This window comes from Heloderma suspectum, chromosome 2 (assembly GCF_057233095.1).
Source record: "Heloderma suspectum isolate Gila_16-S chromosome 2, 16-S_ref, whole genome shotgun sequence".
In the NCBI taxonomy this organism is placed as follows: domain Eukaryota; kingdom Metazoa; phylum Chordata; class Lepidosauria; order Squamata; family Helodermatidae; genus Heloderma; species Heloderma suspectum.
The window spans coordinates 164,934,883-165,215,311 of NC_139459.1; the positions used below are offsets into that span (position 1 = coordinate 164,934,883).

General features: G+C 45.6%; 9 protein-coding genes and 3 long non-coding RNA genes across 26 annotated transcripts in view; 6 read left to right on the plus strand and 6 right to left on the minus strand.

Moving 5' to 3' along the window:
* Positions 1–102, plus strand: part of LOC146353102 (uncharacterized) — an 8,359-nt gene extending 8,257 nt beyond the window's left edge. Inside the window, exon 3 of the long non-coding RNA XR_014787385.1 lies at positions 1–102. This exon is cut by the window's left edge and continues 997 nt beyond it. This is a non-coding gene — a long non-coding RNA (uncharacterized LOC146353102).
* A 63,396-nt stretch (positions 103–63,498) lies between these two features.
* GADD45GIP1 (GADD45G interacting protein 1) lies at positions 63,499–68,810 on the plus strand. Its single transcript, XM_084835704.1, has 2 exons — positions 63,499–63,889; positions 68,084–68,810. The coding sequence occupies exons 1-2, from the start codon at positions 63,522–63,524 to the stop codon at positions 68,430–68,432; spliced, it is 717 nt and encodes a 238-aa protein (XP_084691830.1). The 5' UTR covers positions 63,499–63,521; the 3' UTR covers positions 68,433–68,810.
* Positions 68,811–71,085: 2,275 nt separating this feature from the next.
* On the minus strand, positions 71,086–115,908 carry LOC146353104 (tetratricopeptide repeat protein 39A-like). Of its 3 annotated transcripts, none has more exons than XM_084835688.1 (18): positions 115,629–115,908; positions 101,973–102,068; positions 99,238–99,369; positions 98,658–98,725; positions 97,927–97,994; positions 96,574–96,638; positions 94,528–94,627; positions 88,100–88,165; positions 85,617–85,725; positions 84,501–84,568; positions 83,106–83,165; positions 81,282–81,443; positions 80,122–80,213; positions 79,251–79,371; positions 77,883–77,994; positions 76,674–76,788; positions 76,170–76,286; positions 71,086–74,298 (listed from the first exon to the last, which is right to left on the minus strand). In XM_084835688.1, the coding sequence occupies exons 1-18, from the start codon at positions 115,808–115,810 to the stop codon at positions 74,181–74,183; spliced, it is 1,851 nt and encodes a 616-aa protein (XP_084691814.1). In that variant the 5' UTR covers positions 115,811–115,908; the 3' UTR covers positions 71,086–74,180. The 3 variants fall into 3 exon arrangements, with proteins under 3 accessions (XP_084691814.1, XP_084691815.1, XP_084691816.1); XM_084835689.1 differs by lacking the exon at positions 115,629–115,908 and adding an exon at positions 111,074–111,298; XM_084835690.1 differs by lacking the exon at positions 115,629–115,908 and adding an exon at positions 110,523–110,804.
* A 3,495-nt stretch (positions 115,909–119,403) lies between these two features.
* Positions 119,404–134,655, minus strand: RAD23A (RAD23 nucleotide excision repair protein A). 4 transcript variants are annotated; one of them, XM_084835699.1, is made up of 11 exons: positions 134,487–134,655; positions 131,802–131,879; positions 131,508–131,669; positions 130,976–131,166; positions 130,127–130,182; positions 126,951–127,078; positions 125,045–125,120; positions 124,695–124,825; positions 123,770–123,934; positions 123,077–123,151; positions 120,979–122,368 (listed from the first exon to the last, which is right to left on the minus strand). In XM_084835699.1, the coding sequence occupies exons 1-10, from the start codon at positions 134,556–134,558 to the stop codon at positions 123,110–123,112; spliced, it is 1,101 nt and encodes a 366-aa protein (XP_084691825.1). In that variant the 5' UTR covers positions 134,559–134,655; the 3' UTR covers positions 120,979–122,368; positions 123,077–123,109. The 4 variants fall into 4 exon arrangements, with proteins under 4 accessions (XP_084691823.1, XP_084691824.1, XP_084691827.1 ...); XM_084835697.1 differs by lacking the exon at positions 123,077–123,151 and having other exon boundaries at positions 119,404–122,368; XM_084835701.1 differs by lacking the exon at positions 131,802–131,879 and having other exon boundaries at positions 120,487–122,368.
* A 1,166-nt stretch (positions 134,656–135,821) lies between these two features.
* CALR (calreticulin) lies at positions 135,822–148,899 on the minus strand. The gene is made up of 9 exons (XM_084835696.1): positions 148,726–148,899; positions 145,132–145,233; positions 144,097–144,300; positions 143,090–143,184; positions 141,985–142,194; positions 141,579–141,692; positions 139,330–139,473; positions 138,047–138,139; positions 135,822–137,131 (listed from the first exon to the last, which is right to left on the minus strand). Exons 1-9 carry the CDS (start codon positions 148,811–148,813, stop codon positions 136,928–136,930), a joined length of 1,254 nt encoding a protein of 417 aa, XP_084691822.1. The 5' UTR covers positions 148,814–148,899; the 3' UTR covers positions 135,822–136,927.
* Positions 148,900–149,303: 404 nt separating this feature from the next.
* LOC146353107 (uncharacterized) lies at positions 149,304–163,611 on the plus strand. The gene is made up of 3 exons (XR_014787979.1): positions 149,304–149,504; positions 158,549–158,639; positions 162,311–163,611. It is a non-coding gene; the product is annotated as an uncharacterized LOC146353107 (long non-coding RNA).
* LOC146353108 (uncharacterized) lies at positions 163,062–171,747 on the minus strand. Of its 2 annotated transcripts, none has more exons than XR_014787977.1 (5): positions 171,303–171,747; positions 170,203–170,418; positions 169,280–169,382; positions 166,183–166,345; positions 163,062–163,833 (listed from the first exon to the last, which is right to left on the minus strand). It is a non-coding gene; the product is annotated as an uncharacterized LOC146353108 (long non-coding RNA). The 2 variants fall into 2 exon arrangements; XR_014787978.1 differs by having other exon boundaries at positions 166,242–166,345; positions 171,303–171,736.
* On the plus strand, positions 171,484–188,569 carry FARSA (phenylalanyl-tRNA synthetase subunit alpha). 2 transcript variants are annotated; one of them, XM_084835692.1, is made up of 13 exons: positions 171,484–171,687; positions 178,920–179,057; positions 179,284–179,382; positions 179,580–179,698; positions 181,835–181,927; positions 182,330–182,458; positions 182,942–183,057; positions 184,340–184,424; positions 184,998–185,097; positions 185,440–185,608; positions 185,750–185,827; positions 187,255–187,369; positions 188,215–188,569. In XM_084835692.1, exons 1-13 carry the CDS (start codon positions 171,508–171,510, stop codon positions 188,318–188,320), a joined length of 1,527 nt encoding a protein of 508 aa, XP_084691818.1. In that variant the 5' UTR covers positions 171,484–171,507; the 3' UTR covers positions 188,321–188,569. The 2 variants fall into 2 exon arrangements, with proteins under 2 accessions (XP_084691818.1, XP_084691819.1); XM_084835693.1 differs by lacking the exon at positions 181,835–181,927.
* Positions 188,570–189,432: 863 nt separating this feature from the next.
* LOC146353110 (uncharacterized) lies at positions 189,433–211,952 on the minus strand. 2 transcript variants are annotated; one of them, XM_084835705.1, is made up of 3 exons: positions 199,838–200,025; positions 192,616–192,928; positions 189,433–190,168 (listed from the first exon to the last, which is right to left on the minus strand). In XM_084835705.1, exons 1-3 carry the CDS (start codon positions 199,883–199,885, stop codon positions 190,002–190,004), a joined length of 528 nt encoding a protein of 175 aa, XP_084691831.1. In that variant the 5' UTR covers positions 199,886–200,025; the 3' UTR covers positions 189,433–190,001. The 2 variants fall into 2 exon arrangements, with proteins under 2 accessions (XP_084691831.1, XP_084691832.1); XM_084835706.1 differs by lacking the exon at positions 199,838–200,025 and adding an exon at positions 211,544–211,952 and having other exon boundaries at positions 189,434–190,168.
* Positions 211,953–213,602: 1,650 nt separating this feature from the next.
* SYCE2 (synaptonemal complex central element protein 2) lies at positions 213,603–220,455 on the plus strand. 5 transcript variants are annotated; one of them, XM_084835710.1, is made up of 4 exons: positions 213,603–213,655; positions 216,081–216,196; positions 218,940–219,135; positions 220,011–220,446. In XM_084835710.1, the coding sequence occupies exons 2-4, from the start codon at positions 216,087–216,089 to the stop codon at positions 220,203–220,205; spliced, it is 501 nt and encodes a 166-aa protein (XP_084691836.1). In that variant the 5' UTR covers positions 213,603–213,655; positions 216,081–216,086; the 3' UTR covers positions 220,206–220,446. The 5 variants fall into 5 exon arrangements, with proteins under 5 accessions (XP_084691836.1, XP_084691838.1, XP_084691837.1 ...); XM_084835712.1 differs by lacking the exon at positions 213,603–213,655 and adding an exon at positions 213,981–214,115; XM_084835711.1 differs by lacking the exon at positions 213,603–213,655 and adding an exon at positions 214,171–214,193 and having other exon boundaries at positions 220,011–220,455.
* Positions 220,446–239,378, minus strand: GCDH (glutaryl-CoA dehydrogenase). 2 transcript variants are annotated; one of them, XM_084835695.1, is made up of 13 exons: positions 239,155–239,378; positions 238,794–238,924; positions 238,365–238,479; positions 237,606–237,641; positions 236,766–236,909; positions 235,769–235,831; positions 234,432–234,602; positions 232,222–232,351; positions 231,651–231,867; positions 230,110–230,213; positions 228,400–228,525; positions 227,923–228,083; positions 220,446–223,892 (listed from the first exon to the last, which is right to left on the minus strand). In XM_084835695.1, exons 3-13 carry the CDS (start codon positions 238,465–238,467, stop codon positions 223,819–223,821), a joined length of 1,329 nt encoding a protein of 442 aa, XP_084691821.1. In that variant the 5' UTR covers positions 238,468–238,479; positions 238,794–238,924; positions 239,155–239,378; the 3' UTR covers positions 220,446–223,818. The 2 variants fall into 2 exon arrangements, with proteins under 2 accessions (XP_084691821.1, XP_084691820.1); XM_084835694.1 differs by lacking the exon at positions 238,794–238,924.
* Positions 239,379–252,860: 13,482 nt separating this feature from the next.
* KLF1 (KLF transcription factor 1) lies at positions 252,861–258,241 on the plus strand. Of its 2 annotated transcripts, none has more exons than XM_084835703.1 (4): positions 252,861–252,976; positions 253,086–253,193; positions 255,931–256,795; positions 257,381–258,241. In XM_084835703.1, exons 2-4 carry the CDS (start codon positions 253,107–253,109, stop codon positions 257,554–257,556), a joined length of 1,128 nt encoding a protein of 375 aa, XP_084691829.1. In that variant the 5' UTR covers positions 252,861–252,976; positions 253,086–253,106; the 3' UTR covers positions 257,557–258,241. The 2 variants fall into 2 exon arrangements, with proteins under 2 accessions (XP_084691829.1, XP_084691828.1); XM_084835702.1 differs by having other exon boundaries at positions 252,861–252,898.
* Positions 258,242–280,429: the final 22,188 nt, after the last annotated feature.

The following is a 280,429-nucleotide window of genomic DNA, read 5'->3' on the forward strand; positions in this document are numbered from 1 at the left end:
GAATGATATTCAAGAGCATTCTTCTTGGCTCTTCTCCTCAAACCCCAGGGAGCCTTCAGTTACAGCATATTTTAAAAATTAAATTAAACATGCATAGCAACTAAAGTAAGCTATTAAATGCATTTATAGTTATGATAAGCAGGCATGTTCCTGAGCTACAGTGACCAGATGCAAAGGGGGGCCCAGCAGGGCTCCTGTAACTTTAATAGTTGTACATAGGAGGAAATGTTGGCATGTCCTGCATGTCATGGAAGGATCACAAAAGCTGTAGTTGCTGAAATCCTTCCTGCAATACAACAGAGGTACAAGACCCCTATCCTCCTTTGGGCCCGGTCATCCTCTCCAAATCGCTTGGTGACTGGTGTCACTGTGTGTGCTCGCATGCCCGCACAACTATGATAATTCTGTGCATGTGTGTGTGCCAGTATGCATGCGTGCACGTGTGCGCCCATGCATGTTTGCTTTCTTTTTTCTGAACTCTGCACCCCTGTTCCTATTTGGAGAGTCCTACAGTCACAGCACATGGTCAGTAGAGTATGTTTTATGCAGTCACCACACTTTGAAAAGGATATTGTAGTAGAGCTGGGAAAAATACATAAAAGGCAAAAGTGAACACGGGACTGAAGCAACTCCCCAACAAGGAAAGATTACAATGTTGGGGCTTTCCAGGCCCAAAGTAGGCATTACTTTCACTGTGTGGCTAACAAGTATGCCTGTTTCTAAAAACATTTAATATTAGAAATGAGAGGGGATTTTCACCACCCACCCAACTCTTGCAATAATTAGCATTAAGAAAAAAAGCTCCCATCACTGCCAATGGGAGCTTTTTTATATAAAGCTAATTGCCACACAGCGGAGGATTTTCATTAGGATTGTAGCAGGGGAGGGAACACTTTAACCTCCCCTCCCTGCGCACTGCAATCCTCAGGAAAAGTACTGGGGTTACACCTAGTATGAATTTTTTAAAAACCAGGCATGGTTGCTAACTGCACAATTAACGTAACATCTAGTTTGACCCTTAGTTTAGAAGAAAGATGAGGAAGAGGGGACATGAAAGAGGCATATAAAATTATGCACGGTGTAGCAAAAGTGGGGGGATAAACCCAAGGTTATCCTATGAAGCTGAATCGTGGGAGATTCAGGACAAATAAAAGGAAGTACTTCTTCACATAACAGCATAATTTAACATATGTAGTGATGGCCACAACCTTGGATGTCTTTAAAGGGGGATCAGACAAATTCATGGAGGATCAGACAAATTCATGGAGGATTAAGTTATCAGTGGCCACTAGTCATGATGGCTATATGCTACATTCAGGATCAGAGGCAACATGTCTTCGTATGCGAGTTGCTGGGAGACAAAAGTGTGGGGGTGCTATTGTCCTGCTTGTGGGCTTCTTAGAGGCATCTGGTTCACCACTCTGGGAAACACGATGCTGGACTAGATGGACTCTTGGTCTGCTCCAGCATGACTCCTCTTACGTTCCACTGGTTTTGGTCCCTGCTTTAGCACAGTCATTCCTGCAGCTCCAAGTGACTTAACTAGAATAAGTCAAGAGGATGGATGTTCTCTGGAGAGAGGTTCAGAGCAGAAGGTACTTGTTCTAAAGGAAAATAATAGATGCAAAGGAGGGCTCTTGGGTTTTTAATCACTATACAACAGAAAGGATTTCAGTAAGTACAGCTTTTCTGATCCCTGCATGGATGATCCCTAACCCATGCAGAGCTAGGGAGCAGGCAGCCTTCACCTCTTATTCTTTATCAGATGTTAACATCATGCAATTAAAAATGTAATTTAATTTACCTAGGCTGGGAAAAACAGAGTTGCCAGCTTTTACCATCCCCTGCTCCTGTGTCTTTATCAGCAGTTTGATTGGCAGACATTAGCAGATGTTGAAGCCAGGCAAAGCTCTGCCCACTGATTTCTGTAGGATCAAGCTGCTGTTAAAGATGCGGGAACAGGGCAGTGCAGCCACCATTTTTCTGGTCAGTTGGCAATCCTAGAGAGAATGCACAGCCTAGTAGTAGAAAACACACATTGCCCAAAGGTTTCTGGTTCCGTCCCTGGCAATGGCATCTCCAGTCAAAACACTCTCAAGATGAAAGCCTGGGAATGGCCTCTGCCTGAGATGGACCAATAACCTAATAGGTAATGGACTGAACAGCACCCCCAGCCAAGCACAGCTAAGGCAAAAGGTGGCTAAACACTGGAGCCTCTGTTCTTTAGGCCCCCTTTACACAAACACCAAGCAGCAGGAAGTCACCGGAGCCTACATTTGCTAACAGTGCACAAATTATTTATTTATTACATTTATATCCTGCCCTTTCTCCAAGGACCGCAAGTTGGCATAATGATCATCCCTCCCGCCTCTGCTGTCCATTTTATCCTCCCAACAACCCAGCAAGGTAGGGTAGGCCCAGAAAGAATGACAGGCCACAGATCACCCAGTGAACTTCATAGGAAGGTGGGGATTTGGACTTGGGTCTCCCCAGTCCTAGGCCAGCACACTAACCACTACACCACACTGGCTTGCCATGTCAATTAACCACCACCACCTGGGGACAAGCATAGAGAAAAATCACGTGGCTGCAGCAGCAGATCCACACTCAAGGGTCCTGTTGTGCAGAGAGAGCAGCTGCTGCACAGACTGAATTTCAACCAACCTTCCCTAGGCTTGTTGTTCAGGTGAAACCAGCCGCCGTACGTTACAAATTAAACTTTAATAAGTTCCATATTCTTTCTCTAGCAACAACAAAAAAGTATCCGAAGGCTGCACCGTAACTCGTTGGCCTTGCAGCTGCCACTTCTGGTGATTTGTGTTTTGAGGTTTCACTGTGGTCTTTTGTTCAGTTTACATTACCGAAAACAAAAACCATCGTGTGTACACCCGTGGCCAAAGGTATGCAACATAGCACAACCCCCTTTGTGCCACAACCTTGCCAGCAACCAATGACATATGATGCGGCTGAGATTTGGTACACTCTTTCTGCAGAATGTTCCCAAAGTATTCAAATGCCTGCTCCTGCTTAGTGTGCTATACAGACCCCGGAATTTTCTTCTTTTAGAAAAGCATTCAAATAGAAACAGTTCTGGTGTGCTGCCTCTGAGGACCAGGGCATGTCCATCTTTCTGGGCCATCAAGCAGGCTTCTAGAACTCAGGGCACTGATGTTAGCAGAAGCCTGAAGACAAGTGATCATTCATTCAGAGCATCCTTCCCCAACCTCATGCCCTGCAGATGTTTTGGACTACAACTCTCAGAATTCCTGACCACTGGCTATGCTGGCTGGAGCTGATGGGAGCTGACATCCAAAACGTCTGCAGGACACCAGGTTGGGGAAGCTTGATTCAGAGTATTAAAGAGGGTTAAGATAGAGGCATTATTGCCCGTGGTGTGCATACTCATCCCACTCTTGTTTCTGGACAGCCCTTTTTTATGATTAAGTTTTTTATGATGATTCAAAAATGTACAAAACAGAGACAAAAGAAACAAGCATGAAAACCACAGGATGTTATGCCTTTAGTAGCCTGAGTGAGCCCCATCACACACCCCAGACCAACATGAACAGGCTTCCACTTGTCTTCCTCAGGACATTGGGATTCTGATTCCATCTGCTCTGAAGCACAATCAAGCTCATGACAGGCCTTTACAACCGTGGCCTTTTCTCCCTAGGGACCGTAGCGGTGACCACTGGAAACCCAGGGATCTTCAGAGTGCATGGGGAGAATTAAAATAGGAATGCTGCTTCACCTCAGTTCCTCAGCTCTTAACTATGCAAGCCCAGTTACAATAAATAAAAAGAGAGTTGTTTTAAAGAATAAAAAGTAGTAAAACTTAAAATCATGGGGAAATGCAACTGGAATCCTGTGCTGGAGGTCATCGGAAGTATCTTCTTGGTGTACTAACCTTCAAGGGATGTTGCACAGTGTTCTGCAGCTTAGAACACCTGTCTCATACTCAGCTCCAAAGCATAAAGAACATCAGCCAGTTCCCTGCAAGCATTTAATGTTATATTCACTCAGACCTCATGAGTTGGATCCAGAATCTGCCTACCACAAGAGGAAAGGCCCTTCCACAAGAGGAAGCATTCTACTCATAGAAGGTCCCTTTGCCTGATTTTTGGGGATCCCCCCATTCAGCAGCATCTCCTGGCTCTCTGTGCAGCATTTTGGGGGGAGGCGGAAGCTGCCATGGGAAGAGGGGACCCATTTTTGCTAGCACCATTGATCCAGCTTAAATCTGGATCTAATCCCTTGGGATTCCTCCTTCCCCTTCTGGGTTGTTCTTTGAAGAGTACAGGCAGGTAGCACAGAATTGCAGGGATGGCGTCAGGAAGGCTAAAGCGGAGAACGAGGTGAGGTTAGCGAGGGATGCTAAAAACAACAAAAAGGCTTTCTTCAGCTACGTGCATAGTAAAAGGCAGAGGAAAGAAATGGTTGTTCAGCTATTAAATAAGGATGGCAAAATGATAACAGAGGACAAAGAAAAGGCAGAGGTGCTCAATTCCTACTTTGGCTCAGTCTTCTCCCAAAAGAGGGTCTATGACCCCCCTGGCAAAGGCGAAGTACAGGCTGAAGGGGCAGGATTGCAGCTTGAGATCGACAGGCATATGGTCAAGGAACACCTCATTACTTTGAATGAGTTCAAATCTCCAGGGCCAGATGAACTGCATCCTAGAGTCATAAAGGAACTGGCAGAAGAGCTCTCAGAACTGCTGTCTATTCTCTTTGAGAAATCATGGAGGACCGGGGAAGTGCCAGATGACTGGAGGAGGGCTAACGTTGTCCCTATCTTCAAAAAGGGTAAAAAGGAGGAACCTGGGAACTACAGACCAGTCAGTCTGACATCAATCCCTGGGAAAATTCTGGAGCAGATCATAAAGCAATCCATCTGGAAGCACCTTGACAACAATGCAGTGATTACTCGAAGCCAACATGGATTTGTCAAAAACAAGTCCTGCCAGACAAATCTGATCTCATTTTTTGATCAAGTCACCTCCCTTGTAGACCGTGGGAATGCTGTAGACATCATATACCTCGACTTCAGCAAAGCTTTCGACAAAGTGCCCCATGATATCCTGATGAGCAAACTAGCTCGAAGTGGGCTAGATGAAACAACGATCATGTGGATCCACAGTTGGCTACAGAATCGGACCCAAAGAGTGCTTATCAATGGGACCTTCTCAAGCTGGGGAGAGGTAACGAGTGGGGTACCGCAGGGCTCAGTCCTGGGCCCAGTGCTCTTCAATATTTTTATTAATGACTTGGAGGAGGAGGTGCAGGGAATGCTGATCAAATTTGCAGATGACACAAAATTGGGAGGGATAGCTAATACTTTGGAAGACAGAAACAAAATTCAAAGTGATCTGGATAGACTGGAGTGCTGGGCAGAAAACAACAGAATGGCATTTAATAGGGACAAATGCCAAGTTCTGCACCTAGGAAAAAGAAACCAAATGCACAGTTACAAGATGGGGGATACGTGGCTCAACCACACTACGAGCGAGAAGGATCTTGGAATTGTCGTCGATCACAAGCTGAATATGAGCCAACAATGTGATGTGGCTGCAAAAAAGGCAAATGCTATTTTGGGCTGCATTCATAGAAGCATCGCTTCCAAATCCCGGGAAGTACTAGTTCCCCTCTACTCAGCACTGGTTAGGCCTCATCTGGAGTACTGTGTCCAGTTCTGGGCACCACACTTTAAGAAGGATGCAGACAAGCTGGAGAGGGTTCAAAGGAGGGCAACAAAGATGATCAGGGGACTGGAAACAAAGCCCTATGAAGAGAGACTGAAAGAACTGGGCATGTTTAGCCTTGAGAAGAGAAGACTGAGGGGAGATATGATAGCGCTCTTCAAGTACTTGAAAGGTTGTCACAGAGAAGAAGGCCAGGATCTCTTCTCGATCATCCCAGAGTGCAGGACACGGAATAATGGGCTCAAGTTACAGGAAGCCAGATTCCGACTGAACATCAGGAAAAACTTCCTGAGTGTCAGAGCAATACGGCAATGGAACCAATTACCTGGGGAGGTGGTGGGCTCTCCCACACTGGAGGCCTTCAAGACGAGGCTGGACAGCCATTTGTCAGGGATGCTCTGACTTGGATTCCTGCATTGAGCAGGGGGTTGGACTCGATGGCCTTGTAGGCCCCTTCCAACCCTACTATTCTATGATTCTATGATTCTATGAAGTTTATATCCCTTCTTTGTCCTAACATTCACTTACCTCTTTTTTCCACTGTCCCCCTACCCCAACTTCTTGGTGATGGTAAGGGTCCAATTGACTCATTCACCAAATATGTGAAGGCAATGGTTAGAAATGTCATTCCTTGTTTTTATGTGCTGGTTTTCTTGCACTACTTATCTAGCTAGGGACATGTATCAGACATGAGGGAAGCAGGGTGCGTCCTTAGTAGGTTGTCAGTTTGGGGGAGGCTGAGGACCACAGAGAGCCCTAAAGAACCATCCCCAGCAAGACGTTTCACCCACTGATTCAGCAAGGATTTTCATCTACTGGAGCTGAGAGTAAGAACTGGCCTGGAATGATTGGACATATATGTGTGGAACAAAGGAAGAAGGGTGAAACAAAAATAAACAAACAGGAAAAGCTGAGATGTCAGGAAAGAACAGAAGAGGCGTGAATAGATGGCAACCAAGTAAGGAATGGAGAGTAGGCTAGGGTGAAAGAAAGATCTACAACTGAAATAGTGTGGATGAGAACCACAGTTGTAAATACCTAGGAGAATTCTCTGCTAACCATGAATTTTGGGTCCAAGCCAGAATAACTTGGATTGGAAACAAAAGATGGAAATACTCAAAGAGTCAGTTTTGATTCAGTTCTGAATTCAGTTCTGAATTTGAACTACGGGGTCCATGTTCAAAGGTGCAAAGGGCACCACAGCATGTATCTCCACCCCCACCCGGGGTTGGCTAGAACTGGCTGGTCTCCAGAGCGAAGGGTTAAAAATGCTCCTGACATTTGGTAAAGAAAAAGCAAATAGATTCTAGAAACCTATGAAAGCCTCAGCAGAGAACACAGCCAAAACCAACTTTCTGTTTTGGCTGATGGACGTGTTCAAATAGATATTATTGGGAGGATATAAAACCATGTTGAACTTTGAATCAAACCCCAAGCCCCGTGATAGATTTTCTACAACTGCAGACTTTTGGAAGCAATTTGCAGAAATGTGCTGTTAAAAATATTGGCAAAAGTTAAGAACAAAGAAAACGAGAAGAAAGACTGAAACAAAATAGCAAAGGGAAGGGGGGGGAGCAATTGGACCATAAAGGGGGGAGGGGAATTGCAAAAGCCAAATGGATTTATAGACTGCGATGTGAGTAGGGAGGGGACAGACTTTTTGAGATGGTGCAGGGTGAAGCTGGGAGAAGGGATGGAAAACTGCAATTAGCTAGTTCAGAGCTCTGACTGTTAAAAGCCATCACGTCTTCCTTGCAAGGAAAAGGGATCGGGCGGGCTCCCTTTGACATATCTTTTGAGGTTCCTGACAGCCCTGTCCTTTGGGCCCCCGGCATCCCCTATTGCTTGCGAAGTGTGGCTGATCCAAGGTCTTATTACAGTTCCAAATTGAAGCCGGCTCCTCAGGGTGGGCGCCGCCAAAACTGCGGAGCTGGAAAAGGAGGGAGGGAGAGGGGAGGTTGGAAGGTGTTTTTGGCTGAAGTCCAGGTGCGGAGGTTGGGTGTGCAGGAATGGACTGGGGCTGCTGGAAGGGGACGTGTGTTTCCACTTTGGGAAAGTGTGTGTGTGTTCGTACGTGCGCTAATGTTAAGTTTCTATTAGTTAACAGAACAAGAGTTCACGGAGCTGTGGTCATGAGCAAGCTTTGGGCTCTGCAGTGCTCTAACGTAGTCTTCCCCAACCTGGCGCCCTCCAGATGTGTTGGATTGCCACCTTGGCTGGGAATGATGGGGGTTGCAATCCAACACATCTGGAGGGCGCCAGGTTGGGGAAGACTGCTCTAAAGACAGGTTTACCTTACCACCAGGCAACTCCAGGGGAAGGGCTGTCTCTAGGAGGCAGAAGCTGCAGCAGAGGAAACAACAAATGAAAAAAGATGCTTCTGCTGCTGGGGAACCATATGAGGGGAAGCGAGGCTGAAGAGCCTTGTGCTTATGTTTACCACGGTGCAGCCTGGTTATTTCCCCTTTACCTTTAAATCTGCTGCTGGACCAGAAGACCATTTTTTCTTCCTTAGGCCTTTTGTCTGCCCCTTCCCCTGCCTGCCCCAAGGCACACCTCGGCCTAGTTTTTCTTCTCACAAACCTGTGTCTGGGCTGTATCTCTTCATTTTACAGGGAGGGGCCTACCACGATGGGACAGAGTTGGAGACAACATAAAAATAAAAACTTTCCTGAACATAAAAAACTAGCATGTCAGGGAGAAAGATGCCAGCCCAGCCTTTTCTCTGACGTGCTAACTTTTCATGCCTCCCCCCCCCACCATCCCCACCCTGGGTCATGCTTGTTATAGCACATGGGGGGAAACCACAGCAGTAGGTTTAGGTGAGGATTTTTGTTGTGCAGAATTGTGTGTCAGATATCAGATGTTGTGCTTGTACAGCCAGCTCAGGCTAGACATAATTCCACATATCCTCCCCTACATATCTGCACCTTCTTTTCCATTAAGTGCTTTAACAATTCTTACCACATCTTATCCTCACAAGAACCCTGAGAGGTAGGTTAGGCTTAGAAACGGCACTGTGCCCAAGGCTTCAGGCTGAACAGAGATTTGAGCCTTGGTATCTCCATATGCAAATATCCACTATCCAGGCCATTACAGGTGGCACCCCTAAACTTATGGGTTATCCCAACAGCCCCTGCTTGTAAACCAACCCAGTCTCCTGAATGGTTCCAAACACAGAATCCCTTATGCAAATTAGGATAAAGCCACATATAAGTCTCTTAACAGTAATCACAGAAAGTGCATCGCCCACAGAGTGAACCAGACTTTTTTTGCTTGCTTTACACACCAAACTATATGTAAATGCAATGCTCATTCCTGCTCTCCCCTAATGCTTCAAGCAGGCTGTCTGCCTTTTATCCTTGCAGATGGAGGTATGTTGATGCTATCACACACACTAGCCTACTACACCTGAAACTAGTTTGGAACTCTCTCTCATTCTGAGTTTGTGTGTGTTTTCAAGGCAATAAAGGCACTTTTGAATCACCTTTGCCACATGTGTCTTCTCCCTTAAAAAAAAATAGTGCAGACTTCTTAATCTTGATTACTATAATGTGTTATGTGGGGCTGCTCTTGAAAATGGTCCAGAAACCTCAGCTGGCATAGAACACCACTGCCTGTCCATTGATCTGCTTGAGTAAGCAAGAATTAAGAGTCATGTGAATGCACCAACCCCAGGTCCCTGCAACTTCACCCAGAACTCCTCATGTTAAGTAAAACTTTAAGAGAAACTGCTGACAGCCATGAGGACTAGAAACATGCTCCTTTTCCAAAAGTCAAACACAAATAAAATGGAATCTCAGTTGTTTTATTGAGTTAATGTCACTTTATGCACACACTAGTGAATTTGTAGAACACAGGTGTGAAACACTTGTAGAGTGCTAGGTTCTTTCCTGAGAAGGGGTTTACTTCTGTCCTTACCAGCTGGCATGAGCCCCGATGCTCCCTCCCTGTTGCTCTCTTGTATGCCGTGGGGAGGATTTGTGGTGGGGAACAGTGAACCCTCAGTCATGGGGATGGTGGAGGAGAACCAAGTGGGGGGGGGGAGTATTTACCTCAGATCTCCTTGCCTGCAGACTGGAAAGCCTTGGAACTGGTGCTAGCTCTGGCCCCATGCAGTGACAAGGCACTCGTTGCTGGGTGCTTCTAGATGGAGGCCTCCTAGCACTACCAGTCAAAAGACTTTGTGCAGCTACTCCGTCTTTCTTTCTTTAACAGATTTTCTGTAGTAACAACAGAGACAGAAGTAGTGATGGGAAAACACGGGGAGTGTTACAAATGGAAGATAATGTTATTTGGACCTCTTGTAAAGTTTGATGAATGAGGCAGGGTGATTCCCCACTAAAAGACTTGTCTGGAAACACTCTCTGTTTCTGTGACATCAGGATGTACCAACTAGTGGCAGGTGGGTTCCATCTTAGAAGAGGCATTCCACTTTCTTCATCAGCCAGGAGGGAATACTTCTTCTAAGATGGTGCCTGCCACTTGCTGGCTCTGGGTGATGATAGGCTTCTCCACACCAGGCTTTTTATCCCACAGTTTACCTGGGATTGTGCTTCCAGATTCGTCACAGGATTAAGCTTGGCTCTTTACATGGGCTGACATGGGCTTTTTTTCCGGGACTTCCTTTGTCTGAAAGTTCTAAGGTTTCATTATACAGCCACTAGAACATGCTGTGTTATAGCAGAACTGTGCAATTTCACATGGCCATTAAAGTGGATTAACATTTATTACTGCATTATCCCTGATCTTTAAAAAAAGTGGGATAAAGGTCAGAAAGCGCAGGAGACACCCTGGAGGTTGATGGCGTCATCTAAGGGATCCGCAAACTTCCATGAGTGACCAATCACGAGCATGTGATAAAAGCCTCATGTGGAAATGCTCCACTTCACACACCTTGCTTTATCTTAGAAGCCACATTCCTTCATGAAAGAGAAGACAATGCCTCTCCTAAGATGCTGTCCACTTCCCATCGGTTTTTGTAAGCCAGCCTTCCCTAACTAGGTACCCTCCAGATGTGTTGGACTGCAATTCCCACAATTCGCAAGCAGTGTGGTCATTGGCTGTGCTGGCTGGGAATGATGAGAGTTGCTGTCCAACACATCTGGAGGGCACCAGGCTGCAGAAGGTGTAAGCACCCGAGTGCTGTCACTGTTTAAGTTTAATAAATTTAAAAAATTGCTGCCCCAGCTATTTAGGCACTAAAAATAAATCAAAATATTTTAATTGGTTTATATAATCAAGCAACTGACTATATGCTGTGCTATATCCCTAAAGCACAGACTCCTGTGGGAACTACCTGACTCCATATTTTTGGCTGATTGTATGAATATGTACAGATTATATACACACATACAAACACATACACATCTGGCTTCTCCTCTCTGAAAACAGCCACACTAGCTGTTTAATATCCCTCCCCCCAACCCGCTGCCAATCCTGCTAACTAAGGGAAATGTGGCGTGCGTGAGTGGTATCTAAGTGGCACTGCATAGGTATCCTATTTGTTTCAATGGTGCTTGTACAAGAGTTCCCACTGGATTGTGTCCATGATATTTAACATTTCAAGCTTGCTACATTTTAGACAGGGAGGAGGGGACAATTCTTTTAATATCCACTGATCCGCCAGCAAGCCTGTTACAGCCGCTAACCCTTTCCGTCCTATTTTCTCTCTCCCTCCCTGACTCTCTTTTCCTCCTCTCCCGTTCTTTAATTAAAACCGGATTTTGCTCCTGGCCTGCCCAGGAATGAGGCATGGAAACCATTACGCCTACTTATTATTGTTTCAAAACCTTCCCAAACTGCAGGTTATTAGGAGGAATAATCTCTCGTTCAGCCACAGCATGCAGACCTGGGGACGGCACAGCCATTTCTTCCCAGCCACTGACGGGGTGGGCAACAGCCCTTTGTAGGGGTGTCATGGTTGCCAAGTCAGGTGGTCTTCAACTGCAGTCAGTGCAGGCGCTATGGAGTGTCGAGACGGTTGCAAAGGAAGCTGGGCCTCCTGCAAAGGCCTTAAAGAGCCCAAGCTTCTGTGGCGGGGCCTCTTAGAAAGCCAAAGCCAAGAATCCCCAAGCACCCTCTTCTTGCTGTCACAGGAGCTGTGGGCATTTATATTATGTAAATATAAGGTGCTGAAAGCCTGGCAACTGAGCTGTGGTGGAGATAGGGAAGATTGCTGTGACATCAGCAGCTACTGTCTCAGCTGGGGGTGGGGTGGGGGGCAGGGGATCCTTCTGCCATGACAGGTGACATTGCAAAGAGCGGTGAATTCCAATTCTGCCCCCCTCCATTTTCTAATTAACTACTGCCTGAGCTATTCAAAAGCAGGGTCCACATATTTTGGCTGTTCTTGGTAGTCAGCCAAGATTTGTGGTGGCCACCAACTCTGCCTCTCCCCTGATGTCTCGCTGGACTTAGGAGAAGCCCTCTGAAATTAAGCACAACTACAGGCACAAGCCCTCAACTTTCCCACCTTCCCCAGACTCAGAAGAAGAACATGGCCTCTTGTCTGCAATTGCACTGGGTGCCTTGGAGGTGCTCTGAAGCAGAGCGAAGTCTGACCAACTGTGGTTGGAATTGTGAAGGGGGGGGGCAATTAAAGGTAAGGCCAGCCCAAGATGTTTGCTCATGCACTATGCAATCCAAATGGTGCCACCAGGATCCCTCACAATGCTGCAGAGGATGCTGGGGGGGGGGGGGAGCACAACTCTTGGATCACACACAGCAGTGTGTAATTGAGACTGCCTTGCCCAAATGTTTGACTATTTGCATATGAAAGCATGCATAGACAAATGCAGCCACAAATATAGTCCCTTCACTCCTAATGAAGAGCTTCACCACACGATAAAATCCCATATCCTTACCAGGCTTCTGTTTCTGGATTCTTCATGGGATTAAGCTCGGCTCCTTTACATGGGCAGGCACATGCTTTGAATCAGGGAATTACTTTCTCAGCAAGTTCTATTTATTTCATTTTACAGCCACTAGATGGTGCTGTGGTTATTGTGAAACTGCACAATTACACACTGCCGATATATCGGATTAATGTTCCTTATTGGGTTATTTCCAATCTTTTAAAAAGTAGGATAAAGGTCAGAAAGTGCGGGAGACAGCCTGGAGGTTGATGACATTGTGTAAAGGACCTGCAAACTTCTGTGAGTGACCAATCACAAGTGTGCAATAAAAGCCTTGTGTGGAAATGTTCATACTAACTCATACTCACATCCTGCCACTAGAATACAGAGAATTCTGCTCTTCATGTTGGCCAGGCTAGCAAGGCAGCATGGCTAGAGACATACACTCAGGGCTGTGTGCAAAAATGTAATGTTATGTGCATAAGACAATCCAAATCATGCATCACAAAAAGCTGAATACCCCATCATGTCTAAATTTGCATAAGTTGAATACTTTATTGCTGTTTTGCATTATTTATCTTGATTTTGGTAGTCAGAGCAAAGGAGCTATACCGGACACTCAAATCTGCACTGAAAATCTTACCCAGTCTGCCCTGTGAGATCTCAGGATGTGTTGGCCACACATTTTCAAGAATAACTTTGTGTCCCTAAGGACTAGCGTCTTGCTTTTTCTAAAATGAAAGTTAAGATTCTCAGGAACCTGATTCCTGTGCCCAATACCACAGCCTGTGGATTCTCTATGCTCCTGTGGAGTTGCAGCCCTGCCTATGCTGCAGAGTACTTCGTATTCTCAGTAATTCAGGCATGAACTGGAGTTTGGCACCACAACCACTTCTTTCACGGAAAATGAAATGCAACTATGGCTGGCTGCACACAACTAAACTATGCGAATCAGCTGTGGCCCTCTGGCTCCAATGTAATCCAGGTCACTACTAAACCAGCTGCCCCTGCCCTCTTCTAGCATTTGCCAGGCACACAGTCACGACCGCTGACTACTCTTTTTTGAAAACCTCAGAGAGAGAACCCCAAGTAAACTGCTGTAGCTGGTCTACTGAAAAAGTAAGCAGGACTCTTAACATACTTTCCATGCTGGTTGATTATAATGTACGATTCTGCCTCCTCCTCCTCCTCCTTTCTCTGCCTCCACCCCAAGCCTCTCTTCCTTATCCCCCTCTTTCTTTCTATGAGCAGAACTACACACTACACAGACTTCTGTGCAACCTTCCCCTGGCTCTTTTTTCTAATGAAAAGCAGTTACTGAAGGCTGCATTCAGGACGGACAAGGGTGCTTCCAGACAAAGCTTTTAATGTGCAATCCACTTGTAACCCTCTCATATTTTCCCACTACTGCTTCTTCCACCGTTTTTTTTACCTTGGTGAATCCATTAAGGAAAAAAAAGATGGGGTAATTTGTAATACGCTCAGAGTACATTAGTTATTGGGCAGATTAGAAATGTAATTAAAAAATGAAATACCTGCAAGGCCTTTAGACTGGTAGTTCTAGGGCTTTTCTACATGAGGCTTTGAACCTGACACTTTACTGAGGCTTCTGCTTCCGGATTCTTTGTGAAATTAAGATAGGCTCATCCTGTGCAAAGCACAGGAGGATAATGACGTTCTGTAAAGCACCCACAAACTACCATAAGTGAGGAATCATGAGCACACAATACATGCCTCATGTAGAAAGGCTTCCATCTGGAAGCACCCTCAGTGAGGGTGCTTAACCCTTTCCCTTTCTGCCATCTGTGTGCTTAAAATCACACACAAACTGACAGGCTGCTCCCCCTGCCCCTTTGCAGGTCTCTGTATTTTTCCTCTATGAAGAGAAAAGCAGCTGGGGGAGCAAATTCTGACAGGAAAAAGCAGCCAACAGGCAACATGTTAAGCACCTTATCTCCTCCCTTCCTGTGCTCATGATTGCTGCCTCCAGTGGTTGATTTTCTTTTTTCTTTTAAAAGTCAAATCAAAGTTACAAAGAACTCCATTAAGGTGAATTTACCTGTTTCAGGATTGTGTAGTCTTCCAATTCCTGGGCTTCGCTCTTTTTAATGCAACAGCCCTTGGAAAGAAAACATTATTAGGAGAAGAACATAACAAATGTATATGGGCTACGGACTTGTGGGTGATTGCCTTGGATATTATAGTTGCTGGATGCTATTTGTCTTTGTCTCTTTTTAAGAGCCTATGGGCTTCTCCACATAGAGGCTTTGTATCCTGCCATTTTACCAGGGCTTCTGCTTCCGGATTCTTTGCAGGATTAATATTGGCCCTTTACATGCACTTCCCTTCCCCCCGCCTTTTTTCCCTTTTATCTGCAAATTCTATGTTTCATTATACAGCCACTAGATGGTGCTGTGGTATAGCTCCTAGTATTGCACAACTTCTTTTCTCAGAGAAATTCAATGTGCTGTATTTTAATAGCTCATTATCTCCAATCTGGTTTGTTTTAAAAATGGGATAAAGGTCAGAAGACATGGGAGAGGCCCTGGAGGTTGATGATGTCATGTAAAGGGCCCATAAACTTCCGTGAGTAACCAATCTCAATCGCAGGATAACAGCCGCATGTAGAAAGCTCCTATATTTGCCTTGTGTCTTATTGTTTGTGTTGTTCTGTATTCATATTTGTTTGTCATATTTATCCAGCCCAGATGTCAGTAACATCCACTAAAACCTAGGCGGGCATAAATCTACCACCATGAATGTCCGGGGGGGGGGAGGATGACACCCCCACCAGATGAGTTATAATCCCCAGATTCCCAGTTTGTTTTTTTTAAAGGAAGCCTCTAGCTCTTTTAGAACCTGAGATATAAGGCAAAATGTGCAGCTACTTTGCTTACAAAACAAATGGGTGAAATAGTGGCTGCAAACGTACACATAGCCTGATCCCACCCTTCAGTGTTTTTAGCCAATGAATGAAGTCATAGCAATGATTGACACACTCACTGTCTGGAGAAGAACCTTTCTGGTTCATTTTTAAGCCTTTCTTGGGGTGTCTTTCCTGGTGGGAAGTGATTCCTGCCTCATAAAATAAACAATCCAGAAATCCAGGACTTTAGTGTAGCTGAAATGGAGCAGTAGTGTAACACCTCCCCCCACCCTGAAAAAAAAAGATAGCAGCAAAGGCAAAGTTCATTATCTTTCTAACTCAGAATTTATTAATTTTAACAAAATCTGAGTTTGTAAACATTTTAGAAACTACCCTGATGAGGTATGCAGATAAAATTCACTATTATTATATCTTTATTACAGGAGGCAGGGCTGTGGCTGAGAGATTGTGGATTACATCAGCCCTTCAAAGTAGCTCACTCTTGTTCTGATTTTACTGGGCTGGGGAGTTGCTAGACAACCGTGTTGGAGTATTATCCAGATTTTCATGGAATCGGCTTTGGTTCATCAGGGATACATGAAGCAAGAAAAGCCAAGTGTACTGTACCTTAAAAATCTGCTTTTCATGGGTCACACAGCGCTTGAAATGAACTTACTTCCAGGTTGGGTGGGGGAGTAGAACTGAACATCATTAATCTGGCAGGTGCTGCTCAACCAATGAGAGAAACTTGTTTCCCATCCCTCTCCAGGCTCCCCCAGGCTACCATGTTATTATCCCCAACAGCCTCTGAAGGCTCCCCATGAGAGCACCCCACCAGTGCAATTTCGCCCCATTCCAGCCAACAGTCAGGGAGCTCCCACTGCCTTTCTCCTTTTCCATGGAGTAAATACAGGGATCTAGCAGCTTCACCCATTCTCAGTCTGCAGCCTCTGTGGCCTACTTTCCCCCCGTTGAGAATCTGTAGCATCTTTTTCCCATTGAGAAAATCGGAGCCACGCTGCCTCAAGTACTAGCTATCTAGAGAGAGGAGGAGGCCAGGAATGGGAGCCTGCAGCCCCGGTATTTTGCTGTATCGCTATCACAATACAGTAAAACCTAAAGAATGAAGGAGAGGGAGGAGAGGGGGCAGCTGGCAGAGGTAGCAGCCACAGCAGCAGCACCACTAGCTGAGGGAGGCAATTCCAGCCAGCCCTTTCCCTCCATGCAGAGAAGCAGCAGAGTAACACAAGCATCAGAGAAGCACATAATCACAGCTCTCAATGCGGACAGGCTGGGAAACAGAGGCTAGTTACTCCCACAGGCGAAAAGGAAGCGCAGCACAATCCTGAAGGCTCGAAATAGCGCTCTGACACTTTGATGAGTTGAAAAGGCAGGATAGTTACTCTAGTTACCTAGCTTACCGAGGTCACAGCCAGGTGAAAGACATACCCCTAGGAACCCCCCCCCCCGATCATACTGAATTTAAATGGAGGGCTGGGCACACAGCAGCTGAATCGCAGGGGAGGTGAATTAAAAAAACCAACAGAGTAAAAGTACCCTGCAAAAATGTGGCTTCCCCACAGGTAAATTCCAGGGTGTCTGTGGATTGGCCAGAACATCATGTGCTGCAAAGGACCTTGAAATGGTCCCAGTCCACAGCAAGTCACCCATGACGACAGGCCCCTAGTATGTTGGGGGGGGGGGTTGGAAATTCAGGGTGGGCTGTGAAGGTAATTATAGCAATAGTACAATGTTTTAAGGGCTAGAGGGGATTGTTGTAATGTATCTATGTCTGTACATGGGAGGGGTGGGCAACTCTGGAAGGTCCTGGGGCCATTTTTGCACACACATCCCAGACCTGCCCCCCCCCCCCCCGCAGGCCACAGTCAAGTAGACAACCCAAAATAAAAGTTAACAAAACAAAGATTAACAAAAAACAAATATTTGGGGCGCTACAGCTTGCCAAAAAGGTCAAACCTAGCTGGTTTCCAAGCTAAATTTGATCTTTTTGCAAACTAAATTTGACCCTATAAGACTAAAATCTGGCTTGCAACCACATGCTCCAGACACCTTTTTTTGGGAGGAGGAGGAGGAGGAGGAATAATTTTGGGGGGCAGGGGGCGATGGAGGAATAGGGGCTGCACTGGGGGACAGTGGGGGGGGGACATATGGCCTGCAGGACACATGTTGCCCAGCCGTGGAATCCAGCCTCCAGAGTACCTCAAGTTTTAGCAATTCTAGGAGGCCTGGGTGGGGCCTCTCTCTCTCTCTCTCTCTCTCTCCCCCCTTTAGCAAAAGCCTTGGAGATGAGAAAGTGTGTCATGAAGCCCCTTAGTGTTCTCTCATGTACTGCAGTAATAAATAATCCTGTTGTGAAGGTACCTGAGTCTATTGTGTGTTGCCTGGCGAGTAGAGTCTAGATGTAGACTGCAAGCAGAGCAGGTCAGCCCAGCTATTAGCCATGCTTTTCACCCCTGCAATGGTCCTTGGCCTAAAGGCCATTGCAGGGGTGAAGGAAGCCAGGGAAAAAATGAGGGTTTCAGCTACTGGTGGAATGGCATTGTCCAGATGCCAGGCCTACCCACTGAGAAACAACAAAGAGTTAGGCCTGGTAAACACATTTCTCAGAGGCCTGGTCTACCTATCATGGGAGGCCTGCTGCGGCAGTGCTGCCCAGGCCTCGTTGCTGCTCAGTCACCAGATCTACCAGAAATGGTAGACCTGTTCTCTGATGCTATCAGGGCTTTAAAAAAAATAAAAACTGCAGCCACAAAATATGCAATTCCAGGGAAAAAAATGCCGTTCTTAAAAGAATATTCCTGCAGTTCATCTATGTAAAAGTTGTATTATATTATCTGATGTAAAAAGTGGGTGATAACAATGTGGAAAGTAAAGTGGGTAGTCCAGGGTCTTCTAGAACCCTAAACCCTGATCAAGCACACCTATTTCTCCCCCCTGCAAAAGACCCTCCCCACAGGTTCCACTTCTACTTTCTACAGAGTGTTCAGTGTTTCCAAGATGAAGGAAAGCATTCCAGGACAAATCATGTGAACTTGTCAGTGTCAAGGGAAGGGATGGCATAAAATATCCAATATATTCTTAAGACTGCTGTACTATGTTTGTGCATCTGAGTTTTTTCTCTTGTTCCTCACTGCAAATAAAGTTTTATTAGAGTTCACAATGCTTCTTGAATCTGTCAAATTCCTACAGTTTTCTGCTACTCTGTGTAGGCTTCTAAATGCCATGGAATGTGATGCTAAGCAACAAAGCACACACACAAGGAAAATACATAGGTGTGTTGTAGTGTGCACCATGCATGCAAATTACAATCATGTACCATTGTGCAGCTACCCCTGCCCCCAAAAGATTTCTGCAGACACCCATGTCTACCTAGTGATGGTATTCCTGCCAACAGTAGGCACTGGTAGGCCCTGAAAAGGAGCCTTCCAGGCATGGTTTTTGATCTGCTGCCATTTCCCTCTTGTTGAAACCAATGCAAAAGAAAACCACCATTTTAAACCAATGGATGGGGGAAAGGTAAGTCTACCCTACCCCTGCCTAGTGCAACCCAGCAGAGCTTGTTAAATGGTGGAGGGTCTGCCAATTCATTCACCGCAGCCAATTTAGGATTGCTGTCAGCGTGACTGCAACCCTACACATACTTACCTGGAAGCAAGTTCCATTGAGATGACCAGTGCAATCCTATGCATGTTTACATGGAAGTAGGTTGCACTATGTTAAATGGGGCTTATGCCCTAGTAAGTTTATTTATGGTTTGCAACAATGTCTCCAGTCATCAGAATTTCAGATTTCAGTGGCATGTATATACCTCCTCATCCTTCCCTATGACAAGCAGAAGCAGAAGAAATTATGAAAGAGCTCAGAGAAATAATAACTACACAATTTTTATGTAGCATTTTTGAGTGTCCAAGATGCTTCACATCCAATATCTTTCAGTCCCTCCAACAACCTTGTAAGGCAGGCCAGCATTATGATCGCCAATAGAGGGGCTGAGGCTGAGAAACACCTAGTAAGTTCACGGCACCTAGTAAGTTCACGGAAGAGGCAAGATTTGAACCAGGGTCTTCTGATTCATTGCTGTCTCCTTTCTCCACTAGTACACTACACCAGCTTTCATGCACACTTGCATAATGTATACAAATCACAGAATTCAGCTTTTCTTGATGCAGAAATGTGATTTCTATTTTAGTGCAGAACACACAAGAGCCCTGAGCTTGGACACTCAGCATGGTGGTGGTGGTGAAATCTGGGAGTCAGTGTGTCACCCGGAAAGCAAAGATAAAGCAGAGAGCAGGTGTTTGATCCAGATTTAAGCTAGATCCTCTGTGCTGGCAGAAGTGAGCTTCCCCACTCCCTCCTTCCTGCCCCTCCAGCCCCCTGAAAATGCTATAGAGTCAGGAGACCCTACTGAATGGGATGAGCTGTGGTGTGCAGGGGGGAGGGGATGCCAAAAACCAGGCAAAGGGACCTTGCACAAGCAGAGCCCTTTCTCTCACGGAAGGCAGATCCTGGATCCAACCCAAGACCTCCAGCAGTTGAACGTGTTAGAGAGGGAGGGGACACCCAGGCTGCACTTGCTGATCGTGGCCATCTGGCCAAGGAGCTACTTGCAGATATGACAGCACTAATCTGCATCACTGTGTACTTGCCCTGCACCATGGCCCATGTTGTAGGTGGTGGAGGGAGAGTCAGCTAACCTGTCTGAGATGAAGCACTGACTCTGCAGGATGGATGCACACGATGATGGAGTGCACAACTGTTCCCTTTCAGGGCCTCCTTCTGGACGTACCTTTAGCTAGAAGGAAGTGCCACTACGTGCTGGGACATTTCCATTTCTCCTGCCAATTCCTTGCTCCTGCCCGCTGAGAGACAAGGGAATTCCTGTTCCTGAGAACAGACCCACCCACCCCGCATCCCAGCTCTGAGATCTCCCTCCCTACCAATCCATCTCTCCCAATAAAGCCTTGGCGTGCAACCTCTCTGTTGCTGCAGCCTTAGTCCTGCTTGTGCGATCTGCTATCCTTGGTCAGACCACCACCACTTCCTACCCTGCAGTTCCACCTCCACCCAGATATCACACATCTCCACAGGGTGGTGAGATGTCAGATGAAGCACCCTTGTGCTAGAAATCCAAGAATCCACTTCTTGGGGTGTTGGGTGGGTAGCTTTTGCTTGACCCTGCAAGCAGGGCTGACCCCTCGGCAGAATGCTACCTGGTGGGCTCCCTCCTACGTTGCTCCTCTGGGGCATTTTAGGAAATGGAAATAGTGGCTCCTGGATCCAGCCACTGTTTAAAAGGGGGGCCAAAGGCCAGAGGTGGGCTCTGTTGGAGCACCAGCAGCTGGCCAAGGATGCTGCAGGCTTGACACTGGGCCTGCCCTCAGGCTTTGACCGTTTTACCCTAGGGATTGGGAAGGGAATCCAGTTGGCGGCCAAGTCACTAAGGCTTTTGTTGCTCCCCTGTATTGTATGACTTGACTCATTTGTTTGAGCCATCTGGGTTGTGTCAGGCACCTGAGGAACAAAGCACTTTGCTTGCTCGAGTTCTATGTCAAGGGTGAAGTCAAGGGTGGGTGAAGTGCCAGATGACTGGAGGAGGGCTAATGTTGTCCCTACCTTCAAAAAGGGCAAAAAAGAGCAATTTGGGAAGTACAGACCAGTCAGTCTGACATCAATCCCTGGGAAAATTCTGGAGCAGATGATACAGCAATCCATCTGGAAGCACCTTGAAAATAATGCAGTGATTACTCGAAGCCAGCATGGATTTGTCAAGAACAAGTCCTGCCAGACTAATCTGATCTCATTTTTTGCTCAGGTAACCTCCCTTGTGGACTGTGGGAATGCTGTACACATAATATACCTCGACTTCAGCAAAGCTTTTGACAAAGTGCCCCATGATCTCCTGATGAGCAAACTAGCTCAAAGTGGGCTAGATGAAACAACGATCCGGTGGATCCACAGTTGGCTACAGAATCGGACTCAAAGAGTGCTTATCAATGGGACCTTCTCAAACTGGGGAGAGGTAATGAGCGGGGTACTGCAGGGCTCAGTCCTGGGCCCAGTGCTCTTCAACATTTTTATTAATGACTTGGAGGAGGAGGCGCAGGGAATGCTGATCAGATTTGCAGATGACACAAAATTGGGTGCGATAGCTAATACCCTGAAAGACAGAAACAAAATTTAAAGTGATCTTGATAGGCTGGACCACTGGGCAGAAAACAACAGAATGAAATTTAATAGGGATAAATGCCAAGTTCTGCACCTAGGAAAAAGAAACCAAATGCACAGTTACAAGATGGGGGATACATGGCTCAACAACACTACAAGCGACAAGATCCTGAATATGAGCCAACAATGTGATGTGGCTGCAAAAAAGGCAAATGCTCTTTTGGGCTGCATTAATAGAAGCATAGCTTCCAAATCCCAGGAACTACTTGAGCACGCTCCGGGAGAGAGTGGAGGACAGGAAGGCCTGGCATGCTATGGTCCATGGGGTCATGAAGAGTCAGACACGACTTAACGACTCAACAACAACAACAACAACAACAACAACTAGTTCCCCTCTACTCAGCACTGGTTAGGCCTCATCTGGAGTACTGTGTCTAGTTCTGGGCACCACATTTTAAGAAGGATGCAGACAAGCTGGAGAGGGTTCAGAGGAGGGCAACAAAGATGATCAGGGGACTGGAAACAAAGCCCTATGAAGAGAGACTGAAAGAACTGGGCATGTTTAGCCTTGAGAAGAGAAGACTGAGAGGAGATATGATAGCGCTCCTTAAGTACTTGAAAGGTTGTCACAGAGAGGAAGGCCAGGATCTCTTCTCGATCATCCCAGAATGCAGGACACGGAATAATGGGCTCAAGTGACAGGAAGCCAGATTCCGTCTGAACACCAGGAAAAACTTCCTGACTGTTAGAGCAATACGACAATGGAACCCATTACCTAGGGAGGGAGTGGGCTCTCCCATACTGGAGGCATTCAAGATGAAGCTGGACAGCCACTTGTCAGGGACACTTTGACTTGGATTCCTGCATTGAGCAGGGGGTTGGACTCGATGGTCTTACAGGCCCCTTCCAACCCTACTATTCTATGATTCTATGATTCTATGATTCTGTGTTTGTGACATACTATCTGGGTCAGCCAGACTCTACGGCTGGGCATTATGGGTGTTGTAGTCCAACATATCTGGAGGGCACCAGGTTGGGGAAAACTGGCCTGGATGATGGAGATAATCCCCCAGGAACTGAAGGGTAATGTGCACATAATCCCACCACCCTCCATCCCTCCTGGCTGTGGAAATGATTCTGTTCCTCCCATGGAGGTTGGTGTTTCAGACCCTAGAGTCTGCAGCCCAAATTCCTGTGCAATGGCGCCCCCTAGTGTGCATACCTTGAGAAGCAGCAGGAGGAGAAGGCAACGTGTATAAGGTAAAGTGCATCCTGTTCTCTCCCCACGGCACCCAATTTATAACAGGAATGGGCCATGCCCCCACACCACTATCCTAATCCCTACTTCCTTGACAAGGGAGGAAAGAAAAGACCGCCAAGTAATGAAATTGGAATATCATGGATGGAAGGAAGGAGGGGGAAAGGAAAGGAATTCTGGATCTAAAAATGGATGGAGAATCATTCCTTACTTTCTCTCCTTTATTCATCATTCATGGTCAGTGCTCAATTACTAAGTGTTAGAAGCTTTATAAATAACAAATGACCTACTAGTGTGCAGGAGTAATTTCTATCATCATCATCATCCTTCAGTGGTTTACTATTTTCTCTGTCTTATGTGCATAGCTAAAGTAAAATATTTTCTGGGCTCACAGAAAGTGTAGAAGAGAAAAACACATAAGGAAGGATATGTGTTTGGGGAAGGGGCTCACTACCCCCCCCCCCGACCTGTGTTCTGAACATGGGCTCAATGAGATCTCTAATCTGGGCTTCCCAGAATCTCCACCATAAGCAGGGAGTGGAAAGGAGACCCCCTTAAGCTGCATCTAGACAGCAGCATCTTCCACAGTTGCTGGAAATGTACCTCAGGGGAAAGGCATCACTTTCCATGGAAGTTCTTCCAGCTCAGTTATTCTTCTCAGCTGTGCCGCCTCCATCTGAAAATACCTCCTCAGGCACACGATCTGAGTTTGGTGCTCCAAGAATCCTCTGCAACACTGCAAGGATCATGGGGTGTACCTCAGATCACACAGCACAGCTTTTTGGGGCAGCAAAATGCCTTAGGCCAGGCCTTCCCACAGCTGTCCTGGCCACCTCACTTAGCCCCCGCCCTGCAGGACCTTTCCTTCCCCTCAGAAGAAAGGGGGAGTGACACATACTGGAGAGCACACCCTTAGCAGCATTTAACCATGCTTTTAGATTCACAATAAGACTGCCTGGAAAGGAAAAGGAAATCCAACATTTCCATGCATGCTCATGGGTGGATTCTAATCCACATCTGTGACAAGGAGTGCTTCCAGATGGAAAGCTCCTTGTGCTACCAATTAGAAGGCGTTGTGCAACCATTTTGTCATTTTCTCCTTAACAGATTTTCTGCAGTAAGCAAAAAGATGGAACAAGCAGCCAGGAAACACAAGAGGGTGACAAGTGGAAGATGACAACGTCTGGAACTGCCCCCCCCCCAGTAAAATTCCATGTAAGAGGCAGGGCAATGGCACCATAAAAGCCTAATCTGGAAGTACCCTAGGAGAATGGAGTCAGGAATGCTGATCAGCCCGCATTAATCTGGATTAAAAGCTTGTGGATGTAGTGTAGGTCAAGGCTAGGTGTGCATTTGTCAACTGCAGTTTAAGACCTGGAAATCAGGCCATTTCATCAAGACTGGACTGGCTTACTAGCTGTATGATTTAACAAACCACCATCTGCAGGCCCTATCATTATCAGGATGCTTTAAGGCAGGGGCTGGCAGATGCTGCTGGACTGCAACTCCCATGATCCCTTACCATTGGCAATGCTAGCTAGGGCTGATGGGAGTTGTGGTCCACAACACCTGGAGGGCCACAAGGTGCCCATTCCTGCTTTAAACCCTCCTCTGCACCCTCTCAATAGGCCTTTAGAAGTGAGTGTAGAATTTCATGCTGGAAAAAATCACTGGCTATATACTGCATAGCGCACTAGAGCAGATGATTAGTTCTTCAGAGACAAACCCATACATTGCTTCAAGTGTTTATGTATTCAACGGGTTAATCAGAGGCTGAACAAAGGGCTCCAAAATATCAAGGAGCTCTTGACACACCTCTTTTGCATCCTTTATTTAGAACATTTTTAATTGCCCCTCCACTCAAAGTGCTCGAGGCAATGTACAATAAAAATACAAAGATCAAAATACAAAAACCTAAAACATACTATCAAATCATACAAACTGAGCAGCATTAACTATTAAAAGCTTGGCAGAACAATATTTTCTTCACCAGCCATCTAAAGAACACTAAGGAGGAGGCTAGCCTAACCTCCAGGGGGTGGGGGTGATCCACAATTGGGGTGCTGCTACACAAAAGGCCCTGTTATGAATGCCAATCAACCTCACCACTCTAGGAGGTAGAACATTCAACAAGACCTCAGATGATGAGCACAAACTTGCAGTAGGATCATATGGGAGGAAAGCACTTTTTCAGATACCCTGGCCCCAAGCCATTTGTGGAATGTGTGCAATAGCAAACCTAAAACTGATATCTCACTGCAACAAACCGTGATTCAGAACTGACCTGGAAGCAACCCAGGTCACCTGCAAGTAATGGGCTGGAAGGGTGGCCTATTTATATGCCTGTCAGACACAATGCACCTCCAGACGATACTGAGCCCCAGCTCACTGGCCCCTGATGGTTGTCTGTGCTTCTTACAAAGTCAAAAAGCAACCAGAAGATAAGAAGCCTAAATAAAGGGTGCTGCCTCTCCTTGGAGGGCGGGGAGGGAAACTGTGTGAGCAAGTCATTCATCATGTGCATTTGCTGATTTACTTTAATAGTGACTAACACTGAGAGAAGAAAAAAGGCATCTCAGAAACAATGCACACCATAGACAGAGCCCACTCCACTCCTTGTAGCATTAATTAGCCAGGACCTAACCTGGAGAGAGTGCAATGTGCAAAGAGGCCGCTCTGTTATTTTAGGGTGAGAAGCTGTCCAGTTTTGATGCCTGGAAAACTTCACCCAGAGTCCTGGGCAAAGATAAAGCAAGAGCCTGATTGGACTCAGAGCTGTTCCCCAGCAAGAGATCAAAGACGGTGCAGCCCTTGTGATCCATCTCAGGCCTAGCCAGCCTTCATAATCAGCTGTTCATGGAAAGCACCTGAGGCGGGGGGGGGGGACTGCAGTGGTGCCTCTCTAGTGAGAAAAACACACACTATAGGGGGAATGGGGACAAAAGAAAAGGGGACGAGATATGTGGAGAAGAATGTCTTGATGGGATCTCTCCTCTGTCATGGCTGTCTTATGGATGGAAGAAGAGAAGGACTCTGGACAGAACCAAAAGTCCTGCTCTCTTTCCATCAGACCCTGTCAGACAACAGCAAGTGGACTGACCAACGTGCAATTAAAAATCTCCCTTCGATTGCTAGGGGGGAGGAATTTTCTGCATCCCCCTTGACCAGCAGCTCACCCAGGTGCAAGCACTACATTAACGCACCTGCTGCTCCCCCCCCACTCCACACATGCACACAGAAAAACATCCGTGTGTGCGTATGTTGGGGCGGGGGGGGAGGCAGTAACAAAAATCTCACAAAGCACAAGAGAAACACCATCTGTGCTGGGAGAGATGAGCAAAGCGCCCTGTGCTCCTCCAAAAATCTGGAGCCGTGATTCGGTCACGCGGGGAGAGGGGGAGACAGGCTGAACGTATGAAAAGAGGTAAGAGAGGAACCTTTGGCAGTCGTGAATCAGTGAATTATTAAGATCAAATTAGTTCCATTTATCAACTCGCCCAGCTGAGATACTGCTCGCAAGCGGTGCTTGTCCCTGGCCGGGCGTCCTCGCTGCATCTGCGGCTGGTTGTGGTTTAATACAGATGCCAAACTCGTAATTCTAACGAAGGGTGACAGGGTCACCTTGAATCCCAGATGCTCACATTCTGACAGATGGCGCTGGCAAACCTGATTAGCTGCCACCGTGCCAGCTCCAACGCCACCTGCAGCCCTCCCTAGATTCACCACCCCACCCCCATCCTACTACTCACACCCCACCCTGTTCTCGCTTCCCCCAAAGTAGTCATTATCCAACCACTTCATAGGTAGGATGTTTGGTGGCAAAAAAAGAGGCTCTGTAATGGAAGGTTTCCAAGGCCACGGGCTAGAACTGGTGGGATGAATGGAGGAGAAAGCCAGAACAAAAGGACCAAATGCAGGGAATATAGTTGGAGTAGGATGTGGGGAGACTGACATTCCCCTTTGTCTTATTTCAGTATTGATTGGATGGATGGATGGATGGATGCATGGATGGACGGATCCCAACCCTCAAATGAAAAATGGATCACACAGATACATAGAGTTGGAAAGGATTTTAAAAATCACTTAGCTGAGCTCTACATCCAAAACCAAACACTCCATAACGAGCGGCACATGTTTTTAAAGCAAACAGACCAAAAAAGCAGCATCCCATAGATTAAGCAACTGCAGCTTTATACATACTTCCTATCACAAACTGAAATCTTCCCTATGTACGGTGCACTGAGGGACATCAGGAAGGCAGAGCCATTACTTTTGAACAGTGTGCACATGAAATACGGGAGCATCAGCCCCTCTAATGACTCATGTTCCAACACAAAGGTTTTAATCTTTGAAATGTTAAGGGCAAAATCCTATGCATGTTTAGACAGAAAAAAGTCCTATAACTTCCAGCATCCCTGGTTGGGGCATGCTGTGAGCTGTAGGGCTTTTTTCTGTTGCACCCTAAGGGGGGCGGTCAATCAATTGACCTTTGTATTTTATTTTAAAGACCTATGACCTCTTTGTACTAAGGAAGACCACCAGGTCAAAAAAAAAACATTTGGCAGATGTGTTTATTGAGGATTTTAAAAATGAATTTATACCTGTCTGTAAATAACTACCTGTACATGAATCTTTATTGCTGAATGGGTCTTCAGTGCTTTGCAGTCATGGAGACCTTTGAATAGCAGCATAGCTCTTTCTTCTGAACAGCTGGTTGAACTTACATATGAAGCTGCCTTATAGATGAAGGTCCAGCTAACCCAGTGCTACTGCCTACTTGGGCAGGGAGAGAGAGGTCTCCCTGCCTGCCCCCATCCTTGCTGCCTGAATTCCTAGAGATGCTGGGGAGTGGACCTGGGCCTTCTGTGTGCAAAGGAGGGGCTCTGCCACTTGAGCAAGGACCCCTCCCTTGCACTCTTGTGTGGCTCCCCTCCACAGGGGACTCCGTGTGGCATACAAAATTGAAGTGAACTGTTTTTATATGTTGGTTTTTAATATGTATATACCACTCATTATTTATTTATTTATTTATTTATTTATTTATTTATTATCGAATGGCACATTTACATCACATTACAATAAAAACATAGAGCATAATAAATATGAAGTGTAAAATATAAAATATAGACACAAATATTACAAACGTATGTCTAGGTTACAGATACAGTTTTTTACTTCTGTTGTCACAGCCAGGAAATCAGCAAAGTCTCCATTGTAGGCTCGGTTTTGACACTCTGTCACTATATGCATGGTGGTATGTTGCTCCCAGCAAGTCATAGCCAGGGATCCTGTCTCTCTGCCTGATTTGGTCCTCATTTTCAGCATGAGTTTCCTGGACTGCAACTACGTCGATGTCATTATCTGCTAAAATCCATTGTAGGACTTGGCACTTAGACCTATTTATTCCTTCTATATTGATCTGGCAAATCTTGGTAACCGGACCAAGATTCTTTGTCATGGGGTCCTGAGAAGGACCGTTTATGTTCATGCCTTGAGGCACAATTTGATGCGATGTAATATAGCCAGGAGATCACTAGGATTGACTGGCTGCCATAACTTCGAAGCTTCAGATGTTTGCTTCGAAGTGACTGTTCTTTAGCACCACCCAGGAGACACGTGTGACTTAAGGAATGTCACGGACGTGAACAGTCATTGTCCCCCTATATACCGCTGAAACACACCAACGCATAAAATCTTACAAAATGTGGGAAGTGTACAAAATAGAACAATTTCCTGGCCAAATAAATATGTCTTTACCCTCTTCCTAAAGATCTGCACTGGGCAGGCCCTTCTGGGGAGGGAGCTGTATCTAGTGGTGTGCCAAATTTTTCGGTCGATTTATTTTCGACCATTTGTTGGGAGGGAAGAGGTGAAAAGAAATCACATTTGCAAATTGAGGAAGGGGTGAGAATTTCAGAGAAATTTCTTAGTGTGCAGTGCTTAAGGGCTTGCCTTACTGTAACAAGGGGGCTAAGGTGTGCGTACACGCGCTCTTTCTTTTCAACTTAAGTCCTCTTCTCCTGTGCTTTGCAGCCTCCCCTGCTGCTTGTGCTTCCTGGAAAGCCCTCCCAAAGAGGACTGAGCCAGGACTTCCTGACTCGGGACTTTCCAGTGGTGCTGCCTGCTCAGGGCCTGAAAGCTGAGGGAGGAGGAGGAGGTGGTAGAGGTGGTGGTGGTGGTGGTGGTGGTGGTGGTGGTGCTTGTGCCCTTTTAACAGCAAAAACAAAAACAAAACCTCAGTCAGTTTTCAGGCCCTCAATAAGTAGCAGTACTGGAAAGCCCCAAGCCAGGAAGTCCTGGCTAAGTCCTCTACCATGACCCTCCATCACCTTTTTATCATACGCAAAGAAGACCAGCCCAAGGGAAGAACACTTATTTCCCACATAAATAAATTGTCAACAGTCCTCTGAATTCACTGCACACTGAATTCACTTTTGGGCTTCTGTGTCCAAAGCAGCCATTCAACATTGCTATTAGGACCATAAAATTAGAAAGGTTACTTTCAGGTCACAGAGCCAGTGTAATATTTAGAATCTGAGGGCCAAACAACAAGTTACATTCTAGCCATAGGTAATTGTAGCCCCAAAGCCACTTCTCTACTCCAGAGTCTCTACAGGAGGGGGACATTCGTAGTGGAGGAGCAATAGGAGGAGAGGATGTTTAATCCCTCTCCAGAGGCAGCCCAAGACATTTTGCTGCCTGAGGCGAAGGACAAAATGATGCCCCCACATTCCAACTGCCCTGGCAGTTGAATTGGAGTTCAACACTGGGAATGGGACAGTGTTCTTTGCCACATCTGAGGGCAGCATGTTAGCTCAGGGGGTCCCAGGCAGGCCATATGGTGCACATAGCTCTTTCTTCTAACAGAGGGGAAAGACCGAGGGGTGGGGAAGCTCAAGAGAAATGACCAGGGGGCTGCCCCTGCTTCCCTCAATATCCCCAGCATCTGCTGTCCAAGGCGTGGTGCAGGTTCTTCTGTGGACACTAGAACTCCCTTCCCTTAGAGTCTTGGAAACATCCAGAAGCATTATAAGACATTTTTTGTGGCACCAGCTGTTTAGCCAGTATGACGTTGTTTGGCATGAGAGCTAGTAGATAGCATAGTGGTTAAGAGCCTGAGCTATGTGCTGGATCCTGCCCATCTGTTCATTTCATCTTAGCCTTAAGGCGAGCATTAATCTCTCAGCTCCCCTGCACCAACATGAGGCCAATGGCCTACTTTATAGGTTTGCTATAAGGATTACTTATAAGGAGACAACCCATGTCAAGAACTTTGAACACTCAAAGGCAGTATATAAACGCTCAGTAGTATCATCTGTTACAGCTTTGTATCAGGACCTAGCCAGAGCTCTCTGGACAGGAGCCTATCAATCCTGGTAAGTAAGTAAGGGCACAGTCTTATACTCAAGATCTGCGAACTGGGTTGCTATAGGTTTCGGCAGAAACCCTGCTCTGCTGGCGGAACACAGCTTTGCTGCCACCATGACAGATCTGCTGGCAGAACAGCTAAAATGGGGTGGAGTCCTGGGTAGGACACGGATGGAGGACTGGAGGAGCACACCTGAGCCTGTTCCACTTTGATCTTCAAGCCTTGGACCTGGCACAAAGAAGTGCCTTCATGCTGACCTCAGTGGTGGCAGGGGTGTTGAAAAGCGGTGTCCATACCAACAAGTGTCCAACTCACATAAGATACATTGTAATTCAGCACCCGAACACAGCACATCACTACCAATACATAAATCTCACAGAAAGAAACTATAGGGCATGTGGCATGAGGTAATATCTCCCTGGCCTCAGGTCATGTATACTTAGAACTTACAATGGAAGACTTTGGCCAGGGGAACTATGGGGAAAGGGCACTTTGCACAACAGGGAACGCTATGCCCACAACAGCCTGGCCCCACAACACACATGGGAACTTGAGCACATTTCTGTGCCTAGAACCCTGTGGACTCCACACACAAACACCCAACACCAGACTTCATTCCAACAGCTGGGGGTGCCAGGACAGAGCACCCCAGCCACACAGGTAAAGAAAGGAAGAGGGCAACCATGCTGCAACTGTCTCCCATGTCTCCATCCCACACCCCTTTGTTAATATATATGATTACCTTGTCTTGTCTGAACTGTATTGTTCTAACAATCTTCTCCTCTCCCCCAAATTGGGACAACAGTGTCTCCCACACACAGGGGAGTCTCTCTCTCTCTCTCTCTCTCTCTCTCTCACACACACACACACACACACACGCTCACTGGTGGCAAAGACCAAGCCAGGCACTCCACTCCAAACTTTCCCCCTCCTGGTCAGATACTCTTGAGCATTTTTGCCTTGCAAGAGCACAACCCAGATGCATGGAGCAGGACCAGCTGCCTCTGCATACACAGAGTTCCACTGCCACTCCCAAGGAGAAAGGGGTGAATATCATCACAATCACTGGAGTGTCTCCTTCTCCCCGAATGAGGGCAAGGCTGAGGCCTCTTCTCTCACACTTCCGTTCCATTCTGGCCATAAGTGAGAGCCACCTCGTGGCCCAGGCAGGATCTTTGGTCTACACAATGCTCCCCCTTATCGGTTCAGTTGTGCAGGGGGGGGGCACCCTCCCCATCTTTGCTAGTGTGGGGTTGTATCTTTGATTCAGATTTGGGAGCCCCTGAATGTAAAATATGAACTGTTTCACCTGGGTAGGGCTCTTCCGATAGCCCCTGTGCTCTCTGTGTCTATGACAGGCATCTATGACAACCGTGCCTGTTGCTGTGGCTGAGTGGTTAAGGAACTGCAGTGAGCCGCTGGAGGTTGCCATTGTCAGTAAGTGTGTGCGGCTGCTCTTGATGTGGGTCCTGACCCCTCCCCCTTGTCAAAAGAGTCTTTCTCTCCCTGGGTGGGCCTGGTCTTGAACCCTTATCTTAGAAGAGCAGTGTATGTTCTCTGTAGTCTTCCTGCCCTGGGAGCTATGTGAGTGCTGTTTTGTGTGGGCTATCCCTCCTCCCCTTGGTGTGTGTTGCACTACAAAACAGTGGTTGTGAGGAGCATGCAGGGATTCAAGCTCCTGCCTGGGGATTGGCTGCAACGGGGTTGTTGTTGGCTGAACAACTGGGGCTGATGGATTGGGGGTGCTGTGCTTTGTTGTGCATGCTGTGATTCAGGGGTATGTGCCCCCATTGTTGTGAGTTTATTGGCTCCCTCCATGTGTGGGTGGCATGTAGGTGTCAGTGCTGGCACAGTCCCTGATTGGTGGACTTTGGTGGTGTTCCCAGAGATGGCATGTGCATGTCTGCCATTTTGTATTTTCAAGTTGTATGTGTGTGTTTTCTCCCCTCCTGGATGAGCATCCAAGGGATATAGTGGCCATTCTTCTAGTGTAACGGTGGCATCTCTCTCCACCCCACCTCACCAGTGTAATTGGAGAGCCCATAAGTAAGTAAGTAAATAAATAAATACATTCTTTCCTTCAAACTGGCTTCATACCAAAGGTAACTCCATGCAATAGCAATACATTCATTGGCTGAACTGGCCATATCAGTTTACCTGGCAACTACCCAGCGGGCTATGAGGCCGAGAGTTTCCATCTGCAGAATTTGACGGGAATAGGTACTTCTTCCAAACACACACAGACACAAAGATACACACAGAGTAGTTGCCTCCCTACATTATGATCATGTGCTCCAGTTTTTGATTGATCTCTGCACTAAGACCCCACTCAGAGAAGAACCTCTGTGTGCACCACAATCAGGCTGGGGGAAGGTGGGGTGCTGAGCTACCAGCATGGCATGATGAAAGAAAGATTCAGTGCTTCATTCCTAGGCTGCCAATGGCATCCTAAGCCACCTCTGAATACATCTTATTATGAGCAACACAAAGATAAAGGATGTGATGGGATCAGGAGCAGCATTTGGGCTCCCTGGCATTGCTCAGCGGATGCCCTACATACAACATTATTTTTAGTGGAGTTCAAAGCTAGCATTCAGGGAGATTAATGGATCAAACAGTCACATCAGCTGCTGTTCCAAACAGTTGGCCCCATTGGGTGGGGTTTGTGGGATGACGCAAGGCGGAGAATACTTCCAGAGCACAGCTCATGGCCTGAATGGAGCCAGCCACCCACCTCACCCGTGGTGACTTAACAACTGCCAGGCATCTTGGGCAATACAGGAGACCTGGCTGTTTTGTCCAGCGTCCAGGACAAACTTCATCCTTGGTGTAGTCATATCCACAAATAAAGCAGTTTCCAGCGTTTCCATGCATGGGGTCACAGACTTCCTTTTGGTTCTGTCCTCTCTTATCAAGGCTACTGATTTTTTATCTGTATAAGTAAGTGGGGGGTGGGGAAGAGAGGGAGTAGAAAATTTCTCATTTCCACCAAATCATCAACTCTTCCAAACATTTAATCCAAAGCAAAGCATGTGGCTTTCCTAATTTGGATTTTTCAGACAAGGTGCAAAAAGTACTGGAGGAGGAAACCAAAGGGCTGTTTGTTTTTGTTAATTCCTAAAGTCAGCTTACAAATGAAACCACCACCACTAAGCCATTTTGCCAGCATGACCTTACCTATTCACTTTCAGTGAGAAGAACGGTGGGAGTAATCCAATTTAGGAAACATATCTGAGTTGGGATAAATGTGTCAGACAATGCAGCCATTGGGCCACATCTCCAAATGTGATCTTGGGCTGTCAGCTCCCAAGGAAAGGGAAGATAACATCTAGGGGTTTATTTAGCATTTGTTTGTGTTTAATGCTTCAGTGCCAGGAGATGCACAGCTTGATCAGGAGATGCACAGCTTGGAAGGCCCCTTCCAACCCTACTATTCTATGATTCTATGATCCTATGCATGTTTACCTGGAAATAAGTAAGGCTGCTAAAGAGATGATTGTACAATGAAAGACAGGACACGAGTGTTCACTCCTCAGCCACCTCCTAAATAAGGTAAGCCCAAGAAACCCAAACCCAAGCCATGGGAATTTCTCCAAAATTTCTTCACCATTGAATTTCTTTTTGAAAGCAATTTCTCTTCTCTCAAATTGAATGAGAATGGTAAAAAAAAAATGTGGGAGAAATTTTTGGCACAGCAGTAGTTTAAACTAGGGCTGAGCTGAAACAACTCCCCCTTTCTTCATGTTAACTGCATATAAGAGAGCGGCTATGCGGATCAACGGGCCTCAGACCCAGGGGGCGACGGCCTAACCACTGCAGGGCAGGAGGAGTGATGAGGAGCGCATCTCCTCCACACTCCTGCAGACCTGCTTGTGCAGCTAGACAGCTGATTTTGGCTGTCTAAACATGGGACATCAGAGAGCAGGGAGGGGCAGCTGGACAACACATAGGAAATGTTGTACCGGCACTTTCAACCTCCCTGCCCTGGCCTGCCTCCAGGAACACCCCATTTCCCCCACTCCATGCTGCTCTTCTGAGCGCGGAGTGCAGGGCTGATCCACGCTGCCTACAAGGTGGTGTGGGAGGGAGTGGAGGTCTGTTCTCTGGAAACCAACCTTGGAGCACAGGCTCCAAGGTTGGTTCCCGGGAACCAACCAATCCTATGGCCATCTAGCCGCTGACTAGCAGCCATAGGATTGTGCCCCAACTGATGTAACTACACTATGTGGTGCCCAAGAATGGGGTGGCTGTAGGGTGGAACTTATGAACTGCCAAAAATGAGGAAACACATCATCAAAAAGAGGGCATGGATTTGCATAAAATTTTCATATTCTGGTTTATGTAGAGATATGCAAATTTAGAAATACGTATTATAATTTAAATAGAAATACAGTACATCTTACCATAGTGTGGCTGGGACCAGGTAACCTGTGTGCCTGCCTGTTCAGTCTGCTGTCCAGGTGTTCACTGGTGATGGGCAACAATTCTTAAGGTTCTTTATCCTTAAACCAGACTTGGACTGGGCAGCCCTTTAAATAGAGGACTGTCCTCTCTAAAAGACGATACATGGCCACACTAGCAGGTGCACTTTACTGGAGCCCAGAGTTCCAAGAGGGCCCAGCTCAAGCTGCATAGCAGGTTAATAGATAATGTTTGAAAATGTTTATCAAACATGGGTTTTTGTATCTATATATTTATTTGGGGTGTCTAGGTCTTGTGACTTTTGCTGACGCGAATCAGAGGCAGTATTAGTACGGAAAAAGCAATTTCCTGAACCATAAATTGCTGGCTCAGGCCCTCTGCTTAGAAGTGAGCAGGCAAGCAAGTCTGTACAGGAAACTCAATGATTTGCAGTGTTAAGGGTATGCTACCCTATGTGTCATATGCTCTCAAGAACTACAAGTCCTAGAGTTATCTAGTTCCTGCATTTTCCTGCACAAAGGTTGGAGGAGAGAACTGGGTTGTGGGAGGGACAAGCACCATAATAATCAGGGCCATTTTGATCCTATGGACAGTGGGAGCCAGTGCTTCTGAGATCACTAGCCCCAGAACATATGTGAGCAACTGAGTTAGGCTTGCTGTTCTCCAGACTGCATAGGAGAACTGACACTAGGTCCTAGGTACAGGAGAGGGCATTTGTCACTTGTGTATAATTAACATACATATCTGTTGTACTGCCACATCTGGCTATAAATACAAATCTGGCAGCCAGAAATGTCAGGATCTTAAATAAAGGGAACTAAAAGTAGCAAAGCAACCCAATCAACTTTTCCATTTTTCAAACAGACGTGGCCTTTGTTATTTATTTTTTTAAAGGAGGTTGAAGAAGGACCTCGTTACAAGTTTGTACCAGACCCAGAGAAATTATGCTTGGGTACTGCTGACCAGACCAGCATCAAGGGTAGGCATGGTTGAGCACCTGCTGAGGGCCCACACCCCAGAAGATCCCACTGACAAGAGTGCCTTGAAGTTGATCCTCTTCTTCACCATGGCAACCTGCTTGTTCACCTGCCTCTTGCTCTGGCCCAGACAGCTGTGGTAATAGTGAGAAGGGGGACAGTAGATGCCACCGCCTACTTGCTCACTGGCTCTTGCTTGTCAAGCAACCACGTGGTCGCAATTATGAGAAGGAGCATGAGCAGCAATAGCAGCAGGTGACCATGGTGGTGAGAAGGTAGGCTCATTGAGGGAGGGGACCCATTGAGGGTGTCTTGCCCAAGGGCCTTCCAAACCTAGAGCCAGAATTGGGTACTGACACCACACCTCAGCATATTACATCACAAGACTTGCAGCAGGAAACTTTACTGGCTAGAGAATATCACATGACATGAAGGACTTGGATCACTATGGGGATTGTAATGCAACAGACCATACAAGCCAACAGCAGCCATTTTTAATGCAAAAACTGAATTTTTGAAGGGAAGCACTAAATGTTGATTGAAAAATTTGGCCTCTCTGAAAGAGGGATTTTCATAGTGAAAGCTAATTCCATTACGAAAATTCAATACCCCATTCTCCCTGCTCTAAAATGGGCTTTTCTGCCCAAGGCATGTATTGTGCACTTGTGATTCCTTACTCACAGCTGTTTACGGGTACTTTAGAAGATGTCCCCCAGTTTCTCTTATGTTTTTTAAGAGCATTTCCCAAGTTTTTGAGAGCAGGAAAAAATGGGGCATTATTTCTGAAAGCGAAAGAAAAGGTATTTTCTTACTTGTATGATTGTGATATTCTGCTATAGCACAGGAAAGGAAAAGTTGTTTGTGTAGAACTCAGAACTCAATACTGTGACAAAACCGAAAACAGATATAGCAATTAACAACCTCCTGTAGAAAGAGCTTTTCTACACAAGGCTATTTATTGGCTGTTAATCCTCTATCTATTTTTGGGGTTGTCATAGAATTGAGATCCAAGCACTACACAAGGAGCATTTCCTTTCCTGCTTTTCCACTACATAACCTCTGGGTGGCATTGTGGTATAGCGGAATAGCGTAAATACACAAGAGGAAATTGTGCTTTCTTTCACTTTCACAATTAAATGCCACATTTTCCCTGGTCTAAAAAAACTTGCTGAAAGTGATGGTTAGACACAGAAGCTAAACTGGAGGGTCATGACATTGTCTAAAAAAGCCCATAACGAATGATGAGCTCATGATAAATGCCTCATGTAGAAAAGCTGAGGCTGAGATGGAGGTTTGGTTCTATCAAGAATGAATCATAGAATCATAGAATAGTAGGGTTGGAAGGGGCCTATAAGACCATCGAGTCCAACCCCCTGCTCAATGCAGGAATCCAAGTTAAAGCATCTCTGACAGATGGCTGTCCAGCCTCCTCTTGAATGCCTCCAGTATGGGAGAGCCCACTACCTCCCTAGGGAATTGCTTCCATTGTCATATTGTTCTAACAGTCAGGACGTTTTTCCTGATGTTCAGCCAGAATCTGACTTCCTGTAACTTGAGTCCATTATTCCATGGCCTGCACTCTGAGATGATAGAGAAGAGATCCTGGCCTTCCTTTCTGTGACAACCTTTCAAGTACTTGAAGAGCACTAGCATATCTCACCTCAGTCTTCTCTTCTCAAGGCTAAACATGCCCAGTTCTTTCAGTCTCTCCTCATACAGCTTTGTTTCCAGTCCCTTGATTATCTTCACTGCCCTCCTCTGAACCCTCTCCAGCTTGTCTGGATCCTTCTTAAAGTGTGGTGCCCAGCACTGGACACAGTACTCTAGATGAGGCCTAACCAGTGCTGAGTAGAGGGGAACTAGTACTTCCTGGGATTTGGAAGCTATGCTTCTGTTAATGCAGCCCAAAATAGCATTTGCCCTTTTTGCAGCCACATCGCATTGTTGGCTCATATTCAGCTTGTGATCTACAACAATTCCAAGATCCTTGTCGCTTTTAGTAGTGTTGAGCTATATAGATTGATTGGTCTGGCAGTGGAAATTCCACTTTGCAAGATCCAGGTGGAAGATATTGGGGCTTAAAGAAAAACAAGCCCAAGACAGAAATACAAGGCCCTTCATGGCTGGTTGGGTCCATGCTGGGCAGACTACTTTATCTAGAAAGGGAACCCCCTGCAACTAAGACTGGAACACCAAAATGTAACTACAGCACCAGTAATCCAGAAATGGAGAAGGCTAGTACCACGAGTCTGTGACTGTTTCAGTTTCCCTTTACTGTACCCAATGGCCTTCTGTATCCATAACAAATTCATGTTTGGTTTAATACAGCTGGTCACAAAGTTGTGTGTGGTGAATGGACAGCAAACAATAATCAACCAATTAACAATGTGGAGTCTGTCTGTCTCTCTGTCTGTCTGTTCAAAGCCAGAAATCCTTTTCTCAATCCTTTTCATGCACTATGAAGAGCTCTAAGGTCAGGAAAGCTACTGCTGCAATTTCCAGGGAGGTTGGAGCCAACGTGCTTATGCCCAGATGATAACAACTGGAAGCTTGCAACTAGCACAAGCTGGTATGGGGAACAGCAGGGCTGACCTAGGAGCACAGGTACATGTGTGTGTGTGTGTGTGTGTGTGAATAACAGAACATTCTGCAATATTGCCACAGGCCACTGGAAGAGAAGCTTATGCTAAACTTTCTGGGAGCAGTTGAGAGCAGTTAGCTGGGAACAGAGATCTGAAGAGGTTGGCTAGTTATTATAAGTCAGATGGGTTTGGGGTATTTAGGCACCTGAGTCTCATGTCTGTAGGAAGGAGAAAGCCAAGCAAGTTATAAAGGAAAGTCTACAACTTCACCAGATGGATGCAAACAGATTGCCTGTAAATATGGATCTATCTTCCAGCCAGATCTTTAGAGAGCGACGGCCAAGTCAGGCTGGGGAATAAGGAGAAGGATTAGTGGAGGGGCTCTTTAGTATCATGTTCTGTTTTTGTTTTTTTAATCTTCAAATCTGGGAGTGAAAATAAGGCATTAGACCTATAGATGTAGGGACACAACTCCTAGATTCTATTGCACACTTTGGATGGCCAGTAAAATTCACTAAAATGATCCAGCTCCCACTTTTTAAAACCAGGGAATGTCATTTGCTGGGATCCCCTCTGTAGAAATGACACACACACACATACACACAGTGTGGGAGATGCTGCCCCAGACTTTTAGAATGAGCAATATTGGTTATGAGCAATATCCCATCAGCCCAATGATCCAACCTGAAGATCCCATATTCATGGGCCTCTCCTGATGCATCCACCGTGAATAACCGTTTCATAGTGTGCAATACACTTCCCAGGGAAATTTGGCAGTTATTCTAGCAGCATCCTTTGCACAGCACTTTTCAGAACTGCAATGGCTACCATAGGGGAACACTCAAGGTAGGGACTGCATCCTGGCCCTGCTTTTCCCATCTCTACATGTACTGCCAACACATGGCTCCCAGATGACATCCAGTGGCCAACTCCATTAATCACAAGACAGCCTCTATGGAATGCTTGCTCCCAGGGGGACAGCACCATACAAATGCAGGCCACTCTTGCTTGCTCTTCTGCTGTATTTTGCCTATTTTCTGCAACCGTTTCTGTTGCGATATCAAGGAGCGAGCAGGAGAGGGAAACAGAGTAGCTTTTTCAGGTGAGTAAAAAACTAGTGGTTGGGTCTGAAGATTTGCACAAAATATGAACCCTGGTGAAGAAGAGATATGCAACAGAAGAGGTGGCATTTTTTAGTAAGCCAACTTTTTTTGGCACGATATTATGCTTTACAGTTACAAAGGCCTTTGCAAGGCAGAATGGAAAGGTAATTCATATTCATCCTTAGCTAAACTCAGTTGCAAAAAACAACAACACCCTCTCGCTGTTTAACACAAAGATGAGACACTCCTCTGCACCAGAAGAGACAATAGCACTATGTCAGTTCACACCTGAAAGCATTGTGCTACTATTGGAATGGAAGCACTAAAAATCACTACAATCCAGCATCTTAAAAAAAAAAAAAAACATCCCAAAACAAGAGGACAACAGGGAGGAATGCAACAGTTTGGAAAAACATTATCTGGATTTTCAGGACTAAATAACTGGTTGTTTGGCAACAATATGGGGGCGGGTGGTGGGAAGGCTACTGTGGAAGTAGTCTAAAATAAGAATATTTTATATTTATGGGGCACATTTTCCTAAGTGCTCAAAAGACTTTGTATACATTATCTCAGCCATTCTTACAACAGCCTTGTTGTTAGCCTCATATGATGGATGGGAGGCTGAAAGACAGAGGGTGCTTCCAGATGAGGCTTTTATTGTGTCTTTGTGCTGCCTCATTCACAGAATTTTATGGGGGTCCAGACAACATCTTCAATTTGTAACCCTCCCATGTTTCTCCACCACTTCTTCTACCTTTCTACAAAAAATATGTTAAGGAGGAGGGAGAGATGGAATAGGTGCACAGTGCCTTTTGCCTGATAATGCTAGAGGCCCTCCATCTGTCTGGAAGCACCCAATGCCTTTGGAAGACCACAGCTCAACAACACCATAGGTGAGCTGAATCTGAGGGAGGCTTCCAGTTCATAGCTCAAGCTCTTTTAATCATAGAATAGCAGGGTTGGAAAGGGCCTATAAGACCATTGAGTCCAACCCCCTACTCAGTGCAGGAATCCAAGTCAGAGCATCCCTGACAGATGGCTGTCCAGCCTCATCTTGAACACCTCCAGTATGGGAGAGCCCACCACCTCCCTAATCAGTAAGCTTACCTAGTTCTTCTAAAACGAAGAGTGTTGTAGCACCTTAAAGACAAACAAATTTATTCTGGCATAAGCTTTCATATCCATGAAAGCTTATGCCAGAATAGATGTGTTAGTCTTTAAGGTGCCACAAGACTCTTTATTGTTTTTGCTGCAACAGGCTAACATGGTTATCCCTCTGGAACTAGTTCGTCTAGACCAGGAGTGGGCAACTTTGTGGCCCTCCAGATGTTTTGGCCTACAACTCCCATCATCCCTCACCATTGGTTAGACTGGCTAGGGCTGATGGGAGTTGCAGGCCAAAACATCTGGAGGGCCACAAATTGCCCACCCCTGCTCTAGGCACTCCACAGCACTCCAGATACAAAAGGTATGTGCTTTCATATCACACAGACTCAATGGCAGCTACAGATAGAAGTCAGGCTTAGCCCACGATTTCCCAGAGTGCAGTGTGCACTGGAGACAGAGAGAGTTTATAGGAAACTGTAGCCATCTGGCCTTCTTAAAGCACCACAGCTCTGGCTCAAAATTCTAGTTACCCCATCTCTTTATGAAGGATTTCATACAGCTGCAAAAAGGTGTAAGAAAACTGCAACCGTAGCATAGTGGATGGTCTGAGAGTGCTTGTTGCTGCAGCTAAGCCAGTGTGAACCTGGTCAGTCTCTTGGATAGAAGATCATTGCAAGCTACATTTCACAGCAGAATACAAGTTCAATGTGTATGTATATACCAAGTGGCCCCAAAGTAGGTATACAGTTGTTTAGAATGTTGATGGGAGGGGGACAGAATGTGTGAGTAGAAGATGTGTGGGTAGAGTCAGAATGACAGTTGGGAAGAGTGAGTGACAGGGAGTGACAGTTAAATCAATTAAGTGTAGTGAGTGAGGGGAGTGAGGCCCTTAAGTAGGTATACAGTTGTTTAGTTGTTTAGTTATTTTTTTATTCATATTGTGAATGATGGCAGCGAACTTGAGTCAAGAACAAAGAAAGTGGATTCTAAAGCAGTACTAGAAGACTGAAAATGCTGAGCGGGTACACACAGCATGGCAAGAAGCATCTGACACTCCTCCACCAACACGTCTGACAATTTATCGTCTTAGAGATAAATTTGAAGCAACAGGTGCAGTGGCTAATGCACTGAAATCTGGACATCCTAGGACGTCTATGACAGAGGAAAATGAGATGAGAGTCACTCTGACATTTGTGAACAGTCCGAAAAAGTCCACACGACGCGCGTCTAAGCAGCTATCCATACCTAGACCATCCTTGCAACGCTTAATGCGTAAACTGAAATTGAAGCCGTACCATCCAAGACTGTTACATGGTCTTCTGGAGGACGACCCAGACCATCGGTTGCAATTCTGTGAGATGATGCGTAACCAAATCTCTAACGAACCAGACCTTCTTGGTAAGATCATCTGGTCAGATGAGGCTTCTTTCAAGTTGTCAGGCTATGTGAACAGGCATAACTGTGTGTATTGGACAAATGAAAATCCTCATTTGACTATCACATCTCAACTGAACCAGCCAGGCATCACAGTGTGGTTTTGTGTGTCGTACTGTGTGTCACAGTGTTCTGGACAGGTTCGAGGAATGTTGCAACGTTGACGGAATACATTTCGAGCACTTATGAGATTAAACAGTGTTAAACAAATGTAAATGTAATAAACAATGTAATAAAATGCAAATAAACTATACTGTATACCTACTTTTGGACCACTCTGTATATTTGTAAGAAGAACCTGAATAACACAACCAAAATGATCAAGGGGTTGGCTAGAGCTCTTTCCCTAAAGCATTTGGGGGTTTTTAGTTTTAAAACAAGAAAACTGTAGGGAACTGGGGGGTGGGCTTAACAGAGATTTTCAAAATTATGCATGGTGTGAAGAAAGTGGACAGAGATAATTTTTCTCCCTCGCTCATCATGTTATAATTCAGGATCACCCACAGAAAGTGATTGGCAGTAGTTGCAGGATAGACAAAATAAAATACTTCTTCATACAATGCACAATTCATTTACATCATTCACTGCCACAAGATGCTGTGATGGCCACTAGCTGAGATGGCTTTCGAAGGAGATTAGACAGATTCATGGAGGACAGGTCTATTAGTCAGTATTCACCATGATAGCTAAAGGGAACCTCCAGGTTCAGAGGCAGGATACCTCTAGATACTTGTTGCTAGGAGGGCACACACCACGGGAAGATTTTGCCTTTAGGCCCTGCTGGTAGGCTTCCTGGCAACATCTGGGAAAGAGCTGCTTAGATCAGATTGACCTTTGGTCAAATCCATCAGGGCTCTTCTTTTGTTCTTGAGCTGTATTCAAAGGACAGGAAGCAGCACACCTGATGGGAAGTTGACTTTAACCAAGTAGTGAGCACCATGGGGTTGAGTGAAAAGCTTCTGCCTCCTGGGTAGTGAATCTGTGGACATAAGAAATGGCACTTTTAAAGGGTGGCAGTAGTTTGAAGGGCAGATGGATACACCCTGGTGTTTCTGCTGAGAAGATGGGGGTCTTGTGACACATGGATTTGGCTTCACAGTGAAATCTGAGGGAGCTGTAAAGTCAAGTTGCGCCCCTGAGAAACAACATGCAGAGGCAAAATAAATAACACAAAAGAGAGCTGGCAAGTGACCTCGAGAAGACCTACAGAGGTATTTCCAAAACCAGGCTAGCCTTCTCCCCTTCGCCTCCCAGACTTCAGCAGCTCACATCCCCCTCCCCTTTGACAGCAGAGGCCCGCCAGCACCCTTGGTTGAACACTAAGGCAGCTTGGATGGGCCATGAAAGCCCACTGCAGCCAAGCCTGACTTGAGGACAATCCACACTGCAGGACGAGATGGAAGTGCCCAGGTGACTGAGTGCCAGCTTATGCCATCTGCCATGGTGGCAGACGCTGAGAGGATTCCGCCCATCTGTTCCCTTGCTTGGATTACAGAGAAGAAGGCCTTGGACCTGATTAGGAGAGGGGCTGTGGGTGAAACCAGCCCACCCCCTCTCTCCACAGCAGAGGAGGAGGCTTGGCACAGGATCGCCATGCCCTACTGGAATGGACTCCAAAGGAAAAAATGCATTTTACAGCACAGGCTGAGACAGCAAGAAAATTAGCTGCTAGAGTCATACACCTCCTTGCAGCTATGGATTTTGGGGGCGGTGGCAGTGGGGGTGGGGGTTAGACCTACTTCCAGCGCTTCCATCTGGCATCTCTTGCTACTCCACTCCAAACTGTGGAGCAGCACGTGCTGAGAACAGGGAGCAGAAGGGCACAGGGAAATTAACACACACACCAGCTCAGAGGAGCCTGGGAATATGCCACATTTCCAGGATACTAGAAATCCTCTCCCATCTTGGCAGTTCCAAGACTTCAGCATCTGCCACTCCTAAGTGCAAAGGGCAGTTGTGTGTGTTCCAGCGATGGCACTGGGGCTTTTAAGCAGAGCTCTCTCCCTCCCAGCTCCCATCCTTCGAGCCTTTTTAAAAGCCTCTAAAAGCCTCTCTATTCCCCTTGGCCTTTGCCACTGCTGTTCTTGTCTTCTCCCGTAGCTCCTGTGCCAACAGGACAGCTCCTACTCCCCAAATGCATCTCAAAACGAAAGGCCCCCTCCATTCAGAATTTGGCTTCAATCCTTCCAGGCCACATGCATTTATGGAAAGAGGTCTCTGAACGGCTGGCACACGCCTGTCGCTTATTATTGCTCTGCCCTCCATGCTGAAATGGTGCAGAAGAACCCAGCCCTTCCCCCAAAGTACATGAGCACACGGCTCCCTTTGAAACTTCTGAGGAAGCAGAAGATTCAAATCCAGCCTATGTGGAGGGAAGCAGAACAGACTCTCAGGACTAGACAATTTGGTGGATTTGGTCTGAGGAGAGATATACAAGCTTGTGGTTGGGATTGCTGCCATGCTGGTTTTTAAACCAGATTTCTTTTTCTTTCTTCTTTTGCTTTTTACTTCCAGCTCAGCCTCGTCACTAAAGTCAAAGAGCAACTTTAAATCTTCATACAAAAATGTCCCTCTGATTTCCCCAGGGACTCTGCTCCCTCTGTCCCAATGTTGAAGCACTGCTACACTTTTGCCCTTGAACATCCAAGTCCTTTGGCAGGGTCTCAGGGCTTCTTCACACCTTATGTTTTTATAGTGTAAGCTGTTTCAACTGTAAACCTAAAATGTAATATGTGAATGTGACAAATATATGTACTCAGGAGTTCAGGTAAAAATTGTACAGAGCAGGTTTATTTGTTGTAGTTTACCTCCTAGAGATAAGTTCTCACTATATACTGAGGGCCCACATAGACATGACAGGGGCGTCCACATTTGTTTATTCATGAGTCTGCCCCATTCGTGTCTAAAGGAGGAGGTGTCTAATTTTTATACAAAAAGGGACGTGCAGGGTGGAAAGCTGAACCCCATGCTGCCTTATCTCACGCTCTGAAGTCTCAGGCAGCATTCTCCCTAGTTTCTGGTATCAGAGTCAGTGTGGGTGCAAAAAGGATTTCAGGCAACTAGCCACAGGGAGGTATGGTAATGCCCCTTTTTAGAAGGGGGAATTAGACAACCCCCACCCCCAACCAATCCCCTGCTTTATACATACAGGTTTAGACACAAACAACAGAAATGGTTGCCACTGTCACATCCAGTTTGGTCCTGCAGTGTCTTCAAATTCTCTGTTTCTATAGTACTATAAAATCAGTCATTAAGCTATATATTCCCAAAGGGAATCAGTCAGCTATTTTCTATTCTTATAAGTCAAGAGACAGGTGTTCTTTTAGACCAATTTGCTCAAGAGAAAGCAAGAATCATTTCCTTTCACAGGTCTTCAACTTTCTTAATGAATGCTTAATGCCTAACATATTTTCCGTATTTTCACTTTTTCTACCTTTAAAGGTGTGTGTGTGAGAGAGAGAGAGACACTTGCTTACAAGAAACCTTCATTATAACCATGTCACATACATTTTTCCAGGGCAAAGGAAATAATCACAAAATAATTGTGTGGTCTCATTCCCAGAGCCTCAAAACTTACAACCTTCTATTAATGTTCCTATTCCAGGTTTCTAAGCACAAAAGTTAGCATAACAAGTAAGTTGAAAAATGGATTTGATTAAAAAAAAATGGTGAAATTGTCAGTAATTCTGGTAGGAAGTTTTATGAAATGGCTCCCCCCCGCCCCTCTGGCAAACTTTATTTTGCTGATTCGTTCGGCTAATTCTTCAGTACATTTACTTGGCGAACTCTGTGGGGCTTATTTTGATTAGATATATATAGGATCACACTGTTAATCTCAGATTCCTCTCTTTCCACACAAAAATATGACATGGGGCACCTTTTAAACCTTTAGGTCTATTTTCAAATAAAGCATCTTCAGGGTTTTGCAAGATATTCTTAATTATTTCACCATTTCACCAAAAAATTGAATTGAAACAATCTATTTTGTTGTTAATGAAATGGCTTAGAAATTATCCTTGTCATTTTGAGGCAGTCCTACAAAAAAGTGGATGAAACCCTTGCACTGGTCCAACCCAATATCCCTTCAGAGAATTTGAACAAACATTTTACAACACCCTTAATCCAGGTTATTGTCCTGCCCTCTTCTCCCCCATCTTAACAAAAGCTTTTGTAGCTTTTGTTTCCTTTCATTTTTCAATTTGATCATTTCATGTCCATCATTATTCCTCAACCCTCACTCCTTACTAAAAAATATATCTTGTTTTTTCTTCAGTTCCAACCTTGCATGCAGAAAGGGCCCCACCCTCACAATTTCACTCATCTTTGGTTGATGTTTTAATAGATACCAGAAAGTCCATAAGAACTGGCTGACAGCTCTTTTGTCTGACTCAAACCTTCCCAGAACAATCTATTATATTTAATTGTGAGAGGAGAAAGCAGTTAGTATAGGATGCATGCAAAGCACTGCATGGAGGGCAAGAGGAAGGAAATACAAACAAAATTTCAGTGAGAGGAGTAGGAGTACAGGCATAGCCTATCTTGACCTGGACATGACTTGGCAGCACATCCTACAACTATGGGGCAACCATAAACTGCATTGCTCCCTCACTTTCCTCTCTGGTCCTCTCCAGTGTTGGCAAAATGGGCACTAGGACCAACATGTGCATGCAACCCAACTTCAATATGAAGGGGGCAGAAAGGTGTGGGACCAGTGACATAGCAGCAGTGCCTGGCCTAGCCCAAAAGCAGCTGCAGCAGTGGCTATAGGGCCCTAGGCATGGATGCCGGACCCTGACCTAGATATATAGGCCATCACAGTTCTCCCTTTCTAGCTAGTAGGACAACTCTGCCTTGCTCCAGTAAGAAGGGAAGAAAGAACAGGAGAGAACACATCTGAAAAACAATAGATAGAATATAGTGTAGATGATATGTCCAAGGCCTGGTGGTATCTCGTACCTTGGGCTGGTTTTGTATATGCCTTAGTCGTTTTAATGTCTTAGCAGGGAGGGAGCCATCTCTATCTTTGCTTGTGACCAAGTCTGCTAGCCAATTCCCACACTGCTCGGAATCCCCTCACTGACCTTCAGTCATCTCTGTTCAGCGGCCTCTTGACATCTGATTGGCAAGAACAGGAACACGGAACTGGAGGATATTCATAGTTAGTCACACATGCGTAATGACTGATCTGCATTGATGCACTCAGTGTAAACACAGCGGAGTATGGGAATGGAGGCCTGCAGGTGACCAAACTGGGCTTATATCCCACACAAGAGCTGGGTCTGGGAGAGTGACATCAATTCTATATGCAGAAAGATTTATCTACCTCTAACGCGGTCTAGCGGATACATCAAACAGCAGGTACAAAGATAGCCCATTGTTAATGGCGCAGGGAGGTTGTTATAATGCCCTGGATGCATTCTCTCCCCACCCACCCCTCACAACACACACACGACTGAAGACCATGTTGTACATTGGAAGGCCATGATAGCCCAGAAAGAGCAGCAGCTGCATAAAGGATCCAACTCTAGTTTCATGTGACTTCAGGAAGTTGAGGGCTCAGCATGAACTGAATCTCTAATACAATTGCAGTCTTCATGATCTGGGATTCATATTTGCAGATCTGAAACCTTGCAACTTTTCTATTGCTGTCCTGAATTCGTTGGTCAGTTTCTTTCAAAACTGTCATTTGCTATTTCATTCATTTCATTTCTTATATTTCTATACTGCCAATAGCCAAAGCTCTCTGTGCAATTTACAAAGAGTAAAAACCTTCAAAATACATTATACATAGTATAAAAACCATGTAAACAGATAGCTCTCTCTCTCTCTCTGACACACACACACACAAACACACACACACGTACACACACCTAAGCATTTTTAAACAACAATAATTAAGTATTCAAAAGTTGTTGCTTGCGAGATCGATCATTCCATATGCTTTTGCAATCCATTTATTACTGACTGACAGTTCAATGCATGTGTGACCAAGTCTTAATGACCTCAGTGCTCAACTCACTTTGATGGGATTAAAAATCTATCAACTGAACATTTCTCCTGGCTGTTCAGACATGCTACATGTTGGAGAAGTCCACCTCCCACTTTTCACGCTTGCTGGTGCACCAGTCTCAGCAAATGAAGAGTTGGCTTTCTGTCTGTGACTGAGCTGCAGGCCTTGAGAATAATCCCTCTCCTCCCCTGGATCTCTGAGCCACGTCCCAAGCTCTTCTTTCTGGAGGACCTCCAGATGTTCTGCTAACTACACCCGACCTCCAAACTGTATTTGTCACTTTCTGCAAACAAGCCATGAAAACAGAATGGCTACTCACCTTATTTTGTGACAGTTCAAGCTGAAGGAAGAAAATATGCTCTTCTTTTTCCAGGTACAATTTGTCATGCTAGAACACAGAATTAGATCTTGACTACACCAAGCCCTTTATATTATCAGTTTGACGGTGCTGGCCTGGCTAGGCCAGGCCAATGCTTCCGATATCAACAGTCTCAGTACCTACTCACATATGTGGCCATACCATGAGGCAAAGCAAAGGCAGCTAGATTTGGGGTCCTATTAAGGATGGTAGAGTATGAGGCAGGCACCCCTAGCCCAATCTTGGGGCACAATCCACCAGGACATTCTCCTGCACAAGCCCTTTGAAATGAGTGTCTCTTCTCAAGAGCCTGTTCATTTCAATGGGGCTTACTCAGGAAATTTTCCTGGTGGATTGTGCCCCATGTTAATAACTGGCAATGGGGGCTGCCATTTGGATTATCTACCTCAAGCACCAAAATGCCTTGATCTGGCCATTACCCACTATAAAACGGTACTCCAAGGAAGCTCTAATTCTCAGCTATAGAGAGATCAGTGTTACAGGCGTCTGATGGATTTTAAAAATAGCATTAAGAAACAACTTTGATTTCTATATTGCTAAATATGTACTTCCTTTCAGTGCTGCCAAAGAGATACAAAACAGGTAAGGCAATCTGTTTTCACAGGACCAACTTCTGTTGGCAGAGGAGTCCATTATGTGTCCATGTTACAGCAAACACTTTGATAGACTGAATATAAAGGAACCTGGAGTCTGTTGCCAGCCCCAGAGAAGAGGGGCAGGGAGAGGAGCCTCAGCTGCATCACACCTCTCTGCTCTGGATGTAACTAGCCTCAGCCAGCTCCAGGCTGGAAGGTGGCTAGAGTCCCACCAGGCTACCTCAGAAGTGGGCATTTTGACCTAAGAGTGGCAGACACTTTGTCTGGGGCGGGGCTGTCTCCCCAGAGGTGATGCAATTTTTCCCTCTGTCTCTCAGGATGACCCCAATGTGTCTAGCTAGTGGCAGCTGGATGGGACTAGAAAGCGGCTTGCTCTTCTGCATGGTTGGAGGACACGAGGACAACAACATGCGTGCACGCAGCAGAGCCCGCAAACAGCGATGTTACCAAATGGCCTGGCTAACATGCCAGACGTAACCATCTGCCATGCCTGGGCCTGTTCTCCACATGGCAGAGTTAGCAGCTCCCACTCAGTCTCATCCTTGCCAAAGCCAATGGATATATATATATATATGTATGTATGTACGTGTGTGTATCTATAAGGGGGGAGAGGGAGAACCCTTTAAGACTGTAAAGGACTTCTGCACACAACTGCTAAAAGCATACTAACAATACAAAAAGGCAAAACCATTCCATGTTATATAATTTTGAGATGCACGTTAAAGGGTGCTGTTCCATACTGTCTCTTATTCCCTCATACCATAGACACTTGGGCTCATATTTCTTTTGTCCAGCAAGCCCAGAGAATGAGCTTGAGAGCTGGGGCAGCATGATTTGGGAAGGGCCTGGTTCATTTCAGCCCAAACTCCTGAGGTGGCTTATGTCTTCCATCCCCTCCCTGCCCAAGACTGCAACATAGGGACAGCAGTAATATTGGCCTACCTTGCAGGACTGCTGTAAGTATTATTGAGATAATACATAAAGCAAAGGTAGTTGTGTTGGCCATAAGAACAATTCCAAAATCCATATTAACGTAATATCTTAACAGGGGATCCCAAATCCCATGCCCCCTTTCATGTTCCCAGCAACCCTAGGGGCAGCTCCAGGTCCAACCTGTAACCAACATATGACTTGCTGGAGCCTAATTTGAATATCTGCAGACACCCCCCTCCCCCACTTCATCTTGGGTCTCTGAACATGCAGACACTGTGACTTCTCCATCATCAGTTGCAAGCACAGCACATGGATGGCCCTGCACATGAGCAGCTGTCCTCTTTGCAGCTACCCCAGGTAGCTTTTATCCAGTTCTTCACACCACTTTGCCAAATGGAGGTGCTGAAGGGCTGAAGGAGGGCCAGAGCCAGGGGTTCGCAGGGTGGGGCGGAGGCCCATCACAAGCAGGAAGAGCTGAACTTGGATGCAAAGGAGTCCATCTGAGCCTCTTACTTGTCTGCTGCTGGTGCCTGAAACCATTAGGATGTAGGAGAAAGAGAAGAGGGGAGTCTCCAGTGAGAGGTACTGACAAGAAACAAATAGGCTTAAAGAGGAAGAAAGCAAGGGAGTGGGAAAATGCAGGGCGAGAGGGAGAACAGCCCCAGCGGGTCATGTTCTTGCCACTGACAAATGTGCTCATCCAAACTGAAGCGTTTAATTAGCTTGAAAAAAGGAAAGCTGAATTTCCTAGACTGTCTGGGACTGACTCTGGGGGTGTTGGGATGGGAAGAGTGGTAAGGATGGTACAAGCTGGGAATGGCAAAGAAGTAGAAAAAAGAAATTTGTCCTCCTTTTTTTCTTCACCACATTCTATTCACCAGGGGACATGATGTTATTAGCGGGGCTCTTAAGCTTCCCTGACTCACTCCCTCTCCAGGGAACAAGGGAAAGGGACGCCAGCTAAACAATTAAGTAAAAGGCAGTTTAAAGTTGGCAAATGCTACTCAGGGAGATGCTGCTTTTTAGACTCCAGGTCCTAGCTGATGAGAAGCTGCTGCCAGAGGCTGTCAGCTGAAGGAAAGAAAGATACAGGCGTGATGAGGAACAAAGCAAGGAAGAAGGGCTGCACGCAGAAATTGTACCATGCTAGATTCATCCTACTTGGAGCACAGATTTGGTAGTGGAATAAGTCTAAGGTAGCCAAGTATTAGCACTGGAGAGGCAGCCAAGGTGTGAATCCCAGCAGTATAAGGGTCAAGGTCAGGATGGAGCACTAGAAGGGCTGGCCTAGGCAGAATCTTGAAGCTTAAGGCAACACAGAAAGTCAGCACAGAGGAAGCATTTGATTGCAGGCAAAAGTCTAGGCTGAGGAGTCAGACCAAAGAGGGTTGAAACAAGGGTATTGGGAAGCAGCAGCAGACAAACAGATGAGATTGGCAACCTAGGAGGGCAGCAGTTAGGAAAGGCATTTAGGGGGTAGACCAGCGGGGATATCTAGCCTCAGGGTGCTTCCAGACAAGGCTTTTATTGTACAATGGCCCAACCTCAGTCACAGAATTTTACAGGGGGTCCAGATGACTTGTAACCCTTCTGTTTTCCCGCTGCTTCTTCCACCTTTTTTCTTATCACAGAAAATCCATTAAGGAAGAAAAGATGGAATAGGTGCACGTTGCCTTCTGATTGCTAGCGCTAGGACCCTCTGTCTGGAAGCACCCTGAGACAGCAACTACGGAGTCACACAGAAAAAGCCAGAGTTTGGCTGTTATACATGCAAAGACCCAGCCTTGATCCAGAAGCAATTGTAGCCAGTGGGGTTGCCATCTTTTCAACTAGCCCCCGTAGCTGTGTCTTTAACTGCAACTTGATTTACAGACATTAGCAGACTACAATGTTCATCTCCATACAACTACAAGCTTCACCTGCTGAGTCCTACCTAGCAGATTGTTGTTAAAGTCATATGTGCAGGTCTGGCCAAGTGGGGGAGGGGGTGGTTCTTAGTGAGTTTGGAACTGTAATTACCAGGCCAGATCAGGAGAAATCAATGAGCTGTCTGGGGAGAAGCAGGAAGAAGAAAATAAAGATATACTAAGGGTGCTTCCTGATGGAGGGCTCCTAGCACTGCCACTCAGAAAGTATTGTGCAGCGATTCCATATTTTCTTCCTTAACCGATTTTCTGCAGTAAGAAAAAAGATGAAAGCAGTGAGAGAACACGGGAGGGTTACAACTGGAAGTTGTCTGGACGGACGGACACACACTTCCATGCATGAGCCAGGGAGATTGTACATTACCTTGTTTGGTAACACTCGAAGACTTGGGAGAACAATACTGCACCTTCTCTCCTTTGCATCTTTGAGTAGTTCATCATAATGAGCACCAGGAAACTCTCAACTTAAATCCTGCCTGACCCTGACAGCTGTCTTTATTTTACTCCCTGCTATGAACCTGTAACCCCTTAATACTACCCATGGCATACCACCAATGGCACTTAAACCATACTGATAGTGTATACGGTGTACCTTTGATCATGGAAACAACTACTTCTCCCATGTGGTAATGATTACTTGACTCTTTTGTTGTGTAAATAGGAGATCAAAATACCAGTGGTATCCAGCAGTTGAGGAACAGCCTGTGTGGCTTTCTAGAGGGCCTTAGATGCCTGGTACTAACACATACATTGTCATTACGGTGTTTTCAGGCAGAAAGTAAGAATGCTTTTCCTCTCCTTGCACAATCACAATAAAAATGAATAAGGGTGCAACCTATGCAAGTTTAGAAAGAAATAAGTCCTACAACTCCCAGAATTGTAGGAGTTGTAGGACTTTTTTCTGTCTAAGCAGGCATAGGATTGCACCCTAAATGAATGAACAATTCCTCTTGCTATATAGAGGAAATAAATAATCAAAGGGCTTGCTGGCAGGGAACAAAAGCTGCCTAATTAAAGGGACAATTCAAAAATGCCATGGTCACAAATAAAAGGAAACAACTAATCAAAGGGCCAGTAGTGTTGTGTGAGCGGAACACGCTCCTTGTTCGTTGTCTAGCCGGACAATGGATCACACTAGACACGGGTAAGGCTCTTGGATCTGAAAGCGCTTTATTGCATGGCCAGCAAGGCACTCTGTCAGCAAAGGGGCAGAGAGCCCTGAGTGTTCAGTGGGGTGGGCTTTTATACAGCGAAATACGTCACATATAGGGAAGAACTCTAGCCATGCTCTAGTAGCCGCATTACTTGGAGGCATTCATACAGTCTGTTATCTGGAAAGGGACCGAATGTTCCTTCCCTGGACTGGGGTGGCCGCTTGCCAGCTACTGACACTCAGTTACTGCACAAAGTACAACGTTATCAGCCTGCAGCCTGGGGAGGAACTCATCTTCCCTAACAATTCTCAGGGAAACTGCTGACAAGCTGTAATCTGTTTCTCGCAAGACTATGGAGCCAAGACAGGATGACCTAGTGTACAAATGGAGTAACTCCGGTTCATACTAAACACAAGCATCTGTTGAACACCTTAAGCAGATGCCAACGGCACTCTTATACTTGCGTTGCCATTCTGGGGTACACATAACACATTTGGGGTGAGGGTTAAAGGATTCTTTCCACAATCTGCCCTTTGATCGAAATAGTACTTTGTACAATCTTGGATCATGAATAGAATTCTTTAAGTTTAAGGCGATGGACTGGATAACTGCACATTTCGGGGGGGGGGCTCATTTACAGGCATGGTTGCATACTGGCCTTTAGGAAGTTGACAGCTCTTATATAAAGGAGGAACAAGGATTATACAACATTGCGCAAAGCGAGAGATGGCAATTACTAACACAAGAATAATAACAATTGCAATAACTAGTTTTCTTACCCAAGCAGTAGAAGGACGCTAAGAACTCGGCCAATCTCTAAAGGCATCCTTGCTTATGTGTGAAATATCTTTAGAGATTTTATTTATATTATTTAGGTGGTGCAGGATGTCAGGTTGGTTATCTGTTACAACACTTATTCCCAATTGAAGCACACACCTCCTTGCGAAGCTAAGAGGTAGTCTAGAGCTAGCCTATTTTGCAAGGTTACTAGTCGTACTTCAGCTAGTTCACTGGAGAGTAGGGATGGCGGAGAATTTCTCCCCGAAACTTCGGGGGGCCGAGCGCCAACGTGTTCGGCCCCCTGAACAAGTTTCGGGGAGAAATTCTCCACCCCCCGCCCCCCCCGGGACGGGACTTACCTTTGGCGAATGTCCCTCCCGGCGGCGGGTCCGGCCGGCGGTTCGTCGGGTCTTCGTCTGGGGCGGGAGCGGGAGCGGCAGCAGGTCTTTCAACCGGCTGCCGCCGCCGCCATTCCAATAAAAGAAAAAAAAAACGCCCCCGTGATAGGCTACGTGACGATTAACGTAGCCTATCACGGCTAGATTTGCAAAGTCAGCTGTGATAGGCTACGTAAATCGTCACGTAGCCTATCACGGGTGACTTAAAAAAAAAAAAAAAGCGCGTACGGATAATGGCGGCCCCCATAGGGAGCCGCCATTCCCGTTCCTTATTTGGTCGCTGTAGTCTACGTAAAGATTACGTAGACTACGGCGAAAATAAGGGCAACGCAAATAGCTTTACGTAGACTACAGCGACGAAATAAGGAACGGGAATGGCGGCTCCCTATGGGGGCCGCCATTTGTGTACGCGCTTTTTTTTTTTAAGTCACCTGTGATAGGCTACGTGACGATTTACGTAGCTTATCACGGCTGAATTTGCAGATCTAGCCGTGATAGGCTACGTTAATCGTCACGTAGCCTATCACAGGGGCGTTGTGGTTTTTTTTTTTTACTTTTAATTTCGCGGCCGGGCGAGGCAAGGCGCCTCCTCCCCGGCCTGAATTTCGGCCGGGCGAGGCGGGAAGCCTCCCCCCCCCCCGGCCTGAACTTCACGGGGGGAGCAGCGAAGCGCCTCCCCCCCACCGTGAAAAGCTGCGAGACCAGGTAAGTGACTTTCGTGCACCCCTACTGGAGAGGGATTTGGTAACTGCAACACTTTCATTAATGAACTGAGTGAGGGATTCAGATAGAGCACAGATGTCAGCATAATTTTTTTGCAACTCCATATGTATGTATGAGGCCACAAGCAAACTTAGCCCAACTGCATTTATTGTGTTGGCGGCCCTGGGGCAGGTCTGTGGCAATTCGCATACCTGGCACAACAGGCCCTGGGGCACACTGCCATGGAGTACTTAAAGATGGAAGTGCAAGTTTTGCTGTGTGTCCACATAGCCACCAAACACCCGCTGGCAGCCCCAAAGTGGAAATAGTGGCATTTTGTGCAAAGGGATAAAAGAGGTTATGGGAAACAGTTGCCTAACCGCTAACCACATCTGCCACAACCTCTGTAGAAGATTCAGTTTCTACAGTCCAGTTTGTCCCATCAAACTGAAGTGATACGTTGCAACTATGGTGATGTATGTTAGACTGGTTAGCGGGGAGGTAAGTAACACAAAAGGGGGCAACTACCTCACCACTTAAGGACAGTCTGGTCTGGCCATTCATGTCAGGAGATGTCAAGTTTAACTGTTGTGCTTGTGCCAACTGTGAAATGGTCATTGGGATACCCACTGGAGGGATTCCACCATGGCTATGAGTGGGGGTGTGAGCACAGACATAACAAGGGTGGTTGATCTTGGCAGCTATAACTCTTAATAAATGTAAATATGTGTTTGAACCCCAACTCCCAGGAAGTGGCTCAGGTGTGGTGGTGACTGCCAGCTTTTCGAGTTCACCTGGTATGCCCATATTTATAGGAGGGGAAGTAGTTTGGGGAGCCCATTTCATTATTCTAAAATTCTTTTATGACATCTTGCACCTAGGGGCTCATTGGATTGGTGCAAATAACCGAACTTTCTTTTTTTGTAATTAATAACACAGCTTTCTCCCCCCTGCAGAATGTATACTTAGAACTTTGCAGTATGCGCAGAGGAACAGGGTTGACTACAAGAATAGGGCATTGTACTTTGCAGTTAGTAACTGCACGCAGTTGATCTCTGATTAAAATGGTTGGGGTACAGTAAAGAAACATGCTTAGGACAAGCGCTATAATTTCAACTTGAGTCCACCTAGATGTGTTGCCTGCCATAACGCAGCACACTTTTCGTCTGCTTCTGGCACACCCTTGTCGTGGTAAGGTGGCTTAGTGAGGTTCCCTCGAAGTCCGCTATCAGCTGCTTCAAGTCCCCCTGTTTCCTGGTCAGGGGAAGTGCGGTTTGATCCTGTGATGTCAGCTTCTTCTGGCCCTGACTTCTTAGGGCTGTCTGTCACAGCTCCTCTGGCCTGGGGAAAGTGGAGGTTTTGGCTACCTTGCTGTCAACTGCTTCTCGTCCTGGTCCGAAGAAGGTGGAGGTTTTGGCTACCTCGTTGTCATCTGGTGGAATGGCACACTTGCATCGGGTATGATGGATCCAGGCTTCCTTTTCTTGGTGTCCTTTCACACAGACCCCATCTCTAACTTCCAGGCTGTGATGCTGCTCATGATTGATGTGCTTCTTCAGACTGTGAATGAAAGTTCTTAACACATTTCGTTAATTTCTTACAATAGTCTGTGGTCAATGAATGAGTGTAGGGAGAGTCTTCATATTCGGGAGGTGAGGACAAAAATTTCATTGGCCTGCCGGTGATAATTTCATATGGAGACAAGCGGTGTTTTCTGTTTGGGGTGGCCCTCGTAGACATCAGGGCTATTCAGTACATCACTTTGCACACCTGTTTCTAGTTGGAGTTACAAAGTTCAAAACTTTCTTAGTGACTGTGGGAGCATCTGCCCTCCTGCAAGGGGATGCCTTTACCCTCATCCAGAAAACAAGCACACAATTTCACTTTTCTTTACCTGGTTGTATTTATGATCCATCTTACACTTATCTTGGACCCATTGCTTACTGAAGTCTCCCTGACCCTCCACCGGAAACAAGATCCCTCAGGTGAACTTGCCTAGTGGCGCCTGGGCATTGATTCTGGGTGGAGGAGAAGAGGGACACAATCCAGACGGTCCTGCTGCGGTTGCCAAATTGTTGTGTGAATGGAACACACTCCTTGTTCATTGTCTAGTAGGGATAGCGGAGAATTCCGCCATGGACTCCAGTGAGGCTGGATTCTTTAGAATCTGGCCCCCCGGAGTCTGTGGCGGAACGGACTGCTCCCCCCCCCCGAAGTCCCCGCGGACTGGATCCTACCTGCCTCTGGCAGGTCCAGATCTGGCCACTGCAGTCTCCTGCTCTGGTGTGCGGCCGCAAACGGTGTCCTGCCAGGGAGGATTCCGGGGGGGAGGAACGGATAGCCTCCACCCCCAGTGGACCCCCCATGGACGCAGGTGAGTGGGGTTTCATACACCCCTATTGTCTAGCCGGACAATAGATCACACTAGACATGGGTAAAACTCTTGGCTCTAAAAGCGCTTTATTGCATGGCCAGCAAGGCACTCTGTCAGCAAAGGGGCAGAGAGCCCTGAGTGTTCAGTGGGGTGGGCTTTTATACAGCGAAATACGTCACATATAGGGAAGAACTCTAGTCATGCTCTAGTAGCCGCATTACTTGGAGGCATTCACACAGTCTGTTATCTGGAAAGGGACTGAATGTTCCTTCCCTGGACTGGGGTGGCCACTTGCCAGCTACTGACACTCAGTTACTGCACAAAGTACAACGTTATCAGCCTGCAGCCTGGGGAGGAACTCATCTTCCCTAACAATTCTCAGGGAAACTGCTGACAGGCTGTAATCTGTTTCTCGCAAGACTGTGGAGCCAAGACAGGATGACCTAGCGTACAAACATGGAGTAACTCTGGTTCATACTAAACACAAGCACAAGCATCTGTTGGACACCTTATGCAGATGCCAATGGCACTCCTTTAACTGCATTTCCATTCTGGGGTACACATAACATATTAGGGGTGAGGGTTAAAGGATTCTTTCCACAGTAGCTAAGAGACTGAAACTGCTTTTAAGAAAAGGTCTAAGTAGGAAATGACATTCTACACTAGAGCCCCTTTTGTGTGCGAGGCACAATCATGCCAGAATTTTTTCAAAAGGCAATCACTGCTGTGGGGGCATGTGCTAATGAATATGGTGCAGTAACCAGTGTGTTTATAACACAATCAAGTGCCACGCACAAATGCAACTGCAGGAGAAATAAAAGTCTGAAAGGTGATGTGTGTTCTGTTGTTTGCATTTGTAGCACAAGTTCATGACAAAAGCCTCAGTATACTTATTTATTTATTGCATTTGTATCCCACCTTTTTTCCTCTTGCAAGGAACCCAAGGTGGCTTACATTATCCTCCTCCTCTCCATTTTATCCTCACAACAACAACCCTGTGAGGTAGGTTGGGCTGAGAGTCTGTGACTGGCCCAAAGTCACCCAGTGAGCTTCCATGGCCAAGTGGGGACTAGAACCCGGATCTCCCGGCTCCCAGTCTGTCACTCTCACCACTACACTACACTGGCTCTTACTGCTGCAGTTGTGGGGGAAATGGCTGTTTCAGTTCCCCCCCCTCCACTGACTGCATGCGCACCTTAAATGGGGTGCAGCAATGGAGGTTTAAAAATAAATTGCATGGTAATTCATCTCTGCTCCTTCATATGTACACAGTCAAAAGTAACCGCCAACCACCTTCCTTTAAAAAAAATCACAGAAGAGGGGGAGAAGGATGTGGGGTGGGTGGAATGGGGAGGTCATGGTACTGTTGGCATCGCTATCTTCTCCCTGTCTGGGCAGTCACTGGCATGGTGGACAAGCACCACTCCCTCACTCTCTTCCTCCTCCTCCGGCTGCCTTTGAGCTACTTCAGCCTTCTTCTCCTTCTCTGCTCATGCTTTCAGCATGCCTCTGGAAGGAACCCCCACCTACCCCAATGCCCTTGTCCTTTCTCACTCGTTCTCGCATAGCAACGTCCAGTAAAATGGCCCCTTGCCCTGCTCTTTCCAGAGGGCACTCCAGTCTCTGCTACCATCACCATCCTCACCCTGCAGTTGTTTTTGTGTGCTTGGGTTTTTTCCTGCCTGCAGCACCGAAGAGCTCTAGTTTTGAAGCAACCTGTGTCTTTACCACCACCACCACCCCGAAAAGACTGGAAGGCAACAGTTTGGCAGTGACAATGTCTGGTTTCTCTATAATAACTGAATGAACAAATGATAATAATTTCAGAGAAATTATTTTGTGGAAGCAGCCCTTGTCTTCTCTATCATTTAATTACTGCTTTGTGTGTTGAAAAATAATGTAGAGGTAAAACAAGTTAAGAAATTGTTTGTGAAAACAAATCCAAATAGTTAGTAAGTCCAATGAGATACATTTGGAGCCAATATAAATCCCTGTAGCTGGCTAGAGTTTGTGATGGGTGTAGAGCAGGAGTGGGGAGACCTCAGGCTTGCAGGATCTACTTTTTTACTAGAACCCCAAGATCCATCAACTATAGTCAGGTGCAAAATACATACACTTAGAATTAAAGAATTCTGAGCCCAGTTCATACCAGAACTGAATAGAGGTCACAGTCCTCCCACACAAAAATCAATTCCTGGTTACCCACTGACAAACTTTCTTCATTTCCGCAGTATAATTTAGGGTGGGGGAGAGCCATTTTGTTGTTACTGTTAAACAATTGGGAGTCAGAATTTCTTGCCAATCTGCTGCACATCTCCCAGAGATTTACCAGTAGATCACTATGTACCTTCTGCCCACCCCTGGTGTAGAGGAACTCACCTATTGCCACTCTGACCTCTGCACACCTGGGGGATTCCATCAACCTAGAGTACATAATTCAAGGAGTAATTGCAGGGGTCACTGACTTCCATGGTACATGCACCAATATTTGGAGATTTCACACAGAGAGGAAAAAAATCAATTCAAGTATTTGTCAAAGAAACTACACATTTTATATTTGCCAGTGGGGAAAACCTTTAGACTTTGAACTTTGAAGCATGTTTTATCCAATTGCCATATGCATATAGATGATGTGGTACATACATATTACTGAAATGAATAAAGTTTGGGGGATGTGAGAAGAGGGGGCAGAGCAACACTCAACCTTACTATATAACATAGGCTAGAAAAGTCCTTTGTGTAAGTAAGTAACTGGAAGAAGGAGAAGGAAATTCAGGGATGCAGAATATAATTAATGAAATTGGAGCCCAGCCAGAAAGCAGGTTAACACCCTGACTCTTGGGAAAAGTGAAATAAGGGATATTTCATCACCGCAAGTACCTCCAAATCATTCCTGTAGTTAAAACTAGTCCAAGCAGAGACACAGAGAGAAACCTTGAGCTAATGGTGCCTTGAAGGAGGCTATGTAGAAATCACACCATCATTTCAGGCCTGTGGGGGAGCTGAATTTTTTTCTGGATCAGCTTTGCACAGGGATCATTACCCTCCCATAGAAATGAGCAATTTTTCCAGTACAGCAATCCTGGTATCTCATTAAAAACCATCAGGCTCAAAGCAAACAAACCATCACATGTCATTTTCATTTTAACAGGGAGAAATAATTATTCTCACAGCCCAAAACGTACATAAAACTATCTCATAAAAAAAGAGTCTGGTTTCCACCAAGTGTTCAAAACAAGGTGTGTGTGTGTGTGGGGGGGGGCACTGATCAATTGCTCCATTGTTAGGCTTCCACGGTGAGCTGGAATGTGAAAGCAATAGAATACCGTACTCCAATGACCAAGTAAAGCAACAACAACAATGCCGAGAAGTCAGGTTGAGAGTTTGGGGAGGATGGAATGTAGATAAGAGCATGCATGCCACAGGCTGGAGAACACATCCCCATTCCAAATGTGTTATGAGGGGAACTATATTCATTTCCATAGCTCTCCATCTCCCTGTGACACCCATTCCAACTCCAACCTTGACCCACGCTCCACCTCTCAAGTGGATGATCTCCAAGGCAGCTTGAAACCTCAGACTCTGAAGAATAGGGCTACCAACATTCTCTGGCTTGAGGGCGGGGGGGGGGGGGAGTTTCCTCCTTCCCTTTAACTGTGAGATGCCTGTTTTATGTCTGTATGAGCCTCCACTGGCTATCACCGAAAAACAAACTATGGAAAACTTTCTTACTGGTAAAAAATTTTAATGTCCTTTACAAAAAGAAGACAGAGCGAGGAGAAACACACATGCCTTGACCAATGTGTACCTCTGCTCTCACATATATAAATCACTGTCACAAGTTAGACATTCTTCTTCATGGAGTATTACAACCTATGCAGGATTAACAGTGCAATCCTATACTTGTCTACTCAGAAGTAAGTCCCACTGAGTTTAGTGGGACTTACTTCTAAGAAAGTGTATACAGGATTACAGGCTAAGGAGGTACCACTCAGTTGTGTTGCTGACTAGTCATATAATTTTTTGAAAACTCCTTTGTCCTCATTGTCTGTGAGCCATATTTCCACAAAGACAGGCGTCCTACTGTGTTTTGTGTCACAGGCTTAGGTGCTGCCAATATAAACATATATTTTCAGTATGACAAATCATGAGTTAGGGTTGTCTGAACTGGGATATCTGCTCTCTGCCTACATTGTGAAGGATGTGTGAAAGATGGGGGAACGTTTAAAGAACACTGCTTTAGCCTTTCCTTCTGTAGCACCACCAAACCTGTCTGAAAGAATATAGAATGGAAAGAACAGGCAACACCAAATGCCAACATAAGAGATGGAAGGCAGGATATTTTCAAAAATGGTAGCACAGTCACAGCATCACTACAGGAGTGGAGCAGCGGCCTTCCATTGCTCATACACAAGGAAGCCTTGGTAGAGTTAACAAAAAACCCCAAAATGTTTAGATTCCCTACTGAGCTGATACTTCATTGTTTCAATCTCACATATGAAATACAGAAGACACACACTCTATGACCTAACATATGGATTTCCCCATCTGTCTTCTCAAGTATTCAGTAAAATCCACTTTCAAGGCCTGCCTGCGTTTACAAAGCCTAATGAAAGAGAAGCCTGTCCAAATCAAACCGGAAAGTATACTGTGAAAGATTCACCCGGCTATCACAAATACATCTATATTCCTGCCCACCATACACACACACACAGGTAGGATAAAAATATGGCATTAACTCCTAATCATGAGCACTGAACAAAAAATACAAGACACTCCACACACTCAACTGCTAGGTAGGATTTCCATTCCACTCTTTTCTGATGGGGCTCTTGTGCTTTAAATGCTCTATAACAGGCAGAAATTCAAGAAGTGAAGCTTTCCCAATTGCTGCATCTCCATTCAAGGATGACCGGAAGATTACTTACTGAATTTCTACCTGTCCAGATTGAATCTCATGGCTGTAGTTTGAACACTCAAAAGCGTCATATAACATCTTACTGTTTATTATTCTTATTGTTTCTGGCTGCAAGCCTTCCTTATATTATATTACACAATTTCTAGTCATTACTGCTGATTCCTATTTTCAGCGTATTTTTCACAGCCCCTCAACCTTAACTTTCTGTTATTGCCTTTTATTGCCCATCCTGGCCTTTACTTCCCGTTTCTATGGTACCCCCGTCAAACTGCTTGTCTTTCATTCACCGTCGCTTGGCAGGCTCTCCTCACAATGATGTATAATCCTAAAATGGAGGCATCTGCTGTTATTGCCATGGGGACCAAACAGAGATGTAAAGAAATATTAAACTGTTAAATCCTTATATTGCAGGCTGGGGTAGAAGAAAAGGCTGAGGCTGAGCTGCTTTTGATAACAATGTAATGGAGCCCGCAATCCTATACACACTCCCCGTTGGTGGGACGTACTTCTGAGCAAGCGTGTATAGGATTGCGCTGGTCGTCTTCTGCTAACATCCTCATATTGCAGAGCTGGGGAGGAGACTACAACCACGATGGATTATAATCTACGCATTTCAGCTGAGGGCTGGCAGGGTGGACACACAGTGGTTTACAGCAACCCTCAAACAAAGGCTTTTCGCCTTCTCCCTCTTTTTGGGCGAAATACAGTGAAGGCTGGTGGCTCCGATTTCGGTGGCCTGTGAATCCGCTCCGGGTTTCAGTCAGAACCAGCCAGGACTCTAAAGGAGTTATCAACCTTGCATAGCTCCTCTAGCGTTCTGGCTGGTTCTGACTGAAACCCGGAGCGGATCAACTGCCCCACCGAAATTGGAGCCACCAGCCTCCACTGGCCAAATATAATGCCACAGGATCAGGTCTCCACTGCGTTTGCATTGCGTACTGTACACGCGTGGTGTTGTCAAGATGCGGACAGATAGTAAAGCGATTACATAATAGGATATCCGAATATTTCGAATGAACTAATTTGGCTAATAAGAGTCCTCGGGAACCAACTGAAATTATCACACGGTCCTGCTGAAATCAGACGGTACGGCGAAAGAGACAGCACACAAAACACACCTCCGGTTGCAGCAAAAGTAAATCTTATTAAATTGCCACCTGCGTCGCTCCTTTATACCCACCCCAGCACTTAAGCTGACTGCAGAAGCGTCTTTTTTTTTCTTTGCTTTCTTTTTTTTCTTTTACTCGACTGGTGTAAAATGGAAATCCCAAACCAAACTCAAGTTCATCCGTGCGTGCATCACCCTACTATTCTATCTCCATGATGAAACTCCCTCACCGTCTCTGGGCAACCCCTGCGCAATGACGTAAGAGCCCAAAATGGAGGCGCCCATTGCTAGAGCAGCGGCGAGCAAATCGCTTCAAAATGGCGGCGTTCATGCGACTCGATTCAAGATGGCACCGCCCATAGGGAGGAGGCTGACTTCAAGATGGCGGCCTTTATAGCTCTGGCCAGCTGGGGAACCTTCTCCAAGATGGCGGCTCGCGGAAGCCGGCTGGTACTTGGGGGTGTCCGATTTTATAATGCGCGGCCCCTGTGGCGGCAGCTTGGTGAGATGTATCTGCCGGACCCTGCTGACCCTCGAACGCCGCCCTTCCAGTTGGCGGCCGCCTACAAGGCCAAGTTGTACGGGCGCTATGGGGCGGCCTCTGGGGTCAATCCGGCCCATCTCTGGCCCACTCCTGAGCAGCTCCAAGAGATTGAAGCTGAGGAGAGGACCTGGTACCCGCCGCTGAGGGAAATGGAGATGACCCTTGATGCAAAGGAGCAGGAGGCCGAAGCCAAGAGCCGTCAGAGGTGAGAAAGACGACGGGGTGGGGGCCCGAAAAGTGTTGCTTGGGGTCCGGCAGGGCGGGTTTCATCTGCTCTAGCTGCCCTCTTTACCAAGGGCAGCTTCTGTCAGATGTCTCCTCCTCCTGGTAAACAAACCCTGTGTCGGTTTCTTGGGAGAGAAGTAATTTCCCCGCGTTCAGTGGGATTTACTCCAAAGGAAGTGTGCGCACGGTTGCAGCCGTGACCGCTTATCCTGGGCTTGACTGAACAGGCGAGGAACCACCTCCAGTTTTTTAAAAAGCCCACTTCGGAGCAAATGTGCTTCGAGTACAACTGCAAGCACTCGTTCCGGCATGGTCAGTTTACCAGCGCACGGGCTGTTGCACAGAAGAGCCTACAGCACTGTGTAGAGGGGGGGGGGGGGTTTGAGTATTTCAGGCAGCGATATTTGGTGTGGGATTTTTGTTGTTGTTCAGTCGTGTCCGACTCTTCGTGACCCCATGGACCATAGCACGCCAGGCCTTCCTGTCCTGCGCTCTCTCCCGGGGTGTGCTCAAGTTCATATTCATTGCATCGGTGATGCTATCTAGCCATCTCACCCTCTGCTGTCCCCTTCTCCTTTTGCCTTCAGTCTTTCCCAGCATCAGGGTCTTTTCCAGGGAGTTTTCTCTTTGCATTAGGTGGCCAAAATATTTGAGCTTCAGCTTCAGTATCTGTCCTTCCAATGAGCACTCAGGGTTGATTTCCTTTAGGATGGACTGATTTGACCTCCTTGCAGTCCAGGGGACTCGTAAGAGTCTTCTCCAGCACCACAGTTCGAAAGCATCAATTCTTCGGCGCTCAGCCTTACATTACTACTGGGAAAACCATAGCTTTGATTAGACGGGCCTTTGTCGGCAAGGTGATGTCTCTGCTTCTGACTATGCTGTCTAGGTTGGCCATAGCTTTCCTCCCAAGGAGCAAGCGTCTTTTAATTTCATGGCTACAGTTACCGTCTGCGGTGATCTTGGAGCCCAAGAAAGTAAAATCTGTCACTGCTTCCATTTCTTCCCCTTCTATATGCCAGGAAGTGATGGGGCCAGATGCCATGATCTTCGTTTTTTTAATGTTGAGTTTCAAACCAGCTTTTGCACTCTCCTCTTTCAGAGGCTGTTTAGATCCTCTTCACTTTCTGCCATTAGGGTGGTATCGTCTGCATATCGGAGGTTGTTGATAATTCTCCCAGCAGTCTTAATTCTGACCTCTGATTCATCCAACCCGGCATTTCTCATGATGTACTCTGGGATAGGGGTGATATAAATACACGTATCCCTGTTTTCACGTGTAAATATGTTGGAGGGTATGAGGGAGGAGGCATTCGAACAGAGGCAGCTAGAATAGTAGATCAAGTTACTAAATTTGGTATAGGAGGAGACACCCGAATTAAATATGTATGTATTGTATATATATTTTTATGTATCTCTGGACTAGGAAAAAATTGGAATGAAGCAGGAGAAGGGGTGAGGAGAGACCAGCAATCTCTAAATTTGGAAATGTTTGTACAACATTTATGGATTTCATGTACTCAAAGTGCCCTGTCCTTTAGTCTTTTTAAGCAGGATCATTTCACTGGTTTGGGAGCACACTAGTAGAGAAATGTGGGCCGGCGCATCCTGGATGAGTTTGTGAAGGGGCTTTGGGCCATGCATTTCAGAAATGTGTGGCCCAAAGCCATGCAGACTGGGGAAAGGGACAACAAAATGTCTCAATGCTGCTTGCTATAGGTTTGTAATCAGAGAGTAACCATGTTGATCCCAGAGATGTGCGAGACACAGTGAGACTGAGGCAAAACATCGGTTGAGATCAGCTATTGACAAAATATCATTAGCAAACTTTGGAAGTAGTCAACAAAGCTCTTTGCCTTATGTTCTGAGGCTAACTTCACAGCTGTGGAATTGGAAAAAGATCCAAGTGATGGGGAGGAGTGGAGTGGAGTAAGCTGTGGAGCTCTGCAAAGATCTGAATTGGGATTTGTGTCCTTTGAGCTTTGCATCTAAACTATCTGAGCACATAGCTGGAGAGAGTTGGCCATGTTGGTAGCTGTTGCTAAAGTATCCAGGATAGTAAAAGCAAAGCAGATGGAAGAACTGCAGGAGTCTTTTTCAGTCAGGTGGTGAGACAAGAGAACAGTAGATGTGTCTTACAATACCAAATCTCATCAGGGGAGGGAATAATCTGAGCAGTGCACACTAAAAATTGACTGTAGGTAGAAAGAGGAAGCAGAAGGATCCTTTTTATACATATCTCAATTGCTTATTGCAATAAAGTACATTGATGGTCACTAGCCAAAAAACCCTTTAAAAAGGATTGCATTCATACACTGAGGATATGGATCTCAGTGGCTACCAGCTATGATAAGATGACAGCCCAATGTGGAAAGGACCAAAAGGTCATCCAACCTCTTCACTGCAAGTCAGCATCGCCCCCACCCCAGTCCAGTCTGCACTGTGTCACAAGAAGAGACAAAGTGCACTGTGGAGCAAATAGCTACAAAATATTCTTTAAGGCTGTAAGCACAACAATGTGCTGGGCCAGATGGATTGCTGGTGTAGCCCTCCAGCTTTGTGATAATACCTTATTTTCCATCCATGCCTCTAATTCTCTTAGGTAATGGCGTTCATTTGTGGGGAACTGTGGTCTAATGTCCTTTCTCCAACCTGTCCTGTCACGTGAGTCCATGGCTGAAGAAAGATTTGGGTCCAGGTCTGAGTCCCTAGCTCCAGTGTTGGGAGGAAGGCTAGGAGTGGGTGGCAGCTGTGTAGCTTCTGGAATTCCTTGGCCATGCGATGCCAAACCCCCCATCTTTTCAGCTCCAGAGCAAGTATTAGGCAATGCTCATATACTCCACTTCTTTCCTACAGGAGAGAGAGAGGTGATGGGGACGTTTCTTCCACAGTTGTTCAGCAGGGTGGTGGTCTGAGTAACTTCACTGAGCATCTGCTGAAGCCAGAATGCTCCTAGCCTGCCTTTATTACAGGAAAAGTTGGAGAGAACTTCCTTTGCTGTTGAGTAGAGCATTTGCGAGGAGGGGGGAAGAAGCTGGGCAACCATAATTTTTGGCTCTGCTAGTAAGGGCAGCCAAAAATTGTAGGCCCCTGTTTAGAAACAGGTTCCACATTTTCACTCTTCATGGCAGGTGTGCTGCTGCCCCCTGGTGAGCCTAACAGGCAGTAGTCCTTAGAGCTGCAGAAGGGGACAAGAATTGTCCCTACAGAGGCATGGCGATCTTCACCCCTTCCCCAGCTCCAAGATTGGGAAGAAGGCTGAGGTCATTTGGCCACTGCGTTGCCAGTGGTGAGGGCCAAACAAGCCGCCACCATCTTTTTGGCTTGACTACTAAGGTCAGCCGGGGGGCGGGGGGTGTTCTTGCTTGTAAGGCGTAATTCTCCAAAGACAGTCCTGCTTGGGCTGGGAACAAGTCACTGCAGTTCAGTGGTTCTGATCCTGCTTGATGGATGGATGCCAGGTGGTGCCGGGGAACTATTGCTCTGTCCATGGCAATTCTGCTATGAAATTCCACTGCACTTTATGCTCTTTCCTTTCTCCCCCCTGCCCCCTGTGCTGTCTAACATCTATGTGAAACTGCTGAATGATCATGGGGATTTAGGACTAGGTGTCATCAGTATGCTGTGGCACAGCTTTCTCTGCTCTTCATTGGATTCAAGTGAGGTGGTAGAAGTGCTGAACAGCTACCTAAGGTCAGTCCTGGAGTATACATTGAATTTCAGTCCAGATAAAAGGAGGTACTGCTGGTAGGTGGCTTGTCTGAACGGGAAGGTAATAGTTAACCTGTTCTGGATGGGGTTGCACTCGCCCCTAAGGACAAGAATTGCAGCTTGGGGTCTTGGTGTACTTTACTTCAGTTTTAAGTGCCGTGCTAAAAGTATTCTGTTTGTTCAGGCCAGGCTTTTTAATGAGAAAAGGGTTGATGTGCTCATTACTGCTGCTTGTATTGCCTTTATGGTGTTTACTAGTTTTACTACTGTCATTATTTTATGTTTTATTGACAGTGTTTCTATCACTGCTTTTAACTTTTATTTATGTTTTGATGTAAGGTGTGAATAAGTCATTTAGAGTAAACACAAGTAGTATGTCTAAAAGCATCCAAAGGCTGCCTCTGTCTTCCCACCTTTTTGGAATCTATAAGTATTTGACATTCTGTTCTTGCTCTCTTCACAGAGAGGAGCTCATTGCTGCCAAAATGGCCAAGATGCCACAGATGATTGCAGACTGGCAGCGGGAGAAGGAGCTGCGCAAGGCCAAAGAGCGTGAAGAAAAAGAACGGCGGGAGCGGCTACTGGCTGAGGCCCGTGAACGCTTTGGCCACAACCTGGATCATCGCAGCACCCAGTTCCAAGAGCTGGTGCAGGAGATGGAGAAGGCTAGACGGAAGGAGCTGAAGCTGCAGAAGAAGAAGCATAGAGAGGAGGCTGTGGCCAAAAAAGCAATGGAAAAAACAGCAGCGGCTGCCTTGACCCCCGAAAAAGAGGGGGAGATGGTTGCAACAGAAGTGTTGCACACCACGTAGACTATTGAGTCATAGGTATCTGAAGTGCAGCCTCCAGGTTGTGACTCAAGCTAACAGTTCTGCATGGTTCCCGAGGCTCAGCACATTTGTTGCAATTCTGATTATCTTCTAAGGCCAGTTCCCAAATCTGCAAATATGGATTCTACCAACATACACAACACTCTGGTGTCCTTTCTGACCAAATTGGATGCCAAAAATGGATTCTGAGTAGCAAATGCCTTCCCTCTGGATTCTTTACCCTTTCTGCTAGTGAATCCTGAGGATGATGCTTCCAAACTTTGGCTGCTTTCTGTCCCAGTGCCGTAAGCTAGCTCTGTTCCCACTGACTAGCTGGCTGAAATGCTGTGTGCAGTTAAATAAATATATCTGGTATTTTAACCTTGGCTTTCTCAGATTTTAAAAAATAGCTGCTCACAATCATAATATTTGTGAACCATCTAAAAAAAAATAAGCCAGAGAAGCCCTGCCCAATGGGCTTACAACCTGGGACTGTAGTTGGATCCTTGCTTGTTGCATTTAATAAGGTGACATTGCCAAATTCAAGTTTGACAACAATTTTATGTCTCTTATACATGCATAGGAGAAAAGATATTTGCAACCATAGCTTCTCCCTCATTGTGTGATAGTGGGAAAAGCTGCCTTTTGATATTATTCCTTCTGTGTAGCTATTAAAGGCAAGAGAACACTGTTCGTTATTGAATCTGGCAATCCTAATTGCAGACAGGACTAAGACCCTTCAAGTGTGCCAAAGTGATGAACCTAAAGTTTCTTTGCCTTTATACTTGGTTCTTGGTTTAATCAATTTAAATTTCCGTAATTGAGTTGTGAGTGGGACTCCAGGTCAGAATTATGCCATTGGTAAGGGTTTCTGCCACTGAAGTTAGTAATGTTGTGTGTTTTGAATTTTGGCATATGTTCCCCTCTCCATTGTTAATCCTTATGCCAGCACCTTTCAGTGTGTAGGCCGATAGCAGGCAGGAGTGTTTGGGACTCTCGATTGAATCCTGGCATGTTTCCTGCGCCATAAAGCCAGCACAGCTCTTTCCATCAAATAACCAAATTTGCTTCTACCAAACACAAGCAGTTGTGGCTCTAGATTGACCCCCTTTTCCCTGAAGATGCTTGCTTGTTTTTAAAACTACCTATCTTAGTGACAGCAGCTGCTGAAATAGGCAGTTCATCAGAGCTACTGGGGGAGGATGTTGCTGACTGAACACCTTCCACAGAGCAGGAGCATGTTGGAAGTGTTCTAGCTATGTATACGCACCCCCTCCAGGCACAACTCTCCCACTGCACTGTTGTAGCAACAGCAGCAGGAAAGGCCCATGCTAAGTGTGGCATCCTGTAAAAAGCAGATTGTGTGTGGCCCTTTCTATTCTGAACTTAGTTGAAAAGCTCCCCTTTCCACAATGGGCAGGCCACATAGGGCTTGTAACATAGTAATCTGCCTCCCTCTAGTGGCACAACTGTAGAGATTCATAGATCTATTACATCGGGGGCAGGAGGGACCTTCATGTAGAGATGAACTTGGTGAATGTACAGAAAGGGAGAAAGAGAACTAGATTCTGTGAAACAAGTTGCTCAAAATTCTTGAACACACTTATCAGTAAAAGGTGCTCTAATTAGTTTTTTCGCCTTTCATGGACACTTATATCCCTAGGTGGTATATTGAGGATAGGTCACACACACAGACAATCAGAGCAGTTCCATCACCCTCCTCTACCAAGGCTTGTTTGTCCCAAGAACAACCAGTAGATTGGTGTGGTGTGTCCCACCACACCTGTGAATGAGCTAGTTTCCTGTGGCGGCATGATCACCTGTTCAGCTGCAGCAGTTACCATGTGGCTACAACCATAAGTTGTGAACTAGCCCCTCAGCTTTTTCTCACTAATGGAGAGCAGTAAATTCTGTCCCCTTCCTTTGGGGGGTGAGGGAAGGGGGATAACATATACGTTTCATTTTTGTTAAATGAAAACAAAGGCCCTTATCTACATTATTTATTTTAAATACATTTGTCATCATTAAATTAAAATCACCCAGTGTTAGAACCAGTATTTCTCCCTACAGCTCTTATTAAAGACTAAACAATTACTGAACAATTTTTTAAAGCTGGAATCTCCTTTCATCCTTCCCCTTCTTTCTTACCTTGCTAGCAGTGGCAACAGTGTTCTATGTGTGTCTGTTTTTCCTTATATGAGGTGTATTGGAGCTTAGGCAGAAGTGGAGAGCTTCTCCTTGCTAACATCACATGAGAAGCAATTCAGTTTGTAATGGTGGCTTTGACATGAGCAAGAGTTAGAACCATTTCAGTTCAATTATCAGCTTGCTGGATGGGGTATGCTTGAAAGCTGCAGTGAATACCAAATGGGCTTTTAAAAAACCCTTCTAATTAGCTCCTGTTTGGTATTTTTACTTCTAGTATGTTCCCTTTTTTAATCTCACATTGCAAAACAGCATCCCCCTGCCCAAGACTGAATGGCCTATAGTGCAAAGCTCAAGTCCATCTCCCACTATGTTTACCATTTACATGCAAGATTGTACAAGTTGGGATTTACTGCAATATGCATTTAGCTAATGAAAAGTGAGGGTAATTCAAAAATTCTTGTCAGGAAAGGCTAACATGAGACATAAGAGATCAATTTTGGACCATCCCTAATTGATCAAATGTTTTGCGGGTGTTCAGTTACGAACCCTGCTTGGCTCTTGGCAACTAAAATGATCAAGAGGCTGGAGCAACTCCCCTTTGAGGAACAGTTACAACACCTGGGATTGTTTAGCTTAGAAAAAAGGCAAGTAAGGAGAGACATGATAGAGGTGCACAAAATTATGCAGTGTGGAGAAAGACATTTTCCCCTCTCTCATACTAGAGACTTGGGTCATCCCCCGGAGCTGATTGGTGTGAGACTCAGGACAGATAAAAGGAAGTACTTGTTTACACAGCGCATAGTTAAACTATGGAATTCACTTACACAAGACACAGTGATGGACACTAATTTGGATGGCTTTAAAAGAGGACTGGACAAATTCATGGAGGGGAAGGCTGTCAATAGCTACTAGTTCTGATACTCCAGTATCAGAGACAGTATGCCTATGTACATCAGTTGATGGGGAACATGAGTGGGTGGTGCTGTTGCACTTATGTCCTACTTGTGGGTTTCCTATGGTTGGCCACTGTGTGAACAGAATGCTGGACTAGGTGGGCCCTTGGTCTGATCCAACATGGCTCTTCTTATGTTCAGGTATAGGTAGGTCAGAACTATGGTCCAATAGGTATTGTTAAGGATTGGTCACTGGTCAGGGAGGTGGCTTGGGGTAGAGGCACTTTCTGGGCTACGTTTCAGTTCATGAGATTGCCCAAAGAGAAGTGGTAGAAATATACATGTGCATGCATGTTTGGGAATTAAGTTAGAATTGCTTTAGGAGTATTATGTAGCAAAGATTCTACAGAACCCACATAAGGCAAAGACCAGCTAAGCTAAGGCTATACCTGGCATTGTTTTAGGAGTTTAATCTACAACACAGATGAGGTAGAATTGATGCCATTCAAATGGAGTAATCGCAACATGCCACACTGTTTGCTACTCTCCTTTATTCTTAGCAAAACATCTCTTGTGATAGGCCTGCGTTTACAACAAGACTACTGTGTGGCAGAGTATAGCCCACCATAAACTTCAATATACCTATGTACCTTGGGGTTGTTTTCCTGTTCCAGCTTTTGCCAAGGTTCCCAACCCTGCTCCAGCTTAACAGCAAGTCATACAACCTGTGATGGTTATTTATCCAGTTGAAATTAGCCTTTAGATGGGACAAACTCTGAGGGACATGCTATTCATAGAACAGGATTGCAAAGGAATCAATGTGACCTTCATCGGGCAGACACTTGTGTATGGGTTCACACGCACTAGCAAAAGTAGCAGGTGGTTGAAAGTTTTCCAAAACACTTCAGCAGCAGCAAGGAAGGCCCCTGTCTTGTTCTTCTGAAGGCTGCAGGCCAATAGCAATCCTTATACTAGAATATTCCAGGAGGGACAAGCTGTGGTGATCATTAGTTAAAGGATATCAATCCCTGTCCTCAGAACCTCACTCTATCCTAATCTGGCTCATGAATGATGAGTCCATCCCTTTATACTGCTAGGTTAAATGCTGCTGCAACTTGAAGTGGCCAAAGTGCCATTTGGCTGACTAGATTCCTCTCACTACCTGAAAGTAGTTCTGTTTAGAAGGGGACAAGGCTAAGGGAAGAAAAGAGCCAATAAAAGTAGGGAGAAAGAATGGATTCAGCGTGCCACTGCTTTCCTCCACAGCAACGGATTTTCCAAGGGACGGATTTAACAAGGCTATTACTGGGATCAGACTGCAGCTGAGTGTGGTGACCATGCAATAGGAGAGCAGGGATGCATGAGAGTTTGCCCCTTTTATGCTTCTCTACCCTGCCATTATGCACAGAAGCTGATAAAGTCATTTATAGCACAAGTGGACTTAAAAGGAGCAATACTAAATCGCATTGACCTAATTCAGAATCTTTCACATGGGTTTCAACACATCTCTTAAGCAGCAATCCTGAGTAAAAGTATGGCAAGAAGAGTTCTGGGCAGACAGAGCTACCAATGCAGGCACAAAATCTGCCTCCTTACAAAGGAACGGTGTTCCCAAACATGGATAAAACATGCATGCATGGTGTTTTCATGCCCCAGTGACTTCGTAGAGCTCATTCACAGGCTTGAAAAGTATAAATTCAGTTAAGTTCATCTGTTGTTTTAGGCAGGATGGTCAACAATGAAAACTCAGCACACTAAGGCAGTGCTGATCTTTGAACAGAATGACCAAAGTGATCAATCCACACTTGCCCTGCAGCTGCTTCTGAAATATCTAGGCCCAGCTGCTACTTGAGATGATTTCATTTTTTAAAAATCCTTTAAATATTCACCCAGCTGCATGTACAACAAGGATGATCAGCTGTTTCCTGCTTCAAGCGTCTGTGCCAAGATCACCTGCGTACACCCCAAATGCATGTAAACATCTTGTTTTTCCTTGCAATATTTGGAAATACAGTCCTTAAATGGGGACTGATCAGATCAGTCTTTAAAAAGCACACACACCTCCCTGCACTTTTGAAAAAGAGAAGGCCACAGCAGAGAGTAGAGTTTCCATCACTTAAAATAAACTCTGTTTCCAGCCAAAGCTGGGAGTTTTTGCCAAATTACTGGCACTCTCAAGTTGAATGCAAATATGACATGGATGGCCACCTGATGTAGAGTGTGGCTTGACTTGATCAGGGACCAAGAGGGAAAGTGGATAAGGATTTGATCACAAATACTAAATAGGAAACCAAAAAGTACAAGGGGAGCACAGTATCTTCAGGCTAATCCCATGTTAGGATGAAATAGGAAGAGGAGGAGGAGGGAGAGAGAACCTCGCCTTCATTTGTAGGACCCTGAGAGAGGAGATTAATTAATGCAGACAGACTGCTCCTTTCAGCTTCATTGACTAGCAAGCACTGCTCCCTGGTCTTGGGAGCTGAAATCCAGCTCGGTAAAGCACATCCATTCCCACACACCAAGTGTCAAACACTAGACTGATAGCCAACTGGCATAATTGGTGACCACACTCCTCCAACAGACCCACCCAAAGAGGAAGACAGCATCTCAAGCCCTTGTATTTTGGCAGGTTCTCTCTTTGGTCCAGGTGCTCCTAAGGATAACAGTCCACCTCCTCTTTCAAAACAGAAAGGAGCAATTGCTTTATTCCCTAGGAAGGGCTGGCTCCATCTGCACCATTTTCTTCCTGGCTGGCCTTGAGTTTGGACAATACAGCATGGATCCGGAACAGTGTTCGTGACTCCATTGAGTAATTCTTGTAGTTGTTCCTGTTGGGAAAGGCATCAAACAGCTGTTGTGTACCAATCACCAGAAGTATGAACATATTCTACTCAACATTTTTTAAAATGGTGCAGAATTTTGATTAAAGTAATCTCAGTATGCATCAAGAAAAGCCAAATCCTTTGCTCTGCATAGACATTGTAAATCAAGCAACTTGGCTTATCATTTCTTATTTTGCATATTTTCTTCAGCTTCTGCTAGCTGCAGGACAGCAGAATGCTGAAGCCCTCAGCCTCTGACAGTCTTATTTTAGGCCCCTCTGACGGATTTCATTCATTCAGAAACTGATTGAAAAGCTCCCCTGCAACAAGGGTTCCAAATATATAAAAGGGAAAATATCTGCGATTCAAAACCAGATATTAAATTCCATTAACAGTAGTGTATACCTTCCAGTTAAAATATACTTTGTTACATTCTCTAGCCTGTGTCATTTTGGTATTAGAGAGATGTGGAAGAGTACAACGAGTATTTTATTTGAACTTTTATTAAACAAGTGTATAAACTTTCAAAGCAATAGCTCTTCTGACACATTAAGAAGGGCTTCTTGATGGGGCTGTATGGTTTCCACTGTTCCCCAAAACTGGAACTTCCAAATAATCTCATAGGTAAAAGAGAATTTGATTCCATGTCAGTCAAAACCTTTGTTTAATACAGGTAATAAACTGCTAGCCCTCATACTTGCAAAATCCTTCCGATTATTGAAGGTCCTAGTTGTTCAGGGATGGAGCTTTTGTGGCCTGCATGGCTATTTTATGGACGCCATCGGTTCTTGGCCATCCCTCAGTTACTTATCCATTCACTGGGCTTGGACAACACACCATGGGTTATTTAACCCACAAGCCATGGTGCTCAGAGGTTGTCACATGAGCCCGGCAAGCATGGGTTATGTGAGTTAAACAACCCTTGCATAGCCCATGCTCACAAGGCTAGCATGACACAACAAGCCCCAAGCGGGCATTGCATATTCAAAATGGTGGCCACACACACCTTGCACATGCCACAGCCTCATTGTGGGTTAAATAACCCACGGTGCACTGCTGTATTATGTGAACAGCCCCCATTGCCTCCTGCTCTGTTACCACTCCGTACTAAAAATCAAATCCATATTCTATGAAAATCTCTCTATCAGGTTCAGAATGCAACATACAGACTGACGTAATTCATGTAAATTAAGCAATTTTGGATCCAGAGTTCATGGGAAGGACTGGGAGGAGATCATCTTTGCCAATTCTCTTTTGTATCAGCAGCCCCCTGTGCTATCTCCTGCACTGTTCTAGAGGGCCCCCAACTTTCCAGAACAGCTTTTCAGGACTGCAGGGGAAGAAGTAATGGGTGAAAATCTCCTCCCATCCCAATTTCATCAGCAGGAATGTCTTAAGGGTTATATTCAATGTTAATCTTACTTATGCCCCATTTGTCTCAGTAGGTTTACTCTGAGTGGGGCTAACGCTGGATACAACTCTATGAGTGGAACTCTGAATTTAAGCCAATATCTGCTGTCAAGTTAGTTCAGAACAGCAACAGCTATAAAGGAGGGTGATGGTATCCAAACCTATGCAAAGATTACTCTAAAACAGCTTTCCCCAATCTGGCGCCAATGGCCATGCTGTCTGGGAATCATGGGAGCTGCAGTCCAACACAGCTGGGGGGTGACAGATGGGGGAAGGCTGCTCCAGAAAGATATATAGAAAAGCTATTGTTTCAGAGGAACACGAATCTCAGTATGTTTGGGGCTAGGCAACACTTCTTCCAGGGAGTATCTGATATCCTGTAGATACTGCCCACTGTTACTACTGGGTAAGCTTCCCATCTCTTCCTTAAAGCAAAGCATTATGGGATAGACTGGGTGTTCACTTACTTGGCTCTACGAAGCAGCTGCACAGCCTCTTCGCTCCGGCCTTGTGCCACATACAGCAGGCTCAACTCCAATAGTGCATTGGGTACCAAGTAGTGATCAAAGCGGATTTTCTTTTCACTGTACACAGATAGGCAAGAATGCAAATGAGGAGGGCCTGTTTTTTTGGCTGGAATCAAGCCATGTCAAGAATGTAGTAAACATGAGTTGAGGCAGGGTGTAATGGGAGCTAATTATGAAATGGAATGCAAATGGGAATCAGAGTGTGGTGTTTGTAAAAGAAAATAGGTAGGTAGACAGACAGGTAAGTACATTAAGGATTTTATGAAGCTGTGACAAGCAGGCCATAGTGAACCATGTTCTCAGTGGGAAAATATTACAGAAATTAAATCAGATTAGGGGGAAGCTGGGGGGGGTCTCCTTCCCTAACCCCAAATCCTCCTCCCCACCGCATCCCAAAATATCACATCGTCCACCAAAGAAACTGGGAGCTCTAGGGCATCTCACCTGCCTTGGACAGCACTGAAGCAGGCCTCAGCCTCTGCCGAACTGTGCAAGTGCTTGAGGACTAGGCCTTTGAGGAGTAGCACCAGACACTGGTCATCTACCTGGTACTCACTGGCTGAGGAGGGGGGGGCAGGGAGGAAGGAAAAATCACAAGAGAGATGAACCAGGCTAAACAGTTACTGCCCTACCCTCATTTCCCTTTAAGGGATAGTTGGTCAGGTATGCATCCGTATTGCTGATGTAACAGACAGTTCCCTTGCTCTGACCACACAGCTAAGAACCCAGGGTCTTCCTTCATGTGAACGCCCTGCCTTCCATAACATATCCCAAAGTTGCTTGTGTGGCAGAACAACCACACCATGTAAAAACAGGCCAAAGGGTGGTGCGGGGGACAGCTTAACACAAAGATAAGACTGCAATCCTGAGGGCAGGGACTGTCTTACTATTAATATTTATAAGCTGCTCTGGGAGCCTTTTTTGGTTGAAGAGCAGGGTGAAAATGCTGCAAATAAATACATTTCTGGTGCAAGCTCCCCTTCAGGGAGAAAAGCTCCAAATCTTATTTCTGAAGACCAGAGAATCTGCTAAGTAGTAACTTTGTCCTAATACAAAATTAGTTTACTCTTGGTTGAATGGTTGGTGTATTCGTTCATTCATGCCAAAGGAATAGGTTTCTACATCTTATGGTTTCGGGGCAGAAATCCATAAACCGTGAGGGCAGTTTCTACCAAGGACTTGAAATCTAAGAGGGATTTGCTATGAAAAATAGTTCCCAGATTTTAGCATGGCCTTTAGTCCCTGTCCACTTGGACCAACACACCTATTACTGTTCCACTTCTGCACTTCTCTAAATATTGTGCCCAGACTGCAGCACATGTGACTTACATGGAAAAACTATGGGTGCTTCCAGACAAGGCTTTTCTTGCGCAACCCCATTCACAGAATTTTACAAAACATACAGACATTGTCTGCTTGTAGCCCTCCTGTGTTTTCTCACTGCTTCTTCTGCCTTTTGTCTTACCACAGAAAATCTGTTAAGGAGGAAAAGCTGGAAGAGCTGCACAATGTCTTTTGGCTGGTAGAGCTAGGAGCCCTATGTCTGGAAGCACCCTTAAGGGCAAGAACTGAACTGGAGATACTTTGATATGCGTACGCTCTACCCACCCACCCACCCTCCACTTTATAATTTCCATGAAACCAGCATGTTACCAGGTGCCTCTTGTAGCTGCTTCTCAGCCTGCACCAGGGTGTCTAGAGTCCCTTCTAGCAGCTCCTGTCGCTTGCCCAGGACTGTAAATCCATTCCACATGTACATCATTTCCTGGAAAGGAAGGCACAGACAAGGAATTGTGCTGGCATCAGTAGTGTGTGTGGGGGGGGTCGCTGCAATATATCAGGGAACAAAATCCAGAAGGCCTTCCCTCCCCAATACAAGACACACACACCCAGAGTGCTTAAGCTGGCTAAGTTTATTTTGAAGGAAAAGCAGCTGTGCAGAGCCCCAATTCGAATTGGGCCCCACACCAGTTTCCCCCCAACTACCCCTCCCCCAACTGCTATTTGCTCCCCAAACAAGGTGCTTGCAATACACAGCACTTTGCGGGGGCAAACAAGAACTGTGGGTATTTTCAACAGGAAATCAGTTTGCATGGTGGCTTTAAAGAAGTAGTAGTAGTACCGGTGATCAAGCTGGCTTGGAACTACACCTTCTGGCCCAGAAATGCTTTGTCTGAATTCTAGATCACATGAAAGCCAGCTGCAATTGCTCCATGCTAAGGTAAAGTCACTCTGCATGTACTTAGAAGCACTGTTTTTATTATTCCTTCACACGTTCCATAACTGAGCCCTGATTTTCAAAACAGAGCACAAAGCTTTGTATCAATTTAAGCCATGCCCACAAGAAAGGTGGGAAACCTCAGTCTAGTGGGCGAAAGTGGGCCCTTTCCACCTTTAACATCCCCCACCCCTGGTCCTGTTAAATTTGACCACAATCAGTTTTCCACCTTGCTACAAGCCCAGCTCTATGTAGGCAGGTGGAAAGCCCAACTCCATGTAGATCCAGTGCTGTTGCCTGTCCAGCTGTTGGGACATGACTTGCTGGTTGACACTGCTCCACAGCTGGCACACAATTCCACAGCTGGGCTAAATTATGGAACACTTTCCTGGCAAATCCAATCTGCTCAGGGTCGCAAAGTGTAGGCCGCAGCACTTCCTTTCTCGCCATACTGTTTTGCCATCCCAGGGGAGGGAAATGGAGGTTTCCTGGATCTTGAGACTTGTACACACATCTCTAGTGTGCATCTGGGTATACACAAATGGGAGCATGTGGGCGGGTGGGTGTATGTTCTTCAGTTATGTGAGTATGTGTGCAAATATGTTTGCTGCATGAATTTATGAGAGGACAAAACGCACCACTTTTCATTTCTACGTGTGTTCCATGGGACCAAATTTAAAACTGCCAATGTGGCACAGTCATGAAAAGATTTCCTCCTCGCTTGAGACCATGACGTCTCACACACCCCATACCTACAGAGGCATGTCCCATGGGGCACAGTAGCCATGTGCTTCCATCCTTACCAGGGCTGGCACAGGCAAAGGAACATGCTCGCTGGCTTTGTAGCGCCTCGCCTTGCGAATGGCAAACTTCTCTGTGGGTGGAGACTTCCCAGCAATCTTCTGCTTGAAGGAGGAAACTTGCCTGCAAGGCAGAGACAGGGGAAGAACCTCACTGAAGTCACTAGGGAGCTGGAGAAGCACTGTACTCCTGGAAGAATGTAATCCAGTTCGCAGTGACCCCTCGGTTATGCCTGCCCAGAGGAACCTTGCTAGTGGCAGCAGTAGACTTCAAATTACATCTTGTAACCATTCCAGACAGCATCGCCCACACTTCAGTCCTCCAGCAACACACATCAAGGAGCTATTTTGCCACAATATTTGTTACACAGCCACGTGGGAAACATTTGCAAAACTGGGAACTTCTCATCCAGGACTGTTCCAAGGGCCGTACAATGGGAGCAAAAGAGGAAGCCTTAGGTAGGCAAACTTTTGGGGCTGTGGGCACATTTGGCAATTTGAAAAACTGTCCTGGGCACCACCACAAAATGGCTGCCCTGGGAGGCATAGCAAAGGACAGATAAGCTGCCCAAAAGACAAGGCAGAGGTGAGGTCTGAGCCCCAACAAACTAAACAATTCCTTTGGATCCACAGTTTTCAGCACCAACAGAAACCTATTTCACAGGGATCCCAGCTGCTTGTAATAAAATGTGTTAATTAAAAACATGTTGGAGATGTAGGGCACCTTGGCAGGCACCAAGAAAGGTGCCAGGGGATGCATTGGTGCCTATAGGCACCACTTTGCCTACCCCTGCCCTAGCCCAAATCTCCCTCCCTCCTGCTGAAGCTTCCACTTAAATTCTCCCCAAGTTTCAGAAGCAAGTGGCTCTCTTACCTAAAGAGCTCGACCTCTTCCTCGCCAAAAGGCCGCGGCTCCTCCACAGGCAGCATGCTAAGAAAGGCAGCTTTCATGTACACATACATTGCCTGCAGGGAGGCAAAAAGCACAGCTAGAAGGGTAGAAACCCAATGGAGGACAAAAAGGGAAGGACAGCAATGGCTGGTTTCTTTTGCATCCCTGAGCTGCTTGCGAATCCCAGGGGGTGGAACTCTTCTGACAGGGCTGAGAGAGCACAAAAGGGAAGGCACATCAGCTGTAGGTATAACCCAATATGGAGTGCTCACAAACTAAGAGTTTGAGGAGAGTCAGTAGTGGTGTGTGTGTGGGGGGGGAGACATGTAGCAAGTGGAAAAAAGAGATCCCAGGGCTCAAGAATGCCTAGAAGCCACTCTAACTGCAGATGGATGGAGCCTGGCTATAGTGACTAATGATGATGAGCACTCTGTACACACTCAGAAGAGCTGCCCTCCAAAGTGGGAGACGGGGGTGGTGGATTGAGAACATGTATGGTCCCGGCAGACAAAGAGTGTTGGCCCTTAAAGGCTAAATCTGAGTGGGCCTTGGGTAACGGGATTTGCTTGTCTCAGTTACACATCAGCAAAATGGAAACACTAAGGGAGGGGAGAAGCTGTAAAGCAGAACACACATTAGAAGCTCAGTATAGAAGGCAGGACCAGCCTGGCTGTGCAAGTAACCCTAGTGGTCACTAGTGCTAAGAATAATTTTAGCAAAGAGAAGCAGCAACTCTTCCACAATTCCTTGCCGTGTTGCAGAGGATGCTGGCATACCCCTGCACTCAGGCGAAATATCTCGGGCTAGTCCTGTCCTGTACTGAAAGACTGGGAAGAAATTCTCCCAGGTAATGCTTGACATGGGTGATAAAGTTCCAGGGTCTACCTCAAATTCCAGGTCCTGAAGGTGGCAGAGGTTGTACTGTTCTGGCTGCATAGGTGCTCAGAACCCTGTGGATTAGGAGTTGCAGCACCTGAAAAAAGGTCCAAGTGGCCTTGGTATGCTATTGCTCCTTACTGAGTAGGAGGAGGTCTCCATTTCCCAGAATGAAGGCCTGCCTTAAAGGAAACCCTGCTGCTGCTGTTTTTACACTGTCACCATCCCTCAAACCCACTCATGTTGCTCACTAGCCCCTTCCACACCTTGGACCAGCGGTTCTCCTTGCTCAGCAGGTCAGCATAGAAGTAGGCCATCTTCCACATTCCTTTGTAGGCGAAGCACCACATCAGCTCCCAGTAACACATGTGGTGAAACTGCTTCCAGGCCTGCTGGGCCGAGCAGCCCTCCTCGAACCTCTTGATGGCCTGGGCAGAGATGGAGAGGTTAGCCCAAAGAGGAGGTGAAAGGCAGAGACAACTCAGCACTTCATCCTGGCAAGCATGGGGCAGCCAGGGACTTTACACTGTCTGGAAGCAAGGTCCTCCGTCTTGTCATGGGGGGAACTATGATTGGAGATAAGTGCACGCAGATTTAATTCAGCTTCCTGAGAATCCCGGCTTCCTTTTTTTATTTTCTTTTAATTAGCAAGTTCCTAGCCCTTATCGCTGTGGAGATAAACTTGAAAATGGATGGGAAATGCCTGTTGAAATATCAGAAGTCGGAGAGTTTGCTTAGAGGTTGTGGGTGCGTCAAGAAAATTTTATTCTGAATGCAGAATATGAGTAATGTAAACCAATATGAAAACATGCAAATCCCCATTAAATACATTTTCCCCTTTAATGTACAATTGTTGAGAGGAGCTTGTGTGAGACACACAGTTAGGGAGTAATCCTATTGGTTGCGCCCTCGATGACTGGAAGCCCCCAAACTCGGAGGCTTCCAACCATCCAATGCAAGGTGGAAGGAGTGGCAGAGGAGATCACCTCCTTGTCCTCCTGCCTGCAGATTTTGCTAGATGGGCTTCATAGGGGGAGGGAAGGAAGCTGGCAGGGGCTCATGATAACTCATCCTGGCCTCTCCGGTCTCCTCCCCTCCCCCTGGAATGTCTCTTCTTCCCCCTCTCCAAGTTTGATTTTCCAACCTTGGCTTCCTTTTCCTTTGTCTTTTTACTAAAGAGCAGGTTTCCGACCTCCGAGGGCAGCTGGTGCAGTTCTTTCTGCATCAGCTGTGAGGGGGCAGGGAGGCAGATCTCCGCCTTCCAAGCTCAGAGCACTGTCTCCAACCTCGGAGGGGAGAATCCCCAGTAACGTATGGCCCCTCAGACAATGTCTAGGGGCCATAGGATCACTTCCTTAAATGCTTTATTCTGAATTTGGTATGAGGATTTCCTAAACCGTGAGAAGGAATGCCTATCTCCTCTCCTACCTCAGGAAGGATCAGTGCTGATCCTTGCTGATGGGCAAGAAGTGTCTGATGGGCAAGAAGAGGGATGACCGGAGGCACTAGGAAGACAGTCATGATCAGAGAGGGCAGAGGAGCTCCACTAACACCCAGAGCTCTTGGTGGGAAATACTACAAGTTTTCAGTCATCTCTCCACAGTCATTGTATTCCTTAAACAGCTCAATTATCCATATGCAAACTCAGCACAAAGACCCAAACAGGTGTGGAAAACTGCCTGCTCTGGATATAATTCTTGAGAAAGGGTCAGGCACTCTTCCAGACAGGGATAAAGTGCTTGAACTGAGGAACTCAAGCCCATGCTTGCTGTGCCAACTAACATAACGAGAACATAAAACATTAGGATAGCTTTCTCCAACCTGGCACCTTCCAGATGCATTGGACTACACGTTCCATCATCCCTAGCCAGCAATGGCCATGCCGGTTGGAGATGACAGGAGTCATAGTCCAGCACACCTGGATGGTGCCAAGTTCGGGAAGTCTGGAGTAGACCATTTGGGGCAAGGTGGACAAATAGTCTGACCTGGTGTAAGGGAAAGGTTGGGTTAGACCAATTCAGGTACCGTCTCCAAGATGGAGGAAAACAGGCCAGTCAAGGTCACCCTCCTTCTTAGACAATGCCTCTCACCTCATTGATGTTCCCTTTGATCTCCTCTATCCTCCCAGCAAAGAACAAGAAAATGGCACTCTGCAAAATGGAAAGAAAGGAGGCTCAGGTGCAGAGGAGCAACCCCAAGCAATAGGCCACCCAGACCCCTCAACCCTGAGCCATTTCACACATGCAGTGGAAACACTGGGGTCCCATTTATCCACCATACATCTCCCCAGACCGTGTGCACACATGCAGGCAATGGGTGTCTGAAAACACACAGGAAACAAGTACCCAAAGCAGCTCTCAGTCTGTGTAGGCTTTTGCAACCTTGTCAAAGGTGATGTCAGGGAGGCTGGCTGAGGATTCCAGAAGCCCCATTGGATAGAAACTCTACAAGGGGAGAAGGGAGCCTGATGTCCCAACCGTAGTCCCACATTCTTGAGACTTTGAAAGCCTTCTGAGGCTGGGCACAAAATATACCATTTTCCCACCAATACGGTAGTCAGAAGGGAGAGAGATGAGAGATGATCCAACTCTAAAATAGGGGCCATATCTGGTGTACATGGTCTGTCTCATGCAAAATCAGGCTAGGGCAAAATGTCAGGCACTGGGATCTCTACAAAGCCTTCTAGGAAGGAAGGAGAACCCCAAGCGATTCCCCCTCCCAGTGGGACTGGGTCTACACACGTAGCAGAATGACGTGGTCAAGTCTTGAAGTGAGAAGTGGCCACTCAAGACTGCAGGTGGACATTTTTAATGCTCCCTCACACCCACTCAAAACCCTCCTTTCAAGAAGAAAACCAGCACATCAGGGATAAAGGTTATATCTAGCCCATTCCTCTCTCCATGGTGTGCTAGATGACTGCTTACAAGAAGGCGTTTATAAAGGGGAGAATTTTTAAAAATACGATCCCCCACCTGCAGTCCGAAATGGTACAGTCCATTCTACCACTCCATTTCGCTGAGTATGTAGATTCAGCCTAAGTCTTGAAAAAACATGGGGCACAGAGGAGAGAGAGAGAGAGAGAGAGAGAGAGAGAGCGCAATCTTAATATATCAAAAATACTGAACCAGAGGGCATGCTGTCCATTTTACCAGTGCTCAAATTATTGTGGGGGGGGGGGTAGGGGAGCCCTTAACAAAAATCCCCCCCTGCCCCCCTCTAGCCTTCTAAAAACATTAGCTAAGGGGGTTGGCCCCAAGGTAAAGAGACCAAGCCCCCTCGAACCCTGCTGTAATCCAAGCACTGTACTGAAGCCTCTGAACAGCAAAGCAAATGCCTAATTGGGCCCTCCTAGGAGCATAAGGCAGGCAAGTCCTGCTTCTGGGACCCTGTAAGATCTCTATGGAGGAGAACACAGCAGCACAGGTACCAGGTGAGGGACCTAGAGGGCCTGCAGCATCACACAGTGCAGCCACATGGACACTTACCTGAGGGTAGCGGGAGAGGTATGGACTCAGCAGGGCCTCAGCCTCTGTAAAATCATCTTCACCAATCCCTGGGTGGAACACAGAAAGAGGGAAGGATTAAGCTACCTCCCATGGGGGCAGTCTCCACTGATACCCCTAGGCAGAGCAAGGTCACCATATTTTGCTGCCCCAAAGCGCTACACCATGCTTCAGGATCTCTTGCAATGTCCCAGAGGATGCTGGGAGCAGCCTTTGGACCACACACTGCTTCATGGTTATACCTGAAAATATTGCCTTCTTGGGCCACTTGAGCTGTCAGGTCAACCTTAGCCCTAAGTCAGGTCACGAAACCAGTTCTGAAGGTTTCTGCTATACATTCCCAAAGTTTCGATTACAACTAGCAGGTCCCAAAGGGGAGATGCCTGAGTCCCATTTCTTCAGCCCCCCACCCTGCACCCCAGTCAACACAATTCATCAGCCATTGGTAGAATAAAGACTGCCACCTGGCTTACGCTGAAACTCTCTTGCCCTCCAGCTGTGGAGAGGTTCCCCCTTTTAAATGATTAATTAATCAATCAATAAGCATTTGTATAGCAATCTCAAGTGTTTCACATACATTATCTCAGTAATCCTTAACACCAACTACTTTAGGTAGGCCAGTATTACTAACGCGCGTGCAAGAGAGAGAGAGAGCGCACACACACACTAGCTTGCTTTCTTGTTTAAGGCCATCCAATAAGTTCATGGCCGAAGGAAAGTTTGAGCCAAGGATTTCTTGGCTCATATTTAGCTGCTACACTAGTCCAACCCTCACTTTCCCTTTTTTCAGTTCAGACATGAACAGAAAGATTCCACACCTTCCTTCCTCTCCCTCCCCCATACCATCTCTCTGTTCTACAAAAAAAACCCTTCAAAAAACCAAAATCTGTACTTAAAGTACTTTGCGCAAATCCAAATGAACTGGCATGAGTCAGTTATAGAAGGAGATGCTCTGTGTCACCAACTGGGGAGAAACATTGATCCTAATCAAAACAGAAGAGAAAAGACACCCACTAGGGGGAAAGGGCCACAGATCTGCTACCAGCTCTGCTCTGTATTGTGCTTTAACACTGGGGGAAGGCACTCCCATGACTTTACCTAAGATGAAGGTAAGGAAGGTATAGTAGCAGAGGAGCAACATTGTGCAAAGCAGCGCCCGCAGGTTGGGTGTGGTGGCTCCCTGATGCAGCTGTCGCAGGCCATAATCCTGGTGGGGAAGGAGAAATTAAAATATTCAGATAAATTGAGGCAGAGCAGTGGGGGGTGAGAGAGAGAAACCACTCACTGCAGATAAATTCAGCAAAGATTAGAAAAAAGAATGGATTATCTGGGCCTTTATAGAATCAATGGTTTGCTATCCAGCAAAAAGGCTGCCTGTGCTTTGCATATAATCCAGGGAGCAAGTGGATTATACAGCCAGAAGCATTGCTGAAAGGTGGGGTAAAAACCTCTCAGATACAGAAACAAAGCTCCCTAGTGGCAGAGCAGGAAGAAAAGGTTTTTGGAGCGGGAACTGAAGCAAAATAACAGCCGCTAGAAACTGCTAATACAATAATGTGTTGGGGAGAGAATGGTGCACAAACAGCCTCTCCCAAGTCTTCAGGTTTCAGAAGATGCCATCTAGACTTGGGTGCGCAAATATACTGGGAAATCATCCTAATATTTTCCTGTGAAATGTGGGCAGACATGTCAGAGAAAGTACCACTTCCTAATGGATTTATTTGTGACTTTCAAGGCCAGCCCAACTGCATGAGTAAGCCAAATAGTCAACCTGGGCCAGTAATATTTCTACGGGAAGCAGTGCAATGCCTCAGGTGCACCCCAAGATCCCCTGCAACAGCACAGAGGATGCTGGGGCACAATTCCTAGGCCTGTGCACAGAAACAGGGTTTTGCCCCACCACCTGCTGACAAATCACAAGGGATCCTGTGGCACACCTCTCAAAAGGTGTGCCTCACTCTGTGCCAAGTGACTGAGTGCAATTCAGTCACTTGGCACAGCAGAACATACTAAGAAAGGACTTGGTTTTACTAGATAAAAGCCAAGCTAATGAAGCAGGGCCAATACAGTTCTCTTTCCCCCATGTATAAAAATCTTCCTGGGTGCAACAGTGGTGTTGAAAAACTTGGTTCCTGAAGGAAACTTGGTTCCTTTCCAGCTGTAGGCAAGTCAAATTTCCATACTGGCTTTTGCAGCCAAGTGAGATCTGTATGGCACAGATCACTGGATGAGCAGATCCAGCCTCAAATAATCCCCCAAAACCCCATCTAATCAAAGAACCAGGTAGTGCAGGGACCTACTATGAACACTTCAGCACCTGTGACCTTGATGCACCCACCCCAGCACATGGGATAAGAAAGAACAGCACAGACTGGTATTTCCAAAGGCCACTCTGCCACCAGGACACCTGCAGCTTCTTTGAACTGAAAGTAGTGGGACATTATTTTGGCTGAGGAGATGAGCAACTCCACCTACAGGATTCTGGATCTGGCTACTATTTCCAAATCCACTGAGCCAGGACTGGCTCTGCCATTAGGCGGAGTGAGACAGCTGCCTCAGGGAGCTGATGCTGGGTGTCATGGAAGGGCAGCCAATGATTGTTTATTTATTATTGTATTTTATTGCCACCGAGGAGGGGAAGAAGCACCTGTGGGATTTTCTGCCTCAGATGCCAAAATAACCTGACCAGTCTTTGGTATTTTGCAACTTGACTGGGGTGCTGCCTCAGGCAGCAAAGTGCTTTGGGCTGGCCTTGCACTGACCTGATCCAGGCCTTGTTTCCTGAGCGATTTGATGAGTGTGTACAAGAACCCTGAACAGATAGTGTTCTGGATTCAAGTCAGGATCCTTTCAGGACCTTCTGAAGCAGCCAAGACCTCCTCCTCTTTTTGTTTATTGATTTAGGCCTCTGTGTGGGCTAACGTGTCTGTGTGGGCTAACGTGAGGTCCCATACAGAAGGCTACTGGAGGCCAAGCAGAGAATACAGATGACCATTTATGTAAGTCTTCTAGATGGGCCGCATTGGTTCTAGTGCCAGCCCAAAAGATTTTGCCACCCCAGAGTAACTGTATGGCATGATCCTAGCAATGCCACCAGAATCTCCAATGGGGTCCTGAGATGCACCTCTCAGATCACACACTGCTTCACTGGTGCCTCTAAAAATATGGCAGCCGCTTGAGTCATGTCAGGTCTTGTCCACCTTGTTTAGGGTCTAAACTTTAGAAGAGAGGAGGATATAACTGAGGTGGTCACTTGCCGCAAGCCCTAGGAAAGCCTCTGTAAACCCCAAATGCATAAAAACAATGTCCTCCTGATTGGAGAGCACCCCAGATGAGTGCTAAAGCACATGCTTGGCATGCAGAACGTCCCTGGATCAATCCACAGTATCTCCAGGTGAAATTAGTCCAGCTAGCAGGGCTGGGAAAGATCTTTCCCTACCTGAGGCTTTGGACAGATGCTATACATCAGAGTAGATAATACTGGGCTAGATGCATTGACGCTCTACAATGCAAACATACACCACCACACTACGTTCAGCCTCTCCAAACCACACACACCCCTCTCAGGCAGGCAGCTGTACCTTGTCTCCTGAAAACCCTGCAAACTCCAGAAGTTTCAGGATCCGGGGTGGAAAGAGGGAGATAGTCTGTGGAAGAAAGACATCAACATGAATGACAATGAAGGCACCTATGGGCAAGTCCTCCACCTGGACCTAACACTTCTTTAGAGATGAATGCCCACTTTTCCAGTGTGACCCACACCAAGCCAGATGTCCCCATTCTGCCCCCTCCCTACCAAAAAGTCTGCAATGAAACCCACGACCCTAGGAGCAACATCCCCTTCCCATGGTCTGTCTTCCTCCATCAGACAACCTCCTCAGAGCATTTTGTAAATATCTCCATCATCTGTCACAGGAGTATAGAGCACAGACACCCATAAGCAAGATCTCATCAAAACTGACTATGAAGAACATGGGGGCCTTGAACTCCACTTTATTCTCAGTGGGATGCTGCAGTAAGGGGAACAATACCAGTTACCCATATGCTCCTGCTGGAATATATTGCTGGAAAGAAGGCAAGTTCAAGTACTTGACCTCTGCACTGTCTGCACTGCCACATCAATACACTAGTGCTGTCCATCTCTGATGGGCCCCAATGAGTAAAAATAAGATGAAGGAAGCTCTCTCATACTTCCTTTCTGGGGGACTGTGGGGAAACACAGTGAAGCATTCTGGGTCCCACTCAGGGCCATACCATTCTGTCTGCCATTATCAAATATTTTCCTTTATTGTTGCAGTATACTGTCCTTTACTCCTTCCCAATGAATACCAAATAGTGTTGCCATCTTTTTCTAGGGAGAGATGTTGGCCTAGTTCTCCCTGAAGTATTAAATGCCTGGGCTGTACCATTCAGACTGCAGGTGGGAGCTTATATGATTGCATGTTCTCCTTTAAAAGAACAGTCACAGCCTCTACAAACAGAAAACTAGCATACCAGGGATGAATCCAACCTAGTTTTCTCCCTGTCATGCTCGTTTTCTGTGTGAAGGGCTTTGCTTTTAATGGAATAGCATTAACCCACGTTAGCCCCCACCTGTAGTCTGACCCAAGTTTACCACCATGGAGAGAACTAGGACTCTCCTCCTGCCTTTAACAGCTTGCTCAATAAGCAGAAATTAACTATTCCCAGGATGGAATTGCAATAATGGGGAAAGCTGGACCTGTTGAACACGTTCAAAACAGTGCATAGAAATCATCCAACACTGGAGAGGGGAGAAGTTACATGCACTCATCCCATTCCCTCGGTGGTAGTATGTTCTGCAGCTGGAAATGTACCAGCTGATCCCAGATACATACTGATGCGTGTTATCTCGGTATGATGATTGTTATATCTGATATTATATTATTATCTGATATTATTATTATTATTATTTATACACCTCCTAAGTTTTCATTAGGTCTTGTGTACACTTAAAGAAGAAGAAGAAGAAGAAGAAGAAGAAGAAGAAGAGAAAAGGCCCTGCCTGCAGGTTTACAATTTAAAGTTAAACGTCCTCAATTAAGTAAACCAACAACAGCAGACAAAGCGACTTGAGTGTTCATTGCTAAATTTGTACATTCAGTACAAAGTCATGTTTGATTATATGCATGGGGCAATAAAATCTGCCATTATGTTGCTTTCCACAATGGGATCCTGATGTTTGCACATCCAGCCATCAACAATGCTGTGCAACTCCAGTCACATGGGCTGGGAAGCCAGTTCAGCGATTCCTCTGTGGGGCCAGGCAGCTTTCCACAAGGTGAGGCTTAACTACACACAGCATCCCCATCTGTGGGGCCTGCTCCAGTGGGCAACACGGTCAATGCCCCAGACCAGCAAAGGCCTACTGCCCCAACCACAGCACTGCCATTCTCACTTGGCATGAAGCAACCAAGGGATCCAGGGGCAGCATGAGGGAAGTCTCACTTTGGAGGCCCTGTCTCTTCCAGGGTAAGGAGGCTAACTGAGGGCGCCTTGCCCATGGGCCGTCAAAGTCCTGGAAACTGTACTTCCCCATGTTTTCCCAAGGATTGCCTGGCCTAGTTCTTCCTGAGGCAGTAAACACCTCAGGGAGCATGTGAATAACTGGTTGTAAAGGAAAGAGGAAAAGACATGAGTTACTATTCCTCTTCCATTGGAAGAAAGTGCCTTATCCTAACGTGAGAGCCTGCAGCCATTTCAAACTAAGGTGGAAACCGCTGTTTAAAATACTCCTCTGAATAGTTTACTGTGGAACACAAACAAGCTGGAAGTAGGGACAGCAAAACTGCACTGGCTACAATTATTTTACTCGTTTCTCAAATTTAGAAAGCATCTCTCTTCATAAAGCACTCCAAGGTGGTTTCTTGTGTGTCCGGAAGTTTTGGAACAAGAGTGCAGCAAGTTGTCTTGAAATTAAATATGATTGGCTATTTTACCAATGCCAATTTAACTTATATTAAAAGAAATAATCAGATAAAAAGCAGGATAAAACATTTGCTAGCATGGACACACCCCGAAATGCCACATTCCTGTGACTGAGACCTCAAGACCAGTTTCAGCTGGTCACATCATACAGTTCTGTTGGGTAATCTAGACATGCAGCATGAAGAATTTACTGTAAAACGCACTAAAAATGCAAAACCCTTGTGATTTTCAGGACAAGATGGAGGCTAGTACAATGAAACATAATAGAAGCCTGCAGTCAAAAAAATTGGCTGGTTCGTTCAAATCAGTTATGTGGAATTCACTCGCAACATCCCCCCTCCTACCCTGTTCTTGGCTCTTGTTGCCAAATCAAATGCTGTAGTGACATCAGAAGCCCAAACTGGCAGAATTCCCTTGTCAAGGGAGGTTTTAGGCCTAGCAGTCCTATACTCCCATGGCTCCCTCCTGTCCATGTCCACTTTTTTCCTTCCAATAGTGCACAGTCTCCCCTGTCCCTAGGCCCCATATGTAGTTTTGCCTCTGTCCTACATTCTCCCTTTCTTTAACTTCATTTATATGCTGCCCAGTTTCCTCATATCCCTGCTTACTTTGTCCCACTTCTTTAGTGCCCCCTCCCAATACTCCTGTCTCCCCTCCATAAAGTCAGCAGCAGTTGAAGCCACTGTAGAAGCCCTTGGCTGGCTGGGGCAAGGAGTGTGTGTGGCTGAGGGGTGGGGGAACAGACCTTGAAAGACACATATCCTGTGGTGTACATCCACCAAGGACAACTCACCACCCAAAAGATCCTTTCAGCTGTGAGGGGGACTTCCCGTTTGCTGCTGTAAGGTTAACATAGATCAGAAGAATTGGACTCTGAATGTACCATATGAACCCAATTCTCTTTTCTCTCTCTCCCACACCAATTGTTAAATTCATGGGCCCCAACTTATTTATTTTATTTATTTGTAACACTTATATACTGCAGAATATAATAAAATCCCTCAGCCGTTCACAATGAATCTTGTACAATGCAGAGCCCAGACTGTTATCAAAAGACATCTGAAGGGGCTGCATTTCTAGCCTATAACACAAACATTTTCTTACAGTTTGCGATAAAGAGCGATGCAAGATTATGCTGTAATTAAATGTGACTGGCTATTACCAATACCTCTGTTAGAGATGGAGATAGACTGTACCAAAATAAATTCTCAAACAAACAATGGGATGAGGTGGTAAATGGCACTGATTGTACAATGGGCTGATCTAAATACATTTATCCTACTTGAAAACAATTGAATGAGTATTGAACTTGAAATCCAGGACAGTCTCCATCCATTTTTCTGTGTAGGTCACTAACTCTTCCCATGCAATAACGTCAAAACAAAGTTCTAGTTGCTGTTTTGCATGCAACTGTACTTCTCTACAAAAGAGACAAAATAATCCATAGTACTGGCAAAACCTATACTGGGCACGAGAAGGAATAATAAAAACATAAGAAAAGCCCAGCTGGATCAGACCAAGGGCCTTTCTACTCCAGCATCCTGTTTTCCACAATGGCCAACCAGATGACTGAGAAGCCCACAAGCAGGACATGAGGGCAAAAGCACCCTCCCGCTATTGTTCCTGAGCCTCTTATTCTGGAGGTAGTATGTAGTACTACTCATGAATAGTAGCCATTGATAGCCTTCTCTTCCATGAATGTGTCTAATTTTAAAGCCAGCCAAGTTGATGGCCATCAATGAGTCTTGTGGTAGCAAATCCCATAGTTAAACTATGTAGTGTGTAAAGAAGTGCTCCATTTACACATCTATCATGTTCACCCTACTTGCCTTTTTCCTAAAATAAGCAGCCACAAAGAAAAGGCAGAGGTGCTCAATTCCTACTTTGGCTCAGTCTTCTCCCAAAAGAGGGCCTATGACCCCCCTGACAAAGGCGAAGTACAGGCTGAAGGGGCAGGATTGCAGCTTGAGATCGATAGGCATATGGTCAAGGTAACACCTAATTACTTTGAATGAGTTCAGCTCTCCAGGGCCAGATGAACTGCATTCTAGAGTAATAAAGGAACTGGCAGAAGAACTCTCAGAACCACTGTCTATTCTCTTTGAGAAATCGTGGAGGATGGGGGATGTGCCAGATGACTGGAGGAGGGCTAATGTTGTCCCTGTCTTCAAAAAGGGTAAAAAGGAGGAGCCTGGGAACTACAGACCAGTCAGTCTGACATCAATCCCTGGGAAAATTCTGGAGCAGATTATAAAGCAATCTACTGTAAGCACCTTGAAAACAATGCAGTGATTACTCAAAGCCAACATGGATTTGTCAAGAACAAAGCCTGCCAGACGAATCGGATCTCATTTTCTGATCAAGTAACCTCCCTTGTGGACTGTGGGAATGCTGTACACATAATATACCTCGACTTCAGCAAAGCTTTCGACAAAGTGCCCCATGATATCCTGATGAGCAAACTAGCTCAAAGTGGGCTAGATGAAACAACGATCGGTGGATCCACAGTTGGCTACAGAATCGGACTCAAAGAGTGCTTATCAATGGGATCTTCTCAAACTGGGGAGAGATAATGAGCGGGGTACCGCAGGGCTCAGTCCTGGGCCCAGTGCTCTTCAACATTTTTATTAATGACTTGGAGGAGGAGGTGCAGGGAATGCTGATCAAATTTGCAGATGACACCAAATTGGGTGGGATAACTAATACTTTGGAAGACAGAAACAAAATTCAAAGTGATCTTGATAGACTGGAGCACTGGGCAGAAAACAGAATGAAATTTAATAGGGATAAATGCCAAGTTTTGCACCTAGGAAAAAGAAACCAAATGCACAGTTACAAGATGGGGGATACATGGCTCAACAACACTACAAGCGAGAAGGATCTTGGAATTGTTGGCTCATATTCAGCCTGTGATCGACAACAATGTGATGTGGCTGCAAAAAAGGCAAATGCTCTTTTGGGCTGCATTAATAGAAGCATAGCTTCCAAATCCTGGGAAGTACAAGTTCCCCTCTACTCAGCACTGGTTAGGCCTCATCTGGAGTACTGTGTTCAGTTCTGGGCACCGCACTTTAAGAAGGATGCAGAACAATTGGAGAGGGTTCAGAGGAGGGCAACAAAGATGATCAGGGGACTGGAAACAAAGCCCTATGAAGAGAGACTGAAAGAACTGGGCATGTTTAGCCTTGAGAAGAGAGGGGAGATATGATGGTGCTCTTCAAATACTTGAAAGGTTGTCACAGAGAGGAAGGCCAGGATCTCTTCTTGATCCTCCCAGAGTGCAGGACATGGAATAATGGGCTCAAGTGACAGGAAGCCAGATTCTGTCTGAACATCAGGAAAAACTTCCTGACTGTTAGAGCAACACGACAATGGAACCAATTACCTAGGGCGGTAGTGGGCTCTCCCACACTGGAGGCATTCGAGACAAGGCTGGACAGCCATCTGTCAGGGATGCTCTAACTTGGATTCCTGCATTGAGCAGGGGGTTGGACCTGATGGTCTTGTAGGCCCATTCCAACCCCACTATTCTATGATTCTATGAAATGATTGAACTTTGCCTCATAGGGGAGTTGCTCCAGTCCCTTGATCATTTTAGTTGCCCTTTTCTGCATGCCAGCCCCATTGCCTCCGACCCCTTAATATGACAGCACAGGTGGAAATGGGTTGGAACTGATAACCTGGATGGAGGAAATTTAAGCAAAGGAGGAGGAACCTGGTGCGCTCCAAGCTTGCTGGATTCCAAGGCTTGCAAGTAATTGTGCTTTGCAGCAGCTTAGCACTACCAGCAATGACTGCTCATCATCCAAATTATCCCTTCATTCCTTCTCAGCGTGTACATTTGCAAATGCAAGGACATCATAGGGCTCCAGAATTCTCTCCTCCAAGGAAACTGATTCTGGAGAAGCTGCCCACTACCCTTCCTTCCCAGCACGTACGTAAGTGGTTGGAGGGGAAGGCAGGAAAGTGAAAAACAACTGAAGAAAGCCACTGGATTGCTGCTTATAACTCAGTTTCTGTCCTTATGCCTGTAAAATGTTGCAGAAGCACACTATTCACTCACCAGGTTGAAGGCACCGATGCCCAATGCAATTCCCCCCTCAAGATGGACACGAGCAGAGCTTGCTGGCAACTGATTGGGTTGAATGAAACTGTTGAGCTCTCTGAAAATTTAAGAAAGGTTAGAGAATCCCATTGCACCCTCTCTTCCCAGAAGCTAAAGCACAGGACCCAGGGGTCCTAGTTCACAGGTCCTCCAACTGTGTTCAACAGGTCCTCCAGGAGTTGACTAGACAACTCCTATCCTGGCCACAAGCCACACATTTCAAATATACGTTACTGTTATGTCAAGGCATACAGTAGGGGTGGGCAATTTTGGGAGAAACTGGGCGGCGGGGGTAAAATTAAAAACTTAAAGCAAAATGGCTGCTGCCGCTGCTATGGAACACCAACAGGGCCCAAACTGGCTTGTTTGCCAGCTAATTTTTTTACCCTTTTAGTGTTCTGTAGTTGCTCTGGTGGCCATTTAAAAAAAATATTTGGGGGGGGGTCTCCCTGAATTTTGGAGGATGACAGGGGCTATACTGGGGGGCTGTGGAGGTTACATGTTGCCAACTCTCATATACAGGAAATACAGTTTCCTTCCCAGACATTGAGTGCCACTGCTGTAAGGCAAAGATGGCTCAGCTTCTGGATTCAAACCTTCAACCCATGTTTTAGGAGCTGCCAATCCAAAAAAAGTGAATGCTTGTACAGGAAGTTAATCATGTCTTGGATCACCACCAATATTACTCTCTCAGCTTTTCAAAGACTTTAATGAATCTTAATTGCTCCCCACTGCTTTAAAGTTCCTAGCAGAAAGTGGGGAAATAGGGTCTATGTGTCACAACTATAGGAACTGACAGGAGGCTGTGGTTTCACAATGTCTTGTGCCTATTTCTGCCCATTGCAAAGATAACCAGTGTGGCTAAATGGTTACAGTGTCCGACTAGGACTGGAGAGACCCAGGTTCAAATCACCATTAATCCTGGAAGCTACTGGGCCAGTCACCAACTCTCAGCCTAACCTACCTCACAGGCTAGTTGTTAAGGTAATATGGGGGGAGGGAAGATTGTGTGTTCTGCCTTGAGCTCCTTGGAGGAAAGGTGGGATATAAAGGAAATAAATCAATAAATGGTGATCTGGCAACAACTGGACCAGTGGACATTTCTTTCCTCTCTTCTCAGTTACACATAGTTTCTCATCAGCACTTTGGGGAAGAAAGAGGCATGTGCAGCCTCCAAAAATCGGAAGTGCTTTCCTGACACTTTTGAGGGACATTCTGTCTGGATCACTGGGGCAGGAACTACATCTCAGCCTCTTCTATAGTGGCTAGAGTGCTGGAATGGGAGTTGGGAGATCTGGGTTCTAGTCCCCACTCAGCCATGGAAGCTCACTGGGTGACTTTGGGCCAGTCACAGACTCTCAGCCCAACCTACCTCACAGGGTTGTTGTTGTGAGGATAAAATGGAGGAGGAGGATTATGTACACCGCCTTGAGTTCCTTGGAGGAAAAAAAGGCAGGATATAAATGTAATAATAAATAAATAAATAAATTCCACTCTGCTTTGATCCTCAGAGCCAAGCTACAACTCAAAAAAATAAATGTCATACAATGTTCCTGGGACTGTGCCATTTCACGCTGCAGTGGAGGGAGAGGGAGGGAGATTGTTTGTGTGCATATGTGTGTATGTTTTAATTGAGTGAGTACTCAAACATGCACACAAACACAACCTCCCAGCACATAGAAAACTAGCAAATAAGGGGAATGACTAGGCTAACCCCCCCCCCCCCCGAGATTCTAGTATTCCACATACAGGAAGTTTTGATGTGGGATAACTTTAAAACATTATGTTCACTTATCCTGCATCCTGGAATGGTGCAGTCCAGGAACTCTGCATCATCTGAGTTTATCTGCCTACGCATATTTGGCTGAGAGACTTTCCCATTCCAGTACCTGGCATGGTGTCCTGGCTCCTCTTCCTGATGCTGCCTCTCATTCCCACCTCATGCTACTTGTGACTGAATCCTGCTCCATTTTTCCATCCCCACCAGCTGCCAGAACAACTCACCTGTAGATGAGGTAACTGCTACGCACCTTGATTCCCCCTTTTATGAAATTCACCATATTTTCATCCTGTAAGAAGAGAGAAAGTTAAAAAGTTTCTAAGTCTAGCAGGCAACTCAATTCCCTGGTTTGATGTAGCTAAGCCTGGGGTGCAAAACCTCAGGCCTGGGGGCCAAATCCAGCCCCCCTCAGTTCCCTTTCCCCTGGCCCCACCCTCTTTTCCCCAACCACTAATCGTTTGGTGGTTTCCTGGCTTTTGTGCAATTTTACCCAGTTCTAAAAAGCGCAAATGCCTCCCCTAAGGCATAGTTACTGGCAGTAACAGCTCTAAACTACAATATGCTGGCATTCTGGTCCCACTCCCCTTGTCATCAGACTCTCCAACCACTGGAATGCAGCCCCTTGAGAGCTTCTCTGAAATGGATTTGGCCCTTGGGCTGAAAGAGGTTCTGCATCCCTGATTTACATGATATTACTTTGGGCGTGGGACTGTTTAATACAGACATCACAGATGGCCACTGCCAGAGCAAGTCACAAGGGGGTACATCAGCCCTAAGCTTGCTATAGACAGTGGAAACTAATCTCAGGAAGGTTTCTTCTCTTGCTTGATTTTCCCATAATGCAATGTCTCTCAGATGCAATGGGCTCCCTTGAAACCCCCGGCCCCCACCCAGTGAACAACACCCCCCTCCCCCACCAGCCATCTTTCCCGCTGGCAAGCATACAGAGTGTTTTGTTCTTTTTGCTGCTGGCTTTATCTTGGTTTTATTGTGTGCTGTTTTTATGCATTGTTTGTATCTTATGTTTTTAATGTATTGTACACCACTCAGAGAACTTGGGTGCTTTAAAAGTGCAATAAACAAAGAGTACACAGCCACAGGTATGCTGCTATGTATACATATGGATCTGTTTATTTATTCATTCATTCATTCCATTTATACCCCACCTTTCTTCCACTGTGGAACTCAAGGTGGCTACATATGGTTCCCAGGTGGTCTCCCCTCCAAGCACTGACCAGACCCAGACCTGCTTAGCAAGAGAAATAGAACAGGAACTAGAAGACGCTCCCTTCCTAAAGCCAACCAGTCTGGGAAAGAGGCAGGAGAAGGGATGAGCTGCTGTGGCCGGGTGTTCCCTGCAGGCAGCTTCCATGGTGAGCATAGTTAGGTGACTGCACTGCTAAATCTTTACTGTGGCAAGGAAAATGCCCCTGGCCCCGCCTTCTGCAAGACCTACCCTCTCCATCCTTCAGGAGTCTCGAACCATGGGCTCTCACCCCACAGTTTGAGAACAGTTGCTATAGAGGAACAGAATTTGCTGCTTGTGCCCTGCAATGGAGAAAAAGAGCTCCCCTTACCTGGAGAAAGGTGAGGGCCGCCCGGTGCAACAAGCATTCTGCGTAGCACACTTCAGCATGCAGCTCCTCTGTAACAGGAAAGGCACGAATTCAGGGAGGGCACATATAATTTCTAACCATGCTTACCATGCCTCCATCATCCATCCCTTACAGCTACACATTCACCCCAGGTCCATATTGAAAACTGGCACCAAATAATAGAAAAACAATGGGGGTAAACAAGAGAAAATATTTATTATAGTCCAGTGCATTTCAGACCCTAATGGTTGTTCATCAGGGAAATTCAGAACAAAGAATTTTTCAGATTTGAATATGCTGGCCCTTCAGCTTCCTCATTTACCCCATTGCTTTTCTACTCTTGGTGGTTTATTTTTGGGGTTCCCATCTTGTTGGACCATATTGAAAGTAGCATCCCCAAGGGGAAATGCCCTGGATCCCCTTCTGGGAGGTAGATGAAGACCATCACCCACTGAGGGAAAGCCTCCAAACACTACAGCTGTTCCCTCCTACAAGCCAACCTATGCCCATATCAAGACAGGAGGAAGACGGCAACGTAAGGATTCCCATCCTAGATCAGACCAAGACCTAGGTAGTCCAACCTTCTGCTTCCAACAGCTGCCAGTTAGATTACTCTGGGAAGCTCAAAGACACTAGATCTTCTCACACTTCATTGGCTGAAAAAGAACCAAATGGTTTTGGCTCCCAGCATCTTCTACTTTAACTTCTCTCACCCTCTGTACAGGCATCTCCGCCTAGTCGACTGGAGAAGGTGCCAGCCACAGTGCTTTTCTTCCGAAACCTACCAGGTAAACCAAAAGAAGGTGCTCAGTTAGGCTTCCCATCTTCCACATTCTCCATCCGCAGCATATGCCCCCAAGGAAACCCTGCATTCTTTCTTTCTGCCCCTGCGGACAACAACACAGAGTACCCGTCTACTTCCCCCATCAAGGTCCACATTCACCCCAACCGAACATTCCATTCTTGCAGCAACCTTTGTGGTTCCCTTTCAAACTCAGGACGGGAATGTTGTTTAACAAACAACAACAGGAGGAGGTGGAAGATTTCCTCCTCTCCTGTAAGCGGCTGGAATGGTACAGTCCATTCCCAAACTTGGGTCAGAAGAAGAGAACTAAATACCCACTCACCAGTGGTGCAGCTCGGTCAGGCTTCAGAGGACACCCCCTATTTAGACACAACATTCTAAACTATCCACCACCCCCTTGGCAGGGATCCTGCACCTTGCCTATAGGTGCAGGTCCTATCCCCTTGCCCTAGTCCTCATCCCAAATAGCTGCCCAAGCCAGTTCCCACCTCTGACAGATCTCCTGTGCATCTTTCATGGTGTGTCCAGCCTGGACAATGTCCTCATGCTCAAAGGTCATCATGGCTTGCATCTCCAGGATGGTGGCATAGATTAACGCATGATACATGCTCTCTCTGGCCCTGCCAAAAAGGATCAACAGCAATTCATGGCAAAAAGGAAAAGTGGTTGAAAGCAATATAGCCGCTATTTCCTCCTTCCCCAACCTGGTTCCCTCCAGATGTGCTGGACTGAGTTGTGGTCTAACACATCTGGAGAGTACCAGGTTGGGAAAGGCTGCTGTATTAGTTAAGGTGACAGCAGGCTCTCCAGGTTTCTTAGGCTTTGCCCTACTGAAAAACTCTAAGGAAAAGGAGGGGAATCATTTGAACTTCATCCACAGCTATACAAGCATCATTTCCCCACTCTACAAACCAAGACATTGATGTAGCATTTCTAATGACAATGTACTAAGTCATAACAAGCAGAAGAGTTAACCTTTAATGTTTTTAATGTTCTCTTCCAAACTAAGAATCTCCTGGCTGAGCCCACATAGCCCAGCTGCCTATAGAGTTAAACCCATGAACTAGGGTTCGAACCAACAGTTTCATTGAGGCTACTTGCTAAAATCCGCATACCATGGCTTAGTTTAGGATTCTTCCAGATGAGGCTTTTAGTGTAATCACACTGCCTCATTCACAGAATTTTACGATGTTTTCCTACCATTTCTTCTGTCTTCCTTCTTACCACAAAAAACAAAACAAAAACATTAAGCAGGGAAAGACGGAATAGCTATATAATGCCTTTTGATTGATAGCACTAGGAGCTGTCTGCCTGGAAGCATCCTCAGTAACAAATCCAGTTTTCCCAAGAATGGAAGTCCACTTTTCAGGGGGACAAGGCAGGAAGAGGGCCTTTCTAACAGTGTGAGGGGCCTTCACAACAACTTTCTTCTGCAGTTAGGAAAACCAGAGATTTCCTTTTCATCTGTTTTTATTTCCCTGCCTCCCTTTTCTTTCTCTGCTCCTGCCTTCACCAAGAAAAGCAATCACCCACTCACAAAGAAGGGTTTGGACCTTAGGAGCATTTATTTTCTAACATATATGCATACACAAAAGAAGGGGGTGGGATCCATATCCTAATGTGCATAGTATTTAAGGCATTTGTATACTGTCTTTCCTAAGCTCAAAGTAGTTGAGCTTAAATAGTATTTAGACCACAATAACAAACAATTCCTCAGATTCTCAAACTGCATTAAAAAATTAGACAGCCTATCAATAAAAGCTACATGTCATGGCTGTTGTATCCAGGTTCCAAAGGCCATGTGAACTATATGGGCCCCCAGAATGCCAAACAGTAGAATTTACACTCATCCAAATGTTTAATTTAGTGCCATGAAAACTGGAGTGAGCAGTTTTCCCCATTTTGCTTTCCAATTTTTGTCTTAAGTTTCAGGTGCTCATCATAACACCCTCTCTCCACACTTCCCCCCTAAACCCTGTCATTTAATGTTGCACCCCACCTTTACAGAGCCTGGGCCAGATCTAGAAGTGATGGGAACCACCTGGCTACCACTAAGGACATTTCTTCCTCCTCTCCCACAGCATAGGATGCGATGTCTCTGCACTACCGATTTCTCCATTCCAACAAATGGCAGCCAATAAGGTAGAGTAGGGACAGAAAAGTTCGCAGCAAAGGAGCACTGTTTCCAGTGACAGCTATGTGTCTCCCATTAAGGTAATAGTCATGGGAGCTACGATCATAAGCATGGCCTCTCTCTAATTAATCTCCTAATACCCTAACTTCCAGATGCGTGGGGGCTTTTAGAGACTGCTTTAACAGACATCCTAGCAGGGTTCAGTTACTAAGCTTGGGTCTACCTCCTTGATTCCTAGACACTTAGGAAGATGGCAAGCTGTTTTATACAGAGTCAGACCTTCGGTCCATCTAGCCCAGTATAGTCGACACTGACTGGCAGTGGACTTCCAGAGTGTTTTTCTGCCCTAGCTAGAGATGTCGGGGATTGAAGCTGGGACCTTCTGGATGCAAAGCATGTTTTCTACCACTGAGCTGTGGCCCTTCCCCTTCTTGTTTTTTTTTTTTTTGTGCCGCCCTCTGTACAAAGCTAATTTGAAAAAACAAAGAGCAGAGGTTCTTCTCAGGAGTTCTAGGCAGCTGCTTGGCTGTCAGCATGTAGAATACCAAATACAGACCTCTCTGCAGAAGCTCGAAACAAAATTAGCTCTTCTTTTGTCAAAACTAGTTTCTAGCCCTCATGCTTCTTGGCAACAGAAATATGTTTTTTACCAAAAAAAAATTTTGAAACAGAGCCTAAATGAGGCTTTGAATGGTCAGGACATATGCACAATCCCTCCTGCTGACCACCCAAACCTTGTTCACTGACTAGTTGTTGTTGTTTTATGATGATGATGTTCAAACCCTTTTTCCAGCTAGATATATTAAAAGTTATACAAACTTCCAAACAAAAATGAACTGTACAAATCAAACAAATTGAATTACTTCTTCTTTGAGCTCACTTAATCCCACAACTCTTAGACTTCTCTTCTTCCATTCCATCCCAAAGACTTCCTTCATTGGCAATGGCATAGTTATGATTGCACAGTTTGGGTTTCCTGCTGAAGCAGGGTTTAACCCAGAGCTCATAAAAGAACTGTGGTTGTTGCAACTAGGACAGAGAGGCACAAAAAGTGCAAAGGTGACTGGATTGGGTGCTTCCCACACTTACCTAGGCTGCAGCATCTCCAGGCTCTCACTGAACTGGTTACGCAGGAAGCAATTCAGCGCCTCTGTGCACTCAGCCAGGGCAGTCTCCAGGGAGCTTCTGTAGAGCAGAAAAGCACAGAACGAAAGAGAGCTGGATTAGCATAACCAGGCATGGCCCAAGAGCCTCTTGCAAGATGTGGCTACTACAAAGGAACATGGTCAGAGTGGCCAGCCATCAAAGGAGGTATCCTACTGGGAAGAGGGAGCTTGGAAAATGTAGGCTATAGTTTATTTTCAGTCCCAAGGTCCAGCAGTAACACCAGCAACTTCAGACACACAAGACAGCATGAACTATTGCAATGTTTTTAAGTCACTTCGGCTATGACGTAGGTTGACTCTTCTGGAAACTGCTCAGAGAGAGAGAGAAAGAGAGAGAGGAGGTTTAAGAATCTCCAGATGAAGAGAGCTATGGAGCAGCCCCTAGGAATGCCTCTCTATTGGTCCTCCTCATAGACATTCAGTGCATGTGTGAAGGATTGTTGGTCTCACACCAACAACCCTGAAAGGTAGGCCAGGCCCAACTTGGCCACAAGTTCCCCCAAAGTTGTCCCAGTAGCTCCCTTCCCAGGCCAATAGGCACTGTATTTAGCACTGAAGTTATACAGGACACACCACACCAACTGAAAGTTGGATAAAAGTTTATTAGGGGAAAGGAACAAAGAGAAGGGAATGGGGGAGAGGTGGTAGGTTGTACAGGAAATTACAAGCAAGGTACAATACTCCAAGCAAAACCAGAAACCAGAAATGCCAAACACCATGGCACACACTCCCAAGAGCAAAACAATAAAGCTAGCTAGTCTATCCTATACATTGTTGTTCAGTCGTTCAGTCGTGTCCGACTCTTCGTGACCCCATGGACCATAGCACGCCAGGCCTTCCTGTCCTGCGCACTCTCCCGGAGCATGCTCAAGTCCATATTCATTGCATCAGTGATGCTATCTAGCCATCTCATCCTCTGCCGTCCCCTGCTCCTTTTGCCTTCAGTCTTTCCCAGCATCAGGGGCTTTTCCAGAGAGTTTTCTCTTCGCATTAGGTGGCCAAAATATTGGAGCTTCAGCTTCAGTATCTGTCCTTCCAATGAGCAGGCAGGGTTGATTTCCTTTAGGATGGACTGATTTGACCTCCTTGCAGTCCAGGGGACTCGTAAGAGTCTTCTCCAGCACCACAGTTCAAAAGCATCAATTCTTCGGCGCTCAGCCTTCCTTATAGTCCAGCTCTCACAGCCATACATTACTACTGGGAAAACCATAGCTTTGATTAGACAGACCTTTGTTGGCAAGTGATGTTTCTGCTTCTTACTATGCTGTCTAGGTTTGCCATAGCTTTCCTCCCAAGGAGCAAGCGTCTTTTAATTTCATGGCTACAGTCACCGTCTGCGGTGATCTTGGAGCCCAAGAAAGTAAAATCTGTCACTGCTTCCATTTCTTCCCCTTCTATATGCCAGGAAGTGATAGGGCCAGATGCCATGATCTTCGTTTTTTTAATGTTGAGTTTCAAACCAGTTTTGCACTCTCCTCTTTCACCCTCAACAGGAGGCTCTTTAGATCCTCTTTGCTTTCTGCCATTAGGGTGGTATCGTCTGCATATCGGAGGTTGTTGATAATTCTCCCAGCAATCTTAATTCCGACCTCTGATTCATCCAACCCGGCATTTCTCATGATGTACTCTGCATATAAGTTAAATAAGCAGGGTGACAATATGCAGCCTTGTCGTACTCCTTTCCCAATTTTGAACCACTCGGTTGTTCCATGTCTGGTTCTTACTGTTGCTTCTTGACCCTCGTACAGGTTTCTCAGGAGACAGGTAAGGTGGTCTGGTACTCCCATCACTTTAAGAATTTGCCACAGTTTGTTGTGATACACACAATCAAAGGCTTTAGCGTAGTCAATGAAGCAGAAATAGACGTTTTTCTGGAATTCTCTTGCTTTCTCCATGATGCAGCGAATGTTGGCAATTTGATCTCTAGTTCCTCTGCCTCTTCGAAACCCAGCTTGTACTTCCGGTAGTTCTCGGTTCGCATACTGCTGAAGCCTAGCTTGTAGGATTTTGAGCATCACCTTGCTGGCATGTGAAATGAGCGCAATTGTGCGGTAGTTTGAACACTCTTTGGCGTTGCCCTTCTTTGGAATTGGAATGTAAACTGACCTTTTCCAGTCATTGCTGAGTGTTCCAAATTTGTTGGCATATTGAATGCAGCACTTTAACAGCATCATCTTTTAGGACTTTAAATAGCTCAGCTGGAATACTGTCATCTCCGCTAGTTTTGTTGTTACTAATGCTTCCTAAGGCCCACTTGACTTCACTCTCAAGGATGTCCGGCTCAAGTTCAGTGACCGCACTATCATGGCTATCAAGGACATTACTATCATGGCTATCAAGGACATTAAGATCTTTCCTGTATAGTTCTTCTGTGTATTCTTTCCACCTCTTCTTAATCCCATCTGCTTCTGTGAGGTCCCTGCCTTCTTTGTCCTTTATCATGCCCGTCTTTGCACAAAACGTTCCCTTGAGATCTCCAATTTTCTTGAAGAGATCTCTAGTCTTTCCCATTCTGTTGATTTCCTCAATTTCCTTGCATTGTTCATTTAAGAAGGCCTTCTTGTCTCTCCTTGCTATTCTCTGGAACTCTGCATTCAGTTGGATATATCTTCCCCTTTCTCCCTTGCTTTTTGCTTCCCTTCTTTCCTCAGCTACTTGTAAAGCTTCATCAGACAGCCACTTGGCTTTCTTGCATTTCTTTTTCTTTGGGATGGATTTCATTGCTGCCTCCTGAACAATGTTACGGAACTCCGTCCGTAGTTCCTCAGGCACTCTGTCTATCAGGTCTAATCCCTGAAATCTATTCCTCACCTCCACTGTATATTCATAAGGGATATGATTTAGGTCATACCTGAATGGTTTAGTGGTTTTCCCTACGTTCTTCAATTTAAGCTGAAATTTTGCAAGAAGCAGCTCATGATCTGAGCCACAGTCAGCTCCAGGTCTTGTTTTTACTGACTGTATGGAGCTTCTCCATATTTGGCTGCAAAGGACATAATCAATCTGATTTCAATATTGACCATCTGGTGATGTCCATGTGTAGAGTCGCCTCTGGTGCTGTTGGAAAAGAGTGTTTGCTATGATCAGCGTGTTCTCTTGGCAAAACTCTATTAGCTTTTGTCCTGCTTCATTTTGTACACCAAGGCCATGCCTGCCTGTTATCCCAGTGATTTCTTGACTTCCTACTTTAGCATTCCAATCCGCTATGATGAAGAGGACATCTTTTTTTGGTGTTAGTTCTAGAAGGTGTTGGAGGTCTTCATAGAACCGATCAACCTCAGCTTCTTCGGCATCAGTGGTTGGGGCATAGACTTGAATTACTGTGATGTTGAATGGTTTGCCTTGGATTCGTACTGAGATCATTCTATTGTTTTTAAGATTGTACCCCAGTACTGCTTTTCCCACCCTTTTGTTGACTATGAGTGCTACTCCATTTCTTCTAAGGGATTCTTGCCCACAGTAGTAGATATGATGGTCACCTGAATTAAATTCGCCCATGCCTGTCCATTTTAGTTCGCTGATTCCCAAGATGTCGATGTTCAATCTTGCCATCTCATGTTTGACCACCTCCAGCTTACCTTGATTCATTGATCTTACATTCCAGGTTCCTAAACAATATTGTTCTTTACAGCATCGGATTTTCTTTTCACCACCAGACACATCCACAGCTGAGTGTCCTTTCGGCTTTGGCCCAGCCGCTTCACTCTTTCTGGCGCTACTTGGAAATACCCTCTGCTCTTCCCCAGTAGTATATTGGACATCTTCCGACCTGAGGGGCTCATCTTCCGGCGTCATCTCTTTTAGCCTTGTGATACGTTCCATGGGGTTTTGTTGGCAAGAATACTGGAGTGGGTTGCCATTTCCTTCTCCAGTGGACCACATTTTGTCAGAACTCTCTGCCATGACCTGTCCGTCTTGGGTGGCCCTGCACGGCATAGCTTATGGCTTCACTGAGTTACGCAAGCCCCTTCGCCACAACAAGGCAGTGATCCATGAAGGGGGCAACCCCATTACCATGAGGAAAAAAATAAGCTAAAATACAGATCATGCCTGCTAATATTTATGGAAACTTATTTCTCTTTATCCATGTACCTATTGTCCAGATCTTGCGAGATTTGCCGGAGCCAATCAGAGAAGCAGTGGTACAGCAGAACAAAACACATTATGAACACTACAGTGAGTTGCTGGCCCAGGCCCTTCTCTGGAGCAGAAACAGTGCGCTTGTGCAGTTGAACTAGGACTTGTACCTTGAGACACAGAGAGATTTGTGCTTCCCTGAGCGATACACTCTCTCAAGAACTACCAGTCCCAGAGTTCTTTGTGCTGCATAGGCAAAAGGGAGGGACAAAGCCTCATAATAATTACGGATATTGATCCCAAGGACAGCAGGAGCCAGTGCTACTGGTAGAATTATACGCCCAAAATATATGTGAATAAATGTCTAATTACCTCTCATTCACACCCACCCCATACTGCCATATTTAGTATAAATATACAAATCATGAGAGTGTATGTATGGGATGGGATCATGGTATGTATATGGAGGGGGCCTGTGTATTACAAATTTGTACTGGTCCCCCCGAAAATGATGCTTGAGTCCCGTTTCCAAAAGCCTTTGGAATACAAGGGTGGAGACAGGTCTGTATGGACCAAGATTTCTAGGGCTTTATCAGTCAAAACCATCAGTTTAGTGGGTGCCCCAAAGGCAACCACAGGTACTTGGTGCATCTGAACAGTGAATAAGTGAGTCTGTTTGGTAAGAACAAGTGGAGGTTTGACATGTAGTGGCATCTCTTCCTCTCCCAGGTCTTGCTTACGCAGAATCTGAGCATGGTTGGAAGCTAGATTTGGGCAAACCAATGGAAGCTGAATACAGATAAGATTGAGGTAATTATGGTTGGCAGGCCATGTGACCTGGGAAACAAGGGCACCCATTATAGGTTTGAGCTTAGTATCCCTTGATCCTCGTGGTTCTAATTTTGTGATGCAGGCAAATCACTTCTTGTTTGGCAAGCCATATTAAATTGCAGTCAACAGAAGCTCTATTCAGGCATTCTTGACGTGGGTAGACTCTACACGCCCCCCCTTCATCGCCATCCTCTTGTTGAGGGCAACATCTGCAGCAGGGAGCCATGGAGGGTGACCATGCAATCTAGAACCCAGGGGTGGAGAAGGCACCCTCCTGCATAGTCGCCCTCAACACGTGGAGCAGTGGAGGCTGGTGGCTCCAATGTTAGTGGGACGGTGAATCCTCTCCATGTTTCTCTCAGAGCCATTCAGAACTCTAAAGGAGCACCTTGGATAGCTCATTTAGAGTCCTGACTGAAAACTGGAGTGGATTCACTGCCCCACTGACATCAGAGCCATCAGCTTCCACTGATGTGGAAGGAGCTGGCACTCTCACGTGAAGGATGCCTGAATAAAGCTGGAGAAGCAGCTTCTTCTACAGTACAGAATAAGAAAAAGTACTTTTTCCCTGTAGAGAACAGCATTCAAAATGTTTGGTTGTTGTTGTATTACAAAATCATATGCATTAAAGTGTTGGCTGTTATGTTTATTCTTTGGACACAAGTAATTTGCAATAGCATTTTCAGTGCCAGTGACCACTTTCACCCCACCCCCAGCATATAGCCCCATACTGCTAAAGTTTTTGTTTCCAAAAGCGAGAGTCAAACAATATGCCCTCATCTAAATACTCCTCATATTAATCCTGTGCATTATTCTGCACAGGGCTAACTGAACAGATGGGGAGAACAGTCACTTGCTCAGTGACTTAACAAACTATTAATTTCTCCCCTGGATCCTGTCTCACGCTATCAGAGAAACGCCTTACTGCTTCCTTCCCTCCTACTGAGGCAACAGGAAAAGCCCTGCAGTTCTGTTTGTCAAAGTAACCTGCCAGCTACCTCCTGAGTTTGCTCAGCTCAGCTCTTCCAGCTAGCACAGAGTTCCCAAGTCTGAGAACACTAAGCAAACACAGGCTTGGCAAGGCCTTTGCCAGCACATCCACCCCACCTTATTCAAACAGGGCTGGGTCCTCAAAGGCAGGACATAAGGTGATCTTCCCTTACTGACACTCAGACTTTCTGGGGCAGGTCCCAGAGATGTTGGATAGGGAGCAGGGCTACGTTTCAGTGGCCCCAAGTTCAATTCCTGGCTTATTGTAGGAACGTAGGATGCTGACTCGTACGGCGCGAAGCCATTGGTCCATCTAGCTCAGTATTGCCTACACCAAGGGACAGCAACCTGGTGCCCTCCAGATTTTTTGGATTACAACTCCCACAAACCCTGACCTGTGGCTGTGCTGGCTGGGGCTGATGGGAGTTGTAGTCCAAAACATCTGGAGGGCGCCAGGTTGCCCACCCCTGGTCTCTACTGACTGGCAGCAGTGCTTCAGAGTTTCAGGCAGGAGGCTTTTCCAACCTTACCTAGAGATGCCAGGGATTGAACCTGGCTGGGACCTTTTGCTTTTTTCAAAGTGTTTCACCCCTCAGCTATGCCTGTTCCCCTTAAAGTCACAGCAATCCAATTAAAGGATCTCAGGCAGAGGATGTTGTGGGTACTCTTCAAGCGCACACTATCCACACAAGTGGAGAGCTGCATCCTCTGCAATGTTGAGAGGGATCCTGGACCAGCCCTGGTCTTAAGCCACAGGACTTGAAAAAGGCAGCTGACTGACACCTTTAGAGAGTTGCTGTCAGTCACAATACTGGCCATGATGAACCATTGCCCTGCAAGCAAGCAAGCCCCTTATACACACTAAGGGCACAATTCTATGCATGTTTAGGCAGAAAGAAGATCAGGGCTGGTCCATGGCTGGATGGGGCTTGGAGCTGTAAGACTTTTTTCTGTCTAAACATGCATAGGATTACACCCTAAATCAGGAATATCCTGACCAAAATGTAGGATCCACAGTGATCAATAACTAGCTAAATCCTTGACCTGAACCCATCTCAGTCCAGACACTAACTCTGCAATGTGGCATAGTCTTCCATCCATGTCAGAATGGCATGGTGCAGGAGACCCATGCAAATCATGCTGGAATAAGGGAGAGCTGCTCAACATCTGTGCTTGGCGAGTTGTGCCTGCTGGTGGGAGACAGAGAGGCACACAGAGCAACTCAGTGTCTGTTGTAAATAGCACCAGCTGTAGGAGGTTTGGGGGGGCGGGGAAGGTATCAACCCAATAGTGAGGGGATCTACCAGATAGTGGGAGCAAACAATGGGTGTTACTGTCATGTGCTGCTTCTTGTGGGCTTCCTGGGGGCATCTTGGCAATGGAACCAATTACCTGGGGAGGTGGTGGGCTCTCCCACACTGGAGGCCTTCAAGACGAGGCTGGACAGCCATTTGTCAGGGATACTCTGACTTGGATTCCTGCATTGAGCAGGGGGTTGGACTCGATGGCCTTGTAGGCCCCTTCCAACCCTACTATTCTATGATTCTATGATTCTATGATACCATAAGAAACAGAGTGCTGGACTAGATGGACCTTTGATGCAACCCCTCAAAAGCAGAGCCTTCCTGGGTCAGCCAGCCAGATGCTTGTGTGCTCTCACAAACAGGGCATAAGGGCGTTGCCGTTAGGGCTGCCTCAAACACCTATTCACAGGTCCTATTTAAAAAAAATTAATCTGCAGGTGGAAATCTATGCCTCAAGATCCATGTGATGCATTTTAAAATTAAACATTCAGTTTTCAGACTGACATCTGGGTTTTAAGTTTAGTGTATTTTTGTTCTTTGGATACAAAGGAGAGAGAATGCTCCAACTTTAGAGATAAGACAAAAGAGGTTTTTGAAAAGTCAAACATTCACTTTCTCCCATTTTCAATCCTAGATGTACCCCAAAAACCTGCCTTATACTTTGGGGGCCCTCTCCTTTTTAAGGAATGGAAACATGTGAGTCACATTGCATGCACGATCCTAGGCACACTAATACCAAAGGATGTTGGGTGGAGAGGGATAATTACTTAAGCAGCCTCCCCCAGCCTAGTGCCCTCCAGATATGTTGGTCTTCACCCCCCATCAGCCCCAGCCAACATGGCCAATGGTCAGGTCTGAGGGGAGTTGTGGTCCAAAACATCTGGAGGGCACCAGGTTGGGGAAGGCTCCCTTAAAGCCTCCCAAATTTAAAATCCACAGCACAAAATCCTGCTTTAGAATCAACACGGTTTAAGATTTCTATCAGGTTTTATTGTAGCTGTAGTCCACAGCTTCCCTCCCCAGTCAAGGCCATTCACAGACTCTCGCTCCAGCTTCCGTTGCACAGAACCGGGGAGGGTAGAGGAAATTAACCGGTGGAGATGTTGAGGAGACGACTAAGTGGCATCCAGCACAAAAGTCGAGAGGGCTGGACCACACAGGCCTTCCCAGCAGGGACCCTCACAGGTGTATCTGCCCTCCAGGACTCCAGCGCTACCCTGCATCTCTCCCATCATCCCGCCCGCCGGCAAAAAGACCCTCTGCTCAGTTACCATTTTAAGCACTTTGGCCATCCAAAGCGGCAAGTGGATCCTCTGCCACGCAGCCAGCCGCCCCATCAGGCAGAGCGAGGCGGGTGCCAGCTGTGTGGGGGTCTCATGAAAGGGCAGCTAATTCTTAGCCGTTCAGCTGATACTTCTTGCTGCGTTTTCACGGAGGGGGTGGGGGGAAGAGGCCTCTGCGGGATTCTTTGCCTCAGGCGCCAAAAGAAATAACTTGACCGGCCTCGGGTACTCTGCGCCTCGACAGCGACATTTCCTGGGCCGGCCCCGATCAGAAAAAAGTGGGCGGGCGGGTGGCGCAGGGGAGGGGAGCGGGAAGGAGGGGCCCCCGTTGTGCCCACAGCGGGGCGGGGGCCCTGTTCCCCAGCCCCCCCCCCCCGACGGTGCCTCTGCATTGCAGCTACCTGGAGCGAGAGGACCCGAAACTCTCCCCGGGGCGGCCAGGAGGAAGCGGAAGCGACGGGGAAAGGAGAAAGAGAGACGGGGCAGGGCTCTCCCCAGCCCCGGCGAGGGCGGCTGCAGCCGCCCCGTTCCTCGCTCACCTCCTGCCGCCGCCGCCGCCGCCGCCTTCCCGAGCCATGCTGGGGGCGATCCCAGCTGCGGAGCAAGAGGGCTTGCTGCGGCCCCGGAGGAATGCGCGACGACACGCAGGCGAAGCGGCCGGGCCGGGCCGGGAGGCTCCGCCCCGCAGGTGGCTCGCTCGCCGCCCCTACCTGAGCCGCCCTGCAGAGGTGACGCCGCTCCTGCTTCCCACCCTCTCCGACTGTGCCCAGTCTTCGCCTCCCCAGCCCTGGCCTTGCCTCGCCTCGCAGGGTCAGAGGAGAGCCCTGGACCCAAAGCAGGCAGGCAGGCACGCACGCCTCAGCAGAGGCTGGTGGCTCCGATTTCAGTGGGGCTGTGCGTCCATTCTGGGTTTCAGTCAGAATCAGCCAGAACTCTAACGGAACTATCCAAGGTGCTGAACTCCATCAAAATAGGTCCAACACTTTGGATAGCTCTTTTACAGTTCTGGCCGGTTCTGACTAAAACGCGGAATGGATTCACAGCTCCACCAAAACCGGGGCCACCAGCCTCCACTGCCCCTTACCAAGCCAGTTGCTTCTTTCCCCTTCAGAGAAATTGGCCCTGGGCATGGCAAGGGGCTCTGCTGTTTTCCGAACGTGGCTGCTAGACAGGCAGATAATCAACAGGAGACCCCTGCTGCCCCTGTGCCCACTAGGACAAGCTTTGCCCCAGGCCTAATGGCTCCGCTTGTCCTTCAGGCAGCTGTTGAAGGCATAGAGATTTGTTAGGAAATAGGCAACCCTGGCTGCTTAGGATCTGTATATGGCACCTCAAGAGTGTCCAAAGCACTTCCCAGGCAGTATCTTGCTGCAGTCCTTGCAACAATCCTGTACTGTTATCCTCAAATTGCAGGTGGCAGGACTGAGGCTGAAAGAACCTTAGAGCCACTCAAGTGAGCTTGTGGAAGAGTGGAGATTCAGGGACTGTGTGTTTTACTGTTTAGCTTTTCGCCAGTATAATCCCAAGGCACCAACCTAGCCCAGCTCAAAGGACAAAGACCATCTCTCTTTCCCAACTCCGGGTCTCTGCAAGACCTTCTCTTCTAAGTGCAGCAACATAGTGCTCCAATAGATGGGTGGGGTGGGGTGGGGTGGGGTGGGGATGTCCTACTTTGGGGAGCCCCCTCAGCTTCATCCCAACAATCCAGCCTCTGCCCCCTTTGTATTGAGAGCTAAGGCACCCTGTCACTCCAAACCAGCCTGGACAATGTGATCCAAGAGCGGCACCCAGGCATTCTCTGCAAGTGCCTCTAGGTGGTACACTGCTTGTGCAATCAGGCAGGCCCAGCCCAAGACAGATGCCAATTGGACCAGTAGTTAAATATTTATTTAAAAAAATAAAGGCAGAAAGGCAACCTACATATCAATTAAAACAAGACAGTCCCTGCTCTCAGGCTTACAATCTAAAAGACACGACACAACAGGAAAAGGGGATGGTGAGGGAAAAGGGGAAGAACTCGCTCACCAATTCTTAATGATCTTATAACGGCCAGCTGTAATACATCCAGACCTTGTTTCTTGTTGGTCATCTTCTCATGACCAGCTGGAACAGAAACAGCTCAGAGAGGAAGCGCCACAACTTGCTGGTCTCCCAACTAAGCTATGGAGTGGCCCTTTTTCCCCTCTCTCCCTCTTCTACAGCCTCATGGAGTGGTTGTTGGATGACAGTTGGGGAAGAGGCAAAGGAAGACTGACAGCAGCCTGCTTTCCTTCTCTGGCTCTGCTTACATCAACACTAGTGAAGAGGGAGCATCTTCTACCACATCTGATGAAAGCAGGCTAGCTTAGGGGAGACACGGCAGGCTCCAGCCTCCAATACTTTGCTGCCACTTCACCAAGCTGGTGCTGCTGCCACCTGAAGCGGCTACCTCACTCCACATGATGGTAGTAGCATCAGCCCTGCAACCAGGCCAGCCAGTGGAAGCAGCAGTTCCTTCAGCAGGGCAGTCTCAGACACCCCTTCCTCACTGCAGCATGGGAAGCAGCAAACCTACCTGAACAAAGGAGGGGAATGAAGGTGAAAGCACCCTAGAATCCTCATTCATCAGGGCTGCATACTACTGTGCAGCTGTGGAGATGTCTGTGAAAGTATGAGTTTAACCTTCAGATAGAGGCACAGCTAGTTCCTAACAAGAGAGACTCGAGCACAGACAGCTAGAAGGAAACAAAAAGGAAAGGGGAAACACAGCCATGTCTGTGACTGGTACTGAGGCCTATTTGCACCGCCATTGGTTTGTCTGTGATGTGATTCGTGAACCAGTAGCCTGTCTTTCTGCAAACAGTTCTTATTTTGTTTGTGGGGAAGGTGGGGTAGGGGGAGAGAAGACTCCATGAGTTTAACTTTAGTTGCTTCCTGTCAGATTTCCTGGGTAGCTCTAGTCAGATAGCGCCAAAACTCATCTACAGGGACGGCACTTAGTACATCACAAGAACCCAGTTTTTGTGGAGTGTTGCCAGCAAGTGCAATTAAAGTCTGATCTGACCACCAAAAGAAACATCAGCCTCAAAAGCTTTAGTTTCTTCCTTGAAACGAATTTCCAGAGCAGGTCCCTTCATTCACTATCTGCCACACAAGGAACAGGGTGACTTTGTCATTCATTGATCTGTTCTGCACTAAATGTGGACAAACCTGCTTTCTGGAAACACCCAGAGCCTTGGAGAATGGGTATCTGGTATGGGGAAGCCCACAGGGCAACGGCTATTTTAAGCAGCTAGTTATTAACCAGTTAAGGATAGCAGCTCTTAGCACTATGCTGTCAATCAGGCATGTGTCACTTGACTTTTTAAGCAGTGCCAAGGTACTAGAGCACAAAAGGAGTCTATCAGTAGTAATGGACATTGTTGTTGTTCAGTCGTGTCCGACTCTTCGTGACCCCATGGACCATAGCACGCCAGGCCTTCCTGTCCTGCGCTCTCTCCCAGAGCGTGCTCAAGTTCATAGTAATGGACATAGACTTGGGTTGATTAAGCTCAGTCACAAGTCACTCACTAAACTGCCATTCTTCCCCCCACCTTTAATGTGGGAACAGTAATGACCAACAAGACTATAGGATGACAGAGAAGATAAAGAACTGATAGCATTAAATGTTTTTAGTCAAGGCCAGAAAATTATACCATTTCTCAAGCTCATCCTTATGTAAGAAATGAGTAAAATATTGGCATACTACAGAACTACTAATATTTTAGACTCAGAAGATGTACAATCATGGAGATAGACATCATCAGAAATAATCTAATCCAACCCCCTGCTCATTCCAGACTCTGCACTGTAGAGCATACAGGCAGTGGCACAGCCATGCAATTTTAGACCCTGGACTTAATGGTGGTGTGTGTTGGGTGTGTTGATGGCCTTGTATAGTGCTTCAGCTGTGAAGCACACAACTAACATTTCTCCTCCCCCTGCCCTACTGCCATTCCATGCTTTACAACTGCTTCTGCATTGCTTATATGTTAGAACGTCAATTCTGATTTAAGGTTTTAAAACAACTCCAAGCATGAGTAGTTTTGCATTTTAAGCTCACTTAAATCATAGCACCATCATGACTACAGGAATAAAATGGGAGTTTGCTTCTGCTGCCTGATGCCCTCATCATCTACCCCTCTCTAGGTGGTCATGGAGGGGAGGGCACTGCAGGGTCCTACGGTGCAGCCCTAGCTGCAACACTGCATACAGGAGCTAGGACCTTATATGCCAGACACTGGCAACAATAGAAGATTACAAACAGCAAAGGAAGAACGATAAAATATAGGGGTTCAGCTGTCAAAGTTGACTAGTTATGTAGAAGGGAAAGTAAACACTTATTTTTATTTTTGCAGAAATAGTTTCCTTTTTGAATAGGAACCTGGGATCTGGATCAAGCATTGGCAACTGTCACTTATAGTAAGACAAAGAAGACGTAATCTATTGCTTTGTGGACATTGTGGATATAGTATCTCGCTCTCTAAAAGTATGAGCGATAAACACAAGGAACCATAGAGTACAGAAAACTGGGGACACAGTTTACTATATTCCTCCAGGGATAAATTTGTCCCAAAAGTTCCTCCTTTTAAAGATTTACATTAAATATTCTCCAGAAGTTCTCCTGAGCAGCTAGAATTCTCCAGATAGATCTCATAGAATCATAGGGCTGGAAGGGGCCTACAAGACCGAGTCCAACCCCCAGCTCAGTGCAGGAAGCCTGATTCCCAAGCAGTCTCCCATCCAAGTACTAACCAGGGCTGACCCTGCTTAGCTTCAGTGATCAGACGAGATCAGGCGCATCCGGCTTATAAGTGTTCTTCAGATATTTTATAACTGCTTCTTTGACATGTATTTGATTTCAAAAGTTGATATTTTGCAGTATTTGATAGTTGACATGCAGTAATTAGTATTATTGTACTGATGGCCAGCACATAAACCACAGTACTTTTTAAACCACCTACTCCAGAGAAAAACCTTCCACATCAACACCTGCCATGAGCATTACAGATGATTTAGGGGCATGTTGTTCAAGGAGCATGTTCTCAATACATGTAGGCCAGTGTTGGTCCTCACCTTTGCCCACTGTGAAGTGAGTGTACACCCAAGAATACACACAATTCCATTGCTGCACATTGCAGAAGAAGATCAGTAGTTCTGACAAAGCTGTCTTTGGCTTTTCTTCTTGTTGGGAAACCCCGATAAGCCAAAAGAAGCCAGTTTTCCTGAAGATAGTTTGAAAGCCACAGATATAGCATATTTGATGGTTAGCACATAAAATTCCATGAACAAGGCAGGGTGATGGCACAATACAAGCATTATCTAGAAGCATACCAAGTCTAAAACATTCATACTTTAAGCTTCAAATGTCACTCAAAAGTGAAATAGAAATTCGCTTTAAAGTTACTCATTAAAAAAATACAATAGTGAAATTGGAAAATTCACAAATATTTAAATTCTGCTTATTCACCTCAGCCCTATTCTCCTTCCTTGGGTGCTCACTCAGTAATTAGCATGACTCCAGTTCAAAATTGGCTGCATCCTGAGCCTGAATAGATCCTACAACTGTCATGGAGCTTTATGAGCTGTAGATGCTACTAGGTCACGTTGCAATATAGGGAGGGGAAACCTCCAGCCTGCAGGCCTAATCTGGCCTGTGAAGGCTTGGGGACAAGATCCCCTTATCGTCTCCAACATGTGGTTCCCCTGGTTCTCTGATTGTGCTTGGGGAAGGGTGCACCAAGTGCTGCACTCTTGACCAACACTAGCAGGAGCTGTTGCATGCACTGGCTGAGTCTCTTCCCTTCGCACGCCATGCATATGTGGAGACAGCACCCCTTTGCTTGGCTTCACCTGCCCCACGTCCTCACCCAATGGGAGAAGGCACAGGGCAGGCAAAGCTGCCCCAGCCAATGTACCAGGTGGATCTGACATGTCTTCACTGTGCATCACCCCAGGGTGGGGAGCCTGAACTCCATGAAGCCAAGTCCCTGGCCAAAGCATCACGTGGATGATCCACCCCCCATGTCCAACTGACATGGAAATATGGTCATGTCCCTGACATCTTTCAGCCTGCAGAGGGCTGGGGAGTGGGGAGTCACTGCCTCCACACCTGAAACTAGTTCCCCAACCCACCAGGTATATTTCAAGCAGCTGTGTCTACCTTTCCTTTCAGTTCATGCATAAAGCTTTCTTCTGTCAGCAATCAGTTCTCACTAATCCTCAATATCAAGTAAAACCAGCCATTTAAAAAAGAAAAGAAAAGCACGCAAAGATCATTGCCCAGAAATGAGGCAGATCCCATATGAGGCAACACAGGTGGCCAGACCCTTCCCTCCCCAAAATAGATTTAATTCCAACATGAGGATTTCAGTGAGATGGTAACCAGTGTGTGTTACCTCAAGGATTGGTAGTTAAAACTGTTCCCGGGCTTCTGCCATGGCATTTCCACAATAGCTAAGGGCTGCTGTTTTATCCTCACAGCAGCAATCTGGCCTCTAAGCTACCGACACCAGCTGTGCCTCAAGAGGCAGTTCCTTAGCAACCAACAAAGCCAGCCCATGCGACAGTATTCCAGGGGCATGCTGCTTAGCATCCAGCCCTGAGGGAGTGGCGCCAGGAGAAAGCGTGCATCGTTTGTCACTCATCTGCTTGGCTTGCCAGTAAACACCCCGCAAGGCCTCTTGGGGAACGGGGATCAGTTCAAGAAAGCAATATCCTTGTGCAGAAGATCTGATGAAGGGGCATTTCCCACAGGGCACTGAAGAACAGGAGCCTCAAGGTATGGCCAAGTTCTACTCTTTTTAGGCCTGGGCTGGCACTTTTATGGCCAAACCTGCCTTTCTGTAAGCAGATAGCACCAGGGGCCTCCAATCTTGCCTTTTCACCAGGCTTCAGACCAGACAAAGGTCCTTACGTGGCTGACATTTTGAGACCATCCTTTTTCTTGCCATACACAGTCCAGCAGTTTGAGCACTTAAAAGCACTGAACCGGTTGCCCTGGGGCCGCGAGGTTTTTCCTCTTCCAGTTACTCATCTTTGTCTATGACCTTGTACCTATTTACCTTGCTTCCTGAAGATCCCCAGCGCTTTTATAAGTGACTCCACCCATATCACCAGATCAACTTACAACTGCGTTTTTCAGGCCAAACCACTTCCAGTGCAATAGGTTTCAGAGCCCTTTATCATGACACCAAATGAGCGCAAGACCCTACACATTTAGTTGCAGCCTGCTAAAGAGAGGAACAGATTCTGTTGATATAGCCATGACCTTGGGGCAGGCTGGGACATAGCACACATCAGTGTCTTGCTCTCAGCAGGTATAGCTTCTTAGTTACTTCTGCACAGCACCTGGTAATCCAGGGCATTATTTCCTCAGATTATGGGCACTTAAAACTATTCTCATAAATGCTGGATGACTAGTTTCATCATCTGTAAGAGGATTGGCATGAGCAGTAGATTAGACTAGATCAAGGGTGGGGAGCCTCAAGCCGAGAGGGGCCAAATCTGGCCGCCTCATTCTAAAAGGTTAAAATGCCTCTCCCAAGGCTGCATTAATGGAAGCAAGAGCTTTAAGCTAAACATGGTGGTATGTTTTGCTTTTTTGGCCCTGCTTCCTTTCCCTTCAACCCCACCCACCACTAGAATACAGCCCCCGAGAGCTTCTCCAAAACTGAATTGAGCTCTCAGGCTGGCTGGAAGAGATTAACTATCCCTGGACTTGATGATCTCAAGGTTCTTTCTGATCTTGTGGCTTGACTAGTGCAACTGATTATGCCTAAAGCCTGTATTCTGGTCTATTAATCCTTTGTATTAAAATACAAGGTGTGCATCCTTTCCCAGAAGAAGAATCGTTCTGTTGGATCTTCCTTCTTTCAGTGAAGTTCTAGCACCTGCCCTTGTATTTGGATCATGCTGCAATCCCTTATAGGTTTAAGCTATGAAGCTGGGGTCAAATCTAGAACAGAGAATCAAGGCACTGGCAAGTAACAACACGCCTCATACAGAAGAGAACAGATGGCGGGAGGGAGAGGAAGCTGCTGCTTCTAAGCATTAATCTCAAGTAATTAACCAATTTGGGGAGAGGCAGCCAAAAGGCAGATGATGTGTGCGTGCACGCGCGTGCATGCAAATGCCTCTCCCACCCAACCAAGCACTGAGAAGAAATGAGCAAGTTGGACCTGATTTGCTATTCAGAGGACACCTGCCATTAATCATCATCTTGCTTGGAAGGGTCAGAGCTCCCCGGCCAATTGAGATTTCAGCTCCTAGCCAAGTTTCTCTGGGCAATAAGAGCACCCATTTCAGTGAGCCAGCCCCGCACATGGTGCACACAGGAGGCCAGGCAGGAGCGTGGAGGAGTAGACAGAGCAGCATCCAGACCAGTACGTGCAATCTCTGCATTACTGAGCAAAGACCCCTGCTGGTGCTGACCAGATGAGCCATCATGTGGACAGATGACCACCAAAGTGTTTGAAAAATTGCCTCCAAAGGGCAGGAGGCAGACCTCCACACACCAGATGAGCTAGGCCCCTCTGGGTCTGCAAAGAACTAGAAATGAGTGTGGTATTCTGAAACTGGGAAGAGATCTGTGACAGGAAGAGCTGATCAGCTGTTAGAACATAGACCCCAAGTCTGCACCTCTCAACTTCCCACTTCCCTTGTGCGAAGTTAGTTGCTAACCTGCCAAGCCAGTATCCAAGAAGTTTTTCAAACATCAAATCAGAAACCCTTCTTGTGCCTTCCAAGAGCTGCTCTTCACCTCTTGCTCAGAGCTCTTCCCACCAAACCCTCCCTTCCCATTGGGAAACAAAGAACCAAACACATTCACTGAAGGAGACCTACACTCTTTCCTGCCACTTGAGTGACCTCAACAACTTGTTTATTTCACACTCCATTCATAGTGCCCAGAACATTTCAACCTGAGACAAAGAGGAGGCATGGATAGAACTCTCCAAGCCAACACAGGCCAAAGGGCAAGTTGAAGGAAAAAATGTCAGGGCTTGCACTTGGGTAGGCCCTTCAAACTGAACCTTGACAACCCATTATCCCATTTCCTGAGGGAGGACCTGGTTGGAAGTCACCAGGCCTTTTCTCTTTTCAGACTGAGTAAGCAGAGCAGGTTCAAAACTTCTCTTTGCAAGCTACTGCTCCTTCTCCTCCACTTCTCTCCACCCATATTTGGTAAAATAAGCAGCTGCAGTTTTTCTCACTGGGAGTTCAGCATCCAGGAGATTGCGCATGAGCATGTGCATGACAACTCAGTGCCAAGCAGTTGAATTGTGTCACATACACATTTTGCAAGTTAAGCAACCTTGTCTATTTTTGCTTATTTTGCAGAATTGGTACAGTATTTGCCAGTCATGGGGAGGGGCAAGGAGCTATACAAAACACTGAAGCCCTCACCCTCTAAATCCCAACGTGTCAGGCACAGAATTCATCATCCAAATCCAACTCTTGTGCCACATGCTCAATACTTCAACCACCCACCTCAATACTCAACTGCCCCTGTTCTGAAGAAAGGCAGAGTCCCATGAGGCTGTAAGGCCTAAGACAAGCCACAAGGTCTGATGGAAGAGCCACCCCAAAGCAGCTTTCAAACAGCACCCTGAAGCCAACCACAAGCTATAGCCTCATTGCTGCTTAGGAAAGGTTGTTCAGTTAATAGCACAGCTGATCTGGGTTTAGTCTAGCACAGCCCCAAAACGCAGCTTTGCTTATCAAACAAAGTGGTCCTACACCATTTGACCTTACCTATAACCATCCTCTAACCACTGGACACTCTTTCAAACTTAAGAATGACAACTTCCTGTCTTCTCCATACCTCCCCACTACCATCCTCATTGAAATCAAATTAATTTAGCTTATTCAAAACATATTGCACACTGTCAGTCATAGCCACACAACAATATCACACAATTTAGCAGTGACTTATGGCTTCAGAATTTATTTTTGAGGCATAGAGGTAATACTCTGGCTCTCTTTGAGAGGGCGTGTGCTGAGGAAAGAGTGGGACTCCCAGACAGGATTGTTACTGGGGTAATGGGAAGAGAGGCAACAGTCAATTTCATCATTTATCAAAGGAAACGGGGGTTTAACAGGTGATAACTGACAGTTTTATTAATGTTCAAACCAGAAACAATATTGACCAACACCCCCACATAAAGGTGATGGATGATCTAAACTGGGAAAGACTTTGCAGTTTTGTACCTGCCCATCTAGCAGTTAAATGTGAATTTCACTGGATACCAGGGATTGAAAGGATCATAGATTAGATCAGTTTTTTGGCGAGATCAATCAGGACATGTTCATGTGTAGTCACAGCTCAAACTCAAGTTTCAGAAAGGTACACCAAAAGAGGAATTTTCTTTTTTTACACATTTTCCTATAAAGAACGTTTGTGAAAATATGTCAATTCTTTCTTTTTCCAAAATTAAAAAGTCCTCAAAATGTCTTAATACACAGATTTTGTACCCCCAACTACTAATGCGTTTTCTTTTTTTTTAAAAAAAAGTCTTTAAAATATAAGAATCTTTTGAACACATAAATCAGGTTCATACTAGAAAATATTAGTTTCCTTAAAACTTCCACAATACAGAACATTCTTGAAATGGGATTTCATTCAATGGATATTTGCTAAAAAAAAAAAAAAAAAAAGCCACTTTTAAGAGACTCGGCTACTACACAGTTTTGTAAAAACCTACTCCTCCTCTTGCTACTGCATTAGGTTTGCACTTCCAAGATCTTAATGTTAAATGATAGATCAAAGTATACTGAGCAATCTTAGATGGAGGTTGAACCTTGCTTAAGGCAACCCCTAGGAGTCGACACTTCAAAGGCAGTTTAACCACATCTCTAGTTCTGCAGAGCAGCTGGACAAAAACCTGAGATGCCAAAGGAAGAGGGAAAAGTTCAAACAGTGAAAGGGTCTCAGTGTTTGAAACTGGCTGGATCAAAGGGCAACTGTTCCCCAGCCCTGATTTCCAGAGTTTCTTCTGAGAATGGATTTAAGAAGAGTGTCCCAACGTTGCAGGTACAGGGTAGGTGGCTGCCTTACAGAGAACAAAAGATAGGGTAGGGAAATGTGTTGTGGTTTTGTGCAACATTACGAGTTATTCATCCACCACAGCACAGCTTCTTCAATGCAGGCAGAGCTATCAAAAAGATAATCAGAAAGCAAGTCACCCACCTAGCACATGCAGTGCTTTGGAACAGGGATGGACAGCTGGACTTGTTTCAAAAGACAGTGGTGGAAACTGAGGGGGATAATACTACTGACAGAATTAGCTGATGGGCACAGACATATTTAGGCATTGCAGTACCGTGCATTGGCAGGGAGGGAGGGGGGAATCTACAAACAAAAGAGCAATCTGTTTGAGCACACACAATCAGCTCAGATGGGAGAAGGTCCAATAGAACCCATCTGCTGTGTCAACCTTTCCCTGAACATCCTGCCTGCCAGCCCAAGGACTGTCGTGGGATGCATCTGGGCTCAAATGCAGCCGTTGTTTTTGGGGAGGGGAAAAGAAGGTCTGTTTGTTCTGCTTTTTCCCCAACTGCCCGGCTTCCAAGGTAGAGTATTTTCCTCCAGCCAGCAATTCACCTGGGACATTCTAAAATCATATCACCCCCAAACCCAGTAGTGCCCCTTTAAATAAATGAATATTTATATAGAGAATTTTATATAAAACTCTTTTCCTTTATCACTCGTCATCAAAGTTCTGACTCAGCAGGAAGTTGGCCGCCAGATTCTCATTCTTCTCGCAGGCAAAATATGCCTGGATCACCAGGCTCTCAGGGAAGCCCAGGGCCTTTAACTGTGGGGTGGAGAGAAGGGGAGAGAGCAAGAGAGACAGTAGAGAAAGAAAAGTTAAAGTTGTTCTGATTGGCAACACTTAACCCCATGTGTCCTACAATCTCAACTTGCCTGTAAGGAGCCAACAGCAGCAATTATGCCAAAGAACAGCTGGTGTAAAAAATACACAGCCCCCTTATGAGAGACCTAGACCTTTCTGCCTTGTGACAATGTAATCTGAGGCAGAACGCCCAAGACATAGACTAGAGGCACTCTGCAACATTCCTCACTACAAGTGATGGAATAGGAGAATGATATTGCTGTTTGTAGGCATAGTCAAAGTCTCAGCTTACCACGACTTTGCAAACATGCAAGGGATGACATCTGATTTAGTATCTGGATTCCCCCAAACCACACTGGTTATAAAAGTAAGATTTCTCCTGAAAGTGTGCAAGTAGCACCAGTGATCATGGGACAGTGATTCTGCCTAGCTGCCTGCTACTCTCTCCCAGCCTCTTGTCATGAGAGCCTACCCCCATTTCTCCAATTTTCCTCCTGTAAGCACCCAGCTCCTTTCCAGCAAACCCCCACCCAGATTCTACAGGAGCCTAAGAGGAGTTTTAGAAGGGTGCAATTGATACATCGTATCTCCATAATAATGTTGATTTGAGTGGCATATTTCAAGTATAGAAAACTGGTCTCCTTGGTGCTGAATCAGATTACACACAACCTTATTCCTAGAATCGCTGGTCTGTAGCTGTCTTTAGCCAATTACACTGTAAGGGATGATCTGAAGCTCCTGCAACTGGAAGAGGGGTGGGGGAAAGGAACAATATCCAAAACCCTTCTTATGATGAGTTTATCTTACAGCAGGGGTGGGGAACATGTCGCCCTCCAAATGTTGTTGGTACTGCAGCTCCCATCATCTCTCACCCGTACTGTCTAGGACTGATGGGAACTGCAGCCCAGCAACATCTGGAGAGCCACATGTTCCCTGTCTTAGGGAAATACAAAAACAAAAAAACAGCAGCGCTGCATCTTCAGAGCCTGCATTCTGAACAGCGTATTGCCTAAAGGATGGTACTTGCAGCCCAAAAGCTCTTGTGCTGTCAGCAGGCTCTTGTGCATGCACCAAAATTACAGGGAGTGATTAACTTCTCAATATTGTCTACTGTTAAAGTCTAAACTGCAAGTCCCATTCCGTCCAGTCTAACCAACATGAGATCTCTCCACAGAAACTAAAGCAAAAAGCAGAGCTACTGCTCTAGCCAGTAAACCATTCTATGCCACATGAGGAAGCCCCATGGCTTCAGAAACAAACCCCATGGACAGAAGCTCCAGCTCAGAGAGCAAGAAACTCCCTGGGGTCTCTCCTTTCTTGCCCATGCCCCAGGCCACTGCTCCCCAAATCCAGCACTTTTACCCTTTCTATGGCTTCTTTTTCCTGAGGCGTGACTTGGATGTAATTCATCTGAGGGGTTTCTTCCCCAATAGCACCCATTTCCCCCTCAATGTCTGCGATGTCGGCCATTTCACCCAAAGGTTCGTTCAGCATCTGAATGAACTGCTCCTGATGTTGGCTGATTTGCTGGAAGAGGAATGGTCACTGTTATCAAGTATTGTCTGTGCACGTGGAAACACATGCATGTGTGCGCACACATATTCCTCATTGTGTCAGGGCTCCTGGGACATCAAGCGTCACAGAAGAGTCTCTAAGGACAGTCTCCAATATGGTAGGAAGGCTGAAGAGAGAACCGCCCTCCCTCCTTCTCCTCCTGCGTCTGAATCCCCAGCAACTGGCTTACTGGATTCTCAAGTATGTTGTCCTCCTGATCCTCCTCCCTAACCCCAGCACAAGCTACTTCTGCCGTTTGAGCTTACCCATATAAAATTAAGGCAAAGGCAGACAGCTGAGCCAGGCATGATAATCTTCACCTAAGGCCTAAGGCAGGCAAATCAGCAGCACAAGGAGGAAGCTGACCCAGGATGGTTGGCAGCATCCTTTAAAGGAGGAGCCCCAGGGAAACAAACATTCATCTGAAAAGTAGGTCAGGGCTCTACTGGTCAAAGCCACCAAGACAGGGTATACAACTGCACACATGGCCCTGTCTAGCAGGGGATGGGGTAGACACCCATGCTGTGCTCTGCCTCCTGGTTCTGTTGACATAAAAACAAGAAGCCAGAGAGAAGCTGAGAGGCACGCTTCCCATGCTGACACCTGTGGGGTCCCATCCCAGAGCAAGACCCAGGCATCCCTTCCAGACCAGTGTAACTTTGACCCTTACAGTGGCTGCAATGCTGTCCCCAACTGACTGAGACAACAAACAACACCCATCCACTCCATTTACCTGCAGCAGCTGAGGGTTCTCTTGGCCTAACTGCTGGAGCAGTGCTGGGAGCAAGGCTGGATTCTGCTGGATCACCTGCCGCATATTCTGGAACTGGGGCTGGTCTCGTAGAAATTCCAGAGGATTCTCTCCTGTTGGCCCAAGGGGTGTTAATGCATCCAACCAGAGTGACAGCATCCAGGAAAGGGGTTTGGGGTGTGTGAAGAGTGTACAAGGGAATGAGTCATCAAGCCTTCTATAATGGACAACGCTTTCCCATCATACCAGACAGCACTACTTTGGGCCTAGTTACCTACCCCTGTTACTTCCCACAGTCCACCCACTCCAGGAAGTTGGGTAAGGCAACCTACCTTCTGGCGCTAACTGCTCTTGGGGTTGGCTTTCCTGCAGCGGGGCGCTCTCTGGTTCTGGGCTACCTGGGATGCCCTGCAAAGTTAAAGCAGAGTTAATGGAACCAATTCCAGACTCTTGTGTTTTTCAGGATTCCATCCCCAACACGAATTTCAATTGGTACATGTTCCAAGTGACTGGGAGACTGGAAATTGGCGCGCGCGCGCACACACACACGTCCAGGCCCAGAAACTACTGCTATAAACTGCAGAACTGAGGGTACTGGTGGGTAGTGATGTACAGACTGTGTAAAATCTGCTTGGTCTGTGTTTCGCAGATTGCCAGGTGCCTTTTGTTCCGCCCAGACCGATGAGGATGAACTTTTTTTCATCATGCAGAAAAATCTGCAAATAATTACGTAAGTATTTACATAATTTACCTCAGTACGTAACATTTAGCGTATTCTCCCCCATTCCATTCAACGTTTCCTCAGTAGAAACTTATGCATTTTCCTACGAATAAATATGCGTAAATTTCGGGAGAGTAAAAAAAAAAATCATCCGAAAGTCCATGGACGCCACACGGCCTGAGGGGGTCGCTCCGCAGGGGATTCAGCAGGTCAGATTCTTAGAAATCTGAGCTCATTTTAGTCTGTCTCGAATTTCTCCAGCATCCCTAGATGTGGGTTTTCCAGATAACTTTGAACTGGAAAATTGTTAATTTGCTTAGGAAAATGTTCAGTTTGCATCAGAAAATGTTATGATACCATAGAGCAGATGTTTTGGTCTACATTTCCCATCATCCCTCCCCATTGGCTATGCTGGCCATGAGCTGTAGGCCAAAATATCTGGAGAGCCACAAGTTGCCCATCCCTGCCCTAGAGACATCTAATTTAGCATGTTTATTTAACTTGTATTTAGTAAACAAAGCTTTAAAAAGTACCCATGTTAATTTTTTGTCCCAACACAGCACAAGTATTTGACCTTGAAATATTTGAGGGAGGAAATTAAAATGTAAAGTGATTTAAATGTTATATTATGTAGAACTTTTTATTGGAATACTTGTAAAAAATTAAAGAGAATAGCATGTCTTACACTGCTTAAATTTAAGAAAAACAAAAGTACTGAAAACTATTGACACACTAATTAATTTTAGCAACCCAGAGAACTGTATGTGATATGCCGACAACCACTCATCTATTCCAGCAGAGTTCAATTCTCTCACACTAAGTTGTTAGGGCACCTTCAGTTTCTCTGTTGCTATTTATTAGTGCCAGTTTACTCTGAGACATATATGTATTTCAATGACATATATGTATTCTCTCACATACTTGCTAAGGACAGTCACTTGAAAAACATTAATTACAACTTTGAAACTATCAAGTTTGCTTAATATTGTATTTGCAATTGGCATACATTCATTTTCATACATTCACCCTACCTTGTGCAAGTGTCATCACACAATATTGATGTGGAACTAAAGTTCTCAAGGGTTGCACTGTAACAACCCCACCCCCTGCACCCCAGAGATTCAGCCCTGACACACAACATCCTTCATGCAAACCTGCTGTCCAGCGCTATGCAGAATGCCCAACTATCTCCACATCCGCTGAGGGAGACACAGCCTTCCTCCATGTTGTGCCCGCAAAGGGAACACAAGAGCAAAGTTAGAGCTGGAAACCCATTAGGTGGCTCCCCTTCTGACCTGGTTCAGAAAGCCTGGTGCTACATCTTTTTCAAGCGATTCAAGCTAGCAACAGAGGTGTGGTAGCAGACAGCAATAAAGGATTTCAAAAAGCTAGTGAGATGAAGGGAAGCCAGGAATCAGGGTTCCTCAACCCACGAAACCACACACCCTTCATAGAATTGGAGAACAGCCCCAAATATCTAGGGGGGGGAACAGGACAAGCCCAGTAATTATTCTCACCGTCAGCAGGTACTCTACAGCCCGGTGAGGGTTGTTGTAGCTGGCCCGGAGTGCTGCTACCACCCGCTCTCGCTCGTATCCCATTGACATGATTTCGGTCAGCATCGTCTCATATTCCGAGCCAGTAACTGAAAGCAGAAGAGAGATTTGCATTATTAACTACTGTTGCTACCTGATCCTTGCACAGAGGAAGGAGACAAAAGGGGCAGCTGGACTGGAAAGCAATAGGCCACTTTGACCCTACTCCTTCTATAACTGCCACAGGCATAGCTGCAGGTGGATCATCCAGGGTGCCTCACCATTCCTACTGAGAATTCAACTTGCAAGTATCAGTGGTGGAGATCGGTGGATCTCATTTCAAACAGTTTCCACTGATGAAGCAAACTACCCAACAGTGGTTTCTTCTAGGGCTGTGCACCGCCTCATTACGAAGTCCGAATAACAAGGTGAAGCAGGCTATTTCAGAGCAAAAGCATCGTGATATGAGGCGGTTCAGAGCAGTACCGAGGCGCCTCGGGGCGAAGCGCCCCCTCCACGAAGTGCCTCCTCTGCCTGGTATATTCGAAGTTCTACTGAATGTCTCAGCAGTCCAGACAGGCTGTCTCCAAAATGTATCTTCTCAGTGCTCACGAGGAGGAGGAGCGAGGGAGGAAGGGGGAAGGCAAGCAGATGCTAGAAGGCGGGGGGAGGCTGGAAGGCGTGCGCAGGAGAAGGAAAGAGTGCTTTGGCAAATAGGAACCCTCAGCCAGAACCGACGCTAGCAGTCTCCAATCAGAGACAGCATTGGAGGAAGGGGGTATATACCTGGGCAAAAGGCTGTGCTCAGTCACTGCACTAGCTGTGTCTTTGGGAGAGAGGGCTGGTGTGGGTAGATGATCATTTGTGCATGTGTGTGCGCATGCATTCCTAGGAGTTGTTCCTTCAATTTATTCAATTTTGATCGCCATTAGGCTTTCCTCAGAATTTAAATTAAAAGGAGACAGCTTGGTTGTACTGAGAGCATTCCCTTCCCTCGCTCCTTGATTGTCCGTCCCCATTGGGACAGTGTCTTCTGCAGCACCTCTTGTAGCCGCTTTCTCCTATATCTTTGTACCTCCAACTCGTTTGTTACTTGTATTTGATTAGATTCATCTCTCCTTTCCATATTTTTTCAAATGAACATAGCTTTTCCTTGCAAGTTGCTGCCACGCTCCCCGTCCCACACCATTCCTGTGTTTGTTTATCTCGATTTTGGACTCCAGAAAAGGCTGCGTTTGTTGCGTAACATCGAGCCTTACTTCTGCTTTCTCCATTCTATTTTCTTGTTGTTTTTGTCAGTCAACTGTGTCTGTTAGATTTTTTTTTACAAACCCAGTCTTATTTAGAATTTTTAAAACAAACACTGACTTCTGGGCATGTTCCCCCCGCAAAGTCATATTCAAGCATTTAGTTTTTTCTTTCTAAATCCTTAAAGACATATTATAGCAGCCTATGTCTGTAGTGTTGTTTCCCCCACCGCCGGAGTGAACCGTTTGTGTCTTCTCTGTGTTGATCCTCCCAAAACAGAAATTAAAGAAGGGCTTTTTTTAAATTAGGGTTTGATTTGGCTGTTATCTAATCGCCTGTGCTATCGCCCTGTATTTCTTGAAGTTATCCTGCCTTCTATAAAAGAACATGAAATATAAAACAATAAAATAAAGACACTCATCATTTGCTTAGGTAGTTCTGCTTTTCTTTAGCTCTTTTGTGTCTGTGTCTGTGTGCGTGCTTGGTTGTAGTTCCATCAACACTATACATCCAAACTTCAAGGCAGTGTTGAAAAAGCATGAGACACATAGTATTTATATTAATTACCTTCTTATTCCAATAACTGTCCACTGTGTGGCAAAGCAATTCAGCGCAATATGAGGCATCTTCGGGGTGGTGGCAGGGGCAGAGGTGGGGAGAAGTTACAGCTCTTTGCTTTGGGAGTTTTCCTGGAAAAAATCAAATTTCACCTGTGCCTTGCACACAAGCCAGTGGGCCAAAGTGCCTGGAATTTGGCAAGTGGGATTCCCTCGAGGGGGGCTAGGAGGGGCCCAGGTTTCACACACATCAGTGGAAACAGAGAGAAGTTACGGCTCTTTGCTTTCTGAGTTTCTTTGGAAAACCTCAGATTTCACCAGCGCCTTGCACAAAAGCCAGTGGGCCAAAGTGCCTGAACTCTGGTGAATGGGATGCCCTCAAGGGGTGCTGGGAGAGGCCCAGGTGTCATGCACGTGCATGGAAACAGAGAGAAGCTACGGCTCTTGGCTGTGGGAGTTTTCTTGGAAAAACTCAAATTTCACCAGTGCCTAGCACACAAGCCAGTGGGCCGAACTGCCTGGGCTTTGGGGGGTTCAATGTCCTCAAGGGGGGCTAGGAGAGGCCAAGGTGTCGCATGCATGTGCGGAATCAGGAAGAAGTTACAGCTCTTTGTTTGGAGAGTTTCTTTGGAAAACCTCAGATTTTCACTCCGCCTAGCACAAAAACCACTGGGCCAAAGTGTCTGAAATTTTGCAGGTGGCCTCCTCTCCATGGGGGTGAAGAGGTCCCCAGATTTCATGCCTGTATCCTAAAAACACAAAAAGTTATGACCATTTGTGTTTTCCCATGCAAGTCAATGGGAAAACACAAAAACCGTGTGATCCGGATACCCAAATCTCGCTTCGGATTTGGATCCGAGTCAGATTGGAGGGGGTCCAAGGCGGATCGGGGTTGCTTCAGATGATACAAAGCAGCATCCAAAGTGGGTCAGTGGGGTCCCTGCACAGCCCTAGTTTCTTCTAAAGCATTCTTCTTCAACTTTTCCAGACCCAGGATCCACTTTTTAAACCCAACCTGCAATATAGAACCCACTTTCTTCCCTTCTTTAAAAAAGCAGAAGTGGATTGCTTTGGCTGCAACCCACTTCTGGGTCGCAACAGCACAGTTGAGACCATTGGTTTATTGCATGCTCCATCCAAAGAGCAGAAGTGTTTTAACCAGTGGTGGCCAAAAGAGGGCAGCACTGCCTAAGTGAAACCTTGCTGTGTTCAAAACATCAGCTATGGATCTTGGACACTAGAAATCTGTCAGTCAAAGTAGAGGAAAGGGGGTAGAGTGGTCCCAACCAAAAAAGAGCAGATCACAGCTGTGAGCTCTCCCTTGTGACAAGCAAAGGAAAGGCGCTCACCTACCTAAGGTGGAGGCTGCATCATCTTCACGTCCCATGCTACCTGAAGAGGGAACAGAGCTGCAAATTTAAGAGAGAGAAATAGTAGCTGGGTCCTTCCAGATAACTGGACAAGAAAATTGAAGAGCCAAACATCACCTAAGCAAGAGAACTGCTGATTTCCCCTTCAAATACACAATCTCTCTCATACCCCCGTTACTGATGATCAGCAGGCAACAGCTATGCCTAAGATTCTCACCACCACCGTTGAGACTTGGAGTGCTTTCACTATCACCACAAGTCAAGGGGACTCCTTTGAGAGGGGCAAGGAGAAATTGGTAGACACCAGGTACCAAGCTATGAGGCAACAGTGGCTATGAGAAGGGGGCTGCTACAAAAACATGCACTCATAAGGACTTTGTTGCATCCTTCCCTGCACCCTCTTTACAGCTGAAACCCCATCAAATGTCAGACCCTAGACTTCCTCTCCAGGGTAGGGACACAATCCACTTCTGCAGTGGGTTTTTGCCTATGAAGGTTGCAGTCCTGCTTTCGTACCCACTCAGCCCTCCACGTATGAGGGTACGGTTTCCAGGTTAAGATCCACAAATGCAGAACTTGGAACAAAATCTAATAGACAAAGGAAGGCATAGACCATGACTGGCTGGACTAATTCTATGCCCCAGTATTGTCTGCTCTAGCCCTTCACCTGCCAACTCTGTTTACTCAAATGCCTCAAAATACAAACAGCGCTGGAGTTTCAGAACCACTTCTGACTTCCTAGGCCTAAAATCTTTTCCTCCATTAGTTAATCCCAAAGTCACCTACAAAACAACTGAGAGTTGTTGATGGTGATGGAGCAAGACAAACTTACCCAACTATGGATTCTGAAGGGGAAATGGTCACTGACTCTTCTGCAGGCTTTTCCTCACTTGATGGAGTTGCTGGTGGGGGTGAAAGAGTAGCTGCTGTAGGCAGCAGCGTCTGCCCGGAGGACGGTGTGGGCTCTGAAATGGGCGCTGCATCACTGGGTGAGGGTGCTGGAGCTCCTGGGCCTGTTTTGTTCTTCACAGAAAAACAAAAGAAGCCTTAGGAGGGGAGACAAAGCATTTCTACCCCACAAAAAGCACACAGCATAAGCCAAGGAGACTTGCCTGCAAGTTACTGATGAGCATCCCTCTTGGAACCAGCAGCAACATGCCATGGCATTTTCAATGTCTCTAATCACCCTTCTTAGGTTCCCCACTCCCAAGCAACTCATGGGCTAATACCTGTACCATCAGAAACACCTTCAAAATGTGCTTTTTCCAGCACGTCACCACTATAATAGGAGACTGCTGTAGCACAGCCAAGCCCTCTGTCACAAGAGAAGCATTACTATGAAGCAAAGGAGGTACCAGCCATACCTTGGTGACCATCACCACCACAAAGTTCTTCTCGTCAATCTTGTACTCCTTGATGGGGATATCGTCACTCAGGATCTTGCCAGCATAGATAAGCTTCTGGCCCGACACCGGGAAAGCTTCCTTGCCCTTTTCAGCCTCAATCTTCTCCTTAAGAACTCGGACCTGTGAGACAAGACCACCACCTGCCTTGTTACTGAATGCTTAAGAGGCAACTTTCCACCCCAATCAGCCCTGAGGCAGAGAACTTCGAAGAGCCCCTCCCAGCCACAATTCCTCAACAATGTGGCTACTTACCTGCACACTCTTTGGAGAATTGTATTCTTTCCCACTGATGAGAAATGGGCTCAAAATGGCCTTGGCTTCTAGGAACCACTAGAAAAGCAGAAACTGTTGATCTGCCCTCTGCCACCCCCATCCCCCCAAAACTAGGGTGGACACACACTCCATGGTACTTCCATCATTTTTATTCCTACAGCCAAAGGAAATTAGGGCCCCCAAGTATCAGTTAGAGGGTATACAACCTTTATTTTCCTTTAAAGAGAATACTTTCCTTTCTTACATATGTAGTAGACCCCACACTTCAGGAGGGATTTATGGCTGTATTTCAGTTAGCATGTGAAGACTACCTAAGCTATCATCATCATCATCATCATCATCATCATCTAAGCTAGGGTTCTGCTTCACCAGAATGTAGCTCTCCATATTTTGGAAAGTTTAGAAATACAAATCAGGTTAAAAAAAAAAAGAACTCAATGATAAGCACAAGCAAAATGTTGTCAATGTGAACAGTCAGCAATGGCTCTGCAGTTCAGATCTCGGTTAAACAAGGAATTACTCAAGGTCAGATTGAGTAGCGAGTTGGAGCAAAGGGAGATATGGGGGAGAGAGTTGATATGCCCTGCAGTCTTGCATGAATCCCCCTAAACTATTTGTAAGCTTCTATGCAGGATGAGACACTGGATGTGTCTTGCTTTGAGCAGATACAGCTTTTAGTTCCTTCTAACTACAATTCCACAAAAATCACAGTCTGCTAGAATCTCAGGAGGAGCCATTTATATGCCCAGTTATATGCAAAGTGAAAAAAAAGAGAATTCTCCAGCTGTTGAGAAGGGATGCATACTACAACTCTTCCTGGAAACTGAGAATGACTAGCACCATCACCTGCTGTGGTGCTGCAACACTTGGGAATTATGGACAGGGAAGAGACACATGAATTACTTGTCATCCAAGATAGAAAATAACGCCTGTCGGGAATGTCCTGTATGCTCCCTCCTCTGCTGAAAAATAGAGAGTGGAACATGTGCCAAAGAACTCATGTGCTGAAGATCCCAGAGTGGAGTGTTCAATGAAGACTTTAAGTAATGTTCTTGAACACCCCACTTTTATGTCCTACATGGTGGTCGCAGTGCTGATGACAACCAGTGCTTGCAGCTTCAAAATGAATTGGAATGTTTTGTGAGAATTCCAGTTAGACTGCTCAGTACAGAACTGGTTGTGTATATACACACACACACACACACACACACACACAAATACATGTGCACCAACTCAACACATAATCTTTCATGGAGAGAAGCAACAGTGGCTCCCAATCACTTCATTCCTACTCTTGCTAAGGCTGCAACAGCTCCAGTAACTACTATCTAGCCTAAAGATGCGAGGGAAAACTTTGCTTAAGACAAAGGGATGGCTGAAATGTTAGAAGTCTTCATGACTTGAAACTTGGGCACCCACAACACAAACCTCACATGAAAATAACTGTGCCATTTGTGCAAAAGCAGACATTTTTGTGTATGATCAAAGAACCATTTTGGAATTATTACAACATGTGTTACAAGTTGAATCAAAACAGAAAATTAAGAACAAGCTAACCACTGGGTAAACTTTAGGGCTTTGTAGTTTGCCTCTTATCTAGTAGTTCAAAGAATTTACTTCACTGGCACAAAGTCAAAAGCCATTTGCCTACGATGGCATGCATCTTGGCTCACAGTAGGCTGAGATGGAAAAGAATGAGGCAGTCTTAGCAACTCCCCACATATGTGCTCCTCTATGACTGCACCACATAGCCAAGAACTACTCCTGATATGATTTACTTTAATATCTGGATAATTTCAGCCTCCCTTCATTAAAACAAATCCAGACAAATCAGTACAATGCTACAACACAGAAGGCTATACAATAGAGGCAAAGGCCTCCCCCTCACTAGTATTGGCAATAAAAGAAATACTGACTTATTTGGTTATTCATTGAAGGAGGACAACCAGGACTGGGAATCCCACAGACTTAAGCTGTTTTGTGTGGGAGAATCCCAAGATTGCACCAACTACAAGAGGAACCAACTAATTTCAAGACAAGAGACTTAATACCATGCTTGATCGGCAAACAGATTTATAACCGATACTGAACTTGTGTGTGTTTGGCTCACTTACAAAAGGTAACAACAAGAAAGCAGAGCAAATACCAGCAGTGCCGTTACATACACTGGTGTTAACAGGCTGTTTTTACAGTATGGATTCCCATGGTAAATGAAAAATAAAGCAAAACTAGCATGAACTTATTCGGTTGTCTGCACACAAGCGGTAAACAACAGAACTACACTAAAGTAGGAAGAGCTGCGCCCGGGGCCGCGGGGCGGGGGGAGACAACACCGTTTTGCTGGCTTTCCTTTCATACGTTTTGTGGGTAGTAGGCCCCGTAGTGCAGGTCGTTCTTAAAAGGTGGATCCCAAGTCTGAAAAAGCTGAAGACTGCTGTGCCAGAGAACACAGAGGGTGAGTGATTCCCCCTAGCGGGAAATACCGGGAATGAAGGGGCTTGGGGCTGCGGTTTCGAACTAATTTCGAACTAATATGAAACAGGGCATTTGGCACAACCGAGCGGGGCCGGGCCGGGGATCAAAGAAGTCATGTACCGGCAGGTCTCACACGGGAGAGGGGGCGGGGGGGGGGGACGAGAGGGAATAGGGCCCGCCGCCCCTCACCGTTTCGTCGGGCTCCATTCGGATCTTGAACGTCTGCTGCTGCAGGGTCTTCAGGGTGACGGTCACCGCCATCGCAGCGGCGGCGGCAACAACTGGCGGTTCCTCCCAACGGACTCGGCGGGGGGCCCCACAACAACATGCAACTTCACGCCGCCGCCATTTTAATCGCGCCTTCGCGCTGCTTCCGCCGCCAGCCAGGCCCTTCCCACGTGACGGGTGAAAGAACGGGAAGGGCTTTTAATCATAGAGGCGGAAGGCGGTCGGGATTTCATTCGCCCCGCGCAGCTTCCGGGTTGCCTCGGGCGTTTCCATTTGACGTTCAGCGGGATTAGTAAATTTAGCAAGTGAACGGCGCACAGCGCAGCTACATTCAACCAGTAGCACTGGGCGAGGAGGAGACAATTCAAGCAGAATTTCAGGGGGCGGCAACCTGGAGGTGTTTTTATGGGCCATTTTTCTTTTTCCAGCAAGATAGTCACCGACGAAGTACACGGGAACTTTCCACTGCAGCGCTTTTAAGCACTTAGAATGTAGGTTGTTGTACAGAGAGATTAACAGTGTAAACCAAAACACACTTTACGTGGGAGTAAGTCCTAGAGACCGGGTAGGCCTTACATCCAAGTAGATAAGCGTACAATTGTGCTGCAAGTATGCCCAATCTACACTGCGGTTGTCTTAGTCTTTTTATCTGTACTTTAGCAGATCTAGTCTGAACAGTGAAATACATTAAAGGGCTGGCCTAAGCCTCACAGCCTCCCTCACAGAAGGGAGGGGAATTAAGGGTTTATATTCATATTTTCAGCATATTTAAAATGTTTTGCAGGCAAAGAACTGCAAGTCATCTTTGTAAATGCTGCTGCCTAAACTCATCCTGAACTATTCCATTGTTTCCTCTGGATAGCAGTCACATCACAGGTGAGGAGGGAAACAGCAGTCCCAGTCTCCAACAATTAGTAAAAAAAAATAAAAAAATGGTATGCATGTTTAAAATAAAGACCTGGTTCTCATGATGAAGACACCAAGGAAAATGACTCAATAGTTCATTTATGCATTCGATTCCACGTGTTCTCACATTGACACAGGTTCAATGTAAAATGGCTGAAATCACAAGTTTTCCCAGTATGCCAGGACTGGTGGCTTACTGGCTGGCCAGGCCAGTTTTCACTTGCACAAGACAGTTGCATGGATTGTGAATCCTCCCATGTCTATTGCCAAGAATAGGCCCCCTTGACAGTAATTGACTGCCATTTCCCAATACATTCAGATGCCCCACTCCTTAGGGACAGGAAATTTTCTCCCTGCTCAGAGCTAGTAAGAAATATAGATCCAAGTGTAGAATGAGCATAGTGCAGCTGCATTTTATAATTCACACTTAAGTTGCTATTTGACTTTTTCCCTAGTATCCAGCAAACTGATGGTACCAGAAGTAGAACGTGATTCAGTTTTAATTTTAACAAAGTGAACCTTGCTGCACAGCTGGCACTCAAGCTGCAACTCCCATCCAAACTCAAGGAATAAGACACAAAAATCAGTGTATGGGCCAGACATGAAGTTTAATTTAATAGAAATTTTCTTCAATCTTTCATACATTCAAGTGTGAACAAGTGAGATGACCCCCTCTGGTGTTAGTCTCTTTGCCTCCAGATGCCCCTTTTTAATTCCTAGCTCCCTGCCTGAAGACACCTTTTAACACAAAGCAGAAGTTACTCACCCCCCCCTCGATCCTCCAGCAAAAGCTCTGAAGTGACACCCCCACCCCCAGAGGAACAGGCTAAAAACTAGAGAGGCAGTCAGAACAAGTTAAAAAAATAGTTTGCTCATTTCTTGGTGCTTCAAAAAGGAGCAAATTGATTTGTCTGATATGCACAGCAGCAGAAAGAACCCAGTTACTACTACTATCCATGTTCTTCCTAGAATGAGAGAGGACCATTGGCCTTACACATGCATGGTATACAATACTGGTTGTTTTAATTTCATTTCTTTGAGACATGGTGGAAGCCATCTCATCTCACCCTAGTATGAAGTCACCATCTGAAGCTTCCTGAACCTTAAAAAGGTAAGGGCAAGCTCAGGAAGGACAGAGTTGTTCTGCTTTTTGGACATCCATTTATGGAGGGCCACTGGAAACAAACTTTCAGTGAAAAAGTGGCTATTAAAAAAAACAGGTCAATGTATATTCCCCCCCATTTCAAAGGGTTATATTCCTACAATTAGCCTTCTTAGGATGCAGGTTCTAGTTCCCCTCTACACACATGAATGAATAATTGATGGTATTTGGGAAGGGGGTTAAGACAAACAAACACACCAATAAAAAAAGAAAGTTCTTGTGTCTCATAGAGACATTACTGTTATCCCCTCTCCTTAGTTGGGTTCAACCAAGTGGACAGCATGGTACAGGTCCAGGCCAAGGCTCAGCCAACAAGCAACCCAACAACCCCCAATCACAGCTCATCCTTCAATGGGCCCTCCGTTTCCTCTTCCTCCTCCTTTTCTTCCTCCTCCTCCTCCTCCTCCTCTTCCTCATCTTCATTATCTTCACCTTCAGGTTCATCTTCTCCCTCCTCTTCTTTCTTCTTCTTGTCTTCCTCTTCCTGCTTCTTTCGTTGCTCCTCATCCTGCTGTTCTTTCATTTTCTTTTCAGCATCCTAGTGACAATTTAGAGAAACGCATTCTTGAATCGAGGCTGGTTGAAAAGGTCATCCTAGTAAGAAAGGCTAGGCAAGGTCTCTAAAGCCAGTGGAAGCTCAAGGCTTGCAAACACTAAGGGCCCCCTCCCAGGATATCCCACTTCACAGAACATATAGCTTATGTGGCAATTGTTACTAATTTAGATGTTTTTACAAAGAATTCAACCTCATGGAGGACAGGTTTATCAACAGCTAGATAAGGTAAGTGAAAATTGAAGCTCCATATCCAGAACTCATATACCACTCAATACAAGAGGTTGTAGATAAAACAGGTGAAGGCTATCAGCTTCATACCCTACTTTTGAGTTTCAAAAATAATCTGGCTGCCTGCTGTTGGAAACAGAGGAATAAGCCTTAGCCTGGTTTACCAAGGCATTTACTTATTTATATCCCACCCTTCAATGGGATACAGTTCCAAAACAATTCACGAACTACTAAAAATCTATTATAAAAAAACCCCAGCAGGATAACACCAGTTAATGTTAATTTGAACACAGGTTAGTTTAGAAATTAGAAGCATTTTTGTATTGAACACCCAGGAATTATCACTTTTGCCATGACCAAAGGAGTGGTAGGTGCTCCAAGCTTTTTGGAGAAAGACCATTTGAAAATTGGGTTTAGCGTTCGGAGTTAAAAAGTATCTCACATTCATGCAAGCTTTTATGGAAGCAATGGGATTTTGGCTAAAGCCACCCTCAGAACACTTCAAAACCTACTAAAGACCAAATTGGAAGTTCAAAACTTTTCACTGATTAATTTCAGACCAAGAGGAAGATTTCTAATTTACAACACTTAACAGAAGATAGATAACACAAAAAGCTACAAAGTAGTGCTTAGACTCTTTTCTAAGAAAGACAAGACAAAATGCCTCACCTTAGTGGCACCCCAGGTTTCATTGCCAGCTTCTTCAGCAAATTTCTCATCATCAGTAATCAGGAAGTTGTCAAATATTGTGCCAGACTTGACCTGAAGCAAACAGAAAGAACGGTAAGCTCCAGGCATCCCAGTTTTGACAGCTTGTCAAGCAATGAAGACACTTAACCAGGCGGGCATGCAACATTACCCCAGCAGTATCAGTGAGCTCTTTAACCAGCTATCCTTTCTCCACTATAAGCAACTGCCAGCTCTAGGTTAATCTGACCAGGTATCATTGAAATTTATACTTCACTTTTTGCCACAAATCCTTCAATGCAGCTTATCAAAGAACATAAACAGAAGTGCATTTTTAAAAGATCCGATTGTATTTAAGGCAGCAGCCACCACCAGCAATCTTTAATACAGTCTCCAAAACTGCAGGAAAGTTTTCAGTTACCATTCAATTGAGCAGGCTTGCCATAGCTCACTAGGGAGGGTGTTCCAGTATGTAAAACAACGTAACTTGCATTCTTAGATGTTCTTATGTTCAATGTAAAGTATCTGCTGTTTTATGTGAAGGTTGTTTTATCTTATGAGCCTTGTGTGGCACGGAGTGATAGGCGACAGTATTGCAGCTGAAACTCTCCCCACGACCTGAGTTCGATCCCAGTGGAAGCCGGGTCTCGGGTAGCCAGCTCAGGTCGACTCAGTCTTCCATCGTTCTGAGGTCGGTAAAATGAGTACCCAGCTTGCCGGGGGAAAGCTGGTCACGACTGGGGAAGGCAATGGCAAACCACCTCGCTATAGTCCGCCATGAAAACGCCGGCGCAAGCAGGCATCTCTCTAGGGGGCAGTAATGACCTGGTGCTTGCACAGGAGGAACCTTTCCTTTCCTATGTTTTATCTGTGGTCTCTGCTTTTGTTGTATTTTTAATATATTTTGTTGTACTTCGTGTATTTTTATTGGGTTGAATCCCGATTTAGTCACTTAAAATAGACCCAATGAAATTAACAGGACTTAAGTTAGTCATGACTTACTGGTACCATTCATTTCTATGAGTCTACTCTAAGCATGACAAAGTCTGACACAACCCATTTTATTTTACATCATTGCAATTTAAAGGGTTTAAAGTGTCATCCTGAGTAGTGATTAGACATTAGAAGGGCAAGATGACAATTTTATATAAATACCACAACTCTCAACTTTCTGGCCTTTTGCAGTAAATCTCTGGAGAGGTATTTGAATCTGTTGACCTCCCTCTTTTATGGAGTTTGTTGGGATTCAGACAATAAGAATTCACCTGCCATAAGTCCAAGCCAATGACACCAAAGTTCTCATAGGAGTACAGGTCGAGTTCAGGTATATACTCAGGATTATCTATCTCAGGATGAATCCATGCCCCTTTGTAGTCAGGGTTGTCAATCTGACGAGGTTTCCACTCTCCCTGGAAAACAAGTATGTTAAAATGGGAAATCTAGAAACTACAACTGGCACACAAGAACAGAAATTTCCAACCTCTAGTACTCAGATGATCAGTGCTTTCAATTATTTTAAACATGTAGGAGACAGAAACAAAATAGATGACCCTAGCACATAGTTTGGTGATGAGGGATTGTAATAGCCTTGCCATGTCTACGATCAGATGTCTCTCAAGTCTGTAAATACAAGGTGTTTAGCAAGTCATACCAACAGCAATACAAATTAAATTGCTGGGAGGAGGGGGAGCGAAGAAGAAAAAGTGGGAGGACTGAACTTTTAACCTAGGTCAAAGGGGTCAGGCTAGAAACTGTGTTTCTCCAATATGTGCCCTCACCCCGATTAAAATTTTTTCATGAAAATAGCTTGGGCAAACAAGACTATGAATCCCTTGCCGTTTTTAAAAAGCAGATCAATTATTATTTCATCAAGCCAAACATTTGGAAGGGATCAAGATAATCCATCCCACTATCTGGCTATCCAATTCTAAACCTGCTATTTCCACACTGGAAGTGGCCAATGTATGGATTTTTACCCACCAGCTCTATTTAACCTGAACCTCTCCTGCTTCTGCGTTGCACCCCACTCCCTCCAGTGAATTTGTAGAATGACGTATTAGATTCTGCTCTGTTCCTGAGATTGTTGCAGTTGCTTCTCCTTGTGTGCCCCAGTTTGAACTCATCTTTCTTAGATGCAGATCCAACTATTCCACATGTGGCTTCAGTAGTGCCTTGAAAAAGAGCACCCATACTTGCATATCCTCATCTTGCCCAATACACCCAAGAACCAATATGATTTTTCCACCTCAATCACATCCAGCAGTTGGCCCTACTCTATCAAGAGCTTGGACTCTTATTTAAGAATTGTAACGTACTTTTGGAAGCATCGACGGGTGACACACAAAGTTTAAAGACAGTCTGGGAAACTGATGCACAGTGCCATGTAAACAATAACAGCTGGACCAAGCTACCAAAGAGTTGACAATTAAAACAATATACAGATGGCACTTCACTCCAACCAGACTTCATCAGATGAACCCTTTCCTGTCTCCACTTTGCTGGAGGGAATGTGGGAGCACTGGGACACTGATCCATATGTGGTGGGACTGTCTCCAGGTTCAACACTTCTGGTCTGGAGTATTTGGGGTGACTTCAGATATTGCTGGTTGCATCATTGTGCCATAACCCCTCCGAGCACTGCTATCTCTAATGGATAACGTAAGGCAGTTTGCAACAGTGAGGTAGTCCTGTTTTGTTGCTAGTAGTGTGCCTAGAAATAACACAATATTGGAAAACAGGTGCCGGCTGCACAATGCAGGGCCAGTTCACCAATATCTGAGAAAATTGCACTGTCAGAGAAACTCACCATAACAGAGTTCTGAGAGGGGTGGCCAAACATAGCCACTTGATGGAAATCTGGCTTCCCTTCATTGCGTTTGTCAACAAGGGACAGTGGCCTATAAGCCTCCGATACACCAAATTTCATTTTGGAGGGACCTAATTAAATGAGGGGTGCTCTAAAAACATTCTACAGTTAATTTAACTGAAATAATTGAAATACAGTTTTAAAATGTTTTGTTTGAATAGCTGACAGTTATTGTATTTGTTGACTATAAGCTCATTGTAGTATGCACAATAATTGAATAAAAGTTTTTTTAAAAGGAAAAAAAGAAACCCAATTCCAGAATGATAGATAGATCACAAGCTTGATAGTTCGTGAACTAAGTGTCTATATGTGTACAATAAAGAGTAAAATCCATCAGAACACAAAAGCCTTATTTGCATTAGAGGTATTGCAGAGGCCACCTTCAGGACCATCAGCCAAATGAAGAAATTTAGTCTAGATTTGCATATATTTGCATACAACTAAAAATATCTAAGAAAAAGAAACTGTTAGAGGATATACCCACAGTAGGCACGATCTTAAAGAAGGCATTCCTTTGTGTAAGAGTAGAGCAAACTTCTCCAAGATTGTTCTCTTTTAGATTGTTCTCTCTGCTGCCCAATTAATTGGGGACACCTTTAAATGATGTTTTGAAAACCAACCAAACATTGCAACCCCAGCCTCTATTACCTTGTATTCTGGATTCTGAATTACTGGTGGTTCCCACTCCCCATCCATTTCTTCATCCCAGTCCTCAGGCTTCTTAGCATCAGGATCAGGAATATGTTCTGGTTTATCCCAGTCCTGTTAAACAGATTGAGAAAATTAGATAAGGTTTCCTTATTAGGTAAGATTTCCCAATGCTAGAAACATTAAAGTTTCCTCATGCTAAATTACTATTGCCCTCCACTGGTCATCAACACAGCCATCAGTTGCAGCTATAGTGTCACCATCTTTTCTCACCATTTGCAAAGACTATAGTATGTTTCCTCACCTCTCGACAATCTCCCCTGCTATTAAAGTATGTCTTTTTACTCACATTGCTCCCAAATGCCATCTATATTGATAGTGTTCAACACCACTAGCACCTACTAACCTCTGGTTTTGTGTCTTCAGGATCATCTATCTTTGCCCTTTCATCCCAGTCCTCTGGTTTCTTTGCATCTGGATCCTTAATCTTCTTGGGAGGCAGGAAATCCCAATCATCTTCCAAGTTGCCAGACTCCACTTTGTTGTTGTCAATCTTTACCTCGTACGTGTTATCAGGGCGGACAATGAGGGTATAGAGATGGGTGAACTCATCATCCTGTCAAAGGAAACAGCTTAAATTGGAAGAAACCCATTCTCTTTTCTCCTGCCAAGCCAGATCTTTCTTCCTTCCAAGGGTTCCTTTTGCCAGAGCTTTTATCACGTACGTGACAGCCCTCCAAATATTCAAAGATGGCTAACATATTGCCTCTTTATCCCAACTCTTGCAAGCTTTCATCTAGGGATGTCAGAGAATTCCGCCACGGATCTTGGTGAGTCCTTGTAATAGCACTTGGGAGAAAATTTCCCCCCAAAATCCGTGGTGGAACGAAGCCCCCCGCCCCCCCACCCCATGAAAGGCGCGCGAAACGGAGCACTTACCTGCTACCGTCTGCGCTGACTTGCTCATTATAGGGTGATAGGCTACGTAAATATTTACGTAGCCTATCATGGCAAAAAAAACAACAACAACAGCAGACGCAAATGGCAGCGGCTACGGCGGCCGCCATTTGCATTCCCTTTTTTTCACCATAATAGCCTACGTAAATACTTGCATAGGCTAAAACAGCAAAAAAAGGAAACGCCAATGGCGGCCGCCATAGCTGCCGCCATTTGCGTCCACTGTTTTTTTTTTTGCTGTGATAGGCTACGTAGATATTTACGTAGCCTATCACGGCAAAATACAGGGACGCAATGGCGGTGGTTACAGCAGCCGCCGTTTGCGTCCCTGCAGGCTACCCAGTGGCCGGATGTCCAGCTGTGGGCGGAGCGGAGCCGGCCGGAGAGAATTTTGGGGGGAGGGATGGAGCACTTCCCCCCCACCGCAAATATCAGCCTTCGAAAAGGTTAAGTGACTTTCGTACATCCCTACTTTCATCATATAACTTCATCTCCAAGCTCCTCCCAAGTGCTATTACAACGACTTTTGCATCTCTCCATCTCTAGATACTTACTTTACAACGGATGTCTTTATTGATCAATACATTTTTGCCTTTGTAGTTGAATATCACATGAACTTTCTTGGTACCAGGGCCACAGATATCAGGACCTATATTAGAGACAAAAGCATTTCAGGAAAGCCCACTGAGGAACCAGCAGAGCTAGGACTCCTGCATTCTCTTGAGAATGCATCAAGGAGGGTAGCAACATTCATTAAACCTTAGGCTACCACCACCACAATGCTCCACTAACAGAATACAGAACATGCTTAAAGCAGGGGTAGAGAACCTCTAACTCACAGCCTCCCCTCATTACTCCCATTGTGCAGCAACTAGGCTTCAAAATAAAAGCCTCCACTTGTGTGAATGGGGCCTTTTCCTCTCTCAACCCAATTGTCACACATGGGGCCAATTTTCAGGAGATAGCAATCACGATTTGAGAAGGAACAGTTAACCCCTCCTGTATGCTGCAACCCCCACCCCTTTTCTCCTGTGGCACAGCAATTAGGCTTAAGAAATTAGGCTAAGCCTAATTGCCACACCACAAGGGGGGAGGGGAGAAAAGAGAGAAATGAATGGAGTGCATGAGTGACAGAAAGAAAGTGTGTGGGATGAATTGATGATTGATGAATTGTGTGTGTGCTTGTGAATGGAAGAATGTGATGTGGGGCGAGAAAGAACAGAAAATTAAGCATGTGTGAGCATGTGATTACACCTGAGGGAATGCAATCCTTGGCTGAGAGGTTCACTACTGCACAACCAGGAGCCATTCCAAAGCTGGGCCGAAGTGACTTATGAAGAGTGGTGGCAGATACTATACCACCATGCAAGCCTGACCTCCCCTCTCGCCCACGTAGTCAGATATGTTCATCTGTGGACCCACGAAGGCATTCAGAGGAAGTAGCAGCAACATTTTTTTTATATATTGCATAGGCAGCTCATTGACCTATGCTTCCCAAATCAACATCCTACAGGTTAACATCAAATGCTCAGACAAGTATCTCCTCCAAGCAAGTACTCACCAAACATGATGTTGTATTCAGAGTCGCCATGCATATCCTCTTGGTTCAAGCTTGAAGGGAAGAGCTTCACATAACCTCCTCCACAGTCAATGTTTTGCTCATGTTTCACTGTGAACTGCACCACCAGGGTCTTGTCCTTGTTGCTGAAGGAATCAAAGCTAGCAGAGATAGCATAGAAACGAGCATCCTGGCTTGTCTGAAGTCCTGGGAAGATTAGACAGACAGTTAAGCCCTTCATGGGGGACAGCGATACCATTACGGACATCTAGAAATGAGTGTTCAAATCTGATTGCACCAGCCTCTCACACAAACTCTCCCAGTCATTAGGTAATAAGGACAAGAAAAGGGTTGCAGAACCTCTTTTAGCCCAGGGGCCAAATTCAGTTTTGAAGAAGCTCTTGGGACATGCATTCCAGTGATGACCAGGGCCAAAGACAAAAGGGCTGGAGCCAAAAATATCAACATATTTTATCTTAAAGTTTTTAGTGGCAGCAACTAAACCTTAGGGGAGGCATTCCAACCTCTCAGAATGGGAAAACACTGTGCAAAAGTCAGGAAACCACCGAACAATCAGTAGTCATGAGAAAGGAAACATGGCTATCTGGAGAACCTGGAGGGCCAGACTGAAATCCCTTGCAGGCCAGATGTGGCCCATGGACCTGAGGCTCAACACCCTTGGACAAGAAAAATGATTCATTAAAGCTCAGGTGTTCTGAATTCCAAAGCTACAGCAACCTCCCACATTAGAAGCAGAAATGCATCAGAGAACCATTCTAAACTACCTGGCCAAGGGATATCCCAAATACACTACAACTTAATAAGGCAGACCTGATCCACAGCAATACATTCTACCAAAATAAGCCAGCTATTCAGAAGCAAAGGTACCATGAATAGTTAGGCTTCTTAAATCCATTAAAGTCAGTGTGTTTTGGACAGTCCAATGCTGTGCAGCATTGAAGTCAGTGTCTTCAGCTTTGGGATTCCACCTGTGACTACATTAAAAGGACACGGCCCTCCACCATATCATATCCTTACCTTTGTCCTTCTCTGCATCTCCATAGAATTTGCCAGCCGTCAGTATGAATTTCCCATAGTCCGATTTGTGCTTTGATTCTACCCAACGGCTTGTCCAGGCATCTAAAGAAAAAAAAAAGATGAAGAGCTGCAATGATCTACTGTGCACTATTGTTTAACACTAGGCTAGGAACACTCTCCAGACCAATTCTGTTTATTAAGAGGTTACAGGGCAAACCAGTTCTTCCTAGTACAACGTATGACCCAGCAATTTTTGCTCTCTTTATTTACAAAACAATTGTTTTTGGCACACTGGGAGCCAGTGTGGTGAGTGTTGGACTGGGAGCTGGGAGATCCGGGTTCTAGTCCCCACTCAGCCATGGAAGCGCACTGGGTGACTTTGGGCCAGTCACAAAATCTCAGCCCAGCCTACCTCACAGGGCTGTTGTTGTGAGGATAAAATCGAGAGGAGGAGGATTATGTACACCGCCTTGGGTTCCTTGCAAGAGGAAAAAAGCTGGATATAAATGTAATAATAAATAAAACTAGGTTACAGTAACTTTTTTGCAACTTTGCAGTTATCCTGTATGTTTTTGTGACGTTGAACTATGGAAACACCTTTGTTTCCATCAAACCATCAGTTTGTTTGGCCAATCCTGATTAGTTTAAAAATGGTAAACACTCATGCTGAGGCAAGCTAAACTAAGAGCCTGTGTGATGTAGTGCAGCTTTCCCCTATCTCCAGCTTGGAGAAGGCTGAGGCAGCATACAGAGCATTGAACTACTTGGCATGGTATGAGTCCAAAACCCTCACTCAGCATGATGATCGGTGGCAAACCTAGGAGAAATCATGGCCTCTCAGGCTAACCTCAAGGCACAGTCTATGGATCATAGTACCTTCTGTTACAGTCAATGAAATTAAGATGACTTGAATTAGGTAACGGATTCTGTAAACACAGAAGAATGGTTCCATTTCAGAGACTCAAATGGAGCATTTCAAGGACTTAATCTTCTTCTCTTAGTTTGTGTCCAGTTTTTAGTAATGTGATTCACATCAAAAGTATACTTGGTTGTTGTTGTTGCTTTACTTGTTATTACATCATTTGTCCTACTGTTATACTGAGTGGTTATCTCTTATTTGTGGCTTCCCTTTTAAGGTGGCTCTCTCAGTCTGACCTACTTCACAGGGTTGTTGAATATAAAGTATGTAGCCACCATGCACACTGAGCCCAGAGCCCTTTAGAAGGAGTAAAATTCAAATGAGAACAACAAGCAAACTGAGCATAAGCAGAAACAGCCTGGACATCAACTTGAATTTGTTAAGTAAATATCTAGTCTTTTAGTAGCCCACCATTTCAGCTATGAAGGGCTTCAATGACAATGTAAGCGGTTTGACCATATCATAAGCATATTCATCACCTTCTAACAATGGACCACCCTCACAGAGGGCTGGCACTACATGCCTGCATCTAGTATGCTGGAAGAAGGTAGCCAAACTTTATTTTACTACAGAAAGGAGGTCATCCCTGTCATCTGGCAAGCACTGCAATTGCATGGCCAGTATGAAACATCTGTGCAATGAAAAGTGTTCGTGTATATAAAAGAGCTTAACAGCACAATCCTTTGCATATGTTTTGTTGTTTATTCAGTCAGTTGCTTCCAACTCTTTGTGACTTCATGGACCAGCCCATGCCAGAGCTTCCTGTCTGCCGTCACCACCCCAGCTCCCCCACTCTAATGTAATTCCCACTACGTTCAATGGGGCATACTCCCAGGCAAGTGGTGGTGAGATTTCAGCCTAAGTCATCTCTACAGTCAGGAACATGTTGTGTTTACCTTGGCCTAGAATCCATTTGAATGAAAGCCAGTTCAGAACATTTTAAAATATAGCAAGATGCATGTCAAGAGCACAAGCACCCACAGACAGCTTTAGATCAGTATTCCCAACGCAGCTAAACACAGCTATCAAGAGACTCTGACAACACTTGGCCTCTTAACAGAGGTACACCACTACCAACTAATCTTAATAGCTGCCAAAGGAACAGTACTGCTGCAGCTTATTTCACATTGCACCAAAGCCCACTTCTATTCTTTTAGCTACACAGACTGTGCTGGTTAGAGAAATGCCAGCTATTATTGTATGAAGTAACAAGAGTATTCTGTAGATTTTTAAGAGAAAACACAGCAAGCAGTTTATGCACTTATTAAATTATTCACACTGCAGGAGCCTACACCTGTCACTCTCGATACTCCAGCAATGGGCGGTCTGTGTGTTCTAGAAGTATCCCACAGCGATCTATTTAGTCCATGCTCTATGTCCCCACGGTCCCCACTGATTATGGCTTAATTATCAAGTCCCCAATGCATCCCTGGTCTAGACTAGACACAACAGGATCTCCTGTCACACAGAGCCAAGGTGTCCTCCCCAATATATTTTCTTAAGCCTCCATCAAACTTGATAACTCCTGTTTAAAAGGACTTTTAATAACCACAACTCAAAGATAGAATCCATCTTAAATTACTGTGTTTTTTTTAAATGTGAGCATGACAGGATCACTGTACCTTTCCCAGAATTCCACCTCTAAGGTACAACTCTTCTTAGGAATGTCTTTTACACTAGTCATTTATATCCCTTTCCCTACTCACTGCATACCATTTCCTGGCCAGATGCTCAGGTTTCTTACCCATTCGCACTACACCTTCTCCAAACTGGCTCACTCCAGGTATTTTGCACTACAACTCCCACCACCATTGACCACAGTGGTTGGGACTCATGGGAATTGTAGTTTAAACCCTCTGGAGAACACCAGGTTGGGTAGTTAAACCCTGTCAGAAATCCCCTAATTCGAGTCTTGTCACAAATTCACTGGCTTGCCATATGCAAACCATTCCTTCAGCCTCCTCATGAACACCTTCAATACAGGAATCCTACCCTACCTTACAAGACTGTTGTAAGAACTGTTAAGATAAGGTATGGAACGCATTGTAAGAAACACCAAATATTAAATGGTAGGCAAACTGGTGCCCCTCTGGACGTTTTGGACTATAACCCCCTGTATCCTTGACCATTGGCCATGTTGGCTGGGGCTTTTAACAGTTGTAGTCCAGAACAACTGGAGGGCATCAGGTTGCCTACCCCTACGTCACCACACCCGATACCCTGTTTTTAAGAACCTGCAAGAATCCCCCAGCCTTCCCCCAAGCGCCCCTCCAACATAATCAAAGATGGCGGGGGGGTGGGGGAGAAAAAGAAACCAACAGCCCGCGTGTCATCAACCCCCATTCACTCTGGCACTCCCTAAATCGACTCACCCCTCCACCGTCTCCATCCGCTCCCCTTCCTTATCTCTAATCTTTTGGTCAGTTCGCGAACCTATCCAGGGCCTATAGTTTTTGTTTTTTTATTCAAAATCCCTAGACACGACTCTAAGCCAGTCAACCACCCCACCCCACCCTACCCCAATGTGGCAATCCAGGTATACACCGTCCCCCCCCCGCCGGAAGCCTCCCCCCTGTCTCACACGTTTGAACCACCCAACCCCACGGCCTCCAGTCCCACTACTACCACCAACAGCAACCATCCCTCCCCTTTGGCACCCCCAGAAGGCTCCTCACCTCCATCCCCGAATTCCTCCCTGAAATACTGGGCAGGCCCAGCGAACGCCAAAGCCAGCAGGGAGAAGAAGACTAAGACGGGACCCATTTTTTCCCCCGGTGGCAAGAGGCGCCTGGCCCTTTAAGAAACACGATCTTCGCGCCTCAATCTGACAGGAGCGACCGAACAACTGCAGGCGGCGAGGAGCTTTCGCCTTATTTTATAGTGGCTCGGTCGAACGCCTGCCCTTGCCGCGCTCTGATTGCTCGCACCGATCCGGGCGGGTAATGCCATTGGCCCGTCGGCAGCACGGCGGGTTGGGCTGCGCCCCCGAACGTTGGCGTCCCAGATGTCTGCTTCCTATTGGATGATGGGTCTAGCCAATGAGGCACGACCACGCGTTCGGGGGGAGACGCCCCCTCCCCTCCGCCATGTGTGCGTCATCGTTTCTTTCTGCACAATCCCACGTGAGCCCAGCGGGCTTTAAAGGGCCAGTTCAACCTTCCGCACACCCACCCCATCCTCCGCAAATCAGTGCGTTACTGGAATAGCTAGGCCAACGAGTTTTGCCCTGCTGCCCATGCGTACTAGCAGAGCTGCCCTGAAGAGCCCGGGAGGTGGGGTGGGGGAGAATCCAAGAGGAGGAGGAAGCAGGAAGAGGTGGTTGGCACATGGGGGTTCAGGTAACATCTACTATCTGCAATTGAGCAACCTAAGCAGGCAGATGGATAGATGACTCTGCCTTAGACGTACGGAGTCAGATCATGATTGGCCCATTTCAAGGGGCTGATTTTTCAAGGTGGGTTTTGAAGTATTCAATAGCTGCAAGAAGATACGTTTTCGTTATTTAAAAACATATTTTTAAACTTTCTGAAAATTCAACAAATTTCCTAGCTTAACGTTTATTCCGGAGCAGTGTGCTCCAGCTGATATTCAAATTGCCTTACTAGGAAGGGGGAAAGGGGGTGATTTCAGAGGAGGATTAAAAGGCAAGACTGAAATATAACTATGCAAAAGTGATTTGCAAAAGTGTTTTAAAGACTAGTGCAATTCGAATTTAAGCTACAGGAAGCTGGCAAATGAGAGAGAGGTGCGGAGCTTGGAAGGTGGGAAACCCAGGTTAATAAGAGCCATGCTGGATCAGACCAAAGGCCTAGCCATTTTGTTCCCACAGTGGCCAACCAGATGCCTATGAGAAGCCCTCAAGGAGGGCACGAGCCTCCTCATGTTCCCAGCAGCTGGCATACAGAGGTTCAAATCCTTGTGCAACCACAAAGCAAGTGGAAGAAAGTAAAAGCTGGATCCATGAAATCAGAAACGGATCCTCATGATTTCATACCATTTTTAAAGGGGACACCCCCAAACCACCACCAGATCACAGAATGTAACAGCCTCCACAGACTGAACAATAAAAATAATGGATCCGCCACTCATGGGTGCTGCCATGGCCCGAGAACATTGATTTGAGGCACAGATCGTCAAGATTTCATATGATTTTTAAACAGAACACCCCCTAAGCCACAATCAAATCACAGAGCATATCTGCCTCGGGGGAATGAACCAGAAAAATCACAGATCCGCCACTCACTGGCACCACTGCAGTGTTAAAACGTGGATTTGAGGCCCGGATCCTTATGAATCCCCACGATTTTTACCCGGCAAATCCCCCAAACCACCATCATGTCACAGGGCACATCTGCCTCCGTGGACTGAACCATCAAAATCATGGATCTGGCACTTGCTGGCACAGCCATGGCACAAAAACGTGGATCCGAGGCACTGATCTGTCTGGATCTTCATGGTTTTTACACAGAAAATACCGTGTAATTTCAAATCCCCCAAACCACCATGACATCACAGAACACGTGTGCTCTGGACTGAATCACTAAAATCACGGATCCGCCACTCATTTGTGCCACTGCAGCACAAAAAGATGGATCCTCGGCACAGATCCTCATGATTTTTACAGAGAAAATCCCCCAAACCACAGGGCACATCTGCCTCCAAGGACTGAACCAGAAAGATTATGGATCTGGCACTCCTTGGTGCCACCATAGGTCAAAAACATGGATCCAAGGCATGGATCCTCCTTGCTTACAAGAAACATACCTCAAACCATCATCACATCACCAAGCATGCGTGCTTCAAGGTACTGAACCATGAAAATCATGGATCTACCACTCAGCACCACTGCAGCACAATGACATGGATCTGAGGCCTGGATCCACATGGTTCCTCTTGGTTTTTACACAGGATCTGTCCTAACCACCATCAAATCACAGAACACATCCTTGTCCATGGATTTCACAATAGAACCACCCAGAGAGTTTTAGCTATTGGGTGGTATGGTTATATAGTAAATAAAATTCATGGATCCACTACTTCACAGCACCATCACACCACAAAAACATTCATGGTGCAAAATCATGCATGTGTTTTACAGATCATCATGGATCCTCATGATTTTTACATGGGATGCGTCAAAAATCTTGGATCTTTTGTTTCACGGCTCCTCCATAGCACAAAAACATGGACTCACATGATTATCACAGGGTCATAAATCCCCTTGCTAGTTTGTCATGACATGCAAACAAGGAACTCTGGTTTGTTCTCTTCCCCAACAATTCAGAGGAATAAGCCATGGTTTGGTCTGGGGTTATTTCTCTTGCTTGTTCAGGAAGAGACAAGACAGAGCTCCTTGTTTGCACATCATGACCCAACAACCCAAGGACAAAACATTCTGGGATTGTTTAGCTGTTCTTACTCACAGCAGGAGAGAACAGGTGGTATGTGCTTCGGCTATTGGGCGGTATAGAAATGAAATAAATTCATAATAAATAAATAAATAAATGTGCTACCATGCTCACTCATTCCTTAAAAACTCAGGGTTCAAAAAAAAAGTGACTTCAGGATCTATAATTTTTAAGGTTAGTTTTGAGGATATATGCCTCAAATCCATGCTTTTGTACTGCTGTGGAATGGTGAAGTACAGGATCTGTAATCTGGCTCATTACATGGACATCCATGTGATTTATGATTTGATCATGGTTTCATGTGGATCCCATCTAAAACTCATGGGAATCTATGCCTTGGATCCATATTTTTGTCCACAGCAGCGTGAAAAAGCACCAGATCTGTGATTTTTGTGGTTAGTCCATGGAGGCAGATGTCCTGTGTGATATGATTGTGGTTTGGAGGATTTTTCCTGCAAAAATAATGAGGATCCGTGCCTCAGATCCATGTTTTTGTGCTGTGGTGGCACTGAGTGCCAGAACCATGATTACCATGATTTTCATGATTCAGTCCATGGAGGCAGATGTGCTCTGAGATTGGATGGAGGATTGGAGGTTTACCCTGTAAAACATATGAGGATCCATGGAATCTATGCCTTGGATCGAGATTTTTGTGCCATACCGGCATCCATGAGTGCCAGATGCATGATGTTCATGGTTCAGGCCGTGGAGGCAGATGTGGCCTGAGATTTGAGTGTGGTTTAGGGGGCGTCCCCTTTCAAAATCATATAAAATTATGAGGATCTGTTTTTGATTTCATGGATCTGGCTTTTTCTCAGTCCCAAAGCAAGTCAGCATGGCATGCTGTCTCATACCATGTCATCCCATCGATCCTTTTCAGCTACTGCTACCTACTCTCACTGGCAGTGGCTCTCAAAGATTTCAGGCAGAGATATATTGCCCAGCTTGGCTATCTGAGAAGCGTGAAGCTAAGATAGCAGGATTATTAAACCTTGGACTTTGTACATGCAAAGCATGAGCTATGCCACTCTGGTGCCACCCTAGATGAAGGACCTATGAACATATGAAGCTGCCTTATAAAAAGTCAGACGATTGGTCCGTCTAGCCCACTGCAGACTGTTTTGTCAGTCCAAGTTTTCTAAGGCTTCACACCAAGGTCTTTCCACTGCTTAAGTGAACATACCATCAGGGACTCTTCTTTTAGAAATGTATCTGAACCAGTTCAGAATTGCTGAACTAGTAATCAAACTAATTTTTAAAAGGCTAATGTCTGAACCGCAACCAGTCTAGAGAATTAAAAATACCAATGAACCTGAACTGGAACTTAACCCTAATTTTTAAACGTTTTACTCTGTTCATTCATATCTTGTTACACTTGCCTCTCCCTTCCCTCCCCTCTTTATCTTTTTTAACTTAAGTTCTGTTATTACGCTAGTGACAATATATAAACAATAACATTAATAACTGCTGAATAACGTCAAGAGAGGAATTCTAAATCTAGCATATGCTTTTATTTATTTCACCTTTAGGCTGCCCAACAACTGAAGTTTTTTAGGCTGTGTGCAGGTAAATTAAAAACATAAAATACAAAATAAAACAATGATAAAACAGCACAGAATAAAACCAGCAGGAAAGGGTAAAAACAATGCAGCACATAATAGAACCAAAGTAAAAGCAATGCAAAGATCTAAATTGTAAGAGCACTAAAACAGTACTTAAATTGCCCCAGAGAATAAAAAAGGTCCTTACCTTCTGTTGCTGGAAATACCATATTATAGGCACCACCTGAGCATCTCTGAGGACATTCCACAGATGGGGTGTCATCACTGAACAGGCCCTCTTTCTCTCTGTCTCAACTGCTCACCTTGCCCCATTTAGCAGGGGCACCTAGAGGAGGGCCTTGGACAATGACTTCAGGATCTAGGTAGGTAAATATGGGAAGAGACACTTCTTCAGCCAACCTGTCCCCAAGCTGTTTAGGGTTTTAAAGGTTAAAACCAACACTCTGGATTGGTGGCTTGACAGGCAGAAATTCAGCAGGTGAAGTTTCCACATCCTTGCATCACTCATTGAAAGCCCATTTGCTCAATTGTTAAAAGCACAGGAGTCCTTACGGGGGAGAGGGAAGAAGCAGAAGTGTTGACAGCCCTACCAGAACCTCAACTGGCTATTAACTGTAAATTTTAGCAAAATCGTGAGTCAAAGACAAAATAATTACACTTGTATGCTTTCAAAGCAAAGTTATGCATTCTGTAACTGCAAATGTGTTGAACACATGCTATTAAGTCCCACTTGGTGATCGCAAGCTTCCCTCTCCATTTTCACCTCTCCATCTAAGGCGTAGCGATCAGAGCAGCCTATCTTGCTGAGGTGTTTTGAGGACGAACAGGATGAAGCATTGGGCAGAGCAATCCTACAGTCACATTACACAGGGGCCAGAGATACACCACCACTATGCTGGTGCAATGACCGCTGTATCCAGTGCATACTCAGCTGGAGTGGAGAGGGGGAAACCATACAACCAGAAAATTAAAAAATGGCATAAACATAGACCCTTGCCCCTGGAAACACCACACAGCCCACCAATCAGGGAGTGTGTCGGCAACACTGCCTACAAACAGAGGCAGCCAATTAACTAACAGTGAGGTGGACATACACCCCCTGCATCACCACAGCGCCCCCATTCCATCAGCCCCAGTCTCATAGACAGCGATAACCCCACTACTGCTACTTCCCAGACATGGGTTCAGATCCCTTTATGCTTCTCATAACCACCATTTTATGAGCAGAACACACATAAATGCGAGAAAGGAGAACGCAAACATAGCACTCACATGGATCCCTGGGCAGGATGCCTGAAAAGAATGCACACAGTTGTCCAGGGGAAGGGTTTAAGATCCACCCAGGGAGGAAAAGACTCTTTTGACAAGCAGACATGGGGAAAGGCCAAAACCCGCAAAAACAGCCACCACAGACACACTGACAGCAGCAACCCCTCTGGCTCTTTGTATGGGGCAGGGGTGGACAGACTTTAGGCTTGAGGAATCTACTTTGTTTTTATTAGAACATCAAGATCCAACAACCAGAGCCTTGTGCAAAAGAAACACACCAACCTTCCCGTACTTGGTGCTCTCCAGATGTTTTAGACTTCAATTCCCATCAGCCCATGTCACTACCATATTTGTTTTGAGTACCAGAGCTGAGCAGAACTCCCAGTCCTTCTACACAAAATTCCACTCCTGTTTATTTCAAGCTTCCTTCATTTCAGCAGTATAGTTTGGTGGTGGGGAGGAGTCATTTTGTTGCTGTTGTTAAGCAAATCAAACTTGGAAATCTGAATGCTTGTTGGGGGTGATGGGAGTACAATACATCTGGAGGGTACCCAGTTGGAAAAGCTTATTGTTATAGAGCTTATTGTGTGTGCTTTGATTCACACTGGAGTCAAATAGCCAGTATTGTTGGCCTTCCATCCTTCAGATCAAAATATTGTTAAGAATTAGTGCCATCAGAATCTCTCTTAAAGCCTGTACAAATAAGAATATTCTGTAAGAATGTTTCCAAGCATATGGTCTTTGGTAATTATCAGGAAGCAGTGTTCCATAATGCTGGGGCCACCCTGAGTAAAGACCCTGCTCTGTCTGCAAGCCATTTTCAGATAGAGCAGACTCTAAATAGGGCCTTCTCTGCAGCAGATATTGAGAGGGAAGAGGTGCTGTCTAACCTGGGCCAGCCCTAGGATAAATTTGGTGTCCCCCCCCTCAGTTTTTTCAGGGCCACCCAGAGGATTTATGGGGCTGGTGCAGATGTGATGTCCATTGAGAATGACACCTTGATCTCTCAGCCACTGTGCTATAGTTTGCACAAGCCAAAGTTTGAAAAGCCACATTCTGAGTAGCGGTAGTGCACTATGCAACATAGCAGAACTATCACAAGTTTTACTTATAATATCTTTTGTTTTGTAACAGTTCCTATCTTCTGGTAAGCATTCTTTATTTTAGAATATCCATTATTTTTATCTTTAAAAATAAAGAAAAGTTATAAATAAAAAAAGGTATCCAGCTGACCTGTATAAAAAAATAAAGCCTACAGCTTTATTTAATTATTATTTATGTAGTGCTTATAGTGTTTACAGTATTTGAAGTGCTAAGTGCTCGGTAACATTACCTCAAAGTAAAGCTGTGTTCCCCTGATTTTTACCTAGCACAGATGACATCGAAGTGGAAATGAAAAACATACTTTAAAGATAATTGAAGGAAGATCATTTTTGTAGTTAGTACCCAAACAACCTGTAAATCCTTGAAAGAAAGGTTACAGACACTTGCTTTTTGGCCACCCTAGCTCACTGCAGGCCGTACATAAAAAAACACAGCCACTGAGCTCAGCTTGGGGCCCCCTCAGCTCAGCTTGGCGCCTGCCTCCACTTGGCGCCCTGGGTGCCTGCCCAGCTTGCCCACCACTAAGGCTGGCCCTGTCTCTAACAGCCTAATCCTACTGAGTCCATGGGTTTATGCCAAGTAAGTGTGTAAGGTAGGGTGGCCATGTGTTCTACTTTGCAGAGGACAGTACTCTATTTGAGGGTGTCCTCTATTTGAAGGACTGCTCAGTTCAAGTTAATTTTAAAGAGAAAGAACCATTTTAAAGAGAAAGCAGCAGGGCCGTTGAAGTTGCCCATCAGCAGACTGAGCAGACACACAGGTCACCTGATCAGTTTTCCCCACTAGGGTGAGATGTATTTCTGTAAATTATAGTAATTATTTCTGATATATGTATGTATGTGTATATATATATATATATGCACAAAGTTTTACGGAAATCTCTCTTTTGTGGTTATGCATTTCCTCTTTTGGGGGTGATGTATGAGTATCCTAAAATGTAGGGATTGCATTCTTAAAATATGCGGGTATACTGATAGGTCCCATATTTTAAAGTGATCAAGGTCAGAACACCATGAACAGCCATCCAATGTAATTGCTACGGCACCAGTTGAATATGTTCTTATCTACCCACCCCTAAAAGGAGCCAGGCTGTAATATTTTGCCCCACTTTAAGCTTCTGAATAGTCTTCAAGGGCAGCCTTACACAGATCACATTGCTGTTGTTAATCTTGAGATAACCAACATGTGTGCAATGGCAACCAGCCCCTCCATTTTCCAAAAGAGGCCCACCCAGCATATCAGATAAAACTGATAAAATGCATTTCTGGCTGACTACCTGGGATTCCAGGAATGGTGGTAGAACGAGGAATACCTTGAGGCTGCTGATCTGGTCTTTCAGGACTGTATGGAGTTATGCCACCACCACAGTTTAATTTTATGTGTATCTTTCATTTCCAATACTAACTGTGCTTTCGGACAAGGGATTTATTGTGCAATCGTCCTGCCTTGTTCACAGAATTTTACAGGGGATCCAGACGCCATTGTCTTCCACTTGGAACCTTCCCATGTTTTTCCACCACTTTTTCCATCTTCTTTTCAGCTGACAGAGAATCTATTAAGGAGGGAAAGACAGAATCGTTGCACAATGCCTTTTGTTTGGTAGCACTAGGAGCTGTCTGACTAGAAGCACCACTATTGGGATGTGGAGTCATGGAATAAGAGGAAAAGACCTCTTATGAATAGGAAACTGATTCATGAACAGAAAGCAGAGAATGGGAGTAAATGGACAGTTCTTGCAATGGAGGGCTGTAAACAGTGGGGTGTCCCAAGGATCTGTATTGGGACTGGTGCTTTTTGTTAATTTGTTCATAAACAAACTGGTAATTTCTTCATAAATATTCTGGAGTTAGAGGTAAGCAACGAGGTGGCCAAATTTGCCAACGAAACCAAATTATTTAGGATGGTTAAAACAAAAGGAGATTACAAAGAGCTCCAAAAGGATCTCTCCAAACTGAGATAATGGGGATTAAAATGGCAAATGCAGTTCAGTGTAAACAAGTGTAAAGTGATACACATGGGGGTGGGGGTTAGAATCATAACTTTGTGTATATATTGATGGGGTCTGAGTTGGCAGTGACTGACCAAGGAAGTAGTGTTGGCTTTGTGGTGAATAGCTTGATGAAAATGTCAACCCAGTAAGGCAAATTCCATGGTGGGGACAATTAGGAATTAACAATACAACTGTCAATATCATACTTCGTTGTTGTTCAGTCGTTAAGTCGTGTCCAACTCTTCGTGACCCCATGGACCATAGCACGCCAGGCCTTCCTGTCCTCCGCTCTCTCCCAGAGTGTGCTCAAGTTCATATGCATTGCATTGGTGATGCTATTTAGCCATCTCATCCTCTGCCATCCCCTTCTCCTTTTGCCTTCAGTCTTTCCCAGCATCAGGGTCTTTTCCAGGGAGTTTTCTGTTCACATTAGGTGGCCAAAATATTTGAGCTTCAGCTTCAGTATCTGTCCTTCCAATGAGCAGTCAGGGTTGATTTCCTTTAGGATTGACTGATTTAACCTCCTTGCAGTCCAGGGGACTCGTAAGAGTCTTCTCCAGTACCAGTTCGAAAGCATTGATTCTTCGGCACTCAGCCTTCCTTATAGTCCAGCTCTCACAGCCATACATTACTAATGGGAAAACCATAGTTTTGATTATACGAACCTTTGTTGGCAAGGTGATGTCTCTGCTTCTTACTATGCTGTGTAGGTTTGCCATAGCTTTCCTCCCAAGGAGCAAGCGTCTTTTAATTTCATGGCTACAGTCACCGTCTGCAGTGATCTTGGAGCCCAAGAAAATAAAATCTGTCACTGCTTTCATTGCTTCCCCTTCTATATGTCAGGAAGTGATGGGGCCTATGATGAAAAGGACATCTTTTTTGGTGTTAGTTCTAGAAGGTGTTGCAGGTCTTCAATGAACTGATCAACCTCAGCTTCTTCGGCCTCAGTGGTTGGGGCATAGACTTGAATTACTGTGATGTTGAATGGTTTGCCTTGGATTCGTACTGAGATCATTCTATTGTTTTTGAGATTGTACCCCAGTACTGCTTTTCCCACCCTTTTGTTGACTATGAGTGCTACTCCATTTCTTCTAAGGGATTCTTGCCCATGGTAGTAGATATAATGGTCACCTGAATTAAATTCACCCATGCTTGTCCATTTTAGTTTGCCGATTCCCAAGATGTCGATGTTCAATCCTGCCATCTCATGTTTGACTACCTCCAGCTTACCTTGATTCATTGATCTGACATTCCAGGTTCGTAAACTATATTGTTCTTTACAACATCGGATTTTCTTTTCACCACCAGACACATCCACAGCTGAGTGTCCTTTCGGCTTTGGCCCAGCTGCTTCACTCTTTCTGGCGCTACTTGGAAATACCCTCTGCTCTTCCCCAGTAGTATAATGGACACCTTCCGACCTGAGGGGCTCATCTTCCGGCGTCATATCTTTTAGCCTTGTGATACGTTCCATGGGGTTTTCTTGGCAAGAATACTGGAGTGGGTTGCCATTTCCTTCTCCAGTGGACCACATTTTGTCAGAACTCTCTGCCATGACCTGTCCGTCTTGGGTGGCCCTGCGCGGCATAGCTCATGGCTTCACTGAGTTACGCAAGCCCCTTCGCCACAGCAAGGCAGTGACCCATGAAGGGGCAATAGCATACTGCCTTTAAACAAATCTGTGATGCAACCACACTTCGAATACTGTGTCCTGTTCTGGTCACTGCACCACTGTTATTCATAAGGCTCTATTACTTGAAATTGTTGTTTGCCACCTTTTTAAATAAATAAGGCAGTATATAGTAATAAATATATTATTAGATCTGGAAAAGGTGCAGAGAAGGGCAACCAAAATGATCAGCGGGCTGGATCAACTCCCCTGTGAGGAAAGGTTACAATATTTGGAGCTTAGAAAAAAGCAGAAGACATGATAAAGGTGAATAAAATTTTGCATGGCATGGAGAATATAGATAGGGAAACATTTTTCTCCCTCTCTCATAATATTAGAACTCGGAGTCAACCTATGAAGGTAAATGATGGGAGATCCAGGACAGATAAAATGAGTACTTCTTCACACAGCATATAGTTAATCTATGGAAGTTGCTACCAGAGGATGTAGTGATGGCCACCAACTTGGACAGCTTTAAAAGGAGATGAGATAATTTATGGGGAATAACAGCACAATCCTATGCATCTGCGCAGAAACCCAGGCAAATGGGTATAGGATTGCAGCCTAAGGCTAGTCATGATGGCTATATATTATCTCCAGTATCAAAGGTAGTACGCCTATGTTGCTGGGGAACATGAGTGAGAAGTGCTGTTGTGCTTATGTCCTGCTTTGTGGGCTTCGCAAAAGCATCTGGTTGGCCACTGGGCAAACAGAATGCTGAATTAGATAGACCTTTGGTCTGATCTAGCGTGGCTTAACTGACACTAGAACTCCTGGATCAGTTGAAGCTGGGTGTCATCAGCATACTGACAATGAATTATGAACTCCAGAGATTTCTCAGTGGCTTTATGCAGATTTTACATAAACTTTTTATGTTAAACAAAGGTGACAAAGACCCATGGAACACGGGAGAGGGAAGGAAATCTAGTAAATCCAGCAATAAAAACATTTGAGGCAAATGTTCTCTCATGGATGGTTTATAGGCCAAAAATAGGGGTAGTAGTTAAGAGTGTTGGACTGGGGCTCTGGTGATCCAGGTTCTAGCTCCCATTTGGCCATGAAGCTCACTGGGTGACTTTGGGTCAGTCACTCACTCTCAGCCTAGCCTACCTCACAGGGTTGTTGTAAGGATAAAATAGAGAGGGGGAGGACCATGTAGGCCGCCTTGGGTTCCTTGCAAGAGGAAAAATAAGGGGATGTAAATGCAATTATAAAGAAAAAATAATAAATGGTAATTTGACCCCAATTGAAATTGGTTGTATTTCCCCCTCGAAACTGGGACACGGGATGGAAATTTCAGAAAGCAGTTACAGCACTCAGTTCCAATCCATGCCTACTATGGTCCTGGAAAGCAGATATGAACAAAGTATGCATTTGTGACACACACATAACAGAAGACGTAGCCTATTATCTATTGCATGGCCCACTTTATTCCTGTCACTGGAATAAGTTTTTATCTGGCCTGCTAACTAGAACTTGACAGAGCCACAATATGCTTTCTACTGAACATGCAGCAGCTTGTTGGCAGCTACCAGCGTCCACTACTGAGCATCACTAAATATGGAAGGGAGATGGGGCTTCCTCAGCAAGGCAGGCTCTTGCACTACATGCCCCATGCTCCTTGCTTGATGAGAGATTAATAAACCAGGGATGTGATCCTTTGCATGTTTACTTAGTGGTACGCCTTAGTTAATTCAAATACACTTACTCCTAGGTGCATATACAAAATCATAGCCTATGTATGCCTACTTAGAAGTGAGGTACACTGTAACCAGAGAGCATTTCTAACAAGGGGATTAGGCAGGTTCATGGAGAATAAAGCTATCAATGGCTACGAGTCATAATGGCTGTATGTGGAATGAGAGTTGCTGGGGAACTACACCGGAAGGCTTTTGCCCTCATATCCAGCTTGTGGTCCTTCCAGAGGAATCTGGAAGGCCACTTTGGGAAACAGATGCTAGATCAGATAGCGCTCCTGCCCTTTTTTCCTATATACTAGTAGTTAACTCTTTCTCCGAGTGATCAATATGCAGCCAGAACATTTTCGACAGAGGGAGATATTTGAATGATTAGAGGAGGAACCCCAAGGCACGCTTCCAGATGATGCTTTTATTGCATAATTGCCCTGCCTCATTCACAGAATTTTATGAGGGTGCCAGACAATGTTTTCCACTTTAAACCCTCCTGTGTTTTTCTACCACTGCTTCCGTCTTCTTTTCTTGCCACAAAAAAATCCGTGAGGGTTGGAGGCTTCCAGTCATCCAATGCAGGGCAGCAGGAGTGGCAGAGGAGGTCTTTGCCTCTCTATCCTCCCACCCTACATTTTTCATTAGATGGGCTTTTTGCTTGTCTAGCAACAGTGCTTTGGAGGGGGAGGGAAGAAGGCTGGAAGAGGCTGAGAATAACTTGTTTCCCAGCCTCCCCAGTCTCCTCCCATCTGCCCACTGAAACACCCCCTTTTTGCCCTCTCCAAGGTCGCTTTTCTGACCTCAGAGGCCAGCTGGTATGGTTCTTTTGGTGCCAGCTGCATGGGGGTGGGGAAGGGGGGGCAGATCTCTGACTCCCCCTTCTGAGGTTGGAGCACTGTCTCTGACCTTGGAGGGGGAAATCCCCAGTATCCTGTGGCCCCTCAGACAATGTCTAGGGGCCATAGGATTGCTCCCTTAAAATCCTGGAAGCATCCAAGGTTTGCAGAAATAACCAAACAATGCTAACCAGCAAGAAATCCACACCTGTCTAACAAAAGATGTGCTTCTGTCTGTCAGCACCATAGCTCCAAGGCATCTGAAACTTGGCATGCATACTAAGAGGACCTAGTGGTGTGCACCTCAGGTTTATTTCGTTTTAAAAACGCATTAATTTTAATGTGTTTGAAAATTACAGTGCCATCTTCACTAGTTTAGAATATTAGAGACAAACTAAAAGACCTTCCTAGCCTCCAAGCGGGAGAGACAATCCTATGTACAAATCCTGAAGAAACAGGGCTCTTTTCTCAAAAAGAGAAAAGAACTGACCTGCTGGAACTACAGAATACTAGGCTGCTTCCAGATGTGGATTTACTGTGGAATCACCACAGCTCATTCACTCATATTATACAAGAGATCCATATGACACTGTCATCCATTTGTAATTCTCTTGTGTTTTCCCAGGACTGCTTCTGGCTTTTTTCTTACCAGAGACAGTGTTTCTAGACAGAGGGGTCCTGGGGCTAACCATCAGAAGGCATTGTGCAGTTATTCTGTCTTGTTTTCCTAACAGATTATCTGCAGTAAGAGAAAAAGCAGAAGAAGCCGTGGGAAAACACAGGAGGGTTACGGGTTGAAGACAACATCTTCTGGACCACCCCACCACCCCCGCCCCCAGTGAATGAAGCAGAGTGATGGCATCATAAAAGTCTCATCTGGAAGCATCCAGAAAGTCCTACTTTTTTTTAGAAGAATGGAAAAGTAATACAATCGCAGTAGGTATAGATGCCTTCAGTGCTATCTGTCTTTTTTTAAGAGTTGTGTTTTTGATGTGGACAGTAACCTATTGAGCAGGTAACCCTATCCCTGCTCAGCGCACATTTAGCATAACCTTTGCAGTGGGCACCATTTTGATTACTCCTTTCTTTTCTTTAATCAATCCTTTGAGTAGCGCTAAAGCACTTTTCTGGCTTTAAATATAAATGAAAGTGTTAAAACACTACACCCCATAAGGCTATAATGCAATATATAGATTTTTTAAAAAATGAAATCAAATCCTAGACACTGCCATTTTGGCAAGGTGACAAGAAATATTTTTTTCAAATGATTTTTAAAAACTTAGCATTATAGAAATATAGCACTATACCCCTCTAATGCTAATTTTAAGAAATAATTCTAAAAACCTCTTCCAGTTACTGCCATTAAGCACCTTGCTAAAATGGCAGTGACATTAAAGGAGAATATTTCCTTCATTTTTCTCTAACGACACTGATGTAGTGAACGAAGCAGGATTTCTACCAAGAAAAAACACAATATCTCTGGATCGTGTGGAAAGTCAATTGTAATTTCACTTGTAGTTTACAGTGGAAGAGCAATGATTTATTAGCATTGGGAACCATCTGTCTGGAAGCGCCCTAAGAAGAGGAAGTGGTGGGTAAAGACAGGAGCATTACAAGTAGAAGACGATAGTGTTGTCTAGACCCCACCCCCAATAAAACTCCATGAATGAAGCAGGACAAGTGCATGATAAAAGGCTTGTCTGGAAGCAGCCCTGGACTCCTGCCCTCCAAAGTAACCAGATGCCAAAGGGACAGGATTCCTGAGCCTATCATAGTTACATAGAAGTGGGAGTGTGGTCTGGTACAGCTTGTCTCAGCATTCTGCATGACAAGCTGCAGCACACATCCTCTCCTACACAACCCCTGAAAGTCCCCTGGCCACCCTATGAATGGAAGGCAAAAGCAGCATGGAATGCAGCAGTGCAAAGTTGACCAGGTATAAAGTATTGCTTGCTTATGTTTTGTACACTGCCCTGAAACCTAGTATGGTGAAGGGTGGTGTATAAATGTTATAAATAAAGAAAATGTAGGACTGAACTCCATTACTTTTATAGTTATGAAGTGGGGGGCATTAGGGTCCATGAACACTCTGCCCTGGACAGATACATCAAAGCAGTAGTCTTTGTAGGCCCATTGGGTATAGAGGCTGGAGACCTAAAAGCACGGAAGGAGCTGATCTAGAGATGCTGAGGTTCAAAATGAAACAGTCTTCAAAATGGTCAAGTATGGCTTCCATAGCAAAGAGCTTCTGCCGAGCCTGTCAAAGGCAAAAAACACATAAACCACATGGAGGGAAAGTGATCAAGAGCTGCTGTAGGACACTCTAATGCAGGGTAGGTTGTGATAGCAAATAAGGCTAGAACTAATGGTTGTGTAGAAGGACATTTTAGCACCTCAAATGGCTGCAGTGCAAAGTTTGATAGGTGTGCCCTTGAATCCCTTGCAATGTACAGAGCATCCTCCTTGTGCCAATTCCTCTGAAACACTGCAGGGGATCCAGAGCCCCCCAGATCTATATTTTGCTGCCCCAAACTGACCACTTGGGTTGCATGTGCAGTCAGGCCCCCCTTGCCTGGAGAGTGCTGGTCTTGCAGTTGTCCCTGTTTGCAGGCAGGCAGATAGGAGACCGGGGTGTGCCTGGGGCCTGGACTGCTTCCAGGGCCCCATCTACATGAGCCATTTACTCCAGGGCTGCTGCGATCCGAGGACCTTCGGGACATACAATGCAGTCGCCACTTTGCAGCCTAACCGAGGTTTTCACAGGGAAAATGTGGATTTCTGCAGAGGCATTTTGCTGTGATTTTTTAGCTTGCTGCAGGTTTACTGTGGTTGCTGAACTGTCTGTCCCTTCCTCAAGCTGACTTCACAGTTTGTGGTGGGCGTGGAGTAGGCATGCTTAGTGATCGCATCACTCTGTGATGCCTTTTCACTCCTCCCCATTCCTCCCTGTTCCTTTGCAGCCACGCAGTAGCAGAGAGGTATCCATTTTGGAACAATGGGTAGGCACGTACCTCTCACATGGGCACGCGCTCTCACATGTGCAAATAATCATGAGAGTTACCATGTCAAACAGTTGGCATGGTAATGAAGGAGCAGACTACCCACATCTTACCAAAGAGGAATGGACAGACACAAAACAACCCCTAAAATATGAAACAGCCACTAAAACCCAAAGTGTCGCACCCCCACCCTCACGTGGCTGCGCGTTTAAATATAATGGTAAAAAAAAAAAAAGCAGCACAACTGCTGCAGCTTACTTCGCTTTAATGGCCATGTGTCAGGGTACAGTGGATTTTTCCGCTGGAGAAGTCCACAGTAAATCATGTGTGTGCCACAGCAGAAGCTAATTCGCAGCTGCAATGCCGCACAGTTACAACGGAGTGAACATTGAAAGCGGTGCTGTGTAGATGGCCCCTAGACAAGTCTTTTATTGGGCAATTGCCCTGCCTTATTCACAGAATTTTTCATGTTGGCACGTGGAGCGCAGGGATTAGGTGTGCCGCATAAGCACACCCAGGGTGCTTCCAGACAGACAGCTCCTAGTGCTCCCTGTTAAAGGACTTTGTGCAGCTATTCTGTCTTTCCCTCCTTAATGGATTTTCTGTGATAAGAAACAAGGTGGAGGAAGCACTGAGAAACATGGGAGGGTTACAAATGGAAGAGGATATTGTCTGAACCTCCTATAAAATTCCATGAATGAAGTAAGGCAATTGCACATTAAAAGCCTCATTTGGAAGCACCCCCAATCTCCAGAGAAGTCCCTGCAGACAAGTCCATGGAATTCGAATGTCTTCCATGTTATGGGAGCCCTGGGTAGCTTGTGTGCCCAGCAGTTTGCCATCTGACTCTGGGGAACATACCAGATTAGTTTGTTATGAGCAAGAAATACAGTAGTCCCTGCAGGAATAGCTTCCAAAGACCTTAAATGTTTCCTCACTACATAATCCCTATTTTCTGGGTATCTAGTGATTCTGTTTGTTGTCCAGAAAAAACAGTCTCATAAGAAGTCATCCAAGGCTCCATCCAAGGGAAGGTAGACTACAGACATGTCGGCGAAACCAACAAGTATGAAGAGAAACACCAGTTTTGTGCTGTCTCAGCTCAACTTGATTTGCATATGCAGCTTATTAACCAACTGAAGAGGGATAAGTGAGCTGCCTTAAGTCAGCACTGAACAGGCCACTCTGCACACTTCTCTGCCTTAACTATTTACCCTGTGATCAGCTCCCACTTTAGACAGGCATGCACACACAGTTGCAGTGTTGCAACCTTCCTTCTCCACCACTTCCTCAGTTTAAAAATGAGGGTTCTGTTTTTTACAAAGCAGTTATATAACCACACAGCTTTTCTAGATGAATCTTGAGAACCTCCATTTTGGGAAATAACTATGCAAAAATCTGTTGATTTGAAAACAGGTATAAAGATAAGAGCCATGGGCAATTTTCACAAGCAGAAGTTTGGCTAGACAGAAATTGGATCTTGCCTGTGTATATTCATGGTAGCTTTGTCCTGCCCTGAAGAACCAACCACATGCACTGCAAGCAAAGCGAGCCAGCCCAACACATGGCGGACAGTTTTGATGGAAAGGGAGGAACAGAGGACTTACCCCAATCTGCAGACATCTGCTGGTGCTAATCGTTATCCCCATGGCATGAAATGGTTTACCTGTTGATTTCTGCAGATCCAGCTGCTGTTAAGCGATAGTAGTAGTCCAGATTATTTTCCCAGTCAGGTGGAAGTGTGATTTTAACGTAAAAATTTTAGGGCTCCTATTGGATAGATGTGCACAACTCTCAGACATACTAAAGACAAAAAAAACCACATCTTAATATGCAAAATGTAAGGTGGTTGCTTTTGCTGTTACTTCAGAGATAAGCATTTTGGTGCTAAAAGCCCTGGAAACACCCAATGAATTGGGATGTACTTTTGTGGGGGAGGACTGTTTGTTTTGGGTGTGCTCACTTTTTAAAAATGTCATGTGCTTTTACAATGAACATTTATCGTGTAAAATTAGTGCTAATTCAGTTACTGGATTCTTTCACTGCTCACTTTAGCATAGCCCTCCCCAGCCTGGTGCCGTCTAAATGTGCTGGACTACAACTCTCATTATCTGAGTCAGCATGATGCTGGCTAGGGGTGATGGGAGGTGTAGTCCAACACATTTAGAAGCCACCAGGCTAGGGAAGGCTGCTTTAGCATCTGATGAAGAAATTAATCACCTATGAAAGTTTCTACTAGGAACATAGGAAGCTGCCTTATACAAGTTAGACTCTTGTTCCAGCTAGCCCAGTATTGTTGACACTGGCTGGCAGCAGCTCTCTAGAATTTCTAGCAGGAATATTTCCAGCCCTACCTGGAGACGCCGAGGACTGAACCTGGGACTTTGTGCATGCCGGGGAATGCTGGGAGTTGTAGGACTTTTTCTGTCTAAACATGCATAGGATTGCACCCTTAGACTACAACCCCAGGTTCACTTACCTGGGAATAAGTAAATGGGGCTTACTTCTGAGTAGACAAGTATAAGCTTTGTATAAGCTTACACTGTCAGTTGCTTTTACAGGGCAATCCTGTGCATGTTAATTGAGAAGGAAGTATCATTACGTTCATTCAGGTTTATTCCCAGGTAAGTGTGTATAAGATTGCAGCCTTCAAGTCAAATGTTCAAATGGACTCTCTTAATATTTGTTTTCTAATACAGACAAATAAGACTGCCTTCCTATATTTGTTGTTCACTTGGCCTTTGCTCTTCAGTGAAATAACCTTGACTGACAGACTGTTCCTCTGTGTCAGCCCAAAGACTTTCTGGAAATCCACCCAAACCACAGATAAATTGCACTTAATGTGTCCGAGCAAAATGCCCTTTGTCATGGCCAGCAGATGAAGGGCTTAGATTTCAGAGAGCCAGGTGAGCACAATCCGCTGTGCACATAAGACACACATATGCATGCACAGACACACATGTGTTCTTGCAGAATCCTTGTCAGTCCGCTCATCATCAGGGGTGAATACTAATGCAGTGTTTGATTATTACTACTATTTTCTCATGGAAGCAAACTATACTTCTTCGCCATCTTCACTGCCAAAAGTAAATAAGCTTTCACCCTCCTAGCAATTTACACAGCTTGCTTCCTTTTTCTGGAATTGCTATTCCTTTTGTTTACTCACTCTTTACTCAGGGTGATATGGTTGCCAAATCATTACATTCTGGCATTTTCTGTGCTGTCCTCCTGTGTTATTACAGACAAGATCTGTGCCAATTTTGGGGAGACAGGAGAGGGGAGGGAACAGAACACAGTTGCAGAACCAGCCAGCCTGCCCAGTGGAAAGTGCTGCTGTGGCTTTTAAGGCCTGTTATGGCTTTAACTGAAAGTTTCCTCTTTGTAGTGTAGCCCATTTTATTTCTTCCCGTTCAGTGCAGCTGGGGGGAAGAGTAGTTAGCTGCTTCCTGGGTCAAGCTGCAGTGCTAAACGTATTTACTATGGAGTAAGTAAGCCCCATTGAAGAAAGTGGAACTTCTCTCTGAGTAAACATGTCTAAGATTGCCCTGTCGGCTTCTCTTCTGAGCTGTGTGTGTGTGTGTGTAAAATTACTGATTTCTTTCCATCATGTCCCCCCACACCTTTTATTGTAAAATAGCACTATTTTGCTATAAAATAACAGAGAGGGGGAATCATTTGGGGGAAATGCAGAAGTAGGGCTTTCCCTTATTTATTTATTCCCTTCTCCCAACAGTGTTGTCAATTGCAGCACACTCAATTAATTGGACTAGAACGGGGGCAAGAAGATCAGCCTGGCCCCAGCTATTAACCCAAGAGAGGACAGCTAGCCTGCTGATTTTTCCCTCCCAATGGAAATTCTGTTGTGACTGTTGGGGAGAAGGAAATCTGGCCCCATTCAGTCATGGGCCAAGGACCAAGGGAGTTGGCAAATCTTTCCACTCAGCAACAACATACATGGCAATTCACTGCCTGCCAGCTTCTCTCAGAATCATGGCCATAAGGCAATAGTTGTTTGGGTGGCATTCATGATTTTTAAAGTTTAATTTAAAAAAAATTATTACAACAGTATATTTATCACTAAACAGACAATAGAGCAATCTACATTTTACTTAAAGCCATTTAGTGGTCAGATTTTTTTAGGTAAATCCCATCTTCCCCCAGAGCATTAAGGATGGACTGGATATAAATCAAACACTCAAGGAGCATACAATGGGAGTCAACGGCAACCCAAGACTTCATGACCCCAGTTGGTACCACTGACTTCACTAGGACTTACTCCCAAATAAATGCACATATGATTGCAGCCTTAGATATGCTAGAGTGTTTTGAAAGTGGTTAATCTATACGGAGGTCCAGAAGGGCAGTGATTCCCTAATCATTTCAGTCATTTGTTTCCTCCTATTTGCATATTAAACTATGCCATCAATCAAGAATAGAGGAAAAGAGCTTAGTTCCTAGTACCCATACCTTGCTGCTAGACATCCTGTGTTCATCAAGGATTTTCGCTGTTGCCTAACTGTATGTTGGTAAGGAGTGCTTAACAGAGCATCATCTAAAGCATGTTTTAAAACCAGGCAATTTATGTCCAATCACAGTTGAATGCTATGCGCAATTGCTTGGAAGTAAACCCCAATGGGATTTACTCACAGGTAAGTATGACTAGATTGCATGTGTAATTGAAACTAGTTTCCTAATATTGCTTACCTAGAATGAAGCTGTCCTGGGACAGGGAAACGGGCAACCCCTTGACCGAGGGGCCAAGATGTGGTTCTGTTCTGCACTGGCTCACTCATCTGCATGGCAACAGCTGAGAAATGACCACACATGCATTTCACCAAATGCACCCATCAAATGCTGCTAGTTGTCTTCATACTTTTCTTATCATCAAAGGGAAGTTCTCCATGTGGCAAAGCAACATGCATGTCTTCACATTTACAGAGCACAGTGGTTACCCTGCCCCCCATGTGATATATTATCACAGCACATGCATGTACACTAGCACCAAGAAATGCTCAGCTAGAATTGTTATGATTTTGAATTCTCCAATCCTGACAACTTGCCAAGAATGTAAAGTTCCGGTTCGTCAGCAGCCCTAACTGATTAGCTATATTAAAGAAGGTCCTTATTAGCAGTATGGAACAATCATCTGGCTGGTTTTGTGAGCCCTTCCCACATTGCACATACCCACCCCCCATATCAAGTCAAGCTGATCCAACGTTATTTTAAGCTATGTTAAGGAATTGGCATTTGACTTAAAAATGTAAATTCAACAATAAAAAACTAAAAGGGGGGGAGGGAGACATTTGATATTGTACCAGCAAACTGAAAGTATATGCATATACAGAAATAGGTTTAAGCAAGGAGCCATTATGGCTGCCTTCCCCAACCTGGTGCCCTCCACATGCGTTGGACTGTATCTCCCATCATCCCCCATCTGGAGGGCACCAGGTTGGGGAAGGCAGTCTTATAGTCCCTTAATTCTTTCTCAGCATCTCATTTGATCAGTAGGCGGCGCAGTCACCCAATCTATTCCAGACACACACACCTCTCCCTGTTTTGCCACACAGAAAATGCTAGACTGAGCCATGAAGAGATTTAAGATGTAAAAGAGGACAAGGCTTCTGCACCTTTAATAGTTGTGTTGAAGAGGGAATTTCAGCAGGTGTCAGTCATGCACATACTCAGTTCAACCCGGACTCTTCAGTGTAAAACATTAAATAAAGCAGAGCAGGGGTAGAGGCTCCATTTCGTTGCAGTACTTTGGGTTAATCATGAGCGCTACACAAAAGAGTTCTTTTGCACACTGGATGAGTCTATTCCCTCATGCGTGTCAGATCAACGTTCTGGAGGTTTTTTTAAAAAGAAAAAAAAGTAGTTGATTTATTGAGCAGTGTGAGAATAAAGAAGGTAAAGCTGTTTTATACGAAGGTGAAAAGGCCCACCAAGAGTTCCCTGGAATGTGCTTTGGGATTACCAATGAGATGCAGCATTCGGCTTCCGCTGAGGAAACCTCCTGTGCCTTTAAAAGGCTTCAAAAGTTTAAGGGGCCCGCCATCCCTGAGGGGAAGGAGTGCATCCGCTGAATTTCTACCTGTCACTGAGTCTTTAAAAGCACCCTTCCCCAGCCGAAACATCTAGAGGGCACTAGGTCGGGGAAGGATGCTTTAGAGGAATGGGGCTCCTGCTCCTTCGCAACACTTTTAATGCTGTGTACCTACGGGGGGTTTTTTGGGCGGGGGGATGATGCTTGTGAGGCAATACAACAAAAGCCTTTAACTGGCTTCTAGGCCTTTAAAAAAACGGCTGACAGGTAGGAATTCAACCAGCAAGGCCTCTTACCGCTGAGTCTTTCAGATGCGTGAACACTGCGAGGGGTGCGGGCGGGAATCGCTTTTGCTTAGCTGCTTTTGAACGAGGGGAAAGGGTAAGCCCGTTTTAAAGTAATAGTTCAACGAAAGGCTGCAGTGATGTGAAAACGCTAATGCCGCTGGCTTTGGCTGAAGTGTTTCCAGCCAATCCCGATCTAGTTTTCCTTATTTTGCCCCGCACATGGCGGATTCTGCCAACTGCAGCAGGGAGTGGAAGCCTTCCCCAACCTGGTGCCTTCCAGCGGCGTTGGAGGACAACTCCCATTCTGGCGGGGGCATGCTGGGAGTTGTAGTCCAACACCGCAGCTAGGCACCGGGTTAGGGAAGGCTGCCGACCCCCTCCCCGGACCGGCACTAACCGTTGACTGATGAGGTCATTTCCTGTTGATTGCGTCATCCACGCAGCTTGCCGCCGCGAGCGGAGGCCGCGTGAAGGCATTCTCAAAATGGAGGCACGGAGAGCACAGAGTAAAACCAAAAAACCTCTAGGCGCCAGAGCGGCTTTGCCTCGTTTCCGATTCCGGTCGACCAACGGAAGTTCTTGTTCAAGAGCTTGCCGGGAAGATGTCGTCTACCACGGCGGCGACGGGGCCCGGGTCGGCGGCAGAGCTGCTTTTACAAAGGCTTGAGCTAGCGGGAGCTCATGGGGAGTCTGGGATCTGTAGCCTGGAGACGGCCGCGGCGCTTGGCCTGGATCACCAAGTGCTGGTTGGAGCCGTGAAGAGCTTACAGGCGTTGGGGGAGGTAAGCGGGCTAGGGGATGGGGCCTGCGCCCGTCCACTCCTCTGAAGGAGCCGGTCACACGAGCGATGCCCCGCCCACTCGAGCGCTGGCCACGCCCCCGACCGTGGGAGAGGTGGGGCTTCCTCCGTTCTTTGATGGCTTCCCATGAGCGTCATCTCCAGGTGGCTGGAAGGTTTGGAAGCAAAACGGATCCTCTGACGGAGCAGAGGAAGGTTTCACAGAATCATAGAATAGTAGGGCTGGAAGGGGCCTACAAGGCCATCGAGTCCAACCCCCTGCTCAATGCAGGAATCCAAGTCAGAGCATCCCCGACAGATGGCTGTCCAGCCTCGTCTTGAATGCCTCCAGTGCGGGAGAGCCCACCACCTCCCTACATCATTGGTTCCATTGTTGTATTGCTCTAACAGTTAGGAAGCTTCTCCTGATGTTCAGCCAGAATCTGGCTTCCTGTTACTTGAACCCATTATTCCATGTCCTGCACTCCGGGATGATCGAGAAGAGATCCTGGCCTTCCTCTCTGTGACAACCTTTCAAGTATTTGAAGAGCACCATCATATCTCCCCGCAGTCTTCTCTTCTCAAAGCTAAACATGCCCAGTTCTTTCAGTCTCTCCTCATAGGGCTTTGTTTCCAGTCCCCTGATCATCTTTGTTGCTCTCCTCTGAACCCTCTCCAGCTTGTCTGCATCCTTAAAGTGCGGTTCCCAGAACTGGACACAGTACTCCAGATGAGGCCTAACCAGTGCTGAGTAGAGGGGAACTAGTACTTCCCAGGATTTGGAAGCTATGCTTCTATTAATGCAGCCCAAAAGAGCATTTGCTTTTTTTGCGGCCACATCACATTGTTGGCTCATATTCAGCTTGTGATCGACAACAATTCCAAGCTCCTTCTCATTTGTACTGTGGTTGAGCCATGTATCCCCCATCTTGTAACTGTGCATTTGGTTTCTTTTTCCTAGGTGCAGAGCTTGGCATTTATCCCTATTAAATGTCATTCTGTTGTTTTCTGCCCAGCGCTCCAGCCTATCAAGATCACTTTGAATTTTGTTTCTGTCTTCCAAAGTATTAGCTATCCTGCCCAATTTTGTGTCATCTGCAAATCTGATCAGCATTCCCTGCACCACCTCCTCCAAGTCATTCATAAAAATGTTGAAGAGCACTGAGCCCTGTGGTACCCCGCTTGTTACTTTTCCCCAGTTTGAGAAGGTCCCATTGATAAGCACTCTTTGAGTCCGATTCTGTAGCTAACTGTGGATCCACCTGATAGTTGTTTCATCTAGCCCACTTTGAGCCAGTTTGCTCATCAGGATATCATGGGGCACTTTGTCAAAAGCTTTGCTGAAGTCAAGGTATATGATGTCTACAGCATTCCCATGGTCCACAAGGGAGGTTACCTGATCAAAAAATGAGATCAGATTCGTCTGGCAGGATTTGTTCTTGACAAATCCATGCTGGCTTCGAGTAATCATTGCATTGTTTTCAAGGTGCTTACAGATGGATTGCTTTATCATCTGCTCCAGAATTTTCCCAGGGATTGATGTCAGACTGACTGGTCTGTAGTTCTCAGGTTCCTCCTTTTCCCCCTTTTTGAAGATAGGGACAACATTAGCCCTCCTCCAGTCATCTGGCACTTCACCCATCCTCCATGATTTCTCAAAGAGAATAGACAGCGGTTCTGAGAGTTCTTCTGCCAGTTCTTTTATTACTCTAGGGTGCAGTTCATCTGGCCCTGGAGATTTGAACTCATTCAAAGTAAGTAGGTGTTCCTTGACCATATGCCTATCAATCTCAAGCTGCAATCCTGCCCCTTCAGTCTGTACTTCGCCTTTGCCAGTGGGGTCATAGACCCTCTTTTGGGAGAAGACTGAGCCAAAGTAGGAATTGAGCAGTTCTGCCTTTTCTTTGTTATCTGTTATCATTTTGCCTTCCATATTTAATAGCTGAACCACCATTTCTTTCCTCTGCCTTTTATTATGCACATAGCTGAAGAAAGCCTTTTTGTTGCTTTTAGCCTCCCTAACCTCAGCTCGTTCTCCGCTTTAGCCTTCCTGACGCCATCCCTGCAATTCTGTGCTACCTGCCTGCACTCATCCTTTGTTGCTTGGCTTTCTTTTCACTTCTTATATGTGTCCTTTTTTGTTTTCAGGTTACCCCTTAGCTTTTTGTGAAGCCATATTGGCTTCTTCTGTTGTCTTCCACCTTTTCTTCTTGTTGGAATTGTTTGTAATTGTGCCTTGAGAATTTCCTTTTTTAAAAACTCCCACCCATCTTGGACTCCTTTTGTCATTAGAGTCGCCTGCCATGGGACCTTACTGATCATTGTTCTGAGTTTATCAAAATCAGCTTTCCTAAAATCCGGGGTACGGGTTTGGCTACACACGGCTTTTGCTTCCTTTAGAACCATGAACTCCAAGTATAACATGGTCGCTTTCCCCCAGAGTTCCTGTAACTGCTACTTTACCCACTAAGTCATCTCTGTTGGTTAAGATCAAGTCAAGGATAGCTGATCCTCTAGTTCCTACCTCTACTTTCTGTAGGAGGAAGTTATCCGCCACACAAGTCAGGAATTTCCTGGAGGGGCCATGTTTTGCAGGATTTGTCTCCCAACAAATACCCGGGAAATTGAAGTCCCCCATTACTACTACATCATGCTTCCTTGAAACATTGGCTATTTGCTTTTCAAAAGTTTCATCCTTGTCTTCTCCTTGATTGGGTGGCCAGTAGTAGACTCCAACTACCAGATTCCTTTTATTCTTTGCTGCATTTATTTTAACCCAGATGCCCTCGATGGGGCTACCAAGCTCATCCACCTGTATTTCTGGCAGGGATATGTATTTTTCACATACAGTGCAACCCCACCTCCCTTTCTGTTCCTCCTGTTCTTTTTGAACAAGTTATATCCTTCAGTTGCTGTATTCCAGTCATGAGAGTCATCCCACCAAGTCTCAGTTATACCTATCAAGTCGTAATTTCCCTCCTGTATTAAGAGTTCAAGTTTGTTCTGTTTGTTTCCCATACTCTGGGCATTAGTATATAGACATCGAAGACCATGTGCTTCATGGTCTGGCTTTCTTTCCACATGTTTGTGAAGATTATTATTGGGCGTTATTAGAGCTGTTCTCTCCATTGCAGTGCATGAGCCTACGTCCATTGTTACCCCAACTTTACGTCTCCCTTCCCTGTAGCATTCAGTTTAAAGCCCTCCTAATAAATTTCTTCATGCTGTGGCCAAACACATTCTTCCCAGCCTTTGTGAGGTGCAACCCGTCCCTTGCCAACAGTCCATCTTCCAGGAAGTATAGCTCGTGGTCCCAGAATCCAAATCTCTCACGCTGGCACCACCTTCGTAGCCTGGAATATTTTTCTTTCCCTTTCTGTCCCTCTTCTAACTACTGGAAGGATGGATAAGAAAACTATCTGGGTCCCAAAGTTCTTGAGCTTCCTTCCCAAAGCTTCAAAGTCTGACATGATTTCTTCGTAGGTCCGCTTGGTGGTATCATTTGTTCCCACATGGATGAGAAGAAAGGGAAACCTGTCAGTGAGCTTTATGAGTGCAGGCAACCCTTCAGTCACATCTCTAATCCATCCTCCTGGGAGACAGCATACCTGGCGAGTCCAGAGGTCTTCACGACATACTTGGGTTTCGATCCCACGCAGCAAGGAGTCTCCCACTGCTACTACTGTTCTCTTCTTGTAGCTGTAGGCCTTGGTTTCATCGCCTCTGCTTGTCTGACCTTCAGCCTCTTGCTCGCTGTTATGCAGGTTCCCCTGTAATTCTTCCGCAGGCTGTCCTCCGGTCTCATCTTCAAGTACCTGGAAACGGTTCCCTAATTCCACTGCCTCCACTGGTGCCGAGTGTCTTCTTGTTTTCTCCTCCTAACTGTCACCCTTTTCCAAGGAGTATCCTCTACTTCATTTTTCCTCACCTCAGCAGCTTCTTCTGCCTCAGCTTGCTGTTGCTCTTCTAGCTTCTGTTCTTTGCTTTGCTGCTGTAGTTCCACCGTTCTATCCAAGAACTCTTTGTGTTCTCTTATTCCCCGGAGGGTCGACACTCGCTGCTCCAATCCTCCTACGTTTTTTTCCAGCAGCATGATCAACTTGCATGGTGCCTTCCGGATGTTTTGGACTCTCACCAGCCCCAGCCAGCATGGCCAATGGCTAGGAATGTTGGCAGTTGTCATCCAAAACAGCTGGAGGACACCAGAGTGGAGAAGTCTGTTCTGTGCTACTCTCAGCCCAGTGTGGGAGTAACAGTACAGGACGACATTGCAAAGTTGTAGGCTATTCCCCCATCCTGACCCCCAGCTTGCAGTGTTCAAAGTGAACAGCACTGTAGGGCTGTTGAAAGCCACTCTCTCCCAGCCACACATTCCTCCTATCTACATATGGGAATATAAGCATCGTGCTGGATCAGAGCAAGGGTCTGTCTAGCCCAGCATCTTGTTTTATACAACGGCCAACCAGATGCCTCTGGTAAGCACACAATCAGGACGATAGCCCAGTAACATATTGAAAGGCATTCTGCCTCTGAACCTGGAGTTAATATTTGCTCATCATGACAAGTAACCATTGATTGCCTTATCTTCCATGAGTTTGTCTAATTGCTTTTTAAAGCTATTTAAATTACTGGTCATTACAGCGAGTGGCACCAGTTCCATAGGTTAACTATGCATTATGTGCAACAGCCTACTGTCTAATCTGCGTCACTCACCAGTTCGTTGGATGATGTCGAGTTCTGGTGTTCGAGAGCAGGAGAAAATCTCTCTGTCCACTTTCTCCCCATCATGAACAATTCTGTAAACCTCTCCCTTCCTCTTCTTTTTTTTTTTTTTAAACTAAAAAGCCCCAAATGCTGTAACCTTTCCTCATAGGGAAAGGAGCTATTGGGTGCATTGGAATTGGTCCCGGCAAGGCTATTGTTTAATATTGAAAAACTAAGAAAAAATCAGTCAGATTTTTCATACGCTCTAAGACTGGAACAAACTTCTCTCTTTGCTGTTAGTATTTGTTCAGGCTGGACACATAGCTGCCCAGTCGCAGCTATTTAAAAATCTGGATTTTTTTCATTGATTTTTATCGACAGCTCGATTTTTATCGACAGGGATATTTAAAAATGGCCTCTCCATGGCATTTGGGAAATGGTATATTTAGGTTGCAACCCTATGCATGTTTAGACAGAGGAAAGGCCTACAGCTCCCAGCTGGCTGGGGAATGCTGGGATTTGTAGGCCTTTTCTCTGTCTAAACATGCATAGGATTGTGCCGTTAGACAATGAGGTGGTTCTCTCCATTCATTTCCTAACTCTGTGGGGCTCCCTCAGACCTTGTACTGACCAAGCCACAGACAAAGCTGGGTATAAGCTGTGGCAGATTTAGCAGCAACACCTGCAGTGCCTGATAAGTTCTTCTGTCCAGTGTCCTCCAGCAGGGATCCTGTAAACCCAGTGGGAGATCTCACTGAGCCAGTGTGGAATAGTGGATGAAGTGTCCAATTTCAACTGGGGAAGATCCAGTTAAAAACCCTCATGGAGCCACAAAGCCTAGAGGGTGATTCTGGGCCAATCACTATTTAACCTACTTCACAGGATTGTTTTGAGCATAAAATGGTGGCAGTCCGTATAATGTTCCCTGAATTCCTGGAGGAAGGGTGGGCTGCAAATGCAATGAAATAAAGTGATTTTTGTTTTAAAGAAAGGATTTGAGAGAAGTGTTACCCGTGTGTACTTCTTTTTATTCTCCTTTGCTGTTGGGTGCTTGTGCGAAATGCTCTGTTTTTGCTGAGTGTCTTTTCACCAAAGTTCCCATTTGTTCACTAGTATAATCATGCACTATGGAGAGTGTAAGTGGGTTCTTATATACTCATGGTTCCTTGTCACTGTTTGGTGGTAGCAGCCACTCATCTATCAATATTTATCTAGCCTTTTTTTCCCACCTTAAAAAAAATAATTTTCAAGATGGCTCACAAAAGGAAAAAGTGAAACAACAAATAACATTTAGATAATAGGCCTGTCTACCCAGAACAATAAGCAAGAATTTTGGCTTATTGGGGGTGAGCATGCCTGTTGGTTCACGCCGCTTGATCACTTCCACTTGGCTAAACAAGCCAAACCAGGAAGCCTCCATCTGTGGTTTGTCTAGCATTATGTCTGAACTAGGATCCACAAACCAAAGACAGAGGATTCCTGGTTTGGTTTGTTTAGCCACTTCAGCTGGCAGGAGGAGCCAAGCAGGAGCAATTGAGCAGCATATGGGAGCACCTTTCCTCATTCCTAGTAAGCCAGAATTCACAAGAAATCCGGCTTTGTCATTACATGCAAACCAGGCAGCAAGCAGTGTATACCGTATCAAACAGATTTTAACACCAGATCAGCAAACAATTAATCTGAGAGCCACATCTTGCCCACTTCTTTCTGTATCATCTCCTGTGTGGGCTTTGAGGTGGAAAGATTCAATATAGTGTGGTAGAAGTGTGCTTCTGTCCCACCAGAGACACTTATTTCCTGCTTCCCAGTTGTGTTAGGGCAAGGTCAGTCCCATTCTGATTGGAGAGTAGTTACCTCAGAAAAGAAAATCCCAGTAAAGGTGACTTCTGAAGGGTTCCTGGTAAGAAATATTAGTAATCTATCTTGGCATTGATATGGGGGCATTCAAAGCATCTCTCCCCACACATAACTGTGGCCTAGTTCTCAGTGAGTCAGGAAGCTGGTGCCTGGGCTGCACTGCTTCAGAAAGCAGGTGAGGCTTTATGTGTTGGGATGTGAAAACGGATTCCTACACACAGAAAACTAGCTGGCTGGCCACTGTGTGAACAGAATGCTGGACTAGCCTTTGGTCTGATCCATCATGGCGCGTCTTCCTAGAAACTTTCTGCCCAACTTGCTTGCTGTCTATGTACAAGGATTGATTTTCTTTCATTTTGAATGGAGCCTCATTTGGTCGTGTGAGTTCCCTAGCCGCAGTCTGAGGTGGTTTAGCCCAGGCACCAGCTTGTCACCTCAGAGTGAATTATGCCTGTGTGGGAGGGGAGAGGCATTAACACAGATAAGTATTCCAGATGGACAGTAAAAATCTAGCTGTAAGGTACTTGGGGCCTTCCTAGGTAGGACCACAGGCATTGTCTTTCAAACAGTATCTCATAACTCTCTTTTTTCTCCCCTTTTTCTTTGTCAAGCTCCACCCCCAATCTCCTTTTAGGTGCTTTCTCCCCTTGAAGATGTTCTCAATGTTCTCTCTAGGTGATTGAGGCAGAGCAGTGCACATCCAAAAAGTGGGAGCTGACGCCTGAAGGCAACGAAATTGTCCAGGAAGGGAGCCATGAAGTCCGGGTGTTTAACAGCATCCCCTCTGAGGGTCTGGTCCAGAGTGAGCTGATGGTAAAATGAAATTCCTTCCCCCAGCCCCATACACTGATTAAGTAGGGTGTTGTTGGGGAAGTAGTAGTTCTGGATTATCTGTCCATCCCAGCTGCTACATTTGCTCTGGGTCTCAGTTCAAGGTCCTCCCCTTTTGCTTCTGAGGCTATCCTGCCTGTTGGGAGTATTCAGTTGTGTGGCTTTTCCTCTGACTCTACACCTAATGGGGTGATTTGTTTCGCTGTAGAAGCTGTCGAGTGGAAAGGTAGGATTCAGCAAAGCAATGTCCAACAAATGGATCCGGCTAGACAAGAGCTCCGAGGACGGGCCCCGGATCTTCCAGGCGGTGGGTAGTCCCAGTTCTCTGTCTTGGGTTCTTGTACAGTAGGATGTTATATTGCCTTGTGCCAAAACTAGTTGTACAGTATGCCGCATGTCAGAAAAAGTGTTGGAAAGTGTAAATATGGGTTTGCCTTCAGACTCTTTGAATCCCAGGGAGCATCAGGGCTCTGTCCTCAAAGAGCTTTCCTTCTCTTCTTCTAGGTGGAGGCTGTACAGGACTCTGTGAGGGAGAAGCTGCTCCAGGTGCAGCAGGGAGAGGCTGACAGCCTAGAGGAGAAGGACAGGAATGAACTGAAGAAGCGGAAACTCTTGGCAGAAGTGTGAGTTTAGCCTCCACCCACCCCATATGGAATGATCTGTGTTTCCAGGACTTGTCCTTGCAAAGATAGGGCTTGTTAGCATCGTTGGTTGCCCCTTACATTAATGGCATTGAGATGACGACTTTTCCGTTTTGCCACCAGTGTGCTTTTTTCTGTCTCTCTACGTGTTCTGCAGGTAGTATTCTGTTCATGATCAAACCTAGAATGGTAGAAATTCCTGCTGTGTCTAGTGCAGTTACATGCAGCATTGCCAGCTTGTTCTTTTTAAAAACTTATTTACAGTATTTATAGACCGCCCAATAATGTTGTCTAGGCAGTTTACAAATTAAGACTATAAAAAGAAGTAAAACGTCAACATTTTAAAACAAGATTAAACAAACAGCATAAAACAGAGTAAAAACAACAGCAGGTAGCATTTGTGCAAGTTCTATAAAGCAGTCAAGTATTTTAAGATTGAAAATCCTGGGAAAATAGAAAGGTTTTCACCTGGTGCCAAAAGAACCACAGTGTAGGCATCAGGTGAGCCTGTCTAGGGAGGGCATGGCACTGGGGTGCCAGCCCTCCCATAGCCACCCACCTCACTTCACCTCATTTGGCAGGGGTGCCTGAAGAAGGACTTCAAAAGACAATGTTAAGGTCTGGGGAGATAGATATGGGGGGAGACAGTCCTTCAGGTAAGCTGTCCTGAAGCCATTTAATCATTGCAGCGGTCATCTGCTTCAACCTCCTGCCTTGCCCCACTACTAAAGCATGCCTGACTGTCACTTGGCCATCTTTTCCTTGGAAGACTTTCACAGTAGACATTTTCTGCAGCCTTCCTGGACAGGTTGGTCCACTGTGCATCTTCAGGGTATTTTGAGTTTGTGTCTTGAGTTCTGGAAATAATAAACAGTGGGTGGTGCCACCTCCCAAGTTTTTGAGGGCCTGTGGGCAAGACTCCCTCAGTGAGTGCCCCCTCCCTCAGTGAGTGCCTTCTCACTGCCATTGTCACCAGTACCTGATGCTCCTCCTTATCATTGCTACTACCTGCTTTTTTGGCAAACGGAGATCCAGCAAGCAAATAGGCCGTGGCATCTACTGCTCATCCTTCCCACCATTACTTTTTGCAATGGTGAAGGGAAGGAGCAAGTCCGTGGAGCTCTTGTCAGTTGGTCCCTGCTGGAATGTGGGGCCCTTGGCAGGAGCCCAACCATGCCTACCTTCGACTCCAGTCCTGACAGTGGAGCAGGTTGGGGTCTCCTCAGCTGGTGCGCAGAGATGTACCATTTGAGTGTAAGCTCCTCCGATCATATGCTATGCTCCCTCTAAATGTATTTTCCAGACCAAGGGTTTTTTTTCCCAGTGTCTGGATAATGATGCAAAACATTCAAGTGGAGAGATGTTTGCTGGAAAATGCTTTGCAATTACCTCATTTACTCCTGCTTGCATTGCCAACCAGGAACCTATGGCTGTGATGGGATTTAGGAACATAGGAAGCTGCCTTATATTGACTCCATTTAGCCCAGTATTCTTGGCAGTGACTGACAGCGGCTCTCTAGGGTTTCAGGCAGGATTCTTTCTTAGCCCTACCTGGAGATACCAAGGATTGAACCCGGGACCTTCAGCATGCAAAGCACTGAGTTGTGGCCCCTCTTAGCTGAGCCCTAGTTCAACTCTTGAGTTCTCTCCACAAGACCTTATTGGTTCCTGTATTCTCTGTCATGTTTTAGAATAGGAAACATTATCTAGAGTTCTGCAGTAGAGGGCCAACATTTTTTAAAGTTCACCATTCAGGCATAAAATGAAGGCTTGTTTCTCTTGCGTCTTCAAGCTTGTTTTTGCCTTTTACAACCAGTTGCAAGCACTGCGCTTTTCTTGTTACGCATATCTTTTTTGTTGGGTCTGGTCTTTAGGGCAGTTCTCCGCATTAACAATGGAATCAAGTATGTGGGAGATCATGGGACAGGATGTATTCCAAGAGTCATGCATTTGATGACAGTAATTTGAAGATATAGCTTTAGTTTACAGAAGATTCCACCTTGTAACTTAAGCCACAGACTGCTAAACCCTGCCTTTTGTGGGATTCTCCTTGCAAGAGAACTTTAGAGGAGTCTCTCCTCAACAGAAGTAGCAGCAAAGCTTTGTGTTTGCCTTCAGGACCGTTAAGACATACTGGATCAAAAAAGGGAATGCTTTTAGTACCACGGTTGCCAAGCAGGAAACAGACCTCACCCCAGAGATGATTGCCAGGTGAGGAACCATGGTGGGACCAGCAGGAGGGGTTGAGCTCTTGGTCAAGCTTGGGTCTGTGCTTCCAAATTGCCATTTCTCTTCAGAACTTGTTCTTGTATTCTGGGCCTTACCTTTGGCTGCAAAATTGTTGGCTTTGCAGTCAAGAATCGAGATTCATCAATACCCCTCAGCTGTCATAGGATGCTGAACTGGATTCAGTCTTGCAACCCATTTTGGCAGAATTCTTGACCTCTCTGCTTCCCATTACAGGGAGGTGGTAGCTGGCTTCTCTGGCAGAGAAGGGGTTACCTTTTTCATCAAGGATGGATTTCTGAGTGGAAGGTGATATGGAAGGAACCATAGCCTATTACAAAGTTAAATCTCTTCTCTCTGCTCTCCCCACCCTCTTCAAACTTGCAGTGGTTCTTGGAGAGACCTGAAGTTCAAGGCTTATAACTTTGAGGCACTGGGCATTATGCCTGAAAGCGGCCATCTCCACCCACTGCTGAAGGTCCGTAGCCAGTTTCGGCAGATCTTCCTTGAAATGGGGTACGTACTTCATTTTCTGTGAAATATCAACAAAATGGCGCCTGTGGGAGACAAGAAGTGTTCTTCCATACCACGTGCACTTCAGAGGCAAGCCAAGCTGGCTGTTCAGCTTTGAGGGAGACGCATCACACATACGCACCCATTTGTCTTTGAGATTCCGCGCATCTTTGCTTCCTTTCAATGGGGGGGAACAGTGGATTGCACCAAGCTTGAAGACATGGCTCAGTCTGCTGGGGAGATCCAGGTAACCTGTTCTCATTAACCTGCCCATGTAGATGATTTCCTGTGAGGAACATGGTGCTGGCAAAGCACTGTGGCAGGAGCAAATGTCCTTCCCTTGCCCCCCTTGCTGTTCTAGATTTGAGTACATTTTGATGGCTTCCCCTGCGCTGAGTGGAGACCATTCCTCTGTTCTGTCAGAAGCCAGTCCTTTGATCTGCCCTCTTAATAGCTGGCTTGGTGGCTGTGTGTTCCTCTCTTCAGTTTTACAGAAATGCCCACCAATAACTTCATTGAAAGCTCCTTCTGGAACTTTGACGCTCTCTTCCAACCACAGCAGCATCCGGCTCGGGACCAGCATGACACCTTCTTTCTCAAGGGTCAGTCATGTTGCTTGGCTCACACATGGGGTAAAAGCAATCGATTGGGGCCTTGGGACATCTCTGATTTGGGGCCCATCACAGGTCAGGCCTCACTCATCAGCATGCAAGTCCCCAAGCGGCACCCGCTGAGAGCTGCTGCTGCTGCACCTGCTGAGAGCTGCTGCTGCACCACCCACTCATCCAACCAGGCAGTGCTTTTGCGTGGGAGTCAAGCGGCTCCTACACAAAAGTGTCACTGCTGGCCCAAGAAAGGAGAAAGAACAAAGAAAAGGGCAAGCTTATAGTTGCAGGGGGAGAAGGAGAACAAAGCAAGCAGGGGGGCAAGCAGGAGAATGAAAACACACACACACACACACACACACACACACACACTGCTTTTTTATGAGATCAGAATCAGATCCAGTAGAAATTAAAATGGATCCTCTTCAATTTGCATGATTTTTACATGGACTCCCCTCAAAACATCCATGACATTAAAGCTGACATTGGTGTCTACAGACTACGCAGTAAGAATAACAGATTTGATGTTTGCCAGTGCTACCAAAGCACAAAAACCTAGATCCGAGGCATGGATCCTTAGGGATCCTCAGGGATCCTCATTATTTTTACAAGGGGGTCCTCTCAAACCACCATCAAATCATAGGTCACCTCTGTGCCTACAGATGCATTCTGTGATTTTATGGTAGTTTTGTTGCCATCCCATGTAAAAATCATGAAGATGGATGATGATCTGGGGTTTTGTGCCATGGTAGTGCTGGTGAGCACTAGATCTATAGCCAAATCTGTGCAATTTATAGCCACCACTGTAAACTTTAATGTGATTGCCATTTCAGGGAGTTTCCTATGTAAAAATCATGTAAATTCAAGAGGATCCAATTTGTATTTACTGGAACTGACCTTTACTTTCTTGCCATTTTGTGACTAGACACATTCTCACACGTGCTCTGCAGCCATTTTGTGGTGATGTCCTGGTCACTTTCTTACAATTCCAAATGTGTCTACAGGCTGGAAAAATTGTACACTCTTCTCTTTGGGCTGGTTCTTTGAAATTTTCTGGGGTTTAGTGGGATGTGCATCCATTTTGCTACAGAAAGCCAACTAACAGTGGTCAGGCTGACCACAGACATGAGCTCCTCTTCAGAGAGCCTGTCTTCCCTTGGGTCTGGAGAGTAACAGGGGCACTGACTCCCGGCTCTTCGTCCTCCCCTGCTTGCACTGCATGTGCCTTGCACAGAGTCCCTGCATGCCCAGTCACTTGCACCTGTCTCATTCCTTCCAGATCCTGCCGAAGCCACCGACTTTCCCATGGATTATCTGAAGAGGGTAAAGAGGGTTCATTCACAGGGAGGCTACGGCTCTCAGGGGTACGATCATAATTTTGTGCTCTAGTGTTGAGCCCTGAAGTACCAAAAGCAGGTGATCGTGGTGAAACCCATTTGCATGCGAGTTGACTCAGAGGTGTGTGATGCCTTGTTCAGGAGACTGGATGGCTCATTGCTGCAGCTTGCAGCACAGGGCTCTTTCTCTCATTCCTCAGTCTGAAAAGGGACAGGAGCACCCCTGTCTCTGACGCTTGTGCCACAAGGATGAGTGAAGAGAGGACTTGATGCTGTCATGTGGGTGAAGTTTAGCCTCCTGTGATTCCTTGGGTCATTGTGCTCTCGGACACAGTAGCTGGGGCCATACTGGGTTGCAATGGGCAGGGGAGTTGAGGTGGGCATTTGATGTGTAAGGAAGGGAAATCCCAAATTCTTACCAGTTGGAAATGAGAGCCTTAAAAAGAACTGGGTCCAGTGGATAAACTACTCCCCCTCTCTTACTCTTCATTGCAGTACCACTTATGCTGGGCCTTTTCACAGGGTCTATACCTGGGATATTAACTGCTGGAGTCACATCCCACATTTCTCTTCCAATTTGTTGGCTCTCCCTCCCCCCAGGTACAAATATGACTGGAAGCTGGAGGAGGCTCGGAAGAATCTCCTTCGGACACACACCACTGCTGTCAGTGCCCGCATGCTCTATCAGCTGGCACAGCAGGTAACTGCCCAGTAATGCTCTTCCTGATGTGAGGTGTCTTGGCTACGTGGGGGGCTGGAAAAAAAAGTGCAGGAGCATGAAAGGACTTAAGTGTAAAGCAGTCTTCCCCAACCTGGCACCCTCCAGATGTGTTGGATTGCATGCTGGCCGGGAATGATGGGAGTTGCAATCTAACACATCTGGAAGGCACTAGCTGGGGCAGGCTGGTGCCTGGTGATGGCAGGCCTCGTCTAAAGCTGGTAGGGCAAGACCTGCCTGAGGCTGGGCCAGTCGTGTCTGCTGAGACTAAAACACTCAAACCAAGGCAAAATGTGCAGCTTACAACAACTGCTTTTCTTACAGGAGAAGTTCACCCCTGTCAAATACTTCTCCATTGACCGCGTCTTCCGGAACGAGACACTGGATGCCACCCACCTGGCGGAGTTCCATCAGATTGAAGGGGTGGTGGCTGATTATGGCCTGACCTTGGGGGACCTGATGGGTGTCCTGAAAGAGTTCTTCAACAAATTGGGTGAGAGCTGCTGAAAGAGTGGGAGGAAGCTGAGCAGACCTCAAGAGAGTGGGTCTGGGGAGGGGCAGCGGACTAGCAGAGAGGCTCCTTCGGTGCTGCCTTCTCTGTTTCCAGGCACCAGCTTCCCATTTCTTCTGGCAGGAATTACCCAGCTGCGTTTCAAGCCCGCCTACAATCCTTACACAGAGCCCAGCATGGAGGTGTTCAGCTACCACCAGGGTGAGTGCAAGGAAATGGGTAGGTGCAGTCTGGGGAACTGGTATATTGGGTCAGAGGAGACCTACATGTCCCTGGCAATATCTCCTCCCAGTGGGAATTAAAATAAGTTCCCTAGTAGCTGAGCTGATCAGAAAAAAATTATTTCTCAGTAGAGGTCAGTCACGCTAAGCAGAGGTTGCAATGTGGGCAGCTTTTGAGGGAACAAAGCAAGCAATCTGGGCACTCTGATCTCTACTTGCATTTTTGCCTATGAGGAATTGCGCACGCGCTGCCTTAAGAAGGAATTCCAGCTGTCCCCAATTTAGCCTTTGATAATCCCCTTATGACTCATGCAGTCACAAAAAATTAGGACACTTTTCCATTGTGTCAACCCAGCCTAACAGCACCACCTGTTTGCAGGAGTTCCTATTTCTGGACGTCCCAGGTGTCCTGATATTTAAGGGATGTACCCCATGCTTTTCCAGAACACAGAAGCCCTTCACATTAAATACAAGTCTCATGAATCTGCCAGCAATTAAGATCTTTTTGTCTTTATCAGATTTAAGTCCTCATTATTTTTGCCCGTATAAAACATAAAGCTTCCATAAATATTTCAAAAGAAGAGGAAAGCAAATGCCATGCTTTTTATCCCTATTTCAAGGGGGGAAACCTTTGCAAGAGGGGAAGAGCCTCCCAAAAGGCAGGGAAGGAGTATGCAAACATGTACTAAAAAGGCCTCCATGTTTCCTTTCCAAATCCATTAAACGCAAAATGTTTTAAAGGCTTCGAGGCCACAGGAGCCCCAGAACTGGAGCATAGCCACAAGAAAGCCTCTGTACTCTTTTGTTTGATATATAATATGGTAGTAAACAGATGCCTGGGGAGTCTCCTTTGGTTAGGACCCAAGCCATTTAGGACTTCAGAAGTCACCACTTGACTTCTCTCATAAGTCCATACAGAGTTAATGTGCTGCTCTTGCCCCATGAGGTTGAGACAGTTGCTGCCACAACCTCAGAAGTTGCCCTGTGCCACAGACATTTGTCCCTTTATCTCTGCCCTGCTTTCCAAGACAGCCATGGAGCTGGTCGAGTTGTAACACGCTGTTCCTTGATTTAACCTGGAAAAGACAATGCATGAGCTTGTGGCTGCCTTCCCTCCTCTGGATTTTTCAAATAAGTACATAACATGATCCACCCCGTTCCTCTCTCTGTCTGTGCCTTCTCGGCAGCCTGCCTGACATAAAAATGCCTGCATGCCTTTCTTCTTGGGCGAGAGGTGTGTCCACAGGTGTCTTGCTCTGCTGTATCCTGGAGGATGGAGTGCAAATTGGATTCCAGCCACCCAGGCTTGGAGCCTGGTCCTGCTAGTGCGTAAGGCCCTTGGCTCTTCTGTCTGCCCTGGCCCACTTCCCCAGCTTAACAATACAACAAACATGCTTTTTATTGCAGGACTGAAGAAGTGGATGGAGGTGGGCAACTCAGGGGTCTTCCGCCCAGAGATGCTGCTGCCTATGGGCCTGCCGGACGGGGTGTCCGTCACTGCCTGGGGACTGTCTCTGGAACGGTGAGTGTCTTATTGACCCTTTCATCCTAACTGAAGTCACCAGTTGCGGTTGTGATCTGCCAGGGGCCACCTAGGCTGAGGGCCGCTTGTATCTGTCAGGGACCAAAAGCCTCCCTAACCCACATTGCACCAATATAAGAATCAAGCAAGCAGGGGCTGAAGTTAATCTCAGCAAAGCCTCTGTCTGCAATTGGCACCTTCTATCTCCAAACCGCTGTATCCTCTGCCTTGCAACTGGATGACCCAAGCAATGTGCCCTCCTCACCTCTAGAAGATTAAACTTCATCCACCTCCTTCCACAGCAGGCCACATGTTCTCCTGGATCAGGCTTGCAAACACTGGCAATGCTCTGCGTGTGTGTTGGGCTGCAGGGCTGGAGTCAAAAGGGGGAGTGTCCTTGGCAGGGGCATCGTGTGTCCAGAATGCCAGTGGGTGGGGGATGCACTATTGGATTTGTCAGAGAACCCAACCAGCTCTACCTGTAGGGACTTGTTCTTTTCCCTGAGTTTCCAGTATGGTCAGGGTAGACAACCTGGTGCTCTCCAGATGTTTGGGAATATAACTCCCATAAGCTCCAGTGAGGGATTTTGGGAGTTGTAGTCCAAAATATTTGGGAGGCACTGTGTTTTATTTATCGAATTTCTATACTATCCATTAGCCAAAACTCTTACCCCTGCTCTGGTATATTCCTACTAGGTTGCTAACCCTGGTCGGGCACACTCCTACTACTTCTTTTGATTTTAATGACTGTTTCATATTGTCTCCAGCGTTTGTTCTCCTTTTGGAAAGTTCATCTAGAAGTGTTATAAATCATCTTCAAGAAATTCCTCCCTCTTCTCTTCCAGGCCCACCATGATAAAGTACGGAATCAATAATATACGGGAGCTGGTTGGTCACAAAGTCAATCTCCAGATGGTATACGACAGCCCACTCTGCCGCTTGGATGCCTAGGCCTCAGGGGCCTTCCTCTCTCATCAAGCCTCCCTATTTATTAGCACTGCTCCTTGCTGGAACACTGGAGCCATTCACAGGGGCTGCTCACAATCCTCCCCAGTTCTAGTTCCTTTGGGGGAACATGGGTGTAAAGCTGTTGTGGTCTTCTGTGTGGACCCTTTAGCTGCATCTTTTGAGGGATCAAGGGAAATGGGCTTTCCTCTCTTGTAGCCCCAATCATATTCATTAAAAGCATCTCAGCCTGGAGCCTGACTGTGAGTATGCAAACACTCAAGCAGGAGTAGCCGCAGGTTTAGTCATCTGGCTCTCTTGCAGTGTAGCTAGGCAGCTTTGCCATCATGGCCTGTGGGAGAGTAGCACATTCAGAGGAAGAACATCTGCACCTTCCATCACCCTTCCATGAAATCCTGAGGCAGGAAGAATTTCCTGCACTGTCGAAACTTGCTTGGAGGCAGGAAAGACTACCGTCCTACACCTCTGCTCTGTGTGCCATTTCCTCTTCTCTTCTTGCTTTGCCATATCTAGAATGCCCTCCCCTGACCCTTGCCTAGCTTCTTCTAAACTTCTCCACTATACTGTCTTCTTATATCCATATTTGTATTCCATATTGACTTCCCCTTCCCGCTCCTAGTCCTTCTGCTGCACGTTCTCTTGGAAGCCTGCAGCCAGGACCTTTCTTGATTTCAAAATATCATAGAGGAGTATCCAGGCCATGATGAGAGGGGGCGGTGGATGGGTATATGATCCCTTTTCCCACCAAAAGATGCCTTTTTGGAGAAGCAGTGGCAGCTGATGTTGGGCAGAGAGCTCACTATATATTTGAGCACCACCCTTGCGATTACTGTGCTGCCTTAGCAACCAGGTTTCGGAGCTTCTATCAAGCAGGCTCAGGGCTAAAGGCCAGCATTGGTATGGGATGGGTCTGGAGCTAAGCAGAGATGGAATGTCTATGTCACACAGCTTTGCGGAGTTCTGCTGGAGCATGAGTAATGCTCAGACTCTCCAAAAGGAGCAAGGATTGTGGTCAGACCAGTGCCAAAGGAGGAAGGATAGCTACTGTCTGACTGTTGCTATTGGCTGTAACATTTAGCAATGAGGAACAGCAGCACAACAGATTGAATTTGATTTTAATTGTACAAAAATACCTTCTTTAGATAGCAGGGCTGTAGGAGTAGCCCTTGCACTCCCCCAAACTTCTGTAGTAAAGTCTCCCCCACCCCTGAAGTTTATGTTCTGACAACAAAGTGGCTGCAGTTTCTTGCTCCGAAGGCTTTGCCTCTTTGTCCAGTGTTAGAAATCACCCTTCTCATGGCCCAGCCCAGAAGCAACCACAGTGGAGAGCAGCCACTCAACCCCAGGGCAGGAAGCTGGTTCATGGGGCAAGGTGGACGTCCAAGGATTCGTCTTCTGTCTTTGTAGCAAGAAAAGAAAGCTGAGGCTGCTTGTGCCAAGGCTCAGTGGCCACTGGCTGTGAACTAAAATGAGTGGAAGCTGAGTTCATGCCACTGGAGAAGTCGACAAGTCCCAGCGGGCAAGCAACTGCACAGTACTTGTTGGGTGAAAATGGGACAACTGCCTCACCACAGTCCATTGCTCCTTTGCATGCTCAGCTGGCTCCTTTGCTCCTGCTGTGCCTGTCCTTTCCTGCTCAGCCGTGCTGCCTGTGCCTCCATAGTCCTTATGTCGTCCATGGAGCCTCCTGCAGGGTTATGTGCACTTCCTCAGTGTGGTGCATTGAGCAGGTGCAGGTATGAGTCTTGGCCAGGAGGGAGGGCTGGTAACCTGGAAGAGGTGGCAGCTCTGGCTCTTTGTCAGGCTCTGGGGGGGGTGGACCCAATAGGCAGTCTAGAGGGAGAAATGAGAAACAGCACGTGAAAGCTGCCTTGTCTGTTGGTTTACTTTAGCCCAGTATTACCTATACAAAGTGGCAGCACAACTTCTTCCAGGGCTCCAGCCAAGTGGTGTCCTAAATCTACTACCCAAGATCCTTTTAAAAGGTAGATGTTGGGGGCCTCCACATGCAAAGTACATGCTGTCCTGTTGAGCTGTACTCCATTCCTTAAAGCAGGGAGGGGGGCAACTTGTGCCCTCCAGCTGTTATGGCCTCTAGCTCCCATCAACCCTCACCACTGGCTATGCTGCCTACGGCGGATGGGAGTTGTAGGCCAAAACATCAGAGGGCGATAAGTTACCCACCCATGTTCTAAAGCTGTCTTCCGGTTTGACCTGTTCTGTAGGAAAAGCACTTTAGCATTGCAGGGGAAGACTCTCTCGGCACAGTAAGGAAAAGTGTGAGGATAGTGATCCTGAATGACAATCTTGCCCTCTGGCTTGGTGTAAGTGAATGGAACTGCTGAGTTTTAGCCAAGTAGGTACCATGGGCTAGCTAGTGCCCTCCCCATCCAGCTGCATGCTCTCCAGGGTAGCAGGGAGGCATACAGAGCGGCTTTCCTGCTTCCCGAGAAGCAATTCAGGAAAGAATCTTGTCAGCCCATTCATCCTCATGTGAGGGATGGCACATTGCCACACCACCTGACTGATGCTCTGTAAATAATACTGTCTAGTGAGAGCAGTTAAGAGGGTACTGGTGTGGGCAGATGGTCCCCTTTTGTATTGACTTTGGATCTTGACAGCACATGATTGCCATGTTCTGCAGTGGAACACTTTTAACAGAGTGTAAGATACATGACGGCGGCACTTGGTTTAATGGAAAAGGAGGGCAAGCAAATAGGTCAGGATAGCTGCATTCAGGTCCAAGTTCTGGAGAAGCAGGCGGGGTAGCAAGACTCACTCCCAGAGAGTCCGATGGAAGGGACATTGGCTGTTGGAGTACTTGGAGGAGTTCTAACCCTCTTCTGCACTTATGCCAGAGCTGGCTGAATCCCAAGAGTTTGACTCACAGATGCTTCCAAGGGAGTCTTGGATTACTCGACAGCATTCAGTGTGCCATTATCTTTTGTTAATCTTCACAACAGCCCTTTGAGATCGATCCAGATGAGAATCTGGACATACCCCAAACCACTGTCTGAGCCTCATGGCTGACCTGGAATTTGAAGCCAGGTCTCCCTATTCCAAGTGCAAATCATTGCCTATTACACACTGATGCTCTAGATATACTCTTAGCTTGCCTTTCTTGGGGATAATGGTGTTCCCATGCCCGAGCTTCTTTGAGGGGAGAAGGAAGTCGTATTTTTATGGCACAGTAGTATTGGGACCATACTATGGCTTGCCCAGGAGCTAGGCATGCCTGAGGATTTTGTTTGGTCTGTCTTTGGAAGTTTGGTTTGACCTGATTTGCACCTCCCAAACGAATGTACAGAACAGAATGCAGTTATCCTTCCAATTCCACAGTTCTCCCAGTTTTAACATACCAAAAATTTATGTAAAAATGCCTATTTTACTATAAAATGCATATAAAAAGTCTGATTTTTTGTGCAGATTTTTTTAACCTGCAGATGAATGTGGAAATGGGACAAAAGAGACCAAAAAGCATTTCCTGCAACAGGAGGGTTGTGCAGGGAGGTGGTGGAAGCATCCATACATTCTTAGTGTCAAACATCTCTCAGTGCAGTCCTGTCCCCCTTCATTTGTCCCTGTTGCAGCTGAGGATCCTCTTACAGACAGAGAAGGCGATGTGTTAAGAACGCTTTCTGCCAGGCTGTTACACACACGAATTTTTTGTGCGTGAATTGATTGGGTCAGCAACTTGCTACCCACCCACCTCCAACCCCCAGATCTGCAGTTAGTTACTGGAATGCAACAGTTCACAGGTGTGTTGCATAGTCCCCTATGCAAAATATTCTCACATCCAAGTCTCAAGCACAGCAGCTGGGCCACAATGAAAAAGGTCATGTGTGAATCAATCATACAAGGTTGGGTTCTATGTATATTGTGATTCTCTAGGACCACGGGGGGGGGGGGGGAATTATCATAGTGGCTACAAAGTTCCACTTCCTCACAATTTCCACTCTTTTAAAAGCAGGTTTCTAGCCCTCATGGTTGTGAAGATATGTTTAAAAGGGTATGGACAATGCTTGCTGAAAGACCCCAAAATGTGACTGAATAACAGTTATACTGATTCTGGGATAGGGTTTCTGTGCCTTACATAGCATCTCACCCCTTCCTGATGAGCAAAGCCCAGCTAAAATTAGGTAAAATAATTGTGGAAGCTTGTATAGATATACAGCTAACAGAATTAAGCTTTTCTTGGCACATAATCTGTGCTTGTTTAAGACTGCTAGACAGCGCATAGCTTATTGTGCATCACTGCTGCTGCCACCTGCCAGACTTACCTGCCAGGTCATGTGCCAGGTCCTTGATCAAGTGACCGACAATGGCATAGGCCACACTCGCCACCACCATGGCAGCCATGAGCATGTAGAGCACAGCCTTGGGCACAGGAAGGAGGTCAAGGGCAGGTGGCTGGTAGTCGCTGTAAAGAGGGCTCTCGGAGGAAGAGGAGGGGTCCTGAGAACGTAGCGCTAAGGTCTCTGTGCGGTTTGGGGCGCTCATGTTCAGTGGCCATGTTTGAAAGACGAGCTCCATGTCCCAGCAGTGTGGAGCCTGGTTGCTTGATGGGTAAGTGTCCGCAGGGGTGAGGACAGCCTGAAACAAAAGCAATGTGGGAGGCATTTTGTCGTGACCCATAGCCTGGTGTGCTTTGTGAAAACAAAAATCATTTCCCCAACCAGGTGCCCTGATGTTTTGGACTACAACTTCCATCATCTCTAGGTATTGACCATGCTGGCTAGGACTGATTATAGTCCTAAACACTCAGACAGCACCAGGTTGGGGAAGGCTGCCCCACACCCTTACAGCCAATTCTGCAGTATTAGTCAAGAATAAAAGAGATTGCCTTCCCAGGGGGTATTTGGGCAGAGGAGATGGCCACTGAACTGCACCAACTCCTCCCTCCTTGCCTCAGTTTGTTTGGCTCACTGTTAAACCAGACCTAAGGACACTAGGCTTCAGGGTCCCTCACACCCTACTGCACCATTATGCAATTTGGGTCCATGGTGGAAACCTGTATCTGAACTGGGCCATTTCAGACTGGAGCAGGATGCTCACATGATCAAAACTTAGACGTCCTGTCATGTGTTTTGTCTTGTGAACCTGCAAGGTGAAATGGTGCTGCTCAGACACAGGCTGACCACCTCAGAGATGACTAGGCCAGGACTGGCGAGGTTTGCATAAAAATGAATGCTAGTCTCCCAGCACCTTCTGTGTCCAACCACTCTGCCAAATTGTGGCAATTTTAATCCCTTCTTCATAAATAAACACAAATTCTATTGCGGGGGAGAGAGGGAAGCAACAAATCTGGTAGGAAGCTATTCCACCTGCCTAACTTTCCTGCCATCAGCTTCAAAATTCATTGTTACCAGAGGCAGTGGTGCTTAAGGTAGGCAGGATCTGAGTGACTTAAGATCTTTGCTAGCAAGGGTACAGTGGGTAGCAGAGGATGGGAGATGCCTGAAGCCGTGTAGGGGAAATGTCGCAAAAGAAAGGGAGAATTATCTTGAGATCCCTCTGCATGGAATAGAATGAAAGTGGTCGGAGAACCGGCTTCTTAGAACAGACCTGAGACCTGCCTGGCACATCCCTGGTTATGGTCCCAGACCAAGGCTTCACAGCTGATGAGATGTGCAGCTCATAATTAAGTAGGATGGACAAGTGTCTTATTCAAAATCCTTAAGCAATTTGTGGCCCTACAAATGTTTTGCCTTACATCTCCCATGGTTCCACACCATGGTGGCAAGGGTTGATGGGAGCTGTAGAGCAAAACATCTGGAGGACCACAAGGTGCCCACCCCTAGGGATATATGGATTTGGTTAAATCCGTTCCATCAGAGTTTTGCAGTGTCAGGCATCTTTCATTCTATTGTCTTCATTCATAGAATTAGATTTTTTGAACAAGAATTTTGTTCATTTGCAAATGTGCGTTAGCAAACAAATGAAATTGCACAAGTCTCCCCCCACCCCCACCCCCAAGTAAAAAATTGGTCTGCAAGTCCACAGAATCATTGTGATGGGGGGGGGGGGGGACAGTCTGCTATAGAATCTGCAGGTCAGATTCACAGAAATCCGAACTCATTTGAATCTGTTACAGATTTCTCCAACATCCCCGCCCACCCCTGCCTTAAGCATTTCTAGGAATTTAAATCAGTCTTTCAGAGTCTGGTCAAGTTCACTGGCTTCAGAGTTCTTTCAGCCTTCTCTAGTGGGCCTTGGCTCATCACAAAATGACAGCCACAAGTACATCTTCACATCATGGCCATGCTGTTGCAGAGGACCTTGTGACCATTTCTGAATCTGCAGTGGCTTCCCAGCTGTTTGAAAGTGTTCCCATTTGTTGGTACTCCTTTCTGGTGAACTAGGGGTGATGTAAACTGGGGGTGGCTAAGGGTCCCATCTTAATTGTTCTGTATGGTAGGGGGAAGTTTGGCAGGGTTTTACTTACTGGTGCAATTCTGTGACATGACATGCATTGCTTCCTAAAATTTCCCCCTTATCTATAAAATAAAATCAGGAGCTCTTGTGTTGGAAGCTGGCAAATAGTGATGTGACTTCTGTTGATGTAACTCATTTGGGTGTCCAAATGACATTGTCTTTAATTTGTAGCCCCCCTGTGTTTTCCCACCTCTTCTTTCCTCTTTTTAGTTATGGGGGCAGAGGCAAAATCCATTAAGGAAGAAAAGGCACAATGCCTTTTGATGATTAGCACTAGGATCCCTCTGTCTGGAAGCACCCCCAGTCTTAGTTGTTCTGCTCAGTTCCCACTTCTAGGGAGGAAAGTGAGACAGAGGATACTGAGCAGAAAAGTTGAGGAAACACACCTCAAATGCGGGAGGCACATCACTTTGGGAAACCTGTGGACAATTCTGTGTTTGTCCTAAATACTTTCACAGACCCCAAGTTAAGACTGAGCAAGTTCCCCTAGTGCCTTTTCATATGACACTCCTGCCGGGGTAACAACCGTTTAAGTAAGGTATAAACCAGGGGTGGCTCCTCCAGATATTGTTAGAGTCAAACTCCCATCAGCTCTAGCTAGTATGTCCAGTGGTCCAACAACAGCTGGAGAGCCAGAGGTTGTCCCACTCCTGCTGAAAATAATACTAAGCATTTATATAGTACACTGCAAGTCTTTATTAAAATTTAACTAAATTTAAATTTAAATTTAATTAAATTTTAACATTATTAAAATGATCTTTAAAACAACTTGTAAGGCAGGTCACTATTACTTCTACGTTGCTGGTGGGGATGGCAAATGAGAATAGAGATGAACGATCACCTGAGTTTGTGGCCGAGAAGAGACTGGAACTGGGGATTTCACGGATCATGCTTTAGCCACTGCATTATACCATGGCAAAAACATTAGAAGCTTTGGCTGCTGATCTGAAACACTTCAGCTATACTTTTTGGCTAGGAGGAAGTTGCTGGCATTTTCAGGTGGAGTGTTTTCAAACTCCCCTTTCAGGATAAATACCCATCCCAGTGCCCTGAAGCCCACAAGAGCTTGAAATGGCATCACTACAGGGCTGCTCCTGCTACGTACATTTGCTAACTGCCTGGTGAAATGCCCTCTCTGCAGAAAGAAGATCAGATGATGAACAAGCCAGACAATTATTGCTTCACCACAGACTGGTACCGCCACCTACTCCTGCAGTGGCAATTTTGATACTTTGCCATGTGCAGGCTGTGTTTAGTAAGAGGAGACCACGGGCAGCTAGAGAGGCCAACAGATGAGGTGCTGAGAGAACACAAAATAAGAATTATATTCTTACCCTATGATGACAAGTGACCAGATGGCACCATTTAAAAGAAAAACCTCTTCCAGAAAAATTTGTCTCTGTGGAGTAGCCTTTCCCAGTGCGGTGCCCTGCGTGTTGGACTGCAACTCTCATCATTCCGAGCCATCATGGCCATACTGGATTGGAATGATGGGAGGTGCAATCAGACACGTCTGCAGGGTACCACGCTGCCATAGGCTGCTCCTGGATGCTCCTGTTTCAGGACATCTTACATTTAAATCCAACTTTTCAGGATGCAAATCCTTCCAAGGTGACTCACAACAAAGCGTAAGACAAAGTGTTCTATCTTCTGCCTGCCCCTCGTTTAAAGCCTTGCTTCTTTGCAATCCCGCTACAGTCCAGGAGCAGAGTTTCTGTAGCAGGAGTCCTGAGACAAGTTAGTTGCCGGCAGGCAGGTAGGCTGGATGGCCAATGACTAGCTGGAAACACCAGACTAAGGTGGTCAGCTGTCACAACTTGCTCTGGCTTCCTTGACATTATTGAAGCTGATGCTGCATGTTTGATCAGCACAGGCAAGGACGGTTGTAAATACTCCTTGAGGCTTTGTTGTAATCCAGCCTTCCCCAACCTGGTGCCATCCAGAGGTTTTGGGCTACAACTGCCATCAGCCCCAACCACCAGGGCCAGGGGTTGGGGATGATGGAAACTGCCACCCAAAACTTCTGGAGGGCACCAGGTTGAGGAAGGCTGTTGTGGCCACACAGCTGGAACTCTAGCAGAAGCACTTCTGGCCCCATTTGGCAGAAAACAGCAATTTTAGACTGAGCTGGTGAAATGGTCACACAGCGCTAATGGCAGGGTAATAGAGAAGATTTGTACCAATGTCAGAACTAACCACCATCAGAACCACAGGATCACAGTGATCTCAGACATACTGCAGAGGTGTTGGGCCTTGTCCCAGGGAAGTAGCTCCTATGCCACTAGAGGTGTGCCTGAAGAGATGGAAGATAGCACAATAAATGGATGCATCAGTGACAATTGAGCAGCCTTCCTTAGGACTATACACCCAACCAAGGCTGCTGCTAGCAGCCATGCTCCAAGAAGATGCAACTTTTCAAAGCCCTGTAGCATCTTCTAGATAACTAAGAAGAGTACCAGAACCGTAGTGTTGAACCGTTGTCCACCTCCACACTAGCCTGATGAACCAGAACTGGACAGCTGCACTATATCAATAAAGGTCATAAAGACGATCTCTGCACATAAAGTTTATGGCATCGTCCACCTCCTTGCTGGAATTAGGAGGTGTTACAAGGGCACACAGCCCCAAATAAAGGAAGATTCTCTCTATTCTGAAGACTGGAAAATGGAGAATGTGAAAGAAAAGTGGTCTGCACAATTCTTAAGTAGAATTAAGTAGAATTTCACCCCTGACCTTTTAACCTGGTGCAGTTAATCACCAACACCAAGTCCTGTTGGTTAAATACCAACAAAGATATTGTCACATAAGCTTCCATGGACAAGCGCCCACTTCGTTAGCTACATCTTGCCACAAGTCCTGTTGTTTTTTCCTACTACAGATTAGCATGGCTACCCTTCTGGAATTAACCAAAAGGATCTCTCCACCTGCTTCAAATGTGGTATAATGTAGTCTTTTTTTTTTGTCAGTAACAAGCAGCACTTAATTCCAAGAAAAAGAAAAGTAATGGCTCGGGCACATCTGGAAACCACCCTTTGAGCTGGAAGCCCTTCCCCCTAATCCCTAGTGTGTGTGAATTCTCTGTGATGGTGAGGTAAATGCATCTTGCACCTGCTCAGGAGGACTTCCTTCAATTCTTTCATTTTACGATTGAGCCCTGACAGCAAGAACAGATGTTAGGGCTAACCCCTGGTGATCCTTGCCACAAAATTAAGCCCTAGCACCGGGGTAAGGTATCATTCCCGTCTCTGATAATTATTGTCCTCTTTGTCAAAAAGGAACATTCACATACATTTCACCTATGATTGGGAGTATTGTGCAGGTCAAGGAGCAGCACAATACAAGAGGCCCAATCAGGGCTCGCCCAAGACATTGTGTGGCCTGAGGTAAGGGACAAGATGGCACCCCCTCCACTGCATGTACAGAAACTGACTGGACTGGCTGCTGAATTTTACTTCAGCACTGTCAGTGGGATAACATCTACCACCACATTTGAGGGCAGCAGGCTAGTTTAGGGGTGCACAACAAGCTGTTGAGGAAAGGCCAGGGGGCTCGGGAGGAACAGCCAGTGGGCTGCCACTCCTACCCCCACCCCAGAATCTGCCACCTGAGGCAGTTTCCTCACTGTGCCTAATGGTAGGGCAGGCCCTGGGCCCAATCCTACAGAGATTTTAATGTGTATAATTTTAGTGCCTGTGGTATGTGCTGGTGATGGTTGGAGAGAAGTCATACTTTTTTTTTTTTTACATTAAACACATTCCAAATTCTGCACAATACAATACTATTCCAATGACTTTTTCCCAGCATATGATAGCTCTTTCAAATGTTTTTACTTCTAGTGGCTCCTGTTTCTCATAACCTGTCTCCACATTAAGGTAAAAAGACCCCACCGAGAAGAGAATGCACAAATTAAAAGCAACAAAGTCATTTGTGGAAAAGCTGCCTCCCGGTCTTCTCAGCTAATTCCAGCAAGCGCTGCTGAGCAAAGAGCAAAGGCTTTGTGGAATCCTGTTACTTGCCTGTAAGCCTTCCAAATACAAGAACATATTAAGGTTTACAAGGCTTAAAATAACTGCCCTTTTGTTGGGGTGTTTTTCCCCTTGTCCACCTCTGCAGTTATGGTTTAAAGCAGGCTTCTCCAACCTGGGGCCCTCCGTAGGAGTTGGGGTACAACTCCCATCACCCCCAGCCAGCATGGTTATTAGACATACTGGCTGGGACTGATGGGAGTTGTATTCCAACATATCCAGAGAACTTTATGTTGGAGAAGGCTGGTTTAAACACACGCACGCACACTTGAATTTGTCTGTTGTCAGAAGCTCCGAGAATGGACCTTCCCAAATAAACAATTATGAATAATTTTGCTTGTCAACAGTTAGTGGTAGGGTGCTTCCTGAGGAGGCTCTTATCATGTAATTGCCCTCCCTCATTCACAGAATTGTACCACGGGTCCCAATGTTATCATCTTCCATTTGTAACCCTCTTGTGTTTTCCCACTGCTTCTTCCAACTTCTTTCTTACTAGGAAAAAAAAACTGTTAAGGAGGAAAAGACAGAATAGCCTTTCAGTCAGTAGTGCTAACAGCCCTCTGTCAGGAAGCACCCAAAGAGAGACCACATGAAAAGAAGGTCAAAGCCCAGAGGAGATACCTCTTTGGCATCAGTCCCTGTTATGCGAATCTTTGTCCTCCCTTCCAAGGCAGAATAGAACCCAGGCATCCTGACCTACTCGAATGCTGTCCTAGGAGACTCAGAAGGGAACGTCAGAGTCCCTTCTGAGACAAGAGTTCACAAACCAGGAGCATCTCTAAGCAACCACGTGTTCACATGTCCTAAGGAGGGAGGACAAGCGCCCCCTGCGATGCCAGTCCCAGTGACCAGATGTAAAAGAGGACTCGGGGAAGCTCCTGCCTCTTTAATAGTTGTGCAGAGAATTTTGCCCAATGCAGCTTGACGTGCAAGGGGTGGTGGAGAGGGAGACGGCATTCGTCTGCACAGTTATGAAAGGTTCGTTTCCCCACAGCCGCGCAGGTCTCCCTCTTGGAACAGATCATCCCTCCCCACCTCTCACCTGGGCGACTGGGGCTCTGTGCTCTCGCTCCCCACCCAGATGGCGCATCTGCTGCTTCTTGGAAGATCTGCAGGGACAGGCGACAGCCAGAAGGAGCAGCTCGCTCGCTCTAGTCCGGCAGAAGACTGGGGAGAGTCGGCAGGCAACTCTGAGCGACTCTTACGGCTCCGCTAAAGCTGCGCGACAACAGATTAGCGGCTCCAGCCGCTACCCGCGTCTGCTGGTTGGACAACACCAGAGAACACGTGCAGGGGAGACCCAGAGGGAAGGCTCCGCCCACGCGCAAGATGTTACGGAACCAGTTCCCGCTCGCTCGCTCGGCTGTCTTCTGGCCCTTGATGCTCCTGGTATCAGACTCAGAATAACGACAGTACACGTGTCTATTTAAGCGGAGAGGAGGAGACGTTTAACTGGTTTACGTAGTTTTCTGGGGAGGTTTTATTTCTAAAATGTATAAATCGCCCTTCATCCACAAGGGATCCCATGGTGTTGTACACAACGTTAAAAACGAACGAACAAATCCAATATAGAAACCATACGATTACTCATTAAAAGGCCAATTAAAACATCAACTTTTAAACCAGCAAGCCAAACAAAAACACAACCATCAATTCAGTTTAAAAATAAACTTTAAAAATGGTAAAATTCTAAAATGTCAAAATGTAAGGGTGAAAAGAAACATTTTAATTTGATGCCAAAAGGAAAACAAAGTCTGCACCAATCCTATCTCGTTTGGGAGAGCACTGCATTCCAAAGCCTGGGCCCCACCACAGAGAAGGCGCTGCTGCTCTTTCTAAATGCATAGTGTGTGTCTCCTACCAATGGTGTTTGGAGAAGGGCCTCCTAGCCACTGCAGGAGGTGAGGGAATGTGGAAGTGTTAAGGGGATGCATCATGTGTGACAGCAGCAGCATTTTGACTGCATGTTCGCATACACTGGGGCCAGTCCAAAATATTTTCCTGCTTGAAGTCAAATAGGAAATGGCACCCCCCACATAGTACCCAAGGCAAGCGGAGGTTATTTTGGTATCTGAGGCAGAACATCCTACAAGCACCTTCTCCTTGCTCCTTGGCAGTAAGACTACAATAATAATATATTAACTAACACTGCCGTTTCATAACACCCCAAATCAGCTGCTTTGGGGAGTCTCCTCACTCTTTCTAATGGTAGGGCCAGCCCTATACTTCACTTTAAACAGTACGGTGTTCACTACATAAGGTGTGGAAGAAACAAACAATAAAAAAAATACACCTGCCTCAAAAGTATGAGGTGAGCAAAGGAGAAGAACAAGTACACTGCTCTGGGAGGTTTTTTGGCTAAATAAAAAGGATTAAATGCTTTAATTAATAAATAAATGTTTATGTAGAAAAAGGAATTTCAGCAGGTACAGCTTTTCTTCTCCTCTCACCCTTGAAACTCTCTCTTCTATACAAATGCTTCCCCAACCTGGTGTCCTCCAGATGTGTTGGACTGCAATTCCCATAATTTCCAGCCAGCATAGCCATTGGCTGCAGAAGGTGAAGGGCCTTGAAGTGCCATCCTCCTCAGTATCTGGCCACCCTTGGCCTGTACTTTTTACGTTTTACCAAGAACCCTTTCCACATCAACTTGTCTGTAACCTACCTGACAATCTAGTCATCCATGTGTAAGATGTTTTTGGAGTGGAAGAGCATTTAATCATGGTGTGGAAATAAGCATTGTCGTCTGCAATACTTACTTTTCTTACTTAAATTTTTAAAATGTTCATTACTTCATTATAATTGTTAAATATAATGGAAAATTTCAACTTTGTTTTGGAAAGTCACTGGACAGAAGCCAGGAAACAGTTGGCAACCTTGTAGGCCAGATGCCAAGAAACCAGACCACTGTTTTCTACGGTTGGTCTACTGCAGTGACTCCTATATAGTAGTAGTAGTAGTGGTATATCCCGCCTTTTTCCCAATGCTGGGACTCAAAGCAGCTTTCAGCATTATAAACTTGTACAGTCAAAACATAATAAATGGAAATATACAAATGTTAAAAATATAATTAAATCATCAATAATATTAAAATTGTATAAAATATCAAAATTTTAAAAGATATCAACAACATAAACAATAGTACCACTCCATCATATTCTCACAGGTCCAGACTATCTATCCCCAAAGGCCTGCTGGAACAAAAAAGTTTTTGTCTGCCTGCGGAAACATAGCAAGGAGGGTGCCACTCTCACCGACCTGGGAAGGGAGTTCCAAAGTCCTGGGGCAGCCACTGAGAAGGCCCTCACAGTGAGAACACAACCACATCATTTCTGATGTTTGCTCTGCTATTGTTTCATTTAAAAATGAAGACATCCATTTTTATTTTAAGTTAAAGCCATGTAACATAGCATTTCTTTTAGCTAGTCCATAACATAATAAAATGAATTGCCTAGGATATTTGCATATTTAGGCACTTAAGGAAATGTGCTTAATTCGAACACTCCACAATATTTATCGCCTCATTGCAACAGTGTTTCTTAATTCAATGGAAGCATTTCAGTCTCCTCCTCCATGCTGCCACTGCCACCTCCTTCTCTAATCAAGCTTGCTTTCAGCAAGCTGCTGCATTGCTTTTCAGATCAGTTTACTTTCAAAATATTGCTCCTGGCTCACAGTAAACTGGAGTGGCTTTTCCATTTCCTACACTGTATTGGAACAATTTTAGCTTACTAATCCCATTAGCCAAGGCAGTGAGGAGCTGTGCCCCATTTTCTTAAGGTGGAAGGTTCTATTTTGGTGCTGTCTATGCATGGATTATGGCAGTAAAAATACACTGGTTGGCAGTTCTCATATGTGGCATCACCCAAATTCAGGACAAATTACAAATCCTTCCTGATTGTGGGAACTCAGGAAATATTTATCTCTGAAGTTCCTTCAATTCCAAACTCCATTCATAGTTTGGGAATGTAACTCAAGTGCTCATTCTTGAGAAGGACTTCCAGTGGTGCAGTGGTAAAAGTTGAAGTGCAGGCGCTCATCATGACAATCCCCATAGCCCCACCCCCAAGGAGAATCATAGAACCATAAGGTTGGAAGGGGCCTACAAGACCATCAAGTCCAACCCCTGCTCAATGCAGGAAGCCTGATTCCCATGCGGTCTCCCATCCAAGTACTAACCAGGGCTGACCCTGCTTAGCTTCCAAGATCAGATGAGATCAGGCACAGTCCCAAATTGCAGTCAGCTGTGTCAATTATTTATTATAATTCTATACCGCCCATTAGCCAAAGCTAATTTACAAGACACAACTTAAAACCATAAAACACAACAATATAGTAAAATATCGTATAAAATTATTCTGTTTAAAACAGAATAAAACCAAAGTAGTAACAAGATAAAAGCCAGCAGCAGTGCAAAGATCTAAGACCACTCTAACACAATACTTAAAGCTGAAGGGCTAAAAACCCTGGGAAAATAAAAAGATTTTCACCTGGCACAGAAAAGACCACAAAAGGATCTCTCCAAACTGGGAGAATGGGCATCCAAATGGCAAATGCAGTTCAATGTAAGCCGGTGTAAAGTGATGCACACTGGGGCAAAAAATCCCAACTTCAAGAATAACCTGATGGGATCTGAGCTACCGGTGACCAACTAGGAAAGAGATCTTGGGGTTGTGGTGGACAGCTCAATGAAAATGTCATCCCAGTGTGCAGCTACTTTAAAAATAGGCAAACTCCATGTTAGGCACAATTAGAACAGGAATTGAGAATAAAATGGCCAATATAATATCGCCCTTATACAAATCCATGGTGCGACCAGAATACTATGTACAGTTCTGGGGGCCATCAACACAACACACCTTTCAGCCTTCACTCTGTAGTTAACTTCGCAGGATTGCAGCTGCGAATTAGCTTCTGCTGTGGTACATGCGTGATTTACTGCGGACTTCTCCAACGGAAAAATCTGCTGTGCCGACACAGGGCTGGTGAAACGAAGTAAACTGCAGCAGTCACGCTGCTTTTTTTTACCATTATATTTAAATGCGCAGCTGCTCAGGCATGTGAGGGTGGGGGTGCGACACTTTGGGTGTTAGTGGCTGTTTTGTATTTTAGGAGTTCTTCTGTGTCTGTCCATTCCCCATTAGATAAAATGTGGGTGGTCTACTCTTCCATTATCATGCCAACTGTTTGGCAGTTCTCGAGCCCGAGACTCTCGCGATGGTTCGCACATGCCAAGGCATGTGCCCATGAGAGGTATGCGCCTACCCATCATTCCAAAATGGTGGCTGGAGTGAAGTTGATCCTGGACCTTCTGCTCCCCTGACACCCCTCCAGGTGTGGTTGAAGAAATGAGGACGCTTCTCCGTGCCTCTGTAACTGCGCAGCCGCAAAGGACTGGGGAGGAGTGAAGGGGAGTCACAGAGTGACACAAGCACTAGGCACTCCTCCCACACACACACCACAAAATACGAAGTCAGTTTGGGGAAGGGACAGACAGTTGCAACTATGGGAAACTCACAGCAAACCAAAAACATCAAAGCAAAATGCCTCTAGAAATCCGCATTTTCCAGGTGAAAACCATAGTTTGACTGCAAAGTGGCAACTACATCGTATGTCCTGAAGGACCTCGAACTGCAGCAGCCCTGGAGTAAATGGCTTGTGTAGATGGGGCCCTGGTCACAGTACATAAAAAACAGAGAGCTGCAAAAAGTGCAGAAAAGGGCAACTAAAATGATCAAGGGGCTGGAGCATCTCCCCTGTGAGGGAAGGTTACAACAGCTGAGATTGCTTAGCTTGGAAAAAAGGAGGGTAAAGAGAGACATGATTGTTGTTGTTCAGTCGTTAAGTTGTGTCCGATTCTTCGTGACCTCATGGACCACAGCACGCCAGGCCTTCCTGTCCTCCGCTCTCTCCTGGGGTGTGCTCAAGTCCATATTCATTGCATCGGTGATGCTATCTAGCCATCTCATCCTCTGCCGTCCCCTTCTCCTTTTGCCTGCAATCTTTCCCAGCATCAGGGTCTTTTCCAGTGAGTTTTCTCTTCACATTAGGCGGCCAAAATATTTCAGCTTCAGTATCTGTCCTTCCAAAGAGCAGTCAGGGTTGATTTCCTTTAGGATTGACTGATTTGACCTCCTTGCAGTCCAGGTGTACAAAATTATGCATGGTATGGACAATGTAGATAGGGAGACATTTTTTTCTCTCTGTCAAAATAATAGAACCCAGTGTCATCCCATGAAGCTGATTGGTGGGAGATTCAGAGCAGATAAAAGGAACTGCTTCTTCACACAGCACATGGTTAAACAATGGAATTCGCTACCACAGGATGTAGTGATGGCCACCAATTTGGATGGCTTTAAAAGGGGGCTGGACAAATCCCTGGAGGAAAAGGCTATCAATGGCTATTAGTCCTGATGGTTATGTGCTACCTCCAGTACCAGAGACAGTGAGCCAATGTTCACCAGTTGCTGGGGAACATAGGCGGGAGGGTGCTGTGTGCTTGTGTCCTGCTTGTGGGTTCCTGGTCGACAGCTGGTTGGCCACTCTGTGAACAGAATGCTGGACTAGATGGACCCTTGGTCTGATCCACCATGGCTCTTCTTATGTTCTTAGGCACCAGGTGAGCCTCTCTCGGGAGGGCATTCTACAACCAGGGTAGCACCACTAAAAGGGCCCTCTCCTTAGTCAATCCTGTTATGTACCCTGGGGGTGGTGGGGGTACTGTGGGTTAGTTATTGTTTTTGAACCTTGGCAGCTCCTGTAGAGTTGGGAGTAGCAACAGTGGGTGGAACTTCTGCTAAGTTCTTCATTTCTGTGAGAGATGAATAAAGAACGGTTGTATTTGAGGTCCTATACAACATTGTTTGGTGATAAGGATGGGATTTGAGAACTATACAGGCAGCAAGGACTGTGAATCCAATTATACAGCTAACTGATAAGTAGTCAGCTAGGCCCATTTAAGAACTTGAGCAACCCCTGTGCAAAAAATAAAATTAAATAAAAATTAAAATGGCTGCTCTTGGACATATCAAAGAGTTTGATGTTAGTCAACCTGCTTCCTGGGATTCTTATGCAGAACAGCTTTCATTTTATCTTGAAGCAAAAAAGATATCTAATCCTGAACAAAAATGAGCTGTGCTCTTAACTGTTTCTTGACCACGCTGCATGCAGCTCATCCAGGGATCATTTGTATGAAAGCATTGGCCAGAAGTTATGTCTGGTAGCTAGGTGTTGACTTAGATATTGAAAAAACTGTGAATGGATGCAGTACTTGTCAAGCCACTAGGCACAATCCACCAAGGGCACCTATCTTTCCATGTGAAGTGACTAAGAAGCCTTGGTCAAGAAGCCGTATCAATTTTGCAGGACTATTTCAACGAAAAAACATCTTGGTTGTGGTAGATTCTTACTTGAAGTGGCTTGAAGTAGTCTTAGTACCATCACAACCAGCCGCTGCAGCCATCACAGCACTGCACCACTTATTTGCAACCCATGGGTTGCCTGATACAATAGTCTCAGACAATGGGACTGCTTTTACATCTGCTGAATTTAAAATATTTGTAGACAAGAACCTTATTTGGGCTGTCACCATTGCACCTCATCATCCCGAGGCAAATGGCCAAGCTAAACAGATGGTGCAGACAACAAAAGATGCCCTGAAGCACATTGCGGTTGGAGCTTGGCCAACATGCTTTGCCAGGTTTCTTACTGCTCAACATGTTATTCCTTGTGCAACAACAGGAATCAGTCCCACAGAGTTACTTATGGGGAGGCGTCTAAAAACTTGCCTTGCCCATCTCTACCCAGATTTAGCTGAAGACTTACAAAGCAAATGGGAGCAAGCTCTGGATGCTGCCTTCTCAGCTCCTGTTGTTGTTTATTCGGTCAGTTGCTTCCGACTCTTCGTGACTTCATAGACCAGCCCACGCCAGAGCTTCCTGTCGGCCGTCGCCACCCCCAGCTCCCCCAAGGTCGAGTCCGTCACCTCCAGAATATCATCCATCCATCTTGCCCTCGGTCAGCCCCTCTTCCTTTTGCCTTCCACTTTCCCTACCATCAGCATCTTCTCCAGGGTATCCTGTCTTCTCATGATGTGGCCAAAGTACTTCAGTTTTGCCTTTAATATTCCCTCAAGTGAGCAGTCTGGCTTTATTTCCTGGAGTATGGACTGGTTGGATCTTCTTGCAGTCCAAGGCACTCTCAGAATTGTCCTCCAGGACCACAGTTCAAAAACATCTATCTTCCTTCGCTCAGCCTTCCTTATGGTCCAGCTCTCGCAGCCATAGGTTACTACGGGGAATACCATTGATTTAACTATGCAGACCTTTGTTGTCAGTGTGATGTCTCTGCTCTTCACTATTTTATCAAGATTTGTCATTGCTCTTCTCCCAAGAAGTAAACGTCTTCTGATTTCCTGGCTGCAGTCAGCGTCTGCAGTAATCTTTGCACCTAGAAAGACAAAGTCTGTCACTGCCTCCACGTTTTCTCCCTCTATTTGCCAGTTATCAATCAAGCTGGTCGCCATAATCTTGGTTTTTTTGAGGTTTAACTGCAACCCAGCTTTTGCACTTTCTTCTTTCACCTTCGTCATGAGGTTCCTCAGCTCCACCTCGCTTTCAGCCATCAAAGTGGTATCATCTGCATATCTGAGATAGTTAATGTTTCTTCCAGCGATTTTAACTCCAGCCTTGGCTTCATCAGGCCCAGCACGTCGCATGATGTGTTCTGCGTACAGGTTGAATAGGTACGGTGAGAGTATACAACCCTGCCGTACTCCTTTCCCAATCTTAAACCAGTCTGTTGTTCCGTGGTCTGTTCTTACCGTTGCTACTTGGTCATTATACAGATTCCTCAGGAGGCAGACAAGATGACTTGGTATCCCCATACCACCAAGAACTTGCCACAATTTGTTATGATCCACATAGTCAAAGCCTTTAGAATAGTCAATAAAACAGAAATAGATGTTTTTCTGAAACTCCCTGGCTTTCTCCATTATCCAGCGGATTTTGGCAATTTAGTCTCGAGTTCCTCTGCCTTTTCTAAACCCAGCTTGTACATCTGGCAATTCTCGTTCCATGAATTGCTGGAGTCTACCTTGCAAGATCTTGAGCATTACCTTACTGGCATGTGAAAGAAGTGCCACTGTTAGATAGTTTGAACATTCTTTGGTGCTTCCCTTTTTTGGTATGGGGATATAAGTTGATTTTTTCCAATCTGTTGGCCATTCTTGTGTTTTCCAAATTTGCTGGCATATGGCATGCATCACCTTGACAGCATCATCTTGCAAGATTTTAAACAGTTCAGCTGGGATACCGTCATCTCCTGCTGCCTTGTTATTAGCAATGCTTCTTAAGGCCCATTCAACCTCACTCTTCAGGATGTCTGGCTCTAGCTCACTGACCACACTGTCAAATCTATCCCCGATATTATCCTTCCTATACAGATCTTCCGTATATTCTTGCCACCTTTTCTTGATCTCTTCTGCTTCTGTTATGTCCTTGCCATCTTTGTTTTTGATCATACCCATTCTCAGCTCCTACTCTCTGTTTATTTGCCCCACAAGATTAGGTGTTTGCTAGGAACTATGGTGCTGGACCGAGGTGGGTTCCATCCTCTATCACTGAGGTCACTGGACCTGTGTCATACAAGGTCCAGTGTACAGATGGGTCAGTGTGGCATCGCCACGTTGACCAGCTGAGAAGGCGTTCTGGCCAGAGTGGGTTGTCATCAGCAGATGTGGCTGCTGAAGATCTATCTGGAACTGATGTGTTTCTCTCACTGCCAGTTGAAGCACCAGAACCCCTAAGTGATGAGAGCAATACTCCTTCCTTATCTATGGCAGTTACTTAAAGAAAGTCATCTGAGCAACCTACATCTACTAGTTGAGTGCAGAGACCATGCTGTGAAAGGGTACCTCCTCATTGGATGGAACACTTTGATAGCTAATGGGCGAGGAATGTTATGTATCCTAGGCATGGTACTGTGGGTTGTTTTTGAAACTTGGCAGCTCCTGTAGACTTGGGAGTAACAACAGTGGGTGGAGCTTCTGCTAAGTTCTTCACATCTGTGTGAGCTGAATAAAGAATGGTTGTGTTTGAGGCCTGCTGATTCTTGCAGTCATTCCTACTCTCTATACAACAATCCATATCAACAAACCAGGTCTACCAGTTTTCATCTCCACCAGCAGCAGGTCTTTCTGTAAAGGTAATGGTCTTAAGGCGCAATCCTATGCATGTTTTAGACAGAAAAAAAGGCCTACAGCTCCACCATGGCTGGCTGGGGCATGCTGGGAATTGTACACCTTATTTTTTTTGTCTAAACATGCATTGGATTGCACCCTTAGTTGGTATTTCAAGATCAAGCCATTTCCAAAATACTTTGCATTACAACGGGGAGTAATATATTGTTGCTGGGAAATTCATTTTACCCCAGCTACTGTGGGGACTGCAGCCAAGCTCAGAGGGAACAAGGAACTTTGAGGGAGGTGGCCAATGACATCAGTGTCCCTGCTAATCAAAAAGTGCCAGCGCTGAATCCCTGTGAGCCCTGGCTCCACTACACCACTGAGGACTTGTGGATGTGAGTGTGTTTTGTTTGTTATTTTTCAGTACATTAAAAAGTAAAGATAGCCATGCTGTTCCATGAGAAAAAAAATCCACAGCTGAGCAATGCCTTTATTGTTGTTGTTGTTGTTCAGTCGTTAAGTCGTGTCCGACTCTTCGTGACCCCATGGACCATAGCACACCAGGCCTTCCTGTCCTGTGCTCTCTCCGGGAGTGTGCTCAAGTCCATATTCATTGCATCAGTGATGCTATCTAGCCATCTCATCCTCTGCCGTCCCCTGCTCCTTTTGCCTTCAGTCTTTCCCAGCATCAGGGGCTTTTCCAGAGAGTTTTCTCTTCGCATTAGGTGGCCAAAATATTTGAGCTTCAGCATCTGTCCTTCCAATGAGCAGGCAGGGTTGATTTCCTTTAGGATTGACTGATTTGACCTCCTTGCAGTCCAGCGGACTCATAAGAGTCTTCTCCAGCACCACAGTTCGAAAGCATCGATTCTTTGGCGCTCAGCTTTCCTTATAGTCCAGCTCTCACAGCCATACATTACTACTGGGAAAACCATAGCTTTGATTAGATGGACCTTTGTCGGCAAGGTGATGTCTCTGCTTCTTACTATGCTGTCTAGGTTTGCCATAGCTTTCCTCCCAAGGAGCAAGCATCTTTTAATTTAATGGCTACAGTCACCATCTGCGGTGATCTTGGAGCCCAAGAAAGTAAAATCTGTCACTGCTTCCATTTCTTCCCCTTCTATATGCCAGGAAGTGATGGGGCCAGATGCCATGATCTTCGTTGTTTTAATGTGGAGTTTCAAACCAGCTTTTGCACTCTCCTCTTTCACCCTCAACAAGAGGTCCTTTATTAGGACCGACCAAAATTGTACAAAAATGTGCAAGCTTTTTAGTTCTCCAGAACTCTTCAGCTCACCATCTCTTTTTGTAGATGGCACAAAAAACAGGGTGGGAAAGAAAACAGTAAAGTCCAACAATTTAGCCAGATGTGGTGACCATGAGGTCTGCAGTTTATGTAGACCCAGTCTCAAAATGGAGATTACAGACTGAATGAATTAGGGTGCAAATCCTATGGGATACTGGAGTCCCCCTTCCGAGCTTGCATTTCTATGCCCTTGGAGGCGGGGCTCAGAAGAATCCAATGGTCCCTGGAATGCTCACCCGGGACCACAGGATTGCTCTCTTAGTCAGTGGTAGATGTTGCAGGTATCAGATTAAATCTAGCAGTGGCTGGTACGTACCAAGACTGGTGGGACAGAGAGGAGGTTCACCAGAGGCAGAGCCATGGCATCACCAGAGGGAGAGCAGTCTTTTGAATCTACAGCAGTCAGCAACCCATACCACAGAAGGGGGAAACTGAAGCACATGAACTTTAAGATCATGACTGTAAAGTGGGGTATGGGGGTGGGGAGAATCCACACAAAAGCACTCCTTTCGACCCGCATTCTCCTGTTCTAGCAACAGCTCCCAATGAACTGCTGATCAAGTGACATTAAGATCATGAGTGTAAAACTGTGTGAGTGAGTCCACAAAGCCACACAAAACAATGATATTCTCAGACCCACACAGAGATCTTTGGAGCCCAGCAGCTAGTTCTGAGTGCTTAAAAAATCCACCCTTTGCATGTAATAGTAATAATGATGATAATCTGCACAGCCACAAAAAAGCACCCCAGGCAGCAATTCATACAGCCCACACATGCTTCAGGCAGCAATCCACTCATTCTAGGCAGAAATCAACTCACCCCAGTGACAACACACAAACAAAGCAAACACACAGACATCAGAACTTCACACAGATCACTACTAAGCCACTCAGTAACCCCCATTGCTCCACTACTAAACTGCCCATTGCTCCAGACATGGCAAAGAATATAACCACCAGCAGATTTTTTACAAATAGAAAAAATAATCCCTTGACATGGCCATCAGGCAACAACTAGAGCAGATTTTTTACTAGGCTAAAAAAAATTCCCCCAAACACATGCAGTTGTTTTAAAAACAAACAAACAAACAATACCATTGCCAGTAAGATTTTTTTTACAAAAAAAGAGCAAGAATTGCCAGCCCAAAAAACCACGTGCAGTCTAAAAATAACATTGCCCAAGCAACCACACTAGAGTTTAAAAAATAGCCAGGAAAAGGCGGAGGGATAGATTGAGACTGCAATCCTATACACACTTACCTGGATAAGGCCCATTGAACTCAATGGGTCTTATTTCTGAGTCGACGTGCATTGCAGGGGGATATTCAAGGGAGATGAGAGTTCAAAAAAGGCCAGGCTTGGCAGAGTCAAACAGCAAGGAAGGAAGCAACCATCAGTTCAGTACACTGCCTTGGAAGAACTGTTTATTTCTTAAATTAAAGGCATTACTTAAAGACACTATTACTAGTCTTAAGGACACTATTGTATGTAGCAATAATCATGGTTTTCATGATGTACTTCAGAGTTTTCAAGATGCCCCATGTACATTGCCTTGCTGTAATCCTTACAAAAGGACTGGGGAGCTTCTGGCTGTCCTGAATTCCCAGCCCAGCCCTCCAGGGCTTCCCAAATGGCCAACCCCTTTCCCCCAGCCTCACCCTCTTTCCCCCAACCGACAACGGTTTAGCAGTTTTCTGGATTTTGTGCAGTTCTCCCTGCCTTCCAATAGTTTAGTGGCAAATTCAGAAGTGCAGGGTCCCTTCATGATAGTCACAGCCACACCCCCTTCTAAGATTATACAACCTTGTAAGATTATACAGTACAAATGAGCTTTCAGTCACTTTGTTTGGAGTATCTGGTCACCCTAATTCAGAATTATTAACGGGTCCATTTGAAAAGAAAACACACACACACATACAAATGTCATGTCCAGCAACTTGCTTGAAAATATTTGGTTAGTCCTTTTTAATTCAAGAAACATGTAATAATAAATAATAATCATAGTATATTTATTATTAATTACTATTTTGAAGAGCCATTGCAACCAGATGTAAAGCAATGGCCCATTAAAAAAAATGGAGCTTAGTCTGCAGAGACCCACAATTCCTTTAAGGCTGCAATCGTATACACTCTTATTTGGGAGTAAATCCCACTGAACATAATAGTACTTACTTCTGAATAGACAAGTAGGATCGACCTTGGGGGAGCTGGGGGTGGTGACGGCCGACAGAAAGCTCTGGCGTGGGCTGGTCCATGAAGTCACGAAGAGTCGGAAGCGACTGAACGAATAAACAACAATTGCCCTACAAGGCTACAAGCGTAACTACACTCACTAGGAGAGTAAACTCCATTGAACACATTGTGACTTACTTCTGAGTAAACAAGCCTAGGATCCTACTGTCAGCCAGAGGGGTTTGATCCAACCCCAGACCTCCTCCTACGCATGGAAGGGCAAACTTGATGTGCCAACAAACAGCAGGTGAAAACTTTTCACTGCGTGGTGCTAAAACAGATCCCCTGCGAACGTCTAGAACCCCTCTCCCCTGCACAGCAAACCCCATGCATAAGCAGGAGCGACAGACAATGGCGGCAGCATCCCTGCATCTGCTTCTGCTGCCATGGCCAGCAGCAGCCCTGAACGGGTGGCAGGTGCTGCAGGACAGTGCTGCAGGATGATGAGGGTAGTGGAGTAAAAGAGAATGGTGGCAAACCTCACTCAGCCCGCTGGATGCCCACACACAGAGCGGGGGTGGGCAGCGGGGTGGGAAAAGGGGCAGGAAGCTGAGGGGCTGGCTGGGGATGGTCGAATTGCGAGGCGTGGTGGAGAAGTTGAGGGCTGAGGAGGAGAATAGAGGGCTCCGAGGAGAGGTTAGGTGGCTTTGGTTCCATGTGCCTCTTTTCTCCCTCCTCCCTTAATGAGGAGGGGAGCAGGTGATCTTGGGGCTGCAGAGCTCCCTCAGGCTCCCTCTCTTGCCCCTTTTGTCTGGCCAGCTTTGCGTGGTAGGCGAGAGGCAGCCACCAGCCCTCCGCACTCCCTTCCTCTGCTCCTTCCTCCCGCTGCATCTGCCCCTGCAGCAGGAGCAGCAGCAGAAGACTGGGGCCTGGTTGGGGGCCGGCTCCAATAAAAGTACAGGAGGGAAGACCCGATGCAACCCACCAGTACTACATAGCTACTGCCTCCCCATTCTAACAGGTTGAAATGCCTCTCCTAATGGCAGTAGGAGCGCTAAACTAAAATATGCTGGCATTTTTGCCTTTGGCCCCACCCATCCCTGGAATGTGGCCACCAAGAGCTTCTTCAAAATTGAATTCAGCCCTTGGGCTGAAACCTGAAAGAAGTTCCCCACACTACCCTTACAGCAGCCCCAGCAGGTAGGTTAGGATACAAACTAATGGCCCTACACCAAAGTTTTAGTAAGGAGTTCTGTAGATAGAGGAACTTGATGCTAGCCTATAAGGGTATTGTTCTCAGAGCTTGGATATAGGCCTTTTTGAAGGGGTCAAAACCTCTTCCCTGCAAGGAGACAGCAGCACTGAGGGAAACCTTACATCTGTCTTTCGAGTGCACCACAAAACAAGGCAATGCAATGATGTACACAAGGCCCTGTTGTGTGCCTGCCTCACCTCACAATTGGAAGGTCTCTAAGGGCACAATCCTATGCATGTTTAGACAGAAAAAAGTCCTACAACTCTCAGCATAGCTGGCTGGAGAATGCTGGGAGCTGTAGGGTTTTTTTCTGTCTAAATATGCATAGGATTGTGCCCTAAGAGATCTATCTGTCCATTCCCATTGACCTCCCAGAGAGGCTCCACCCTGCTGATTGGCCGTAAGGTAGGCCTATTTTTATCCACAAGGCTAGGAAAAGTCTTGTTTTTGTGAGGGAATTGGAGGGGAGGAGCTTCTCCTGAGGTCAGAATCAGGTTTATTCCGCTTAGATAGACCAGGAAGGGGAAGGAGGTAAACCGTGACTCTTCTTTCACACACATGCACAATTATGAGCTCAAACACCACGTCCTCTTTGGGGGTCTTCTCTTATGCATATTCTTTCTCATGGGGGGTAGAGGGAAGATGGGATGTGGAATCTTTTTTTCTCCCATTTCTGTGGTAAAATTATCTATGCAATATAACATCTTTTAGCAAATGGGTTCCATACTCCTCATTGTTAGTCACATTAAAAAAAAAAATTTAATCAAGACATTTGATCGCTTTATAATAAATACAGGAAAAATATACCTCATCAACCCCTTCCCTACAGTATGCAGGCTGCGCTTCTTTCTAATCCTCCCTGCAATCCCAGCCCCTAATCATAACATTAGTCAAGCTTTTAAAAAGAAAAGGTGAAGCAGGGTAAGTAATAGAGCTCTTCTTTAAGGAAATGGAGTGTGACTGGAATCCTCTCCAAATGCAGATTGGTTTATTATTTAACTAATGAAATTGCTGTCATTATGGTGGACAGGGGTAATTTATTTATTTGTGATATTTGTTGTTGTTGTTGTCCAGTCGTGTCCGACTCTTCGTGACCCCATGGACCATAGCACGCCAGGCCTTCCTGTCCTGCGCTCTCTCCTGGAGTGTGCTCAAGTCCATATTCATTGCATCAGTGATTTGTGATATTTATATATCGGTAAATATAAATAATGGAGGAAGGGGGCCTGAATATGGCAGAAAACCTTTGGCTGAGGTATTTGCAAAGCAGCTGTGTGCTCTACCAGGCCACCCATTGTCAGGGATGGAGGAAAGATTTTGCCCTCGTAATATTTCAGTGCTTTTTCCCTCATAAGAGCGAATGGCATTCATTTATATGGGAGAAAGTATAACGGTGTGCACACTGTTACGTAAAGAAAGAAAACAGGCCCATGCCTTGCATGTAATCCCATATGTGTTGTAAATGGCATTTTTAATCTCATTGCCATATCAAAATTCAACCTAAAAATAGGGGTGGGGAACCCAAATATAGTTATTGAATACTAGATTGAGATTTTCTGTGGAACTAGATTAGGATGTTATGTCCTACTACTCGAATTGGGTCAGTGGAGTGAGACTAGACACGGATTTTAACATTTTCCATAACCCACAGTAGATAGGATTAGTGGATTCATAACAGCTGTTCTGAACTGTATATTCACACACATGGTTAACTATGGACATAATGTGTGTGTGTGTGTGTGTGTGTATATATATGTTCTAAACAGAATTGTTTTGAGTTTCTGTGACTGTATATATTTAGTCTTTATTGCAATTTTCTCCATATAGTTATTGGTATATATTTTTAACAATACAACCATTCAATAATTATACTTTGGTTGGTCCCATTCCCGTCCCCCCCGCCCCCGTTATGGATTAATTTTGTATGCAACAGTTTCATGCACTGAACTCATTTTCCTTCCTTATAGTAATTCATTCTTTCCGAATCATATATAATGCGAGTTCAGGATGGTACTCCTTTTTTCACCCTACCTCTACTTCTATCCACTCCAGATTATGTAGAACTGTTTTATTAATTTCAAATAAATCTTCTTTCATGTAACAGCCTTGTCCAGAGCCCTGTACTCTTTAAGCTCACCATGCACACTGGAGCTACTGAATTGTAGCCAGTATGTTTACAATCAGGTATAATCAGTTTTAAACTGTGTATGCTTCATTGGATTGTGGATGGGGTTGTCCATATATTATAGGGATTATTCCTGGCATCTGTATTAAACCAGTAGTTCAAATACATTAGTAACATAAAGTTAAAAGGTTCAGTTTGCAACACTCTGTTCTGTTCTGAAGGTTCTTTCTCTCCCATCCTTAAAGGCTGCTATGTCTAATCAGGAATTTCAGCTCCAAGAAGCAGAGCAGGAGCAAGATAAACCAGATAGTCCATTCTTCACTAATTTAGAAAGAAATGGATTAAATGATAATCCATCAAGGTAAGATTCAGGATTTTTAAAAAAAAATCTAAATAAAAATATCAAAGTACTTTTGAATTTTAGAATTCTAATTTGTCAATTAGGAGGGAGTTGGGTATGGTTATCAATGAACTTTCATAAAGATAATTTTTAGGGAGATTGACTTTCAGCATAAAGCTTTACCAAAAGTACTTCTTTCATTCCTAGTGCAAGCACAGCGCACTTGGCACCAGCTGCAAGAGCTGCTGCTCTTGGCTCAAGATACCATTTCTAGGATAATCTTGCCCCATAAAATGGTTCCAGATAAGGCTTTTGTCATGCAATTGTCCTACCTCATTCACAGAATTTTACGAGATCCAAATATGGACTTCAGTTTATAACCCTCCAACAACTTCTTCCATCATTTCTTTCTTTTTCACCAAAAAAATCAGAAGGAAGAAAAGTCAGCATAGCTGCACAGTGTCTTTTGATTGGTAGCTATAGTAGCCTCTGTCTGGAAGCATCCTTAGTAACCAAGATGAGGTTTCGCTGAGATTGTGGGCTTGCCTCCAGTTGTACACATACACTGGTCATATTAGGGCCATATCCATTGAATCATGGGAAGCTGTTCTAGATTGAGTCATATTGTTGGCCCATCTAGCTCAGTATTGTGTACATACATGGGCTGGCAGCGACTCTCCAGAGTTTCTGACAGACAGGGTTTCCAAACCCTCCCTACAAAAGCCACGGATTGAATCTGGGACCTGTTGCATCCAAAACATGTTCTCTACCACTGAGCTACAGCCCTTCCCCAATGGTATTCTCATGATCCCCATTGCAATGTGGTAATCCAGTGATCCCTATTGGAATATAGGATCAGAGTGAAGAGATGACTCCATGTCTCGTCAACTCTAGCTAATGGTATGATATACTAGACAGAGTGTTAGACCTGGGGTGCTTCCAGAGGGCTCCCAGCACTACCTTTCTGAAGGTGCTGTGCAGCAATTCCATCTTTTTTTCCTTAATGGATTATCTGCAGTAAGAACAAAGATGGAAGAAGGGGTAGAAAACACTGGAGAGTTACAAGTGGAAGACGATGTTTGGACCCTCCAAAATTCTGTGAATGAGCCACGAGGGCAATGTAGGACAAACTTCTGAATGCTACTCTGAGCTCCTTGGAGGAAAGGACAGCTACAGATATGAATTTAAAAAAGAGCAGAATCAGGCTCAACTAAAAACAGCATTGGGCATTTTGTCAGAAACAGATGTAGGTCTGAAAAAAAAAACTGGAATCTTTTGCTTGGGGTGGGGGTGAGGTGTAGGAGAACCAGCATTTTTTTACCCTTTTAATACAGTAATGAGAAGATATTTAGAAACAAATTAAGAGACTGTATTCCATGAAATGCTCTCTCTTGCAGTGAGTGTCTGCTGTTAAGACTGCAATCCTATGCAGTTTACTAGTACACCCCACTGAAATAGTAGGACTTCTAAGTAAACATACATGGGATTTAATAAAATATTTATTTAAAAAAATCTGATCATGAAGATGAAGGGGAAGAATTTTTAAACTTTTAATTCTAAGCAGAAACCAGTTTTTAAATATATAGCAGTTAATAGCAGAAAACCAAAAGGATTGAAGGGCTACATAAACAATGTTTGAAATACTATTCACGGTTATTGTCTGCAGCCCATCAATCCTCTTTATTGATTCCTACTATGTTGTATTTTAAAAACTGGTCTTTGTTCAGAATTTAGTTAAAATTCCAAAATTATGCCTTTCCACCTTCAATATCACATTTTCTTTACAAAAATGTTTTTCATAGTGGATTTGTGTCGTTTTTCACACACCTATTCACCAAGTCACCTTGTTAAACCAAGTCTAAACCTATTTTGCCGTCCTGGTTAGTACCAAGATAGTGAGCAATAAACAGAATTAAAAATACAATTAAATGCAACAAGACTGCTGGTCACATTTTAACGTAGATAACTTTGATCTTCTCTCATGTATTTGCTGAAGCAGACTGCTAAAGCAAGTACAGTCCAAGGAGACAGAGAAAAAGGGAGCATAGTAGCACTGGTTACTCAGACTATACCTGCAAAGTGGTCTGGAAATACATGCAGGCAGCCTAGGCTCAATAAGAACAAGTGAAACAGTGTGAAGGGATGGATCCTAGTGTGAAAATGGTGACTCCGTTACATTTAGGATGTAGTGAAATGGCTGGTAAGTTGAAGCTTCCTAGCTCAAAATGGGTATGTGAATTGGGGTTGGATGCAGATTAATTAACTACCTACGTATGTAATCATATGGTTGTATTGTGTCAGGGATAATGTTGGATCTGGGTTCCACACTGTGTAACTTATTTTAAAACTAATTCTTTCTGCAGTGTGTTTTTTTTTTCCTGTGACAGCACCAGTTAAACCACATCTGTATGCACAGCCAAAAGGTAGAATTGGTAATGATAAAGAGTTCCTATGCAAAGCCACCCAGTGAGTTTTATGACTGAGCAGTGATTAGATCTGCAGCTGAAGAGTGCTTTGAGACAAGGCTTTTATTGCACCATCAATCTGCCTCATTCACAGAATTTTATGGAGGGTCCAGATGTCGTCTTCCACTTGTAACCCTCCAATGTTACCCTACACAGACCATATTTCACATTGAGTCAAAAATACTGAAACTTTAATAGCAGCCCCACTCCCTTGAGAACTCTAGTTTCTATGATACTTTGAGTTCAAAGACAAAAATGAAGACATTTCAAACATAGTTTTTACATTTCTCAAAATGTAGGAAAGAATCTCCGAATACACCTCTTCCTAGTTCAAATGCAAGCGGAGACAGCAAATCCTCAAGTTATTTTATAGCTCTGGATTCAACTATTGAAAATCTACAGGAAAGAACCCAGCAACTAATTGATAAGATTAATGAGAACAGGAAGAAAGACCATGTGCTTATGAATAGTTTCAGAGAAAGTCTTTTGATGAAGGTAAAAATATCTGAAGTTAAAGCAATGCAGGAATTCTGAGAAACCAGGAAGAATTATTGAGCTCAGTCTTGCAAATTAGTAAAAAAATATTTGCTCCCCCCCACCCCCCGTTACCAGGCAACCTCCTGCTTTTAACTAAGCTCCACAAATTGCCAACACCAGTGTCCAGAGTAGACATTTATAGGATTGCACTCAGTAATTTGACTCTTCCCAGCTGAAGGACTGGTTCAAACGTTATCTTTACATCAAAGTTCCACCTTCCATGTCATTCATTGTCCAATCTGTTTCTATGTTGCACTGGTAATACCGAAAGTTCTGCAGCACATGAACTGCCCACACAAATATCCGCTTGTGACCACTTCAAAGGACTCACAAGATTGTTTCTTTTGGGGGTTGTAACTTTACCACATACTTATTTGGAAGAGTTCTGACTTGTTACAGCCCAGTTCTATGGTCCAGCAAAGCTCACCACTACTACATGTTTGCTTCCCCTACTCCATGTTAGTAATTATCCTATACACAGGCAGCAGTAACACACCGCCCAGTGGTGCTAAGAGCATAAAATGCAGCAAGTACGGGGTGCTCACTATGTCAATGACTGTACAATGCTTCTACACTCACCTAGTAACTGCCATTTCTGTTTGCCATATTCCCTTGCCCCACCAGCAATGCAACTATCATTCAGCTGATGTGTGAACACTTAAAGTAATTGCCACTTAATCCTAAGCTATTCATAGGTGGATATATTTGCCAGTGTTAGAAACCAAAAGCAGGCAAGGTCTTTCAGCTTATGGGAAGTCCATTACGAAAGAGTCCTTAGAAGTCTCTTGCCCACTTTAACTCCTGATGCTTCTTTCTTTTTGTCCCCCCAAAAGGTTTCAAGCTTGGCAGAAAAGTTGGAGGAAAGGGTATTTCCTGTTTATGACCATAACAACAAGCTCATTCAGGATAAGCTGCATGAGCTTTCTGAGATCATGGAGAGGATCAGACAGATTGAAACTGAGCTCAGGCAGGTCTGTCACACTGTGGAGATGTTATATAAAGACCTGTGTGGTCAGTCCGAATTGTGATTACGCAGAGAAAACAGAAAAAAAGAATGTACTAAAATAGAAAAAACTGAATCCATAAGCACATAGAAGACATGAAGTAATGCAGGGGTGGATTTTCAGTTCAGCAAGGCATCCAAGTTTGACCTGTTGATAAGTAGCCTGCTAACAGTGCCTGTATTTTCAAGCACTTTGTTCTTTATTGTTTGCTTCTAAGTGTGAAACAAGTTATTCTAATATAAAATGCCAATAAAAGTATAAATATATCAGCATGAGCTGTAGTTTACTTTCTTTACCAGTTCAAGCTACTGTCACTGGTGCCCATTCAACACCACAAGGAATAAATAAACTGACAAGATATAAACAGGGAATAAGAACATGGTTCCTGATCTCTTCCCTTGCTTTACTCAGGTACTATTACAGCAGGGCAAATCATTGTTGGGTTACCTGATTTCCTGACTATGCAGGCAAACTCACGTAAGGTGCAATCCTATGCAAGTTTAGACAGAAAAAAGGCATGCAACTTCCAGCATGGCTGGCTGGGGCATGCTGGGAGTTGTAACCCTTTTTGCTGTCTGAACTTGCATAGGACTGCACCCTTAAGCTATCATTAGGGAATCCCTTTAATAGACATTGTAGCAAGCCTCTGGGGCCAGAACATGGTCCCAGGGGTCAAGCCAGGGATGCTATGCTACCTTACCACTGAGAGCTGACAGGATTAAAGAGCCTGACCTTGTACTCAACTGAATACCCCAGTTCTACAGCAGGCAGGAACAAGGAGCAAAGCAGCAATTATCGATAAAGACAACAACTTTGAATACTGAAGAAATCCAGTGTGAGTTCATCCAACATACATGTGTTCATTTAGAGCTGAAATGAGTATTCAGAAATATTTGAAATTTCTAATTTTGGATATTAAATGTAAATTTGCAGTTATGAAATGGCATAAGCTGTGAACACTCAAATACCAGCTCTCATATACCATGAGAATGTATCAAATATTCAGCCAATATCCAGCTGATATTCAAGTGGTAAGGTAGCAGAGCATCTCCAGGACATTTGCCAGCAGAATTCTGAGAACTTTGTTTCAGTTCTAGAATGCCTGGGACGGAATGGGAATTCTATTAGTGTACCAGCCACCCCACTGAACACTACACTGCCCTAGCTGAGCATGTCTTTGGTCTTGAAGGTGGGGTTGATATTACCCAAAATCATTGTTGAGGGTGAACCTCCTAATATCAGTAATCTTGGGCCTATCCGAAATAATGAGTGCCATATATGCAGCAGGTATCAGCTTCAATTTTATAATTTGCACTGGCTTGGAAACAAGATGAGTAGTGTGTAGGTGGTCCTTGACTTGCACTGAAGTGGACAAACTGGGATGTAGACCATTTTTAGACACCTATGTCTAAACTAAATAAAACTTGTATGTAAGCAGCTGCAACATCTCATTCAGCAGTTATTCAGAGTAGTGAATGGCACAGTAAGCCCAGGCTGCTTCCACCAAGAGACTTACCATCAGTCTGCTGTGACTGTCTTGCAACCTAGTTTGCAAAATTATTTCTTTTATTTAAAACAGACTGCCTTGCTATTAAAAATATTAAAGTGGCTTACAATAAAAATAATCCAATTAAAACAATAAACAAACACAAATAAAATCAATAAAGCAGCAGTAGACAAAGATTGCTTCTGCACTAGCAGCTTACAGACTTTTCAGAGAGGATCCAGCTGACATCATTGCCAACCTGTTGTGTTCCATTGTTTTCTGGGTTATACTCCTGTATTTTCAGACCTTATTTTTTGGGTCTTTTTCAGTTACAAAGCAACTGCAGTAGCAGGCTATCTTGTCTGGACTGGCAAAACACTGTCAAGGGTTTTCAGGACTCTGTGCCTTTAATTAGAAGCTTCTTCCTTGTGGCTTCTGCTCTGGGATTGCTTCCTGCTTAGTGCTGCAGCATTACTGATAAACTGACTGATGAACTGAATTGGTTCACAGAAAAGCAGCTCCCACAAAGCTAGGGCAGCCTTCCACAACCTGATACCTTCCAGATGTTCTGGACCACAATTCCCAACATTCTTGACCATGTTGGCTGGGGCTGATGGGAGTTGTAGTCCAAAAATCTAGAGGGCACCAGGTTGGGGAAGACTGAGCTAGGGTAGTATTAAAAGTTGCAGGGCAAAGAGTAGATCCATGAGCTGCTCCCAACACCTGTTATCCTAAAAGGGAAATCACACATCTGCTCAGAGGAAGCCACATAGGCTCCAGATACATGTGGAATTAGTGAAATGAAGAGGGCTACTACCCAAATCAGTTTAAGATCAGCTTTAGACTATTACTGATCTTCTTAGGGTGCAATCCTATTGGGATAGGTGGCCGCCTCCAAACTCGAAGGCGACCATCTATCCAATATAGGGCAGGAGAAGTGTGGAGGGGATCATCCCCTCCATGCTTTAGCCGCCTTGCATTTATGGCTAGACAGCCGGAGTGTGGGAAGCGGCAGCCGGACGACACGTAGGATGTGTCATAACAGCATTTCTGACTTCCCACCCCGACACGTCCCCAGGAACACCCTGTTTTTGCCACTCTACACTCCACTTCGGAGTACGGAGTGCAGGGTGCTGCCTCCGAGGCAGTGCAGGTGGAGGTCGGTTCGCAGGGAACCAGCCTCGGAGCGCGGGCTCTGAACTGACCTATCCTGTGGTCGTCTAGCCACTGACTAGCGGCCACAGGATTGCTCCCTCCGCCAATAATATTAGTAAGCCAGGTATCCACCTGGCCACCTTACAATATACATATATTGAAAACCTATCAATTTATTCTTTAAGAAAGAGAAGGGAACATAATTATAAGTGCAAAAGAACGCTAACTGAGAAAACTTAGCACTCCATCAAAATATCTATTCAAATGTCAAAGAAAATTCAGCTGTTATTTAACAAACAAGGCACTGAAAGGCAGCAGCTTGTTGAAGGCCACATAGCCGGATGACTGCAGGGTGAGCAATACATTTTGATTTCCAGTCTTAGTGCTTAGTAGTGCTGCATGGCTCCTGTTAAGCCTTACACAAGACTCAAGCCCAGGATTTTTATTTTATTTTGAAAAATATTATCCACACAGGTATGAATCCCACAACAGGCAAGGCCTTTGCTCTGGTTGGATCCTGTAGCAGCAGAGGGCTGTTCAAAAATTTCAACTGTAAAAAGTCAAATTCAACCAGTTACACACCAGAACTGCATGCCTCACAGAAAATTTGGCAGCTTCTGAACTTTATATTCCCCTGTACCCTAACCTGCTCTGCTTGCCATCCCTGCTCCCCACACTTTGCCTGTTACCTACTACCCACTAAAAGGACAGTCAACAGCCATAATGGTGTGCTCCTTTGCCACAGTGCATTACCGTAATGCTTTCTTTCTTTGCGACTTCCAGTGGAGAATAAAGAATTCTTTAAAAGCCTAATTTGGGTATTGTTCCAAATTAATTACTAACTGAGCTGAGCTGAAGAAATACATTTCATCAGAGTCTGGTCAGCAGCAGTAGTCATGCTCAGCTTTTAAAACCACTGTGGCATCGCAAACCAACTCCACTGATGTTCCCACACTGGAGCCATGAGGAGCAAAGCTGCACCCTGGAGGAATGCATTCATTTGCCAACAGTGAAAGCTTGAAGTCCGGTGATAGCTCTGCCTAGGATGAGCGCGTGGATGTCATGGGTCCCTGAAGGCAAAAAGCAAGAGGAACCCCTTGTTAGAATTAAGTGCCTTGCATTTATTCATTTTTAAAATACATTTATGAAGTGCCTAACAGACATTCAGGGATGATATATGAATTAAACAAAACAATAACAACACTCAAACCATCATAAAATCATAGGGGAAAAAAAGCTTCAACACAATTCCCTAGGGAGAGACTTACATAGCAGGGAGCTGCTACGGAAAAAGGATCTCCACCACCCTAGCCTCTCTAAGCAGTGGGACATATAACAGGCTCTCTGATGAAGATTGCAAGTTACAAGCAGGTTCATATGAGAAGAGACTGTCCTTCAGATATCCTGGCCATAAACTGTTTTAACTGTTATAGTTAAGAATCAGAACCTTGGACTGTGTTCAGAAACAAACTGGACACTAGTGAAGTTGATCCAAGAATGGTGTAATATGGTATGTAAAATATACACTTGACAAAAGTCTGGCCACAGTGTTTTGCATTAGCCGTAGTTTCTGGACACTTTCCAAAAGCAGATCCACACTGAGTGTGTTACAGTAATCTATGTAAGAGGTAATTAAGAAATTCTCAGTTTCAGTTACTGTGACTCTAGAAACAGGTGGTTTGGATAACAGAAGAAAAAAGAGGACATATTTTCTAAACACAGTTAAGGGGCTCCTTTAAACAATGAACACATGATTTGGAATTGAAAACTTATCTTTCTGTAACGCTCTATATGTTCAATGAACATCTAGTGCCATCTAGTGGCTGAATTATAGAACAGCAGCATTTCACACGGCCAAGTATGCTGCCATTAAGATTTATTATAGCTTATCTCCAATCTTTTTGAAAGTGGGATAAAGGGAGGAAATCACAGGAGATATCCTGGAAGTTGGCAACATTGTGTAAAGGACCTGCAAACTTTCATGAGTGCCCAATCATGAGCATGCAATAAAAGTCTTATGTAGAAATACTCAGGGTCACAAGTACTTCAAGAATTAAAGTACCACAATATATTCCAAGGGCTTTCTGTGGTTGAAAGGGGAAAAAAAATGTGCACGCACGCACGTGTGTCTATATGTGTGTGGAGAATATGTCCAGAATTTCAAGTGCCTAAACGGACACAGGAAGAAACATGGCTCATGGGGAGTTTTGTCTATAGTCAGATCTTAAAAGTTAATAATACGCTTCATACTGGCCAATGGATCATGCAATCTAGATTCTCATTTGTGAACATCTTGTCAGCAGGCTACAGAGGCATGTGAAAATCCTCGTAAGGAAACGCATTCTAGAAGAACTATCCATGGAAGCACAAATTAACCTTTGGGGCTTTCCGACATTAAAAATTTTACTGTATCTAATTTTATTTATCTATTTTCCACATTTCCTTACTGTTGTCCCTATCCATCCTTCAACATTCCAAACACCCCAAGAAACAGTCTATTTGTAACTGGAAAACTAGATTTAAAGCAAAGCAAAGAAATTCAGAAGTGTTTCTAAAATGACTAATTTAATTGCACTGCATGATGGGGAATGAGCTAAAATATTCAGAAATGCAGTCTGTCTGAATGAAGCTACTAATGATGTTTCCAGATTAGGGGCAGTATCCAACCGTGACATTCCACAAACTCAAATAGCATTAACAAAGATTCTGCTGAATCTTTCCCCTGCCCAAGCGGTTGCCCATTACTCTTGCACAACCGGTTGTGCAAGCAGCTGTGCAACTGGTTGCACAATGGGTTGTACAACAGGTGCAAAGCAGTTACGCAACTGGTTGCACAATGGGTGCAAAGGAGTTTCGTAACCCAAGTGGAATATGCAATGGGTTGAATAAGCATAATGCAAAACTGTTTGCACAACCATGCTTGCGCAAATGTAACTTTAGTTGGATTCTTCTCTCGCACATAGTTCAGAACCTAATTTCCACTAGTGCAACAACATTTGCACTAATAGAATGACACAGCTGGATACTGCCCAAGGCTTTTACTGTGCCCTCATACTGCCTCATTCACAGAATTTTAGAGGAGGTCCAGACAGTGTCATCTTCAATTTGCAGCCCTCCTGTGTTTCAGTCTTTTTTCTTAACAGAAAAAAAAAATCTATTAAGGAAGAAAAGACGAATAGCTGAAGAATAACCAGCCACCAATTACTTACCTCTATGAGGATTTGATGTGCAATCCTCATGCTATTAAATCAATGGCAGGCCTCCTTTTAATATTAATGGCTCTGGACTGCACCCTGAGAGTGACCCAGTTTGCAAAATCACTGCAGTCCACCATTACTTATTTAAGCCAGGTGGGGTGCAGTGTATGCCAGTGCATGCCAGGCAACTTTTGAATACTCAAGCATCCTTTTAAATATTCAAGCTTGTGGTCTCTTCCAAAGCCAGTGAAGGTAGGTTCATAGAATCACAGAATAGTAGGATTGGAAGGGGCCTACAAGGCCATCGAGTCCAACCCCCTGCTCAATGCAGGAATCCAGGTCAGAGCATCCCTGACAGATGGCTGTCCAGCCTCTTCTTACTGGGGTGGTTAAGAAACTACCCAGAATCCATGGACTGTTTCAGGGTTAAGGAGGTTTGTTAGCCACGCCATTGGCCCACCCTCACCAGGTTTGCACAACAAGCTGCAGTTGCGGCTTGAATATTCAAAATTGCCACCCACCTGTGCCACAATAAGCCACGCTGGGCTGCTTGATTGTGTGAACCAGCTCAATGTCTAATTGAGTCTCAACAGCATTTTGCCACCAGTGCCATAGGAGGACTGGACAGTGGTAAACTAACACAAAGCAGCATCGAGAAGATCCATGTCTAGGGATATCAAAATTTCCTACACACTGAGGCCTGGTAGAAACACAACGTGGTGCAATGTTTCTAATTGCAAACTGCAGTCTTTTGCCTGTTCACGCCCAAACTTAAGGCCAATTCTGATACATGGAGCTGTTATAGTACAGTTCCCTCCCATGGTGCTAGGGTAATGCCAGACCATGAAGGAGAAGTCCACAATATGGCTCCTCACACTGGCAACGTCCCTCTCCAAAGAGGGGTAAAACTAGCATAGGGAAGAGCTCTATCACTGACCCTCCCATCTGGTCTGGGGATATGACATTACTCCAGAGGCGCAGAAGGAGTTTCTCTGCAGCGGCTCCCATGTGACTTGAGTAATGTTAGAGTGGGTCCACAGCTCATGATTCCTTTAGATCTGCAGTGCAGATGGGTGAATTAGCATGGTGATGTATATAGCTTGAAAAGCTTCATATGCACTGAACCACACTTGGAATAGTGTGTACAGTTCTGTCATTATCTAAAAAAGGATATTGTAGAGTTGGGAAAAGGGCAACTAAAATGATCATTGGCATGGAGCAACTCCCCTATAAGGAAAAGTTAAAATATCTGGGACTGTTTAACTTAGAGAGAAGGTTTAGCTTAAAGAAGACTGTTTAGTTTAGAGAAAAGCTTAGAGACATGATAGAGATGTACACAAATATTTTGTGGTGTGGAGCGTGGATAGGGAAACATTTTTCTCCCTCTCATAATATTAGAACATGGGGTTATCCCATGAAGCTTATTGGTGGGAAATCCAGAACAGGAAAAAGTAAATACTTCTTCACACAGCGCATGGTTAAACTATGGAATTCGCTACCACAGGATGTAGGGATGCCCATCAGTTTGGATGGCTTTAAAAGGGCACTGGACAAATTCATGGAGGATAAGGCTGTCAATGGCTACTAGTCCTGATGGCTATATGCTACCTCCAGTGTCAGAGGCAGTATACCTATGTACACCAGGCTGGGGAACATGGGCAGGAGGGTGCTGTTGCACTCATGTCCAGCTGGTGGGTTTCCCACAGGCAGCTGGTTGGCCACTGTGTGAACAGAATGCTGGAGTGAATGGACCTTTCGTCTGATCCAACATGGCTCTTTCTATATACTTAACCCCAAGGCATTTATCCAGACAATGAAATTGCTACTGTCAGAAATTACCAAAGTGCAGGGTCAGATTTCCCCAATAGCGGGCTTGTCAGGAACAGCAAGAAAACCATTTTACCTTCATATGTGTTGACAGCCTCCAGGTTCATGACATGCCTGATAACATGATACTCATCAGCGATCCCATTGCCTCCCAGCATGTCTCGGGCTTGCCGGGCGATCTCCAGGGCTTTCCCACAGGAATTCCGTTTCAGCATAGAGATCATCTCAGGGGTTGCCCTGGGAAGACGGAGCAGCCGCAAGAACAGAGCAGGGTTTAGAAGGGGGCATGTGTCTACATCTTAACGCAGACAGAGAAATACAGAGGCACTTTGCACATTATTTTGAAATGTAGCCCCCCCTCTTTTTGAATTGCTAATAATCCATCCTCCTTCACCCAATTATGCAGACCATTTCCCCCCGCCCTGCAATTGAGATCAACACCAGTACTTGGAAGGAGAAAGGTCACCTCCTGGAGTGAAACTGAAGCCGCCGTCTCCCCAGCTCTCACTGCAGCAAAAAGCAATGTTCTGCTTTCAATATCATGCACACTTACTTGTCTTCATCTTTCAGGCGGCCCAGCTGTAGACAAGCTTGTAAGCCAATGGTGATCTCTGTGAGCATATCAGCCAGCTTCTTCTGGATCAGCTGGTTTCTTGCCAGGGGGACTTTAAATTGGATCCTAGGAGATACAATTGGTTGGTGAGATAAAACAGCTTAAGCCATTGTACAGCCAAACTGATGGGGAAGTTCAGCCATGAAGTTTGGATACACACACACACGCGCGCGCACACACATAGAGTGGTACACAAGAGACACTGAGGAGGGGAAGTCCCTCTGAAGTGTACCTGTGCACCACAACCTCTGTCTTTAATTATAGTTGGAGGCTCTGAACAATGCCCTGAATGTTCCTAGCATTGTTATGGCAGGGCCTAGGGGAAAATACAAATGAGAGGTGTATGCAACCTCTTGTATATTTGGAGGAGAGCTGGACCCCACTAGCTATCTACCTATAATGGTTATGAAATTGTCAGGAGCGCCCTGGCGGCCTCTTTCAGTCTACTCCAATAGCTAACTCAAGACACAGACAAAAGGATTCTTTTCAAGGCTTTAATCCTTTTACAACTTAATGACTCTTTCAGATGCTAATCACTAGCGACTAAGCAAGGAACAGCAGAGTAGCCTATGCTCCAGGTTAGGCAGTTGGTCCCTGTTTGAAGGAGAATCACGGGAAGACCCTGAACTTATGGGCTAGGGAGAGTTCCTCCCTCTTTCCCTTGGGTCCTTGGGACGTGACTGTTGCTTGCATGCCAAATGAGCGCTACGCCTCCTTTCCGCGCCCTCCAGCTGTTGTCGCTCCCAGCATCAGTGTCGAGCGTCCAGCAAGCCCCCCTCCTGCACTCTCTCGCTGCCAGGGTCACTATCTATCTCAGGAATGCTGGCAGGAGGAATCTCTGCCAGCTGCTGTGCCTGTGAGAGATGAGCACGCTCCTCTCCCACAGATTGCTGTTCCTCCTCCGAATCAGAACTGCTCTGGGGTTCTATCGGCTCAGTTTCCACCCTGACAGAAATGAAGTGGAATATTTTTGGTTGGGCAAAAGAGAGACCTTGGGGCACAAGCCCCCTGCACCAAATCCCAGGGCATACCAGGTAAGTCCACTGCATGCAAAATAACATTATGCCAGTAAGGAAAGGTGCAGCATAGAAGGTGAAGGTAGACACAGAACCTGTAAAGCTCTCATTTGTATCTAAACCTTGAAATTCTTGCTGCAATATAACCATGAGTACTAAAAATATACGTTTTTCTTAAATACGAAAGTGCACATTTTATGTTCTGGACAAAGTCCACACCAACAAGAATGTGGAAGACTAAGTATCCCACATAATACCTATTACACCAAGGTGAGTAAACATTGCTAGCAGAGTGCTTAAGAGCATATACGTTATTTTATCATCTCGACCTCCACCTCATCCTAATACAACCTCAAGACGTCTAGCATGCTGTTCAAACCTATCAGCTGGAAAACCCTATCTCCAATCTCAGCTCAGTTGCGAACACTCTGGGTGGCCTTAAACAAAGCACTATCTTCACAGACTCCGTCACCCACCAGTAACATGGTGCATTACAGGATGTCAGTCAAGATCACTCTGGCAATGTATACGAAGTACTCAGAACATAAGAAAAAGTAGTATGTAAAGATTATTGTAGCCGAATGCTATTTCTTATTTTGCATGCAACACACACACACACCACTTGAGACATTACCTATCCAGGGTGTACTGCCTGGCTGTCTGCATACAGAACTCAGCTGCCCCCAATGCACCCCATGCGATACCATAGCGAGCATTGTTCAAGCAGCCAAAGGGACCCTGAAGGAAAGAGGGTGGCATTAAAGTTTCAGATAAGACATTGACTGTCATCCCCTAAATTCTTCTGCCTTAAAGGAGTCGTGCTCAGACTCGCTGTGGGGGAGCTCTGGAACTATAATTTCAAATACAGCTTCAGTTAGGGCAGGGCTGGGGAACCTGTGGCTCTCCAGATGTTGCTGGGCTGCAACTCCTATCATCCCTCACCACTGGCAATGCTGGCTAGGGCAGATGAGAGTTGCAGTCCAACAAATCTGGAGAGCCAAACATTCCCCATCCTCTGATGTGGGCACTGCCCACATGGGAACTATTTTGTTTTGCTTTTTAATTGACCTTGGGTGTTCCCATTCAGTTCTTGCATGCCACGCAGCCCACAATCAATGTGGTCAGCTCACAAGGCATAAGCAAGGAGCTGTGGGTTATACTCTGTATTCAAGTCCTGGTTGGGGGCTCTCCATAAAGTTTGTTACACATTTCAAAGCCTTTAAAATATTTTCCTCCTCCTTTTTAGTCTAGTGAAATTAGCATTTGACCTGGACATTTGGGGGCGGCTGGGGTTAAAAATGGCAAGATATGCTCTTTTGATAGCCATGAGAAACATACAGAAAGCGCCCCCAAATTCTAGGTTTTAAAAGCCAAGAATGTCTGACCATGCTGACTGCAAGAATATTTAACTCAGTTTCTTAGTTTCAGGTACACCTTGTTAGTTTCAGAGTGCTTTTAGATGAGCCGAGAGAAATCTGTCATTTCCCATTATGGTGATTTCCTCACAAGCTGTTTTGTTTTAAGCCTCTCAGTATGTTTATGACAGCAATCAAATGGACATATCTTTCAATTTTAAGTTTTTATTCTAACTATCCAGGTTGGACTTAAAATGTTTGCTAAATGTACTGAACTACTTGAGACAATGCATCACTTTAGTACAGAACTAACCACCTCTAACAAAAATTATGTCACACACTTTGTAACACCCCAGAGCACATTTTAATGCCTGTAATATGCCGCTCTTTACTGACAAATGCAGGGGCTGAAAATGAGCAACTGGAAATATTTTTACAATTTTTGAAACCATACCTCAGTCAATTGTATTTCAGTAGCTTTTTCAAAGATTGGACCTCATAAACTGGTCACCCGTGCTCATTTATATTAATTTATACTCAAGTAATTATTACTGAGATGCAGTTTCCACACTTCTGCTAAGATCGAGTGGCAGACTCTAGTTAAATAATCCAGAGGTGAGGAAAGTTTAGATTGAAATTACACCTCTCTGCCCTCTTAATGCCCCCTGATGGCAAGCCAGAGTCTTGCACATCCCTGAGCACTGCACATTGTCCGCCATCCAAATACAGTAGTCTCACTGTGCAGATTCAATGTGCAGGTTCACCTGGCTTATCTACCAAATGGCTGGATCAAACTATGCATGGGTGGGAGGGGTCTTACAGCAAGTCCAGACACATTGGGCAGCAGGTTCTCTTCAGGGACCTCCACATCCTCCATAACGATCATCCCAGTGATAGAGGCTCGAAGTGAAAATTTGCCCTCAATCTTTGGAGTGGAGAGACCCTTCATTCCACGTTCCAAGAGGAAACCCCGTACTTTGCCGTCCTCACACACAGCCCACACCACACAAAGGTCAGCCATTGGAGAATTGGTGATCCTGAGAGAACAGCAAGCAGATGTCAGATGCTTGGCATGCCACCCAGAACGGGCCCTACAGAACATCAAATATTCTGGTCTACTAAACGACAACCCAGGAGGCCAAAGGGGACCACTGAATGGAGAAAACTAAGACACAGAAACTATCCCAGGATGGGTAACAGAGCCTGGGGCTGATAGCCTGCCTTTCCAGAAAGAAATTCCTGGCCAGAGCAGGCTATCTAAGGCAACATTCCCCCACACATGTTATTTTAGCCCTTGTGACAAGGATTAATCCCTTGCTGCTGCCTGCAATCTGCTGCCTGCTCTGGGTTATTCCCCTGCCCCTGGGCACCAAGACAACTACATATCTCACCAGGTCTTGGTGCCGTTGAGTGTGTAGGTCTTTCTGGAGGGGTTGTACTGAGCCCGAGTCTCCATGCTACCAGGGTCACTCCCATGGTTGGGCTCTGTAAGCCCAAAACAGCCCAGCAACTCTCCCTTAGCTGTGGGGAGAAAGACAAGAGATGATGAGCTTCAACTGTTCCCAAAGCACCCCCTTCTCCCTCCCTACAGTCATGCCTCATCACTTCACTGGAGTAGTTTTCTTTGGGCTTCTAGTGGACTGAAAGCCCCACAGATTTTATTTCAAGGACGGTACTCGGCCCTTCTGGATCTTTTCTTGCCTCATTTCCCATTTAAAATGTGAAAAGTAATTCTTTAGTTATAAAGTTGAAGATGACTGAATGAACAAAATGATCAGAAAGCAACAGAAAAAGAAAAGGGAAATGGAGTTGCCTTGAAAGAAAGAGATAAGAACTGGGAAGTCAGACTGGAACACAAGGGATAAAAAACTGGGAAATAAGAAAGATGCATAAGGGAGCAATTCTATAGTCCCGGGAGAATGTCCAAGGCCATTGGACATTTTGGAGTTCCCCATCTGAGGCAACAGACACTACTATGACCTCAGAAGGGTAGATCCAACTAGCAATTGTTTCCCCCCACCCCCTGCAGTGCTACAGAAAGAACTAAGGTGGCTTCCTCACTTGAGGTTAGAGCTCTGACCTCGGACGAGGATGCAGATGAGGGAGAAGAGGGTGGGGAGGGGAGGTGCTGAGGATCAGCAACATCCTGAAGCTTCCCAGCTCCCATCTCCGTGACTCCACTAGACACACTCAAAAGCATATCTAGTGAGAAAAGCAGCAGAAAGGAGGATGGAGAGACGAAGATCACCTCCGTCGCTCCTTCTGCTCTCCCAGGCATCTGCCGGCAGGGCACTGGATGTATGGAATATGCCAACATCAGAGTGCTCCTTCAAAAAGCATGGGATTGTTCTGCAAATGGAACAAATTAGGTTTAGCATGAGACTGGAGAATTAAAAGAACAGGAAAGAGAAAAGTAGTCAAGGATCTATGAGAATTAAAACAAAGCATATTTTAAAGATCAACCTGATACACAAATAAGATTGGGAGAAGTAAGAAATAAGTCACTATAACATTGAATTCAGAGGGGTAGAACATCTGATAAGGAATTATCTCTGGTTTTCAGATCAATGAGATATTGTGCAGTAGGTGTACAAGCCAAATAGGGAGCACTGGAAAGCATTCTGGGTGCCACGTTTCGTACTACTGGCAATTTCCAAACTAGTTGCAAAGTATGAGTACACATGATACGGCCACCTGCTGACTAAGCAGGTCTGGGCCTGCTCAGTGCCTGGATGGGAGACCAAGTGGAAAACCTACATAAGCTACCTTGAGTTCCATGATGGAAAAAGGTAGGATATAAATGAACTTTAATTTTTTTTTAAGTGTCAATTGTAGTAAAATCTTTCTGCTCCTGATTCACATATGTCTGGGCCTTGTTCAGACACACATTGGGGAAGGGTGGTTAAGCATTCTGGCATGGTGGTTACCACTAACCACTGCGAGTGCTACTGCCACACGTTCAAGTAACCATGTTCCGCAAAGTGGTTAGACTAACCATTTTCTAATCATCCTCCCTCCCACAGGAACCCACAGTCTTCCAGATGGGCAGCCATGCACCCCAATGGCCTTTGTGGTGTCAGCCATTTTGGTGCTTGGCGGCTACTCTTTCTTTGGCTGTTCTTGCTGAGGAGCAATATGGCAGCTGTCAATTAACCATGGAGGCTGTTCAGACATCACACTAAACCGTGGTAGAGCCCACTAACTGTCTTGCAGCAAGAGGCTAGTGAACGTGGTTAGTCCATGGTTGTTAAACCACCATGGTTGGGACAGACCCCTGTTCAAACATCATGCTAAGCCAAGATGGTTAGCTCAAAACTTCTAACCATGGCTTAACATGATGTCTGAACAGGGCCACTGTCACCAGATCAGTAAACAATTATGGCATTAAAGATACAGTCCCCAGCCTAGGGATGCAACTAAATCAGTCTTCCCCAACTTGATGCCCTCCAGATGTTGTAGGATACAACTCCCAGCATTCCTGACCATAATGGCTGGGGCTGATGGCAGCTGAAGTCCAAAGCATATGGAGGACATCAGATTGGGGGAAGGGTGAACTAAATGCTGAACTCTCACATCCAATGCCCTAAACCTGTTCACTCACCAAGGCGTGGCAAGTATTTCTGTTTCTGCTGTTCTGTCCCATATGCGTATATAGGGTGCATCACCAAAGACGACTGAACACTCATGACCGAACGGTAGCCACTGTCCACCCTCTCAATCTCCCTTGCCAGGAGTCCGTATGCCACGTAGGTGATTCCCGCACAACCATAACCTAAGAGAAATGGATGTAGAGAAAGCAGCAGAACAGCCATGAGTTCTAAGCCAACCTGGATTACCACCCTGGACAACAGGATCCTGCTAACTCTTTCCAAAGATTTAGGGGGAAAAGTGAAAGGGAAGAGACAGCAGATAGGCATTTGTTTGGGGAGGCCTAATGTCCCCCCCCCCAATTGTTAATGAATGCACATTTTCTTCTACTACTTTAACATATCTGAACATGAACTATATAACCATATATTTATAAAATATCATGTGAACAACATAAAGTAGTTATATCTTCAATTAGCCTTTGACATCCTGCCTGTTATCTAAGAAGACGACACACCCCACCCGCCCCCGGGCAGCTCACAACCATGATAGATATACTTTTTAAAAACCCAAAATATAATTCAGTAAAGAGGATAAACCACATCAGCAGGAGCACAACCGCATCACATCATAGAGATGCTCTTGCAAATGCTCTATGAAAGAGCTGTATTTTCACAGCACAGCAAAAGGCCAAAGATGGAGCTAGGCGGGCCTCTCTCAGGAAGATGTTGCATCACTGGGGCAATGCAGCCAAGAAGACCCTCTCCCATGTACTTATGCAACACACATTTGACAGCAGATGGCTGTGGACAGAGAAGGATATCCAACATTGATCTAAGTGCCTGGCCTATTATTTGCTCATCAATTATTTTTAAACGATGCCCTCCTATAAAGCCCAAGGCAGCTTACAAATTGGACAAAATAAAAACACCTAAAGTACATGTCCAGATCAAGTCCAAAAGTCACTAAATGAACACAGAAGCAAATTAGCAGTGACAATCTAAACAACTGAGCAATTTATTAGAACAGTGATAAAAGTTCTCAAAACGTGATGACAGTGATGATTTCTTATATCACCATAAACAGAAATGATTTTTGAAACAGAGACACTTTGTACTCTGAACCTTCCATCCTAAGAGACCTGGAACAGGCCCTGGCAGCACCCTCCTGATCTTTTACAGTTTCTCTGAGTATTGTCACTAACATAGGAGACTGGAATATAAATCTGCTTAAATAAATACATGTTGCAACTTTCCAGGGACCTGCTCCCATTTCTTTCCCACACATGTCTGATTAATGAAGCAGTGGACCCACTCACTGCCATTATGATGAATAACATTGCAGCATTACCTTTGATGGTAGGGCCCAGGATGCCCAGCGCTCCCATTTCTGAAACAATTTCCCGGTGAAAGACTGCAAACAGAGAAGGAAAGGAGTAAAGGGAGAAGGGGAATGTAGCTAACAAAATCATAGGCAGAACCTGCTGTGACTTCACCACCCAATTGGTTTAATGTGTGTGGAGAAATATGCAGGGGAATCCCTGCTGTTAACTCTGATCAGAGACAACAACAGGAATGCCCCTCCCCACTAGTTTCCAGTGGCCCAGGGCTTGGTGAGGGAGCCCAAGCCTCCATGGGCCAGATTAGACCTGCAGCCCAGAGGTTCCCCATCCCTGCATTTAATGCTTCCCTTCCATTCTACAGAGAGCTCGTATGTAATATTACCTTTAGTGGCATGGGAGTGATGCAGTGTGGCTGCTTCCAAACTATTGCTAGTAACGCCTGAAGGATGGTGATCACATGGGTGGGGTTAGCATCAGACCAATGAGGTGTGGGAGCCACTGAGAGGAGCCACAAAGCTGAAGGTACCTTTATTTCCCAGCCCCCTCAAAACACCTGTAGCTTCTCTCATCAGAACGTGGAGATTTAGAGCCACACAAGCCCACTGCTGCAATTATTTATATTAAAATGGATACTCCATTTTAAAGGGCATACAAGACTGTGTACAAACAAAACAACAAAAATTCAACGAAATATTTTTTTCAAAAACACAAGACCAGAGAAACATTTAACTTGTGGGGCCCTGCAGGCTGACAGCCAGGGAAACTCCTCAGAGATGTTCAGGCTCCCTTTGTGGTAATCTCACACACATAGCAAAAAACACATTATTTCACTGTCCCACAGAATCAGGCCATTAAATGATTAACTCTGTGGTTAAATGCACTGGCACATTCAGAAAACATCAAGGAGCAAACAGGGAATCCCTCACCTCTAAGGAAAGGACAGTATTCTACACCAACCCACATAGCACAGCATATCATGCTAGAAGTGCCCAATAAATACGGTACCTTCATTTCGATTGGCCATGAGGATCCTGGGCATAAGCTTTTCCTGGCAATAGGTGCGAAATGAGTCCCGGATCATTATTTCCTCCTGAGTGAGGAGCCTCTCCAGCTGTAAGGCATCTTGCCAGTCAAACTGGGCTCTTGGGGCTGGGAGAACAAAGGTAGAACCAGCCTAAAGCACAAAGGGTTTGGCACAGAACTTCCCTCACCTCTAGAGGAGGCATCACCAAGAAAAGCGCTTCCCTGAATACCTTTTAACAGTTGGGCCTACTTGCAGCCACCCATCCAGACAAGTGAATCACACCAAATCAACCAGCCTATCTCTAAGTGGTTATATCTACACAAGTATAGGATTGCTCTGTAAAGTTGACGACAGTTGTAATAACAGAAGTATCTACAAGTAATTGCATCTTCCAGAACGGCAGAAGATTACAGGAACAGAATACATGAAATCAACCCCACACACATACATACACACACACACACACGATTATAAACCAGCCAATTAACATTTCCCTAAATCACCTCCTTCAGCTCCCATGGGAACTAGGAGTTTACCCTTCCTGAGAGTCATCATATCCCCAATGGGACAAGGTATGGGTTGGAGGGGGGGGGGGGAGTAGGAATCAAAACTGAGAAAGTGAAATTAACAAAGTGATATTCTTTTATACTACAGCACTGAAAAGGCAGGGAGAAGTGCAGAACTTTCAAAATAATTGCCAACACAATTAAGTCTGTGAAAAGGGAGAAGACATTGCTGCAAGTGAGATGATGGCTGAGAGCCCAAATATGGAGTTCTAAATCAAAGGTCATCACATTCCACATTAACAGAAACCTGCCTACCTTTGGCTTCTTTCCCAGAGGGCATTGATTCTTTTTCTGTAATATAAGTGGGGAAAATAATGCAATTTTCCTGCTCAGTCTGCTCTTCTTTCCTTCTTCCTGTAGCAATCTCTAGCATCCCCAGGTAGCCTGCCTGAAACCCCAAAGACCCGCTGTCAATATAGATCAGCTTTCCCTAACCTGGTGCCTTCCAAATGTGTTGAGACTACAGCCAGTACGTACAATGGATGTAGGCCAACACATCTTGAAGCAACCAGGTTGGGGAAAGGTGGTATAGACATCCTGAGCTAGATGGAACATTGATCTGATTTGGTGTAAGGCAGCTTTCTATGTCTCCCAGAGGTTGCAAGTTAGCTACGTGGGAAAACTTCTCCTCAATCCAGAAATTACCTGCAACGACCACCATCCCCAGCCTATGTCCCTCTCTCCGTCCCAACACTTCTTTGCTTGATCCACCCTGCTCATCTTTTGACTAAAAACAGGGTCTGGGTGCCAACTTTATCTTTTTCAGAGAGAGAGCAAGGTGAAGGTGGAAGCTCCTAAAGAGCTGAGCACATATTCTCTCTACCCCATTCCTCTATATCATACCACTCAAGCGAGCCTCTCTTGGCTCTACCACCCTCCCCATTTATTTATTTTACTTTTTACTTATGTATTATACTTTCAAACCACCCAATAACCCAGGTTATCTGGGCAAGGTACAATACATTAAAAACACAATATACAAAATTTAGCAGACACTGCCCAGTGCCCACTGACCCTTTTGCACAGCTGCACTGGTGCCTTGTGCCCGGATAGTGCATGGGCCTGTCATACAGCGGCTGCACTGCAGGAGCCTCTTGGCAGATATTCTTAGCGCCATCAGGATGGGTGCCTGGAAGAGGTCAATGAAAGATAATGGTAAGAACACAATAAACTCTAGAGGACACCTGGAGCCCTCTGCTAACTGCAGCTCCCTCCTGTGACCATAACCTATTTATTTATTACATTTCTATCCCACCCTATCACTAAAGCTCTCTTTAGTCATTTTAAAACACTGAAACAGGCAATGATGCCTGTAATACAATTCCAACTCATTTCCCACGCAGCTGTTTTTGTCGGACATCCTTCACTCGGACAGCATTATTTCCTTAGCAGGGAACAACTACTGCAGCAAACAGCTAAGTAAAAGGGGAGAGAGAATGGTACCTCTTCAGGTCCACATCACACCAGGCCAGTAGGTGAGAGCAGAGGTGTGGCAAGGCAAAGAGAGGTGGTTTGGGGCCCCATTCCAAGAGCCTATCGTCAGCTGGGGCTAGTGGCTTGCTCAGAAGAAAGCCCTTGGGAGAAAGCGGCAGAATTCATGTCTTCTGTTTCCATCTTGCGGGCGACCATGACAGGCTTCTGTTCTCATCTTGGGGAGGGCGGAAGACCAGGACTCCTGGATTTCCCCTCGCGTCCTCCTCCTCCCAACAGGGCAAGGGAGCTCCACAGAGGAGAGGCAGCAGGCTACCGGGGCACCACTTGGGCCAGCATGTTGACCCCACCACCCTTTACCGCGAGCACCCACCTGCGACGACACCGAGGAAGGCAGCTGCTCTGCGCCTAGGCTGGCGCTTTGCTCTGCTCTGCTCTGCTCTGCTCTGCTCGCCTCCGCCTGGCCGGCCGTCCTCTTCGCTGAGCACGCAAAGCGGCAAAGCCAGGCAAGCAGGCCTGGTCTGCACGGGGTTGGCAGCCAGCCCCTCCTCAGGCCAGAGTACGCCTGCCGCCGCCGCCGCCGCCGCCGCCGCCCATGCCCGCCTGCGGGAGGGGGCGCGCTTCTCCTCCATTGGCCCGACAAAGGAGGCGTGTGCACCTCACGACACGGCGCCCTTGCCCTCCGGGAGGAGGGCGGTTTCGCAAGCGGGGGCGGGGCGGGGCGGGGCGGGGCGGGGCGCAGACATGCCGCGGCAGACTAAGAAAAAATGGCTGGGGCATGCTGGGAGTTGTAGGCCATTTTTTCTGTCTAAACATGCGTGGGATTCAGCTTTAAACTATAAAGAACAGTGCAATCCTATGGATGTCTACTCAGAAGTAAGAAATCCCATAGAGTTCAGCGGGTCCTACCCATAGGTAAATGGGTCTAGGATTGCATCCTACGGCTTCAATCCCAAACACTGTTAAACGCCCGTAAACCCCTGGACTTCGAAGGCGCTTGGGGCCAAAACAGGCGTCACTTTAAAGATGTGTCTGGCAGCTACGTCTTTTTTAAAAAAGAAAATAAAAAAAGACATAGCTGCTAAACACACCGTTAAAGTAGTGTCTGTATTGGGCATTAGTGCTCTGCAAGGGGTTCTGGTCCCAGGCAGCAGCTAAGATGGAAGTATTTTCCGTGAATATGCAACTTTGATTCCTATCGATGTTTATTTTTCCTTGCAATATTATCTATAACTTTCCTGTTGTAATTATGTTGGCAGCATTTTATGCAATTTTGTATTACTTTTCTATGTTTATGTCTATATTTTAAAATTATTTTGCTTGTCTTCGTATTTAAGAAAACAAAGCTATTTAAAAAAAAGCCAAATGTGCATTTCTTTTAAAGTAAGTTTGCACAGTTTCTCCCTGAGCATTAGCTATCTTGTACCCTGGTTAGGGTTATGTGCAGCTCCAAGGAATGCCTCCTTACACAGATAGAAATCCATGGAATAAAAATTATGTGTAGAGTTGCCAACTAATTAATTTTTAAAAATGGCTCTTTGAACTGAGTGCCTTCCCACAAACCTTTTTGTTAAGGACCCAAGGGGAACATACCTCTGAGCATGTTATTGATTCTTTTATATAGGGAACTGGATTCAGTTTTCAGAAAAGGACCTAACATAGTGTCTGTGGCCCATGTAAGTCTCTCAGACAAGATTCCTTTGACCTTGGGCAGAGTGCCCCCCTCTGGAAAGTTACATTAATTGTTTTCTTTTTAAAATGAAGAAAGCAGAGAAGTAGTAATTACAAATACACACATATTTTTTCTGGCTTTATATCATATTGTAATATCTTTATGAAATATGATGGTGCTGCCATATTTGGAATACCGTGTACAGTTCAGGTTGTCTCAAAGAATCAGTAGGAAAGGATAACCAAAACGATCAAGGGTTTGGAGCATCTTCCCTACAACGAAACATTAGTTTGAAAGATTCAGTTTAGAAACAATATGATCAAGGAGGAATGTATGTGATTGAGGTTTTTAATTACGAATGGCGCACAGAGAAAGTGGATGAAGATTTCCCTCCTAATATTTGAACTCAGGGTCACACAGTGAAATTGACTGGCAGTTGCTTTAGCTACACAACAAAAATAGTATTTCTTCATGCAATACATAATAAATGTATGGAATCTGCTGCCACAAGAAGTGGTGATGACCACTAGTTTAGATGGCTTCAGAAGGTGGCTATACACCTTCATGGAGGACAGGGCTATCAATGGCTGTTATACTGTTATGCTTAGCCCCGTTCTCTCATCAGCAGTGCAGCGCTTGCTTGGAATGAAGCCACGGGCAGCATACTTGCTTTTTGTATTATTCGTGTTTACTTACAAATATACAAGTTCAACAGAGGTGGTGGTACAACATTAAATGCTCCAACAGATATCCCAAAGTTCACTACATCCCAGAGATAGATGGCGCTTTTGGGCAGGAGGGGCAATGAACGCATGAGCCTGGCTGCGTTCCCCCTCCCACGTTTTAAAACTTACATAATAGTAGCAAGTTGCCTAGCAACTCAAGCCTCCTGTACTGTCCTGCTGGCTGCAGCTACCAAGTATTCCCCCCTGCCCAGCTTCACTATCTTCATTTGCATGTGCACATGCAAGGCAAACAAGCGCAGAACAACGTCCCCATAAAATACATGGGGAGGGGAAGGAACTGGGGAGGCCTGCCTGGGGCAACCTTACTGGCGCTCCTCCTATACAGGAAGTTCTGGAGGGAAAAAAAGGGAAGCCACATTGACCACCAGTGTCCGAGCCAATCAGAACAGAGTTGTAGGAGAAGAAGTTGAAGGGGCGCCAATGGGCCAGACAGCCAATGAAAATGACTGTGAGACTGGCTCGGGGAACAAATTTTTCCCTTTGTACTATCCCTTTTCTTAATCCCATGGATTGGATCCTTCTCTTCCCCACTCCTCAGAGGATTAATTTTTCACTACATTCCAAGCAATAAAGCTGTTTGAGAGTGTGTGTTAGAGCAAGAGTGAGCAAGCCCTCCTTGTTAGTGAAGTTCTTTTTGTTCTGTGTTCTGCCCAGCAGAGAAGAGCCAACCAAAACTATGTGAAGGCGTTTCTTCCCTCTTATTCAGGGGTGGGTGGGGTATTGTTGTTGTTCAGTTGTTAAGTCGTGTCCGACTCTTCGTGACCCCAGGGACCATAGCACGCCAGGCCTTTCTGTCCTGGAGCGTGCTGAAGTCCATATTCATTGCATCGGTGATGCTATCTAGCCATCTCATCCTCTCCCATCCCCTGCTCCTTTTGCCTTCAATCTTTCCCAGCATCAGGGTCTTTTCCAGAGAGTTTTCTCTTCGCATTAGGTGGCCAAAATATTTGAGCTTCAGTATCTGTCCTTCCAATGAGCACTCAGGGTTGATTTCCTTTAGGATTGACTGATTTGACCTCCTTGCAGTCCAGGGGACTCGTAAGAGTTTTCTCCAGCACCACAGTTCGAAAGCATCAATTCTTCGGCGCTCAGCCTTCCTTATAGTCCAGCTCTCACAGCCATACATTACTACTGGGAAAACCATAGCTTTGATTAGATGGACCTTTGTTGGCAAGGTGATGTCTCTGCTTCTTACTATGCTGTCTACGTTTGCCATAGCTTTCCTCCCAAGGAGCAAGCGTCTTTTAATTTCATGGCTACAGTCACCGTCTGCGGTGATCTTGGAGCCCAAGAAGATAAAATCTGTCACTGCTTCCATTTCTTCCCCTTCTATATGCCAGGAAGTGATGGGGCCAGATGCCATGATCTTTGTTTTTTTAATGTTGAGTTTCAAACCAGCTTTTGCACTCTCCTCTTTCACCCTCAACAAGAGGCTCTTTAGATCCACTTCGCTTTCTGCCATTAGGGTGGTATCGTCTGCATATCTGAGGTTGTTGATAATTCTCCCGGCAATCTTAATTCCGACCTGTGATTCATCCAACCCGGCGTTTCTCATGGTGTACTCTGCATATAAGTTAAATAAGCAGGGCAACAATATACAGCCTTGTCGTACTCCTTTCCCAATTTTGAACCACTCGGTTGTTCCATGTCTGGTTCTTACTGTTGCTTCTTGACCCTCGTACAGGTTTCTCAGGAGACAGGTAAGGTGGTTTGGTACCCCCATCTCTTTCAGAATTTGCCAGAGTTTGTTGTGATCCACACAATCAAAGGCTTTAGCGTAGTAAATGAAGCAGAAATAGACGTTTTTTTGGAATTCTCTTGCTTTCTCCATAATCCAGCGAAAGTTGGCGATTTGATCTCTAGTTCCTCTGCCTCTTTGAAACCCAGCTTGTACTTCTGGTAGTTCTCGGTTCGCATACTGCTGAAGCCTAGCTTGTAGGATTTTGAGCATCACCTTACTGGCATGTGAAATGAGCGCAATTATACAGTAGTTTGAACACTCTTTGGCATTGCCCTTCTTTGGAATTGGAATGTAAACTGACCTTTTCCAGTCTTGTGGCCACTGTTGAGAGTTCCGAATTTGCTGGCATATTGAGTGCAGCACTTTAACAGCATCTTCTTTTAGGACCTTAAATAGCTCAGCTGGAATACTGTCATCTCCGCTAGCTTTGTTGTTAGCAATGCTTCCTAAGGCCCACTTGACTTCACTCTCTAGGATGTCCAGCTCAAGTTCAGTGACCGCACTCTCATGGCTATCCGGGACATTAAGATCTTTCCTGTATAGTTCTTCTGTGTATCTTTCCACCTCTTCTTAATCTCATCTGCTTCTGTTAGGTCCCTGCCTTCTTTGTCCTTTATCATGCCCGTCTTTGCACAAAACGTTCCCTTGAGATCTCCGATTTTCTTGAAGAGATCTCTAGTCATTCCCATTCTGTTGTTTTCTTCGATTTCTTTGCATTATTCGTTTAAAAAGGCCTTCTTGTCTCTCCTTGCTATTCTCTGAAACTCTGCATTCAGTTGGATATATCTTCCCCTTTCTCCCTTGCTTTTCGCTTCCCTTCTTTCCTCAGCTACTTGTAAAGCCTCATCAGACAGCCACTTGGCTTTCTTGCATTTCTTTTTCTTTGGGATGGATTTCGTTGCTGCCTCCTGAATAATGTTACGGACCTCCGTCCATAGTTCCTCAGGCACTCTGTCTATCAGGTCTAATCCCTTAAATCTATTCCTCACCTCCACTGTATATTCATAAGGGACATGATTTAGGTCATACCGGAATGGTTTAGTGGTTTTCCCTACGTTCTTCAATTTAAGCCGAAATTTTGCAACAAAAAGCTCATGATCTGAGCCACAGTCAGCTCCAGGTCTTGTTTTTACTGACTGTATAGAGCTTCTCCATCTTTGGCTGCAAAGGACATAATCAATCTGATTTCGATCTTGACCATCTGGTGATGTCCATGTGTAGAGTTGCCTCTTGTGCTGTTGGAAAAGAGTGTTTGCTATGTCAGTGTGTTCTCTTGGCAAAACTCTATTAGCCTTTGTCCTGCTTAATTTTGAACACCAAGGCCATGCTTGCCTGTTATCCCGGTGATTTCTTGACTTCCTACTTTAGCATTCCAATCCTCTATGATGAAGAGGACATCTTTTTTTGGTGTTAGTTCTAGAAGGTGTTGTAGGTCTTCATAGAACCAATCAACCTCAGCTTCTTTGGCCTCAGTGGTTGGGGCATAGACTTGAATTACTGTGATGTTGAATGGTTTGCCTTGGATTCGTACTGAGATTCTATAGTTTTTAAGATTGTACCCCAGTACTGCTTTTCCCACCCTTTTGTTGACTGTGAGTGCTACTCCATTTCTTCTAAGGGATTCTTGCCCACAGTAGTAGATATGATGGTCACCTGAATTCACCCATGCCTGTCCATTTTAGTTCGATGATTCCCAAGATGTCCATGTTCAATCTTGCCATCTCATGTTTGACCACCTCCAGCTTACCTTGATTCATTGATCTTACATTCCAGGTAGCTGACTGTTATTACTGTAGGGAATTTGCATTTTTTTCTAAGATCTAGGGCCTGTGGGTCTTTTTTTCTGAGCAAGATGGGGCTGTGGGTCATTTCTTATTTTTTTCTGCGCAAGATCTGAGGTTTGTGGGGCAATTCTTATTTTCTCTGAGCAGGATCTGGTAATTGTGGTGTGGTGGTTGTGAGGTAGTAGCATTTTTTCTGAGCAAGATATTGCAGTGGGCTTGGGAATTTTTTATCAGACCCATTTCTGCTTTCTGTTCCCAAGCCCACTGCTGTATCTTGCTCAGAAAAAAATGCTACTGCCCCACAACCACCACATTTTGCTCAAAAACAAAAAAAAGAAAAGTGTGTGTTAGTGTATGCATGCTTAGTTGGGTCTCAGGTTGCAGGAAATTAGCTCTGGACTTCTTTTTTTACAATTTATTTGGGTTTGTGATTGCATAGAGGAAAAGTAATGGATGCTGTGTTGCTTTTACAGTTTCATTGGGTTTGTGATTGAATGGCAGAATAGCAATGGGTGCCCTGTTGCTTTTATGTAGGAAAATTAGATGTTATTGGCCTCTTGGTTCTGCCTCAGCTGGCCTGCTTTCCGCCCCTCCACTCTCATTGGCCAGGAGCTGCCACTGCTACTTCCACAACAGATGTACAGGGAAACACATAATATCCTTATTCCAGGTCCAAGTCTACTTTATCTCTCCAAAAATTGAAGTTTCTTCACACACACAGCTCGATGACAACAACTCCAGCCAAAGGAGAGGGAAGGTGATGGAGGAAAGATATGCCCCTTCTTCAACATGGTTCTCTCCTTCACTACAGTCTCTGGCTATCCCCTAGTCTCTGGGGGCCATCTATTAAAGCTTATTGTTGCTGTTGTTGTTATCATCATTAAAATCTATTATAGATTACTACAAAAACAACTTTCATCTAATACAATGACGTTTCAATGAACATTCCAATAATTAACAAAAATGCCCAGTTGTCTGCTAATAATACCAAATGAATACATTTCTCCTTCGAACAATATCAGTCAGTCTGTCAATTTCTGCAGTTTCTAGTACTTTAAACTTCCATAGTTTGGTAGGTGGAACTGTTGGACCTTTCCAATGCCTGGCTAGAACAATATTTGCTGCTACTAAGGGCCTAACTACACATTACGTTAATAGCATGTCTTGCAGCTACAGTTCCCGGGGCTCTGGGACTTGCCCGAAGTTTCTGGGGCTCATCCTGAGTCTCTGGGCGGGATGGTGGGGGGAGTCTCTGGGTGAGAGCTCTCGCCCAGCTGCGGGGTTCCCCCCTGCCCCCCAAGCAGGAGGAGGCAGCGCCTGGGAAGAGAATGGAGGGAGCAAGAGCCTGCCACTGCCTTCTATCACGGGCAGCCATGGCTGGCGCCACGGCCACCTGCCTGCTCAGCCAGCTGCTCCCTCCTACAAGGTATCCTGAGAGGCTGGTCCTGGCTGACCTCTTGCGATAGTTGGTGCACAAGGCGGGAGCAGTGGCCATGCAGCGGGGAGGAAGGAGCACATGGAGAAGCGTGGGCGGCACAGCCACCATCGCCAAGAAGTGGTAGGCTGGCCACTGAGTGGGAAGTAGGGCTGTTTCTCCTGCCACCGCTTATCACCAGGTTTCCTCCCTGAGAGAGGCATCGTCAGGAGCTAGAGACTGGGTCTCTCTCTCCTACTGAGCTACTGCCCTCCAGTTCCAACCAGCCCTGCAGCCCCTGCTGCTTCTGTGAGGGTTTTTTTAGGGGAGGAGGGAGAAAGAGAGAGATGCTGGGTGGAATCTGAAAACGGGGGGGGGGGAGAACTGCAATACCCTGAGGCCCTTGGCACATACAAATTGTGGGTGGTTTCTATCCTTAATATAAATCCTTTTGAATTTATGGTGCTGCAACTTAAGATGACATTTATTATTATTATTATTATTATTATTATTATTATTATTATTGAATACACTGTCATTATTTGCTTGTGTGTGCCAAGTGCTTTTAAATTATCGGTTATATACAGCAATCCTAGGTAGGTCTACTCAGAAGACTGAATCCAATGGGACTTACTCCTGTGTAAGCATGTGTGTGAGAAATGTGTTTTCCCCTCTTCCCTCCCCCCTTTGCTTTCAATGTTGAAGAAGCCAGCTCTGCAAGAAGTTGCTTTATCTGTGTTGTTACTCTGTATACATTTGCAGGTGGTGGGGATTGGTGGGTTGAACTGTTTGTAAATTTGGGTCTGGAATCCATTTTTGCTATATAATGCATCTGAGTCACATTGTGAGCATGTGGTTTTAAAAATCCTTTCTTTCCTTTTGGTGGTGCAAGTTAACACATATTCCTGGCCAAATTCCTCCTGTTTAATGTTTGTTGGGCCATACTTAAAAAAAAAACTTGTGATTATATAACCCAAACTCCCTCACTTACAGTTACTGACTCTTAAGTGCCTGCTGCCTCAGTTTGCCTGTGTGTGAAACGGGTTTCCTCGTCTCCCATCTCCCTTTAATTTAAATCTTGGAGAAGTGTAAAAATGCCTTTCTCTGTACTGTGACATAATCTGGATAAAATGGAATATTTTTTAAGCCACTTTAAAAAAGCCTGCTCTCTGTTGGCTCTGTGAATTTTGTTGTTGTTCAGTCGTGTCCGACTCTTTGTGACCCCATGGACCATAGCATGCCAGGCCTTCCTGTCCTGTGCTCTCTCCGGGAGTGTGCTCAAGTCCATATTCATTGCATCGGTGATACTATCTAGCCATCTCATCCTCTGCCGTCCCCTGCTCCTTTTGCCTTCAATCTTTCCCAGCATCAGGGTCTTTTCCAGGGAGTTTTCTCTTCGCATTAGGTGGCCAAAATATTTGAGCTTCAGCTTCAGTATCTGTCCTTCCAATGAGCAGGCAGGGTTGATTTCCTTTAGGGTTGACTGATTTGACCTCCTTGCAGTCCAGGGGACTCGTAAGAGTCTTCTCCAGCATCACAGTTCAAAAGCATCGATTCTTTGGTGCTCAGCTTTCCTTATTGTCCAGCTCTCACAGCCATACGTCTGTGAATTTAGTATGCTGCAATTATGTAACCCAAACTTACTCTCTCGCTTGTCGTCATTGATTGTAATTGTCTACTGCTTCAGTTTGCTTGTGGGTGAAATGGGTTTCTTCCCCCCCCCTCCCCGCTTTCAATAAGTGGGCTCTGCCACAAAATGTTGTTATTCTGGAGAAGTGTCTGGGATGGGGTGTTGGTGGGTTGAACTGTGTAGCAAAAGGCGTGTGTATAGCAAAATAGATGCCTTTGGATCCACCTCCAGTGACCCCCTGTGACATCACTGGGCCCGCCCCCCGGGAGCCATCGCTAGGTCTCAGTTTGGGGCCCTGCAATCTCAGGGCCTGGGATGTTCTGGACCTAATAAAATTGGGTTGTTTTTAATTTTTTAATCCTTGGAAGCTTTTTTTCTATAGCTGAATGTAGCACTGAGTAAAAGGGATTTTCATTGAGATTACACTCTCCGGTCCTGATGGAAATCAGCCCCACACCTAGGTTTAAATAATGTTAAAATACCCTTATGTGGCTGCAAGCCATGCTATTAATGTAATATGCAGGTAAGCCATAACACAGCCCCCCCCCCCCCGCCTTTCTGAGTCACTGGGCACACTTGGAATTTTGATACTGTCATGAGTGTTCTCATAAAATGGGTGCCATGGGGCTTGCCCTTTCATAAAATGGCTACCATGGTGGGAGTGGCCAATCACACAACGCTAATTTCCCAGAAGGCACACGTGGAAGACTAAGAGAAAAGTAACTTGCCCAACAACCTAAGTACAAGACAGAGGTGGAATCTGAGCTCCAAAAGACAGTATCGCTCTTTTGAAAATGGTGCTAGAGGGCAGCATTTTGCTTTGTAGCATGCCAGCCTCCCAGTAATTTTTTAACTTAAAACAAACATCAGAAGTGGCAGGGAGCCTGCTGGGCACCAAGAGAGGTTTCTACAGGCACATGGGTGCCGACGAGCACCACACTGGAGACCCCAGCCCTAAGAGATTCAAACCAAGAAGACTTTCAGAAAGATGGAGAGAATTATTTATTTTATTAATTAGTTATTTATTTGATTTATTAGCCGCCCATCTGGCGAGCAACACGGCCACTCTAGGCAGCGTACAATACTAATAACAAATTTACATAATTATCCAAGTTAAACAAAATTGTAATAGGATCCCATCATGAGGCAGACTTGCAGCATTTTTATTCACCTTTCTAATGTATAATGCTTGGATGTTGCATTTCCAAAATGGTCAATTTTAAGGCAGTGGCTTCCTGTTATTTCATTACGGTACGCATCTGCACTTAAGGAAACAACTGCCATGTTTTGAACTGCAGCTAACTTTTTTAAAGTTTGTGTCAGAGAGCAGAAGAGTTAGGGCAGGGCATTAATGGTTATGGCAAACACTGCAAAATAGGACCACAGTCACACTGGGAGCATCTGCTGCAGTGTCATTGGTTGGGAGTTTGGGTGTGTACATCCTTTACAATGGAAAACTCCCAGCCAATGACACTGCAGCAGAGGCTCCCAATCTGCCTGTAGTCCTGTTCTGCAATGTCTGCCATAAGTGGTAATGTCTTGCCCTGCACTGATTTTCTGATCTTTCACAATTGCCAGTAAAGAGAAGGAACCAGCATTGACCCCTACTGTGGTCAGTGCAGGAAGGGAGGGGACAGGCAGGAGACAGGGCCGTGCAGCTACCAAGAAGTTATGGGTGCTTCTAGATGAGGCTTTTATTGCGCAATTGCAGTGGCTCGTTCATGGAATTTTACGGGAGGCCCAAACATCATTGTCTTCCATTTGTAGCCCTTCCATGTTTTCCAACCTCTTCTTCCATTTTTTTTCCTTACCAAGAAAACAAACATTAAGGAAGAAAAGATAGAATTGCTGCACAATCCCTTTTGATTGTTAGTGCTAGGAGCCCCCCATGGGGAAGCACCAAATGGAAGGGTGAGTGTTTGCTTAACTTTCCGTCAGAGACAGGGAAAAGATGGCAACCCTTCTCCATCCCCCCATGCTCAATTTCTAGCATTCCTGGCACTGTATAATACTTTCCCTGTTATATTAATATCTGTGGGCTCCAGGGAAATATTGCCCTCTCCTGCTGTTAAGATGGTCTTCTTCAGGACCTCTGAGACACAGATACTTTCCACAGAAGCCCCTCTGTGGAATACCTCCTATCAGTGCCAGCTCCAGTCTACTGTCTGACCACTACTGCCACTGCTGCTATTGCTCCTCACCCTCTTTCTCATCATTGCTACCACTTCCTTGCTTGACAGGCAGAAAGCCAGTGAGCAAGCAGGCAGGGACATCTGTTCCTCACCACTGTTGTTTGAGCCAGAGCGAGAGGCATCTGAACAAGCAGGTTGCAAAAGTGAAGAGGTGGAGCAACCAAAGGGGGCTGTTGTCAGTGGCCCCCACTGGGATGTGGAGCCTTGGACAAGTGCCCGGCTATGCCTACCCTTGATTCTGGCCCTGTCTCCTATCCCTGGTCTGAAGCTCCAATAGAAACAAGACCAGGGAAGGGCAACCCCATTATCTTTCACAGGCCCATCAGCTAGGGCTTTCAGATGTTCCTCATCTTCAATATTCTCAGTGCTGAAGACAGCTCAACTCCATCTTCAAGGTTTATCTCCATATGGGCAAGATATGCCCCTCATCTTTGACACTAGTATCACAACAGGAGCCGACTGCCAGGCCTGTCTGAGACAGTCTGATATAAACCCAAAGCAAGCTGGTAATCTGCATTCAGGCCTTTCCCTGAAAGCAACCAGCTGTTCTTTCTGTTGTCTTTGCAGAGTTGCGTTCCACCTCAGGGCAGCCACAAAATATCAGCTGGAGGCACTTCTATTTGAGGAATGCAAGTGAAAGAGAAAATCCCAGCCTGCTATTATAGAACCCAGGTTCCTCTAGTCCAATTCCACTGCACACCAACTTTTGGAGCTTTTTTGAGCCACTGTGGCCCAGCAACTACTGTGCTGGTGGAGCTGAGATCCTTTTCCATAATGCATGCTTAGTCATGGACATTATCTCTCAGTCTCCATTCCCCATCTGCAAAGTAGGGATTACAACCATCTACCCTATCCTGGAATTTGCCCTCCAAGTGTGAATGAAATTAAGCAAATATTTGTAAAGAACTTCATATGTTACAAGTGATAAAGCTAGACAGGCATGTAAAGAGCTTTATTCTAAGGCAGCCTTCCCCAACCTGGGGATGATGGGAGTTGTTGTCCAACACATCTAGAAGGTTGGAGGAAGATGTTCTAAAGAATAAGTGTTTCTAAGTAGACATGTTGAGAGAGAGCAAATTAATCCATTGGCATACATTCTTGTTTTCTCTAGAAATTATTGGCATGCCTGTTTCCTGTGATGAAAGATGCTTTAGAAAAATAATGTTTGCATCACGCTCCTTTCTCCAAGGAGCTCAGGGACAGCACATATCATCCCCTTTTATCCTCACAACAATCACGTGAAGTTGGGCAGGTTGAATCTGAAATTGTGCCTGGCGCAAAGCCAAGCAGCAAGTTTCATAGTTAAGTAGGGGTTTGAACTCTGGTATCTCCAGTCTATTCAACACTTTATCTCCTATACCACAGGGGCTGTAATGGGATGAAATACAACCACAAAAGTAAGTGCAAGAAAACAGGCTAGGGAGGAAAAGAGGACAAGGCAGTGAAAAAAATTACTTGGCAAGGTACAACTCATTTTTGTGCTTTAGGCAGAAAATCCGCATTAATTACAATGGGGCACAATCCACAGCAGCACTTGCACCACTTCTATTCATTTCAATGGGGTTTGCACAGGAGAACATCTCAGTAGATTGTGCCCTATAGACAAGTGTGGTCTGTCAACCTCGATGCCTCCCCCAACCCATCTGCCTTGTGGCAGTTAATTCAAGGTTCCAACTACATTTTGAACTCCATTGACATCATAGATCTCATATAATCATAGGATTGGAAGGACCCTACAAGACCACTGAGTCCAACCCCTGCTTAATGCAGGAAGCCTGATTCCCAGGCGGTCTCCCATCCAAGTACTAACCAGGGCTGACCCTGCATAAGACAATTGTAAGAATTTGCTGCTTCCCTTCTAAAAGCCCATTTTCTTAGCCTGAATAGCTTTTCTTCCTGGAGAGGGACTCCTTAGTGTTCAAAACACTGGGAACCTTAACCTAAGGTAAATTTGCATGCAGTTAGTTGCCATTTTGTACCTCAGGATATTTTCTTAATTGTTAGATTTGCTGACATTTTTCACCTGTGCATCCTAAAGGTTCAATCCTATGCACGCTTTCTTATGCACTATGGACCTCATGGAAGTCAGCTGTTTTTAGTTGTTTCTAAGTATATATGCATAATATTGCACTGTAAACTTGTTTACTCAGAAGTGCCACTGACCCCCATGGGGCTTTAGGATGCAGTCATATATCCACTTACCTGGGAGTAAGCCTCATTGAATTCAATGGAACGTACCTCTGAGTAGACATGTATATTACAGTGTCAGACCCTGATGTGTTTTGAATTACAACTTTCAGATACTAGACAGATGCAGCTGAGAGGCCTCTACCAGTGCATCTCCAATTTATCTGATGAAGTGAGCTTTAGTCTGTGAAAACTTACTTGACAATAAATCTGCTAGATTTTAAAGTGCCAGAAGACTTTTAATTGTTTCAGATGCCTTGTGTTAGTCTCTTTTCACCTGTGCGTCCTAAAGCTGCAGTCCTATGTAACAAGAATACTTGCCATTCGATTACAGCTGGATCCACAGTCTCATTGATCTGAATAATTTGGATTTTAAGGTATTTGGCCCACATTGAATTAAACTTGTCTAATGTTGTTTGACATCCAAATATGCTCACTTCAAAGGGTTACAGTTGATCAGGCTGCAATCCTGCACACAATTACTTTGAAGTAAACCCAAACAGAAACAGTGACAATTACTTCTGAGTGGCTGGATTGTGAATTTCATCTCATCTACTCAGATACTTACTTACAATGACCAAAAACTGCTGCAGTATAGCTAAATTTAATTAATCCTAATCCAACTCCACCTAGTTCCTTGGACAGCCACACCCACCCTCCTTCTGATTGGTACAGTTGGCTCCATTTATTCTTCTCCACCCCTCCAAACTAGCAAATGAGTGAAAGAATTAAAAGGGAGAAATTGTTAATGGTAAGACCTAAAGTACAAAGTTTTGCTTTTAAACAAAGGGTGGAGGGAAGTATGTTGTTTAGATAAGAGAGAAGAAAGGTGTGTATGTGAACAAAAAGAAATGAAAGCTAGGGATTACCAAAACTCAAATAGTTTTGGGTGCTGTCCTGTCACTATCCACCTTTTGCTTTCTTGTCTTTTGTTTTAGCGGTTTTGCTATTTGTAGTCCATGGCATTTGTGGAGACTGTGTTACCCTCAGTTGGAATACTTGGAGGGTTCAACCACCTACAAGATGTGCAATCTGAAATCTTCCAGGTGAGGAGTGGAGGGAGAGGGGGTCTCATTCTGGCTGGAGGTAGGTGCTGTTTGGCTCTACTGAGGGTTGGGCATTAAAACTTATGGAGGGGGGGTTAACTGGCCTCTAAGTGGTGTTTATGAGCTGGTCTTCGGATATGTATTAGCACAGTAAGTTATCTGCTCTTAATGGGTGTGGCAATTTGGAAAGCAGCAAACACCTTGCTATAAAGTGAAAAGAGTGTAGGAGTGATTCTTCAGGTCTTGTGGGGATGGTGTCTGGCAAGGTTTCAGAGCCCATTCTTGGATGTATTTGAGCTAAAATTTAACAAAAAAGCAGTGCAGAATACTTTTGTTCTTGTTTTCTCCCTCTTCATAACAACTATAGCAAGGCCATTCATAAAAAGTAATAGATATTTCCATGTAGTGTGCATGCACACCTGTCTCCTTGGGTAAGGAGACAAGCGTGCATGCTTCCTTCCTAAGTAGGAGATGTGTGTGTGTGTGTGTGTGTGCATGCCTCATAAGTAAAAGCCCATTAAATTGTTCTTAACAGTCTATTTATTCATAACAATAGTTCACTCAATGTAATAACCAAATAGGTCCAGCAGTATAAGTGCTCCTAAGGAATAATTAAGATGAAGGAAGTGATATTTTCAGAAGGCTGTTAGTATGATGTATGCAGACTTCCTTTCTGTTAAGATTTTTATGCTATTGTCTGTGCAAAGTGGGCAAGAAAGGATCTCTTCAGTTCCACGTAGTAAGTTCTAGTCTCAGTTCTAATGCACATCCTAGATTATCTTTAAAACATGCATCTTGTTAAACACACAGTTGAGTTATCTGATCAATGCTCCTAAATTCTATTGCTGGAACAAATTACGCAGAGGGAGAAACTTGTATTCTGCTTGCTTATGTTGTTTATAACCATGACAAGTTTCTTGGCTCTAACTGTGGTGGGATAAAGATTCTTGAGAGAAAGTGAGAAGGTATATATTCTATCATTCTATCTATCTCATCCTTCCTCACAAAGGGCCAGGAGTAGCTAACAACTTATATAAAACACAGTATAACACATAAACAACATTAAAATCATGATTCTAAACTAACAAATATATAATAAAATACAATAAAACCATCAACATAATAAACAGAACACCTGTGTATATCTAAAAGCCTGCACAAATAAATAGGCCTTTAACTTATTTATTTATTAGATTTATTAGCCGCCCATCTGGCCAGCTGCCTGGCCACTCTAGGCAGCGTACAATACTAATAACAAATATACATAATCAGCTTGCACCACAATGACAACAGCCTGGGCAACAACTGAATGCAAAGACTCCTGTTCTGCCAAGGAAGCTGGAGAACTACTGGTGAGCAGACTTCAGGCTTATTGGATCTGCTTCAGGGTTGTTGTTTTTTACTCGAAACCTGAGATAACCAACTGGAGCTTGGTGCAAAAGACATACATTTAGAATTAAAGGTTTCTGAGCCCAGGAATTAATTTTAAGTACCAGAACTGAATGGAGTTCACAGTCCTTCCTCACAAAATCCCACTCATGGTTATCACCCCCCCCACACACACACACACACACACACCAGCTTATTTTTAGCAGTATAATTTATTGAGGAATCATTTTGTTGCTGCTGCTGTTAAACAATTCAGAGTCAGAAAACTTCACTGATTTCCTGCAGGTCACCCAAGTTATCTATAATGTGCTAAACAAACAAATATAATGTCCTGCCTTTTTCCATCTTGGAACTCAAAGCAGCATAGATGGGCTTCTCAGTTGGTCTGCCATCCAGGCACTGATGAGATCCAGCACCTTGCACCCTGTGACCATTCCCTGTAGACCCCTATCTACCTTCTGCCCATCCCTGCTATATAGGGAAAACCCTTGCTTCAGATCTCCCGCTGAACCCATGAATTTGTTGGGTAGTGTGAAACAAACTGCTATTTCATCATCTCATCTCTCCCTCCCCCTCCCCTATACAAGGATAATACTTTCACAGGGTCAATGTAAGGATGAAGCAATGTACATGAAGCCCTTTGAAGGCTAAGAAGAACAAAAGTATTACAATTACCATGGGCTCATCTTGGAATGATCACTAGTTGTTTCTCCAAAGAGGATCACATAAATGCAAGCGTGTATGTGGGCTAGAGGTTCTATGGGGCAGGGAGAGGAGAAAGTGGGGGAGGTTTTGTTTAAAAGAGATGGCTGTCAACAAAGGCTCCTGTGCACTAGCTCTTTGGTACTTGATTTGTGAGTGCAGCTCATATTTCTGCTCCACAGTCCTGATCTATAAATCCTTGCACTTCAAGTCGTACAGGAACGGTACAGTATAGCTGGGGTGTTGTGCCCCAGGAAGATGCAGTCAAGCATGCAGGAAACACTTGCTCCAAGGTATTACTCCAGCCTCAAAAGACTTCTGGTGAACTGTTGTGTTGCCTGTTGAGATAGCTAGGATCCTGCCTGCCCTTGATGCAGAGTAGAAGCTTCTGTAGGATCCTGATAACAGGCTCTTTTATCTTTGCCTTAGTGGCAGGCTCCAGGGCATGCCCTCCTAGCCTCTGAGGCTCATTGGTCTGCTACAAGCATTTGTACTTGCATCTATGTTTCAGTTAATGAAGCTGAAGGAATCTGGTTGTAGATCTTGTTCTGGAGCTAGTTCTGCCTTTTCAGCTGTTATCTGTGATGCAGCACATTGGGGGGAGGCAACTCGTTGTATTCACTCTACTGCTTTGCTTATGTTCTAGTGGTGGAAAACAGAGGGTTCTCCAGACCCTTCATCTCCGGGGTTCTTGGATGTGACCCAGCCTGAGGGGATTCAGCAAGTCAAGCAAGAGAGTGATGAAGCCTGCTGGGACCTTGACTTCCTCCTGAGAAACTTCTCTGTCGCAGAGCAAAGCACTGGTGCTCCTTGGGTAGGCCAAAAGCAACAGCCATCGGTGTCTGTCTGCCAGACAGTAACCACTGAGGAGGGAACTAGAGAGAGGCTCCTAGAAAGCCACAGGGTCCCAGATGTGCCTAGGTCCTCAAGCTTCGACACCAATTTCCTACCAGGAGATAATTCTTTGGACTGTGGCTCTGCCCTGCACAGCTATGCCCAGGATGTGATAGATCCAAGTAAGGGTGTGGTACATTCCAGCAATCAGGTGCAGTGGTTCCTTGCCCAGGCGGACCGTGGGGCTCTCCCTACAATGAGACCGCATCATGGGGAGCCAAAACAGAGAGCTCATGGGCAGTATTACCAGATGACCTATGAAGCTTATATGCACCCAGGTCCACCTTTGCTGGGCAAGCATGCTTCTTACAGCCAGCTTCCACCAGTGCAATCCCAGCTGGAACACTGCAGTTTGCTGAGTGGCTACTATCCATTTTACCATAGCCAATACCAAGCCCGAGTCCAGAGGTACCAGACAGATACAGCTCTGCCTACTTTGCCCCTTTTGGGGCTCCTGACACCTCCTACGCCTGCCAGGGAAGCCACAGCTAAGTCAAAGAAGGGGCAAAAGTCTTGGCCACGCAAACAGCCTGCAAGCCACATCTGCACTCATCCCAGCTGCGGCAAGACCTACACCAAGAGCTCCCACCTCAAGGCCCATCTCCGCACTCACACAGGTAAAAAAAGAAGAAAAAAGAATTACATAAAAGGAGGCCATGTTCTTCCTCGGGTTTCTGTTGGGAGCACTGTACCATAGGGAGCGGGCTTCTTGCAGATGTTTATTTATTAGATTTATTAGCCGCCAATCTGGCTGGCTAACCAGCCACTCTAGGTGGCATACAATACAAATAACAACACAAAATACAACATAACCAACTGAACAAAACAACATTGTTCTAAAAAAAACCCTAACCCACCCCAAATGCCCGCCTGAACAAGGTTTTCAAAGCCCAGCAGAAGCTCATCAAAGAGGGGGCATAGTGGGGTCACCAGGGAGGGAATTCTTATCCTTAAGAGCATCAACCTGCAAGAGTATTCTTGCTCTTGCTTTAGGTTACCCTTCCGGTCTCCTGTTTCCAGCATCTAAGTATGGCATGATGCACTGTGTGAGGACCCAGGCCCACTGCCAAGGCTGGGGTGGGGAAATCCTATATATTGAGTTCTTACTTCTCCCTACCCTATGGATGTGGGGCTTTAGAAGAATCCCTCTCTTGGCCCAGATGTAGCAGAAGGATACAGTGATGCTTGCTGTTCTTTTCCAGGTGAGAAGCCATATCACTGCACATGGGAAGGCTGTGGTTGGAAATTTGCCCGCTCAGACGAGCTGACTCGCCATTTTCGCAAGCATACTGGGCAACGACCATTCAAGTGCCACCTCTGCCAGCGTGCTTTTTCCCGCTCAGACCACCTCTCATTGCACTTGAAGAGACACTTGTAACTTGGGACAGGAACCATGGACTGCAGTGGATATTCTGAGCCAACAGAAGGTCTTGGAGAGTAGTGTAATAGTGGTGGGGTGAGGGATCGGTGGGGCTGTAAGCCTTTCTCTCCTTGTGTCTGTATTTATTTCCCAGAAATAAGGCAGGCCTTCCTTGTCACAGGGTTGTAAGACATGAGGCTCCCTAATTGAAGGCGGTTGGAATCTCAAATGTATATCCATATTTTCTTCTTCCCCCACCTCAGTAAAAAAGCTTAACAGAATTCTGACTCATAGGGCAAGAGCTCATCTCCAATATGATCATTCTTTCCAAAAGAAACTTGGACACCTTGCTTGTGTGTCTTTTCCCTCCATGTGCACTTCTGGTTGTTTCCTGGATCTCAGTGGTATTGGCTTCTAGGAAATAGACACCTCCCTATGTTTTATTTTTCTGTCCCTGTCATCATCCAAGTAGGCCACTGTCTGCTCAGAAGTGCCCTAAAATGTTCCTGTGTGTGTGACCTGCTAATATGTTTTGGGTTAGCGCCCATGGGATGTGGAGAAGGAGTCTAAAGCAGGGCTAGAGTTGAGGCAATTGTCTAGCAGGTTCTTTGACATGTCCTCTGTATAAACGAAAATTGGAGGAACAGTGCCCTCTAGGGCCAGGGGCTACATCTTCCTCTATTAAAACTGGATTGTATCTCAAGTGTTGCCTCATGTATTTTGTGATTAAAAAACTACAGTGTTCTAAAGCAGCCTTCCCCAACCTGGATCATAGTCCAAAACATCTAGAGGGTGAGACAACTCCCAGCATTCCTGATCACTGGCCATGCTGGCTGAGGCCCATTGGAGTTGAAGTCCAAAATACTTGGAGGGCATTAGATTGGGGAAGGCTGCTCGGAAGTTTGCTGGTTCAAATACTGGGAAGCGGGGCCTAGGGCTTTACCTTCTATCAGGCAAAGAATTTTCATGAGATAATAGGGGAGTTCGCCAGTCCCCTCTCTCCTGATCTTGCTATTCTGGCAGATAAAGGTATTGAGTGGTGCTATGAAGAGAAGGAGCCCATGTGTCAAACCTGCTACTGTTCCACAGATGAACATAGGGATGCACTTGTATGCGTGTAACACCCTCTTCACACACAATTGGCAAAGGCTTTTCCTTCTTCCTGCAAGCCATCAGTTTCCTGTGTGGAAGCCTGGCCTAAAAGCAGAGAGGTGATCCTTTGGTTAAAGATATCCTAGAAAATTTACACTTAAGCATCCAGCACAGGTGCCATTATTTCTTCTTCCTCAGATCACACTCCCCTGCTGCTCATGTCTGCTTCACTGACTAGGCTTCAGATTGTTTACCACAAAATATCCCCTTCCATATACTGCAGCATTAAAGTTTAAAAGCTGTTTTCCTACTTTTTCAGGTTTAAGGCACAATCCTATGCCTGTTTAGACAGAAAAAAAGACCTACAACTCCCAGCATGCCCCAGTCAGCCATGCTATCTGGAGCATGCTGGGAGTTGTAGGCCTTTTTCTGTCTAAACAGGCATAGGATTGTGCCTTCAGGCTAGTTGCTAAATCTCATTATTATATTGGGGCCCATCACTACTAAATAGGTTCTGTTTGTATCAAAATATATCCCACTGTCAAATAGGGTGGCTCTGTGCCTTTAATAATTGTATTGGTGTAGCTTGGCATTTTTCAAAAGTACATACTTTCCCCCCTGGACTAAGGCATAAAAAATGCACATTTTTCAAATGCAATGACATTGTTCATGAATTTGCAAACATTTCTTGAAAAACATCTACTTGTGATTACGAACATAACATTTTTGGATTATTTGTGTTCATTAATTAAATTTTCATACATCCCTGTACGCTACTATTAGAGGTTCAGAAATCCAATCCTCTTTTGTACATCGCCCCGCTATGTCAAATGTAAATGCCTTCCCAACTGATGCTCTACAAGGAGCAAGAAACATCTGGGGAAATGTTGCCTTGAAGGCATATAACCTCTTATCTAAACACTTACCGTTGGCTCTAAGGGTCTTTCACATACATTTCTGGCATGTTTCTCACAGAGGGTGCTAACCCACACTGGGAGGAGGAGCTGCTCTTCAGAACGTCAGCCAAATCTCCCTTTGTGCTCCTTTGAGTGCCAGCGCCGGCTGAGTCTCTTTCCCCATGCTGGGGAGACGTACATAACTCGTGCCCTTTTCAGCAAAAGGAAAAATGGTGTGTGTGTGTGTGTGTGAAGGTTGATGACGTGAGTGTATGTGGCCATGCCCACTGATGACATCTGGCCCATGTATGGCCTGTTGGGGGTGTTATTTGGCCCCCACTGTTAACTTGTTTGGCACCCCTGCTGCAGACTTGCCTATATTTATGGATATCACTGCTTACCTTACGTGTCAGTCCTAATTGTGACCACCACCACCCCCATTGGCTGCAGCAAGGAAGGGAAAAGAGCCTTACATTATACATATTTTAAGCTGAGGGTGCTTCTAGCTGAGGCTTTTCCTGTACATATGCCCTGCCTCATTCAGGGACGTTTATGGGTGGACCAGATGTTGCCTTCCACTTGTAATCTTCCCATGTTTTCCCTCTGCTTCTTCCATCTTTTTGCTTTCCACAAAAGATATGTTGAGGAAAAGTTGGAACAGTGGCACACTATATCATGATTGGCAGCGCTAGGAACCCTCCACCCAGGAGCAGTAGATGGCCCCTTATGCGTTGCCAAAAAAGAGGAAATGCATACGAGAAGGGAGGAAAAAAAGAAGGCACCAATTTGATAACATTTCCATATGGAGAGTTATATGTACAAGTGCACATTTAGAAATATTAACTATGATTTAAATGGAGATACAGTGCATCTCACCATAGTGAAGAAGAATGACCAGGTGACCTGTATATGCCTGCTCAGGGCCTCGGCATTGCGCAAAGTGCGACGCTAAGTGTGCACTTAGTGTTGCACTTGGAGATGCACTGAGGAGCACATGAAGACCTGACCGCCGTCTCTCCAGAGATACCAGCAACCAGCTACCAGCAGCAAACAGGAGCAGCAGAGGGCAGCAGCTTTAAAGACCAGGAAGGAAGGGACAAACACAGATCTTATCTGCTCCTTCTTAGCTGTTGCTCTCTTTTATATTGTTTTATATGTCATATTTTAACATTTTTAATATGTGCCTGGGAAGTCCATTGAGTAACTCAGGGGGTCAGGGAGCTGCCACCATAACTGTGGTCACGGGTAGGGGGAGGTGTTGCATTGGGGAATTAACAGGCCAGCTGAGGAGAAGAGGGGCTAGACACCTTATGGCTATCCCCTCTTCTGGTTCTTCCCCAACCTGATGGTTCCTGGCAGCCTTACCAGCTTGCCCTCTGGTGGTGATGCTGCTGAATGCTAGGTCGGTCCAAAATAAAATCTCCCTCATCCATGATTTGATTGTGGATCAGGGGGCTGACCTCATATGTATTACTGAGACGTGGGTGGGGGAACTGGGAGGGGTTACTCTCTCCCAGCTGTGTCCTCCTGGGTACTCAGTGCAGCACCAACACTGACTCGAGGGCCGGGGAGGGTGGGTTGCCATGGTCTATAGGAACTCAATCCCTCTCTTTAGGCTTCCTGCTCATTCAAGTGCAGATCTTGAGTGTTCGTACCTTGTGTTGGGTATCCAGGACAGATTAGGGATTCTGCTGGTGTACCACCCACCCTGCTGCCCATCAGACTCCCTGCCTGAGCTGATGGAGGTGGTCTCAGACTTGGTGTTGAGGACCCCGAGGATGATGTTCCTGGGGGATCTCAACTTCCATGCCGAGGCCGCTGTATCCGGAGTGGCTCAGGACTTCATGGCCTCCCTGACAACCTTGGGGCTGTCCCAACATGTCATCGACCCAACACATTTAAAAGGACACAAGGACCCAGGTTTTCTCAACTGGGCAGGAGGATGGTGATCTGAAAGTGGAGGAATTAACATCTGTCCCTTTGTCATGGTCAGATCACTTCCTGCTGAGGTTTAGACGCTTGGCAACCTTTCCCCTCTGCAAGGCTGGGGGACCTATTAAAATGGTCCACCCCCAGAGCCTAATGGAGTCTGATGGATTCCAGAGGGCTAGGCTGGATTTTCCTGCTGGCGTGGCTGGTGCTCCTGTCGAAGCCCAAGTCACTCTGTGGAATGCAGAGATGACTCGGGCGGCTGACACGATCGTGCCCAAGTGCCCTCTCCCTCTGAGCAGAACCCAGCCAGCTCCCTGGTATACACCCGAGCTGAGGGCAATGAAACAGGAGGGGAGACGGCTAGAGCGCAGGTGGAGGAAAACTCATGCCGAGTCTGACCGAACACAGGTTAGAGCTCATTATTGAGCCTACTCTGTGGCAGTGAGGGTGGCAGACAGCTCTTTTCCACCAGCATTGCATCTTCTCAGTGTCGTCCACCAGAGCTTTTCCGAGTGGTTCACTGTGTTGCCCTAGCCATGGGCGTTGAACTCTTAGGTTAGAGGTGCCAACATAGTGATAAATCAGATTCCAAGGTTTACTTACAAGGAGACTTTATTGGGTAACTTACAGCACACAGGCGTACCCAGTGGTTGGATCAGACAGCTTCTCTGAACCCAGAGCCATCAGGTACAATGGGTTTTATACCATATATGTTAGCAATAAAGCAGCGTAACAGCAGCAAGCGCCCCTAGCGTTCATTCCCAGCATACACTAACAGCGCTAGGTTCTCAGCACAGCCACCTGTAGCTTTAAGGTAAACAACCTTTGCTTCTCAGGCACATGAGTAATAAGACACTCTCCTCATTAGTATGGTATGTGCTGGGGCTGTTATCAGCCTTTTGACTCATCTGCACATGCTCAGAGGCTTACTAGCATGGGAACTGCATCAATAATGAACTTAAGCAAACATTATGGATCTCTAGACCCCTCTAACAGTATAAATGACTTGGCTATGCTCCTGGGGCCAATACATTCACGGCCTGTTACATTCTGGTCCAGGGAGAGAGACTTTGGAACCCTCAGTTGCACAGTGTGATGAGTTTGCATGGCACTTTCAAGATAAAGTTGCTCAGATTCATCATGAATTGGACCCCACAATTAATGCAGTTCCATTGGTAGAGGTGTTCAGAGTACCATCTGGTCCAGTTTTATTGGATGAGTTTCAGTTATTGAGACCTAAGGATGCGGACAAGGTGCTTGGCCAAGTCCAAGTACCTTGTAAGCACACACCACTTGTGTAGGGATGTCAGAGAATTCCGCGACAGATCTCGGTGAGGGCGAATGCCAGTGCATTCGGCCCCCCGAAATCCGTCGCGGAACAAAGGCCCCGCCCCCCCAACCCACAAAAGGCACGCGAAACGGAGCACTTACCTCCTCCCGTCCACACTGCTTTGCGAATGGCGGCCGTCCTGCAGCCGCCATTTGCTTCCTCCTCTTCATAGCTGTGATATGACGCCATTTGCGTCCCTGCGGAGGCCGTGATAGGCTACGTAAGTATTTACGTAGCCTATCAGGGCAGGGGGAAAAAACCCCAGCATACGCAAATGGTGGTAGCTGCCGCCATTTGCGTACGCTGGGTTCCCCCCCCCCCCGCCATGATAGGCTACATAAATATTTACGTAGCCTATCATGGCTAAATACAGGGACGCAAATGGCGGCAGCTAAGACAGCCGCCATTTGCGTCCCTGCAGGGCTGCCCAGCAGCCAGATGTCCAGCTGCAGGTGGCCGGAGCTGGCTGGCGGCTCCATGGCTTGGCCGCAGAGCGGAGACGGCCAGGCAGGATTCCAGGGGGGAGGACCGGATTGCCTCCCCCCCGTCGAGGATTCCGGGGGGAGGGATGGAGCGCCTCCCCCCCCACCACAGAAACAGAACGGAACGGAAGGTAAGTGTTCCGTCCATCCCTACACTTGTGTGCTTGACCCTTGCCCTTCGGCTTATTGCATCAAACAAGGAGGGGATGTCTGGCTGGGTCTAGGAGGTTGTAAATTCCTCCTTGAGAGAGGGAGTGGTGCTGGCCTCTTTAAAAGAGGCAGTAATCAGACCACTCGTGAAAAAGCCTAACCTGGACCTGGAGGATGTTAACAATTATAGACCATTGGCCAACATCCTATTCCTGGGCAAGGTGCTTGAATGGGTGGGTTGCAGGACAGCTCCAGGCACTCTTGAATGAAACAGATTATCTCGATCCATTTCAGTCGGGCTTCAGGCCTGGTTTTGGAATGGAACCTGCCTTGGTCGTCCTGTGGGATGACCTCTGCCGGGAGAGGGACAGGGGGAGTGCGACCCTGTTGATTCTCCTGGACCTCTCAGTGGCTTTTGATACCATCGACCATGGTATCCTTCTGGATAGGTTGTCTGGGTTGGAAGTTGGAGGCACTGCACTGCAGTGGTTCCGTTCCTACTTAGATGGCTGACTCCAGAAGGTGGTACAGGGGGATTATTGCTCTGCACCATGGCAATTATGCCATGGGGTTCCACAGTGCTCTATTTTATCCCCCATGCTGTTTAACATCTACACAAAACTGCTGGGGGAGGTTATCCAGAGGTGTGGGTTGAGGTGCCATCAATATGCAGATGACACCCAGCTCTACCTCTTTTTCATCAAACCCAGGTGAGGCAGTGGCTGTTCTGAATCAGGGCCTGGGCACCGTAATGGACTGGATGAGGGCCAATAAACTGAAACTCAATCCAGACAAGACGGAGATACTGTTAGTGGGTGGTTCGTCTGCCCAACTACGTGACATTCAACCTGTTCTGGAGAGGGTTGCACTCCCCCTAATGGATCAGGATCATGGTTTGGGGGTGCTCTTGAACCCAGAACTGTCACCTGAGGCACAGGTGAACTCAGTGGCATGGAGCACTTTTTATCAGCTTAGGTTGGTATACCAACTACACCCTTATCTGGACAGAGATAGCCAGGCTACTGTTATCCATGCTGTGATAACTTCTTGTCTGGATTACTGCAATGTGTTATATGTGGGGCTGCCTTTGAAAACGGTCCAGAAACTTCAGCTAATCCAAAATAGGGCGGCAAGGTTGTTAACAGGGACTGGCTAATGAGCTCATATTACACTGGTACTTTTCCAGCTGCACTTTCTGCCAGTCCATTTCCAGGCCCGATTCAAAGTGCTGGTATTAACATTCAAAGCCCTTAACGGCTTGAGCCCAGGTTATCTGAAGGATCTCCTCCTCCCATATGTGCCTGCCCGGACCTTAAGATCATCCTCAGTGGTCCTCCTCCGTGAGCTCCTGCCAAAGGAAGTGAGGAGGGTGGCTACTAAGAGGAGGGCCTTTTCTGCTGGGGCGCCCCAGCTGTGGAATGAGCTCCCTAGTGAGGTTCGTCTAGCACCTACATTGTATTCCTTCTGGTGCCAGGTGAAGACCTTTTTATTTTCCCAGGCATTTTAGCGTTCTAGTCTTTTAGCTTTGCTCTTTTAAATCTGTATTTTAAACATCTGCATTGCTGCTTGGTTTTATTCTAGCTTTATTCTGGTTGTATTAGAAGGGGACGGCAGAGGATGAGATGGCTAGAAGGTATCACCGATGCAATGAATATGAACTTGAGCACACTCTGGGAGAGAGCGCAGGACAGGAAGGCCTGGCGTGCTATGGTCCATGGGGTCACGAAGAGTCGGACACGACTGAACGACTGAACAACATTGTTATATTGTGGTTTTAATGCTTTTGTATTTTATATTGTTTTATTGTGTGCTTTTTGGTTTTAATTTTTGTGAACCGCCTAGAGAGCTTCGGCTATTGAGCAGTATAGAAATTAAATAAATAAAATAATTAATAATTAATAGCTAACCCCTTCATGGGTCACTGCCTTGTTGTGGCGAAGGGGCTTGCGTAACACAGTGAAGCCATAAGGTATGCCGTGCAGGGCCACCCAAGACGGACAGGTCATGGTGGAAAGTTCTGACAAAATGTGGTCCACTGGAGAAGGAAATGGCAACCCACTCCAGTATTCTTGCCAAGAAAACCCCATGAAACGTATCACAAGACTAAAAGCTATGACGCTGGCAGATGAGCCCCTCAGGTTGGAAGGTGTCCAATAAACTACTGGGGAACAGCAGAGGGAATTTCCAAGTAGCGCCAGAAAGAGTGAAGCGGCTGGGCCAAAGCCGAAAGGACACTCAGCTGTGGATGCGTCTAGTGGTGAAAAGAAAGTCCGATGCTGTAAAGAACAATATTGTTTAGGAACCTGGAATGTAAGATCAATGAATCAAGGTAAGCTGGAGGTGGTCAAACATGAAATGGCAAGATTGAACATCGACATCTTGGGAATCAGCAAACTAAAATGGACAAGCATGGGTGAACTTAATTCAGGTGACCATTATATCTATTACTGTGGGCAAGAATCCCTTAGAAGAAATGGAGTAGCACTCATAGTCAACAAAAGGGTGGGAAAAACAGTACTGTGATACAATCTCAAAAACGATAGAATGGTCTCAGTACGAATCCAAGGCAAACCATTCAACATCACAGTAATTCAAGTCTATGCCCCAACCACTGAGGCCGAAGAAGCTGAGGTTGATCAGTTCTATGAAGACCTACAACACCTTCTAGAGCTAACACCAAAAAAATATGTCCTCTTCATCATAGGGGATTGGAATGCTAAAGTATGAAGTCAAGAAATCACTGGGGTAACAGGCGAGCATGGCCTTGGTGTACAAAATGAAGCAGGACAAAGGCTAATAGAGTTTTGCCAAAAGAACACGCTGATCAGAGCAAACACTCTTTTCCAACAGCACAAGAGGCGACTCTACACATGGACATCACCAGATGGACAATATCAAAATCAGATTGATTATGTCCTTTGCAGCCAAAGATGGAGAAGCTCTATACAGTCAGTAAAAACAAGACCCGGAGCTGACTGTGGCTTAGATCATGAGCTTCTTCTTGCAAAATTTCAGCTTAAATTGAAGAACATAGAACTACAGGTATCAAATCGCCAACATTCGCTGGATCCTGGAGAAAGCAAGAGAATTCCAGAAAAACGTCTATTTCTGCTTCATTGACTACGCTAAAGCCTTTGATTGTGTGTATCACAACAAACTGTGGCAAATTCTTAAAGTGATGGGAGTACCAGACCACCTTACCTGTCTCCTGAGAAACCTGTATGAGGGTCAAGAAGCAACAGTAAGAACCGGACATGGAACAACCGATTGGTTCAAAATTGGGAAAGGAGTACGACAAGGCTGTATATTGTCGCCCTGCTTATTCAATTTATATGCAGAGTACATCATGAGAAATGCCGGGTTGGATGAATCACAGGTCAGAATTAAGATTGCCAGGAGAATTATCAACAACCTCAGATACGCAGATGATACCACCCTAATGGCAGAAAGCAAAGAGGATCTAAAGAGCCTCTTGTTGAGGGTGAAAGAGGAGAGTGCAAAAGCTGGTTTGAAACTCAACATTAAAAAAACTAAGATATGGCATTTGGCCCCATCACTTCCTGGCATATAGAAGGGGAAGAAATGGAAGCAGTGACCAATTTTATCTTCTTGGGCTCCAAGATCACTGCAGACGGTGACTGTAGCCATGAAATTAAAAGACGCTTGCTCCTTGGGAGGAAAGCTATGACAAACCTAGACAGCATAGTAAGAAGCAGAGACGTCACCTTGCCGACAAACATTCGTGTAATCAAAGCTATGGTTTTCCCAGTAGCAACGTATGGCTGTGAGAGCTGGACTATAAGGAAGGCTGCACGCCGAAGAATCGATGCTTTCGAACTGTGGTGCTGGAGAAGACTCTTACGAGTCCCCTGGATTGCAAGGAGGTCAAATCAGTCCATCCTAAAGGAAATCAACCCTGACTGCTCATTGGAAGGACAGATACTGAAGCTGAAGCTCAAATATTTTGGCCACCTAACACGAAGAGAAAAGTCACTGGAAAAGCCCCTGATGCTGGGAATATTGAAGGCAAAAGGAGAAGGGGACAGCAGAGGATGAGATGGCTAGATAGCATCACTGGTGCAATGAATATGAACTTGAGCAGACTCCGGGAGAGAGCGGAGGACAGGAAGGCCTGGCGTGCTATGGTCCATGGGGTCACGAAGAGTCGGACACGACTGAACGACTGAACAACAACAAATTAATAGCTAAATAAATTCACTACACAAGACTTTTTATTCTGCAATTTACCGGTGCTTTTGCTTCTGGTTTCTATGCAGGATTACAGATCAGCTCCTTACACAGGCTGAGATGTGCTGCAAGTTCTCCACAGGGAGTGAGAGCAAGCCGTGAATCAGCAGGACTCCCAAAGGATCCAAGTACCTCTCGCTCGCTCTCTGCGAAGCAGCATGGGGTTTCATTGCTGTCAGTTGTTTACCTGAGGAGTCGCCATCTTCTTCTTCCTCCCCGCCAGCTCCGTGCTCACTTTGAGCCTCTCCTAGCCCAGCCAAGAAAACTCTCTTCCCAGCCCAGGTCAACAGGCAGACACTTGAGGAAGTGTAGGGGGGGGAACGGGCAGTTGTGATTTTCCTGCTCCAGCCCAATGGCTTCTTCTATCCAGTCTGTGGTTATAGCCGAACTGCAATTACACATGGCCATTAAAGCAGGTTTACATTTAAATAGTGCATTATTTCTGATATTTAAAAAGTGGGATAAAGTTCAAAAGCCACTGGATGTACCTTGGAGGCTGACAACGTTCTGAAAAGGACCTGCAAACTTCCATGAGCGACCTACCACAAGTCCACGATAAAGCCTAGTGCGAAGGAGACCTCAGTTGGCTGTCCAGTTGCTAAGAGTGGATAGGGAACTCCAAGGCCCCAGACTGCTTTCCCTCCTTAAGGTTCTTTGACTTTAAACCAGACTTAGACTGTACACCTATTCAAATAGAGGACACCTTCAAACAGAGGACTGTCCTCTTGCAGCTCTCCAAAACAGAGGACTATCCTCTGTAAAGTAGGACACCTGGCCACACCCTAGGAAACAGCTTTAGTCTGCTACATCCAGATTTCTTTTTTGTAAGAATTTTAGGGCCTCTGAAGACAACACTGCCAACAAAAGTGATAAAGAACCCCCTCTGTGTGTGCATCTGGGCATCTATATATGGAGGGGTGGGGGGAGAGAAAGAGAAAGAAATTAAAAGATTTATTCATACAATTTATGGTGTGTGTGTGTGTGTGTGTGTGTGTGTTTAAATATCTAATAGAATTCAGCAACTTTTGCCCAAATGTGGAATTCTGTTAAAAAGGAACAAAAAAAATCTTACTCCTACTAGCAAGAGAACTGCCATAAGAACTGTTTATTATAAAAGGATGTTGGCCTAGTTTGCCAGCACAAAAGAAACAGACTTCCTCTCAGTGCTTCTGCTCACAGACATTCCATACTCATCTGCCCAGTCATACCAAATACAGCAGCCATTTTACCTATTATATAATCATGGTTCTTCCTTAAGAGGTGTAGCAGGGCAGCAGCCATTTTGAATGCTTCCTACCCAAGGCCTCCAGTCCTTCTAACTCTGGAGAAGAGCTAATATCTTTCTAACTCTTGACAATTCTGACAGTTTCTTATCCTGCCTTCAACAAGTTCCCTGCTTGTCCTGTATTTTCTATAGATGAGTCTCATTGCACACTAGGGCCTAGTTGGGAACAGTGGCCTGAGCAGTTTGAAAGTTGAGTCCTCTTCAGGTGTTCTGAAAGTGGCGCAAGTGAACATGTGAGGAGAGAGCAAACACATATCACCTCACATATATGCTCCCCATTTTCTGGTAACTGCCCCAGTTAATCACTGTTTTCTCATATAGATTTCACATTGTCTTTTAAAATTTAAAATATTCCTATATATGCACATACAGAAGAGTTTACCCCAATAACTGCCTATCCAAATAGTAAATATGGCTAAATAGTTTTTAGTTGCAGCTATTCCATAAGAAGGACCAGGCCCTTTGCAAGATTAAATTGCTTATTAAACATTCCTAACATTTAAAAAAAGGGAAGTGTTATACTCAATTTACTAGCCAATAGTGCAGCTATGTCCAAGGACCCATAGCCCAGGGGCCCAGAAATGACTGCCCAGAGAATTTCAGGTGACCAGGGCAACAGAAGCAAATTCCATTTTATTCCTGATGGTGCTAAGATTTAACTGAGTTTAAAATGCCAAACCGCACTATCTCACAGTAATTTTATTTATCAGGATTGGCAAACAGTTTTGTTGTTACCACTTACTTCTGAGTGGACGTAAGATTGTGCTTACTTTTGTCAAGGAAATTGTGGTCCAAAAGACTGGAAGTCACACATGTTCAGAGGATTGGGTAAGGGGAGGTACCATGTGGGTGGAAGTGTTAAGCACACCCCCACCCCCACCCCGCTCCTTTGCACACATGCCAGGGAGGGAGGGAGGCACTCCCTCAGTTCAAACCACATGTCTGCCATGTAAAGGAGCCCTTCCTAATCTCTCAAAGAAACCAAAAGCAGGAAGCTCCAGAAAGGATGTGGATTTTTACAGAGGTTTTGCTTAATGTAGAAACACCCTATGGTTAAGCAATGCAGGCTATGTATTTAACGCAGAGTGTAGTTTAGCCCTCATGGTTCAAATGTGCCCTGTTTTTCTTCAGGCTGCATCTCATTCCAGGGAAGGGGTGCCTCTCTCCCAGCCACCACTTGGGCCACCCACACCTTTAACAGAACTGGTCAGTTGGTTGACAGAGAGTATTGGCACACTGGCGCAGCAGTGAACTGGATGGCAACAATGTACAAAAGGTAACCACTAGATGGCATGAAAAGACAGGCCACCAAGATCAACCTGGGGGGAAATGCATTAACAATCACTATTGTGTGTGCATGGGGTTGCACTTGATGGTCTTCTAGGCCCCTTCCAACCCTACTATTCTATGATACTATTCTATGTTTGTTTCGCTACAGAGATCTCCAGGAAAGCTTTGTAAGTTTTCCTGCAAAGCAGTGGCAATCAACATGATGGGACATCTTTGAACTTATTCTAAGAAACTATGATAAGTTTAACATTGAAGCAGTTAGGGTATCTAGATACTCCTCTAGTTTCCCTTCCCTATAAACATCATGGGGAAGAGAAATATCTGTCTGAGATCACATCACCCTTCCTTCTCAGGGCCTTTACAGCCCTGCGCTTTCAGACAATGAAAATTAACTTTAGGGAAGGGAGATATGAGAACATCCCTAGGGAACAATGTTTCTGTATTTGTGGTAGTCATGTGGTTGAGGATACTATACACTACGTGTTACACTGCAAGCTATATAAAACTCCAAGAGATAAATATTTACTGAGAAGTTTAGCAGCTGTAGCTAATCTAAGGATATGGATAAAATTATGTATTTGTTGTCAAGTACATCCAAGTTTGTTATGTTTAACACAGCTAGAAAAAGCAGCTCAGCTCAGAAGAGCCCAAGAGGATAATGGTTTTGTCTAAGAAATGCAGTCTCTGCACTTACATATTCTTGTAAGGTACTAAATATTTGTATATTGTATATTGAAGTTTAACTTTATGATATAATTTTTTATTTTAAATATTTCGCTTTGTATTGTTTGGTTGCTTGTTGTCGTTTCTTTGGCTATAACCTGGGGCTTGTCTTCATCGGTGATTTGCTGTGGATTGTGACCGTTTTGAGGTCCTCTGCAGCACATGATGCCATGGCCAGTCTGCAGCCACCCCAGAGTTTACCTGTGGGGAAGCCACATTTTTGCAGAGTACTTTTACTCCGTTGTTTTTCTTTAATTCGGCTCCCCTGTGGTTCAGCTGCTGTGTGCCAACCCCTCCACTTTAAATTTGGTACGATTGGGTGTTCCTAGAGATGTATCTTTCACCTGGCCATGACCTCGGTAACTTAGGTAAGTAACCTGCCTTTCCAACTCATCAAAGCACTAGAGTGCTCTTCGGTGCCTTCAGAATTGTGCTGTACTTCCTTTTCGCCAGTGGGAATAACTAGCCTCCATTTCCCAGCCTGTCCCCCTTGAGAGCCCTCTCTGATGCTTGTGTAACTTTGTTTCTCTGATGCTTGTATTACTTCGCTGCTTCTCTGCACTGAGGGAAAGGGCTGGCTGGAGTTGCCTTCCTCTGCTAACGCTGCTGCTGCTGCTGCCTCTGTGGGCCACCTTCTCTCCTCCCTCTCCTGTATTCTTTCATTTTAATTGTATCACCCTATCGATACAGTGAAATACCAGGGCTGCAGGCTCGTGCTCCTGGCTGCCTTCTCTTGCTAGATAGCTAGTACTTGAAACAGCATGCCTCCAATTCTCTCAGTAGGAAAAAGATGCTACAGATTCTCAACTGGGGTGCAGGAGAGGAAGCAGGCAACAGAGGCTGCAGAATGAGAATGGGTGAAGCACCTAGTTTACTGTATTTACTCTCTGGAAGTGCACAACTGGGGTTTTATGACTAGGCAACACAGGCTGCAGACTCTCAGTGGGTAAAACGGCTAGATCCCTGTATTTACTCCCTGGAAAAGGAGAAAGGAGGTGGGAGCAACAACTTACTGTGCTTACTCTGCCCACCCAACCCAACCCAACCCAACCCAGAAGTATGTTGCTTTCAAGTGCTGTGTGATCCATGAAAAGCGGATTTTTAAGGTACAGTACACTCAGCTTTTCTTGCTTTGTGCATCCCTGACAGACCAAAGCTAATTCCGTGGGAATCCGGATAATACTCCAATGAGCTTCTCATTCTATTGTCGTGAAGATCCTCCCCTGTACTTGGTTGCCTAATAAAATGAAGGATAAAGTGTTTAATGTGCCACCAGTTTCACAGCGCCCTTTCCAGAGGTATATAAATCTTTCGGGTAAAAATTAATCTTCCTTCCTGCATGTTTCTGCAACCCAGAACCATGTAGCTCCCTCACTGCAAAAAACGAACTCTTGACTGAAGTTATTCATGCTGAGTCAAAGCATTGAAGGACAGAGCAACAAGTTCCTTGAGGAAATATAGGTTCCCAACTCCCTGTTTGATTGTTGCCACCCTCTCTGTGAATGCGGGGACAAAGGGGTGGTTAATCTTTCCCCTGCCTGACTCTCTCTCTTCAGTTCCTCCATCAGCCTGGTTTATTCTTGGTCTCAAAGCCAGGATGGAGCTAAAGTGGGTTGGGGAGGAATTGGAAGGGGAGGTACCATGTGGGTGGAAGTGTTAAGTGCCCTATTCCAGTTCACTACTTCTCCTCTGAGAATGACTATCCATTCATTCATGATTTTCAGCAAGCACAGATTTGGGACCCTGAATATGAACTTGAGCACACTCCGGGAGAGAGTGGAGGACAGGAAGGCCTGGCGTGCTATGGTCCATGGGGTCAAGAAGAGTCGGACACAACTGAACGACTGAACAACAACAATGGTCTTGCTAAATTGCTGACATCCCATCAGGCGTATCAACCACGTATGTAGTATAATAATGAAAAAATGAGGTGAAATCCGTTTCTATGTTTATGCCCTTTATTAATTTTCCAATTGGATTATATTTTTATTTGCTGAGTTCAGTCTTGCAAGCTTTCTTTAATTATGATACTTTTTTTTTTTAATTCATCAAATGGCCAAATAAGTGACCTCTGCTGGATGCCCAAAGGAAGGCGGAAAACCTCCAGGATCTCTGGCTAATCTGCCCTGGAGGAAAATCCCTCCCCAACCCCAAAGTGGCAGCCAGTGCTACCCTGGGAACGTGAGCAAGGGTCAGAGCCTCACTGCTGCTTGCGCAGGCAAATGCGCTGCTGCATGACCATGAGGATCTAATGTCACACCATTCGTTTCTACCCTGCCAACTCCATAACTGACCTCCAGGAGACAGCACGCACTTCCCTCTGCCCCTATTAGAAATGGATGCACAGCATGCTGGTCAGGCAAAACTGAGATCATTCCCAGCAATGGCTGCACCATCCCTAGGTAAACAGGTCTAGGCAGATCTCTTCTTCATCCCTGCAGGCTCTTCCTTCCCAGCCAGGTGTCAGTTCAGCTTCATTCTTGTCTTTCTTGACAGAGAGCCTGTTGTTTTCCATCAGCTTGTTGTAATTTGTGATTAGTTCTGTAATGGTTCTCTACCTCTCAGACAAATCCCCTGCCGTGACCCAGCTCCTATGTCTCCTATATATTGCCTCTGTTTTTTGCAAGTTTTCATATTGTCATATTTATTTATCAAATAACCTGATGTGTGATCCTTCCTAGATGCCCAAAGGAAGGCAAAAAACCTCCAGGAACTCTAGCCAATCTGCCTTGGAGGAAAATTCCTTCCTGACCCCAAAGGTGGTGGTCAGTGCTACCCTGAGCATGTGGCAAGGACCAAAAACTACCAGCCCATTGGTGTTCTTTGACATTAACCTCATCCCTCATTTTATACCTGAGCACAGGAAATTGCCTCCAGGAACTCCATATCTGTTCTGCACACTCAGCTTCCAATTGGAGCAAGGGCACCAATCCTGCAGGTGGCTACGGGGTGGGCGGGGGGGCATGCAGCTAATAGAGCAATGCCCCTGCTGCTATCATCATTGCCCCACAAGTGCCTCAGCATAAGGATTTTATACCGGAGCTCTTGAAATTGCCTTCAGCAGCTCCACATTCTGTTCCACTCACCCAGCTTCCTGTTGGAGCAAAGGCACCAATCCTGTCAGTGGCTACAGAGGGCGGTGTGCAGCTAACACAGCAATGCTCCTCCTACTATCGTTACTACCCCATAAATGCCTCTACGCAAGGATTTTATACCTAAGCACAGGAAAGTTGCCTTTATACTTTAGCACCCTTTCTGCGCTACTTGCACAAAGGGTGATCACGCAACAAGGCTAATGTAATGCAGCTCCTCCTTCAACATCTGCACTCAACTTATTAGTCAAGGGCAAGACTAATCCAGGTATGCAATGCTGGGTGGCAAGTCTTGCACCAGAGCCCTGCTCCCCAGTCTTGGCACAATATGCCTTCACACATGTAACATGCAAAAGGGTGCTTTGAAATTTAAGAGTGTGGTTGGTTCTGCCTCACCTGTCCAACCTGTGCCTCATGTGTCCTCACCTGTCTCTTTAGAAGAGCTCTATTTAACATATCTTCATTGCTATTTTTCTGGATGCAGAACCTAAGGTTTGGCTTCATCTGGGAAATGTTGCCTAGGCCAGATGAAAAACATCTTTTCTCTTCTCTTAACTGCTTCTCTTGAACTGTGAGTCAGAGGGCCTTCTCTGAGTTGGAGGAGCTTCTTGGTCAGTGCAGGCATCTCCAGAGATCTAGTGGTCTGCAATGATGTCATTGGAAAATTCTCTTTGGAGCCTGTAAAGAGGAGATGGTAACAATAGTTTCTGTGTCTTTCATTAGAGCTAGCCCTGTAAAGCGACATTGGTCTTATTTGAAAGAAAGGGCCTACTCCTGGTCTGTGATGTTGCAAGAGGCCTTGGTCTTGACAGGAGGTACTTACCTTTCCCCTTGTTCTTCACCGGTAAAATAGTTTGGCCACTGATGTGATCCTTGTGCTGGATGCATGTTTAGGAGGCCTGATTTAAAATCCTGCTTCTGCTATGGATGCAGGTTTTGTTTCCCTGGCCAGCCATTTTGTCTTAGTGTTTGTCCTCATCTTTAATATCAGCTTAGGAATGTCCTTGTGCTGTTTATTATTTGTAGACCAAACGGGGCACTGCAAATAAAGCAAAGACACAGGACATAACCTCAGGCTTACAATAAAGGGAGAGTAGAAACACAAGGGAAGGAACGTGTCATGGGGGAGGTAAGAAGCAAAATGAGTTTGAAAATACTTACGTACATGAGGTTTTACAGGCCTTTCAATCCAGTTGAGGCCAGGTTGGTCATCCCTCCCATTGGGTCATCTTATTGCCGTATTTTCACCACTAAAATGGTGAAAAAGCAATGATTTTCCCTACCTTCCACCTGTGGTAGTTCCATATGGTTGTCTCCTTTGTCTTAGATGCATTGGCAGATTTGAAATGTTTCATGCTCTCAGAGCTCCTTCCTGCAAATCACCTACCCAGTGACAGTTCCTTTGAAGTTAATCTCTATAGTCTCATTTACATGTGTGGTTTGGAATGATACCCCACAATTCCTTTTGATTCTTGCTGCTTTTTGACAGTGGCTGTCAAGCCCCGACTGGAGGAGTCCTCCTCAGAGGAGGAGGTAGAGGCCCTAGAAGCCCAGGATACCCCAGACCATGGACTGCCACCAGACCTACAGGAGCCTGAACCCTTGGGGGAAGTGGCTGCAGGGCCATCCTTGTTAGGAGAGAGGGACTCTGCCTCTGTGGCAGAGGCTGAGCCATCCTGATCCCCGGGAGCGTCGTTGTTTCAGGCAACAGGCTAGCTGGGGTCTTGTGCAAAGGAGTGCTCGCCTCCAGAAAAGGTCTCCTCAGGAGAAAGGGACTCCTCAGGAGTAGGCTCTGAAAAGGGAGCTCTGATTGCTACATACAGAGCCAGGTGGGGTCTGGCTGGCTTTGGGATTAAAAACCTTAACTGGAAACCTAGCCTCTGCCATGTAGCTTGCCTCCTGAATTGTACCCTGTCTGATGCTCTGTTACCTGGCCTTCTGGACTGCTCAATGACCCTGCTTCTCGACTTGAGTAATGTACCTGACTGATTTACGGTGTTTGACCTCTGGCTTGTTATCTTGACTACTCCTGCTGCTGCCTGATCCTTGTTGACTGACTGTGTTCTCACCTCTGCCTGGATTTTGACCACTCCTGTCTTAGCTTAAACCTCCTTGGACTGAACCCAGTGTGCTTGACCCTTTGCTTGCCAACTTGTCTATTCTGTTGTCTTGCTCCCTGTACATGCTTGCAAACAGCCAAGACTTGTGCTAGAGCAGGACAGTGGCACTGAATGATGTCCCCTGGTTTTTCCTGAGGGGAAGGAAAAGGTGACATCCCCACCAGGAAAGTGGGTGTGTCATCTGCAATATTGTTTATATCCTGAGCATTTATCCTGAGAGTTTTTATGCCTTAAACATAATGCATCCTTTGACCCTAAGTTTGGCACTGTTCTGGTGCATGTGCTGGATGAGACTTTGGAAGTCTGGGTTGAAATACTGCCTTAGCAAGAGATGCACAGCCCACTTTTCTTGGCTACCCATTTTGTTCTGAACCTTACTTCCCCAGCTATCACATTGTCTTAAGAATATCACTGAGGTTTTGTAGACCAGACTGGGGGCTACAACAAAAATAAATTAAAAACACAGGACTTGACCTTAAACTTTCAAGGAACCAGGCTAAGGAGATGAAACAAACAAGGGAAGGGGACTGGAGGAGAAAGAGGGAAGAGGAATGCGAGAGTTTGAATTTGAGGGTAGCATTGTGAATTTTTCAAAGACATTACACATCAGTCAGAGCCAGGCTACTCATCCCTCCTCTTTGTCATCTTGCTGTATCATTTGCTCCAGTAAAACTGAAATAAAAGCCATGCTTCCCCTCACACTAGGCCTAGCTCCATTACTTAGGGATTCCTCTTCAGGTGTCTGTGTTCAGTGTGTCAAAAGCAGGAATCACCCTGGGCATAGAAAGTGGGGGCTGGGCCAGCAGGTGGGCCTTTCTTCCCAGACTTTGCATGACCCCTGATTCTGAGAGTGATATTGGAAGGGGACCTGATTAGTTGTGCCTCACCTGTGTCCAACCATTGTCTTCAGAAGGGCTAATTGAATGTATCCTCACTTTTTGTGGAGGCAGAAGCCAAGGTTTGGCTTCGCCTTGGAAACAATAAAGTTGAGTCCAGCTCCTGCATATGCTCTTCTGTCCTCCCAGCTTCTGACTGCAGCAAGGGTTCCGATCCTGCAGATGGCTGTGTGTGTGTGTGTAGCTAACAGAGCAAAGCTGCTGCTCCAATCATCACTGCTGGATAAATGCCTTAGCATAAAGATTTTATGCTGGAGACCAGGTAATTAGCTTTAGCTGCTGCTTCTTTTCTTCTGTCCTCCCAGTCTCGGATTAGAGCAAGGGCTCCAATCCTGATGGTTGCTACAGAGAAGGTCATGCAAGTAACAAATCAAATGCCTGCTGCATTCACCATTACCCCATCTATCAGCACCATTTAAAAGTTTCATGTTCAGAGATCTCAGTCTTGCAAACCTTTAAACAGACAGTCATCAGGTAAAAGTTAATTTCTGTAGTGTTTTTATGCATTTATGGACTAGTGGTAATTGTGGCTGCAAGAGAAATTATCCTCATTTACCTGCAAGAATAAATATTCCCAATTTGCTCCAAGATCAGACCTGCTATCCTCTTGACATCAGCCACCTTAGCCCGATGTTGTATAGAACCATCATGCACAGTACAGAAATCGGAGGAATGGGGTTGGCCCCTGGGTTATTAAGGAATACTTACCTGTGCACCAGTGTAAAGGACATCCCACCACCACTGAGCCAGGCCGCATCTACATGGCACTAACTTAATCATTTGCTCGGTAGGAGCTGCACAGTATTAGCACTGCGAATTAACAACTGGAGCTGTAGATGGGAAGGTTAAAGCAGGCTTCCCAAACCAGGAAGAGCAGAGAGCACAGAGCTGAGGAGGGGGGTGCATGACTAGCACGTAGGACTTGCAAGTAGACACTCATAACAACCCCCTCATACACATTTCTGAGGTGGGCAGACAAGCAGGCAGCTGCTGCCTCTGGAGACTGAGCGGAGCTGGGGAGGAGGATTGAGAGAGTAGCATGTAGTCTATTAACTGCCCAATCAACAGGCTGCCCCCCCCCCCACAAACACAGGCTCAATTAAGTGCTTCTGAGTATATGTTTATGAAAAGCATCCACCCTAGCACCCACCTTTCCAACTGCACAGCTTTGAATCCACAGGCATGAAGTGTTTCTCAGCTGTGTTTTTTTTGTAGCTGAATGTCTCCACGCTCAAGCTCGATACTTAAAGTGAGAGAGGCAGCTTAGAACTGAAGGCAACAAGTTACTTCCCAGTATACATGTTTGCCCCTTTGTTCCCCCCATGCCCCAGGCTACTTTCCCTTACACCAGTCAGCACAGCTTCCACCAGCCGGCTTCTTCATGCCTCTGTAACTGTGGAGCTGCAAAGGAGGAGGAACGGGGAGGGGTGAAAAGGCGTCACGTAGTGGCCATCACTAACGGACGCTGCGATTTCAATCGGAGGAAAGGACAGACAGCTCAACCCCCCGCAGTGAACCCAAAGCAAGTGAAAACTTTGCAGCAAATGGACTGACAAAACCCAGATTTCTCTGTGAAAACCACGATTGGGCTGCGTTCACAAAGATCTTCCCTTCGAAAAGGCACCAGGGCAAATGGCTCATGTAGGTGATGCCCCAGTAACATTGATGCAACAGAACACGCAAGAGTGTTAATAGTTAACTTTTTAAGGGAGTTCCATGCAGCATAGCTTGGAGGTACTCATCCCACCTACTGTTGCAAGACCCAGCTCCTGTTGCAGTTAAGAACAGGGGCAGGTGAAGGAGACCTGTCTCCAACAAGAGTTGGTCTCCGAGTTGTAAACATCAGCAAGCAAGCCTGACCCAGAAGGCTTAATAGAAGGTTCAGAAGGTTCACTGGAGGACCTCTGATGTAACTGAGAAGGAGGTTTCCTTGACTTGAGTGGCATATTTCCTTGCTCTGAGATCTCCTTATAGATCAGATAAGTTTTTTCTTGCCTCTTGCAGTTATGAGAACAACTCACAGTAAAGACAGTTGAGTGCTGGAATGTTCAGATCTAAGAAGTTTCCATTTGGGATGCACAAAGCCAACCAACAGTGTAAAATGTTGTTGTTCAGTTGTTAAGTCGTGTCCGACTCTTCGTGACCCCATGGACCACAGCACGCCAGGCCTTCCTGTCCTCCACTCTCTCCCAGAGTGTGCTCAAGTTCATATTCATTGCATCAGTGATGCTATCTAGCCATCTCATCCTCTGCTGTCCCCTTCTCCTTTTGCCCTCAATCTTTCCCAGCATCAGGGTCTTTTCCAGGGAGTTTTCTCTTCGCATTAGATGGCCAAAATATTTGAGCTTCAGCTTCAGTATCTGCCCTTCCAATGAGCAGTCAGGGTTGATTTCCTTTAGGATGGACTGATTTGACCTCCTTGCAGTCCAGGGGACTCGTAAGAGTCTTCTCCAGCACCACAGTTTGAAGGCATCAATTCTTCGGTGCTCAGCCTTCCTTATAGTCCAGCTCTCACAGCCATACGTTACTACTGGGAAAACCATAGCTTTGATTATATGAACCTTTGTCAGCAAGGTGATGTCTTTGCTTCTTACTATGCTGTCTAGGTGTGCCATAGCTTTCCTCCCAAGGAGCAAGCATCTTTTAATTTCATGGCTACAGTCACCATCTGCGGTGGAGCCCAAGAAAGTAAAATCTGTCACTGCTTCCATTTCTTCCCCTTCTGTATGCCAGGAAGTGATGGGGCCAGATGCCATATCTTAGTTTTTTTAATGTTGAGTTTCAAACCAGCTTTTGAACTCTCCTCTTTCACCCTCAACAAGAGGCTCTTTAGATCCTCTTCTCTTTCTGCCATTAGGGTGGTATCGTCTGCGTATCTGCGGTTGTTGATAATTCTCCCGGCAATCTTAATTCCGACCTGTGATTCATCCAACCTGGTGTTTCTCATGATGTACTCTGCATATAAATTAAATAAGCAGGGCGACAATATACAGCCTTGTCATACCCCTTTCCCAATTTTGAACCAATCGGTTGTTCCATGTCCGGTTCTTACTGTTGCTTCTTGACCCTCGTACAGGTTTCTCAGGAGACAGGTAAGGTGGTCTGGTACTCCCATCTCTTTCAGAATTTGCCAGGGTTTGTTGTGATCCACACAATCAAAGGCTTTAGTGTAGTCAATGAAGCAGAAATAGACGTTTTTCTGGAATTCTCTTGCTTTCTTCAGGATCTAGGAAATGTTGGCGATTTCATCTCTAGTTACTCTGCCTCTTTGAAACCCTGCTTGTACTTCCCGGTAGTTCTTGGTTCACATGCTGCTGAAGCCTAGCTTGTAGGATTTTGAGCATCACCTTGCTGG

What these genes read in the sequence shown, in the direction of transcription:
- GADD45GIP1 (XM_084835704.1), top strand. Translation starts at nt 63,522, where the DNA reads ATGGCGGCCTTTATAGCTCTGGCCAGCTGGGGAACCTTCTCCAAGATG. An exon ending in GAAGCCAAGAGCCGTCAGAG is followed by an intron (nt 63,890 to 68,083) that starts GTGAGAAAGACG and finishes CTCTCTTCACAG; the next exon opens with AGAGGAGCTCATTGCTGCCA.
- LOC146353104 (XM_084835688.1), bottom strand. Translation starts at nt 115,810, where the DNA reads ATGCTATATCTGTGGCTTTCAAACTATCTTCAGGAAAACTGGCTTCTT. An exon ending in ACCTCTCCCGCTACCCTCAG is followed by an intron (nt 83,166 to 84,500) that starts GTAAGTGTCCAT and finishes TCCATTTTGCAG; the next exon opens with AGTGCCATTTTCTTGTTCTT. An exon ending in GCAGCTACAAGAGGCACCTG is followed by an intron (nt 76,789 to 77,882) that starts GTAACATGCTGG and finishes CCCCCTCCTCAG; the next exon opens with CCAGTGAGTACCAGGTAGAT.
- RAD23A (XM_084835697.1), bottom strand. Translation starts at nt 134,558, where the DNA reads ATGGCGGTGACCGTCACCCTGAAGACCCTGCAGCAGCAGACGTTCAAG. An exon ending in CCTTCAGAATCCATAGTTGG is followed by an intron (nt 130,183 to 130,975) that starts GTAAGTTTGTCT and finishes TTAAATTTGCAG; the next exon opens with CTCTGTTCCCTCTTCAGGTA. An exon ending in AGAGCAGTTAGCGCCAGAAG is followed by an intron (nt 124,826 to 125,044) that starts GTAGGTTGCCTT and finishes TTGGGCCAACAG; the next exon opens with GAGAGAATCCTCTGGAATTT.
- CALR (XM_084835696.1), bottom strand. Translation starts at nt 148,813, where the DNA reads ATGGGTCCCGTCTTAGTCTTCTTCTCCCTGCTGGCTTTGGCGTTCGCT. An exon ending in ATAAAGACATCCGTTGTAAA is followed by an intron (nt 142,195 to 143,089) that starts GTAAGTATCTAG and finishes TTCCTTTGACAG; the next exon opens with GATGATGAGTTCACCCATCT. An exon ending in CTGAAGACACAAAACCAGAG is followed by an intron (nt 141,693 to 141,984) that starts GTTAGTAGGTGC and finishes TCTGTTTAACAG; the next exon opens with GACTGGGATAAACCAGAACA.
- FARSA (XM_084835692.1), top strand. Translation starts at nt 171,508, where the DNA reads ATGTCGTCTACCACGGCGGCGACGGGGCCCGGGTCGGCGGCAGAGCTG. An exon ending in TCTATCAGCTGGCACAGCAG is followed by an intron (nt 185,098 to 185,439) that starts GTAACTGCCCAG and finishes CTTTTCTTACAG; the next exon opens with GAGAAGTTCACCCCTGTCAA. An exon ending in AGAGTTCTTCAACAAATTGG is followed by an intron (nt 185,609 to 185,749) that starts GTGAGAGCTGCT and finishes TTCTTCTGGCAG; the next exon opens with GAATTACCCAGCTGCGTTTC.
- LOC146353110 (XM_084835705.1), bottom strand. Translation starts at nt 199,885, where the DNA reads ATGCGCCATCTGGGTGGGGAGCGAGAGCACAGAGCCCCAGTCGCCCAG. An exon ending in ACAGAGCCCCAGTCGCCCAG is followed by an intron (nt 192,929 to 199,837) that starts GTGAGAGGTGGG and finishes CTTTTGTTTCAG; the next exon opens with GCTGTCCTCACCCCTGCGGA. An exon ending in CCTGGCACATGACCTGGCAG is followed by an intron (nt 190,169 to 192,615) that starts GTAAGTCTGGCA and finishes TTCTCCCTCTAG; the next exon opens with ACTGCCTATTGGGTCCACCC.
- SYCE2 (XM_084835710.1), top strand. Translation starts at nt 216,087, where the DNA reads ATGTCTAATCAGGAATTTCAGCTCCAAGAAGCAGAGCAGGAGCAAGAT. An exon ending in TTAAATGATAATCCATCAAG is followed by an intron (nt 216,197 to 218,939) that starts GTAAGATTCAGG and finishes CTCAAAATGTAG; the next exon opens with GAAAGAATCTCCGAATACAC. An exon ending in GAGAAAGTCTTTTGATGAAG is followed by an intron (nt 219,136 to 220,010) that starts GTAAAAATATCT and finishes TCCCCCCAAAAG; the next exon opens with GTTTCAAGCTTGGCAGAAAA.
- GCDH (XM_084835694.1), bottom strand. Translation starts at nt 238,467, where the DNA reads ATGGCGCTAAGAATATCTGCCAAGAGGCTCCTGCAGTGCAGCCGCTGT. An exon ending in GAAATACTTGCCACGCCTTG is followed by an intron (nt 232,352 to 234,431) that starts GTGAGTGAACAG and finishes TTCTCCCCACAG; the next exon opens with CTAAGGGAGAGTTGCTGGGC. An exon ending in CGCCTGAAAGATGAAGACAA is followed by an intron (nt 228,084 to 228,399) that starts GTAAGTGTGCAT and finishes CCGTCTTCCCAG; the next exon opens with GGCAACCCCTGAGATGATCT.
- KLF1 (XM_084835703.1), top strand. Translation starts at nt 253,107, where the DNA reads ATGGCATTTGTGGAGACTGTGTTACCCTCAGTTGGAATACTTGGAGGG. An exon ending in TGCAATCTGAAATCTTCCAG is followed by an intron (nt 253,194 to 255,930) that starts GTGAGGAGTGGA and finishes CTTATGTTCTAG; the next exon opens with TGGTGGAAAACAGAGGGTTC. An exon ending in CCATCTCCGCACTCACACAG is followed by an intron (nt 256,796 to 257,380) that starts GTAAAAAAAGAA and finishes GTTCTTTTCCAG; the next exon opens with GTGAGAAGCCATATCACTGC.